This window comes from Lepisma saccharinum, chromosome 12, assembly GCF_977018435.1.
Source record: "Lepisma saccharinum chromosome 12, izLepSacc3.1, whole genome shotgun sequence".
Taxonomy (NCBI): domain Eukaryota; kingdom Metazoa; phylum Arthropoda; class Insecta; order Zygentoma; family Lepismatidae; genus Lepisma; species Lepisma saccharinum.
Window position 1 is genome coordinate 17,088,682 of NC_139240.1, and position 279,632 is coordinate 17,368,313.

The following is a 279,632-nucleotide window of genomic DNA, read 5'->3' on the forward strand; positions in this document are numbered from 1 at the left end:
CATAAAATTATCCACGGCTAGTGCTGGATAGAACTGGAAGAAGAGCAGCTCTGGGTCCATTGTTTCTGTTTCATTTGCTTTCTATTACTTCCACCTAGATCCGAAACTATAGCAACTATTTTATACCCAGCTACCCCAACCATTGATATATGATCAAACAACAAAGCCTTGATCATAGCCGTATCAAAGTTATAGTATACTGGCCATTCACCTGTCAATCCTCGAAGCATTGCAACCTGAACATTTCTATGGGGACCCAAAACTCATTTTCACTGTCGTAGCACACTCCTCCGTTAACATTCATTTCATCAAACAACAGGACACTCAGTTTTTCCACTTCAGTCAAACACTGTCCCTGCTGTTTCATAATATTCAAAACTGGTGCAAGAATTCCCCGAGGGAGTCACAATTTCTGCACCCAGCGACGAAGTGTTGCAATGCTGGGTAATGGAATTCCGACCTCTGATCTCATGTGGGTATACAATCGTTCACTGATCGCCCTTTGTGTTAATGCAGGAATTATATCTTTCCACCTCTGCTTTCTTTTCCCCTTAATTAACATGTTGATTTCAGTAGCGTGCCCAAGGGGGGTTAATGGGGGTTATAACCTCCCTCTTTCGCCCAGTATTCCTAAAAAAAGAACGTAAAAGGTAGGAAAATATGACAAAATGAGAGCTGACTACCAAGAAAAAGTATACATAACCCCTCCCTTTCGAAAATCCTGGGCACGCCACTGGTTGATTTGCCCTGGAGTAAAGGTTTTGCTCAAAATTTGTCTCACTTTTTTGTTCACGATAGTTCTTCCGCTCCCTTGTTTTTAAAGCCACTTTTGACTGCAATACCTTCTTATACCTTGCTTGCCATTTTTGCAAATTGATTTTAAGGTTTTTGATTTCCTCATGACAATTATTTATATCTGTCTTTAGCTTATCATTTTCCCCACGAAGCACTTCCAATTGTTTTGTGTTTTCGAATTTTTCACTTTCTATTGAACAAACGAATGACAACACAGATAAAGGCTTTTGTTCTTGAGGTGGCAGGTGCTGTTCACAAATAATTGTTCACTTACCTTAGAGAAAACCCTTTTCCTAGCACATCTTGCCTTTGCACGTCTTGCACGAACGCTGTTCTCGTCATTGACCTGTACATGTGTGACTGGAAGTAACAATGTAGGAATGGCATATTTCTTCAGACTCTTCTTTGGTGTAATTCCTATAATTCCGATTTTAAATCGCATTCGTAACATTCTGGTGAAAAATGTGAAGAACAAATACTCGAGTTAGCAACCTGAAATTTGCCTTTTCGATAACATTTGCTCTCCCAGATTTTTCGGAACTTCTCGTTGGGAGGAAATTTATGGTAAACAATATCAAAATTTCTAGTTTTCCTGAGATAGTTTCAACATGTGCTCACAGCACAGTTAGACATTATTATTATCACTCACACTACAATATGAAAAACACAACAAAATGACTAAAAGTACACGCGAATACACGAGCAAGGAAAGAACACAGAAACACGTTTCCCTTGCTAAAACTAGCGGATACTAAACTTTCCCCAGCGATCTGTCATGTCTATGACGTCACAGTTCTACAACCACCTCGGCTTGCTCAAACGGCGCATTATGAACGGACCTTCCAAAGCAAGCGGCAAACACAGATCAACGGACCTTGATAAGGAGGACTTAAAACACAAACTCAGTCAATCAATCAATCATTTTTTGTTTCTTGTTGCATCATAGGGAACCAACTGTTAATCATCATTAGGTCATCATGAAGGAAACAATCCATCTAGCCAACTTCTATTAGAATACTGCATGGGACTTTCGCTCACTCATACTCATTCGGGTCTCCCACCCTCGAACGTATACAATCCAATGTCATTTCAATGTGACATTTCAGCCCATAGTTTTCATATATCACTGTATTGGTAAGATAGAATAACATCGAGATGATGACTATATTTACTTAAGCTTCAATTTCATGGCATCTTTCACTTCACGATCCATACTAGAGCCCCCACCACCACAGACAAAATATGTTATACATGTACTACTGCTCATTTTGCCTATTCGAGCATTATTCACTCAAGCGAAGCTCTCAATTCCATATGCTATCTAGCACCGTCCATGTGAACTATTTGGCACTCAAGCAAAATCCTCTTCCTACAGCACTCTAACCTCTATTTTTAATGCGATCTTTTTAGGAATGCTGGACCAAAAAATGAGAGGGGATTATGATTATTTGGTGAAAATGATAACTTAGTTCTAACAATTGAATCTGGAAACAACAAATGAGAATATCATATAAATTTTTGCTGGATTTTTAATTGTGTTATGTGATTTAAAAAAAGAAATTAGCTTCACATTTGCAGTGTACATAACATAACCGTGGACTAGTAAATATTGGGCATTCTCATATGAAGATTGCAGCTGTTTCAGATTGAAATATTTCCTGTGCTAAACAATGCTATTTCACAGAATTCCTAAAATCCAAGTTCTAAGCTACTTCCAGAGTTTGCATTATTGTAATCCATAGGCTACCACTAGCCTTCCAAGATTTACAGCTGCGATTTTTCCTCTGATGGGGTAAATAGAGGATGTTATATGAAGTCAAGGGTTTTACGAGGTTTGAGAATCAAGTTCATGAACTCATCCTAGAAAAAGTGCTACACACCTCATTGCTGAATATCACTATGGTCTCCTTCAAAGCAATTTTGGAACTCTTTCTGGAATGGAAATCAGAGTTGTCATCGTATTACCCTTGATGTCCTGAATGACAAAACATCTTCATTTCAGTATCTCTTTAATATTCGGATAAGGAAAAGTCATTGGGGGTCATTTTCCCATCAGCAGGGATAACACAGCCCAAAACATTGTCTTGGCTCTCCAAAAGGTATTGGCAAATTTTGACTCTCCTTTGCTTTTGTTCATCAATGAGCTCCTTCGGAACCATTTTTCCACACACCTTTCTCATGCCAAGATTTTCAGTTAAGATTTTTCTAACTGTTTCTCTATTGATTGTATTAATTGGTTTACTTTGCTTTTCACAGTCAGTGGATGATTTTTATGCACAATTCAACAAATTGTTTGCAAGGTTTTCACCAGTTCTGCATGTTACTGGCTGCCCTGGTGACACTTTCTCTTCCCTAAGAAAAACATTTAATCCATTTGTACACTGCTGTTTCTTCATGTAATTATCGCCATAAATTTGGGACTGACGTGTCCCTCATTTTACTTCCAGTCTTCCAAAGTTTAACAAGAAATTTAGTAATGTGTTCATTGCTCTAATTCAAGCTCAGTCATTCTTGTAACAGCACACAAAAACACGCACCAACAATAATGAACACTGGTCAGAAAGACACCACCATATGTTGACACGAACACAGCTGTGACACACTGATATACCAAGGTTATGAAATCTTACAGAGCTGTTCATACAGTGTTGCCAACTTATGCACATGGTGGTAAGTTCACACGCTTAATTGTCAGACACTGTATGTATGTAGGAGTTTGGATTCTATCATTCCACTCTCTAGTGATGATATCATTGAGACATGAAACATATGGTCTTAATTTCATCTGGTAACAAAGTTTACTGGAAATGTTGTGAAGTTATGTACAAGTATAGGTTGTTTAGGTCATATTAGTAGCATCCAATCAGTGTTGTAGTTACACATTTTTCACAGGGTGAGATCATGTTTCCATTAATTACATGGATGAAACCATTTAACTTCTACAAAAAAAATCATTGATGATAGAATACTGATGATATGCCCTGAATTGTCTGAAAAGTATCACATTACAATAATAGAGAAGCCATTTTTTAAAATAAAAAAAATATGAAGCGCTTATTTTAATTATAGCATTTAGGCTACAGTACAGCATGTTATTGTATTTTATTTTCTTGTTGATGTTGCTTTTGTGAATTGTCGGAATGTATATACACAGTGAATAACTTTAATAATACTGCTAACAACACTACAAATGAACAACTTGGAAGAAATACTTTGAAGAACGTATTACTTACATTGAGCAATAGGAAAAAGCAACAATTCTCCCATGTTTTTTTGGTTCTATCCATGTTCAAAAATCAATATAAGGACCTTAATTGTCATACTTAAAGTTAAGAGCCTTTCACAAGATGCATACTCGATAGTTCGAAATCTTATGTTAAGTCAAACTTCTATGGTTAGTCAAATGATAGCAATAAAATGCCCCTTCTCAACATTAAGTTCCCGAAAGAAAAAATAGACAAGATACATGCTAATGAATAAGGTTAATCAGTGGGAATGTGGGATATACCCTTGATTACAGGCCCCACATCCATTGTATAGCACTAGTCAGTACAGCTTTTTGCTTTTTTTGGTAATTTTTTAGCATTGTAATATTCTAGCACTGCTTTTCTGGCACTTTTGGCTAATTAGGGACCTCCAGTAATGCTCAACATTGGAACAAAATGAGGCATTTGGGTTGGATGTGTTTTATGAATTTGCTGGATGCAGAATTGAGTAGCAGGGAGGTACAATTGGTAAAAATTTACAATCAACTTGCAATCCACGTGTTTCTCACTGCACTTTAAACTTAGCTGGAGAGGTAGAAAAGTTAACAAGGAGATCTATTTGTATCAATAACTATGAAAAATCAAAATTGTCATTATGTAAATGATGATGACTTTGAACAGAAGTCACCTCTTTGTCTACTATATCCTCAAAGCTATGCTCCATAGGTCTCCTGTCTGCCATGTCCCAATAACAATATGGTGGACAGGACTGCAGGTAGCATGTGAAATTCTTGCTGGCTGAAGTAGCAATCCAGTTAGCAAGTGACTCCAGTGGTTTCCTGTAGGCACCCAATGTGACGATGAGGATGAGTGTCGATTAAACGAAATTGATGAAAGGATACTCTCAAACAACACCCATGTCTTAGCTGGGATTTGAACCTGGGAACTATGCTGGCAAGTCTAAAGGTGAATCCCCACTATGCCAGTCGGCAAGACCGAATGCCAAAGCCAAACAAATGGGTACATGCCATCGGCTTGTGTCGACTGGCTAATCGGCATGCAGATGCCAAGCTGACTAGTAACAGTTTACTTCAAAGGAAATAGTGCGAACTGGGGGGCATGCCACAACTGTCTACAGAGTTTCTGGAAGGATTGATTGGTCTTCTTTGTTCAACTCTTGATCATGGAGTGGACAAACTCGCAAGTTATAACATTAATAGAAATGTACCATGATTGTCCTCTGACATGGGACTGCAGTTTGGAGTACCATAGAAATTGGAACAAATGACATGACTTGTTACAATGTGGCTACTCACCAGGAATTCCAGGAATTATGCATGAATTCTACATGCATTTTTCTCCCTAGATGTGAAAAATTGTAACTTGTATTAATCCAAATGAATTCATATACATACAAATGTCCCAAGGCAAGTTTTCACAGTTTGGCTTTTATGTATATCAAGGAAGAAAAATAACAGAAAATTGCTTGGAAAATGAAACAGAATTCTGTCAATTCATTTACTTTGTTAGTGTCCTTCGCAGAATAATCTATCTGACAAGCAGAAGATTATTGCAAGACATATTATCTTGAAGTTGATTAGGTAAATTTGAGTTTGAAATTCTTATACAATTAACAATTTTTCGTAGATTAGTATATTCCGCAACATTTGTGACTTGTGATTGTAGATGTATTTTGAGTCCGAGTATGTGAAATGGCACCTTAAACTGAATATTTCAAATAGTATATATACACCATTTAATTCAACTGAAATGGAATTTTTGGATACATTGGAATTACAGATCCTTTATTGTTAATATATTTGTGTGTGTGGGAGTGGTGAGAGGTGATAATACTACGTAAGATTGAAATAGAGAAAACATCTGCTTGGGCCTTTGAAAACCGGGAATTATGCTTCAATTTTATCATGGTTCTAGAGTGGCCACCCTGTGTTAGTGGAAATTGCAGTTTCAATTGGAACTTCTAAAGAAGTTGAACAAATAATGAAAAATTTGCTAAGCTATTTTTCAACAGAATGTAACAGTCTGGTAGTATTTGATTAAATCAATTCCGCTTTCCTTATTTCAATTTTTCAGACTTGAATGAATCCAAAATCTCTGTGGACAGTTGATAGCACTATTAATAACAATTACAGAAACTACTTACTGCTAAATATTCATCTTCCTGGCAATACATTTCATGAGTATTTCACATGTGCTGGCAGCAAGGCATCGAACAAAACTGATGCACATCTCCACGGCACTGTGCTGTGGGGACGTCCATTCATATCGACAAAGCAGAACAGCTTTGGCGCTCGGCCTTGCCAACCAGCATAGTGGGGATGCACCTTAAAAGTTGATTACCTAACATGCTTTGCCAACGAGTCAGCAATACAGCTAAAAGAAAGACATGTAGCCAGGTCCCGATTGATACCCACCAAGCACATTCTGATTCCACAGCTCCAATTCCTGTGTTCAATACGAGCGATGAAACTTATGCCAACTTTGACTCACCTACAAGTCACCTATACAAAGTAGCCAATGATTTTTTAACCCTACATTAGGCACGTCATTCTCTGTAACGTACTTAGGCACATAAGGTACACCTGTCATCAACCCTTTAACCATTTTTAAGGTATGAAATACACCGTGAATTATACTGCTCATGCATGCTGAACGTCCTTTCTTGGTCTTTCTTCTGAGATCAGCTGCAATTTTCTGCTGCACTATCTAAGTGACATAAAGTTGCAGTTGCATGATTGGGTCACAGTTGTCCCCCACGTGCCTAAATACGTAACAACAAAGCAGTGTCATGTTCAATTTTGGTCATACAGTCATTTTCGTCACTAACACATACCTACATATCCTCTCCTTCTTCACTAACCCACTTCCATGTAACATCAGAATTTGATGTGTGTTCTGTATTTTGACGCTTTCATATTTTTGTTGTCATTGAGGGGTAACCTTACCCCAAGCATGAGACTGATGTAAACTTTATAATAATATTACGTGGCTTAGAAGTGCAACAGAAAAACACAGTTGAACATAGACAGGTTTAAAAAAGCACTCCAGTGTTGCAATCCCACAACGAATATCTATGGGTAACACTGGTACCTCACATGCATAATGGAGGGTTAAAATATCAATCTTGACTGTTCCAAAATGGCAATACAAAGACTCCTACAAAACCAACATGTTAGAGCAAACTAAATGCACATTTTGACCGAATAACTAAAGCATTAAAGGATGATACATGAACATTTAAATAACGATTTACATAAATAAAAAATGCAATCGCAATACGCATATGTCATCACAAATAAAATCTTTATTTATTACATTCTTCCTTGTACAGGGCCACGTGGGAAAGTTTTCAACAGTGCAGCAACAAGAAAAAAATACTTCAGCAACAATGGCACTTTTGCCGAAGCAACAATACAAAAAATTCATTCTTTCAGTCAGTTTCTTACATACTAGCCTCAATGTCACGTTTAAGTTCCCTGACTCCGTTCATGGCCAGTCAGTGAATGTGTGCTCGCGTGTGCATTGTGTGCACGCTAATTTTCACTTTTGTATTTATTATTTTTTCACCTGTGGAAGATTACAGCATTGGCCAGCGTTCTGCCTCCATCGTTTCCAACTGGTCCCAATATGCACTGAACAGTTTCTTCCTTATCATATTATTAACGGAAGCATAGAAAGCAAATAGGTGAGTGTTGGTTGTGCAATAACGGAAACCTTTAACGGCACACGGATGTTATCTTCTCTATTCGGGACTTTCACTCCACTTCTTTACAAACATAACAAAGTCACTCTCGTACAATTTCTACACTCGCACAACTTACCTAATACACGCACCTACCATACAATCTAACATCACACACAAACACACTTGCATGTAAGACTTATATATATATTTTTTACCTCAGCTAACATGTTATAATCAAGAAAATATGCATCTTACATCCTTATCCCCCCCCTCACTATTTTTTTTACTTGAAAAGAAAATCAACACGCACTATGATATTTTTAGACATCTTTTAGAGCTGCACGATTGTCATTCTGCAATGTTGGTAGCAGTGGATGGAATGTTCACCTCATGCACTACATTTATTCTCGCACACATATTGCGGCACTACTAATATTTTATCTTTAATTTTTACGCATTGCATCTTCCTCTCCCTGTTTCACTTGTGTTTAAAAAAAAATCTTTGGCTTGAAAGTTAACTGTTTTTTAATTATTTTTTTACAAAGCCTAGAGCATAGTCAATGGTCACTCTTAATCTTCTGAGAAGCAGATTGTATGAAAGCTTGCTCGCTTGACTATTCCTGCAGCTTCGCGTAGGTGATTCTACAAAACGGCGGAATCCTCCATCAATGGCGAGTGTGCGCCAAGCATGTCGTGTTTTTTATGATCAACTTCATAGTGCAATTCCATTGATAACCCTGGAAAAGAACAACAAGAAACAAATTAATTTTTACGACTGATTGTCGCTTTTCCAAAAATATTGAAAGCTCAAAAGAGATGAATCAGCATGTGTAGATATCAGAACCAAACGTTGCTAGTAACATTCATAATTGTGTGTGTGTGCATGGTTTGATACATTACGACTAGATCAGGAACTAATTGAAAAAGCAAGTATCGAGTGGTCACAATTAAACTTGCCCTACTCAAGAGCCCTCTGGAGCAGTAGTTCCCAACCTTTTTCAGTCCGGGACCCACCTTGAAGGATATTACACTTCATGACCCATAAGCATGGGTACCGGCAGAATCATTTGTAGGGGGTGTGCACCCAGTTTATAATCATATTTCTGCAAACATCAAGTACTTTGAGAAGACCTTTGGCTTAAATGAATTAGACATACTTCATTCTAGAAAAGTGCGATAAATATGTAATTTAAAAGACTAATTTACTCTAGTCTAACATCTAACTAAACATATATGCTGAAATTGAGAGATGCTGGTAAAAAGCAATGGTAGAGCACGAATAACAGAAATGTAGAGTTTTGACTACGTACAACACGGGTTGAATTTAAACTGTTAATATATATGTTAGTAATTTAAATGTATTAGGTTTTTATGACACAGTAAATAAATTCTCAAGCCCAACTTCGCGACCCACCAAATGCCCCCTCGGGACCCAGCTGTGGGTCGTGCCCCATAGGCTAAGGAACAATGCTCTGGAAACCTTTTGAAGCAACAGATTATGGTAAAACTTGTTACAGAGGCTATGAAGACCCTGGGGAAGCAAATGCTGATAACAAAAAATACTTAAAATTTTCACCACGAGGTAAAAACGTGGCACTGAAGTAACAACCAGTAGTCGCTCATGTAAAACTTATATGCATGCCATCAACGAAATGACACTTTGGATGCTGCCCATTGTGCACCAGGTTTCAGCGCCATATTACCACCTGGTGAAAATTTTAATTCTTTTTTATTTATCAGCATTCACTTTCCCATTGTCTCCATAGCATCTGTACCAAGTTTCGCCACAATCTGTTGCTTCGAATGGGCTCCATAGGGCTACGAGTAAGGGAACTTTATTTATGACCAGCTAGTACAAGGAAGCTGCCACGCTCCATCTAAACTGCTGTGGTGGGTTGTTGAAAAGCTTGCAAGAGATGAGAGTGCGTACATATGAAGTGAGAAGGTGGTGGAGGAGAATATATGTGATGTGTGTTCGTGTAGATACAGTAGACAAATAATCGTCAGCTCTGTTGGGCCTGGCAGGCATATTTCCGTTCATTTAATGTCCATAATTCTTGATTGATTTTGATTAGAGCTTGTGGTTTTGGTATCAGAAAGTACCAATTGGAATTCATTTACTGATACCTGGCGATACTTTCCTGGAGTATAACTATCCTGGAAATTATTCAAAATTCGAAGTTTCTTTTTCTTTTGCACCAGTTTTGTGTGAAAAAACTAATTTTTTTTACAACTAATATTCTGATGTAATTCTTGAATATTTTAAAGTAAAACTCTTGGTAATTTGATGCTTATAATTAGTGTGAAATACTTACACACTAATCAATATTTTGAATAAATTTTAATTATCACAATTTCAAATATTACCATTGGAAGGAATCTGTGAGAGTATTGGCAACGGCTCAGCCCTAATTTACATTCACTTGGTTTATTTTACTTCACTTTTCTCCCACTTTTGGCTAAACACAAAGATGAGGATGATATGATGAAATTGGCGAAGGGACACTCACAAAACACACCTATGCCCAAGCCAGGATTTGAACTTGGGACCCCTGGTGCTATAGGATGCTGAGCTTGACACTCCACTATCATTCTTGAATATACATGTCAATTCAGAGGCATTGTAAGAAAATAATGGCTAATTGCCATGTTCTGGTGCATGGTTATGAGGATGGAATTTGACATTTTTGAATCCTTTACAGAGAAAGCATAGGAAAAGCAAGGGTAATTAGTGTTCCATATTGGTACAATGTTCCATCACTCTGCATCAGATCAGAAACATACCTCTGAAACATCGGAAGCTATATCTCGTTAACACAACTACATGTTCTGATGTGAATGCTGACAGCGGTCACCGAAATGAATCCAATGAAATAAACCATTCAAGTACATTTCATGTGCATATGAATATCTTCCAACATGTAAGTCTCTTAATTTGGACTATATTTTCATGTTAAAATTTGAAGTTCTAAAAAAAATACTGAAATTAATTTTAACCCAGTACCTATAAAATGCTGGTATGAAGTTTACTAATATTAATATTCCGCTGCCCATATATTTTGTGAAGAACCTACTTGCATTTTTCATATCTTGTGACAAATTGCAACAATAAGGATTAATGATGATTTCAGGGAACTGATGAAAACACTCACATGCCCGAGCTTGAACCTGGAACCTTCAGCACCTGCCTCAATAGCTGATCATGCTGGGTGGTCAACTTGCAATATTGTCACTGAAGGGTTTCCAGGTATGCACAATCAACAAAGGCACGAAGGGGTTCTTTTGTATGCTATCTCAATCCCTTTCTATCATTCATCCTCAACATCGCATGTAGCCAATTACACTAATACAATTACCGGGTTACTGCATATTTAGAAATTTACTTCAGAAAATTGGGATACATAAACGGTACTTTTATACAGATAAATGAAAAATTTTGCACTCAACTATACTATTTTCTGATGAGTAAAATAATCAGCAACTACCAATTATTCTGCCCAACCCCTAATTTAAAGCTATATATTTTTGTTACAATTCTAATGTAAATTAGAATTCGGGAAATAAAATCTCTGCAGATATTACATATTACAATGTATGAGTTTTTGAAAAAATGTGGAACTGATATAGATCCAATTATAAATAAAAGGATTGTTATATTTTAGTAATGTTACATTGTTTTTCTACCTACTAGGTTAATCAAGATGAAATAAGGGGACCATTTTTACATCGCTGTGCTTTCTTAAATTTACTGTACACATACGAATGAATGTAAGATTGTTACAAATTTATGCTCTTCTTTAACAGTGTAATCCAGTTTAAAGATTCAAACCACTCTAACAAAAAATTGACAATCTCTTAAATGCCTCAAAAGCAAAGTAATACACAACACGACAGATTTGCAGGTAAAGAGGTTTCTACTCTACCACATATAAAACTTCTAATATTGTTTACAGTGGATAATGTTGATGCACCTTGATCAATGACACAAACCAGTTAGGGGGAGAATTTAGTTCGGATTGAATACAATCCCATAAAAAGAAAAATATTATTGCAGATTAGGGAGAAGAAATTCATCCCCTGATCACAACAACCATTGCACAACATTTGAAACAGCTCCATAGTTAATTGCCATGAATGACCACAAACAAACATGTGGTTGTAATAATTGAAATCACAAAATTAGAAAACATGTATGCTTAGTATAGAACCAGATTCAATCAATATTTTATGGTAGAAATTATGCAACTGAACAGTGAATATATTAAGTGCCAAGAAAGTGCACTGAGAGTAAAAGTAGTGCAGTTTGTGCGCAAACTGTGTGGTTAATAATAAACAGCTTGCTCTACTTATTTTGCAAATTTCTCACTAATACATGATATAAAGAAAATTCAAATACAGAAGTTTTGGTGTTAGAATTCATATAGATGATACCCCGAGATATTTGATACAGAATGTCAAGATGAATATATTTACAATGTAAATAAAAATATAAGTCCTCTGCCACAACCTTCACCACACTAATTATGGGTACACGCAAGAAAACTATCATGCGATTATTCTTTCAGTAAATTATGTTCAATTCTAGTGCAACTTCAAAGGAATTATGTTGACAAGTGAGATGAAGCTTCCACAAAATGTAAACAATAATTTTTATTATAAAAATGTTGCTTAATTAACTGCAAGATGATGCTTGGTAAAGAACTGAAAAATAGAGGAAATTCCTTCTTTGTCCTCCATTGCTCACAGTGAAAAACTTAAGCCACTATCTTTCTCATAAAACTTAATTCTTGATGTGTATTTATCGTTTCTTGCAAAAGTGACTATTCTAAGGTGGCTGTATGTACATATGATAAGAGAATAAGGAAAACATTCACAAAACATTATAAACCTCTCAAGATAATAAATAACTTGTCTCATATGCAAGAGATGTCCCTAATAATATTCTCCACGTGACTTATTCCTGGAACAACTGAGCATGCACCCCAACACTTCAAACAGACAAGTTCTGCAATATTTAGTAGTGTTTGAACAGATTAATCAGAATCAACTAATACAGGAAAATCAGTAAAATTGCTGAAATTTTTAATTGAACTAATATTTCTATATAACAAATTTCTGTCATTCTGTTACTATTTTGACAAATATGAAGGTATATATAATTCACATATCTGTGTTCTGCAAAGCAAATATTTAAATATGCAAAATAAAATATGCAGACAAAATAAAAACCACCAAAAATAACGGATTATTTTGCATCTACAAAAAGTGGTTATGCGAACCTTTGAGAAGAACATTATGCAAATTCAATTTCTAAGTTGTTTTTTTATTTTCCACACAACAAGTGACAAATTGCATTCCATTCATTACAGGGCAATGGCAACATTCTGTTCATTGTGCTTTTCACAGGGTGTAAAAGAAAAAGGGACTTCATGAAAACAAATAAACATATTTTCCAAATCATTAAAGATACTGGCTCCACACTTCAGTAGTGTTGTGTCGTGCAAATACAACACCGTGTAGATTTCAAAGAAGGATCTTACTAGTTAAGAATATTACAAGAACAGCAGCAAACCAGGGGAAAAACCCTGAGAGCATTCTGCACCAAGTATGGGGTGAAAGTGGGACCAACACATCAAGCTATCGCTAATTTGATAGCAAATAATTACACAGAAACTTAGTACTCACATTTTCTGCAAAGCTGTTTTCAGTTTGTTCTGTTAATTTCAGTTGACCACCATCCTTGTTGGAACATGTTACACAACAACAAATTAATAGAACAAACTAAAAACAGCTTTGCAGTAAAGTAAAGATACAAACACATTTGCACGTTAGGGGAAAAATGTGTACGAAAGTTGGCAACACTGGCAGTAACCATGATCCATACGAGGAGGATTGGGAGTGAGTCGACAGTGCTGTGCTGAGTCTTGTGCGAGGAACAAGCGTTGGAAATGGCAGCGGCGATACCGAATCCCGCCAAGTGTGCACCATGATCAGGCACAAGGAAAGCGTCCATCGGAGATCCACCGAGAAATTGTGACTGTGTACGGGAACGTAATGAATCGTCAAAATGTGACGAAATGGTGCCGTGCCTTCGCAGAAGGTCGACGTGATGTTCATGCTGAAGAGAGAAGTGGGAGGCCGTCAAAACAAACTGAGAGGCATGTTGTCAAGTGGAATCCACTTTTTTCATGACAACACCCTCCCCCAGGCAGCGAATGTCACCAAGAATCTGCTTGCACAGTTTCAATATGAGGTCCTTCCCCATCTGCCATACAGCCCTGACCTTGAACCCAGCGACTTCCACCTGTTCCTGTACCTCAAGAAAAATCTTGGTGGAAAACACTTTGCCGACGACGATGAAGTCGGGGAAGAAGTCGCAACTTGGTTCCAGATGCAGGCGGCGGAATTCTACGATTCAGGGATACAAAAACTTGTTCCGCGTGTGAACAAATGTTTGGACAATGGGGGCACTTACGTGGAGAAATAGCTTCTGTATCAGTGTATCAAGTGTAACTTTAGTTGCGAGCAATACATTTATTTTATATCTTATTTTTGGTTTGTATCTTTACTTTCCGGACAAGCCTTGTACTAAGTTTCTCATTAATAATTGACTACCATGTCTCTCATTTTTCAAAATATGAAAATTGAAAACGAATTTTGAACAAACTGTAGCAGATTAGCTTCCGACCTGGCTAATTATGTGATTACCTGTGAGGGGTCTCATATGGAATACACCATTTTATAAGTTCCTTTACTTCTTATGTAATTTCCATTTCAAATTAACTAAATATTTGCTTTTGTTGGAGAATAAAGACAGTTTCTTTTCATCTTTTCGTTGAGTCCATTTTTACACCCTGTTCATGGATCTTTACAAACAATTCAAAAATAAAGGATTGAATCCCTGGAAAAGTGTTTACTCAACCCTCTCTCCTGGAAAAAATGCCTGGAAACACCCATGCTATGAGGGTCACTTAATTCAGCAAACAAGGGATGCAGCTTCTCCATTTCCTATGCTGGGGATCGATGCTAGAAGTGTCAGCTTTTTACATTGTTTGTGAGGAAATTTGAAAATAATTTTTGTAGCTCAATTAAAGACAATTATGTGGAATGAATGGAAAAAAAGATTAGATAAGTGTAAAAAAAGTAACAGTTTGAACATCTACAACACAAAGTATGAGAAAATTATTGAAATATTCCCTAATCTTATTCTCCAATTTAACTGGCGCTAATAATAAAGATCACCGTACACTTTAGTAAAACTATGAATTCAAGGGTCTAACTGATATCTCTGCCCATTCATCTCTTGCGTCACCAAAACCTCTATTTTTGAAAAAGCACTTCACAAAACAGAAATTTTATACTTTCCCTAAAACTAAATAAAGAATTAGGTAAGTATACACGAAGCAATATAAAAAAAACAAACTAAAAGGAACAATGATAAAGGGTATATGAGATGAGAGAAACAAGGCTAAGAAACACAACATGAGGTAAATTTTGATTTGGAACAGGTATTTTCTAGCATCTATAAAACAATCTCTATTGTGATATTACATAAAAGTTTTCCAAATTACCAGAAGCTTCTTCATCTGTTTTAGGTGATGAATCATAATCACTTGGGCTGCTTTCAATATTATTGTCACATTTTGGCACCTCGAGCAGCCCATTCTCAAGCTCTGAGGTGCTGGCTGCATGCAAAGGAAATTTTTTTGTTTTGTTTCTCTTTCATCCAACAATGGAAATGAATAAATAATGAATACACACTTACAGATAACACCATATAACTTGCTTCCTAAAGGTTAATCACAATGGTTGTTCAAAGAAAGAATAGTTGACGGTGCTGCACTTAACTTTCAATTGCTTCCTGACATTCAGATCCACTGTTGGAATTTTCGTCGGAGATGTCATCGAGCAGAAAGAGCTCTTTAACACCTCCACGAAAAATTTTGACCATGAATCTGATATGTTGCAAAGCAAAATCAAAAATCTATTCTTATTCTGAACAATTAGCAGTTACATAAACATCCCAAGTTGTATCACACTGTACACTGTCATAAGAAACTAATCAGTTTTCAAAAAATAACCCCTGCCATTGTTAGGCCCATTTCTAATCTCCATAACAGCATAGGATACACACACAAATTACGGCAACTGTCTTCCCATGAGAGTTATTTTGTAACATGTGATCAATTGGACTGAAATATCTAGAGATACACATTATTAAATCAGTTTGATTGTCATTATAGCTAAATATATCGGTTTGGCAGGTATATCTGTTCTACACAACTTACTCAATATGTATAAATTCCAGCAAAAAATGCAGGCTGGACAAGGAGTCGAACAGGGTCTCTGGCACACCATGCAATTTCTCTACCAACCGAGGTGTCAGTGCTGGATTTACCTGATTTTTCACTGTCGCTGTTTACCTGTGTGGAATCTCTACATAGTACATCTCCTGTGTGCACCAAATCAAAAGGTAATTTGCATCTCTATGCTGGGAGAAAGTCCACACTGTGGCTGTGTGGTCTAAGGAATCCTGCTTTGGGCTCGGGCTACGGGACATGTGCTGGTTTGGGTCTCCTGGGGAAAAGCGTAGCAACTTTCCTCCTGAGATTTTGGCCAGCGTATGGGACCGGTGGCCACCCACCATCGTGAGGACATTGGGGAGGTATGGATGAGTGGCATAAGCCAGTCATGGATAACACAAGGATTGGGGGTTTGTCATGTTGATCACACGTGACCCTGTTACTGGTTGGATGATAGATCGTCCACCTCTGCTGAGGCATGTGGGAGCGAGGTTGGCAGTCGGCAGTTAGGCCTTGCCCTCAAGGACTGTTGTGCAATGGGTTGTTGTTATGCTGGGAGAAACTAAGGCACTGTCAACATCATCAGTGTTTCAAAGGCAACAGATCCTGTTGCTGTAGCACTGGCAGAGACAACTCCACACAGGTAAAACAGCGACAGTGAAAAATAAGGTGAAGCCAGGGCTGCCTCAGTAGTTCAGTTGGTAGAGCAATGGTCCCAGAGACCGAGGTTCAAGTCCTGGTCGAGCCTGCATTAGCCATTGGAATTTCTACATAGTCCATCTCCTGTGCATACCAAATTGTAAGGTAACTTACTCGTGTAAAATTGCCGTCAATTTCTTCACACATGCCTAAAGAAGCTGCTAGAAAGATGGCAAAATCTACAGCACACTCAAATGTTGCATGGAACAATGAGTAATTTGTGTAGGATCACTTTGATTAATCACATTAATACGCAGTCAAGATAACATGATCTACTGGTCATCTTGGAACCAACAATAGATAAAGCTGAATGCAAGTTGAGCTACACTAAGAGAAATGTGTCAATCAGTCCTTACGCTTGACATATTCTATTAGACTGATTGGTATCCATGAGAATTATTTCTTTACAAACCTCTTATGCCAAGATTCAAGAAACTGCCTCTTTGAATTAACATGGAAGTAATTAAAAGGTATCAGATTTGAATCCTTGCTACAAACAAAAGAAAAAAGTGATTTACCTAACAAGTTTACTGACAGCTTCTTGAAATTTAGCATTAAGAGATTGTGTAAATATGAAAATGGACAAAACTTGTTAATAATGCAAAATATATTACTACTTAATAAAGATCCAAACTCTCTGAGGTTTTAATGGGGGAGTAATTTCCTTCAACAACAACCATGAGAAGTAAATATCAGGATTAACTGAATTATGTTAGTTCTTCATTAATGTTCAACAATACCAGACCAAAATAAATATTTTTAATGCCAAATTCATATACTATGGTTGCCAACTGCAAATTACTCGAGCTTTCCAGGAATGTTATCAGCAGTCGAACGAAATACAGGCAGGCAAGAAGAATGGAATTAAAGCAAGGACATCCTCTGCTTGGAAATCAGGTTCCTGCATATGAACTCATTTTCAAATCACGTGGCATCTTCCCTTTGCACAACTTACCTATCAACACATGTTTTCACTATCAACGAATCTTTCACCATCTATGCAATGTACGTTTGAATTATCTTGAAATTCAGAAGATGCAACATAAATTCCTAATTCATTGTGTAGGCTATGATAATGGGCGCATTCCAGTTTTGTTTGACAAAATGCACATGAATTGTGCCTGCACAGTGTTTGGCTAAACCTGTTTTCCTTCCTGCATTTGTTGAAAGTCGAGGTTTTAAGATGTGCACCCACGTTGTGTGAAAGTCAGGCTGCATATAAGCTACACAAGAATGTGCAAGTGTGCTCACAGCATAACTACCATGAAAAATTGTGCGTAAGGAGGTTCTTCGACAAGAAGCAAAACAATGTGGCAGCAACACCTGTAAAAGCACTGCTTCTCTGGTTGTCATCTACTCCTAGAAAGTAGATGACTTTTCCTCATTTCTGATTAGTACAGGAAACATAAAACCGTCTCTAGCATGGAGGAAGAACAGGTTAAGCCGAATATGGTTTGAAAGAAGTCCAGCTTTAGTTATTTGTGCTCAATCTTTGCATAAAAGAACAAATATTGTTCAAGTTTGGTTAAGTCTGATATCAGCCAAGCCTTATAACTCATTGCAAAGTCTAGCTTCTCTCATCTTCAATACTTCACAGTACTTGTGTAAGCTACATGAGCTAATTTGAAACAGTCGTTGCATAATTCTATTTGCAACAAAACTTATTTTTTTCAATTTTGTTCATCGTGCTTGTGCCAAACCGATCTTTGCAAAAAATGAACTGCAACAAAAGCATCATTTTTAAATGCACTTTTATTTCTTTTCTACTTATTTTGGGGCTACTAGCCAACATTTACATCTGTTTTCATTTCAAACAAATCGATATAAACCTAAATATCATATTGGATGTACATGAATAATGCAGTTCTCAAAATGAGACTTATTTTTAATAAAATACAAATAATTACAGAAGGCAAATATGCACAGAAAAGAGAAACAATAAGATACATGCTTTCAACGCAATCAAATAGTCAAGAAGAACATGCATACAAAGAAATACAGTATGAACATCTTTACACAGAAAGTGCACTACACAGAAATATAACATGCATTTGGTTACTCATGTTTCAATACATGCAAATGTGTTATTTTAGTCAACTGTGTAACAGAAGGAAACATATTAAAATGGAATGTGAAAGTCTCACATAGAAACACTTTCAATATATTGTTGAATTTTCAGAATCTTTAAATTTAAAAACCTACATAAGAATATTCCCCCCAAAATTAATCACACTCATTCATCAATAAATAACTGAGCTGTGGTAGCTCAGTCGTTAGGGCATCTGATTACCATGCAAGAGGCCCGGGTTCGATCCCCGGCAGGTGAGAACCAATACTTTTTTCAACCGGTTCAAGTGGCTCCGGTGTCCACCCAGCATCATATAAACTGGGTACCTGGAGGAAACTCTGGGGGGTAAAGATGGGCAGGGGCATGGTGCTGATCACATCACCCCCCCCCCCCCCCACCTTTGGCAGGGGGCCCTAACTCCACAACCCCTATACACCATGGTGTAGTGCAAAGCACAGGGGAGCACTTAACTTTTTACTTTACTGTACTCATTCATGCAATCAATCTGAAAATTCATTAAATGTTTAATATCCCCAGTTCCAAACAATTTAAGTTTCAGTTTTCTGGCATAAAATCTCATAAAGAAGCATATTTAAAATATTTGGTACTTTACATCTGATTGAAAATCAAGAATCTCTCCGATGAAGATAGAAATTGCAACCTACTGTTTCACTGTGCTATTATAAGACTTTAAGTTCCCATCATTATGTTGTTACCTATCAAAGCAAGCATTGTTGCCAAGAGCGTCTGTACTCACTCTCAAGACTGAAGTGTTGAATAATTTTCAAGACTAAAATTAAACTCTTGAAAGGGGCGTTAGTCATTCCAACATTACCAATGATCTCATGACTATTTTGTGTGAACAGTGAAATTGCACATCAAATAATGTTCCTTCTGTACAGTACGGTTCTTTATTTTCTGCAAGTTGTCATGTTGCAAACATGTTTCTTTATTACAGCTTAGATCTAATACGATGAAACAACATGCAAATGCTCAACAAGCAAACATGTTGGAGACGACAATAATTTCTCACACGTAAAATGAATCTTGAATATGAGAAGCATATGAGGGTTCAAAACACAAGTGGCGGAACTCCATTCAAGACAGTTCTGAGGAAAAGGCACATTTAAATAACTTAGTACTATGTTAAACTGTTGGAGCACAAACACAGTAGTGCTTCTATGAGCAAGATCTTGAAACTTAGGAGATACTTACTTCGAGCACTGAAATGTTGATACTTCACAGTTCTAAGTTATACATGTAATTCCATTTCCACGAAAAGTGGAGTTACGTCACTTGTTCTCTGAACCCCTCATAGGTGGAGAAAGAAGCTAACACTTACATGCTGTTTACAAGTTATAAAAGACTAAATATGAGCGTGTGGATGTGTACTGGACGTCTATAGTGACGAACAGTATGCCAGTTTTTACCTTCTTTTCTAATTCTCTGATGAAGATAACAGGTGGTTATCCAAACTTTGAGAAACAAAAATTCTGGCATCATTGCTCGACCAACCAAACTGCTGATCCAGCCTTGGTTTTACCTGATTTTTCGCTCTCCTGTTATGATGTCGAAGGTGCCTAATATCTTACAGCATGATTCAAAGATTATAACACAAGGGCAAAACAGCAGAAACGATCAGGCGAAACTAGGTCTGGCTCGATAGCTCAGTTGGTAGGTTAATGACATGTCATGATCAGAGACCAGGTAAAAGTTCTGGTCGAGCATACATTTTTCATTGAAATTTCGCCAAATCATAAGACAAACCTCCAGGTTTGAGTTTGCCAGTCAATATTTATTACCATGTTGGCAAATTAGGTTTTAAATATTCATTAAGGATGAACCAATATGAAATTTTTGCTTTTAGCGGTAAGTATTGACATAAAATTTGATGATATTCTACTGATCTGATATAAAATTACAAATCCTATGATGAAAAACAAGAATAGTTTCCCCACCACTTTAGAGGTGATGTTATCAGCACCATGCTCCAGTCACCTTTACCCCAGGTACCCATTTATTTGAGGCTGGGTAAGCAGTATAGCCACTTTATGCAGGGACAAGGCTGGAAAAATTCCAACTACAGATCACCCACCCTGGGAATCGAATCTGGGCCTCATGCGTGGCAGACACTAAACTAGTGCAGCTCCATAACAATAGTTTGTACTGGTTTGTACCATGTGACTGCAATGAACAAGAATGTATTTAGAGGGGGTGCAGACCTCCTCCCCCAAAGACTTACCAAGTCCACAATTAAATAAGGAAAATACATTTTTGCTGTTGCATAATATAAAGTTGATTTATATCCGCAGAACTTACATAAAGATAAGGATTAGATTGTGTTCACAGTGCTTACAAAATTTATGCACACCACTACTATTAATAATAATGGGCATAAAACAAGAACAGGAAATTTGTTTTCCATCAGACCTAACAAACTTTTTGATATTCAATAAATAACCCATTTAACTTTTTTCTTATATTAACTTCTTTGATAGAAAAGCCGTTTTTACTTAAATTTTAGAGATCTTAACCAGACAGAAGCTTGATAATGCACAGGTGCTGTTATATATCTATCCTTTTGTCATATTTTTACCTGTTCGTACATTAATAATAATAATTAATTAACTTGTTTTAATAATATTATCAAGAATACACATATTAATCTTATTAACCTATTAATTATAAACTTTATTTTATTATGTATGAAACAATTTGTTTAGAACCCTCCTGGAATATAGTTTATGGACAAAAATATGGAAACACCTGGTATAAAACAGGTAGCCATTTCAAACACCATTTGCATCTGAATGGTAGGTGGTGCTGTGGTCACTGGCAATTCCTGTGAGGTATACACCCTGGCCAACCTGACAGATGGGCCAGTTACATTTCAGCGACCGGTCCGTGCAGGTTATCGTGAATCATGTCTGAGCTGACAGAGTTTCAAAGAGGGCAAATTGTAGGTGCACGTATGGTGGTAGCTTCCATGACGAAAGTAGCGGAAATGTTTGGTGTATCAAGAGGCACAGTCTCGAAGATCATGACTGCCTACGAGACTTCCAGAAAAACCACATCAGTGAAGTACCAGTGTGGACGCAAGTGTGTGTTGCATGGCAGACACACGCACATTGGGTAGGATTGTGACCAAGCAGAAGATCACCACGGCTCCAAAAGTCACTGCTGAACTGAATACGGTGCTTACAAACCCTGTTAGCGTCAAAACAGTCGGAAGAGAACTCCACAAGCAGGGTATTCATGGCAGATCTGCAATTCCCAAACCACTCGTGACTGTTGACCATGCTGCTAGATAGAGACAGTGGTGCAACGCCCATAAAAACTGGACAATGGAGCAGTGGAAGACTGTAATCTAGTCGGATGAGTCATCCTTTACATTGTTTCCAGCTGCTGGCCGAGTGTATGTGTGGAGAACGCCAGCACAAGCGTACGATACAGACTGTTACCGAGAGTGAAGCATGGCGGTGGTTCAGTGATGATTTGGGCAGCCATGTCCTGGTATTCTGCCGGACCCATCATCACCCTGCATGGACATGTCACTGCCAGGGACTACGTAACCATTTTGGGTGACCAGCTGCATCCCATGGTGCAAACTTTGTTCCCAGATGGTGATGCCGTGTTTCAAGATGACAGAGCCCCTGTTCATACAGCTCACATCGTCCAGGACTGGTTTGATGAGCACGAAGATGAAGTGTCACATCTGCCATGGCCTCCACAATTGCCAGACCTCAATATTATTGAGCCCCTGTGGTCGGTTTTGGAGACCAAGGTGCGAGCCCGCTACCCAACACCATCGTCTCTACAACAACTTGCAGCTGCTTTGGAGGAAGAATGGTACAACATCCCTTTGACAACCATACGAGACCTGTATTTGTCCATTCCACGTCGACTGCAGGCCGTTCTGCGTGCCAAAGGTGGTCCTACACGATATTAATAAAGGTAATACGCATTTCTGCAGATGTTTCCATATTTTTGTCCATCCCCTGTACATGCCTGGTGATGGGATTTGAATCAGGGTTGTTAAAGGTCCAGGGATTTTAAATAAATCCAATTCTGCTCCAGGAGAGAAAATCAGCAAGCGTACATGGGTTCTGGATTGTAAAGAACCTTTTTATCTGTCAAAAATTCTAATTCGGTCCAGGAACCTTTTTTGGGGTGAATTTAAATATCGTCGAGGAACCTTTTTTCTGGATCAATTTAAATGCGGTCCAGGAATTTTTTCCCCGAATCAGTTTAAATATGGTCCGAGTTCTGCATTCAAATGAAACAATACACAACTTGGATCAAATTTAAATTGTGCGAATAAAGAAGGTTCGGGTTCTGTTGCGGAACCCAATACAAGCCATTATAATTTATGCGTTCCTGGTCCTTTAACAATCCTGTTTTGTATTGACTTTGACAGGCAGATATCAACAGATACCACTAGAATACTGATTACCCTGGGCCTCCTATTACATATACCATTTTATGACTTTTGTCAACAGATGTCGCAGGAGAAATCATTGAAACAGTCTCCAGGATACTTGTTTGCCAAGCATTTAAATGTTCATTAATTATACCATTTCATAAAGATGCACATTTATAGCATCCAAATTCAAACACCTTCATGCAAAAGCAGTGCACACAACCATGCCCCACACACAAATACAGTACTTTGGTCTTCTACAGATTTGACTAGTAAGACGCAAGTCTCAATTTGATTTGTCATTTCTGCCACCCGGCACGATTAAAATTATTGATTGATTCAATATAAAAAAATGAATAAAGTTAATAGCTGCACGCAATCTATGCTAATGGTAAAAACAAAAGTGTTTTAACTTGTAATCAACTCAAGCTATTGTACTCACATTGTAGCAATAGGCAGGCATGAAACATGGTGACATAGCAGCAAAATAATACTTATGCAGCTATTAAAGAAAAGAATAAACATACTACAATGTATATTATGCACAAATGCTGACCTGAATCATTACATAAGCCATTGAAGGTTCTTTTTTACAGAATATATTGTTCCTCCTTGCAAAATTACAATTTCTTTATGGTTTCTATTTTGGCCATATTTACTGATGAAGCAATGCAAACTACCTTCGAAGTATAATATACTAACTATGTAACTTGCATGTAGTCATGAACAAAAGTGTTTTGTATTTACTACATATTCAATAAATGAAAAGCACTAAAACATTTAGTAACAGTTCCAAATGTTTAATGATTCTTTCAAGTTTTATAGGAGTGTTAGGAAGTGTTTTAGAATGCTGTAAAAGATTGTGGAAGTAAGTTCAAGCTGGGACAAATTAATTAGCACAGTAAAAATCTTCACTAAGTGTTATTGACCATAGAAAGTATGATCCTCTCAGACACAGAGTGTTGGCTGATTTTCACGAGGCTCAAACGGGCTTTCATGCTTGAGAACAGATGTTACATGCTCAGGTGTTGGAAGCATTAGGAATGTTGTTTCAATGTTAAGAGCCCTAAACCTGACTCATATAACCTAACAAGAAAGCATTGCAGGACATTATATCCCTTTACACCTCAAATCTGTATCCAAGAAGAAAATGCACAAATGGCTGCTAGAAAACAAATATGCACATACAAATAAGTATACAGAAGGAAAAAATTGAATATTATTCTCAAGAAAATATGTATTAAGTAATCACTAAGCTGAAGAAGTATGTGTCAACAGACATAATCCCCTCCCCTTTCCTCTGGCATAGTAGCAAAGTCGTTGTCTTTCAATCAAGAGGTTCAGGATTCAGTACCTGGTGAAGGCACATAGTGGTTGTGATCCCATTTTAAATTGTACGTCCAGTGGTAATTAGGCTGTCTATGCATAAAGTGGACTTTAAAAACACCTCAACAGTTATACACAGAAATCAAACCATGTGTATCATGATTAGTTTGAAATTAAACAATCAGAACTTGGGCCAACTTTTAGACAACAGGTATTCACATGGAAGAAAACGGCTCTTAAAAGCTGGACTGTTAGTGGTTTTAGTGCTGTTTATTTACTTAAAATATAATAAGTATATTCATTCCAGTACAAGGCATTATGGATGGTATATCAGTTGCACTGATGAATATTTTGTTTGCTAATTATATGATTTAATGTTCAAATATACCATCTCAGGAAGTCCTTCTTTCAGAATCACATTGACAATTATGAATTTGTATTATTTTCTTTAAATTTCAGGTAATTCCTTTCATTACATGAAGCTCCAATAAAATATCATGAAATTTTCTTTGGCAATGAGAGAAATATTTGAAGGCATATTTTTAGTTCATCTAAATATCAGATAATCAATAAAGATTTATTGTAGTAGTTTGGACAGCAGAGAGTTACATAATAACTGACAATTCAGTGTAGCAATTAAATTCTTAATTTTATAGGTTTTCTCTATATATGCTACAGTTCTGAAAATGTAGGTCATTATGGAAAAGTATTATGTATGAGTTGAAGCTGGAGAAAAATTGAATATTTTTGATGCACACAAGAATTGAAATTTTCTTTATCTGTCCTCTGCACTTCTTTGCTACAGTACTGACAAGAAGTGACAACTCTGCAATTCTTTCAGTGCATACTCATGCATGGTAATAGAGAGCAAGATAATCTATGTTTTTTGCCAATCCTATGCATCATATTACAGCAATGCTTTATCTAAATTTGCCTTCATCTATGTAATTTTTATTTTGCTACCTCCTCCATGTTGTGAAGACAAAAAGGGGTGGGGAGATGTGAGGGTAGGGCCCCACATGTGCACAATCACACCCATTTCCGGAGGTGATGTGATCAGCAGCATGCTCCATCCAACATTAACCCCCCCCCACACACACACACTTATTTGAGGCTGGGTGAACCCCAGAGCCACTGCATGCAGGGACATTGCTGGAAAAATTCCCACCTCGGAAATCAAACCCAGGTCTCTCACGTGGCAGCCAAGTCTCATGTTAAATGACACTGACCTAACATTGTTGGGACAACCAAATATCATATCACTAAGGAAGCAAGGAGAAGCATTTAGTAAATAGATCTGCAGAAAAGATGATGCTTTTAGACAACATGAACATTTTCCCCCATTACTGTGTCAACTGTTGCTAAGCCGACAGCTTTTGTGTGTGTGTGTGTGTCAATTTTTTGTTTTAAGTCAACATTATGCTCAGAGAGGCTACTTGCGACTGGACCTACAGTTTAAAGTGGAATCCAAATCACTGTGCAATGTGCCTCTGCCAGGAACTGAGCCTGGGATCACTTGATTACAAGGTGACAGTGTTGGCAAGTCTAGAGAGGAACTCTGAAAGGTGCGGTCAATGAAAAGAAATGGATTGTGAATATTTCTGCATGATTTGTTCACATCTGTCAACACAACAGAAGGAATTCTTTGCTCACCGGAACCTTTTTTCGTAAATATGCACTTGCTATATCCCCTGACTCAGCTTTGTGTTATTCTCTTCCCATACCCAAATTTCCACACATTAAAAATTGTCAGAAGAAATATGGCAACGATATTAAACACGCGATAAAATGCAACCTTACAGATTGCTATCTTCATATAAGAAGCAACTGCTTGAAAAAATGGGTCATTTTGTAATAAGAATCAGGTTCCGTTACGTTTAAGTAATTCTAATGATGAAAGTGGTATGAACTGAATAGATACGTACTGGTGTCTCTCATGCTTCAGTTTTGAACCACAAAAAGGTGCAATGCACCTACTTAAACTATATTTTTATTTCTATCAGTTTCCTTTTAATTTACTTCACCTTCATTATTTGTAATTTATTTTCAACTATTTTACAAGTTCCTTACTTTTACTGTACACAAGTATACTACATAACTCTCCTACTTTTTAGAAGAAGACTAGATTACTTGATATTCACATTTTTAATTATTATTTTCTTTTCTTTGTGAAATATTACCTTTCAATATACATTACAGACTCAATACAACAAACAAACACAGCATATAAGCCGTACACAGAGTAAAAAGCATTTGAATGCAAATAAAAGTGTTAAAAGGAAGAACTAATTAAAATAGAACTAAAAATCCAATGTCGTGTACTTAAGCAACCTGTCTTGGCACATTGTAATTCATAAACTAATTATTTTTAAGATACGAGGGGGGAGTTCGAAATGGAAGCGAGTTAACATAAAAATTCAGAAAAACAATATATGTCTTATCAAATTTCACTGTACATGTGTACATATATATGTTAGTACAAACTTTTGCAAGTTACTTCAGACGCAATGCTTATGGAGATGATCACATGCTTTATACTGCTAGTTCCACTTGTGCATACATATTGAGCAAATGCTCTCTCATATAAAAGCTGGAGATCAACGAAAGGTGAGAACAGACATCGCAATATTCCACTGGCTCCATTTCATTGCTGCGCATTATTGGAAAAACTAGCACTTCTTAACAACCAACGTTCTCTGTACATCTGTTAGAAGGAACAGAAATTGATAATATCTGCATCTTCAAATTTTTCAAATAGTTTTGAAGAGTCTGCTGGACATAGGGTCTGTTTTGGAAATGAATTTTTAGAAATTGTCTTCTTTCATGACAATGAAATTCTAAATTTTGAAAATTTAGAGTCAAGTATTAAGAAATACAGTAAATGCTGAATTTCCTGAAATTTTATACTTCTTTCACATTAGTGGGATACAAATACATTAGGACTGAGCCGATGTCGATACATCGGTTAAATTTTATTTATCTGACTGATACTTTTTGGTGGGACATTTTAGTCTTTTGCAGATGCTGCCCAACACTGTGGGGTCTAATTACCCTGAAAGTTATGCAAAAATTGAAGTTTCCGTTGATTTTGCACCAATATTATGTGAAAAACTGTATTTTGTGATTACATATTTTAATATTTTGATATAATTTTTTAATATTTTAACGTAAAACTCTGGTAAATTCATGAGCTACTCAACCACTAATATTAGCCAATATTTTGAACAATTTTTAATTGCAACACAATTAAGTCTCATTCCATGTTACAAAAACACTAAATCTGCTGACCAAGGCAGTTTTATTAATAATAAAAAGAACTATAAATAGTAATGTTTGTGTCTTAGTCTGAAAAAGGCCCCGAATCTGGGTCAAAATGTTATGTTTATAGGTTTTGTTTCTTTACATGAATAAAAAATGCCCTGGTTAGTGGATTAAGCATTTTTGTAACTTTTAATTCTTACAATTTTTAAGTATTGGCATTGGTGGGAATGAATAAGAAGAGTATCCGTAATTTAAAGTGGTATCAACTCAGCCCTAAAATATATATAAACATTTTTAAAAACATCATTTGGTAAAAGAATATGCAAGTTAAAATAAGACAGATTTCTTGCCATCTTGGAAACCCTGGATGCGAATGCTCAAACTGTGGTGGTTAAACAAGCTGTTGGGAGTGGATTATTAACAATTTTGCCCCATGCTCTTCTTGCTTATTCCCATAACAACCAGAATTTATGTGAAATGGACAAGTGAAGCGAGTACACAGTCTCACCTGTTTTAAAATCAGGGAACAGAAAAAAAACAAAAAAACATGATGTTTCAGGGATATCTCCATGGCCAGGATAAGAAGGAAAGAAATAAATGAGAAAACTTAAAACAGAGATGAACAGCTGACATCAGCTCAGTTCATACTTAGTTTTCTGAGTGTTATTAATCTCACGAGAAAAATCAATAACTTGAAATTGGAGCTGTCAATGCTGATGCCAATATGGCTGATGTGTCAGTTGGATCTTGTTTACCAATACCGGTTGATGCCTTTCCGGTGTTTTGATCTTGATAGGGTCTGCAAAACTGGCATGTGACACTTTGTGGGGTCTAATTATCGTAGAATTTATGCAAAACACAAAGCTTCCATTTAATTTGCACCAATATTGTGAGGAAATACTGAATTCTGTCCTTGTACGATGGGTATTGTAATATTATATATATATATGGAGAATATCAACATATTTCTTCGAAAACTATGCATATTTTTGAAAAGTCATTGCTGAGACAGACCCCAGGGTCCAGCTCAACACTTCATTACCTTACTTCTATCACAAGTTTTAATTTCAAATTCCCACAAAAGTTACTTACGATCAGAGCCTAAAGTACTCGTAAATATTTATATTACACTGACAAATCAATGATACAGGTTTTAATGCTAATGTTGAAACAGAATCATAGGAAAATGCTTTGACAGCGACAGATAGTAAACAAGTACATTTGACTTTGGGAACATACTGTGGATAATTTTTATATACCAGATTTCATTATTTTTATCTGCCAGTTTGCCTCATTTTGATGATAAGAATGAACGATAATCAGCAACAGAGAAAGGGCTTGAAAGCCATTCATGTTTGCTTTGATATGTGATTTGTATCAATGCAAATTCTGCAAAAAGCAGTCTCACCAAAGGGTAAATTTTCCACCCCCACTACCAACCATAGCTTTAACCCATTTTCATTGTTGTCACCATTCCCGTCATTGTCGAGACGAACATCCACAGTTCTTGGCCATCACCTGTGTGATTTTATTACGACAATTATTTGTGTGAAAAACCCATATGCAAGACATGTGATGATGCATGGGTAAAAAAAGGTTAAAAACAGAGCAGGAGGGCAAACTGAATATTACACAATTTTGGAGGGGTTCAACTGATTGATTTGTAATATTTTGATTTTCTTCTGCCACTTTTCGCTAATTGCAAAGATGAAGAGTGATGATATGATGATTTTTACAAAGGGACACTCAGACAGAACACCCATTCTCAGGCAGGGTTCTGAACCCGGGACACTGCCATCATAGCACACTGTGCTAACCACTATGCCACAGATGTCAGTTGGGGTGGGGGCTGAGTAGATCAGTAGTAACTCAAATTTTCCAGGAATTTTGCAAAAACCAAATTCCCTGACATTTCCAGGTGCTTAAATAAGCATTATATCTACAACTTTGCACATCAATCAAATGACAAAAATAAACTAAACCCACATTTTTACATAAAACAACTATGGAGGAAAAATGAAATGGGTTTTCGGTTTCCATCATGTCTTTTTAATGATTTTTTTAAAAAAAGATTTTACAAAATTCCCCTTTTCACTTCCAAGCTGATTTCCCTGACTTTCCATGAGGATTGAACCACATCAAAAGGAACAACACATTTACATGAAGATCAGAGAAGAGGCACTCTCTTGACATGTAGAGTTATAATGGGTAAAAGGTTAAGGCAATGGATAACGTCAAACCAAGATTTCATGCTAATCATTAGGGTTATCGAACTTTTGAATCACCCTGTAGCAAAAATCATTTCTATGTTACTCAAGAAATGGAAATGACAGTTGAAATTAAATCAAAGGTGTATGGTGACTCACCTGATTGTCTCCTTGATGTGGTTCTTAAGTTGTTCCCTATTGCCGGTCCATCCGGGATGAATACTGCTACGAGAAGTGCACAGATCACAAGCAATGCTCCGAAGACAAATGGAGGTCCGGGAACGAGCTGAAAGTATAAATACGTGCACCATCAGTATTGTAACAAATGCTGGCATGTAGGTTTAAGACTACAACGACCTTCCCTACCTGTGTGTCACACTTTTCTCTTGTTCGCAAGGTAGTGTTCCCCTGATTCCCCTCGAACAATCCAGGAGAAAAACCTGTTAAGTCCAATTTTATCAATTAGTTGTTGTCGATGGCATTTAATAGCTCTGTCAGTGTAGTTTTGTATGATGTAACTGTACAGACGAAAAACAGTCCTGAGAAATGTGACTTATCAGGTTTTTCCCCTCTGGACTTGTATGTTTGGGGTTGTTAACTCATTGGCTATTCCTCTCTGCATAAACTCCTTAGCAAAGCCAGATGCTAACCAGTGTCCGACAATATAAAAGCACAGCGTGTGAGGGATGGAACCAGGAAATAAAAAAAATCACAACAGGGTTTTTGTACATTAAAATCCTCAAGAATTCAAAACACTATTTCTCACTGAAGTGATTGTGCATTTAAGGAGTGAATACTGTCATTTCCAAGACACTTCCAATACTAACAATGAAGAAAACGTCAAGTATGAAGCACTTTTAATACATGGCGATTCAAAATGGTCCGACTGTTCAGGAAATTGTTTCCTACAGTTGGGATCGACACAGGAATTTATTTTCTGACCCCAGTCCCATTTTGGAATCTTGCACACATGTAGTAAAAACAAGTCAAATGTGCATAACAAATGACTGTACAGGACAAGGTGGAAACTGACTTCACAAAGTCATTCTCCCATAAACTCCCAATCATTTTTTTTTACTACAACCACTCACCACTGGCTGCCTTCAAATGACAACTAATTTCACCAGGAATGGAAACAAGGGAGCTCTCCAATCAATATTATTTTCCATCATCGCAAGTGTGCTTAACTTCAAAGTGGACCACCATTTGAACTGTGCATTGTTTTCTTAGATGCATTTCATATTTCTGTGTTGGTTATTTTATGTCACTTCTCTGACACGTTTGTCTTATTGTGATGAGGATGAGTGATGAAATTGATGAGGAGACAGTAATAAATAATGCCCACATTGGGATTGAAATGCAGGAACTTCGGGTGGCGAAAAAGGTTGACCACTTAATGTACTTCGCCATGGAGTCAGCTTGATAATGGATGTGGCGAAAGAAGGAGGGGGTGGAGGTCTGTTAGTTTTATTATTTAAGGCTCGGCTGGGCCTTTGGCTAATGCAAGCAAAGCATTTTTGAAATTTCCTCTCTTTTCAAAAACCCACTATGACATTCCAAATTCTGATTACATCTGCTTAGAATTCCATCCAGAGCATTCACATAAATCTTTGTGGGGTTGTCTAGATATTTGCAATAGTTTAGTAGGCTTACATAGCCATGAAACTTTGCAAATATCTAGAAAATATAAAAAGCAAAGCAAAAGTTGAAACCAAATCCTGTATAAAGAATTCTAAGTAGATGTTATTTTTCAGAATTTGGAATACCAAAGCAGTTTTTCGAAAGGAGAGGAAATTTTGAAAATGGCTTCGCTGATGTTGGCAAAAAGTGGAGCGAACTCTAAATACTCACCATGGTGAAACCACACCTTGTCCATGAAAAACACTTGATCCACATTGAAAACAAACATCCACAATGGACTGCTTTCAAGCATTGAAGAATTCCCTTTTCAAACCTTGGCTTTAGTCAAATCAAGAAATTGAAAACAGCACTTGCTTCAAAATGATGAGTGACTATGTCAAGATAGTGCATGCACCCCCAACTGCTGACTGACATGGAGGTGATGAAAATACTTTTTGATGACAAGATTATACGTGGTTCATGGTAGCCAGGATATCCTCAGACTTTAAAGGCCTCCATTTTTATTGTGAAGCTTATTAGTCAGTCTACAGAACCAATCCACAGCACAGTGAAACTTTGTTTTGAGTCCACTTTTATGCTCAGATAGGCTAACAGGAACTGGACCTTTAGTTTAAAGTGAGATCCGAACCAACGTTCGGTGTACCTCAACTGAGAACAGACCACAACCATCCCTTGATTACAGTGAAAACAAATGCGCAGCACACTGGAGGAGTTTAAGACACTAAGGTCATTCACAAAACAGATACAATAAGGCTGAGAAAAATGTATTTTTTAGTGCATGAAAGCTCCTGGGCATCATGAATGAATTAAAATTTTTGAGTGCACTGGCACTTATGACCATTTTGCACCCTTTAATGAACACTGTGAAATATCCCCTTATCTAGAATCCTTAACTAGAGTAAAAAAGCCTTGATAATGGTTAAAAGTGCAGGGTTGTAAAGACAAGACAAACAACACATTAAAAAGTAAGAATGTACTAAAAACTTCCTCAGTGGAAGCTCATCTTAAAAAGTTAAAAAACATTTGTTAAAACCCTGTCATCATCTACCAACATAGATGATAAACAGTTGGAAAGATTAAAATTCTGTCTGAGGAAAAGTAAAATGGGCACATTCAATAAGAATATGCCAAACATATCAATAAATGATTGTAAGCTGGCATGACAATATCTGAAAATCAAATATAACATGGTCCACATTTACATTGAATGCCTAGTATTACTTCATTAACTAATGCAGGGAATATCACAGCAAAGACACAAAGGAATGGACAAATTAAAGTATTTTTTTAAGATGTACACTAATGAATGTCAAATTAAACAAAGTTTTTACAGGAGATGCTGCACTGCAGTTAGTTGTTCTAAATAAAGGTGAGACTATATGTGCCAAAAAAAAAAAAAAAAAAAAAATTCACCCAACCTAAATACATGTTTTCCCAGTACTTGACAGATTTATGAAGATCTGTATATTCCAACTTGTAATGTTCATCAAAATATGTTAATGTGTTTCAGATCCACATTGTGAATGGATAGGCTAATGGAGGCTGGTGTGTAATGCATTCCAGAAAGAACTGAACTGGGATTTCTTAACTGATATAACATTTATGAATTCTGCTAAGATAAAAGTAATTACAAAAAGCTCAAGTTTAGTACACAGAGCATGTCTCACCTCTACAAGTATAGTGAAGAAATATAATGAGATGATACAACAAAATGTTTCTTAATGAGACTGGGATTTCAACGAATTTGTAAACAAAAACCACTGCTGGCATGTATACTTTCTCGCACTCTTGTACTTTTTGAACATATCTTTCATTAAAACAAATTATCAAAGAGCTTACAACCTTCCCTGAAAGAGCAAGTTTTGTGTTTGTATGGGGGAAAATGTACCTACAAGATTGTCCTTGGTGTGTTTTTATTGGTCTTATCATTAGGCACATCCAGTTCCTAACACATTATCAAAATAATTTGCTGAGAGCCATAAACCTGGCCTCCTAATCTAACAACATAGGCATAATTAGAACTGTAATTGTGAAAAAAAATGCATGTTATGTAGTTGGTTTGGAGATGGTGCTTTCAACATGTCTTAGCAACCAAATTTCGCGATGTATTAGGAGCTGGATGTGCCTTCCAACAGACCCATTTTTTGTACCATTTCTCACTCTGTGAATACATTTCATTGTACCTTCTAATATGTTGTAAGTGTAGAATTGTGCACACCATGCACAGAGAGATGTATGTTCCAACATATACATACTCACACATGATTGTCACGCTAGACTAAATACATCAGGTTTCTCTGTTCTCAGTGCGATCACTGAATAGACTACTAACTCTAAGAACCTAAGCACATAGTCTAGACAGGACATGAGCGGTATGGAAACACTGCCTAACTTCTACTTGATTCTAAAGGTCTGCAATAGAGTGGTTACCAGGCGGCACCGCAGTACACAAGAGCCGATCAGTAGATTTTACAGTATACAGGGTGTAACAAAAATATTCAGTAATACTTCAGGAATGGATTCTTCATGCATAGAGAAGAAAAAGTTTACATCAACATGGGTATGAAACTGGTGAAAATTTGAACTTTTTTTTCATCAGCATTTGCATTCCCATAGCCTCTATTCTAAGTTTCACTGTAATCCAATGCTTCGAAAAGGCTCAAGGGGGCTCCAAGTATGAAAACTTTACTTGCAGGCCTTATTACTCACAGTAAAATTTTGCAGTTTGAAGTATTTCTGCATATTTTTGTTACACCCTGTATAATGAAGGGTGATGATCAAATTTCCTAATTATGTTAAAATCCAAATGATTATCAAAACATGTTTTGGACACTGTTCATGCCATCACTGTAAGCCACTTCAATAGTGAGAAATGAAAGTTGTTTTTTTTACACACACACACGCACACATACAAACTTTTAAAATTAAGTTAACACTGTTAACACTGTAATATGAAATTCACCAAAAAGTTGCAAATGAAAATCGTGGCTTTAGAATCAAACATGAGTTTATGCCTATAGCATACCTGGAAAGAATACCAAAGACCCAAGTTCGATCCTTGGTTGCCCCACAAGTTTCACAAACTCTTCAGTTAGTTATATTATATCCATGGTGTGTCATAGGCTATTTCACTTCCACATTAAAAGTAAACACACTTTCAGAAAACTTCTACACTCACCAAGTTACCAAACAATGCATTAGGAAATGGTATGCAATTCACAAGAGTGAATACAGTCCGCTCTTGGCATTTATAACAACTTCATGCTTTTATTCACCACTGTTATACACACACAGGCATAACGTGTACTTCTTTTTTACCACAAATTCGCAGCCTTATTTATAATAATCATTCCAGACATAATTTGACATAATTGGTTAATTATGTTAATGGCCACATAGTAATATTTTCTTCACTAAGAAACTTACATAAAAGCAGTTTTTCCAAGCAAGCACATTTACGAGGGATATTCAAAAATCAAAGTCTGAAAGAATGTCAAATGTTGAGAAGTAAGTGCCACACTTCCTGCCTCTGTGATCAGGTGACTCACCCACATGTTGTGACATGCCATTCTACAGACTCCTTTGTGAGCTGTGAGAGAGTAGACATTTTATGTAAGACTATGTAGAAAATATGTAATAAGACGAAACCATATGCCATATTTTCAATTGGAGCCAGCGCCTGAAGTCAAGAATGTTAGCTTGGCATACATTTTACTAGCTGGGAGGGACACCATCCTCCTGCATCCTCCCTCACTTCAAGCACTGATTTGAGCAGTAAAAAGTGGAATGTATTACGATGTTTAGTATCTGCATTCTGGTTCCATACTTTGCATCTGCACCCCAGAGTGAGATGGCTGATGTTTGAACTGACATCTGGCAAGAAGAGTGGCAACTGTACTGCAAAGCAGCATCTAGAATGGCATGACTTCAATGCCAACGTGAAAGAATGCAACAGTGCACTTGCAGACTTGGACATGGCCTCAGCTACATGCACAAACATTTTGCCACACTGGTTTCACTGGGAAGTGTTTGTTCATCCACTCTACAGCGTGGACCTTGTTACCAGTGCATGCCGCGCAAGATTTTTCATTTTTTTCACATTTCTCTTTACAGCCCACCGGACACTGATTTCCGAACAGCCCTCGTATATTTCTTCAACACATTCTCTATTAACTTAACATTAATCGAACACTTCTATGCTAATACTTCAAGCAATTAGTGCTCTTGGGGTGAGAGTTCAGTCCAATTCTACCAACTAGCAGTGTGGTTACATTCACATATGTTATTTTGGCACATATGTCATTCTTTGTTAGTATGTTTCATGCTAAAAGCTCTAATTTCATACTGAATGCTATTCAACTGTACCTGCTTAATAACCTCCCACGCCGGTGTCTTAAGAGAAGGAAGAGAAAATCAGTTAGAGCTATATTTACACTAAACTCCATGCAATACAATCTTATCCAACTAAGCACAAAAGAAAACAAAATAAAAAAAATACAATTAACAGATCTATGCTATAAAAAAAATGCAAAGAAAAATAATGCAGCTGCTTTCAGTACAGCATGTCCCTTGCACTGCAGTGTTTGCTTCCAAGAATAAATGAAGGCTAGTTGTACTTCAACAATATCAAAGCCCATACAGGCTATTTACTAGACAATCACTGTTCATATCTGTATTTGTCTTACTTAGCATTGCTTCTGTGTCACTTTGCTAACTGTAACAAGCTAAAAAATATGCTTAGCTACTGAGATAACCAATTGTTGTTCTTAACTGCCGGTGTCATCGCCTTCATTTTTTATGTATCTCTTGCTATTTTGTGCACTTTTCTATCTTTCTATATTCACTTCCCCAAAGGACCAACATATTTGATGGTACAAAGTATGTGTTCTTCACTAATCTGAGGGCCATGACTTCAAAGGAATTCATAGAACTAGCATAAGATGTTGTGTTTTCTAGGTATAACAGCATGTCGCTATTCTTGCATGTCCTACAGAACTCTATTACAGATACTGCAAAAAAATTGAGACATAATTGCTCGTAATGATGATGTTCTCCAGGCCCAGTGTTGGTGCTAAAATGATGACAAAGGAGATAAGATGATGATGATCAGAGACAGGGGGACAGACAATAGTACAAACAGCTATTGTTAAGTTCAACGTAAAATTCATAAATCTGTATATATTGTGTGAAACCACATGCTGAGTGAAATGGTAACTAAAAAAGTAATGTATTTCGGTGTTTCATATTCAACATCTTACACACAAATATATCACTAACCTAAAAAAGCCATCACCACCAGTATTATTGTTGGTTTTGTTATTACTATTAACACTAGAAATATGAAGAATGAAAATCTGTGAACAGTTCTATTAGAAACATAATAGTTACCTAATTTTTATGCCATTTTATGCCAGAAAACATACTGAGAATATGGGTCTTTTCTTTATTACTATTATTACTTTCATACAGTGCAAGATTGGCCGAAAGCAAGAATAGTACATTCCCCTCAGAACACTCAGTAACAGTTGAAATGCACTGCTGTTTGCGTCAGCATGTTGATGGGAACCTACAGTGTCCATGGCTTCTAGCAGTGTGTCTTCAGTAGAGTACTGCAATGAGTGTTTTTCGCTCGAGCGGTAAATAGTTCGCACGGGCAACACTAGATGGCATACAGAATTGATAGATCTTCCACTCGAGTGGAAAACGACCGAACTCTCGAACCCTATTAGTAGACGTATTTCCGTAATTTGTCTATGGTATTGAGCCCTCAAATATGGATCGTGAAGTAAAAAACAAAATGAAATTGAAAAAGTAAGTGAACATAGTTATCATCTCAGTGTTAAAATGCAGTTTTGTGTATCTTACTGAGATATGTGAAGATGAAATAGATTATTATGGGCTGAAACTGCTTAGGCTGACATTTTATGTTTCTACGATTATTGTCACATTGAAATGATGTTCGATTGAATGTTATAACTGTATTTTATTATTTTGCAGAATATGATTATCCTTTTCGGTAAGTGAACAATGATGACACGTACTTCTTGCACTGTGATACGATATTTGTAATTGCTTAGGCAGGTCTGTCAGCATGTGTATCCATTTTGCGTTTCGGTCTGTAGATATTGCATTATTTCATATGTGCTGTATTTGAGTCTTGCATATTATACGAAATTATTATTTAGAACTGTAATTGCATGTGTGGGCTTAAGGTTGATAGTGCTGGTTATTAGGCTCTGAAATGCGGGATGTTGTCAGTCATTCCACTACGAGTGCCGTATGATCGAGCATAGCATGCTCGAGCATGGGAGAATTGAACGAGTTTGAGTGAGCTAAAGTGGTCCGATGCAGTACTCTAGTTATCAGCATGCACAACAGCAATCCACTGGTTTTAAAAAGCTTACAGTGGTAACTCGAATCAGTTCACAAAATAAGTCTTTTCACACAATACTGGAGCAAATTAAATGGAAAGTTTGTGTAGTTTCAAGAAAATTAGACTGCATAATAGTGTTGTGCAACATTTTAGCAGATTCTATGAAAGACCAGAATGCTAGAAAAGTATCTGCGAATACTGATACCTCAGCAACAATATTGGCACAGTCCTAGGTCTGAAAGCTCCCCCTTAGCAGGCTATTGACCCCCCTGAACACAAACACTTTTGTACTGAGCTCTGTATTTAAAAAAATACAATCTCTACTTTTAAATTGAATTTCAAACACCCTCAGAATCAAGTCCAAATTTGAATCCCCAGTTGAGGCACATCATTAAGAAGAAGTCCCAGGCTCACTTTAAACTGTAGGCCCAGTACAGACTAACCCAGTGGTTCTCAAACTGTGGTATGCATACCCCCAGGGGTACATGAATGACTTGAAGGGGATACGTGATCAGCTCCGAAGAGTAAATGTCGAGAATACCCACATGACAACATTTTTGCTGCAGACTTCATAGCTTTGACACTCAACAGGAAAATAAGGTGGATTTTGTCACTGAACACACTTATCTTTGTTCCATGTGTTTTGAAATAAAATACTCGTTCAAAATCAACAATAAACTAAATTTGGAGCCGAATCTCCAGTTAAAAGTTTCAAGTGCACAGACAGACATCAAGAGACTGTGTCAGGCTATGGAGGCACATACTTCTCACTAGAAACTCTGAGGATTTGCAATAAAAACTCCAAAATTGAGCGTGACAGTTTGTTTACAAACTTATTTTTGTTCATTACTTTTTTTCAACAACTCTGGAAAAAATATGTGAAAATTTAAAGTTTTTCATGTACTTCTTAGCATACATGTCCTTTGCATTTTTTACAATCATAAAGATTGTAACCATAGAAACACTCAATAAAATAAACATAGGATTCTAATGTTTATTTGTTTACTATCCTTCCACATACAGCCTGAATGCCGTATTGCTCTATTGCAGATAGGTGCCTGCAACATATCAAAAACGCTCCACCAATCAGGCAGCCAAAAAAATTCCCCAAAACCCTCTATTTGGAGAAAACCTATGGTGGGGCTACATTACAAGTTTAGTTACGACTAAAGAGTACAATGAGAAGTTTGAGAACCAAATGGACTAGCCTATCTGAGCACAAAGTTCACTTAAACTTGTAACAAATAATTTCAGGATGTCGTTTACAACACTGTTACCAGGTCACATGAGAGGAAGTCAGGAATTTTCACTTCACATTTTTAAGAAACATGCCAGAGTAGCATGGTCTTTGGAAACATTGGCTGCACCCAAAGACTAAATTTGAGAAACCAACAAAATGATACGACGTGAGTTGTTTTTCATCTATCCATAATTCTGACCACAGGAAGCTAGAGCTATCATGTAAATGGTTAACTACAAGAAGTACAACTTGATTTTAAACTACCATACTAATATGCGCCTATCTATCTTTTCTACATAATACTATATTAACCTGCTACTGAACCAAAATAACTTAACCAAAATAACTTATACTTAACGCTTTGAGTCCTGAATATAATCAGTGGCAGCGAGGGGGAGCAGTTGCCCCCCCCCCCCCCCACTTTCTGCCACTTTAGTTCCCGCACTATGCTAAACCTTATCTACAAAGGGAAATATACAGTCTTCACCCCACAGTTTTGGCACCTTTTCCCATCTGGTTTTGGAACCCAATCGCCGCCACTGAATATAATTTCTCAAGTGTAGATAGGACACTATATTTGAATGGCCAATTAAATAGAATTCGGCACTTTCGTAAATGGTAGTATGGCAATAGAAGTTAACATAAACAAAAGAAAACCTGTTCAAAAACATTGTCACAGCCTTCAACTTTTGGTGAACCTAATATTTATAATCATTAACATGATTATGCTTTTTTTATTAACCTGTTTAACACTTTTATTGTTTTTAAATCCTGGGATTGGAGTCAACTGGCCCACTCAACCTGTCACCCTCAGTTGATTGGACTGGTAGCTCAATCGGTGCAGAGTTTGCATACAATGACGAGGTCACAACTATCGCAACTTTTCTGTTTGTTAAACCACCACCAACACATGCCAAACGCTACTTCCAACAACACTTTAATAAATATGGAGAAACTAGTACTCATTTTATCCGTGAAACTGGTTTATCTTCAATTTCGCCGATAAAGTGAGTACTAGTTTCTCCATATTTATATACTACCGCGTCTCTTTTCCAAATTATGAACACTTTAATGTTTTCAATTTGATTACCAGGGAACAGATTTATATGTAAATACAATGCCAAAAACAATGTTATTTTGTATTACCAGCGCAAAATTGTTATGTGAGCTCGAAAAATGCTATTGTTATTTTCCATATTTTTACATATAATTAGTTTTTAGCACATATTTTACATATTTTAGTGATATTTACATGTAATTTCCATATTTTTAAGCATTTTCTGACACACATGCCATATTCATAATATTACTACACTTCTCCTTCTTGTGTTAAATACCAAAGGTTTTCTGTTCATCTGTATTCTGTTAGTTTTGTACTCTCTGTAAACCTTGACAATAGATAATACATCTATTCTTGTCAACAAGAGAGAATGCAAGCTAAAGCTTTCACAGTGAAATCAATTGCACATTTTAAATATATTCCCATTACTTTACACAATATTGAACTCTGTTTCAGTCAATATAAATATGGATATCTTTAGGGGGATTCATGTTTAGTAGATTGAGTTTTCAGCACTTGGAAGATAGTTTGGTAATACACTGTTTAGGTAAGAGAAAATAAGGCACATTCTGTATTTGAATTTTGCATCACAATCACTGACATGCAAGCTTAATGCATTTTATTTATCTTGGTGAGCCCTTTGCTTAATGAAAATTGCCATTTTTCACAATTGTACGTCCATATTTAATTCCATATATTGATTAAAATAACTAATATATATATATACATATCTAACACTTTTTTGGTTTGGTTTGGAACAAAATGTTCATTTTATTTCCACATAGTTATAGTGTGGTGACTCAGGACTCAAAGTGTTAAAAGCCACTAAAAACATGGAGCAATATCACAACAGAACCAAAATACAAGTTTGAAACCTGAATTTCTACAACAATTTAAAGGGAGAAAAGAAATAAACGATAATCACCTGTGGCATAGAGTCATAATACTGCTGCATTGTGCCGTTCGAGTCCTGCTGTTTCACCTGTACTTTAGATGGGTCGTCATTCAAATCCACATGGAAAAGGTAGAAAATTAGTCCGTACACTGCAGGGCCCAATCCGTTGCACAGGCCTCGCATCCCTGTGATCATTCCCTGTACCAAACCTGTAAAGAATCATCAGAAACGTAATCATTATTAGAACTCGGAAGTTAATGATCTAAAAAGTCTCAAAAAAATGGCCTATAGAATTACTATACAATTATTATAAAATGACCTAAAACTAATTTTCTCTCTTACAATGAGAGCTTGAATTTTCCATTAAAAATACAAGAGAGCAGTTGAATAATTTAATAAAACCCATCTTTGGTGGTTTAAACTACCAAATTTAAGGGGGAAAAGGCAATTAAGTGTTTATGTACTTTTCTTTATTTTTACTTCAAAGTTACATAAAATGCAGTGCAAAGGTTTTTCGGTGTAAGTCATTCATCTCCTTTCATAGTGAGCCCTGTGCAGTACAGTAGTCTTGTCAGCAACTGTAAATACAGTTCTGTTTACTGATTATAATTTTCTAATGTTGCGACTAATATTACTTTAAAACCTCAGATGAAAGCGATAATAGCAGCCAGGAAAGGAACCTCAAAGTATTTCAAGTTTGCTGTAATTTAAATATTTACCACAATTAATTATTTAATCCATTGCCAAAGAATTTCTCAGAAATAATATTGTGACAAAGGATAGCTTTGTAATCAAGAGGGTCTGAGTTCAATCTCAGATCACATTTCACAACAGATCATCCGACTTTACACTGTAGGTCTAGTCCTGATTAGCTACCTGAACATAAAGTACACTTTAAACAAACTGACTTTGAAACTTTTATTATGGCACATATTTGGTTTTAACACAATTATTTCAACTGTTTCTAACAGTCTTGATCAGACACATACATATAAAGAATGCCAACGTAAAAGAAAATTACTTTTTGTCATGGACAAGCTGCAAAGTTCAAAGTCTTCTTCGGGTAATCACCTGATAATCATGTTGGCACAATGTGTAATATTTTATATCTGATAAGTAAAATACTGGTTTTATCAGGAATGGCAAATTTTGTATTAGCACTTTATTGATATCAGTTAAAAAATGCATATCGATCCATCCTAATCTATATTGCATGTGAAGCACGATAATTTTTCACAAGAATGGGTGAAACTCTTTCAAGGTTAGAGTTAATTTATAAGTTCACGTTGTGCACAGATAGGGTAATCAGGACTGGACCTATAGTTTAAAGTGAGATCCGCACCACTATGTGCCTCCACTGGGTAAAGAGTCCAGGATCCCTTGATTACAAGGTGACGACATTACCACCATGCCAATGGGGAGGTAAAAAATAGAATAAATATTGAACAATTACAGTCTGTCATAGGCATCTAGTAAGTACAGCAGAACCCCAAATTTACGTTCCTTGGTTTTACATTTTCCTGCATCATTTAATGTTTATTTTTATTTTATTTATTGAATTAATATCATTCAATCTTGATGGTCCCAACACAGCAAAACTTTAAAAAACTTTCCTTAATTTTTACATTTTCCAATATTTTAAGTTTATTTTTTTGGTCCCCTGAATAATGTAAAATCAAGGTTCCACTGCAGTTACAATACACAAAAAACACAGGGGCTATCTTCATCATATGAAATGAATGACTTGTCGAAAATCACCTCCAATTCCTACTGGACATACCTTGCTTGTCTGCATCCGAGTGCATAGACACAAAAGCACTGATGGCAGGATATGTTATGCTTGAAATTGCAGCAAGGAAGCCGGCAGCCCACATCATCCTGTAAAAGTTACGTTCACGTTAATAACTGTGTGGGAAACAAAAGTAAAATTTCAAGATGCCAAACATTTTCATCGAATACAAGCATTTTTGCATCTCTCAAAAACATTTTACGTTTTGTAATTTTCTGTGGTCAGCATTTCGAGACAACTTATCTAAAATCTCCAAGAGTACTGCTAAGAGGGCTGTTGCACCATAGAGTTCAGAGTTTATTTTACGTAATACATATGTTAAATACAAAAAAAATATCATTCACTTTGGCCATTTTCTTTTCCTTAGAATGAAGATTATAATTATCATAATTCCAACATACGAAAACTCAAAAAAACTGCTTGGTGCACTTGATTGTATGTCAGATGTTACTTGTAAATATATTCTTCTAAATGTAGGTGTGTCAGCAAAAAAATATATAAAATTATTACTGGTAATAACAGATTTAGAAATGCTACTAAATGGCTACAACTTTGAATTGAAGGAATCAGGGGTAAAACATGGTAAGTAACATTTTGGTCTTTATTGAGTTTATTAAGCAGAAAGTTTAATAGAAGCTATACTGTAGATAAATTGTTGCCTTTACCAATTTCAGAAGTGTTCAATGAATCCAATGCAAATTGCATGACATGGCAATTATAAACACGAAAATTGGAGGATGGCTCTATTTACTTTGTAAAAAGACCAAAATGTCACCATGTTGCATCCCCGAACCCTTCAATTAGTTCAACAATGAGAAGACTGAAGGTTGAAAGGAATACGATGATGATTTAATATTGTGTTATGACAGTGGTCAGTGAAATTAATTTAATGAAAATAAACCATTACACAGATACGCAAGTTGCATTTTACATGTTCATTAATTGGTCCTTGTATTAAAATGATATTCTCTAAAGCAAAGATTATCATTTGATGATAAGAATTTCTCACTTTTCTTTTGAAAGGCAATACATATAAGAGATATGAATAAGTTAATTTACTTTTCCAGACATTACTGCATATGTAGTAGTAGTACGCCAGGTCTGGTCAACCTGCTGCATTTGTGGAAGAGTACTCTTGTATGTACAAGGTGTGGCTATTAAAAATGCAACTGGCCAGCCATCTGCTGATGATGTTAGTAGGGGAGGAAGAGTGAGAGGTGGAAGACGTTGACTTTGAAGTGTGGTGATCCAGGAGAGGCACTGTTGTCGTGCTTGAACCGTTAGTGTGCCTGTGAGGTCTGTAGGAAGTGGATGCTGTGTGGTGATGGGAGGCGGAATCATGCCAGTGTGTGAATCTCAAATTCTTGGTGAAATTGAACAAAACGCCAAAAAAGTGTCTTCAATTATTATGGGAGGTGTGTGGGGACAATACCATATCATGTACACACGTCTTTGAATTGCAAAAAAAGTTTAATGAGGGGAAGGAAGACTTGGAAGATGACAAACGTGTGGGTTGACATATGACATCAAAAACTGAGGAAAACATTCAGAAAATCTGTGAAATCTGAGTGATTGATTGGGTGTCACAGGGTCAAACAGTTACTCAGCACTACTACATCGAGGTTTTGACTATTACGAGAATGCGTGTGGAGGAAACGGGCAGATCTCTGGAAGAACACCACCTTGATGTTGCATCAGGATAATGCAACAGTCCACAACACCCTCGTCTGTGAAGTGGCTTCTGGCTGATAAATGCATTCCTGTGCTTTATCATCTTCTTTATCATTTAGTCCCGTGTGACTTTTTTCTTTTCCAAAAAGTGAAAACTGCCTTGAAGGGAACACATTTCCAATCCGTAGAAGTGGTGAGGGCGAAAACAACAGAGTTGCTAATCAAGGTGACACAGGCAGGGTGGCAACACTGCTTAGAACAGTGGCAGATGCGTATGCAGCATTGCATGGGCAGTGAAGTGGTGTACACTGAAGATGATACCATGCAATATGTGCTTGTTTGTCAGTCCCAATTTTTAAATAACCACACCTTGTACATATGTGTGAACTGCAGAGTGAGCAGGGAGACTGTAGCATTGTAAGAGGGGTGGAAAGGAGGAAGTGAGAAAGTGAGGAGGTTTAGTCACATTTGCGCATTGGGAAACCTCTCATCAATCATGCGTAACAGTGCAGTGTGGTATTGTACTTTTACCTCTCAATGTACCTAGTTTCCCCACTCCTACTCACTGCTTGCGGGCCTTGATGTACAGTGTGCAGGTGAGAAGTTTGTAACACAAGTGCGTGCTCACCTCCACAAGCGCCAGCAACAAGCTCAAATCTGTAGTATGTGAATGTTTGATTTGATTTTTGTTACTTAGCATTATCTGCCACTTTTGTCAAATCGCAAAGATGAGATGAGTGATGATATGACAGGGTGTCTACAATCGTGTGAAAAACAAAATTCCCCAACTTTTCCAGGTGTTTCCAGACCAAGAACTATATTTTAGGTAACACCAGGCTTCGAATTTCATTCACTTCACATGGAAAGGTGATAAGAGTAGGATTGACTTATGGTTAACAAATAATTATTTTTTATCAAACAATCTTAACATTTATAACAGAAAAAGGTGGAAATCGTGGAAAAGTCATGGAAATGTCAGGGATATTTATGGTGTTTCTGGAAAAATGAACATTTCTTTGTAGTAGTGCACTGAAATTTTAAATTAGTTATGGACAAACCATTCAAAGTTTCATGTACTAATTATTGTCAGTAGTTACAGTAGAAATGGTATATTAAATACTCCAGAAAAAAAACATGATTTGAACTATTTTTATGTTGAAATCTATTACAGTAAGTGACTATTGGAAATTTCCACTTTCTTGTTGCAATTTTTGGGTTGTGTTTGGTAGACATTAGTATTAATAAAGATTTATTACTAAATTCTAAATTTTACTATAATTATGTATTGTACCCTGTATGATGAAATTGATGAAGGGACACTCATAAAGAAAATCCATACCCAGGCTTTGAGCCAGAGACCCCTGGCATCGTAGCATGCCACGCTAATCACTCTGCCACAGAGGTCGGCTAGTATATGAACGTCAAGACCTAAATACAACTATTTAAGTACATAATTTGAGCAGAGTTGAACACTCTGAAATACATTGATCTAGTTTTCACAAGTACCAGCACACGGGGCAACAAACCTCTCACCCACTCTAACTTTACATTTGACGTGAGCGTAGAATTACTTCTTGCAATTTTTATTAGTCTTCTAAAGAGAGTAAAGAAACACTATATAGCCTGTGTGTCTAAAAACCAAATTGACTGAAATCATTGACACCACAATGACCTCTCAGAAATTGTAATGAAAATCTGCCATTGCGTTAGATGGCATACATAAATGAAGTTGCATTGAGCTAAAATTTTGTACACAAAAACTTGAAAGCTTAACAAGCAAGGGCTTACCATGTTTGCGATCCGAAACCGTACCACATGAGCTGCAGCATCTCAAAGAGCAGGCCCACCATGATGGTGTGTTTGCTTCCGAGAGATCTCATGAGGAGACCCAGCACAGCCGTCTGTGCCACAACCGAAAGAATCCCCACCACGGCTATGAAGGTGGCCACAGCCTCTGCACTGAAGCCCATCACCTGTTCAGGAGAATAACACAGTTTATCAAATTATATGGCATTCACAAAGTTAATGGGGATGAACCAATATGAAAATATTACTGGTACCGAAGCATTATAAAATAGTTAACACATTGTTCATTACCTGAATGATACTGGATGGCCACAATTAATGTTGCCCTACTCAAGAGCCCTCTGCAGCCCATTCAAAGCAACAGATTTCGCTGAAAATTGGTATAGAGGATATGGAGACTATGGGGAAGTGCATGCTGATGAAAATAAATAAAGTTCAAATTTTCAGCACCAGGTTGAAATGTGGCGCACATGTATCAACCAGCAGTAATTTGAGTTAATGCCTTTACAGCAGTGTTCAATACGCGAATGACCGTTTGGAAGCATAAGGCAGTGTGATCAATGGTCGGACGAAGTGTTTCGCGAGACATTGTTCACTGTACACCAGAGTCTCCATATCATCTGTACCAAGCTTCAACGTAATCCTTTACTTTGAATAGGCTCTAGAGGGCTCTCAGTAGGGAAACATTAATTGTGGCCATCAGGTATATCTACATCCATAACAAACATATCAATTTTGAAGAACTTCGCTGGTGCAGTTCTTTGGGGGGGGGGGGGGGGGGTGCATAAGCATAGTTGGATTTTTATTTACGAAATGAGAGGTGTCCACAATGATTAATTCTTATGCCAAATTAGTAAGCTGAGCCAATACCACTTTGTAAGGATACCAATACCAATGGTTGAAAATTGTAACAATTAAAAGTTACTCCTTAATATTACTGGGCGAGTATTCCACCCCAAATAACTAACTAACTAACTCTCTAGCCTTCTTAAACCCGAAGGTTCATGGCTGCAGCAATACAGGCCTTCCATCTGTTCTATCTTGAGCAAGATCTATACTCTTTTCCATCCCTACCGATTTCCCTTAGGTCCATCTCAACGTTGTCCCTCCATCTTCGTCTTGGCCTTCCTACAGGTCTCTCACCATCAGGTTTCCCAACAAGAACCCTGTAAACTCCTCTTTCCTCCCCCATTCGTGCCACATGGCCTGCCCACCTAAGTCTTCTTGATTTAATTATTCTAATAATATCTGGACATGAATACAAATTATGTAGTTCTAAATTATGTAACCTTCTCCACTCACCTGTCTCCTCATCCCTTTTACGTCCAAATATTTTAATAAGGATCTTATTTTCAAATACTCTCAATTTATGTTCCTCTTTCAATGTAAGGGACCAAGTTTCACACACATATAATACTACAGGCAAAATTACTGTTTGGTATATTTTAACTTTTATTCTCTTAGATATTAAACGAGAAGACAAAAGTTTATGAAGAGAGAAGTAACATGCATTCCTGAATTGTCTACTTTTTATTTCCTCTTTAATATAATTTTCATTTGTTAGTATTACTCCTAAGTATTTGAATTTAGAAACTGGTTCAAACGAGTTGTTATCAATAATTAGATTTTCATTATTACCTGACACTTGGTTTCGGCCTGTAAGCATATATTTAGTTTTCTCTTTGTTAACTTCCAAACCTATCTCTTTAGCAGTTTTGAAAAATATATTAGCATTATTCTTAATTGTATTTATATTATCCCCTAGTAAGTTTACATCATCTGCATATGCTAACAACTGAGTAACGCCATTTAATTTTAGTCTTTCGTTAGTTTCTCTTACCTTCCTAACAGCATATTCTAAGGCAAAATTAAGAGCAATGGAGATAATGCATCTCCTTGTTTTAACCCATCATGAATTGTAAATTTGTCAAACACATTAATACCCACACGAATTTTACTTTCTGTTTCACTGGTGCATAATTTTATCACACTAACAAGCTTCTTAGGTATTCCAAACTTGACTAATATATTATATAATTTATCTCTTTTGACCAAATCATATGCTCTTTTGAAATCAATGAATAGCTGATGGACATTTTGATTATATTCCCACTTTTTTTCCAAGTGTCTGTCTGATGTGAAAAATTTGATCTGTAGTTGATCTGTTACGTTTAAATCCACATTGATAATCACCTATAATTTCATTAGCATATAGGGTTAATCTTGTTAAAAGAATGTTAGATAATATTTTATATTTGTTGAGAGTAGAGAAATTCCACGGTAATTATTGCAGTTCATTTTATCACCTTTTTTAAACACAGGAACAATTATGGATTCTTTCCACTGTTGAGGGATTTCTTCTTTATTCCATATTAAACAAATTAATTTATGAATTTGACATATTAATGAATTTCCACCATATTTAATTAACTCACCTGATATTAAAGCAATGCCAGGTGCTTTGTTATTCTTTAGCCTTTTAATAGTATATTTAACTTCAGTCAAGTTAGGTTCTGGAACTAAAGGTTCTGCTGTGTGTACTTCATTTACTTCTGATTTATCTCCTACATGGACATTAAAAGGTCATTAAAGTAGTTCTTCCATCTACTTAGAATATCGCTTGGGTCAGCTAGAAAATCACCCACCCTCTTTATCTTTTATCAAGTTTACTTTAGGTTGCCACCCCTTTCTAAATTCATTTACACCTTTATATAAATCTCTGATATTTTTGTTTTTGCTGTTTGTTTCAATTTTGTTAATTTTGCTTTTCAAGTAATCTCTTTTTTTTACTTCTAAACGTGCGGTTAACTTCTCGCTTTATTCTATTATAATTGCTTAGATTTGTACCATCCGAGTTATTTAACCACCTAAGTCTAGCCTGATTTCTTATTTCTATTAGATTATGACATTCATTATCAAACCATGGCTTACTTTGTCTTGGTTTATGGTATCCTATACTTTCTTTAGCTGCTGATTCTATTGCATTACGTATTTGCTCCCAATTCTTATTTAAGTCTGTTTCATTTATATTTTCATCATCATTTAAATCCTGCAAAACATCAAATCTATTTGACACTTTAATTTGGTAATCTTTCTTAATTCTTTCATCAGCAAATTTTCCTGTATTAAATTTTGTTGCTTATGATTTATCACTGCAAGTCTTTCTCTTAATTTAGCAATTACTAAATAATGGTCACTGGCACAGTCAGCACCTCTATGTGTACGAACGTCAATTATAGTAGTATGCCTTCTCTTATCAATGAGAATATGATCTACCTGATTATGAGTTTTACCATCTGGAGAAGCCCAAGTTTATATTTATGGATATCTTTATGTTTAAAAGTGGTACTTTTCACAATTAAATTCTTTGAGGTTCCAAAGATTTAAATTAATTTAAATTCCACCCCAAATATAAGCATCAATTCACTTGCCTCAAAATATTAAAACAATAAATCAGAATATAAAAATACCTGTTATGTAATCACAAAATACTATTTTACATAATATTAGTATACAATAAATTGAAACTTTGAATTTTGCATAACTTTCAGAATAATTACTGTGACACAGCACTTTTCCAGACCTTGCGAGCCATCAAAATGGTGTAAAAGTATTGACCGGTATCAATTTGATTGATATGCTTTATTTTACTTCGCTTTTTTGCCACTTTTGGCTAATTTGCGAAGATGGGGATGAGTGATGACATGATGAAATTGATGAATGTACACTCACAAACATTCATGTCCAGGCCAGGATCGAACATGGGACCCCTGGCACCATAGCACAATGTGCTAACCACTCCGCAACGGGAACCGGCTTGACCGGGATCGACAAATAAAATGCCAAGTTATATTTTCTGATACTGATACCACTGGTATCAGCAAACATCGATATCGGCTCAGCCCTACAAATTAGTTACATTTATGTTCACTGAGAAACTCCAAATTGAAAAATAACAACCCCCCCCCCCCCCCAAAGTGTCACAGGAAATCCATCAGTGTAGTTCTACAAAACACTAAAAACTTTCCCAAGATATTGCTGCAGAAACAACAACTCTTGTCTATACTCCAGCTACAAGAAGTCTGAAGTTGATATAGACAGTCACGTCATCTTGAAATCTCATATTGGCTGATTTTGACAGCAGCTGTGCAGCAGAAATGGATGAGCATAGTCGAGAATTAACTGATGGGCAAGCTCACACGCTTGCTCTGGACAGAGAAAAGATTTGTTGGTTATTTGTACTATTTGGTTAACAGCATTTCTGTGGAGTGACTGCATAAAAATACAGAAAAATTTTACCTTAGAAAAATAACCTTATGTATCTGGAAATGTATTTAACCCTGGGTTACTAAGCATTTATGCATGGGGTATCGTGCTCAGTAAATTCTAAGATTCTAACTATTTCCAGTCACTATTGCTAACCAATCTTCTCCTGATCTGCAATACCTGAATAGTGATTTTGTGCAACCTGCATGTGGTAAAAAAGATTTGTACAGTTGTGCATCTTGTCTGCATTGAATGATGTAGTATCACTTTTTTTTTTTGCAAACAGTCCCCATGTGGAAATCATTGTGAAAATATATTTTATGAATACTCTGAGACATTGGTCACATGTAACCAAACATTAGTGTAGTTTAATAAGTTCATGCAAAAATTGTTGAATGAAACATTATAATCCATTTTCATGTTCCTAATGCTTGCTAACAATGTTTCGCACATGTCTAGAGTTAGAAATCTGTGCACACTAATGTTTGCTAGGACTGACTTGATACCACTCTGACTCAATACTGATATTGATGCTGATCCATGGAAATTAAAACAATTTAAAGTATTATAAAGTATCTATATTTTTTTTTTGTTTCTAACTGTAACTATACTAAATACGGAGAAACTAGTACTCACGTTTATCCGCGAAGCTGTTTTTTTTTTTTTTTCAATTAATTTCAGTGGCCACTGACATCCTCGTTGGAACTTGCTGTTCCAGCTTCACAGCAAGTTCCAACGAGGATGGTGGCAGTGGCCACTGAAATTAATCGAAAAAGAAAAAAACAGCTTCGTGGATAAAAGTGAGTACTAGTTTCTCCGTATTTATATACTACCGCGTCTCTCTTTTCCCAATTATGAAAGTAACTATACTACGTGAATTTAATAGAATTTACTTTAAAATTGTCATAATTTCACATAATGTATTTCTTTAATCACAAAATCATTTTTCCCCACAACATTGTTACCAAAATGATGAAAATTGTGCATTGCATATAATTTCCAGGATATTTAAGACTCCAGAGAAGTGTGGCATTTTTGCAAGTCCCACAAGATTCCAGGACCGTGAGAAAAAAAAGTATTGGCTGGTATTGGTGATTAAATTCGAACCAATATTTTCACATTTCAATACATCAGCCCTCGTTTCTTTGTTTGATTTTTTTATGAATTGAAATTTTTAAGTCCTCTTTATGAACAGATAGGCTAATGAGGACTGGACCTACACTTTGGGATCAGAACCACTATGTGTCTCCACCAGGTATTGAACTAAGGGCTCGCTCCTTGATTATAAGGGAACAACGTTACAACTATGCCCTCAGGGAGGAGGCACTGCCCTAATTTTTACTTTACATGAGCGCAGATTTCCACTAAGAAAATTTAATGTACAGCATCCCCCCCAGCTGCCTTAGTGTCACCATGAAAGAGCATCTACCAGCTAGCCCTACGGTTTGAACAAAGCTCTTCCTAGCTAACAATTTCCAATTCATCCAGTTAAAAAAAAGAAAAAAGTTACTTCTGACTGCAGACATCACAACAGAGCCCAGCCAGCCCTTGAGGAAAAATTTACCTCCTTAAGTCAAGGGCATGCCCCATTTTCCAATTTGCATAAAATAAGGTTGTTTCTGTTACTCACCAACTTCAAATACACGAAGAAACAAGAATACTGGCCAGCCTCTGGGAGATATGAAAGGAAAACGGTGACACACAGCATGAGGATGGTGTGGTCCTTCCCTACTTTCCTCAGCGACTGGAATTAGAATGTGGAAACATCATCATCAGTATAACTGTATCTTTAAGCAAACTAAAAATAAATGTGTGATGAAGGAAGTGTGCATTCTCCCAGACTGTCACAACAAAAACAGTTTCTTGCTTTTAACAGCCTTAAAATACAAAAGAAGTAATCAACAGTAACATAGAATTGTAACATCTAGAACAGGGTTGCTACGATTTTTTGATTATGAAATTCCCTGACATTTCCAGGTTTTCCAGTCCAAAAATGAATTTTTTCCAGACATGTTTATTATCATGATTTTTGCTTTCGAAACTTGCATTTTTCAGTCTAATATACCAGGTCATTCAAATATGACCGGGAATGATTTTTTTTTTTTTTTTCAAACAACCTGCCATGCGGAGCAGTTGTGCGTCCTTGGGAGAAGAGAGCCACAAACCCCACCCTCCCTCGGGGCTCTGGTTAGAACCTGCTCAGTCATGTCTGAGTGTTGTTAGAGTGATGAGCGAACAGAAGGTGCCGCGGAGCATGGAACAACGCATTGTGATCAAATTTCTCGTTTGAGAAAATGTCCAGCCATATGAAATTTTGCAGAGACTCAAACAACAGAATGGGGAATAGTGTCTCTCAAGAACCCACGTGTTTGAGTGGTGTAAGTTTTGGTTCGAGTTTGGTTTGAGTTGATGTTTTAAGTCCACTTTGTGCACAGTAAGGCTAATCGGAACGAGACCTACAGTTTAAAGTGGAATTTGAACCACTATGTGCCTCAACAGGGTATCGAACCCAGGACCCCTTGATTACAAGGTGACAATGCTACCACTGTGCCATCGGGGAGGCCCTGTGTTGTGTAAGTATTTCAGAGAGGGAAGAGAGCGTGTGACGAATGAGTCCCAACAGTCATCACGTGACTGGCAGCATACCGGTCCTCCCAGACCCAAGAAAGCATGGAGGACCCGTTCGGTAGGCAAAGTGATGGGAACAATTTTTTAGGACTGGCAGGGGGGTTATCCATGTAGACTTTCTTACAGATGCCAGAACAGTCACTGCAGCTTATTACTCAGAACTCCTGACAACAGAAGTGAAGGAAAAGATCTGATCCAAGCGGGAGAGGTAGAAAGTCAGTAGCCTTCCTTCAAGACGATGCACGGCCGGCCTCATACAGCCAAAACAACAACAGCAAATTGAAATGGGACCTTCTGCCACACCCACCATACAGTCCCGATTGGGTCCCAAGTGATTTCTACCTGATTGGAAGGCTTAAATCAGACTTGGAAGGCATGCGGTTTGCGGATAACTACGCCATCATCGGCAGTGTTCGGGAGTGGAAACGCAGCCAACTGAAAAGGGCATTAAGATGCTTCCAGAATGTTGGAAAAAGTGTATGGACTCTGGAGGAGAGTACTTTGAAGGGTGACATGTGCAAATAAGTATTTGACAGTAAAGGATTTGGTAAAAAAAAAAAAAAAATCAGTCCCGGTCATATTTGAATGACCTAGTATAATCCATTCATTATTATGAATATTCACTTTCAGATTTATTTTTTTTCAAAATTCATTCTACACGCACAAGAACATGCAAAAATTCGAAGAGTAAAATGTAAAATTACAATCGGCATCAAATGTATTGGGTGCTACCATCAAGTGCATCTAACCTTCATGCTAAGGTCAGAAGTACATTATTTCTCCATAACAGATCTCCACAATATAAAAACAAGAGAAAAAGTTCATAAACCATACACAATTTTTCACTTTCTGGATTCATAGTGTCGTAGAAAATGCTAATTTTTTTGCTTACATTTAAAAGTTCACATAATCTGGGGAAATTTTTATTGCATACAGGAATTCTATAGGAAATACCAACAAGACTTATAGGCCAGGCAATTTACACTTTGACCTGGGCAAAATTGTTTCAGAAGGTTTTGAAAGAGTTTCTAGCCCATATCATTCCTGAATAAGATATCCAAAATCAGACAAAATTGAACCACGGGAAAACCCCCAAAAATGGATTTCAAAATGGCAGACTGCCTGTTTTCTACTGAAGGCAAAAATAAAGTAATTATGCTTTATAGAGAGAGATAATAGTTTTATTTCCATTTAATAATATTTAAACTAAAACTAGTGGCCGCGGTGGCTCAGTCGGTAACGCATCTCACTACCATGCTAAAGGTCCCAGGTTAGATCCCCGGCCGGTTCAAATCCGGGAACTTTTCTAACGATGGAAGCGGCCCCGGCGCCCACCCAGCATCGAATAACATGGATACCTGGGGGAAACCCTGGGGGGGTAAAGGCGGTCAGGGGCGTGATGCTGATCACATCACCCCCACTCACGACCGGATCAAGAAAGTGTGGGGCGTTACCCCCACACCCCCTATATGCCTTCATGGTGTGGTGCTATGCACAGGGGAGCACTTTACCTTTTTCTTCTTTACTTTTTAAACTAAAACTATCTTTCAAGAATACACAATTTATTATTTATTTAAATAATAAATACATAATATTTATTAAGGAAAGAAATTAAGAGAAAGATCAAATATGGTAAGTGTAGATATTATAATTATTTGAATTCTCGTATCGCTATGGGTCACCTCCTCAGATGTCTACTCCATCACATCTGATAATAAAATATTGCATGATGAGAAGGAAATTGCTGATGCATTTACGAGTCATTTCGAGGGTATTTTTTTCTAAACTGCAAGACAATGATCTTCAGGAATCTGATTGGTATTTTAATCGTATATTTCCTCCTGTAATCTGTGAGAAAGATATAATTGATGTCTTCGAGAAAATTAAGGCTAGAAGTAATTCTGGTCTCTACAATATACCAAATTATATTTTCAAAGGATGTAGTGATATACTTGCACCTGTCTTGTGTTCAATTTTTAACAAATCAGTAAAAACTGGAATCTTCCCCAAATTATGGAAGGAAGTAACTGTGGTGCCAATTCAGAAGATAACTGGAAACAGCAAAATTTCTAATTACAGACCGATTACCATTGTTAATATTTTTAGTAAGATCTTCGAATCTCTTATACACAAATCTTTATATTTTAATACTAAGAGTATAATTAATGAATGTCAACATGGGTTTATACCCACCAAAAACGGATTTCAAAATGGCAGACTGGCTATTGTGAATTTCCTAACATTTGATGTTTATTTGTGAAGGACAGGCTCGTGGACGATTTGCAGTTGCAAGCTGTGCTGCAAATCGTCCACGAGCCTGTTCTTTCAGCATTTATAAATTACATGAAATGCTGGTCATTCTTGGTGATCATATTTTTACTACCTCTTCTCCAATTTTTCTCTCACAAATCGTGCACAATTTAGAGACAAGATAATTTGACACAACAAGAGAACACAAATTATAAGTAAGAATACACAAAATATTAAAAAATATTCATAAATAAAGATAAAATGTTAGGAAATTCAGAATAGCCAGTCTGTCATTTTGAAATCCGTTTCTGGGGGGTTTCCCCGTCGTCCGATTTTGTCTGATTTTGGACATGTTATTCAGCAATGATTCCTGAGCTAGAAACTGTTTAAAAACCTTCTGAAACAATTTTGCCCAGGTTGGGTGGAAAATTGCCTTAGTTTGCCTGGACTATAAGATCTATAAAATAATAGAAGAGATAACTTCATCTTCACCAACCTATCTGATAATTATGATCATATTGCCCATGTACATTAGTTATCAATCAGATATCTGGACTGCAAGTTTTACTTATATATTCTTTCTGATATCTAGTACAATTTATTACAGAAATTGGAAGGAACCATAATTTTGCGCAAGACTGAGAATTATAAGAACAAGTTTCTAAACTGAATCCTTTTTGGGAGTGGTATCGCAAGAACCGAATCCAGAAATGGAAGTGAACTGCTTGTTTATTTTTGCAACATTTTCTCTTGCAGACTCCAAAATGCATGTAAATTCCAGACGATCTGCAAAATTCCCTGACATTTCCCTGTTTTCCAGACACATAGCAACCCTGTAGAATACAAGGTGAAAGCTTAGAATGCAGATTGATAACCTTCACCCAAAACAAGTCTCACCCCGCACAAAACAGCAACATAATATTAATTTTTTTTTGTTAACTTTCATTATGACCATCTGGAGTGGGGGGCAAGGGAAGGCAGCCCCCCTCAGGAAAATGAATGTCAATTTTACAGTTATATATTTCACAGTCAAAAAAAAAAAGGTAAAGTGCTCCCCTGTGCTTAGCACCATGCCATTAAGGCGTATAGGGGTGTGGTGGTAACGCCTCACACGTTCTTGATCCGGTCGTGAATGGGGTGATGTGATTAGCATCACGCCCCTGACTGCCTTTACCCCCCAGGGTTTCCCCCAGGTACCCATGTTATTCGACGCTGGGTGGGCGCTGGGGCCACTTCCAACGTTAGAAAAGTTCCCGGATTTGAACCGGCCGGGGATCGAACCCGGGACCTTTAGCATGGTAGTCAGACGCGTTACCGACTGAGCCACTGCGGCCACAGTCATTTATGCTAATTATAATATGGGTGTTGCACTAACATGGTAACTTCAAAGTGAAGGATTGTTTTTTTTAAGGGGGTAAATATTCCTAGTTTCACCCCCTCTGGAAAATTTACCTTGCTTGCCCCTCCCTGGAAAATATCCTGGGATGTCCATGTGAACATGCTCTGCAGGTCTCAATGCATTAAATATTGTACGAGTTCTCGGTTTCCACTAATTTGGACAAAAGAAATTTCCTGACTTTCCCAGTTATTTTCCAAGAATTTTCCTGGATAATTTACAAAGCTTTAACACACTCATATATAAATGTTAAGTCTATATTATATTGATTTAACATACTGATACAAAAGCATTGAACTATAAATATGAGAGCTTTCTACTTGAATTCCTCTTTTTCGTTGCACTGTTGGTTTACTTTGCAGGTCAGAACATGGATAGGTGGACTCCTCAAGAACATGCTTCCTTTGTTGAACTATATTTTACACATGGACAAAGCACTGGGTTAACTCAGTGAGCTTACAGATGACAATAAAATGTTTGCATTGCTTCTTCAAAAAATGTCACGTGATGTGTTGATCAGTTTAGTGTCAAAGGCACTGTTGCTTGGCCAACCTCCATGACCAACCTCAATATTCACTTGACAGATATGACATCGTGGATATTTGATATGTGCTCACTCATAGAATATGCATTGGTAACATAGCAGTCCTTGGACAAAAAAACATGTAAGGAAAATATAGATGATTCAGTCCAAATTCTTGAGGTATGTTAAGTACAAAGAAGACAACGCATACCTTAAATTGACCCCATACTCTGAGCTTCTATCTTACTTTAACATTGAAAAAATGGAAGAAGGGTGTAATCTAAACTTGATGAGCAAGCTACGTAAAATCGTAAACAACAAAATAGACTCTATGGAGTTAGTATTTGCATTGCAATATTGGGTGTCTCAGTGCAAATGATGCAGGGTTTGATGTAAACAGTATGTCTCTGCATAAGAGTGAGGAGTTCATCTGTATAGTGAATTAGTGACTCCAAACCTATTTATGTATGTGGTAAAGTTTCTATAATAAACAAAATAGTATACATGTATGCCTTGATACAACAATACTCTGTGGCATCATTTGTCTAATAAATACATATTTATGTTAAAAAAAAATAATATTTAATGTTAAAATCTTATCCATTTGGACATGTCTATTGAATGAACACCCTTCTGTCAGCTACATTACTTTAAAAAAAGGGAGTTGCTTACTGAGAAGGGGTCCGCCTGCTCCCACGAGATAGGCGCTCCCCACGAAGATGGCCGGACCTTTTCTGGTAATGACTCTGGCACGGCAACCAAAATGAAGAATACATCCAATACTGCAATGGCTGTCGCCAGGGCCACCACAAGGTTGTCACTGTACATTTTTAACATATACGCTCCGAGAGCAGGGGACATCACCAGGCTGGCTGCAAACGTCGCAGAAACCTGTAACGATAAAATTTTGGGCAATACGTTATATCTGCCATACTTCACAGTGGGACTATTAATATTTTTTAAAAAAATAATTCGTATATTTGTTACTAAACCCAAACTTAGTAATGGTTCACACATCGTCACACCAATAGTAAAAACACGAATGTGCTAAATCATACTTTTGAGATAAAAGCATTTTAATATTCAAGCTTCTGGGGGGGGGGGGAGCAGGTTTTACATTTGGAAAATATTACATTTGGATAAATATCATCACTGATACGTATGGCTCTTTATTAGGAAATATGAGTTAGCATAGGAATATGTCAAGAAAAAGTAGTAAAAAATTGCACAAGGTGAAAAAGTCAACATTTGCACATTCCTGGTTTTCACATTCATTTAGAAATATTCTATTACTTCAACATACATATACACATGAGCAGTACACAATGTAGTAATTTCTCAAGTTGTTAGTAATTATAAATAATATAAAATGTAATTTCAAAATGACACCATAGACGTACACTAAAAGAAAGCCATGAATTTCCTTCTCGACCCTGAAATTTAATACATACAGCATGTCCGGTAGAATTAACATCAAATTAACTGAAAATATTTCAAACAAATAATGACTTTTCTCCCTTTTTGTGAGAGAACTCTCCAAGTCGTGCCAGTACCCACAAAAGAAAATAATTGCTATGTATGGTGATCAAGCAGCATGTGATTAAATATATGGACTAATGTGGTAGCTTTCGTAATGTGACAGAGAACTAATTGCAATTTTTGGTTTACTGAATATCAAATTCCGATTAGAATGTCTCTGTGAAAACATTTAACCTACATCACAAAAACTAAGTTTATGCAACCTTCGACAGAGAATCATCGACACTTGTTAATCCATTACATCACAAATGCTTCAAAACACTTGACAACTGATATAGTACAATCTTGATATCTGTTGGGCCACCAAAGGTGAACATGTGAAGATCTACTGAAACCTGATGAGTTTCCTTAACAGAAAATCAAAACCCAATTAGTCTAGCATTATTAGTTTTGGAAATATATCAATTTATGACTGGTAGTAATTCTGTTGGACACACTGTAGTTCTCCTTTTTCATAGTCACAATAAAACAAAAAAAATATTTATGGCAAATACAACTGGACACAGACTAAATACACTTGAATTTGAAATTGAAGGAATTCCACAACACTTCTTTCATTTTCTCATCTATTGCTGCCTTCTACTGCCATGACCAGAAGGTGGAATTGAAATAAAAACAAGTTTTAGGGAGAATTCACACTGAAGTGACAGGTGACACGTGCTGCTTGAGAAGGAGCCAATCGGGAGCAATGTTTCACACTGTAGCGGAATAATAGGACACACAAGCATGCATTCGATTGGTGAAATCCTCAAGCGACACTTGTTCTTGGTCGCTTCAGTGTGAATTCTACCTTAAATACAGAGTTATGAAATTTAGAGGATGTGGAAGAGAAATTTCGTGGTAACAAACCTGTACGAAGGCACAAACCAGGGTTGATAATATGAAGAAATGGTGACAGATGGTCAAGAATGGATTGACCTTGATTAGTTCAAAAACTTGGGTTGCTGGGAAATACAGGGTCTCCAACAATGAATGGTGGTGTTTGGTGAGGTTATTGCGAAAGATACGTTACACAGTATACACTGAAAGTTGTTTCATTAGATTCAGCAATTCTAACAGTTTCTGCACATGTAATGAAGTGTCCGCAGGCAACACCACAATGTGGGGAATGAGAAACAAAGCAGAACTGCAGTCTGCATTCATTGTGTGCTACCACGTGGGAAGTTGCAGAGTGTATTTGATCACTGCAGTGCAATGTACACCGTACAAGAGAAAGATGCCTGTGTCCTACGGATGAGGGAACACAAATCTATGGTTCTGGTGCAAAGCAATTTAGATGCGAGTATCGAAAAGACTCCATCGGTGGTTCTCCCAGTTCTGTGAAGAAGGTAGTGTGGCGAAAAGGAAACTATCAAATAGACTGAGGATATCAAACAAAACAGTGAAAAAAAAATCCTACATTCCTGTGCTAGGAGTCCACAAAAATTGCTCCCATTTCTTGGTCAACAATTCGGCCTTCCTCAATCGAACATGTGGCGTGCACAATTCATTTTAGTCACTAAATCATCAGTCTGCTTACCTTGGAAACTGTTTGAGTTGCTCAGCCTAATGAAACAATATGTGTAACATATATTTCACAATAACCTCACCAAACTCCACCATTCATTCTTGGAGATCCTGTACACTAGAGTGCTGCAGGAAGAGGATTTCCCTTGAGTGCCAAATACAGCATAGTTCACAAGCACGACACTAGCTAGCGTACAAAATTTAGAGCTTCTGCTCAAACAGGCAAAACAAGCAGTTTACACTAGAAGCCCAGTAGTACATGTATAATCCTAATTTGTCTGTGGTAGTGGGCCCTCAAATATGGATCATGAAGTGAAAAACGCAGTGAAATTGAAATTTAAATGTAGTTTAGTCTATCTTACCAATACCCAGTGATACAGGGTGTACACAAAGTGTCTGTCACATTTTATTATTAATAAATCAGAAACTAATGAAGATATAAATTAACTGGTAGCAATGATAGATAAACTCAAAAAAGTTTTGTCCTGTATCAGTACACTTCTATGTGTGTTCCTTTTGTCCCACGGAGAATGTCAAGACGATAGTAAATTTTTTTACATGTTGGGGTCAGTATGTCGACATCCACAGTCGCTACTGCGTTGTTTATTCTGGCTTTTAGTTCATCACTTTTGCCTAATAAAAATTTCTGCCACATATCTCCAAAGAAAAAAGGAGTTACATGGGGTTTGTTTGGGTGATCTCGCGGACCAAGGAATAGGACTACCATGTCAAATTCATCTTCCAGGCAAGCGTTCGTTCAAAACACGACGAACAATGTTGACGAACCTTACAAAAGTGATGAAAATAAAGTCAGAATAAACAATGCGATATCTACTGTGGATGTCGACATGCTCACCCGAACGTCTGAAAAGACTGATTATAGTCTTGACATTCTCTGTGTGGCAAAATGAACACGCATAGAAGTGTACTGATACAGGACAAAAAAAAAAAACTTTTTGAGTTTATCTATGTATCAGTTAATTTATATCTTCATTAGTTTCTGATTTATTAATAATTAAAATGTGTCAGACACTGTATAGTAAAGTGAAATAGATGATTGCAGGATGAAACTACCAAGGTGGATATTTTACATATAATTTATGTGTCTATTGATTATTGTCACATTAAAATGATATGTCATTATATACGTTCGAGTGTAGCATGCTCGAGGCTGGGAGTCTCGAATGAATACGAGAGAGTGTAAGTGGTCCCATACAGTACTCCACTGTACATTTTGCGGATTAGGATTCTTCAGAATAAACATACTTGCAAGCAATTTGTTCAGTTCAAGGAAAACAATTTTCCACTGCATTTCTGTAGAAGTAGTGCAGAATTGACAAAAGAAGTAACAAGAAATAATTTTGCCAAACAAAATATTTCCGTCACATTTGTTGATATCATTACAGTGGAACTCCAACTGACATGTTCCCATTACAAATTTACTCTTTGTATTACCAATACAGTAAAATTTTCCAGGATTTTACAGAATTTTTGGTCCCCCGAAAAACGTAAAATCAACATTCCACTATATTAATTTTGAATTCCGGTATTCACTAATGTTCTAAAATGATTTCTACATCTAATAACACTATAACAAAACGTTGTACTTACCAAGCCATAGGCAGCACTGCGTTCATGCTCCTCTGTAACATCTGCCACGTATGCAAACACAACCGAGAAGGTGACCGCAAACACCCCTGAGATGGAGATCATGGCAAAATACCACCTGCAAATAAAGGTCTCGTAAGCATGAGTCAAGTTAGTAAAACAAGTTAAATTTTGCATTACTCATAAAATTATTTAATATTTTTATTTTTTTATATCACTTTTCTACAACTTTTACCTAATCGTGACAATGAGAGTGATGATTAGATTAAATTGATTTAGGGACACAAACAATGAACTCTCATGTCCAAGATGGGGCTTAAACCCAGGAACTTTGGTGGCGATATCGAAAGTCAACCACTTAAGGTGCTATGCCACAGAAGCAGCATCACTCATAAAAGGAATTCATATGTGTTGCTCATAATTTCACCTCTAAAAGTTATATATTCAGGTACCAGCTAGGGATAGTTATCTGCTTGAGTTTGTCCCCTCAATTTCATCTAATTGCTTGTCCTCATCTCAACGATTAACGTGAGCTTTTTTTATGCACAAAAAGGCTAATCAGTAATGGGCCTACAGTTTAAAGTGGAAATCGAACCACTATGTGCCTTCAATGAGTATTGAACCTGGGATCCCTTGATTTCAAGGTGATTACATTACCACTATGCCATTAGGGAAGTCTCAACGATTTACTTCAACAAGATAGAACATTGATCGATTTGACATATTTGATAGATGATGATTTGATGGAAGGGACATTCACAAAGAGCATCCTTGCGCAACCCGAGATTTGAACCTGGGCCCCTTGACATCAGTCATAGCATAACACTCTAGATGTTAAAAAAAAACTGACAATAATAAAATGTGAACCTAAATAATTGTAAAGTAAACAAGTAATGAAAAAGCTTCAAAGAGTCCTATGTTATAGTTGAAAAATTGCTCGAAGTGGAAATTCCTAGGGGTGTGGATCCATCCATACTTGAATGAGTTTAGGATAGGTGGGGAGTGCTTGTACATCCCCAGTATACCACTGTTCACGCTTGTCCCTTTCTCCTGTATATTTACAATTGACCTTAACATATTAGCATTTTGTTTACAATAGAAATACACGAATGCCTAAAATAATACTATTTTTATAGTTATAGATTTTTTAAAAAATCACGTTTTTTACCTGAGTTAATCTTAAAAAGGTATACACTCAAAACGTCCTTTTTAAAAAAAAGTTAAGAATTTACAACAGTCATGTGCAACATATAATTTCTGCCTACAGCTCATTTAGAAGGTCAACTTTACACAAGCAAATACCAGACAATCCCACAAGAAAACACACATTTTGATCTGGGAATATACACAAACAGACAGACAGACTCTGATGGCAAACACAATGTAGTGATGTGCAAATTTGCTTATGGTTGAATGTACCTCCATAAGTTGGCATGGAAGAAAGACAAACACTCAATTTACAGCATCAAAAGCAAACAAGCAACTCACACAATTACACGTGTACTTTGGGTGTCTGTGGAAGTTTGCATGATTAATTTGCTCTAATTGTTCCCGATATTAAGAAGATCAATGGAAATGGATGAAAATAGCAATATAGAATAAAGCTACCAGCAGTGGAAGGAATGAGAGCAATACCCATATCCAATATCGTGGGTAGGAATTTTGCTGAGGGAGGGGGTAGGTTATAGCTTCCTATTTTAGTATCCAGTGTGGTGGCATACTTGACCTGGTGCTCAAAGTGGAAATTCCTAAGGGTGGGGGATTCATGCTTGATTGAGTTTAGGGATAGGTGGGGAGGGGTGCTTGTACACCTCCCCTCCAAGTACACATCTGTTCATGCTTCTCCCTTTGTCCTTCATCCCTCATGTAATGATAGAGCTACTCTACAACAAGGCTGCCCAACCTGTGGCTGACGGGTCACATCCAATTAGCTATGCTTTCCATGTAACAAGGGCACTCACAAGATTTTCCTCAGGAGAAGGGAGTAAGATTTCACATCTCTTACCCTTCAGTCATAGAAACTTATATTTCACAGTTTATTATTATTATTTTACAAATTACAAAATTGAAATTGAAAATACTCTTCATTGTTGCCAAGTTTAGACTTGATGATTTGCCTTGCTATCTTTCCACAAACATCTATCTATAACTTGCTTCTGAATAGCTCGTCCTCTAATTCTACTCTTTCATGAAGCATAGATATCACACAGAGACCAATTAATCTATTCTCGCTTATGGTGTGTCTGATTCATGTTTTTACACACTAAAAGGGTACTGTAATAATAATAATAATATTAATATTAAGTAATTCAGAATGATGGAGTATGAATAGTTAAGCTTTCAGACTTCGAGAAATGATTTGCTAACTCTTTGGGATCCCGAACAGTGGAGAAATTCCAAAGAATCATATCTAAATTGGTTAATTCTTGGTATTTTTTGCACTATAAGTATCTGAAGTTTCTTGAAATTAACATGTTCTTTTGTTTGTTCCCTGAAGTGCAAAAACAAACACTTGAGGTAGAAATAATGTGTAGAATTCAAGATTTTCACCACTTTGGGAAATTTTGAAAATTTCCCTTCTTAATGCCGTCCCCAGCACACATTTTCCATCAAGCACAACCCTATGGCAGTCAACATGATTGCAACGTCTCTGGTAAAAACGTTCTCTTGTTATATTGTTGGGCAGGACAGTTAATTGCTGTAACTTATAAGTGTGTAAATCACAGATAGAAGTATTATTTGTAATAAAATACATACATACATACATAAAATACAATTTCACCATTTCAATTATGTGAACTTTGCCTTAATCCTTATAAAACTGAATTGAGTATATTGTGATTTATTTTCAGTGTAAGCATGAATCAGTTTTTTGGTTCTTAATATTCTTACAAAACATTTTTTGCATTAAAAATTAAAGTGTCAACATTTTGAATATTACCTTGCCTCATAAGCACATTGGCTGAAACAAATACCTGGGTACTATCTCAATCCAAATGTGAAAGAAAGCATCTCAAGACAACAAAAAGTTGTCTTAAGTATACTTCATGCTCAGGTAGGTTGACAAGTTCTGAACCAACATTCTAAACTGATTTGATTTGTTTTTTGTTATTTAGCTTCACTTTTCTGCCACTATTGGCTAATTGCAATAATGACGATATGATTAAACGCATGAAGGGACACTCGCAAAGAATGCCTAAGCTAGGATTCGAATGCAGGACCTCTGGCATCATAACGTGCTGCACTAACATGAATGTTGGATAATTCTAAATAGAAATTTGTACCACTGTGCAAAGTGCTTCCACTGGGAACAAACCCACGAACCCTTGAGTACAAGGTGACAGTACGTCATTGTGGAGGTATGTTTTTCATAGAAAGTTTTTTTTTCTAGTAAACAGCCCTGTAAAATATGTGAACAGTTTGATTAAAGCAAATAAAAAAAAATATACGTAAATATACATTTTTCTGGTACTGTATATATGGACCTACTATGGAAATGTTTGTTGAGTGTGTTAATGAAAGTATAATAATTTCAGTAACTTTTCTTCCAGCATAAATAAAACATTCAGGATGTACTCCATAATTGAAGCTTAAAATATTTTAATAGTCTTCGTAGCTGAATTTTGGCACTTTTTAATGATAATTTGCAAAATATCAGCTGCCATGTTTATTTAGAGTTTAAAGAATGACACGACACTATTTACGGTTTAACATGATTAGTATTTTGTATATTTTTCTACACAAAAAAAAATTTAGTGTGTTTAGTTTACATATTACATTTCCTTTCGTATGAGCTTCACACCATCAGTACAAATATCTTGTTTCCTTTCTTAGAGCCTAGTAAACACCATTCAATGATTACAAGATTAATGTACTTTCACGAAAAATTATTCTCATATCTACAAAATCCTAAAGTACGTTATTCCATAAATTATTACTTAAAGCAATTTTTTTTTAAATCACCCAATTTAAATCAATCCACCTTGTTTCCAACATTCATTTTACAAATTTAACACAAAGCAGTTGGCAAATCATTGTCAAGGCAGTGTCAATATGCTTATTGCATGAGAAATTAGGCCTCTTCTCACAGAGAATCTTGTGAAAATCACATGTTAACCGCTCATTGACAAGTTCACTGTCAGTTCTGTGTACAGAACCAAATGCAAACAACTAGAAAATATATGGGGCAGGATGAATCTCAATACTAATTCAGCATATTTGGGCAGACATAAAGGAATGCAATGTTCAACAATGTAAGCATGGGCGAAAATAGCACATGGTATTTTTAGATTCAAGTGCAACTTCTGTTCAATCTGCTGGATTATTTATTTTTTTAAACCATTCTGTGAACGTTGCACAGACTTCAGCCAGCGAGAAAAGCACCAGAGGATAGCTTTATTGCTTTGCTCTAGTAGGGAAAAGGTCCATGCAAGTTCAGTACTTGCTTCAAAAAGTAACTTACTTACAGTTACTCATTTGAAAAAAGTAACTCAGTTACACTTACTGGCACCTGAAAAGTAACTATAAATTACTTTCTGCTCCAAACAAATTGCACAAAATCAATTATTATTAATTGCAATAAAAAATATGTGAAGACTTATATGTGTTTTATATATGTTCATGGTATGGTATATATTATAAGTCCTCATATATTTATATTATTGGAAGAAATAAATGATGGGACAAGGAGAAGAGTTGGGTTGATTGAGTTGGTGTTCTAAGTCCAGTTTATATACAGTAAGGCTGATTGGGACTCAACCTACAGTTTAAAGTGGGATCTGAACCACTATATGACTCCACCGGGAATCGAACCCAGGATCCCATGATTACAAGGCGATGACGATGCTACTCTGCCATCGGGGGGAGCCCAACAAGGAGTCGAGTCTGCTTGAATGACAATTCATTTATTTTACTCTCTCTGGGGCATTCTACAAAAAGTGGTCCTACTCCATGTAGTTATATAACAAAATGGATTAATCTGAAAATTATTACTGTTTATAATTTCATTAAGGTTTAAATGTTTGTGAATGCATATAATTTGTGTGTTTCACCAACAAAAATTATTAGTATCTGTAGCATATATGCTTCACAGATAAATGAAGACAAATTTTGCTACATTTTTAAAGCATCACACACGCATCACTTTTAACACTCTTCATGCATTCAGGCTGTCATTTTTTTCATTGGTTAGTAGACACAACAAAAAATTGAAAGAAGTAAAAAGTGCTCCCCTGTGCATAGCACCACACCATGAAGGTGTATAGGGGGTGTGGGGGTAACGCTCCACACTTAAATACTTCATAAATCTATGACATCAGTTCATTATGAATATTTTAATCCAATCACATGTATAGAAACTTACATTTAGTGTTTGAAATGTCACATGAAATGCTGAACTCTCCCCTCTACACATGTATATACCTTAAACACTTTCTCTTACTTTACAAGAAAGTTCATTCCCTTACGAACTACATTTTCTTTTTAAGAAATTAAATATTACGTTCCATGGTTTTTGGTAATCCCATCTCAAGTTCAACAAGATCCACTTCCTCGACAAGGACTTCTTTCTAGCTCAACCACCACATCCAAATGAATGTAGCAATCCTCCCAAAACACTGCAATAAAGTGGATGTTCTAGCTTCCTTGCCTCTGATCATTCCACGAAAATTCTTTCATCTTAGCTTCCAGAGAAGACACATGGTTGTATACAAAGTTGCCAAATTTACATCTTCCCCACATTACAATTTTTCAAGTTTACAATTTAAGTGTTGCAAAGTAAGTGTTGATAACGCTCATTTTATTGTTACAGTTACAGATGCCTTCGAGACACCCCGCACATTCAGTGAATTTTTCCTGTCAGGTGGCAGCTGTTACAGGACAAACTCAGTTTTAGACAAACATTAGACTACTATATAAGGAAATAAAGCCATTACTTACCAAGTATTTATTTTCATGAGTGGGATAGGTGCACATGTGAAAAAGACTGTGATGAGAAGGAAGAACTTGCGGCCCCACACATCTGACAATGCCCCGATCAACGGCGCACTCAAGAAAGATAAAATTCCCTGGAAATAAAAAGGAACATTGTGATGACACAATAATTAGGAGAAACCTTAAAAAATTATTAACTGGTATAAAAGTATCACTGCACCTGATTTGTATAACCATTTACATAGTATTTACTTACAATATACTACTGACAAGTCTAGTGCAGGTGGAATTATTCGACACTTGCAGTTTTCAAGCAAATGGTTTAAAAACCTGAAACCAGTTTTATGATACTTAAAAAAAAAAGTTTTTGAAAAATGTTTTGGCAGCACAACTGACAAACATTGATAAATTTAGTAATTCTTGAAGCTTTCTTGGCGGCGCCAAGTGATTTCCGGATCATCTGGCTGATATCCCGAGAAAACTTCTTCATTGGTGTATTTCTCTATTTGGGAGGGGCGTTCATACTCAATGATTGCATTACTGGAGCATTCGCAGGATATTGGTATTGTTATATTCTCCATGTTTGTTTTCAATGGCTTTTGGGGGGCTCAAAACATATTACCCTTGTTAAATATGCCACTCTCGAGAACATTTATGGAGATATGTTGAAAAATTAATACCAGGATAGTCACAAAGATAACTATGAACTCCATAAGAAATGACAAAAACATTCTTTCATTGACAACGTTTCAGCACTACTCACAGGAGAAATATCAATAGTTAACGTAACAAATATTGTGATTCTCCAACTCAGGGGATTATTCAGAACTTTCTATCTGGGGTGGTGTAAGTTTGTACTTAGGGGAGAGTAAGGTTAAATTTATAGCTGAAAGTATCACAATTTTAGGGGGCCGTAAATTGCTCAAACTGACATTCATACCGATGAGTGAATATCCAAAACAACTGTTTCTCATTATCTTTTTACGTTTCATGCAGTTCGTGCACTGAAATGCATTGTTATTCTATATTGTTATTACTTTTACATTCCTCGTTCAATGAAAAGCTTTAAAAGTTAGAAGTTAGGAAGCAATCTTCTCATAAAGCGTATTTCATTTGACCTCTCACATAAAACTCAAAATTTTGAAATTTTAAAAGCTGTGGATGTGGAACCATCTATTCTTTGGATTAAATGGTAGAATATGAAGAGCATAACCCGTTTCTGGCATTTTTACACTCAATTTTTCGATACAACGACCTTTTTTACTTCGGATATTTTGTTCGAATACTAACGTTCCTGTTCGACCGCCCCCTCCCGACGCTCATGGTTGCGATTAGCCAAAAGTGGCATAACAGCGAGACTAAATAACAAATATTAAGAAATCAACATGCCTGGAATGGATGACTACAAAATGTGAAGGATTCCTGCGCCCAAGATATTTTATATGGGACATAAGGCAAGACTATAACGCATTGAGAAAACAAGCAAACTACGAGAAGCAATTTATAACTATTAGACAGGAGGATGACTAAAACAAAAATAAATAAATTGTGACATCTTTAAATTAAATTATTTTTGAATGGTATATATTATACAGAGGCTAACAGGGACCGGACATACAGTTTGTACATGATCATGGCTGTCAAATATCAAGTTAGAAGTGTTAACAAACAGAAAAAAAATTACGCGTAAAGGCATTTGGAAAACATCCTTGTAGAGTCGAATTACTTTCGTAACATCTCCAGCCGACTGCTCGAGTCTGTCTAGCGGGCCTAGTGGTCGTGTAGAACCTGAGCAAGGGGCTTAGCGGTAGGTTCTTGGTTGAGATGACGTCAGCGGCTCGCTTGGTTAATTGGCCGCTTCGATAGTTGTGACTCGTTCCGATGCTTCAAATGCATAACAGCCAAAGATGTTACGGAAGTAATCTGCCTCTACCTTGAACGTAATTCCTCCCACCCAGCATCCTGGGTTCCATCTAAACAAGGTGCATCCTCGTGGGGATGCGCCAAAATCTGCAAAATCCCGAAGCGACACTGGCGCCACACACGGCAGAAAGTATTCTGGGCGTTCTGCAGTGCACGCGCCTTTCACATCAAGTGGCGAGATTTTTTTTTTTAAATGCGGTCGACGAACATGTGACAAGGTCGCTCGCTGTGATGAATAGCCCTCGACACACGCGAGGCAGCGCTCACATACTTATGCTAATGAATAGGGTGCTCGTGGAACGCGAGGGGATATCCAGGTGCACTAACGTATAGATTCAGACTGGGATTGGGCGATCTGTCTGGCCACTGCACTAGTTTGTGACGGCAGGTGATTAAGCTCAAGGAGTTGCATAAAACCTCGACTCAAGGGCGCCTGCAGAGGGGGTACTTGCCCCTTCTGAGGTAAAGTTGAAGTCCTGATTCCCCTTAAACCTTTCCCACTAATAGCGTCCTTTTTAGGAACTGACAGTACTTGTCAAGTCCACGTGGAGCAAACGAGATGTTGCCAATTCAGTTTCTTTAGATTGATTGATTGATTGAATTGGTGTTTTAAGTCCACTTTATGCAAAGTAGGCTAATCGGGACTGGGCCTACAGTTTAAAGTGGGATCCGAACCACTTGTGCTTCCACCGTAGATTCTTTAGAGATTTCATAACATGAGGTTTCGGCTACCTTTGCTAGGTTGTGTTATTGTGTTGTGCTATTTTTTTTATACCGCGTGAGGCACCTAAAAGTACCACCTGAAATAGCGAAGAAACCAGAAACAGTAGCGATGTGAGGTTTGCGGGAAACAATAATATCAAATGGGGCTCGTAAATCGGAGGTATGGGGTGGGTCGAAAAATATCGAGAAATGGGGCATCTGGAACAAATTCATATTTTTTTTAATGGAACGATATACAATAACATGCATAATATAAAAGAGCACACGCAGAGAAACACAACGCCGTTGGTCTCGTGCATCTACTGCACACAGGAACGAAGATATGGCCATGTGAAAATATGTAAACAAACTAACAAGTGGCCCACTTGACCGTCAGTACCACGGCATGTAAGACTTCTCAGGTGCCTGACAGAACTGCCTTTACGCAGAGCAAGTTTTGATAGCAGGTCCACGAGATCGTGTTAGTTCATAGCAAGCAGTCATAGTGGTAAGAGCGAAGATTATGGTGTTCACAAACATAGAAAAAGCGGACATGATCCTGATTTATGGGGAATGCCGAAACAATGCCTCAGAAGCCTACCGTGTGTACGCAGAGAGATATCCGGACAGACGACAGCCATCTCGACGTCTGTTTGGTAAGTTATTTATTAAATTAAGAGACACCGGAAGTGTAACACCACGAGCACGTGTGCGGAACAAGCCAACTACAGGTGAGGCAGGTGCAACAAATGTTCTCGCCGCTGTTGCTGTGAATCCGCACGTTAGCTCCCGTGAAATTGCCAGGGATGCTGGGATGAGTCAGCGAAGTGTATTGCGCATTCTGCACACACACATATTTCACCCATATCATATCTCCCTCCATCAGGAACTTCACGGGAATGATTTTGTGGACAGTGTTCGGTTTTGCACATGGATGTTAAGACACGACACACCCGATTTGTCACGTATCCTCTTCACTGACGAGGCAACTTTTACCAATCATGGAAATGTCAACCTAAGGAACATGCACTATTGGTCGGTGACAAATCCACATTGGCTTCTCCAAGTGGAACGCCAGCACTCATTGTGTGTGAACGTGTGGTGTGGTATAGTGGGTGAACATCTCATTGGCCCTTTTTTTATACAAGGGACACTGAATGCTGACCGATACATACAGTTTTTACAACATGAACTGCCTGTACTATTGGAGGACATACCACTTCAGACAAGGAGGGACATGTGGTACCAACATGACGGGTGCCCAGCTCACAGTGCAAGACGCGCTACAGCATGTGTGGAAAATACATTTCCAAATCGTTGGATTGGACGTGGAGGGCCTGTCAAATGGCCGGCTCGTTCCCCAGATTTGATACAGTTAGACTTTTTCCTGTGGGGAAAGCTGAAGGACATTGTCTACCGGGATGTGCCAACAACTACAGAGGATATGCAACACCGCATTACTGCGGCCTGCAGGGACATTCCCTACGAGATGCTACATTCTGTGCAACGATCTTTGCGTGGGCGCCTCGTTGCCTGTATCGCAGCTGACGGCCACCACTTTGAACACACACTTTGACAGATTTTCGCTTCTTACGCAGTGGTTCTTCGACATACTGTCATGGTCATTTTCATTATGCTGTAACACGGTCAAATACATGGTGCTGACGATGTCTACTGTATTTTTTCTTCCTTTAACACGTTCTGTCTTCATCTTGTCCAATGGCTTCCGACATCTCATACTTGTACATGCCGTGGTACTGACGGTCAAGTGGGCCACTTGTTAGTTTGTTTACATATTTTCACATGGCCATATATTCGTTCCTATGTGCAGTAGATGCATGAGACCAAATGCCCCCAATGGTTCACATGTCGAACACTACTAGGCATACTTTATGAGTTTATGTATGCATGTAAGGAGTTTTGGAAATAAATCACGGTAAGTAAAGAAGATATAATAATTTAATCTAGTATAGTCCTTAGCGGAACACCCGGTATAATTCGAGAGGTGAAATTGTAGCGTAAAACCATGGATCAGAGTAGATTAAATAGTCCCTGTTTGGTATTCGTGCACCGTGAAAAAAATACAAAACCACAAAGAACCGTTCATCAACAAGGTGATGGATGCTTATGGAAAGGAGCCAAGGCGAATACATTTTCTATTTAAATAGTGGACTCGAGTCTGAACTTCATTGATTGATTTGATTTATTTTACTCCGCAAAGATGAGGATGAGTGATGATATGATGAAACTCGTGTAGGAACACTCACAAAGAACGCTAATATCTTTGTCGGGATTCGAACCCGGAACTGCTGGCATCGTAGCGCGCTGCTAACCGCGCTGCCAAGGACGTCGGGTAGTCTGAACTTGACAATAATGTCAAGACATTTTCAATTACAGTAAAACCTCCTTAATCCGGACAAATGGGGGGATAAGTTCACCGGTTTAACGGAAGTCCGGATTAACTGAAATAACCTAAAAGAACAGTAGAAAGTGCATTAAAACTCCGTTTATAGCAACAAAACACGTTTATTATGGTGTATTTAAAGAGCATAGGCCTAAATACACTATACAGCACAGTACAAAGTTTGCGGGAAACAATTTCATCAGTGGTTGACTGCCTTTTCTTTGGGAAGTTCTCTTGTTGACTTCTAGCCACATTTAAAAACTTGCATTCTGATTTTTTTTATTTGCCTGTTCGGATTAAGCAAAGTCCGGCTTATCGGGATCCGGATTAACGAGATATTACTGTATATGATTTGTAAAATAACAATAATAATGAAAGAGAGGTCTTATGTACTGGATGGTCGTAGGAGGAGGAGAAAACTTAGCATCACGCTTATAGAAGTATTACTTTACTTGTTCTCTTGGGAATACCAAACTTCGGATGGCGTAGGAAACCTCATGAACGGAAAGAGGACTCGTTGAATATTGATTGTCGCAAGAAAAATACGAAAATCCCCATTTGATTAGCCGTAACTTGAAGTTGTTGCGTTTTTTCCATCCAGAAGGAAAGCATGGGATCTTAAAATTCTTATATTTTTCAAACATCGTCTTCAGCTTAATTAGGAATCTGGTACCTCATTGCTTGGTCTCGTTCTATTCTTAAATGTACTCCAGCCTTATTGGTAAGAACACGTAGTTAAAGAATACACACACGTTTCTACTTTCGATTAGGTTATTTTATAGACATATGAAGGGTCAGGGGGAAAAACGATGAATGTTCATTCGAGACAATTTGCCAGGAAATGAAAAACAAAGTATTTCTTTTCATAAGTACGTTAATATATGCCAAAATAATAATGCGTTTCTCAGGCACTTCTCATCGTTTCCCAACCAAGGCCGTTCTCATTCTTATAGTACAGCTTCTGAACTATCAGATGGCGTTGCAATCTCAAAATGGGCGAAAAATCGACATTCATCGTTTTTCCCCCTGGCCCTTCATATGACAATGACATATACTTATGCACTTTTAAACACGGCAATCTCTGTGCAGCAGTGGTCATCTTATTATCAGGTGCCCATCATTAGTTTCATCAGTTAATTATTTATCTTCATTGCCGCGATTAGCCAAAGAGGTAGGAAAGCCACTAAAATAAACAAATAAAGAAAAACAAAGTTTCTTGGGTGCATTCTTCGTTGTAAGATAAAGCTGAAATAGAAAGATGGGTGAGAACTAGCGAGGAACTGGGTAGGAACAGGCCGGGGAAATTCTCAGGGAAAATGATTGTTGAAATATGTCTAATCCAAAATAACTTTTTTAACCTTCCACCCAGAATGACACTGAAAAGAATGCAGCTGTACCCAACCGACTGGAAAGCAGGTTGAACTGGCATTGACAGATATCAGACCCGCCCCCGGCGAAGGTGACATTTGCAGCGAAAAAATTTGCGACATGGAGTGCCATTGTCAGGATTTCGAAGGCAGAACTACTGGAAACTCTTACCATCTCTCACAGATGTGATTCTTTCACAAGTGGAAAAAATAAACACCGAGATTTTCTTGTGCACTAGAAGGGAATCTCATTTTACGCCAGTTTCCTGTTTGTGATCGCGATTATTATTATTATTATTTATTAGTTCAGCGCATGATACATCTCGCAATTACGTTGAACAAATACGGGGTGGGCACAATTAAAGTTTTCCTATTCAGAGCTCTCTGGGGCCTGTTTGAAGCATTGGACGGTTACGAAAAAAATTGTTCAAATTTTCACCACCAGTGATTAATGGTTGTTGTTACTATAGCGCCTTACTGCCACCTAGTGGTAAAAATTTGAACAATTATTTTTTCGTCGGCATTCGCTTCTCCATTTCTCACTCTACCAAGTTTCACTGCAATCCGTTACTTGGAACAGCCTCCAGAAGGCTCCGAGTAGGGGAATTTTAATTCGCGGCGCCAAACTTTAAATATGGTGACCATACATACCAAAAAACAAAACACCAAATGAAATGCATGTACACAATCTTTACACTTGGTTATGTGCTTGCTGTATTTTTCCTTCAGGGCACTTAAGTGTTCGCGAATATATCAAAGGCTTTCAGTAGTTCATTCATAGTGTCCTGTATTCGCACTGCACATGAAAACCTATGCACACTGACTTTTGATCTCTGTGTGTAGGTTTTTTTCTTTCTTTTTTCCCCTTGAGCACTGACAATCGTGTTTAATCAATTTCTGCACGAAAATGACGTCCCTGTGCCAGGACTCAAACACGGAAGGTTTGAAACCCTGAGGCGACCACTGCACTTGATCGGCCACCAAGAAAGACATCCACTTTGATAAATCTTCCTTGGTAGTTCTCTTTGTGCTCAAACGGGAATTGGGGGCTAACCTACAGTTCTCTGCGACACAAAGCATACAGCAGCTGCTTCACAGGAAGCACTAGCGTCCGCAGGTTTTTTTTTAGGGGGGGAGCTGGAATTGTAAAGGGGGATGGGGATACACAAACTATTTCGTATATTTCGAGCTTTTCACTCTATTAAAATTGTTCTCAAAGACAGTCATTTTGAGAAGGAGTGGTGTTTCCTTCTCCGAAAATTGGGGGGAGGGACAATAGCCCACCAGCTCCCCCTGCGTATGCCGTTGACAGGAAGTGAACCGAGAACTAAATCTGACCTTGTGGCCTATTAAATTAAAACAGTTTAATTAAAATTACACACACAAAATCTTGATTTCCTTTCACCTTTTAATTTTAAAAAAAATCTATGATGTCAACTCACCTTGATTCCCACTATCAAGCCATTCATTAGGAACGTATGATCAGGAAAAGTTTCATTCAGTACCTGAAAGGAAGAAAATAAAACTTTGTAAGTAAAAATCGTGCACATATTTAAGGAATGAAAAAAAATAACATCATTTTACAATAACATTGCATATTCTTGTCAGTTCAACTAAGAAATAATGAGTAGTGGGATTTGTGCTATGGACAGGACGAGAAAGGAAGAGCTCCCCTCAAGCAGCTTTGCTACACTTAAAACTAGCTCAACATGCCCATATGAGCTTTTTGCTCAAGTGTGGAACCCTTGCCTAATCCAAGATTTTTGTAAAAATGACCTCAAGAATTTTTCAGAAAGGAAGAGCTTTTTCGGAAAGGAAGAGCCTCCTTGTCTATACTTACAAAAGGCACTTCTGTGAGATTGTTGTCCATAAACTTGTCAAAAAAATGCCCCTCTTGACCACACTTAAAACTAGGCCACCCATACACACCCACACCCACCCACACATATTTACTTCCGGTCCACTTCCGGTCTACTTCCGGTCCACTTCCGGTTCACTTCCGGTTCACTTCCGGTCTACTTCCGGTCCACTTCCGGTCTACTTCCGGTCTACTTCCGGTCCACTTCCGGTCCACTTCCGGTCCACTTGTGACCTATTTCTGGTTTATTTATATTGCATCATGCTGTGCAACAAATTATTAGATATGTGTTGTTTTCTGATTGGTTGCTTATGACATAATTTGATGATGTGTTATATTCTGATTGGCCTATTGTTTCAGATGTGTTGTTTTCTGATTGGTTGCTTATGACATAATGTGATTATGTGTTATATTCTGATTGGCTTATTGTTTCAATGCGGTCCGTGCTTAGGGTATATAAAGAGATTTTGCATTGCATATCAGCCAGTATTGTAAGAGCTTTTGAAGAGTAAGGTTGTGTTGTTGCAGTGCTGAACCCAACTGATATTTTTATCCAGCATAGAGTTTTGATTTGAACCCCAAGAAATTTTATATAAATACCAAAGCCAAAAATATTAACATACATATACACATACACACACACACAAAGCACAGAGTTGAACCCAACTGATATTTTTATCCAGCATAAAATTTTGATCTGAATCCCAGGAAATTTTATATAAATACCAAATCCAAAAATATTAAGTGTATATACACATACACACACACAAATCACAGTGCTGAACCCAACTGATATTTTTTATTCAGTATAAAGTTTAGAATTGAAACCCAGGAAATTGTATATAATAAACAACAGCAAAAATGCCGAATCAAAAATATTGTAATCAGTGCAATAAAAATATATCCAGCTCTAATTGGGCCAGACACCAAAAAATTTGTAATCCAGACAAATGCAGAACTCCCACAAAAATATGCCCCAAATGCAATAGAGAATATAGCATGAAATACTTTACATATAAACATAAAGATACTTGCTCAGCACAACCATCCACATCTGCTCAGAAAAGAAAGCACGAAGCACCTGTTAATACCAGAGCAGCAAAGCAGCCACGCCATGAACCCATCCGTAGCAGTTTTAACGGCCAATTAAGGGATCACCGGTTTGTATCAGAGCCAAGATGCGGCATTGAGAATTTCTTGAACAGTATAAATTCTGATCTGCAGGCAATTCTTAATGCACAAAATGGCTCTTATAAGCTATCCCTCAAATTGTTTGTACAATATAAGAAACCAAATGGCACAAAATTTACACAGCCCCACATAACAGAAACTGTACCTGTATATTCAAATTCAAATTCAGACAAAATAATAGGCAATTTGATAGATCAATTAAATATCAAACACTCTGAATTTGCGGCAAAAGAGTCAGGATGGAGCCTATGCGGTTCATCACACAAGCTCTATGTTAATATTTCTGAATTCACTCCATTACAAGGATCTACTTATGTGCCTTTGCCTGCTAATATCAAAAACAAAAGAGCCGTGGTCAATATAAAAAACGCCGACCAGAAATGCTTTTTGTGGTGTATATTAGCTGCTTTGTATCCAGTTTCAAGCCATCCTGAGAGAATAATTTATTACAAACAACATGAGCACGATTTTGATGATGTAATGGAGGGTTTAGAATATCCAATGTCAGTTCAGAATATTGATAAATTTGAAAAAAGGGCCAAACACATCAATGGCAAACAATTATCTATTAATATATTTATTTGTTCCACTGGCAATTGCCCGATAGCACCTCTCAGAATCAGTACAATTGATGATGAATCTGCTATTCCGATTGATCTGCTTTTAATTGAAGGAGATGATACATACCATTATACTCTGATACATAATCTTGAAGCTATAGTCAGAACACAACTAGACAAATCTAATAGAATATTTAAGTTGTGCAGAAGATGTTTAACTGTATTTGATGGTCGAAAAATGGTAAATGGTGTTTGTGAAAAAAATGCAGAAATTGCTAAAAACAAGTTAATTGAGCATCTGAAATACTGTGGGAACCATAAACCTGTTCATATGGTGATGCCCAATCCAAGTGAAAATTGCAAATTCAAAAAGTATGAAGCCTTGTTGGAACACCCAGCATATATTGTCTGTGATTTCGAATCGAATCTCAAATCTCTTGCATTCTGTAGCCCAGATCCCGAAGAATCTTCAAGTACACCATACCAGCTACATGAACCTTCCAGCTTTTGTTGTGTGGTTATACGGGATGGTGTTGTTATTAAAGAATATTCATACAAGGGACCAAATGCCATCAAAATATTTGCACATATAATAGAAAATGTGTGCCGTGACATAGCATCTAACATCTTATTAAAATCAAAGCCTATGTTGCCTTTAACAGAGGAACAGATTGAAGATTTCAACAATGCAGAAAAATGCCCGGTATGTGATTCTGAATTTTCAGATAAAAATATTAAGGTTCATCACCATTCTCATACAGATGGTCGATATAAACAGGCCCTGTGTAAAAGCTGCAATATTCAGATCAAGAGACCAAGATTTATCCCCATATTTTGCCATGGAGCATCCAATTATGATTTTCATCATTTAATCAGGTACGAGGGGTTTGAGAAACAGAATTTAAACATTTTAGCTGAAAATGATGAAAAATATATATCTATTAGCAAGATAATTAAAGTTGATGGTGTTCCTATTCACATAAGATTTCTTGATTCTTACAGATTTTTACCTGCTAGCCTGGCTACACTGGCCTCTCAATTATCTGATGATGACTTGAAAATCACACGTGCAATGTTTCCAAATCTGGACCTGAAATTAATTAGGCGGAAGGGTGTATATCCATATGACTATGTTACAGATTTTTCTAAATTTGATGAGTGTTCCCTGCCACCGCAAGAAGCATTTTACAGCAAAATCAGAGGATCTGGAATCACTGATGAAGATTATCACCATGCCAAGTTGATGTGGAACAATTTAAAATGCAAGACATTTGGTGATTATCACATGGCATATTTGAAACTTGATGTGACCCTCTTAGCTGATATATTGCAGGCATTCAGAAAATCTTCCATGCAAAATTATGGACTGGACCCAGTGTATTTTTACAGTGCCCCGGGCCTAGCATGGTCCGCAACGTTTTTCAATACCAAAATGCAATTGGATCTGATCCACGATCAAGATATGTATCTATTTATGGAGAAATGTATAAGAGGAGGGATGGTGCAATGTTCCCAGAGATATGCCAGAGCAAATAACAAATACATGCCTGATTATGATCCAGCACGGCCATCAAATTATATACTTTATGTGGATGCAAACAACCTCTATGGTCACGCCATGATGCAAAAACTGCCATATGCAGAGCTTGAGTGGGTTGAAGATTTCAATATTGAAGATCTTCAGAATTTTGATGACAGTGAACATGGTCTCATCTTTGAGGTTGATCTGGTATTTCCAGATCATTTGCACAATAAATTTTCTGATCTGCCCCCAATTCCCGAGGTTCAGTGCTCACCTGGCTCTAAACAGAGGAAGCTCATGATGACCCTGGAGCCAAAACAGGGATATGTCACATATTACAAAAACCTACAGTTCCTGATGAAACATGGTGTTCAAGTGACCAAAGTTGGCAAAGTTTTGAGGTTCAGGCACTCAGAATGGTTGAAACCTTATATTGACACAAACACGGAGCTTCGAACATCTGCAAAGAGCCAATTTGATAAGGGCTTGTTTAAATTGATGGTTAATTCAGTGTATGGCAAAACTATTGAAAATGTCAGGAAACATACCGATGTTAAAATAATTACTGACCCCAGCCTGAGCAAAAAATTGGTTGCAAAGCCCAACTTCAATTACAGAAGAATTTATGATGAGTACATGGCACTTTTCAACATGATGAAAACAAAAATCAAATTTGATAAACCTATTTATGAAGGGGCTGTGATATTGGAATCGTCCAAATTACATATGTTAATATTATATTATGATGTGCTGAAACCTTTCTATGGTGATCGTGTAAAATTATTGTACATGGACACGGATAGTTTTATTCTCGATATTCAAACAGAAGATGTTTATCAAGATATGTCACAGCCTGAATTGTTTCAATACTTTGATACCAGTGAACATACAAGAATTCAACCCCACAACAAAAAGGTGCCTGGCAAGTTAAAAGATGAGACACTTGGTGATGTTATTGTGGAATTTGCTGGGTTAAGTGCCAAGATGTACAGTTTTAAAACATGTAGTGCTGTTGTCAAAAAGGCCAAGGGCATTGGCAGAGTGACTGTGGAAAAAGATCTCCAATTTGAAGATTATAAAAATTGCATCAAATCACAGAGTTCAATCAGAACATCAGAAAATAGAATTCAGAGTGAGAATCACTTGTTGACTTCAAATATTGTAACAAAAGTGGCTCTGGACCCACATGATGATAAGAGATGCATTTTGTCATGTGGCACACATACTTTACCTTGGGGGCATTGTGATTTGAAAAGTGGGAAACAATGCCCAATTCCAGAGCATGATTTGAAATAAATAAACATGCCTATGAACTTATTTGGGTTCAAAAAACAGGCTATTATGGAGCTGCCACCACCACAACCCTCTCCTGATTTACAATCTGTAATGTCTAAGCTGAGTGGCTTGTTAATTATTCATCTGAACAGCATACTTACAGATCTTGATGATGAAACAGGTAAAACATTGTACATATTTAACAATAATTTAAATTATTACCAATTACCTGTAGGTGGGCAATTGCAATTTATTACAACCCCTGAGGGTGATGTCAAGATTTCAGTAGGGAGAAATATTTATAGAATTAAGCACTCAAACATGATTTCTGGCACTGTATATACTGTTTCTGCTGGTGACTGCTTATATATTGAGGTCCCTGGATCATATGACAAGCTTATACCCTTTTTTATAGAATTAAGAATCAGATACTCTATAATAAATAACCATTAAAAGAAAATGCCTAATGATATATTTGGCCATACAAGACATGAAGATCACAGTGATGAGATTCTGATGCTTGATGTCAGAGTCAAGAAATTGAGAAGTGATTTACAAGCTTTACAAACTACACTCAATGCCAGTCTTCAATTAGAAATTACAAATTTGCAATCACAATGCATGGACCCTCTTCTTAAAATTGATTCTGAACTCAAAGTGCTGCTTCAGAAATATACTGATTTGGCCACATTGGATAATTTTCAAAGTTTAGAAGAGGCTGTAGCAGCTCTTCAAGCCAAATTTAAGACCCAGGCCACCAATTCTGAGCAATTGAAACAACAATTGGAAGAGCAGATAAATAATGTCCAGACACAACTCCAAACAATTGTCAAAAGCATAAAATCACAAGAAGATTTTGATCTAGTGATTTCCACTCTAAAAGAACAGATTCAGTCACTCCAGATACCTAATCTGGACCCTCTGAACAATGCCATAGCCGAGGTTAAAGAAAAAATTGAGACACTTGAAAATTTTATGAACAATTTGCCATCTTCTGATGCTTTGAATGCAATAACTCGGAGTGTTGCAAATATTAAGCTGCAACTTGAAACATATGAAGATTTTGGAAAAATTCAAAGTTCCATAACCCATCTTGAAGGTACAATAGCAGCAGTGCAAAGTGATTTGGCAAGTGTACTAGAATCTCGCCTGCCCGGGATTGTAGATACACTTGTCAGTGTCCAGCAACAGATCACAAAGCTTGAAAACCTCAACACTGAATCTGAGCTATCTCATTTTCATCACTTGATCGATGGTATCCAAACAAAACTTGAAATTTTACAACAATCAACACCTACTCAGGCAGATATAGCCCTGCTCCAAAATGCTATGCAAAATGTGGCTGATGCTTCTGAATTAAACAATGTGAAATTGGCACTTGAATTTTTGCAGAATACTGTGTCAAATCTCCCCACATCACAGGAACTTAAAAATATTAAGAGGGCAGTGAATCGCATATTGAAATCAGAAGATATCAAGAATATCCAGACAGAGATCAAACAACTCACTCAGACAGTGGCCACTCTACCAACCAATCAACATATTAATGAACTGCATGCCCTGTTTGAGGATATCAGAAGACAGGTCCATGATCTCACTGCTCAAAATTCAAAATTGGCAGTTGTTGAAAATTTGCAACAAATTGTAGCTAATATCAAGCAACAGCTAGGGACCATGGAATCCAATCAAGCAAATGCTCTGTCTGTTTTTGCCACCCAGCTTCAAGAGATTGTGCAACAATACAAGAAACTTGTTGTGGACGTAAAGATCAAGCCAGGCCACGATGATGTTGTTAGGACCATCAATGAGCACCTTGAATCTGTAACAAGCAGATTGCTCACAGCAGAAAAAGAAATAACGGGCATAATCGAGAATCCAAAACATACAGTAATTCTTGAATTGTACAGCATCCCCAACAAAGAATATGATTCACCATTTACACCAGGTGGCAAAATATATATGCTGTCCCCTGCTCAATTTTATTACCAGTTTTTTGTTGGGGGCACACTGAGACCAATCAAGATCAAATATTGGCTTCAACCACAGGCACACCACTACCCTACCTTATCAATAACAAATGCTGATAACAAACCAAAAATCACCAGTGTAGAGTTAGAGGATTTTACAGATCCCAATACATTAGAAACAGCCTATACTGAAGATGATGGCACTCTGGAATTTAAAATACAAATAGGGGACAAATTATATTTAGAAAATCCTGCAGTCTCAGCTGCTGAACACCCTATAGTTGCAATATTCTTGTTTACATATTATGTCTAGACAAATTATTGTTGATGAATTACACAGACAGGCCAGACATAATTTTAAGAGACTCCCAGTAGTCACAAAGGGTATAGATGATTTATGGCAGAGCGACTTGATTGAGTTGTCAAGTGGACAGTTGAAAAACTTAGACAAAATCAACAAGGGCTACAAGTATCTACTCACTGTGATAGACACATTTTCAAAATTTGCCTGGGCTGTGCCACTCAAATCCAAGACTGGAAAATGTGTTACAGAAGCCTTCAGGACAATCATCAATCATTCAGGAAGATCACCGCGCTATTTGCAAACAGATAATGGCAAAGAATTTTATAATTCTGTGTTCCAACAATTTATTAAAAGCCAGTCAATAAAACATTACTCGAGTTACAGTGATCTCAAAGCCTCAATTGTAGAGAGATTCAACAGAACCTTAAAAAATCTTATGTATAAACAATTTACACTTCAAGGTAATTATAAATGGATTAATATTCTTCCAGAACTTCTACATAAATATAACAACTCGGTCCATTCCACAATCAACATGAAACCCTCTGAAGTAACTTCATCTGATGAGCAAAAATTGATCAGAACTGTTTATTATCCTAGATACCAGCCAACAACAAGAAGGGCTAAATTCAGGGTAGGTGATCAAGTAAGAATCAGCAAATATAAGCACTTATTCAAAAGAGGCTTTACAAGAAACTGGAGCACCGAATTATTTACAGTGGTTCAAGTTAAACCCGGGACCCTTAACACATATATAATAAAAGATCACCGAGGAGAAATTCTCAAAGGCAGGTTCTATGAACAAGAACTCAGCAAAACTAAACAGCCTGACACATATCTCATAGAAAAAATTATTCGCAGAAAAGGCAACAAGTTACTTGTCAAATGGCTGGGTCATCCGGAAAACAGCTGGATCGATGCAGACAAAGTAATAATATGAGCACCTGGGATGTTATAAAGAGGCTGCCAGAACCTGAACAGCAGAATAAGAGAAATGGCAAGTTGCTGCCTGATAATATTAGATGTCTTATTGTTGGGCCATCTGCTTGTGGTAAAACTACACTAATGGTTGATAATTTTTTATTGGCACCCAACTGGTTAGACTGGAAAAACAGGCACTTGTATGTCTTCTCTAAGAGCTTGGAACAATTAAAATATCAGCAGCTGATGAAGCTATATGATGGATTGGATATTGCCACTTTTGAATCAGATGTTAAGCCACTTGATGAATGTCTCGATAATTCTGTTGTTGTGTTTGATGACATTATACTGGATAATCAAAACAAGGTTAGAAATTTCTTTACACAGGGCCGGCACAAAAACATTGACTGCTTCTACCTAGCACAGACTTTTTCAAAAATACCGAAGCAGCTGATCCGAGACAACAGCAATTTTATATGTGTGTTTCATCAAGATCATACCAACCTCAAACACATACATGATGAATATGTAGGTGGGGACTTGAGCTACAATGATTTTTCCAAGTTTTGCAGTAGGTGCTGGAACCAGGACAGTTATGGGTTTGTCACAATTGATATGACAAGAACACCTAATACTGGAAAATACAGAAATAAAATCAACGATTTTCTAGACGTTGAGACATAAATAAACAACCATGAAACGACCAGTCATTGATGATCTTAAGTTAAGAGATTATCTTGTAAAAAGATTTAAGGGATGGAAATCAGAGAACCGTGGAATTTATGAAAAACACAAGCAAACAGAACAGCCTGTCATTGATGCTATTAATAATTTAGGTAAGAATATCAAAACTGTTACAGAGCAAAATCAAGATTTGATCACAGAGCTTGTGCCTGTAGCTGCAAGGAACATATTAGATTATCCATTCACCCCACTTTCCAGTATTCATACACCTAGTCCTGTTGCCCCTCGAAGAATTGAAGCTACTCTGGATCCTATTGAATTGGGTCTTCTTGCTCAAAAATATTTAACCACACCTAAAGACAACAAAGATGAGGTGTTTGGCTTATATGCCGACACAGAGCTTGATGGCAGCATCATTCATAGAATCGGTAATTTCAGAGTAACTTTTATGGGGGATGATATAATTGTATATTCAGAATCTCGTCTCGGAGAAAAAGGTGCTTTTGTTAAGTACCCCGGCACACCTGGGTTGTGGGAACTGATGACTAGGAAAAGGCCTGGCAGCTATACAGATCAAGATTATGAGCATTACAAAGAAATATTAATAAAATCAGATGCTCTGTACCAGAACAATGATCCCACACAAAAAAGAGTCAAGTCTAGCAGTGGAGCAAAATACAATAATTTAATCAAGCCCATATGGTCACAGATCAAGACAGGCAGTGGGATCAAACAATACAACACACTGCCCAAAGAATTTGTGTGGGTTGATGATGTCAGGAAACTTGTAGATAGGTTATTGGTGATAGCTGGGGAGGAAAATGCTGGCAACCACAATTTTTACAATGAAAAGGTTGGAATTATGGACATGATAAGCACAAAATTGTCTAATTTTATAGTGAATGACCCTAAAGGGATTGGATATCTCATAAAAATTATTAATACTCTACCACCCAAATTTTGGAATGTTTCTGAGGGTCGGGGCCTTGTTAATGATATTATAAACAAGCTGCCATTTGAACTACATATTCCAGGCTATCAGTATTGTGGTCCAGGCACAAAATTGGACCATAGATTAAACAGAGGTGATCCTGGTGTTAATCCTTTAGATGCTGCTTGTAGAGACCATGACATAGCATACAACACACATTCTGATCTAGACAAGAGACATGTTGCAGACAAGAAATTAGAAGAGGCTGCATTTGGTAGATTTGTAAGCAAAGATGCTTCTTTGAGTGAAAAAATAGCAGCATTGGGAACCACCATAGCTATGAGCACCAAACAAAAACTGGGGTGGGGGTTGTGAATATGTATATAATAAACCTACGATGAAGGCCAAGGGTGTTATGTATCAAATACCTTATGCAGGTCTCAAATCTCTTAAAACTATTGATAGCCTCTTGACCAAAAAGCAGCGCAAGAAAAAAAATTCTTGTCTTGCAAAGGGGCATGGTATGAAATTGTTGCTTAGCACCCCCCAATTAAAAAAATTACAGCAATCAAGAAAAAAATCACATGTGGGGGGATTCATATTTACCATCCCGGCCATCTTAGCTGCTCTCGGGGCTGTTGGGAGCTTGGCTGGGGGATCAGCTGCCATAGCAAAAACAGTAATAGATGCCAAAAAGAATAAGGCAGAATTAGATGAGCAGAAGCGACATAACCTGGCCATGGAGAAAAAAGGCAAAGGTGTTAAGAGAGCCATGAATAAGTTTAAAAAAAACAAGTGCCGCTTACAAACCAAGATATTGAAGCTTTAATCAAACCACTGGGCATCAAACATTTTAGAGGTGTGTACATGTCTGATTCTTTACCAGAACAACCACTCAACAAAGAGTGTGGCATTGTTAATTTGGATGAGTACAAAAATCAGGGCACTCACTGGATCTGTTATCTTAAATATTTAAACGATGATGCATTTGTGTTTGATTCATTTGGAGGTGTTCCACCTGAAAATTTAATAAAATATCTAAAATCAGCTAATCTTTATTACAATAATGCCCGTGTTCAAAACTTCAAAGATGTTAATTGCGGACATTTGTGTTTATCTGTTCTCAGATACATGTCTCAAATAAATAAACCATCAATTGAAGATTTTCAAAAAGCCTTGTGGTATCTGAAACATCATGGGGGTATTCCATCTCACCAGCCAAAATTCAATATTGAAACTCAAATTGCATGATGACATAGTGTATCCCAAAACAATAGCTCTCAGAGCATTTTACGGCATGTACTTGATCCCAAATATTACGCACCACAACAACACAATTGCAGTAGGGGATCAAAAAATTGTCATCACTCCAGGGCAGTATAATCTGTCCACTCTAAATGCTCACTTACCCAGAGGTGTGGTGTTAAGTCAAAATTCTGTCACTCACAGAGTAGAGATTGTATCTGCTACAGAAACGGTGCATCTGGGTACTATAGGAGAGCTGTTAGGATTTGAGAACAACACAAAACTCGAACCGGCCATCAAACACACTGCTATGAATATACCTAAATTCTTGGCCATAGAGACTCTGAATATTCACTGTAATGTGGCTGAGGGTATGATCACCAAATCAAATGGCATAGGCACTCACAAACAAACCGGCGTCATTGCAACATTCAAACCTAATTCCGAATTTATGGAGCCAATCATCTACAATCCATCCCCAACATTATATTTTCCTGTGTGCCATAATAGAATAGATTACATTGAGTTGATGGTCACTAATGAAAAAGAAGAATTAGTTGATTTTGCTGGAGCCACAACAACTGCTATCATAGAGATTAATATTTAAATAAAAATACATACAATGGAAAATATTGAGAGTTATGAGCTACAATCATTCCCCCCAAACAGGAGGACATTTGCAAATTTAAATCAACCCAACACGGAGGTTGAGGTTGATCTTGATGTAGGGGATGGCTTTATACACCCCCACAGAGCAGATCTATACATCAAATTTGATGTTGTAAAGCTCGATGGAACAGATTACCCGGCAAATTCAAATATAAGATTGGTAGACAATTTTGTGCCGCATCTGTTCTCTGAAATTGAGATCAGAAAGCATGGTGTTGTTATAAACAGAATAGATTATCCCGGCATTACCTCCACAGCTTTGGCCACTCTAAAATTATCCAAAACCGAGGCTTCTTACTACAAAATAGGCGGATTTGAAGCTGGTGATAAAATATTATCCAAGAGCCACACAGTGCTGTTCCCCATGCGCCTGTTGCCAGGATTCTTCTCGGATTACAAAGATATTATGTGGAAGGGTGGTTTAAGAATTACATTTAGAAGAGCTGCCAATGATAATAATGCTTTGATGAGGTACAGCACATTAAACCCTACAGGAGAAGCTCTGCCCAATACCTTACCTGATGAGGGCAAGTGCATTATTCAGACTATGGAGTTAAGAATCCCCGTTGTTGAGTATGAAGCCAGTTACGCTCTTAAATACAAAGCAGATATCCTAAAAAATCCACAGGTTCCTCTTCAATTTTACACATATCAATGCGTACAGAAGCCTGCCTCTGGTACTTATTATGAATTTGATGCCACAAATTCATTCTCCAGTATTCAATTTGACATGCCTGATTTTGTGGTGGTACTGTTTCAGACTGGGAGACACAACAATCAGGAAAAAAATTCAAGCAAATTTGATAACTGCAACATCAAGAATATATATCTTAAAAATGGCAGAAATGAGGTATTTCCTAGAGAAAATTACAATTTAGACATGTCCAAGGATGATTTCCTCAAATTATATGAGGCTTTTTCGGCTTTCAAACGTGTCACTACTGGCAATACTGACATGTATTACACACCAGATGAATTCAAGGCACGGAGACCCATGTTTGTAATCAACACTTCAAAAAGAAAACAAGTTGTGGTGAATGACAGGACAAACATTAAAATTATCTGTGAATTCCACGAGGCTTTACCTGATGACACCATTTGTAGTGTCATTCTCATAGGTGAAAAATCATATGTTTATGATGTAAGAAATGAGAGAGTCACGGAGCAATTCTAGAGGGTCTCTGCATATTGTATTGTCTTAGTACTAGATATGCAAGATGAGCCTGGTGGCTAATTGAACTCAAACCGGAAGTGGACCGGAAGTGGACCGGAAGTAAACCGGAAGTGGACCGGAAGTAGACCGGAAGTGGACCGGAAGTGGACCGGAAGTAGACCGGAAGTAGACCGGAAGTGAACCGGAAGTGGACCGGAAGTAGACCGGAAGTGGACCGGAAGTAAATATGTGTGGGTGGGTGTGGGTGGGTGTGGGTGTGTATGGGTGGCCTAGTTTTAAGTGTGGTCAAGAGGGGCATTTTTTTGACAAGTTTATGGACAACAATCTCACAGAAGTGCCTTTTGTAAGTATAGACAAGGAGGCTCTTCCTTTCCGAAAAAGCTCTTCCTTTCTGAAAAATTCTTGAGGGCATTTTTACAAAAATCTTGGATTAGGCAAGGGTTCCACACTTGAGCAAAAAGCTCATATGGGCATGTTGAGCTAGTTTTAAGTGTAGCAAAGCTGCTTGAGGGGAGCTCTTCCTTTCTCGTCCTGTCCATAGCACAAATCCCACTACTATAATGGAAGGGTTCCCCGACGGTGTGGTAGTAATGAAGGGCAGGGGTAGAAAAAAAACAACCTAATTCAGGCATCAGCCCATTTTTCTCAAGTCAGGATTTTTTTCAATTCAATTTTTTTAAAATACGGACTAACAAAGCCATAAATCCAACTAAGATAAGCTACGAAGTGGGATCTTAAAACACTTAATTTAAACAAGACAAAGACAAAAGACAAGACAAAAGCAACTAATTCTTGGGCCAGAATGGACATCTTAAAGTAGGATCAACTGGTAACAGCATGAATAACTATGCAATACATTCTAATATATGGCCGACTCGACTCGACCATATCGCTGCAATTTTAAAAATATACTAGCAACAGTGCAAAAATTTATAATGGCATGTTTATTATTCTGATTTTTATGATACACGTGATACAGAAAACATAAAAAGTAATAATAAACACATACACTGTACTCGTTATTAAAAAGAAAGGTAATTTCCGTAACTGAACTCGAATTAAGGGGGGGAGAAGAAGGAACTGAATTTTAAAATTCAGGCGCCCTGTATTTTTCTCCCCAGATCAAGGTGTACAGTGTTCTATTACTGTGGACGCACACATTGTAGGCCCAATCTCGATTGGCCCATCTGTGCATAAAGTGGGCTTAAACGATGGACACACTGAATAGAAAGTGCAAACTTTGTACACTTTAGTGATACTGAGCGTATTTTTCAAATGGCAGCCAGAAAGCAACTGATGTATTCTTGATTTTTATTTTTGTTAATTCGCGTCGCTTTTATGCCAGACTTGGCTAATCGAAACGATGTGATCAGTGATATGATGAAAAAAGATGAAGGGACAATAACAAACACACATGTCGACCTTGGTGGCGTTGTTGACACAAGAGCGCTACGATGCCAAGGGTCCCGGGTTCGAATCCCGGCCTGGGCATGGGTGTTCTGTATGAGTATCGCTTCTACAGCTTCATCACTAGAGCCCGGAAGTTCAGGCATTTATTTTCGTTAAAATAGGCAGGCAAAAAGGCATTTATAATGTGGTAAATAGGCACTAAAAATGAAAAAAAGGGCAAAATAAACCGAAAAAAGGCACATTTAGAAGTCGCTTACTTTTATCTATAATTTCTGGCAAAATGTTAAAATCAAAATTGGGAGGAGCATTTCAATTTTCTCCGTCTTGATTGCACATAACTACAAGGTGCTTTTTAAGTTCTAAACATTCATTGATAGTCGTCTGTCAGAGAGAATGTTTCTCATAATAGAAAATGATCTTTCTACTTCGACAGAAGTTATTGGAGCATACATATAACAAGCTAATGTAGCTGGACTCATTTTGGTAACAGCATTTTCACCTTTTAGAATATCACAAATTGTTTTCAATTGTTTCAAGTCCTCATTTGCACTCACTACATGTTATCACTTTTCCGCAACAGCTGACCCCTTTTCTCCTGGCACTTCCATCATCTGCTGCATAGATTCCTCGAAGATTTTCGTGGATGCAATAATTGTAATTGTCTCTGGCAATGCACCATAATGTGCAAAAGTAAACTTGAATAGCACAGGAGTTTTTTCACTTCACGAATTGAAGCCGCTTCATTTTCTGGAAGAGCATCATCGATCACCTCACTGATTTTTTGAAGGTTGTTAGCATAATATATAGCTGCTGATATCCAGGTTCCCTATCTCGTCAAGACTGGTTGCTAAGATAAACTAAGCTCAATCGCAACTTCCTGAAATTTTCGGGTTCGAGAGGGAGATTTCAGAAATATTTTCTTTGTGTTCGAAATCAACCTGTCCACTTCAGCTGTCAATCGTGCACAAGAAATGTTAACCGAAAGGCAATATCCTGACTCAGCATGAAATACTTTTTTCTCACACTTTTCTCCTTCAGCAATGTTGAAACATGCGTGAGTTCAATATTACTTAAATAAGGCGAAAATTATTCACATAATAAACGGAAGAAAAATAAATGCCAACAACGTTTTTTGGGAGAAAAATAATTTATATCCACATTTTTTTTTAAAAAAATGTCAAATTTCATTGAAAAAGGCAAAAAAAAGGCATTATAATTAAAAATAGGCAGTGGGGTCCCAAATAGGCAAAATAGGCAAAATGAAAAGGCTTCCAAAACATTCGAAACAACATAAGAAACGTATATCCGGAAAAATTTTATCAATATATGTAGTAGATAAAAAGAGGCATTTTGCCTAACTTCCGGGCTCTATTCATCACACATCCTCATGGCCGCGATTAGCCAAAAGTGGCAGAAAAGCGACGCTAAATAATAAAAAACAAACATGGAAAATATGCAACAGAAGCTCCGAAGATCTTGCCGAGAGTCCAGACGCCAGAGCCTCGTTAGTCTGCGAACTGCAATCCAGAGTGTAACCCTGGATTGCTTGATGAATTTTACTTCAGTTTTCTGCTACTTTTGGTTGATGAGGATAAGAGATAACATGATGAAATTGATAAAGGGCACACGGTATTGTCCTTTCCCTTTACTACTACAGAAGAGATTGATGACTAGTGAAAATTACGCGCTGTATTATAATTAGTAATACTTAATATCAAAATATTTACATAAACATCAAATTATGTAAAATACGGGGGACACGAGTCTGCTGGAATTTTCTTCCCTTTTACGGAAATCGTGGTAGTCAGCTCGCCCAACCGGGAATTTTCAAAAATCCAATGTTCATATTCTCAATATTTGGTCTAAATAATGTTTATTAATATAATCAATTTGTGCAAGTGAAAGATATTTCCATATTGTTATTTTGCGTGTGGTGAACGATTGGATTTATTCTGTAGAACGTCAACAATATATCTGCTCAGTTTAGTATCAGAAATATAAAAGCATGCCGTAAGAAAGATTTTATTTATACTGTTATGTTAATCAGAGCAATTTAAAATACGAAAGTATGAAAGAAAAATTAGTGACTATACAAGAAGAACTCAAATGTGTAAAGATTTTCTGTCAGAACAATCGATTGATTGATTAATTGATTGATTTAGTTTATTTTACTTCGCGTTTTGTGCCTCTTGGCTAATTTGCGAGGATGGGGATGAGTGATGAAATTGATGAATAGACATTCACAAACAAACCAAGCCCGAGCGGGATTCGAACCCGGGACCCTTGGCGTCGCAGCGCGATGCAGAACAATCGAATTTACAAGGCACAAAAGAAGAAGATGGCAACATACTCTGCTAAGTCCCCTCGCAGCAACATCTCCCTGTAGAGGGAAAGCCAACATGAATGACATAATGCAGTGGTTCCCAAAGTGTGCGCCGCGGCGCCCTGGGGTGATGTGGCTGGCTCACAGGAGCGCCGCGAAATGTTCCAATATTTTCACTGAAATTGTACTTGCTTCTTAGTGTCTCTCTCTCTCTCTACTCTACACATGGTTTTAGTACTTTTTACACATAAAATGTTTCTAAATTTGAAATATGTGTTTATTTTCTTAAGGCAAGCAACCTAACCACAGTAACTGAGCGTTGCAAGTGTTTGATAGGCCTACATTCTGACTTGGGCGTCGCGGAAAAATCCCGAAACATTAAGGGCGCCGTGAAACTAAAAGGTTTGGGAAACCCTGCTTAATGTATAATTATAAAACAGTATTAAGAATTTAGTTCACACTGGAAAGCAAAATGTAGTGATAAACTGTATATAATAATAATAATAATAATAATAATAATAATAATAATAATAATAATAATAAAGGAGCCGGAACGGTTCGTTGCCATTTGTGATCAGCCGCAACGGGAAGGTTACAGTATTCAAGAACGGCAACGCCCTTCGCATCCGCTCCGGTACATTTTGAGCTCGGCTTTTATCCATTTCGAAAATCATCACGGATATTTTCTTTGTGAAAAAGGTAATCCCTACATCATGCTATCGAAAACATATGGAATTGTGATGATGAAGGGTGTCACTTTTACGCGACAAGATAAACACGTAATGATGAATTTTCATTTTTTTTTGTGCAATGTATTTTTTAAAAATTATTTTGCGCACATGTCGCGTGCGTTTGGAGGGAATAATGCCTGCCCCCCCCCCCCTAGCCCCTACCCAACTACGCCTATGCCGGGTTTCAAACTCGGGAGCCCTGGCGTCCTAGAGCGCTCAAATAACCCACTCCGCCACGTAGGTCGTCTGTACTACGTGGAAGTGAGGTTGAAGTGCGTACGGGGAAGTTCGAGAAGCCCGACAAAAAGCAGAGAGATGAAATGAAAGCTTCAGAGCATTAATTAACGTAATCATTCTGAACTGGGCACTTTGGAATTCCGGTACCAGTGTTCAAAAATGCCCGATCCACGTCAAGTGCGGTACGGGCGAAAGGCACCCGTTGCTTATCACAGCTGAGATCCGATAGCTGGCGGTTGGTTCCCCGAAATCAGTTCAACCTCAAGGTCGCCCCACACTCTCCCCTTTCTGCACCAATCGATACTCCCGGTGACGACATCGCGTTACGCAACTCACGCTCGCAGGGTTGCAAACTCACGTCACTATGATCAACGTCGGTCTTCACACTGGGCACAGCTTACAAAGCTTCCGCACGGTTACGTCACATCTATACGTGCTGGTGCTCAGATGAAACCTAGGAAATCGAAGACTGAGTTTACCACCAGGCTATCCGGAAATTACAGGTTACACCGGTTGCAAATCGTATTTTTATTTTATTCTAACTTTTTTTTAAGGAATGGAACTGTACTAACGCAACAAACGATGTCATTTGCTTAATGGTGTTTATTTTTCAATCCAGCCTACCTCCGTGGCAGAGTCGTTAGAAAAACGCGTTACGACGTCGGTTGTGCCTGTTTCGATTCCCGGCCTGAGCATGGGTGTTCTTTATCAGCGTCTCTTCATCAATTGCATCATATCATCACTCATCCTCATAGTCGCGACTAGTCAAAAGTGTTACAAATCGACGCTAAGTGACAAAAATTCACAATATTTTACTCCTTACCCTCTCATTGCCGAAAATTGAGCGAATGAACATGTGATGGGCGGTTCTGCTACATTTACTTTTGCCGCCGGCTGTACAAGTAACACTAGCAACTGGTAGCAATATATGTCTCATGCATATGTCGTATGTGCAACGTACAGTCATGTTCAAAAAATCTGTCGCATGGATTTTTTCTAAGTCCAACGTCTTACGAAATTATGTTGGTAGCTCTGAAAACAAGGAAGTGTTGTGGAATATACGATCCTCCAATCAGAGTGAAGTTCGATTCGGAGGAGCAGGAGGCGTGACTCACGGTCTTGTCCACAGGAAGTTCAACCAATGCAGCATTTCCAAATTTGAGATAACGTCCCCATTGGTTAAATGTTTAAATAATGCGAATCGGCAGAAAGGTTGAGCAAAAGTTTACTTTGTCGTTTTAATTGCCATTAATCGTTTCAAATTAGTATTAAATTGTCCCAATTATAGTTCACGAACTTAATATAATGTATTCATGTATGTGTTTGACAATTATATATCACTCATTAGAACAATTTTCACATTGTTTTCACTACGTGAGATGACATTTCATTTACATTTACGATAAAATAGTGGTTTGGGTGTAATAACAGTTTTCATTAATTAATTTAGAGATGCATTTTTATTTGTTGAGTTAATGATTAGGTTAATTCGTTATTTCTCGCGAAAAGAGGGAACTCAACTTGTATTATTGAGGTCAAGAGTTCGTTTTAACATCACTTTTTGCACACATAGCCTAATCACGACTCGGGATACATTTAAATTGGAATGTGAAACATTATGCGACCTGACTGGAACTCGGAAAAGGACACACTGATTACAAGACGTCGATACATTACCGCTTGGTCTGGCGAACGCCAATAATAATGAGGGGTTGTGGGAGTGGGAGAGGGGTGACGGAAAGTAGAAAATAAATAGTATTTGTGGGGGTATTTAATGTTATATTTATACAAATACAAACCTAAGAAAATATTTATTTTGATACATGTGTGTGTGGGGTGGGGAAGGGGGAAAAGAGAGGGACAGAAAGATATTGGGAGAGATGGGACGAAGAGGTGGTTGTGGAAAATGTTTTATTTCACGTTCAATAATAAAAACAATCAAATCGATGATGATTATCTTATAAATACCATATTTAATGTAAATTTGTTTTAAAAATGGGGGCGGGGAGCTGTTTGATTTACGTTCAGTGCAGGATAACAAGTGAAGACACACAGTGGTTCGTATCTCACTTTAAACTGTAGGTCCAGGCCCCATTACCCTATCTGTGTATAACGTGGATTTAGAATTCAATAGAAAATAACGTCGATCTAGTATTTTGGATTTTAGATGTGTTGGGACCACTAAAATTTCCAATTCTTATAATAAGAAATATGTCCTCATGTTACCATTTTGAAAGACAGAGAGTTAATTGTATAATCTTTAGTTGTTAGTTTCAAAGAAGACTAATTCAAATAGTAACAATGGGAACGAATAAAGCTTACGAAAAGTTTTTGCCGCCGTGGGGATTTGAACCTACGACCATTAGAGTGACAACCCAGTGCGATAACCACTACCCCACGAGTTCGTTCCTTCTTATGGCATGATTATGAGTTAAGACCAATTCGTTCAATATGCATTAGAAATATAATCCCCACTCGCCTCTTTATAAACAACACACCCAAACGATCCTTTGTAGCAAATGAAATAAAGGTGGTATGAATGTCACAAAACTTTGAAGCAAAATCTACTATATTTACGACGCAATCGTTTTACATGGAGAGGCTACAGCTTCGAAAATTGAGGTTCCAGCGTGCACTAGCCAGTAATTTCCGAGAAAAAAACTTCAATTTTTTTAATGATGGTAAATTGGTTCGGTGATAGGCGATCAGTATTACACGCCGAAAATTGTAGGTTTGACTTCTGTTCGATTACCCCTATTATTATTATATATAGCAACTAAGTATTGTTTTTATTAATAATTTAAAGAAATAAAAATGTTATATATATATATTTTTTTGAAAATAACGCTCCTTTCTAATGATTTTTCAATGTTATTTTTGAAAATAATTTTTCAGAATATGTTTTTGAATTTCTCATAATTTTACTACGATTTGCATAAAAATGATCCATGTGTCATATTCGACGAAATGTCATGTACAGCGAAAGCTATTCATTTTTATTTTAGGGACAATTATCAAGAAACAAAACAAATAAATACTATTGACATCCTTTTGTGAATAGTATTTATTTTACATTATTTTTTGTTCACCATGCATAGTTGTATTCTTGTAAAAAGCATGAAAAACAATATATTCTCTACATTTCGCAAAGCAAATAAGATACGAATTTTCGTAATAAATAAAATGCAATAAATAATTTTTCGGTTCAATAAGAAATAAAAATCGCAGAGTTAACCGAACGGTGAATCGAACACAGAATTTTACAACCCATAAAATGCCTTGTAGCCTTTGCAATGAAGTGATGTAGATTCAAGTAATAAAATTTCATGCAAAATCGCACGTTATAAGATTGTTCAAATATATTAAATCAATGTGTCCATAAGTTATTATACTGTCAGCCATTTGGCACATCTCGTTACAAAATCTCAGCACATCACCATTCACTAGTTAATCGAATTGAATATTTTTTCAAGTCTCATATCACGTGAGATGTAAACTCAATTCAATTCTCTCATTGTATGTAACTTGTATGTTGAGCTCATGTAGAAATATCAATTATGAGCTCTAAGCTAAATTTGACGCTACAATCGCTTGATCAACTCTTGCGTCTCGCTGCCAGACATTCTACGTTCCTGTTTGCTCCAGGTCGCTTCTGCATTTCATTATCATTGTTTTTACCCCTGTTTCATTCTCATCGTCGTTATAAACCTACGTAATTTCTACTTTGATTTTTTGATTTTGAATTGATTTAGTTTATTTTACTTCGCGTTTTGTGCCTCTTGGCTAATTTGAAGATGGGGATGAGTGATGAAATGATGAAATTGATGAATGGACATTCACAAACAACCAAGCCCGACCGGGATTCGAACCCGGGACCCTTGGCGTCACAGCGCGATGTGCTAACCACTCGGCCACAGGGTCGGGCGTAATTTCTACTGTTTACAGTAGAGAGATACTGATATCAATTGTAGTACTCTACTCGAAATCAATGATTTCCTACTAAACACTTTCAGTAGGCCTAATGTGTAATTACAGTTGAGGAACCACAAGTGAAATATTCTCTTCAGTACTACATGTAATATTGCATGTAGTGTTTGAATTTGAATTCAAAATTTTGGGTGCGTCAGTACTTAGGCTATCTTGCACCTGTCACTTTATACGGGGTCCAGTCCCTTACCAGAACTAAAATAACATAACTGTAACGTCGTGTTGTAACTAACATATTAAAATATTCTGAATTCGGTTAAAAGCTGAGGCTGTAAAGAGGCACTCAGCACCCACAAGGACCAAACACAGGACAACACAGAAAATTATACTGGCCATGGGGCCAGTCGCCAGAACCTCGTTCGTCTGCAAACTGAAGTCCAGGGTGTACTACGTGGAAGCAACAATTGGGTGTACATACTTCGTGGAAGGTCATCCCTTACACCCTTGTAGTGTGTTTAGCTCAGCATGTTAGCTGTAAATATTCCTCCTCACTAACAATTTGTTTTTATATCTATTTAAAATTTAAACCAACCTCACTTCCATGTAGTACACCCTGAACTGCATTTTGCAGACTAACGAGGCTCTGGTGACTGGACCTACTGTTAGTATAATCTTTGTAGGACTGCGTGTGTGTTGTCCTTGTTTGTGCTGACTGTCTGTCGCTTTACAGGCTCAGCTTTTAACCCAGGTAAGGATATTTTAGTTTTCAGACACGCTTTTATTTTTGTCATGATAAGGGGCTGGACCCCATATAGCGTGACGGGTGTAAAATACCCTAAGTTTTCAGGCACACACATTGTAATTCAAATTTAAAAAATCTTAACATAGATGTTTCAAAACACCTATTGATCTACTGAAACCAGTACAGTAGAGAAACTGCAAGTGAAATTAATTTATTCAGTATAGTGTATAATATGTTAAGTTTAATATTTTGGCTGTAAATATTAATTTCATACCCCCTTATTACTTTTTGTATTTATATCTTTTTGAAAATCTGAACACAGTAGATGTTTCAAAACACCTATTGATCTACTGAAAACAGTAGACAAAAGTTTCATTGGAGTAAGTAGAAAAGAGTCAGGAAATAATACCCAGAAGTCAACCATTATGAATTAATGTTACATACTTTTTGTTATTTCACTTTCCAAAACCTAGGAGCTCGAAATAATACATGGCATGCGATTTACTAGACAGTCTGCTTTTCTGTGATTGATTCGTCGTGCCCAGTCGGGGATTTCAAGGTAAAAGGGGAAGGGGAAGAAATCCACCACAGTACCATGACGTATGAAGTAACATGTTCACAGGCATCCAATACAACTGATAAGGGTTCACCTGACCTTGGAAGTGTGGGAAACACGTTTCACGCTGGTTTCCAGAATGCTGTGGCTAAATCTGGAACTAACGGTGGAATAAGAAATAGTTTGTAACATTTAACAATGACATTTCGCATTTACAAAATATGAGATTTGTAGACTTTGATTTATTTATTATAGTAGACGGTAGAGAATTACTTACCACGAAAGTCAAGTTCTAAATTGCAGACATCAAAATCTACTCCAGGTTGTAAATACATTTGTGGTAGACAGCAGATAGGTTAATAAGACTTACAAGATTGCTAACGACTCGTAAGACAAACGTTCAACGAAGGTTATTGAGTGAGAAAATGGGAAATTGTTAAAAATAGCGGCCTAGTTGAGTGAAGATCGAAGGTTCGAATCTCTTATAGAACCGGCTATTTTTTTACATTAATTTTTGGTGCATAATATATTTAATGTATTGTCGACATTTATAAGAAACAAAATATGAAAACTCTCCTCCTCCGTAACGGTGCGGTCTAAGACTCTGTGCTTTGGTCTCGGACTGCAGCGGGACGGCATGGATTCGAGTCATCCTGGGTTCTCGGCCTGTTATCTGTATAGGACCGGTGGCAACCCACCAGCGTGAGGAAATTTGGGAGCTACAAGTGACTGGTGTAACCTGGTTTCAGATATCTTCTATAACGGCTGAGGGTTCGACGTGCTGAGCAACGTCACCTCGTTGCCAGTTGAAGATAACTCTAGGTAGGATTGTGGAAGGGAGACTGACAGTCGGGAGATAGCCCATGGCCCTTCGAGGTTTTAAAATATGAAAACTATTCCTTCCGTAAATCTAATTTCTCGTCATTGTCACGTGAGATTTCTTTTCAGTATGACTCCTGCAATACTAATTAGTAGAGGCACATATTTTTGGTAAATAAAAAAGCAAAATTTCGATACAGAAACGGAGTCAATTTCAGGTTCAAAAGCGGTAAATAAAATAAAATATCGGTGTTATAGCGGTGAAAAATTGGATGAAAAGTGGTATATAAAAAGACATTTTGGTTTTAAAATTGTGAATATAATCCTAAATTTGATTTAAAACCTACACTTATTCCACTGAATTAACTTTCACTTCTAATAGCACATTTATGTAGTTATCAGAGTATTAAGTTTATTTCTGTGTAAAGAAGTCCATTTTTGCCTCTCCAATATTAACAGCAGAATTAATCAATTTTCCGGGAATTGCATAACTCTTAGGATAATTCAGACCTCAGAAGGTGTCATGTCGGTGAATAAACCCTAAATTTCGTGTTTAAGAGTTAATTTCGCATTATTTCGTGACAAAACATGGTCACAAAATGCATCACACACCTTTCAAAAACATGAAAAATTAACACTACAATGTGTTTTTTCACATTCCGTTTTTTCGTCACAAACGAAATATGCATGCCCCTACTAATTAGTTCCTAAGTAGGATAATGAGATGGACAGAGAGATATTAAAGTATGAGTTTACTGTTTATAAAATAAGCATTAAAACATTTTTATATTCACATAAACTAAACGAAACCCACAGCGCTACAGCCCTTTGAAGGGCCTTGACTTACCTACCGACTGCTGGTCTCCCTCCCACACTGTTCCTCCGTCACCTGTTATAGCGTGGAGATCTTAGACCAGTATTGGGGTGACGGGTGATCAGCCCGACGAACCCCCAGCCGTTATTGTAGGTCTTCTTGACCGGGTTACGCTCAGTCACTCGGAGCTTCGCAACTTCCTCACGATGGTGGGTTGCCACCGGCCCTATACGTAGGCCGAATAAATTCCGACCAGAGCCGGATTCGAACCTACGCCGTCCCGCAGCGAACGAACTCAAGACGAGTGAACGCCTTAACCCGCTCGGCTACGGAGGAGGACTTTATATTCACATACCTCTTTACAAATTCCTGAGCACGTCACTAGAAATGAACCAATCTAGTGCACACCGTGTTGTTTATAAAGAGGCGGGTGGGGATTATATTTCTAATGCATATTGAACGAATTGGTCTTAACTCATAATCATGCCATAAGAAGGAACGAACTCGTGGGGTAGTGGTTATCGCACTGGGTTGTCACTCTAATGGTCGTAGGTTCAAATCCCCACGGCGGCAAAAACTTTTCGTAAGCTTTATTCGTTCCCATTGTTACTATTTGAATTAGTCTTCTTTGAAACTAACAACTAAAGATTATACAATTAACTCTCTGTCTTTCAAAATGGTAACATGAGGACATATTTCTTATTATAAGAATTGGAAATTTTAGTGGTCCCAACACATCTAAAATCCAAAATACTAGATCGACGTTATTTTCTATTGAATTCTAAATCCACGTTATACACAGATAGGGTAATGGGGCCTGGACCTACAGTTTAAAGTGAGATACGAACCACTGTGTGTCTCCACTTGTTATCCTGCACTGAACGTAAATCAAACAGCTCCCCGCCCCCATTTTTAAAACAAATTTACATTAAATATGGTATTTATAAGATAATCATCATCGATTTGATTGTTTTTATTATTGAACGTGAAATAAAACATTTTCCACAACCACCTCTTCGTCCCATCTCTCCCAATATCTTTCTGTCCCTCTCTTTTCCCCCTTCCCCACCCCACACACACATGTATCGAAATAAATATTTTCTTAGGTTTGTATGTGTATAAATATAACATTAAATACCCCCACAAATACTATTTATTTTCTACTTTCCGTCACCCCTCTCCCACTCCCACAACCCCTCATTATTATTGGCGTTCGCCAGACCAAGCGGTAATGTATCGACGTCTTGTAATCAGTGTGTCCTTTTCCGAGTTCCAGTCAGGTCGCATAATGTTTCACATTCCAATTTAAATGTATCCCGAGTCGTGATTAGGCTATGTGTGCAAAAAGTGATGTTAAAACGAACTCTTGACCTCAATAATACAAGTTGAGTTCCCTCTTTTCGCGAGAAATAACGAATTAACCTAATCATTAACTCAACAAATAAAAATGCATCTCTAAATTAATTAATGAAAACTGTTATTACACCCAAACCACTATTTTATCGTAAATGTAAATGAAATGTCATCTCACGTAGTGAAAACAATGTGAAAATTGTTCTAATGAGTGATATATGATTGTTAAACACATACATGAATACGCTCGTGAACTATAATTGGAACAATTTAATACTAATTTGAAACGATTAAAGGCAATTAAAACGACAAAGTAAACTTTTGCGCAATCTTTCTGCCGATTCGCATTATTGAAACAATATTTAACCAATGGGGACGTTATCTCATATTTGGAAATGCTGCATTGGTTGAACTTCCTGTGGACAAGACCGTGAGTCACGCCTCCTGCTCCTCCGAATCGAACTTCACTCTGATTGGAGGATCGTATATTTCACAACACTTCCTTGTTTCAGAGCTACCAACATAATTTCGTAAGACGTTGGACTTAGAAAAAATCCATGCGACAGATTTTTTGAACATGACTGTACATGAAGATTGGGCCTCCCCGATTGCATGGCAGTAACGTCGTCGCATTGTAATTAAGGAGTTCAGGATTCGAATCCCGGTGGAGCTACATAAGTGGTTCGGATCCAACTTTAAACAATCCTGACTGTCCTATCTGTGCGCGAAGCGTACTTAAAAGAAATAGATTATACTGCTTGCATAAACATTACGCTTTTTAGATACAGGCTTTTGACTCCTCCTTTAGTGCTCCCCTGTGCTTAGCACCACGCCACGAAGGCGTATAGGGGGTGTGGGGGTAACGCCCCACACTTTCTTTATCCGGTCGTGAGTGGAGGTGATGTGATCAGCATCACGCCCTTGACCGCCTTTACCCAGGGTTTCTCCCAGATACCCATGTTATTCGACGCTGGGTGGGCGCCGGGGAACTGAGACACAAAAATACCTATAACTAAGATAGATCTCTCCCTTGCTGATACAATTTCAGTTATTTTACGCTTCTTTTTTTTATCGGATTAAATGCGACGATGGGATGAAAGGGTGAACTTATGGAATATATAATTAGGCTTATTTTAAGTCGATTTTCCATCTTCGTTACGATAAGGATGAATAATGGAATAGAAGACGGAACAAAAACATTTACCGTGATTCGAACCCTCAGTCTGCGTAGCATGATGCGCTAACCTCTTCGCCGTAGAGGACGGCAAGTGCACGTTATGCTGACATAAAATACCCCGAACTGAACCTACAGTTTGAAGCGGGATCCTAACCGGATTGTGAACCTGGAACATCTTGATCATGTGTTACGCACTGCCCTATATGGAAGGCCTCAATGAGACAGGCGACAAGCAACACGTCTCGGTTGGAAACCAAACTTCAGAAATAAATGAAACCCTTCGTACCTAAACGACACAAGCTACACGTGTTGCTATGTTTACTCAGTATCATGCGTACTGAATGAGTTTTTACACACCGGATAGGACCAGTGTCGCTTAGGTGCGAAACCCCCGTGACGCTTCCCACTTCGCTATGAAAGCTGCCTGTTAGTAGTAAAGGCTGGAATTAGTCGTCATGACAACAGGAGCTGGGCCGATGCCGATGTATCGGTCGTGCTTTATTTACAGATACCGGTTGTTGATACTTTCCCGGAGTCTGATTATCCTGGAAGTTATACAAAATTCTAAGTTTCCATTGATTTTGTGATAGGTTCAGATTATGAGGTAACCGACTTTATATTTTGTGTGATGATAAGAACGACATAAATTTGTTATATGGATGGACGAACATGTATTAAAAGTATACATTATTATGCTCTTACGTTTCTTATGTGTAAGTTTCCACAATTAAATGGACGTTGTCAACGATCAGTGTTGTACTGACATAATTTATGGCGCAGTAGGTAGGATACTGCGGAAGGCATGACAGGCCTATGCCCATTAAATACACCATAATAAACGTGTTTTGTTGCTATAAACGGAGTTTTAATGCACTTTCTACTGTTCTTCAGGTTATTTCAGTTAATCCGGACTTTAGCTAAACCGGTCAACTTATCCCCCATTAGTCCGGATTAACGAGGTGTTACTGTATATGCATGTATTAGTTACTAACTTGGACGATTTCCATAGCTTAACTGTAGCTACTGATTAAGTCGAAAGACATTATTTTCCTTTACACCTTATGTTACAACGCTTATTGGTATCCATGTGAGTAGCATTCATTCTATTGAATTGAATGTCACTTATTTCTCCTACAATAAGTTTAAGCAACGGGTAACGATACATCATTTTGTACCAACATTATAATAAAAAAAATTATTTTGTGACTATATAACAGATATTTTAATATTCGGATGTAATTTTTGAATATGTTAAAGCAAAACTTGGGTAAATTGATGCTTATAATTGTGGCGACATAGGGCTACTCACCAACTAACATTAATCAATATTTTGAACAACTTTTAATTGTTACTACAGTAAAACCTCGTTAATCCGGACTAATGGGGGGATAAGTTGACCGGTTTAACGAAAGTCCGGATTAACTGAAATAACCTAAAAGAACAGTAGACAGTGCTTTAAAACTCAGTTTATAGGAACAAAACACGTTTATTATGGTGTATTTAAAGGGCATAGGCCTAAATACACTATACTGTACAGTAAAATGTAAAGCAATACGACAATGCAGTGATTCTAGCTACATTTAAAACCTTGCATTCTGCTTTTCTTTTGTCTGTGTGGATTAAGCGAAGTCCGGATTAACGAGGGTTTACTGTATTTCCAAGCGTCGGTATTGGTAAGAATATCGGCATCGATTGAAAGTAGTATCGGCTCAGCCCTACGAAAAATGATCGTTTCAGGAACAACGTGTAACAACTATTCTTTAAAAAAAACTCCTCTGGTGTCCAAATCAATCCCCAGTACTACACGAGAGATGTTGAACGACGCACTTCCTCTTCCAGATTTAACCTTCCGTTCAGCCCAGAATACTCGCAACTGGAATTCCAGTTACGGCCAAAACGGTGGACAGTTGACGCACAATCGGATTACCTCGTGCTGACAAACCATTACGAAGACAAGGAAATTGACGGTCGAATGTCGCAGATGAGGTTAGGATACTTTGTTTGGGGCCTACCCCGATCGAATAAAGCGCTAGCGACTGTATGCGATGAAGTGGGAAGCTCGGGATTTGTTGTTTCGTTATTACCTGGTCGTCCAATGAAGAGATCCACTTGCTATAATCCACGCATTGTGAACTACAGTCTTGCAGGCCACTAGGTTCTGGCGTCTTGAGATATGACAAGCAGAATCCTCTGTTGGGCTGTGTTCCTGTGTTTTGTCCTTACATGTGTTGATTTATACAATCTCAGCTTTTAATAGGTAACTTAGAATGCAATAACAGTACAAAATCGTTGTTATGGGCCTTCCCGTAGGCGTAGTGGTAGCGTCGTCGCCTTGTAATCAAGGGGTCCCGGGTTCGATACCCGGTGGAGCCACATAGTGGTTCGGATCCCACTTTAAACTGTATAGGTGCAGTCCAAATTAGCCTTACGGTGCATAAAGTGGACTTAAAACACCAACTGAATCAATCAAAAATTGTTGTTTCTCTTTTTTCATTTTCAATATTTTTCTCCTTTCTCACTCTTCTATCTCCCTCTCCTTCTGAGAGAGGGAGGGGGACACTAGATAGAAAAAAGACACACAAGCATAGAGGGTGGGAAATAGAGCGACGTACAGACAGGGAGGGAGGAGAGGGGGTGCAGGGAGAGAGAAACAGAGTATGTGAGAGAGAAATAGAGAGGGAGAACAAGGGAGGATGAGTTTTTAGTCCTTTCATGCACACGTAGGCTAATCAGGACTGGACCTACACTTTAAACTAGGTCGATTGATTGATTGGTTTATTTTACTTTGCATTTCTGCAACTTTTTGGCTAATCGCGAAGATGAGGTTAAGTGATGATGAAATTGATGAAGCGACACTCACAAAGAACATCCATGCCCTGGGCGGAATTCGAACCTGGCGTCGTAGCTACTCTGCTAACCACTCGACCACGGAGGTCGGCGGTTTAAACTAGGATCCGAACCACCGGGTATCGAACCATGGGTCCCTTGATTACGAGGCACTTATGTTACCACTATGACATTCGGAAGGCCCCGAGGGAAGGAGGGAGAAAAAGAGAGGTTGGGAGTGAGTGTGCTTGAGAGATAAAAACAGGTAGAGAGGGAGAGTGTGTGATACAGGAAAAGTCTGAAGTTTCGAAGTCTGGTGACGCCACTGCAGCTCCAACTCGTGCCACAGTTCCGGCCACAGGTTACATAACGGCTCCAGCTGTCGAACAAATAAGAGCGCCCGTTCTTCTCCCGGTTCGAAAATGTTTCCGAAGTTTGCAGGAGCCGTGCCATCAGCGCCGGAAGGCTAATAAAGGCCTTGGAACTTCGGGCGCTGCCAAAAACGTCAAGGTCTCCCTAATACCGAAATTGAAAAGGAGGAAAGGGGTAAACAAGACGAAGTCTTCCGCTTCCCTTCCAGGAAAACGTGCAAGTTTGGAAACAGGCGGTCCCCAGACTATGACGTACTCCTGGACGAAACGATATCGATATTTGTTGGAGCGCCAACTCAAACTTTGGCATCGACCACACTTTTATTTTACATCTAGACTGGACTGGCATATTATACCCTGTCCCAGCTAACTGTGGAGCAGGCAAACGAAAACAAGTCTCTGCGCAAGTAGTGACGCGAGACTGTTCCACCAATGAACACGAGAGAGGAACGGAATTGGGTGGAGTGGAGGAAAGCGACTGCAGTTACCAGCCTTCCCAGCAGCGTGTATTCCTTCGCTCTGGTCACTAGATTTCCTTCGCTTCTCTGACGCGGCCTTGCTCCATAGTTAGCTGGGACAGGGTATATATGTCAGATATCAGCTCATTCTGTACAGTCACGAGTACAAATGTGTTGCGTTTTCTGAATTGCAATCAGTTTTTCCCCTAGACTACTATACTGATCGCATGCCTAACTGGAGGCTGATCTACATACTCGCTCTATCTGTCCACCAATCGTCTTCGGGGTGTGTGTGGCTCGTTGAGTGTCAACAAAATCAGTTGCAAAATTAAAGCTGGAGGGGAAACATCGCCCTCCCGTTACAACGTTGCCAAGCGTACGTCTGTTTTTGTCGGTTGTTTTATTTGCCTATTTGTACAGTGTTTGGGTGTTTAGTATACTAATTTTCCGTGCTTCTTGTTCTAGTGTACAACTTTTATCCAGTAACGGCACTAATCACCTCTCTCTCTAGTTTTACAGTACGTTTGTCAACAGTATGTATCCGACGCTCATTTGTTTCGGTTGCCTTAAGACACGAAACTGCCCGATGTCACTCGAAGATAATTCAACTGATTCGTTGTTTCCCAGCTGCCAGCTGGAAATGCGACCCGTATAGAACTGGCTGTCACTGCAAAGAGAGAGGTGCGTGCGCTGGATGGCTGTAGGAGGGGGTGAAAACTTAGCATTATGCTTATGGAAGATTTATTTTACTTGTTCTCTTGGGAATATCAAACTTCCAATAGGAAAATCACATGAACGGCAACAGAACAGGTTGAAGATATTGTTTGTGTTAGGAAGAGTCGAAACTTCCATTTGATTAGCCGGAAGTGCGAGTTGTTTGTCTATAAGGAATAGAAGAGTCTATAAAAAAATCATCATATTTTTTACAGATCCTATACAGAGTATAGCTTAATCATCAACTTAAAAAACGGGTTCCACTTGTAACGTGGGGAGAAATTTATACTCTCTTGTACTATGTTTTGTTTGTAGCAGTGCGCATTTCGACGATATTGAAATACAGGGTGAGTCAAAAGTCCCTGGCCACCCATTATAAAATGAAAGGGAGAGTAGATTGCAGCAATTGGTCATGGTACTAATATGTTAGGCCTAGGGCGAAACTTTTTGGTGCATGTCATGACAACGTCCGCCATCTTGGATGCAACTTTATTTCTTTAAATGGGAAGGGGGGCATGTGGGGTATCGTTTTGGGCTAGAATTTCGCCAGGAATTCAGTGGTGAAGTCAGATACATGCATACTTGGTGCGAAACTGTCACTCTTCGCCTTAAATCAGGTTGATTCAAGTCGTCTGTTTAAAAAATAATGATTTAAATCACTTTCATATGAAAGATAATTTCTCTTTTATTTTCCCTGTTTATTTTACGTCGCTTTTCTTCGACTTTTAGCTAAACACGGCGATGAAGATGATTGATGAAATTGATCGAGGGACAATCACAAAGAATACCCATGCCCAGGCCGAGATTCGAACCTGGCGCCAGACCGGGCTTGAAATTGGAAATTTCTGGGTTCGACGATGTTCCTGCACGAAGCGATTCTGGAATCCATCCAGTCCGCAATCATCGGGGTCCGATGGTGCGAAGGCTAAAGGAACGTGGTGCTGGTCAGCCACGGTGCAATACACGGGAGGGCATTCGGACGTTACAAACTCTCAAAGCAAATTATGACGTAGGTATTAGAATTCCAGGTTATCTCGATCAATTCTTATCGCAGCGATACTTGAAATTTGCTTTCCTTATCTTGTAAACGTTCTACATTTTCACGATGACATATTTCGCAATATATACTTGTCACAGTCTGAAGATCAAAATCAGTCAACTCACGCCATATGCCCAACTCTTTAGGCCACCACGGCCCGATTTCACGAAACCAGCCGCGTTTGCATTCCGCATGTTTGGAACGAGTGAAAATAAAAACACATAAAGACGTCCATTCAGTAAATACCTTCAAAAATTTCAGTTAAACATCTTCTACGTGAAAAGGAAATCGTCCCATTTTACTTCCGGTTCCAAGTCCATCTGTTGTACCGAGAGGAGGAAGCAAAGTCGATGCAATCAGTTGCTTCCATGTAATGCTGCCCTGCTTTGCCAAAACACACCGTCGTCACCTTAAGTCAGTGTCAAGTACTTGTGTCATCATGAAGGGGAAAAACCGTACACAGTGAAAGTAGACGAAATATTTAACTTTGATTTTTTTTTTAACAAAGAAGCAAGTTATAAATATGGCAAGCATTTGGGCACAAGCGAAGGGGATGTGAGATGAGAACAAAAATGACTGTCCACTTTAGTGGGCGTTCTTTGCCAGTGTTCCTTCATCAATTTCATCATACCATCACTCATCCTCATCGTCACGATTAGGAAAAAGAGGGATTCTAAATAACAAAAAAAAAAACATTAAAAAAAACATAATTTCTGGGAGCTCTGCTGATTTATCTATGTGAACCACGAGCGCCTAACTTGGGGGGGGGGGGAGATCAAACTTGGGACTCAACTTTGGGGGTCAGAATCAAACTTGCGATTTACTTTTATTGAGCAGCATCGACAAAGTTTCCACCCAATAATAGCAACCACGACTATTTTGAGTTTGAGTTTTAAGTCCACTTTATGCACAGAAAGGCTAATCAGGACTGGACCTACAGTTTAAATTGGGATCCGAACCTATTGTGCCTCCACCTGGTAGAACTATTTTGCTAAATAAGTGTTATATTTACTAAATCGTAAGAAAATACTCTTCATTACTTTGCTCAAGAGGTCGCAAGGTGTTAACAAACAACTTCTAAATTTAATAACCTGGAAATTTTGCCAACGCTAAGTTACGCCTACGCGATGTGAACTAAGCATTGTTTTTGTGTTGCAGCCATTTCATACGGTGGTGCCCCCTAGAGCAATGCTTTCGCAAGAATTATTGATCGATACTTAAAGTGCAGGAATCAATGTCAACGTTTGCAACAGAAACCGAAATTGCGGCGTGTGTCACGTGCAAAAGAAAGTGCCAGTAAGTCTACCGTTATCAAGCGGAGCTCACAAATGCCTTTTCCTGCAACAGTGCACTGCTCTTATGTTGCTTGTCAATGCACGCAAATACCTCATTAACAAACTCTTATCGTTTCGTGGCTTCAGCCTCTCTCGTGACGTCAAAAGTAATCGGATTTTTTTTTGTCCCTTTCAGTAACGAAGAAGGAAGTGCTGACGTAAAATCATCGTCGAACAGTTCAGCAACACAAAAGAATTAGCTTCTTGGATTTGTATTATCTTGCGTCGCGGTTCTGCCACTTTTGGCCAATAGCGACCGTCCACAGGGCGAGACTCGAACCCGGGAATCCTGGTGGCGAGATCGAACGTCGACAGTGCAGTTTGGCGTGCCTAGGTGGGGTTTGGTGAGGGTCACAACCTCCCTACGTGAAAAGCAGGAAAAAAAGTAAAAAGCAATTAAAAAGTCAAAATGCTCTCTGATAAGGACTGGTGCATTCATGTTGTTTCGTGTATGGGCCCTGTTCTGGAAGTGAATATATAAGATGATGGTTGGATCTTTCATCAATTTATTGTGAATCTTCATCTGAAGAAGACCCTATTAGAGGGTGGACGTTTCTAGTGATTATTTTTATACAATAAATTTTGCCTTGATCAGCATTTTAATGTTTTATTACAATGAAAACAAGGCTAAATAGTGTTATCAAAATGAGGGGTGCCTACTAAAAAAAAAAAATATACGTAACCCCTACGCCTTTCGAAAATTCTGGGCACGCAATTGAGTATTTGTGTCTTAGATTACTTCGCTTTTCTTCAACTTTTGGCAAGTCGCGAAGATATGGATGAATAATGATAGTATGGCACGGATAAAAAACAATCACAGACACGCAAGCGCAGAGCACAACACGATCCCCACAGAAGATCCAGGCGCCAGAACCACGTTGCCCTTCAAGACTGCAGTTACGGGGGTGTACATAAAACCTACATAACCATAACATCTCAGTCAACCAGCTTTTTGATTAGTAGATGATAGTCTGCTGCACAGTCAGGATCGTGAATGTGTTGAGCCTTACCTTCACAGAGTGCTAAAATTGTATAATGCACTGGCACGGGATCCCAGTCATTTGCATTTTGTGTCCAAGGCTTAAATTCCTCCAAAGCCAACCGAAGTTCTTCACTAAAGCGCCAGTAAAGCACACAAGCAGTAGTTTCTTTTTGTATCAAATTCTGTCACTGTAGCTTCTTGTCGGGTGAGATCAATATAAGGTGCACAAGCGTCTTTCCCGTTGAAGTCACCTCAACTTTTGCTTCTGTTAAGGTCACGCCGACCTCTGTGGCGCAGTGGTTAGCACAGCGTGCTACGAAGCCCGTCGCGATTAGGAAAAAGTGGCAGAAAAGCGACGACAAAAAGCAAAAATAAAATTAAAAATTACAGTCACGGGACGGATGACGTACAAAATGAAACCAAGCGACGTAGATTGGTTGGAAGAAACAGACCTTTCAAAAACAATGTTTTACTTTAGAACATCTTTCCTTTCTTTAGACTTCACCCAGTCAGTGATCATGCGTGTTCTCATGTAACACGAAGAATTCAAAGTTATCGTTAGGGATTAGAAAAAAGTGAGAAACTTGGGGCCTTGATATTTCTCTGTTGACATATGTCGTAATTCCCTCTATCACTTCTCCTTTAATCCTTTTGGATTGTCGGAAGTGTCGCATTTTTCCAAAGAGGTTTATATTTTACTTTATTAAGGTATCGACACAGTGATCTCAACTTCAAATGCCTGTAAATTTGGCTTCTTCCCATACTCTCCCTATGGCGCCATCTATCATCATAATTATTATCCACCTTGTGTCAGCCCGTAACGCCGATTGATTAATAGAGTGCGGATTTCTAGGCACAAAAAACTTATTAAATAGGCAGGCAAGTAGGTAGCAGAAATGATGAAAAATAGGCACTCAAAATATACCCGAAATTACATTAAAAATAGGCTAAAACTAGGGCACGATTAACCATTACCATCAAAAATTGGTGCTATAAAAATGAGTTTTCGAACTGCAAACACCACGAAACGAACTAAAACATTAAAGCCTATGTTTTACTACAAAGGAATAAAAAGGCACACAGGCAAAAATTCGAGCTCCATGGATTACTGTAGTTTATTTACCGTCGCATTTCTGCTATTTCCTTGGCTCGCGACGATAAATACACTGTATGAGTTTGAATTGTGAGTGTTTGTGCACATATCAGCTAATCGGCACTGGAGTTAAAAGAGTTTAAAGAGGGATTCGAACCACTATATCCCTAAACCGCGTATCGAACCCGGAATCTCTGATTATAAAGCGACAACGTTACCACTATGCCATCGGGGAGACCATTCAAACATAAATTCCAGTAGAGGTGGTCAGACCATTGATAAAACTTGAATAATAGAAACAATAATAATTATTATCACTGTTATGATTATTATAAAATAACTCTTTCATACAATCAGGGCATTGAAAGGCATAGTTATTTAATTTTGTTATTAACTTTTACAGACTTAGTTCAAGAAAAAACTTTAACAATTAGGGGGAAAAATAGTCATAAAGTTTATGTTGTGTGGCCTCTAACATAAAACAACGGTTAATGGGTTCGAATCCCGGGCTGGGCACGAGTGTTCTTTGTGAGTGGCCCTTCATCAATTTCATCATTATCATCACTCATCCTCAACTTCGCGATTAGCCAAAAGTGGTAGAAATGCGAAGTAAAATAAACCAAATCAGTCAATCAATAAATCTAACATTCCTTTTTCAATTTTCAAAAAAAGTGGGTTCCATTTGTACTTTGGATTGAATGGTCGAATATGAGAAAACATAACCTGGTTCTTGCTTTATATACAATTTTTCTCCGATCTAATGCATTTTTTTTACTTTGATTATTCTGTTATAACTGAACTTTATTATGCAAACTGAACTCTATTAAGTTATTAACAATAAACATATTTTTTTTAGGTATCTTTCAATGAAAGGTGCTAATTTCTAGAGAGGGCGGACTGGACGCCCATGCCTTCATACACCAAATATATTTGAATTTGAAATTTTGGGTGCCTCAGCACTTAGGCTATTTTGAACCCGTCACTTTATACGGGGTCCAGCTCCTTACCTGAACTAAAATGTAAATAACAACAGATATGTAACGTTGCGAGACTAAAATATTCTGACGTAGGTTAACAGAACTAAAATAAACATAACTAATGTCGTGTCGTAACTAAAATATTCTGACTTTCGTTAAAAGCTGAGGCTGTAAAGAGCCACTCGGCACACTTAAGGACAAGACACAGGGCAACACAAAGAATTATACTGACCATAGAGCCAGTCGCCAGATCACTGTTCGTCTGCAAAATGCAGTCCAGGGTGTACTGCGTGGAAGTGCGGTACATACACCAAATATAATAATAATAAATAGCCCTTGGCGCGACAGCCCTCGAAGGGCCTTGGCCTATCTCCCTCCCTCAATCCTACCTCAAGGTGTGGAGAGCCTCAACCGGTAATGATGTGACGTGAGGTCAGCACGTCGAACCCTCAGCCGTTATAAGAGATTCCCCACACATGGGTTACGCTACTCACTCGTAGCTACCGAATGGTGGGTTTGCCACCGGTCCTATACACAGGCCGAAAACCCAAGCCCAAAGCACAGCGCCTTAGACCGCACGGCCACAGAGGAGGACTCGTACACCAAAAGTATTTCTAATTCTATGTATTTCGTGACTCCCCAGACGAAGTTTCGTCCCTACGTAAAATAAACGGTCTTCCGCCATGACACTGATCTAACCTATAAATGGAAGGCTGTGCAGCTGAAATCGCCGATGCATTGTAAGCAAATACATGTTGCTGTTGATGCATTCCGCCAGTTTACCACTTTCACTTTCTTCCTGCTTCCCGCCAATTGCCAAAGAAGACGAACCTGGCCGCCTGGAATGCGGTTTTCTTGCCATACCTGTTTTCAGGAACAGAAGGTTGATTAAACCAGTTGCCTTAATTGATAGCGAATGGGCACTAGGTCAACCGCCGGAGGACGGACAGTGGTGCAAACTCCCTAGTTTTTTGAAGGAGAAACAATAATCAGTAGCATGCGGATTTATAGGCGATAAAAACCTCTCAAATAGGCACCAAAATGACGAAAATAGGCATTTAAAAAGCACCCTAAAATTACGGTGACCATAATATTTTGACCCAAAAACGTTACATCCCAAAAAGGTCAATTTACCCCGCCCCCCCGGGTAAAACCAGTTAGGCCTAATTATAAAATTATCGTTATTATTAACGTATTGTTGTTGTTATATTATTTATTAAAATATTGGTCACATAAAGGACACTTCACAAACAATAAATGTAATACGATCTCCTGTTGTCAAGAGGTATTATTTATAATCCCGGTAGGGTTTACATAGTTTTCCTGTCCCCTTCTGATCAACCTTTGATGTTAGTCTTACGCTGAAGTTGAGGAGTGGCAGAAGTTTTATCAGAAGATCCGATATTATTGAGAACGACTTTATTATTCCCCAACCGTTCATACAACTCCCCACATATCTGACACACACAGCGAGATTTGTCATTTGCGAGTGCAGGAATTTATATTTTTGTTGCAGGTCCGTATTGAAACTACATATGCGAGCTTGTTGGCCATATTCACTGCAAATACATTGAATTCATCTAAAAATGGCGGAACACACACAAAACAAGACAGCTCGAACATTCTCGACGGCCATGAAGCTAGTTCAAAAATTCATTATTTTTAAGCATGAAATGTTTCTCAAATTCAGATTTGATTTTCAATCTAACTCCTAGACTTTTTCTACGTAAAACGGGACAAATAGTGTTCTTTTAAAAATAATATCGACGGGACGACCGGAACAAGCCTCTGAAACTGGATGTCCCGGTCAAAACTGGACGTATGGTCACCCTACAAAATAAAAAGCCTAAGGCATCGAACATGACTTATTTCATTTTTTTTCCCTTCAAACACACTGTTATGCTGTATTTGCATTACAGTTTATAAGTATGCTACGCTAACGATTCATTGATTGAGTGATTTGGTTATATTTTACTTCGCTTTTCTGCCACTTTTGACTAATCGCGAATATGAATATAAGTGATGAAATTGATCAAGGGACAATGGCAAAGAAAACACATGACCAGGCCAGGATTCGAACACGGGACCCCCGGCGTTGTAGCGCAGTGTTAATACCACTCCGCGATGGAGGTTGTCTATTAAACGATTCACAAACTGCTAATACTATTTTAAACGAAATTCACTTTTCCGTCGTCAGTAAAAGTATTCTGACAAAGAACTTGTGCTAACGATTGTGCTGAATTAAGCAAACATTGCAGAATAGGCATTTTAGGCACGACTAAACAAAAAACGCGATAACGTTCAAAATGGGCACTGACCCTCAAAATACGCATTCACAGGCACTATAAAAATGCGTTCTCAGACTACAAGCACCATGAAACGAACTTAAAACACTAACGTCTATGTTTGACTACAAAGGAATGAAGCAGGCAACAATACGCACTTCCTAACAAGAAAAAAATAGTGCTCCCCTCATTTCAAGCTTGTTCTTTTCTGTTTTACTTTCACATTTGTTCTTACACTCGTATTTCTTTTGCGCTTTCCACTCTTTTCTAGAAGGTTAAGTTAAGCAGATCTGAGTGAGTCTTGTCGTATTTCTTTTTCGGGAGCTTTCATATCGAAGCGACACGTAATAAGGGATTTCACACCAAAGTGACACGCGACTAGCGACATGGACCCCATCCGGTCTGCAGAAAAGCATTCGCTGCGCATGCGCGAACAGACCGAGGCGGCACGATGAACCCTACTGAGGAAAATGCGTATTCAAATCGACCATGCGCAACTTGCCGTGTAGCCTCAGATGAAGGCTCGTTTCCAAGTTACACGTGACGCTTAAGTATGAAAGCTCCCTTAGGTAATACTAAAACTAAACTCTATGGTGAAACAGCCCTTAGGGAGCTTTCAGACCAAAGCGACAAGGGACGCGTATCTCTTGGAAATGATACAATATTATTGAGATCCACGATGGCCTTGATAAACAGCCTTGTGCTTTACGTAACTCGTACATGACGAATGCAACACCACCATTCATTCCCGCTTAATTTCAGTTTCAGGGGGGGGACTTATTTCTCGTTCTTACGATGTTTTCTGTGGTGTAACACGACAGGAACTTAACTTATAACTGCTGACCTCCGGGGCGTAGTGGTTAGCAGAGCGGGTGAGGACGCCAGGGCTCATGGCCATTCATCATCGCGATTAGCGAGAGAGCGAGAGAGAGAGAGAGAGAGAGAGAGAGAGGGGGGGGGGAAACGTTGTAGAAATTGTAATTCAAATAACTGAAATATATTTAGTAATATACTCTATGTGATCAGAAGTATCCGGACACCCACCTGAAAATAAAGTACAAGTTTGGGCAACCCTCCATCGGGAACACTGGCAGTCAATACAGTGTTGGCCCACTCTTAGCCTTGATGACAGCGTTCACTCTCACAGGCATACTTTCAATCAGGTGCCGGAAGGTTTCCTGAGGAATGGCAGCCGATTCCTCGCAGAACGCCAAAATGAGAAGAGGTATTGATGTGGATCGGTGTGGTCTAGTACGAAGTCGGCATTGCAAAACATGCCAGAGATGTTCTATGGGTTTCAAATCAGGACTCTGCGCAGGCCAGTCCATTAGTGGGACGTTGTTGTCGTCAAACCACTTCCCCACAAGCCCTGCAGTATGAACGGGTGCTCGGTCGTGTTGAAAGACACAATGGTCATCCCCGAACTGGTCTTCGACGGTAGGCAGCATGAAAGCTGTTAAAATGTCAACGTAAGCTTGTGCCGTGACATTGCCATGTAAAGCAACAAGGGGGCCAAGCCCCTCCAGGAGAAACATGACCACACTGTAACACCGCCACCTCCGAATTTCACTGTCGGCACTATACAGGCTGGCAGATGTCGTTCACCAGGCATTCGCCACATCCACACCCTACCATCGGATCGCCACATTGTGTACTGTGATTCATCACTCCACACAACGGCGTTCCACTGTTCTATGGTCCAGTTTCGACGCTCCTTGCACCACACGAGGCGGCGTTTGGTATTTGTCTGTGTGATGTTTGACTTGGGCAGCTGCTCGGCCATGGAAACCAAATTGCCGCACCTTGAGCCAAACAGTAATGGTGCTTTGAGTAGATCCTGATGCAGTTCGGAATTCCTGTGTGATGGTGGCGATGGATGATTGACGATAATGATGTACGACCCTCTTCAACACTCGATGGTCTCTGGAGGTCAACATGGGAGGTTGGCCTGCACGCTTTTGGGTTGTACACATCCCTTCACTATAACATCGGAAACAGTGGACAGAGGGATGTTTAGGAGGGTGGAAATCTTACACACAGACTTCCTACACAAGTGGCATCCAACCAACTGACCACGTTGAAAGTCTGCGAATTCCTCAGACCATCCCATACTGCTGTCTCACACTGTCTGCAGACTACTGAGTTCGCTGACTATGTGTTCCATGCAGTAGATGGCAGTACTGTTTCGCCCTCTATGATAAACACACGTTTCGCAGTGTGTCCGGATACTTTTGATCACATAGAGTAGATATCGAACTTTGATATGGACAAATTGATACCGCACAGCCCTAGTCAAGAGTGAATTCATCTTGTTGATTGATTAAGTTTATTTTACTTCGCGTTTTGTGCCTCTTGGCTAATTTGCGAAGATAGGGATGAGTGATGAAACTGATGAATGGACATTCAGAAACAACCAAGCCCGAGCGGGATTCGAACCCGGGACCCTTGGCGTCGCAGCGCCATGTGCTAACCACTCGGCCACAGGGTCCGGCTGAATTTATCTTGTGCAAGATAGGGAAAGATGTTGCTGACAGTGGTCCGTCTCAGAATCTCTAGAAGAATAACTTTTAAATGCTAGGAAATAATGCTAAATATAGGGAAAACTACATACAAATAAGACATAATTCCCCTTTCGAAAATCCTAAGCACGCTATTGGTTGCTACGGTAATAAACCTTAGGGTTTTGGAATACCGAAGACAGATTATTTCTTCATATCTTGGGACATGTCACTTTCCGACAGAAAAGGAGAAAACTATTGTACAGAGCTAGCACCACTGTCGAGAGGTGAGCTTCTTCCTAGCAGAGCGCCAACGCACGGGCAACAAGCCCGCCAAAGAACAGTGGAACTAAAGTCGACCACCCACTCTTGCTATTCACGCAACAGATGAGGCAACCAGGGCAAGCAGAATAATCGGACGTCAGTCAGTCTCTATCTGGGAGGTTGCATCGTTCCTGACTCTTCGCCCAGCGTTCATCCGCTGCATTCACTGGCGGATTAACGACCTTCACTCGCGAATCAGGACGACCTCTCTCACCCGAAGGTTTACTGTAGTTTTAGAAGTCGTCGCCGGGGACGTTCGGTTAATTCTAGATGTCAAGGGAAGGTGATAGTCATCTTCTAGATGACAATCTCTTACATCAGTGGTTCCCAAAATGTGCGCCGCGCAATATTTTCACTGAAATGACACTTAATTGTTTGAATCGTAATTTATATATATGTTTATAACATATTGTGTTACCTGCTAATATATATATATATATACATATATATATATATATATAGTGTGTGTGTGTGTGTGTGTGTGTGTGTGCGCGCGCGCGCGCGATTTGTAATTAATACACTCTTACACTTTGTAATTATATAACACTGCATATATTATAATGTTTTATTTTAATTTTTAAAACACTGTAACTGTAGAACAACTGTATAATTTTTGTATAACATTTCTATCTTGTTAAATGTGTCAATGGAATGGAATGTCTCACATTTATGTGTGTTTCCATTTCCAATACATTCGAATGAATAGATATTCGTTTCAATGGCATTTACAAAATCACCTCTGACATTTTATGTTAAACAAGTAAGATTATTTTTGTGCACGAGTGTGTTAGCCGATGCGTACCAAAGTATTTTAGGAACAACACTTGAAAAAAATCTTGTAGGACTAACTAATGAAACATTTATTTGTAATCGAAGATCATAATACCTTTTAAGGTGTGGTAATATTATAATGGGATTGAGATACGATCCGTTTGGTCATTCCTAGTCTACACATGGTTTTAGAATCGGACCAAATGATTGTTCCATGTACTTCTTATACCTCTTACATGTAAAATGTTTCTGAATTTGAAATAGCGTTGCAAGTGTTAGATAGGCCTACATTCCGACTTGGGCGCCGCGAAACGAAAAGGTTTGGGAACCACCGTCTTCAGACCGAAGCGACAAGCGGTATAAGTCTCTTCAGACGGTAAGAAAGCATTAACCGTGTATGACCAACAGACCCTAGGCGACACGATACAAGTCCCAGCGACACGTGCACATTGTCGTATCGCTTCAGTTACATTTATTTCTTAACATTAGTTTCCCTCTGAAACGTCTCTCCTCTATCCGAACTTTCCCTTTGTGTTTATTTTAGTTGGTCATCGGCAATACCAATGGGACACCTACACCACAGATAAGGGTAGTGCCTACACCCTGAAATACTCGGTTGGCCTGCAAGGAGTTACGTGTGTTGCCTAAATCTACGGCGACAACTGGATTTTAAAAGAAATTTTTCATTGGTAACTTCTACTACCGCTGTAGAGGTAGGCGGCACACATAAGGCCAGTAGGTAAAGCGAGTATCTCAGGGTCTATGCCCCACGACAGGTTAAGTTTGCAGCAGGTTTTAAATATTACTCCACGCGAGAACGGCGCTCAGCATCTCCCATGCCAGTCTTGCTTAACCAGCGAGCTGTTCATATCACAGACAGTGAGAAAATACAAAGTATTGCAGCGGAACTATATTCTGAGTGGTTGGTTGCCGCACCCGATTTCTAGTAAAATCACATGTCCAACGTACATTTGATACCCAGCACAGACATGAAGAAATTCGTTCACCTGAAGACAAGAGAAGAGGTGCTCTCTCGAAATGTAATGTTAGAATAAGTATAGGTTAAAGCACTACACAATGCATAAGGGTCGAAGCAACATTGCATACTAATGTATTGGGTTGGTGCATAAGTTCGTAGCGTTTCATAACATACGTTAACAGGAATACAATAATTAAATAACACAAGTACACAGGAGGTAAGATGAAACATTGTTATTGTAGTCTAACAATACAGTCACAACAACACTCACTCGGTCAGTAAAGTAGTCGCCTCCATTGTCAATGAGCATCTGCCAATGTAGGGGAGGAGTTCGATGCCTCGCCCTTAGAACTGCTGTGTTTTCAGTATATGGCATTAGCTCCATACACAGCACAAACTGTTTTTGAGTTGAACAAATCAGTTAGCCAAACTTCAAGAGCAGCTTCATTAGGAAATACTTCCTACTGCTGCACTGCACCTCGGTTAAACTCGAAGTGTGCTAGGAATTAGAATACACCGTTTTTTTCACGAACACAAAACTACAAATTAAGCAATAACAATGGAATAACGGACAAGAAACTTTTGACTACGCAGTGTTGCCAATCCATAACAAAACGCTACGAACTTGCGCACCGACCCAATAGAAATATTGTCACTAATATTCGAGAATACTCTGGAGTCGTCCTCTCATGCTGAGATAAAATTACTTAACCTTGGAATATTTATGTGCTGAGATACAAGTATGCTTTAGACAAGTGTGTCATATATCATGTCACCTGGGCGTCAAATCTGGATTAACAACACATGAAAACACAATGTTTATCTTCTTTCGCCAACGATTCGATTCTATTATTTTGTTATTTACCGTCGCTTTTTTGCTACTTTTGGCTCGCAGCGATGGCTAGGATGAGTGATAGGATGAAGGGACATCCATGAATAACACCCATACCCCTGGCGTCGTAGGGCGCTGTGCTAACCACTCCCGTCACGGAGGTCGGCTCTTCCACACGATCTCGCAGAAAAGCATTTCCATCAAGCGGTACCTCTTCACTTCCCCCTCTTTAACCTACTCGTCCCACCACCTGAAAACATCAAGTTATCAATTATCAGTACCTTCTCCACGGGATGCATATTCCCATTGGTTCCAGATAACTAGCACGATCTTTTTATTTCTCTTGTATTTGCCTTTCCCACCAAATGTCTGTCCTGTCGCTTTCAATGTCAACTGGATTCCGCAACTACTACCCTCATAATATCTCCTTGTAATACTTCTTAAAGCTCGACAGGACCTTTGGCAGCCGAAAGGGTCATTTTTATCAAATTCTCCTCTCCATTTGAAAAACCTCTGATGTTTCAAAACATGAAAAATTACATACGCTTAGAATTGCTTCTAGAGCATTGACGTGAATTTTCGTGTAGTTTGTTTTCGCTGTTATCTAGATATTCTCAATAGTTTTGCGATTACGTACGTCTATTAAACTATTGCTAATATCTCGATAACGGTGAAAGCAAACTACATGAAAATTCACAACAATGCTCTAGAAGCAATTTTTGTAAGTATATGTAATTTTTCATACTTTGAAACATCAGAGGTTTTTCGAATGGGGAGGAAAATTTGAAAAAAAAATCGTCGTTACGGCTGCCAAGGGTCCAGTCTAGCCTTCATGTCCACAATTCCCTTGCTAGTTAGCACCTTACAGCCATTTCCCCCATCGTGAATGAAAATATCTTTGTGCAGGAAGTCTGAATTAAACTTGTGATTTCTAAACTGATTGATTTAACTTCGCCACTTTTGACTACTCGCGACATGGGACATGTTGGGGTTACTGCTGGTGGATTTCATGCCTGCTGGCGGAACAATCAACGCAATGTCCTACACTGCCACGCTTACCAAGCTACGCCGTGCCTTGCATGACAAGCGACAGTGACCACGTCTGCCTCCTTCACGACAACGCAAGGCCACACGTCGTCATGGCGGTACGGCTGGGAAATCATGGAACATCCGCCATACAGTACAGATCTGGCGCCCTCTGATTATCACCTCTTCGGCCCTATGAACAAGGCATTGACTGGCCAGCACTTTTCGTCTGATCGTGAAGTGCAACATGCTGTGCGGCAGTGGTTGCAGCAGCAGCCGACGACGTTCTATGCCACTGGCATATCCAAATTGGTGTCACGGTGGAAAAAATGCATTGCAGTCGGTGGTGGATATGTAGAAAAATAAGTAACGAACTGCTACTCCTGCACACCTATTGTCGTCTTGTTTGACCAATAAATTGCTGTGAAAAAAAATCGTGGAACCGACTTATTGATTTCCCCACGTATATGGACGGCTAGAGGCAGTGCATATGCCGTTTCTACTTAAAAAGTAGCCTGCGATGACATGGAATCTCTAATTTGACGCCCTTGTCTCTCGGCGAGGGTAAACAATGGATTTCTCGTGTTTAGAGTGCCACACACGTAAATTTGCCGTTGCGTAGAAACGAATTTTCGTTTCGTCTCCCTCTCTCTTAGCATCATGTGTTCTACCCTGCTCGAAAACCTTCGCTATTGTTGCCACATTGTCATTCTATTCCTGGACACACTCGCGCAAACATCATTGAAAACAATTGAATAGCGCTCCAGCTCGCGGTTCCCACCGTTCGGTAGGGACGCTAATGTGGCAATATAGCACGGCGTAGTGCTTGCTTCTTTTATGCAGTGCATGTTCATTGGCTAGCTAGTAACTAGTGTTGCCAACTGTAATAATGAAGCACTATTTCTGTCACGGAAGGGGAAAAGGCAGGTAAAGTGGCGGTGAGTTTTGTTGGATTGGAAGCACCATATTTTTATTTTATACTAAGTATTTGACCGGTTTGACGTTGTGTGCGTGTATTGCCTGTGTGTATGTAAAAGTGTGTGTTTGCTAATGAACGTTAAATTCCATAATGCCTCCAGTTCTGTCGAAGTTGAAATCAAAAACCTTGCATAGCCAAGCTCGGGAAATTCTAAGCAACGTGCACGAGTTCATGAAGGAGGAAGCCAGTCATGGTGTTAGCATCCCAATAAAGCATTTTGGCAAGAGAGCAGCGAACAGCAGCAACAAATTGTTCATATTTCATAATTTTGGAATTATTCAAAATAAATAAATTATGTGTCTCCAACATCATTTCAACTCTGGCTCCGGCACGTGTTCTTGTAGAAATTGCATAGAGGAGGCTGTCATTTTTGCTGCTTAATGCGATACATATTGTTTTCTGTGTTAAAATTGCCATGCTTTGATGGGTGACCAAGTTCATAGCAGGGCCGGCGGAAGGGGAGGGCGAACCGTCCCATCGCCCAGAGCGGCAAAATTTGAAGAGAAGAAAAAAATAAGCTTATTGAAAACTGTGATCGAGCGAGATATTCTTTTGCGCTGAATAGTATTGAAATAGCATAAGAAGTCTCATTATTTATTTTATATTTTGATGTTTTAGTTAGGAATATATTGATTTTCAATTTTCCGTTGCTGCGTAATGACCGGGGGGGGGGGGGTCGAAAAAGAGCGGCATCTGCCGCCATCTCCCAGGGAGGCAAAATTACTAGCGCCGGCCCTGGTTCATAACAAAAGAAAAAGCCGCGCAGCTTATCGTCTAATAGCAGTATATGTACTTGTTATTGTTGTCGAAGCCGGCATCCTTTGTAAATGTACAACAAAGGCAACCGACTGTCGCAGATCTCAGAGAGGAAATAATAATACTGTTTGAGGAGGAGTGTTATGGTGCAATTGTAGCGGTTTAACACGTTGGCATGTTATTATCTGCCGTTGCAGTTCCATACCATTGTATACGGGTTTTGGGAGTGAAAAGTTAGAACGCCACCAGTGCATTAATGCAATGAAAAATAATATATATATTTTTTTTATTTTGTTTGAAATCACTCAAATAAGGAATCGTATGAAGAAGTCTTCTTTGCAGCATTTTTGGTAATTTTACTTATGTGTTAGTTCATATTTTGCGAATTTTTAGTCCATATGTATGTAGCTACATACAAAGCCACTTGTTAGTACATATTAATCCTAGTCCTGGTATAATGCATGACGTTTAAAACTCAACGTTAGATAGACCTGAATTCTCTAATTTTATTGTTGTACGTAACAGCTGTGCATCGGCGCACTGCAGCGATTTTTCTATCTGCTCCATTAGCAACACTGCTTCTTTAGTTGTTTCGCGCATCGCACGGCAGAATTATCTGCGCTGGCCTTTACCACGATGTGCCTCCGTGATCCTCCTCTGCGGGGGTCCGGATATGGCTATTGATCAGAATAGATGGGGCGAGGAGAGCGGCAGGAGTCAGGAAATCAATGGACGATCATTTTCCGGTAAATTTGAGTTTCTCTTCGTTTTACAAAGCCGTCGTGTCATTTGTGGTTAACACGATTCCGTTTTTATGCCTCGTTGTCGCCTGGGAGGGTCCTATGGGGAAACTGGTGGAAGAATGAACTCTTTTATTTTTGGCGGGGTGGTGGAATAACCGCGAAAGATATTAGCGCGAAATGTTAAACAGGATTAAGCGCGAACGGAATAAAGGCGATGGAACAAACGCGAAAGGTTTATTACAGCGAAACGGATTAATTGTGAAACCAAAATTGAACACCAGAATAAGCGCCAAAGGAAGAACCGCGAAACGGGGGGAAGAGTGACAATTACGCACCAGTTGTGCATTTATTTCAATATCGTCGGAATGGGTACTACTAATAAAAAAAAAAACTATACAAGAGAGTATGAATTTCTCTCCTTGTTGCATGTGGAAGCGGTTTTCTAAGGCGATTATTAAGCTAGACACGATGTTTGAAAAATATGATCAGTAAGTATTTACAGAATCCTATGTATTCCTTTGAGGAAATAAACTTCAACTTATGGCTAACAATCAAATGGGAGTTTCGACTTTTCCTACCACTAAGACATAGTTCAAAGTGTCCTTTTTCCGTCCATGTACTATTCTACGTCATTGGATGTTTGATATTCCAGAGAGAACGAATAAAATAATGGTGCCATAAGCGTAATGCATTTCTCCTTGCCTCCTACGGCTATCCTGGCAGTGTTGCCAAACCTGATGTGCATAAAAGAGCTAAATTTCACCTTAAATAGAGCAAAAGTTGACTTTCAAGGAGCTAGGTTAACGAAGGCTGCATAAAGTGCCTCCTAGGGTAATTTTAGGTGTCAGAGCTACATTACTTTTAACTTTAAAGTTATGACAATTTATTATTACTTTTCACCTTCTAGATCCGGTGGCATCACTCATCTCAATAATCCACCAATGGTTTTATGGAATTGGAATCCTGGATAACAATATTATGCCATCTTCACGTCATCTACGGCACTATAAAGAAGCAGCTGAGGAGGCAAGAGGGGGTGGGGCGACACAGCCAATATAACAATATTACATCACGTGCAAAATATACACTCATGGCAGAAGTTGGTCTTTGTGGGCCAGAGCCATTGATGGCATCATAGTGGGGTAGGGGGCGGGTGTCACAGTTTACAGCCAAACGTGTGCACGAAAGAGCCAGATCTGGCTCCAAAAGAGCGAAGCTGGCAACAGTGCTCGGCAGCTGCCGCAGAGAGAAGGACTTAGGGGAAATTGCCCCTTCCCCGTTTTTGACTATGCTCGTATGTTGACTAAGAATTTACTGTCAGTCCCCAGTACACACAGAACAGTTAATGCATCAGCTGAAAAAATGCATAAAGTCTGTAGCTCAGAATAAATGTTTAAGTGCATCCCCGATAAGGATGTAGGAAGAAGCATCAGAGAACTCATCAACTGACGCTTTACAGTACAGCTTAACATAGAAAGATATACTCAACTGCACTTTCACGTTACCTTTACAAACGATATACAAAATGTAAACTGATTTCTGACAAACTGTAAAAAACACAGTTTAGTGCATAAATCGATTCATTTTTAGTGCATCAAATGGATTTCATGCATTTAGTTTTCACTGCGTACGGATGGATACCATATCTTTCGAAATGTGTTGGCGGCGAATGCTGCGCATACTTTGGGCTTCTAAGCGATAAAATAAACTGAACAAGTATTACAAACAAGTATCACGGACATGCTCAACAGAGGGTTATACCATTACCTTCTCTATCTGAAAGCCTCATGGCTTGTCCCGGGCACGTGACTAAGCGTCATCAACTGGAGGCGAGATAGCCGCCATGTTTGGTTTGCTTCTTCGGAATCAGTGTTGGACCTTTTTAGTGAATATGGAATTGTAATGCAAATTTGAGAACTGTAATCGAGTTTACATGACGTGTAAATATGCAAGAGGTATGGTGTATAAGTGTTGTGTGCTCAATTGCAGAGGCAATTATAATGAAAAAGGTAAGAGTAACGTTCACATTTCTTCAAGATGTTGCTGAAAATGGGAAATGTTTAGTGCAATTCCATGTGATTCGGTCCCTACGAAAAGATACAAGTTACGTAACAAAGGTTTTATACTCATAAATAAGTAATAGTAAATAGTTCATGTGTCCGGAATAGGCATCTAATATACTCCTAAATGTGGTCATGTTTTATCTCTTGTCAACATTTTTTTTAGAAATATCAAATAATTTACCCTGAATTACAAACGTTGGTTAACGTTAAGATTATTGCTTATGATTGCAAATTAATTTGTTTTAAGATTTAGTCAACATGTAAAATATTACGTTCTTGCCTACCAAAGCAGTTTGTTAGTGTAAATTGTGTGCAAGCATTCGATAAAATATTCATATTATTTACACAAATTTTCAGTTTCAAAATATGCTTAATGAAAGAAAGCTATACAACGGGGCAAAGTTGATATATGTGTACATTTACATTCTTATTTTACCCCGCTTTATGCTTCTTTATGCTAATCGGATACTAATGGAAGATATGTTGTGCATTCAAATACAAGGGTGCGATGTGTATCCAAGAATATATTACTTATGTTTCAAATTCAAATGTTTTCACACAGAAAACTGTTTCATATGAACTGCTTTTTATTTTTTGTCTTTGTGAAGCTTCGATGTTCGTAACTTTGATTATTGAATCAGTGATGGTGTTTATTGTTTCATAATTTATTAACATTCTTCACGATTTTATTAACAGAGTGTAAAAACAGTGTAAGGAAATCTTCCAAATGTTTATTTCCCAAGTGAACGCTAAGATCGAAATATTAATCTGCTTTTTCTTTTCAGTGAAAATGTTGAAACTCTTAAGTTATTGTCACAGATCTTACTAACGACAATGAAAAGATTCAATTTGTTTATTATCTTTCGTTCAATAGGGTCGAAATTACAACGTGACAAATGATTTAGGTTTAGTCCTTATTCACAGAAATGTAACATTGCCCTTGTACCAATTTCTTTCGCTTTTGATGCAAGGATATAGAAATTAAGTTTTTGTATTGAGATTGAATAGCTACACAGAATATCTGCATTATCTGGTTGATTAATTTTGGGTAAAGTTAAAGACAATTTAATTGATTAAGTAACTTGGAAAGTTTACGGTCAACCTAACATGGGGTTTTTGATTTAATTAACCAAAGTTCATACAAAAACGGTTACGAGTTTTACTGTAGCTGACAAATATTCCCGATAATATTTTTCAAAGATATACAATGTTCAAATTTTTCCGCCAGGAAGTTTCTTCTTATACTTTTTTCTTCTAACTATATTCGTCGGAAGGGTAAATGTCAAAATTTAACTTCATAAAAGAAAGAAATATACCTTAATTCTCTACGGTAAAATTACGACGAGGGGTTTGCAGCGTTAAGACGATCGCCTCCAGATGATGACGTCTTGACTGAGCGCTGTGGCCTGAACCTCAAGATGGTCCTGGTTATACTGGCTCTGAGTCCAGACGCCAGAGCCTCGTTAGTCTGCAAGAATGCAGTCCAGTGTGTACTAAGTGTCGAGTGCCTTCTGAAGAGGCCACACCTTTGTATACCATTTAATGCGTAATGCGATTTTAAACGAACTTTAGGTAATGTAGGTAGCGGCCTTCCTGAAAGCGATCAAGTGCCACCTACTTCCACGTAGGACATTGTTACAGGTTAACGAGGCACTGTTGTTTGGACCCACAGCCAGTATAATCTTCTGAAAGTTTGTGTTTTGTCCTGTCATCAACTTCATCTCATCACCAGTCATCCCCCATCTTCGCGATTAGACAAAAGTTGAAGAAAAGCAAACTAAAACAAATCAATAAATCATTAAATGAACACAGTATTCGTGGCAGGATATGAACAATTCGCCGAACTTTTGCAACACATTGGGAGCGTGGTGACTCGGGCTGAAACTTGTCTTGAGGAATGAGATTTGAGTTTCTGTTTCAAGTCCACTTTATGCACAGATAGGCTGATCTGGACTGCATCTAAAGTTTCAAGTTGGATCCGAACCACCTGTTCTTGAGGAATTAATTTTCCAGGGAAAGATATATGAAGAGAGATCCAGACGTAGGTTGTCAAGTACATGAATGGATGAAATTAAACATTTTACCGGAAAAGCTCCACAGATTTCATTGAAAGATGAAAGTCGTGTAAGTCTCTTGGAAATGCTGTCTCGTCTCGAAAATATTCGTTTGTCTCATGACACATGGTCAATCTCGTCTCGTCTCGAATTTTTAAAAGCCTGTCCCGTCTCGTCCCGTGGACAACACTATCGACCTCACTCCATGCGACCTTTTTTTTTATGTGGAGTTCTGTTCAAGATTGTGTTTACGTATCTAGAGATTTACCAGACCTTTGACCAATAATCCTGGATGCAGTTGCTACCATCGACGTTGATGTTGGAACCTGTGTGGCAAGAGGTAGATCACAGGATAGGATTGACGTGTGTTGAGTAAGCAACAGCCAACATTTCTAAGGCAGGTTATTTGATATTTACTCTTTTCACTGATATACTCTCGTCCCTGTGGGCGACCTCCGAAATCCCGGTGGGGCTTATGAAACGCCCTGTGGAAAAAACTAAAGCCATCCGGCCAAAGAACACACCCAGACTTTTCGTATCCAAATGTCAAGAGTTTCCAACTACAAAAAAGCGGTGTTGCCACACGACAAGTTGTAGATGACATATTTTCCTGTCAACATGCACCCTTCGCTCGCGTTTCAGGGAGAGGCAGAGGATCGGCGACCGTTAGGCTTAGTTGCGCCTTGGCCTTGTTGGTGGTGCCTATGCCATCGGTTTTGCTGTCAGGCATAAGTTTAACAAAGCAGAATACCACAACAATTTCCCCTCATTATGACAACCGGACCTGCCTTTCGACGGAAAATACAAAAATAGAACTTGAAGTTTGTCCTCTAAGCGACCAGGCTGTCTCTCAGAAGGACTGGTCTCCTCCACTCTACCGAAGTCAACCTGGTCTTACGTAAGAGGTGCATGCACGCCGACCTGCTCGCGGCCTTCACCCGCGCTCCCGATTCAATTAGCCAAGCTAGGCACGTCACAGCACGCTGATGGCCGGCTACCAAAGGTCGCGGACTCCGGCCACAGGCGGGCATTGTAGTTCCCGTCGCCTTGCCCTCTTTCCAAGAGGCGAACGACTTCTGTCACCCGTTCCTTCCGAGCCACGGGAGAGGAGTTGGCGCGGCGACCAACCGCGAAGGAGCAGGGCTAAAATTGGAGGTTTATTTCCTTCTCCACGCCGCTCGACGTCTTCCTGGACGTCACGAACGGGCCTACAGTCTAGAGCTGTAGTCCCAAAATTTCCACAGAGCATACGTAGAACGAGAATGATTCACAGGAGGAAGTAAAGGACCGATTTATAGCGGCAGATAGGGCCTATTGTGGACTACAGATATATTTTAAGACCACAATATTGTCCAGAAAAATTAAATAACACTTTACAAGACACTGATAAGACCTGTATTGACGTATGCTGCGGGAACTTGCAGGAGCAATTCAAAAAAAGATAAACGGTTGATGGAGATTTTGAAGGAAATATAGGGTGAGCATAAAAGAAAGACAGATTAAACGCTTTATAAATCGAAAACTGTTTGTTTTCTCAGGAAGCATTTAGTACTGATTTGTAGAGAAAGTGTTAAAGTTTACGATCTCAATTTTTCATTTCTTTTCGTGACGTCAGCATCACGTGAGCTCCCTTGACGTCAGTCGAGCAATATGACCGCTAACCAGGTAGAAAGGGCTTTCTGTGTGCTTGAATTTGCAAAAACAAATTACTGTTGTACAGTGTCGTTTTAGAACACGGTATGGCAAACAACCACCCACAAGGCAGTCAGTCATCTACGATTGTAGCCAGAAATTTAAGGAAACTGGCTGTCTGTACAAAGGGACAAGTCCTGGAGACTGGACTATCGCATGGATATCTGTCGTGTTACAAAAAGGTCACACACAGAACATATGTAACTTAGCCATGTAAACTTCAGTATCTTCCAACCATGGTAAGTATTTCAGCCATTTTATTAAAACTCTCGTTTCGTAAAACTTTAAAACTGTCTATCTCGTTTAGGCATGTGAGAGTGAACCCGCAAAGCGTGATGTTGGATAACCCAGGTGGACAGAGGAAGCGAGGAAGACCTAAATTAAGAAAGGTGGATGTAGTATGAGGACGTTCGGAAGCTCCAGTCCAGAAATTGGAAAGTTGAGGCACAGACTAGAGATAGATGGAGACAAATCACGGAGTTCATCAGTGGACAGACAGTAGCGGCGTAAGAAGATGAAGAATACGCAAGAGGAAGAAAAACAGAGAGGAAGGAGAGAAATAAAGAAGCAAGGCAGAAAAATGAATCTTGTATATACACTAAGTTTCGTGTAACGTTAAGTGGAGACTTTATTTGCCCATTAACTTTGGATTATGTTTCCGTGAAATAAAAGGTGCGGCAATGAATCGGGCGATTTCAAATGCTCCAAAATAATGCAGAACAAAGAATACTTAATTAAGACAAAATGAACTACATATTTCACTGAAGGAGAAATACCAAAATAATATCTTTACGTTTCATGTTATTTGAAAATAACATCACTACGATGGCCTGCATTTCGTTCCACGCACTATATATCAATCTTTAGGTACGAATATGAGCCACCTCTTCCCGGATCCGATCATTAACTTCACTGAGGGTGCGTGGTGGTTGGTTCCCTTTTTTGCTTTCAAATCTGCTGCTTTTATCAATGTCCTGACCCGCCCCCCCCCCCTTTACCCCTGCGAAAGTTTCTGGTGACGTCCTTGCCAGTAACTGTAAACGAGTTAGGCTCACTTTAATGACGGAAGGATTTCCTTTAACACTTTTGCTGGAATAAATGCTACATATATGCGTTTCAAAAATTGTATAGCAGATAGTACCTACTTTACACGGAAGCATTTGATGTAAAATTTCGGTAAGCTTTTGCGATTACAATGTATAACATATACAGCACGAAAGGAATGTCGAGTTACACCATCTATGGTGAGTGCAAGGTGTTTACAATTGAAACAACTAATATATTCTTCCATATGTGTACTGTATACGTTATAAAGTATGTATTTAAGCAGCGCCATTGATTTGTACTTAATACATTTTAATACGAAACGTCATTCCTCTCGGTTATCGGCTTTTAAAAATGTGAAGTGATACGTTGTTTACATGTCACTCGGCCGCCATTATCTGCACTCATGACCTAGAGGTCGCTTCTGATTGGTTATGCTACGAAAAATGCTACGGAAATAGGACGGATCCTATCCTTGAGAAATGCCATGAAATATGCCATGGCATCTGAAATGCCGTAAGATTTTTCACTTTACACGGTAACATTTTGGTCATGGCGTAAATGTTAAGGAAAATGCTTTCGTATAAAGCAGGCCTAACTTACTAAAATGAGTAACTAAGTTACTTTTGTAACTCTGATCGATCACCTCATCGTTGCGATTAGCCTAGAGAGGGAGAAGCGACGTAAAAATAAGAAAAATGCAAGGAATCGCAAACACGCCTCGTGACGACCTCTCTTGGCACGGTCGCTGCTCTGGGTGTCGCAGCGTCCTTTCCAGAATCATCAGATAACATCTCCTCCTCGCTCTCCGCTGTTTATCACAATCCCGTGTTCCGGGGAATCTCCCTTCCCTGTTTCCAGGAAGCCATCGATTCCTGCAACAGCCGGAAAATTCTCTCGTCTTATTCGGGTTACGCGTGCTCCGACTCGTAACAGGGCTTTAATACTGCGGAACATCCTCGGGTGTCCACGTACTGCCCTCTGCTTATTTTCCTGCCTCTTCAGGATAAACACGACGGGGGAGAAGAGAGACGTGTGGATGAAAGAGTTCGGAACTAACCACGCAGTAACGTCCGTGCCTCGCGTGGAAGTTTGGCAGAGCGCGACTTCCGTGGGGGGGGGGGGGGGGAGTGGTTAGTACAGGGATCCCGGATTTGAATTAGGGATGGTCAAATCCAAATAAAATTTTATCCGGATATCGGATAATTTTATCTGGATTTCAAATATTTGAATATGGATATTCTGATATCCGCATTATTTAATCATTATCTGAATTATCCGGATATCCGAATGTGTGAATTATCCGGACACTTTTTATCGTTTACCCGTTTTACGGTCTATCCACATATTCTGTTATTCGTCATTTTCGAATTTCACTGTACGTTTTTTCCACAAATTCTTCATCAAATCTGTTCTATCCGCACATCAGAATTCCCCGGATACGGATTATCTGTTGCATCCGAAACGGATATTGCCTAGGCATGAGCGTTTCTTTTGAGTGTCCCTTCATCCAATTAATCACCATCACTCATCCTCATCGTTGCGTTTAGCCAATAGTGACAGAAAAGCGAGGTAAAATAACCTAATTCAAGCAATCACAGAGAGAGTAGAAAGAAAGGAAGCATACCTCACTCACTCACACACACACACACACACATGATGAGCGATGAAAAATAAGATGAAGCACATAGAGTGAAATGTACAATTAATGTTATTAATGCATATGGTTTTTTAACCGCAAGCAACATTTTACACAATCCGTGCATTTACCTTTCATTCACATTACCGACATATTTTCAATCAACAAAACAGAATTTATTTATTGACATTTTACTTGGGATTACCGCTAAGCAGTTTTTCTCATATCTATAAAACAGAATATACCATGACAACGTGCAAGTTTTCTTCTTCTTCTTAACAGTGTAATATAAACCTATCAAAACACACACAGAAACAAGACATTATCCTACGTTTGTTGGTATGATTTCGATATTGTCATTAGTAAAATATATATGAAGTCAAAATGTATTGCTTATCTTCGTTGCCATACCAACCCCGCTGGAAAACAACCGATTCTTAATAATTATGTACTAAGGTGAATTCTCTTATCACGTGGGGAAATCTGGTTCATAGCGTACCTCATTGCCACGTGGGAGACCCAGGTTCGATTGCCGTATTTGATGATCATCTCAGTTGGGAATCTTCCCAACAATGTCGCTGCATAAAGCGTTCCTGGGGTTGATTGATTGATTTATTTGGTGTTTTAAGTCCACTTTATGCACAATAAGGCTAATCGGGACTGGACCTACAGCTTAATGTGGGATCCGAACCACTATGTGTCTCCACCAGGTATCGAACCCGGGACCCTTTGATTACAAGGCGACGACGTTACCACTGCGCCATCGGGGAGGCGCTCGTAATGGTTGTGGCAACCCTGGCGAGAGGGACGAAGGCATTTGGAGCGTGGTGTTGATCACATTCGCTAAAATGGCCGCCATGGAGAATGAGTGGGACACTACCCGACGCTCCCTACGTACATTCATGGCAGGGTGCAATGCACAAAGGAGAGCTTTACCTCCACGTGCGATAAGGCAAGAAGACCGAAGCAACAGTACCACAAGTGGTTAAAAACGGCAAAAATTATTTACGTTACCGCGTTTTGCTTGAAATTCGCTGTCAACACACCTGCTGAGAAAAGTGAAGCAACGGAGCTATATTTACACAAGTGGTCCAGCTGCTTCCAGGCGATATGTTTACGTGGAAGTGACGTCATAGTCATAACACGCGGCGCGCTGAAAGAATGAAATAACAGATCCCGCTGCGAAATGTATCCGGATTAAGGCAACGTTAGCGGATGGCATTAGGCTGGTTCGTGGGTGCCAACGCGGGAAAGGTTGTTCCTATTACGTCATCTGCCTTTTGTCTGAGATGCCACTCTCCGAGGAAAAGGAGGGCATGCCCTCTTTTCATTCCGTCCGGCACGCGTTTTGAAAAAATTGTCAAATGTCCGGCATTTTGCCCATCACCGGGGCACATAGCGAGTCGATATTTTTAAAAATACCGGAGCTTCAATATTATAAAAAATATCGACATCGACGGTACGGATATTATTAATATCGACGATGGCCGTAACAAAAAACTGTGCGCTTGACGTAACTTGTACAGTGGGATGCACAAGAATTGCCCGGAAAATTACTATTTTATCAAGTTCCTACGTACGTATGCTGGTTTTTGTGGTTCTATTTGAAGCTCTCACTGAATAAAGCTGAGAGAGTAAATATGGTGATGGACAAATTGGTTGCTAATACTTACGCATCCCACTCTACGTGACGAATGCAACACCGCACTACCACTCAATCTAGCTAATGAAAGCAACAATGAAAGCAAACCACACTATAATTCACGTGAATGCTCCAGAAGGAATTCTAAGCAAATGTAATTCTTCAGATTTTGGAATATCATAGCGGTTTTTCGAAAGGAAAGGAAAATTCGAGATCAGCTGCTCTGGCGTTGGTAAAAGGTACAGCTAAACCTTACAAATTCTAGAAGTATTTTGCGAACACTGCTCTGCCAGTAATCGGCTTCAACGAAGACAAAGGTTCAGTAAAGTACACATTACTGCAGATGCTTCACGGAGGAATATCTTATCTCGCCTGTCAAAACGTAATTCTCAATAGAAGGATTTCTCAACATTGAGTACGCCCGCCATATTGGTTTCTGAACACCATTATCGCTGCCGCCATGGCAACGAGATAAAAACTGATCATTTGTGCGATTGTCAGCTGTGTTCAAGTACTAAGAAACACTGAACTGAAGAGATTCCCAAGCGATCGATCTAAATTTAGTTTGGTTGGACACTTACGTCGTTCGTTTGTACCACGAGGTTAATCGTGACACGTGAAAGTTTGACGAAATGGGGACAGAAACGTACTTTAACCCTTTCACGTGTCAAAATCATACATGTTTTTCTTTTATTTATTTATTTCATGGATGATTCCAAATACAGTATTAGTAATTTTACATTGCAAAGTACTAAGCAGAAAATAAACTAAAATTACATGCGATAAAGTGACATACACATTTTTACACAACCCCTAAAACATGTATTTTCAAAAATGTCTTATTTGGTTTGCTAAAATTTTATATTTGCTGGGTAGTCTGTGGAACACGGAACGATGGATGAGGAATAATCTTCATTGATTGATCTTACTTCGTTTTCCTGCCACTTTTGGGCAAATCGCGAAGATCAGGATGAGATATGATATGATGAAATTGATAAGGGGACACTCACAAAGAACACCCAGGCCCGGATTTGAACTCGGGACCGCTGGCGCCGTAGCGCGCTGTTCTATCCAATCCGCCACGGAGATCGGCGAGGAATAATCTTGGGAAAGGGAAAGTTGAGTGTTTAGGGTGGTGCGAGGCGCCTCCTGAAGAAGGCTGTCATTTCTGATGTTGCCATTGGCTATTTTAAGAAGGAATATATGGTCTGCCAGTTTAGGTCTCTCGCAAGGAGTGTGGAACACGGAACACGGTCCTGTTGCAAGTGTTTTGTAGATGGCCAAGAAGAAATTTAGAACAAAATTCAGTCTATCTAAATTTGAGGGGCGTGCGATGTAATAGATCGGAAAGCAGTATTCAATTCTAGGTGAAACGAAACATTTGTAAAAATTGCTGAGAGCAGACAGGTTGTTTATTTTAGTAAAACGGTAGACCATACGCATGGAACCCTTAGTGACCGCGGATTTGCTCATCAAATATGACGCCCAGGTCCTTCTGTGCGGCAACTCTTTGAACACAATTATGTTCCATGTTTAAATGTTTTTTAAGGAAAACGTCATCGTAGAACATTATTGAGAATTAAATTTCAAGTTCCACATTTCAAACCACTTTATTATGGAATCTAAATTATTTTGCAAAATGTCAGTGTCATTTGTAATGTTACTATATAGTTTGCAATCGTCAGCGAACAAAAGAAGGTTTCCACAGGAGTCGGAAAGATATTGTGGAAGATCATCAAGGTACAGGATGAAGGTACATGGTCAAGTGGAAGAAAAGGCTCCACAGCCTTAACTTCGCCATGTAAAAGAAGACGAAATAAATAAAAAGAACAGCTTCAAGAACACTGCCTTCAGGTACACCAGAAGATACAGCTTGATAAGAACAGGTTCCAGAAAATAAATACTTTTGTTCTCAGTTTAGAAATACGGTTTGAACAGAAAGAGAAATTTTCCATGAATAGTGAATCGGTTAGATAAATTCATGAGGTAGGTAATTGTGGTTTACAGAGTCGTTTGAAATATATACATACACACACACACACACACACACACGTGGAAGTTTGCAGATAAAGAGTTGATAGCGTTGGTAATAAAATGCTTAAGTTGGTTAAGCAGGAGTTGTGCGATAAGAAGTCAGCCCAACATCCAGCTCATCAGGGATGAGCAAAATTTCGTAATAAAAATAAAATACACGAAATGGGGTACTGAAGAATATGACGAGAAACGTGAGCAGCAGTGATTTAACCGCACAGATCCTAGCACACACAAAAAATGTCATCATCAGCCCTTCAAGTTGTTCACAAAGGCGCAGTGGTAGCACCGTCGCCTTATAATCAAGGGGTCATGGGCTCGATACCCGGTGGAGGCACATAGTGGTTCCGATCCTACTGTAGGTCCAGTGCCGATTAGCCTTTCTGTGCATAAAGTGAATTTAAAAGAACAATTTAAATGTAATATAATACAAGATCATATCTCTACAGGTAATATCTTCTGAATCACTCTCACGAAATAAATCTCCAGGTTCAGTTTTTCCACATTTTCTTATGCACGTTACTTCAAAAAATATAATATTGTATCTGGCTACTTGATAGTTAATGCGATTTATAAAGTGAAAACATCTTCTTTACTATGTGGTTACTGATTATTATAGTAAACAGAGAGAGAGAGAGAGAGAGAACGGGACATCTCAAATGAAAGAAATAGCTTATTATTTTGAAACACTGATATTATTTTAATAATACTGTGGCGGAGTGGTTAGCACATCGCGCTATGACGCCAGGTGTTTCGGGTTCGAATCCCGGCCTAGGCACGGATGGTTGAGAGTCCATTCATCAATTTCATCATATCTTCACTCATCCCCATTTTCGCAAATTAGTCAAAAAGTGGCACAAGAAGCGAAGCCGGCCACACCATGCGTCGAATGCCATGCACATCAAGCAACTCTTGAATCATTCTGGCTCGATGTGGTCGAGCGTTATCATCTACCAGCCTGAAGCCATCCCCCACAGTTGTAGAGAAACCTGCTACCACGGGTTCGAGAATAGCGTTTCTGTACATCAGACCAGTCATGTGACACTGAAGAGGAATTAGGGGCGTACGTCGACCAAACATGATTCCACCCCCAAAACATGATGGAGCCCCCCTGCTGCTGGTGTCGTTCCTGGATGAAGGGCTCGTTCAATCTATCATCTGATTGTCTCCAAACCCTTATGCTTTTGCTTAACGGGTGCAAACTGATGGTAACCTAATCTGTAAAGAGCGTGTGCCCCCACTGTTCCTGACTCCATTCACTGTGCATTGTTGCCCACCTTACACGGTCTCTCTTATGGTGTGGATTAAGAGGAACCTCGGGTATGAGTTTTCTTGACGTCAATCCTTCCTCATGAAGTCGATTCCGCACTGTCTGATTGGAAACATTCGCTCCTGAGGTCCTCCGCAGATCTTGGCACAAACTGGTAGCAGTTGCAGTGGGTCAACGACGTGCCGAAATCACCACGTACCGATCATCCCTGCGTGTTGTTTTGCGTGGCCGCCCTGTCCTTGGTCGATCAGCAACTGATTGTGTCTCCCTGAACCTCTTCCACAGTCGAGAGACATCACCTTGGCTCACTGCAACACGGGCAGCTACGTCTACTTGTCGATATCCCTCTTGCAGCAGAGTCACAATTCGAATCCGGTCCGTAGCAGAAACGGTTGCTCGAGGCATGTCGCCCTTCGTTTTCCACCTGGTCTCTGTAAAGTAAAAAAAAAAAAAAGTAAAGTGTTCCCCTGTGCATAGCACCACGCCATGAAGGCGTATAGGGGGTGTGGGGGTAACGCCCCACACTTTCTTGATCCGGTCGTGAGTGGGGGTGATGTGATCAGCATCACGCCCCTAACCGCCTTTACCCCCCAGGGTTTCCCCCAGGTACCCATGTTATTCGACGCTGGGTGGGCGCCGGGGCCGCTTTCACCGTTAGAAAAGTTCCCGGATTTGAACCGGCCGGGGATCGAACCCGGGACCTTGAGCATGGTAGTCAGACGCGTTACCGACTGAGCCACCGCGGCCACCTGGTCTCTGTGCAGTTTCCAACTCAAAAGTGCGGATAAGACACGGACAATGCCTCCCATCGGGTTGCTTTCAAATCTGCTCAGGGATCATTTGGCAAATTCTGCCCTCCATCTGCTGAACATCAAACTCACTTGTGGCATTATGTCGGTTTCTGTCTCGGGTGTTGCTCACATAATGAACATTGTATACCTTTTGGGGATATCGCGACTCAAACCGCATGCAATCATAATATGCAAAACTTTTTTTGAGCACTGTAAGTATGGTCACAATGATAGGAAAACCTGTGCTAAAGTGATAACGAATACAGATTTCATATTCATATACCCAATAGTTTGTGAAAAACGAACGTGAAGTTACGACAATTAGGCTAACATTATCCATATATGCAATGACATTCGCCTTCAGGTACACTCAAATAAATTAGCCTTCATATAAGAAAGTTCAGGCAGCCCTCATGTGAAGGAAGCAGTGAAATGTATTTTCGGGTGATCAATATTTTTACATAGTTCCCTAACTTTAACAATCTTACATTCACTTTCCCGTTTTCCAGAGCAGTGGGAAATTTCGAATACAACACCAAAGGGTGCGAGAGGGACGCGTGGTTTCACTCAGCTCCGTTACACGAGGATGCCCAGAGAAGAAACAACACACTCGCCTGAAACGTGAAAAGGTGCGCGGAAGCATGTCATCAAATTCATCCCGAACAGAGATCCCGTGAATAATCTATTAAGTTAATTACATGCTCGGGAAGTTCCAATTCTTCCGCCGGCGGGAGCAAACGTCACATAATTAGTCAACTTGGAGAGGCCACGGCGCCCACCCCCCACCCCCGGCCGCCCGCCGTGAACTCTCCTGTAGCCGAGCGACTCATCTGCAAGCGACAATTATCGATTTCCACAACACCCACTCGCCAAAATTTCTTTCTCGTTATTCACCCTCCTCCCCTACACCACTTTCGTTCCAGGAAAGCCTCCAGAGGTTACGGCAGTATGACGCATTAGTGGACGTATACGAGTAGCGTGCAATGTTGATTGAGCACATTACCAATTGTCTGGTGCTTTCAATCTTGGGTAGCCGCGGTGGTCTAGTCGGTACGGGGTACAGTAGTCTCGCCGTTTAATGATATCGGCACGCGAAACAAAACAAAAGCCGACCTCCGTGGCGAAGTGGTTAGCACAGACCGCTACGATGCCAGGGGTCCCGGGTTCGAATCCCGGTTCGGACATGGATGTCTGTGTTTGTCTGTATTGAATGAAAATATCGAGGGGCAACAACCCTATGGGTTAAGGCGGTGGGAGCGTGGTGCTAAGCACATCACCTCGAAAATTGCCCAGATTGAGAATGTGTGCGGCCTTATATGTGTCTTCATGGCACGGTGCCTTACCTTTAACCCTATCTTACTGACGGGAAGGGGAATGTGTTGCTAACCCCACCACCTCTTGTTTCTCAAATTTTTAACAGGGAACATTTTTATAAAAAAAACTTTCGCAATGCTTCTCTATTACTTTGTTCATAAAATTATAAAGGTAAGGTACGTAGGAGGCAAATTCGTGTGTGGGCCTATAAACACCACCCCACGTGACATGCCAGTGACAGTGTGCAATTGGTTGGAAATGATGGCAATTTTTGTAATTATTATAATTACTATATAATTGCAGGTATATATACAAAGAAGCATTCATTCAACATTTTTTTTTTTTTTTTTTGAGGTTCAGTGAATGATAAAATATGTTATACTCATGCCATAATCGGTTCTTGTTTTCTATTAATGATGGTAATTCTTACATAACTGCACCTATATAAACAACAAAGGAAGCAGTGATTCAATAACAAAATGCTTACTTCAATTTTATGGAGATAAAAAATATGTGGGCCCTTTTAGGTCATCCGCCCCTCAAGTAGTTTCTTGGACGGTACGAGTAAGCCAGGTTTAACTACGGTGGTGCTTCGTATAACGAACGCAATTCGTTCCAGGCGAGACGCTGTTTCCCGTAAGCTACTTCAGGAATAATTTTAAACCGTTACCGAGACCAATCCAAAATCGTGAAACATCGTTGCAGGGAACATCAAAAACACTAACAATGTCGAAAATGCTAGAAATTTAGCAACTTATAAGTAACAGAAAATACAGTACGTACGCCAACACTTATAAAAAAATATATACACTACAATATGTGTCTACGTACAGGATCTTTTGTTCATTGTTATTTTGGCTTTCAACGCTTTGGTCGGGCTTTCTATTAGTGCATTTATAACAATCGATTTTTACCTGAATTGTAGCTAGATCGCTGATTGTGTATAAATTACAGTACCTCGAGCGCCTGCTGAGGGGTTAATCATGCGTGACGATATTCGCATGCGGTTCCTAATGCGAGACATTTTCCAGCCCGTGTGCACGTTCGTTATGAGTTGGGTTGTTTGAGTTGGTGTTTTAAGTCCACTTTATGCACAGTAAGGCTAATCGGGACTGGACCTACAGTTTAAAGTGGGATCCGAACCACTTGTGCCTCCACCGGGTATCGAACCCGGGACCCCTTGATTACAAGGCAATGACGCTACCACTGCGCCATGGGGGAGGCCCACGTTCGTTATGAGAGGAACCATTCTAACATTACCTCCTCTCTTATCTCATCTTCAGGTGAGCTAATCTCTTCTTGCAGGTGGTTGGGAACGAACCCACGACAGATGTATCACACATCCGTTGCACTAGCCGACTACTCCAATTTTTGCTCCACTTAAGTTACTATTTCTAATTTTTGAGCAGAGGGGACCATATTTGCTTGACTTCTACGCTATGATTCACATACACAATACATACAAGAAGTTGGGGCGCGTAAGTACAGGGTAAGTCAAAAAGAATGAAATCAAACAAGGCACCAATATAAAGAAAAACTCTGGAAGTTTTCCTCACATGATTCACATTTCAATGATCCAATAAGGGAACCACATGACGTGCGGCAAACGTCCGAATGATAATCAAGCTCTTTGCCACACAAAAGACAGCATGTCGACCAGTGGCGTAGCAGCCGCCCCCGCAACGCCCGCAATGCGGGGGGCCCTCTGTCATCTCTCTTTGCATCCTGAAATTTTATGTAATCCCAGAAATTCAGCAGTTATGCCGCTTATTTAAAAAATGGATTTACGAAAAAGAAAGTTGGTTCCCAGTAACATGCGATAATAAGCAGAGGGGCCCGGGCAACTTGACATTATGGGTCTCCTCCGAAATTCAGAATTAAGTTACTTGCTCATAGATGGCAATCTCATACCTTTATAACTACATGGTTTTCGTAATAGTAGTGTAGTGTAGTGTAGTACAGTTGGAATCGAGTAGAAAGATTCAGTTGCTCAACCGGTCGATGCCTTATTGTTACACAATACCTAAACAAGCAAACTTGATAATTTATGACATTTTATACTACCAGTAATATTACGTGATATTTAAAATGTAACTTCCCACCAAATATTTTCAAGGGGGCCCTCCAAGCCTCAGTATGAGATTGAAATAAGATCCGAGATAAATTTCCCACATTGTCCACACCTATTACGTTTTTCTTCAAAGGGGCCCAAAAACTCAGGATGTTGAGCCCAGGGGCAATTTTCCCTTTGCCCTTAGGTCCAGTAGCCTCAATTCCGCCATGCAGGGTATACAAAGTATACAGTGCTCGAAGTGATCCAATCCCTCCAATAGGCATTTCATTGAGTGACAAATTTTCAGTGAATAAAGTCCAGTCGCTGCTTAATTTTCTATCTCTTGAGTCCGCCTCTACTTCTTAGCAGCAGATTGCAATTTGCCCTTTGATATTATGTCTCCATTGACAATGTAGAGGTCCTGTTCAATCCCCGTAACTGAAATGATAAGTTTGCTTGAGTATATAACTCAGTATTAGTATTAGAAGCGTAATTGTGAGCGGCTCTTTCGTTGAATCTTGGCCTGGCATAGCCAGAGGATGGCTTTTTGGGCTGAAGGTGCATCAACCTCAAGTCCAAGAAAGGGAGTGAATTTACCCAAACAATATTTTTTAAATATATGTGCATTATATGTAACCTAAATTAAAGAAAAAACTCTTCGAACAAAAAATACAAAGGATCACGAACAAAATAGTTGGCTGTGTGAAGCCTCCACCCTCCTTAAAAAAATAATCCTGGCTGTGTCACCTCTTTGAAGTAAGAGAAAATATTTCTAATTTCTTCATCAAGTTATTCGTCAGAGATTCAGACCACCCTGATTTCGTTTCGACACACTACTAAACTGATATATAGCCTAAGTCGATGTCGAAAAATGGGAAGGAAGGGTTAATTCATTTTACAACTTGGGGGGGGGGGGTTGCTAACTATTGTGCGTCTGTCCCACTCTGGCATCATCTCGATGTTTATTTTTTTCCACTGAGGAGGACGCCAATATTTTACTTGCAGGGGGACCCAGAGAACTGTGCTACGCCACTGATGTCGACTATGGTTTCGAAGACACTGACAATTCACCATTGTATCTCTGGCAGATCTTTTGGAAGGGGTGGAATATACACATTACTACAGTAACTCGTCCAGAAATGTCTTTGCACCAATGTGACTGAATCAGTCTTCACTAACTCCAACACACAATACGCCTTCTGCTGATCACGTGCCATTTTGCCACATTAGCGATCCTGGCGGAGCAGCGGCAAAGCTACATAAGCGTGCCAAGTGGCAATAAAACTTCCAGAGTTTTTCTTTATATTGATGCCATGTTTGATTTTCTATCATAAATAGTTACGCCATAATAGTTGTGTAAATTTGTTTCATTCTTTTTGACTTACCCTGTATATTAGTCGGTACAGACGAAAATTTCTTAGGCTTAGCAGAATAATAAAGATGTACTTACTGTGATCATCGGTGTGGTAAGCAGTCCCCACGCGAAGAACTCCAGGAAAATGACGACCAACGCATGGTACACACTGGGTTCCCCAATCCCTGATGTCTGCAAAGAGAATAAGGATATTAAAATGCATTCAACATATGCACTACGGCACTTGACAATTTGTGTGTGTGTGTGTGTGTGTGTGTGTGTAATAATGTTTCTTAGAATATAACTTCTTCAAATGTATCATATACAGTCAAAAGTCAGGTTACATACGAAGTTTTACTTGTCTCATTAATTGTCCGTGAATTGTTGAATGTCCAGTTGCCTGGTGCATGGATTGGTCACCGTGGTCCCCTTGAGTGGCCACCGCGGTCTCCAGACCAATAAATTTTGTCCTTTGGGGTAACTTAAAGGTTCATAAAAAGCAGCATCTGAAGGAACGCATTGTGTAATGTGCAGATGTGATTAAGATGGACGTTCTGACAAAGTTTCTGAAGAACTAGAAAGTTCAAGTGCACAAATGTATTGATGTTCAAGGTGCACACATTGAAGATATACTATACATCCCTATGTAGCATGACTTTTGACTCACCCTGTATAGTTAAAAGCAAGTTTGAAATTCGAGCAAATCATTACCGTGCAACCACAAGTGTTCTGCCACTATGAGAGTCTTTTGCTGGCAGGAACTGGCTACAATGGCGACACTACGGTAGAAGGTCTACTGTATCATCTAGTATGCAGAGTCCATATCAACAATTATTTTTCAACGTCAATATGGGCCATCCAGGGTACATATATTCAGGTGTACTAATGGAAAGAAAGACTTCAGAAAGTAGGTCGCTTTGCAAACGACGGTACTTTTACACTCACCTCAATTAGTACTCCGGCAGTTTGTTTCTTTATAGAGAATATTTGCAAAATATACAATTCAACCTACACGTGTATCAATATACGCTGTATAAAACACATCTTACTACTAACTTCGGTGACCTTGTACGTCTGCAACGTATGAATATATTCAAATGGAAATGGGATTTTAACACCCCCAGTACAAGGCCACTGCAGCGCGCAACATGGAAATGGTGATGACCAATCGTTATCAGGCCAAGGGGGAATCACATTGACGCCACCCACACGGTCGGCGGCCATCTTGATGTCCGCCATCTTGAATTCAACTTCAGAATTTTAAATGGGAAGGGGGTCGTGCGACATATCAAAATGGGCAAGAATTTCACGAGAAATGCAATGGTGAAGGTTTTTTCGACGTATCTTTAACCAGTAAAAAGTTATGACTGAATTCTTGTACCAATTTGCTCCTTTTCGAGGTGTTACAAAAATGCCTTAAAATTTGTTTATCGCTTCGGTAATGCATCGAGATCAAAGTGACGTCTATGGAGAGACGTTCGCATTCCATTGCACATTATTTTAATCGGATACATCCATGAAGAGCTGTGCATTATGAATGGTTGTCGCGAACAATTTACAGTGTGACGCTTCCATTGAATTAAAAGTCCTTCACAGTGAAAATGCTAATGTTTATGTTCATAAGGAAGTTCATAAACAGAATATTCGATGATTTTTATCTAATAACCCATTTTCGACAGATCAAAGCTAAATGGTTAGTGTTGGTAAGTTAATGGTGTGGCGTGCTGTGTGGAACACGATTGGTTAGTCAATTTTCCATCAACGGAACCTTAAATGCTTAGGGCTACTTGGATTTGTTAAATAAACAGTTTTTTCATCCTTGCTTATGGAAGAAGGTACTTTTTACAGAGTTTTTTTAATAGGGAAGAACACCAGAACACTTATGGGAACGTTATGAACCAGTTTTTGTCCAAAGTTAGTTATCAGATGACAAGGGTCACATATTCTGTTTATGAACTTCCTTATGAACATAAACATTAGCCTTGTCACTGTGAAGGACTTTTAATTCAATGGAAGCGTCACACTGTAAATTGTTCGCGACAACGATTCATAATGCACAGCTCTTCATGGATGTATCCGATTAAAATAATGTGCAATGGCATGCGAACGTCTCTCCATAGACGTCACTTTGATCTCGATGCATTACCGAAGCGATAAACAAATTTTAAGGCATTTTTGTAACACCTCGAAAAGGAGCAAATTGGTACAAGAATTCAGTCATAACTTTTTACTGGTTAAAGAAACGTCGAAAAAAACCTTCACCATTGCATTTCTCGTGAAATTCTAGCCCATTTTGATATGTCGCACGACCCCCTTCCCATTTAAAATTCTGAAGTTGAATTCAAGATGGCGGACATCAAGATGGCCGCCGACCGTGTGGGTGGCGTCAACGTGGTTCCCCCTTGGCCAGATAACGATTGGTCATCGCCAATTTCAAATTCCATGCCGCAGTGGCCTTGTACTGAGGGTGTTAAGTGACTTATTGAGCCACCCTGTATAGTTAAAATTGGGATAAATAAACACCCGGGCAACACCCGGTAATCAGCTAGTAAGGGATAAAGTTGCAATCACAAACTCAAAATATGGGACAAAATTACAATCAGAGGTTTAAAATAAGTGACAAAATTGCGATCAGAAGTTCAAAATAAGAGACAAACTTAAAATCACAAGTTCAAAATAAGAGACAAAATTGGAAAAAGTTCAAAATGGGAGACAGGGTTGCAATAACAAGTTCAAAATAAGGGGTAAATGTGCAAAATCGAAATACATAGCATTTTATGAAGAGTTATTTCTTAGGATACTTTCTAATTCTTGTGCTCCATTCCTCGAACATGTATTACATCACTGCGATCAACATGTGCAATTGATTTCTTTGTTGTTGGTTGCAGTGTTGCAACCTGCTTTATATTTATTATTTGGTAGCCTTTACTTAATTTTGACCAAAATTATTTGATATCTAAACATATGTGAACAATCAGTAAAATAATGTCTTTCTGGTGAACAAGTAGGGAAGGTAAACTACTGCACAATGCTATGAAGGCATATTTAGGAGATCTCAGGTAGGGTCCCACAATTTATCGATCTCGGCCATTTCGGAGGTTATGTGATTAGCACCATGCTCCAACTGCCTTTATCCCTCACGGTTTTCCCAGAAGCCGGCCTCCGTCGCAGAGTGGTTAGCACATAGCGCTACGACGCCAAGGGTCCAGGGTTCGAATCCCGGTCTGGACATGGATGTTTGCGAATTTCCATTCATCAATTTCATCATGTCATCACTCATCCCCATGTTTCTAAAATTAGCCAAAAGTGGCACAAAAAGCGAAGTAAAAAAAGCAATCGATTCAACCTACCAGGTAGCCTCTTGTTTCACGCTGGGTGAATCCTAGAGCCGCTTTATGCAGGGATAAGGCCGGAAAAATTCCGACCATAGATCACCCACCCCAGGAATCGAACCCGGAGCTCCCGCATGGCAGTCAGACGCCCTACCGATTAGATAACCGAGGCTCCTGAACAAGTATTTGTAGCCTATTTAAAGATATATTTCGTTACCAGAAACTGTTTGTGATAGATCCAAACGTTTCCCTATATGTAGTTCCAATGAAGGCATATTTTCATCGTATTACCAAGGCTGATTGGTGTAATCAGGTAAACAGCTTCTCCATTCACAACCTGACACATCCCCGTTGAAATAATGCCACGTGTTCCGACGAGATTACTCTTTAAAGGGAAAAGAATTCCCAGACAATCTCACGGAAAGATCCAGAGCAATTGAAGCAGTTTTGGTGAATGAACGAGAGTGGCATCAAAACGGCAAATGGCCTCTCGTCACGCAGAGCGATGCTAGAAGTGCGTGACGCAGCGATTCGCAAGCGTACACGCCCAGCTGTCAAGCTGCACTCTTCAGGCGATTCCCCCATATCACGCCATATCAGCGAAGAGACGCAACTGGTGCGGGGATTTGCTTAAAGGTGATGAAATCCATTAAGACCCTCTCGATTATTTCCAACCCCTCGATTGTGATTGGTTTATTTTACTTTGCTTTTCCGTCACTTTTGGCTAATCGGGAAGATGGTTGTTTGATTTATTTATTTTACTTCGCTTTTTTTCACTTTTGGCTAATTGCGAAGATGAGTGATATGATGGAAGTAATGAAGGGACACTAACAAAGAACATCCATGCCTGGGCCGGGGCCCTTGGAGTCGCAGCGCGCTAACCACTCTGGCACAGAGATCGGCTGCATTTGCTGCATTTCTTTTCTGCTTCTGCACAGAAAAAAAAACGGATGTGTTCTATAGAACTAACAAAATTCGTTTGGTTTGAGTTATTTTAGTAAACAATAAACAATCGTAGCCTTTATTAAAATTTCGTAATTTTGACCAGAACGTTTGTGTATACGATTACAAAAATAATTTGGTTCATCGCCTACTTAAACAAATATTTGGTTGATAGCTTGATTGATTTGTTTTATTTTACTTCGCTTTTCTTCCACATGTAGCTAATCGCGACGATGAGGATAAATGGTGATAACATGAGATGGCTGAAAGGCAATCACCAACACATAAGCGAGTCCTACAGATTACTTGCTGTGAGACCAGACGCCAGAGCCTCGTAAGTCTGCAAAATGCGCTCCAGGGTGTACTACATGAAGGGCGGTTGATATTTGGGTGCCTTCTGAAACAGTACCTTCGGATTTTCAGCGCTGAAGCTTCAGTTGACGTCATCGCCTATTCCACCACTTAAAGTTTCGAATTTTCATCACAAATTGTTTGAAAATGGAGGCTACAGTAACTCTTTTCTCTGCAGTTTCGGCTGTTGCTTCGGTTTTTATGGAAACACCGTTGTTGAATGAATTTAAAAGAACAACTAAGGATAGTACGAAGGAAAAGGAAGATTTATTACTACTTACAAGTGCAAAGGCAGAACACACACATTTATTCTGTAGATTTCCGGCCCGTAATTCACTTTCATCGTTCTCATCCACGCCATTGTAGCTCATCGTTAGCAGACTACAATTACCCACAATTCCTAAAATCCACCGCTTGCACCAGCCCCTGTTTGTGGTGGAAGAGGTAGAATCTGATGGATTCAGCGCTGAATCCATCGGTGAATATCCGAATGAAAATGCTTAAGCGCTGAAAATCTGAATGTGCGGAAAGATTTCCCTTACACGCCACTAATATCAGGTTACAAGAAACTGTTTCTAGGTCGTTCCGAACACATTTTTGCCTCTGTGTAGGTTTACTAGGATTACAAGGATGGATGATGGAGAGAAAAAAAACGAACACAAATAAGCACCCACACTTGTAGCACTCAGAATTCTGCCTCAGGCGTTCGATTGGAGACAAGTGGTGTACACAGCGGCTGCCTCCCCCCCCCCCCCACACGACTACCTATTGTGTACATAATTGACGAAAAGCCTGCAAACCTAGGGTCACGGGGTACCATATTGCATAACGAGGTTTACCCTAAGGACATCCAACACGCAAACGCGGCAACATGCGACGGACGAACGCCCTTTAAATCTTTGAAAGGGATTCTCGGAACGAGGGCAAGCAGTGGCATATTAGCGTTTCTTTCACTTAGGCCCGGTAAACACAAAAAGCTCAGCAACGTTATTTAGTGTGCATTCACCTTTCTTCTTTGGTAATCTCAACGTGCTTCTTGTTGGGAGGTGACGACTGACTAGAGTTGGACCTGCTCATTAGCATCAAGGGATGGGCCAAATACTTCCAGGTCGGCGTTGCTCTGGTTGTCATGGACTGTTAAGATGCTCTACTTCTATCTTCTTCCGCTTCGTCATCTGTCTTTCTATCTTTCCACTTTCTTCCGCTCTTTATGTCTCTTTTTCCACACTTTTCTCTTTCACGGTTTCTTCACTTTCGTTTCTCTATTTCTTTCTCTCTCTCTTCTCTTCCATATTCCCTTCACAGTTTCTCTTTTTCCTTTCATCCTGTTTCTTCGCATGTCTTGAATTATCCCTTTCTTCCATTGTCTATCTTTCCTTTCATCCTGTTTCTTCAATTCTCTATCTCTTCCTTTCGCCGTTTGCTATCAGATAAATGATTCATGAAATATCCGACAAAAGTCCAGGCAAAAATTTGGGAATTAGACTTCCATATTTAGCGACTAATGCATAACATTTAGTCTAAACCCTGTACACCCGACGGTAAAAGAAACAGTAGGCGAATTGTCAATCACTATTTTCATTCAGTTTGTTTTTCACACTGTCATGATAATGAATTGAAATAAAAACGTTAATACGTCGAGTCTACAGCCTGCTTCGAATCAACAGAATTCCACTCCTTTAAACAACACAGGATGTGGAATCAATATATAATGAAAATAGCTATGGACGATTTACCTACAATATATGCTGTTGACTGTACCTCTATGGAGGGGGTGGAAGGAAACAAAAATCAGAAGTAAGTGAGAAGTTTCCTGGAGTGACTGAGGAAATCGGTATAAAAGAGACGCAAAATAACTAGAAGTTCGAAATAATTCGGGTTGCGCAGAGGTTTCTTCCAAAATGCTATCCTTCACCAATAGTCCAATACTGAAATTCGAACGTCCGTGAATTGAACCTGCGTAACTATTAATGGAGAGAACGAAGAAGCCTTTTGCATGGTGTAGTATTGAATAGCGCAGAAACTTGGACCCTACAAAGAATGAACCGACCTTGCCCTGGATGGTTGTAGGAGTGGGAGTAAGCTTAGGATTACGCTTATGGGTGTGTTATTTTACTTGTTCTCTTGGGAATACTAAACCTCCGATGGCGTCGAAAAACGCATCAACGGAAAGAAGTCACGTTGAAGATTTTATTGGTCGTCGAAAAAGTAGAAACTCCCATTTCATTAGCCGTAACTTGAAGTTTAAGGCGTTATGTTTTGTGCCTCCATAAGAAATGCATGAGATTCTGAAAATTATATTTTTCAAACATCCTGTCTAGTTTAATAATCAAATTGAAAAACCGCTTACAATTGAAACATGGGGAGAAATGCATACTTGACTTTCCTTTAAGTAGCAGTATCCTTTCAGACTGTACTGAAATAAATGCACACCTGGTGCGCAACTGTCACTGTTCGCCTTTAAAGATGCACTGGAAAGTATGGTTAACGAAGAGAATCCGGGGGGAAAGATATCAGATGACATTAAATTAAGTGGCTCCTACGCTAACATGAAGCGTGAGGTACCAGATCGGAGACTGCAGTGAAGAACCTGTATATTAAAGCAGAGACCGACGAATCAATGCCAATGAAGTACAATCACACTCATAAAATGTGTCATTTCAGAGATGGGGCTGCAACAAATCGTCTCTTCCGTTCGTGAAAAATCTACCGGAATCAGACCGCGAGAAACTGCGTCCCCTTTCCCCTCGAGGGACTGCATCGGCGGCTGAAATCACTTCCCCGCCGAAGATGCGATCTCCCGAAGCATCCTTTCCCACGCTCCGGAAACTCCGCGGAGGCAGGTGAATCTCCCGGCGGTGAAAGATGCCGCAGCGGACGAAAACTAGGTTAACCTCCTCCTATTAGAACTGAGTCGGTGGGCAATAAAGTTGCCGCAGCGCATCACCAACGCCGTCAGAAAGCTTTTGACGCGAAAACTTCTTACGGATCTCGAGAAAATACACCAAAATAGCCTTTTCTGTTATTAACTTGTATTCTGAATCAGACAGATTCAGACACCAACCCCCCTTGGGCACGCCACTGCTACCAAGTTCATCTTACAACCTGTATAGCTGCGACGTAGATTCATACCACGGGATGTTTAATTTCGTGTCGTCCTTAGGTTAAAACCGACCTCCGTGGCGGAGTGGTTAGCACAGTGCGCTACGACGCCAAGGGTCTCGGGTTCGAATTCCGGAATGGGCATGGGTGTTCCTTATGAGTCTCCCTTCATCAATTTCATCATATCATCACTCATCCTCGTCGTCGCGATTAGCCAAAAGTAGCAGAAGAGAGTAGTAAAATAAACCTAATCAAGAAAACAATCCTAACTTAAAATTGGTTTAAGCACTTTCAGCACAGGAAGGCTAATCGGGACATGACTTCAGTTTAAAGTGGTATTGGAACCACTATGTGTGTCTACAGGTTATCGACCCTAAGGCCTCTTCATTACAAGCCGAGGACGTTACCAATCCGCCATTAAAGAGTTTGTGTCTATATTGATTGATTTGTTTTATTATCATTCGCCTTCTTCCACTTTTGGATAACTGCGACGACGGGGATGAATGGTGATGATTAGATGGATGCAGGAACAACCACAAACATATATGGACAACAAAACCGGGCAACACACAGGATTATACTGACTGCGAGTCCAGACGCCAAAGTGGAAGGGAAGAGCCTTGTAGTATGGCTGGGGTTGGCCGTGCGGGTCCTAAATTGAATTGGTTGATTAGAAATTCGGTTTTATACCACTGATGATTTTATGCAAAAAATTTAATTCGCGACGAGTGTGTGGTGGCTGTATTCAAGACAGACATGGTATCTGTTCTATGGAGGTGCCTCAGAGAAGGTGAGCAATGGCGAGGAAAAAGTTGAGGACAGAATCACGCCGGGAGAGACTACTTTTAGAACCCATTGCCCAGATGGGGGAGCAAACACTCAAGAATTTGGAGATAAAAGATTTGAAAAATATGCTACTGGATGATTTAGATTTCAGAAAACTTGTACAGAAGACCAAGGAGACGCGTGGCTCTTTTAGTAGCATCTGCTCATATGCGTGGTGATAGTGTGTAAGAGTTGATATAAACAGAGAATCTGGGAGGATTATTTACCAGTGGCCGAGGTTGCCAACGGTGCAAACTGTTTGTTGGGAACTACACTAGAACATCTGCCTCAGCCCACTTCATGCACTGAATCGAACCCGGAACCCCTTAAAACAAAATCCTAGCGCGCTAACCATAACTCTACCGTGCATTAACAAGGGAAAGTAATGGCGTGTGTTTTAATGACGTGGAAGTAAATAATAGCTATTATGAAGCACCGCGACCTTTTGCTAAAGACTTTCTCGGCTCGTGCCACAACACACTAATTAATAGCCGCACTCCTACGTGCAATTGTTCCCCGGATGACGTCACCACTTTTAATGGAAACAACGGGCAACGTAAAGCTGTCACAGCAATTTCACAACACAGCGTTACGAAAACGTGGAGTTGGGTTGGGTTGAATTTTTGGTTCAAGCCCACTTATGCGCAGATAAACTAGTCGGGACTGAATATACAGTTTAAACTTGGATCCGAACCACTATGTGCCTCCACCTGATATCGAATCCGAGACCCCTTGATTATAAGGCGTGCTACGAAAACGTACAACAATGGGCAACTGTAAAGACGAAATGCTTAACTGTTGAAAGCAAAAATGCTGCCTTAATCTGCGCGTCATTACTTATATATACAAATAATTTTATAATATACGGAGCCACACTGATAGGTCGACACGATGTCTGTTCGACACAGGGGAAACCCGGGCTCGAATTCCGTGGTAGGTTATTTCAGGTGGTCATTTTTACAACAATGTACCTGGAGAGTAAGGGCGGTGGGAGCGCGGTACTGATCACTTAACCTCCACAAATGCCAGAGCACAAAGATATGTAGGAGAGCACACCCAATATAAGTCCCACAGAGGATTATACTGGCTGTGAATTTAGATGCCAGATCCTCGTTAGTCTGCAATATGCAGTCCAGGGTATGCATTATATAGACAAAAGTCACTGGACACCCAGTGCTGTTCATTGCAAAGACACCAGCCAGGTAACTACATGCCGGACCTCCGCTATTATTACAGCATTTATTATTTACTCTTCGGGACATTCTTTCTACAAGTTCTGGTATATTGCTGGTGGATTTTTTTCCCCATTCGTCCTTTTCCCCCCATGAATAGTTAGTTCATGGCTCGTTTTCAGTCGAGTGGGTCTGGCCCGCAACCGACGCTCCAGTTCATCTCAAAGATGTTCTCTGGTGTTCAAGCCCGGGCTTTGGGCGGGCCAGCTAAGCACATCCACCTGATTGTCCTCAAACCACGATGCAATGGACCCTGCTTTATGGGCAGGGGCATTATTGTGCTGATAGAGAAAATGGTCCATTCCAAAGTGTTGACACAGTGTGGGCAGCATGCTATTGTCCAAAATGTCCTCATAAACACCAATGTTCACGTTGCCATTGACCAAAACTAATGGTCCTAGCCCAAACCAGGGAAAACAGCCCCAGGCCATGACACTACCGGCACGTTCACTTGGGTGTCCGGTGACTTCTGGCTGTACAGTGTACTACGTGGAAGAGAGTTGACATTTGGGTGCCTTTAAGAAAGGGTCCCCGAATATCAATCAGTAAACCAAACTCTAAACAAAATATGAATATTCGAGGGGGGAGGGGCAAAGAAGATATGCAGCATATAGTATATTTGTGATAGGATAATGGTAATAAATAATCGCATTAAAGTACGAAATAATAAAACATTCACCCGACCTTACCTCAATGGACTTCTTTTCTGGGGTGTATAGAAAAATAACGATTATGGGAGAAAGCCCCAAACAGTGGACGAAATGAAAATAGTTCACACCATGCATTTATGGACATTACTTCAGACCGCAATTTGTGTTAAAGTGTTTCGGATAGATTGTATACATGGTGTAACATTTATGGAGGGCTTTTCGAGCACTTTAAGAGATCAAACAGTGTTAAACAACTAAACAGCTAAGTGCTATCACTATGTTAAACAACGTAAATGTTAAAGTAACTAAATGTCAATATCTGGGAAGATCCATCAATGTACATAAAGTAAAGGTAAAGTGCTTATCTTTGCTATGCACCACGCCATGAACGTATCGGGGGTGTGGGGTTAGGGCCTTACACTTTCTTGATCACGGCCGAAGGCGGGGGTGATGTGATCAGCACCACGCCCCAGGCCGCCTTTACCCTCCCCCAGAATTTCCTCCAGGTGCAGACTTTATACGACGCTGAGTGGGCGCCGGAGCCACTTGAACAAGTCGAAAAAATCCCGGATCTCGCCCGCCGGGATCGAACCCTGATCTCTCGCATGGTAGTCAGACGCCTTAACAAACCGCGGCTTACATAATGTGCATAAAATGAATCAATATGTTATGAACAATAATAATAAAACAAACCATTATTAGCTTAAAATCATTACTATTATCCCATTACAAGTATTGCATAGGGGAAAGTTGCCTAAATCGCCAGTGCACTAGTCTCAAAACTAATATACTGAACATTTATAAAATCTAGCGGCTGTATATAGATCCTCATGCATGCTCAAGCACACCGCCTGTCAGTTGCAGCTGTTGATGAAATGATAGGCTTTGTATGCGCATTTGAAGAAAACACCTGTTCTTCGTGCTATTTTTTGCACCTTTTCATAAGGATATAGGAGACGAGTTAGTTATATTATTTTAACTTTAGTTATTTGTCACATTTGTCAATTCTGTTAGATTAATTTTAAACACATTCGCATTGTGATGTGCTTACGCACTGAGAAAGGGATTTTTTTAAAATTTCAAAATGGCTTAGGCTCCTATATCCTATATCGCGTGACCAAATCGCACCGCATTTCGCTACTAAAACTCTACGAAGATTCGCGATTGTACAGAGTCAAGTCCTTCATCCTCATCGCAGGCAAGGAGCTATACAAAAAGAGACGAAAGGACTCAAAACAACAACCTGCATTTCCATCTGTATTTCAAGATCTCAAGACTACCAAGGGAGACACCAAAAGGTAACTATCAGAAGAAAATAATCCCATGAGACCTACAATTAGATCTTACAAATTGAAATGTTGTGACCAAGGTAAAACCCAAGCTGAAAATGACATACAATGGTATTTCATCCTATGCGGAGAAACTGTGGAAGAAAATATGGTGCAACGCATCGAGTGCACGAAATGGGTACACGATTCGTGTTCTGGCCTCTCAAACGAGGAACTACATTTCTACATTTGTGATGATTGCAAAAAAACACAGTCCAACATTGTGTTTACTTTTTCCAGCTTCAAACTTAATGTCGAGAATACGTTTACTTGTTACTCATTTTCCATTTCTTTTAATGAAGAACTGATATATCACATATATTTAGAAAGATTGTGGCTCTAAATAAACATACTGTCAATAGAAAACTTGCCACTGTATTTTGTAGTCTTTGAGCCTTTGAAACATGTTCTTTCTCAATCTTTCAAGCAGCAGAGCAATTTGGGCTCCCTGTGGTGCGATTTAGAAGACAAGTTGATTTAACTGCACCACTTGCAAGGGTTTGGAATTTCATATCGTTCTGGTACTTCCAATTGGAATAAAATTTTCCAAATACATATGACGAGAGGTAAAATTTCCCTTTACGAGCTGGTATCGTCACATCACTTGTTTTGCAGCTACGCCCATTTATTTGAAAACTGGTGCGATTTGGTCAACTTTCCCCATCCTACCTATTTTTGTCCCACCCTGTGTTTGAATGACTGGAGGCTTTTCTTTAGGATATTCCCAAGGAACACTAGCTCCATCCTGGCAACCTTATAAACACCGGGAACATTAACCTCATAAAGGGGCTCCCACCTCGTAGCCCGGAGCCCTAACCTTCCGCACAGCACGCCGGTTCCTTCACCCAAGATATCCGGGGAATATCGATTTCGCTCGGCACCCCATATGCAGCTTTTTGGTGGCACACAACAAAGGCAGACGCCGCTCTATCCGCGCCCCCTATGCATCATCATGGGTGCGTCGTCGGATATCCTGTGCAGGGAGAATTCCGTAGATTTCCTACTTGGACTACTTGTGTGGTAGTTGCTCATCTGTTAGTTTTCGCCTCGCACGATACTCCTTGCCGTACTTGGGAAACTTCGTAGGAGAATAGCTACTGCCGTTATTTTCCTTACAATTGCCAAAATTAAATGTTTAAGAAGATAAAGAAAAGTAGATTTCATCGCTAAAATACAGTGTGTCCACAATAACATTCCGTGATTATAAACGACCACAAAATTTTAATTATGTATATTACGAAATTTATACCGATACCATTCGAAAGAACAGCTCAAAGAATTTTTGCGGATGTGTAATTGTTGGCGTTAACTACAACAATAGATGGCATGACAATAAAAGAATGAAAAAATGAAAAAAAAATATTTCGATTGTTAATGTGTTATTGTAAATGGCATTGTTGTTAGAGCAAATTGTGTAGAGCTAGCCTGCAGTTAAATATTCCTAAATCCACCTCGATGTTCAGAATTTTCTAAAACTTGAAGGAAGATGGATTGGGCGCTCCGGAAACAAAGATGCTGTGTTCTGCAAGTGGCCACCGAGGTCACCTGACTTGTCTGTCTGTGACTTCTTCTTATGGGGTCACATAAAAGATCTTGTATACGTACCTCCACTGCCTCAAGATCTGGAAGATCTGAAACGTCGTATCATTGCCGCCATCGGGACACGTTGGAACGCGTGTGGCATGAGTGGGAATATCGCCTTGATGTTTGCAGCGAGACACGAGGAGCACACATTGAGTGCCACTGAGATTGGTAGTTAGGTATTAAAAAATATTGAGTTTCTGTTTCTAATGGCACCAATTTTATATAAATGTGAGTACCGAGAGCGATGCTATATGTGTTTATAATCACGGAATGTTTTTGTGGACACGCTGTATATGTACTACATGAAGGGTTCGGATTAATAAGAAATGTTCTTAGAAGCTATACTATGAAACATTGTTTTCGTGCTGTGTTTACCAATTTCAGAATGGTTCAATACAAATTGCATGGCATGGGAATTATGTGTGATAAAAAGGAGGATGGTTCTCTTTACTTTGTAACTCAGTAATGACCAAAATGTCGCTTACCATGTTTTACTCTCGAGCCAATCATAGTTGTTTAACTAAATGTGTCAAACATTTAACACACTGATAATAATAAAGATCTTCACTTTCTTCATCATTATCGAGTAATCACATCTCATCTGTTGCGGATGAATTCGTAAATATGCATCAATCTGGCACGTAATCTGTTCCAACACTTCGTCTTTGCCATAACAATAAACATAAAAGAAGACAGTTAAACCAATGCTCAAAAACCACAGACAACAACTGCTTCTCCTTGCCAAACTCAAAAGACCAAAAGTTCGTTCTGATTGTTTGTTACCGCAGCATACCGCAATTTGAACACGGTGTAGTCGCCAAAAGCAGAATGGCAGCCACCATTTCCAGTCTGGTAGCCAGTCGCAACACCAACAAGGGCCAAATGTGGCTCCGTGTGATTCGGTCATTAGCAATGCATTTTTGACTTTTCAAAGGAACTACTGTACATTATTTTCCACTTCTTGCTTGATAAAGTCAATTGTAACGAGTCACTTGCTTGTTTGTTTACAAGTCCACTTTATGCACAGAAAGGGTAATCGGGACTGCACCTTCAGTTTAAAGTGGGATTCGAACCACAATGTGCCTCCGCCGAGTATCGAGCAACAATGTACTGTTTAACAAACAAAATGATATACTGTATCTATATGTCCTTACAGAGTTCCAACCCGGGACCTCTGGTGTCGCAGCATGTTAAGAAAATCACTCCACTACTGATGCCAGCCAGCTCCTTTCAAAATATACACCAGATGCATGAAAATATGCTAAAATATGGGACTGACTGTCTTCTGCAAAAAAAGGTACATTACTCATTCAGTGTTCCTATTCGCAACAGTACTTTCCACAAAGTACCGCTAGCAGGCATTATAATAATCTTTGTAGGAAGTGAAGGGGAAAACAATGCGGGTGCATTGGGAATATATATATTGGGCACCTTTTTCTGGAAAGGACGTGGCATTGAGGACAAACTGCGCTTCGGCCATATTGTTTCACTACAAAACACGCTGGTTGGGTTTTGCAAAAGCCTCAATTAGCATACATGATCATAGTCAGCACACAATGTTAATTGGACGTTAGCCATCGTGTAGTGCTTTAACTACACATTATTCAAACTCTAGCTTTCGAGAGCGCCGGACCCCGTGGCCGAGTGGTTAGCACATTGCGCTACAACGCCAGGGGTCCCGGGTTCGAATCCCGGCATGGGCATGGATGTTTGTGATTGTCTATTCATCAATTTCATCATGGAACAAAAGGCGAAGTAACATAAAGCAAATCAATCGAGAGAGCGAGCATCAGTTCTATCGTCTTCAGGGGAACACATTTATATATTTCCGGCAATGGGGATCGAACCTACGTACAAATCTGATGCGCTAACAGGGTGGCCATTCTAAGACCACGATAAAATTCAAGCATAATCCCGGTTTTCAAGGCGGACTTTCCGGAAATTCAAGGGTACAAGCACGTGCTTTCTCTATTTCAACAGCATCTCACCACCCACACGCATACATACAATAAAATATATTACCAATATGAAGGGTCTGTGTGATTTCAATGTATTCCAAAATTGAAATTCAATTCAATTAAATGGTATACATATTTAAAATATTTAATTTAAGACGCGGAGTTTACATTTGCTATTTCACATAATCAGAACTAGTCGATATCACTTTGAACCAATGCCGATAGTACTCTTACCGATTCCCACCGAAACCGATACTTGAAAATGGCAACAATAAAAATTTGTTCAAAATATTGATCAATTTTGGTGTGTACATTTTCTTCTCCAATTACATGCATCAATTTACCAAGATATTTATTTACTTTAGAATATTTAAGAATTGCGTCACAATATTAAAATAGATATTATGTAATCACAAAATATAGTTTTCCGTGCAAAATTAGTGCAAAAAAAAGTAAGTTTTAATTTTGCATAATTTTCAGGATAATTAGACACCGCGAAAGTGTCGCGTGGCATTTTTGCGGACCCTGTGAAAGACCAAAATGCAGGAAAGTATCGGCTGGTATCGGTATAGATGAATTCCAACCGATACCACTGGTATCGGCCCATACAGATAGATCGGCATCGGCTCAGCCCTACTCAGAACCGAAATACATCTACAAAAACAAGTCACAAATATTACGGGATACACTAAATGTAATTAATACGAAAAATTGTTAATTGTATAAGAATTTCAAACTCAAATTTACCTCATCAACTTCAAGATGTCTTACCTTGAAATAATCTTCCGTCTGTCAGATCGATTGTTTTGCAAAGGACACTAACAAAGTTAACGGATTGAGCGAATTCTGTTTTATTTTCCACGCAGATTTCTTTTCCTTGATAAGAATATAATCTATACTGTGAAAAACTTGCCTCAGGGTATTTATAAATATGTATAAATTCAAACAGATTTGTATCAATAAAAGTTACAACTTTTCACGTCTACGGAGAAAAAATTCACGCAGAAATAACGAAGAATTCCCGGAGTATATAATTCACGCATAATTCCCGGAATTAGCTACCCTGGCTAACCAACTACTCCATGGCGTCCCCGCCCCCTCTTCGGAAATCAAATATTTTTGCTCTACTAATGCTACTTACTTCTACACTGGGGTGACTTATAGGGCTTTGAGCCATAGGCTTCTTTGATTTTTCTTAGTTTCCAATTTGGTTCCTTTTGTAGTTGGGGAGGCGGGGGCTAGTTGCAACACTTTTAAAATTTTCAATTTAAAAAAATGTATAATTTTTGCTTTAAAACATACGTCCACGAAACTTTGTAGTTGAAAGGCGGGATACATTCCACTTGCACAGAAAATTTGAGAACCTCGACATTCATGTACTTTTCTTGGAAATTTAAAATTTCCAAACACCTAACTTTTGATATTAACAGTGTTGCAACCTACCCCTGTTGCAACTAGCCCCCGCTTCCCCTACTTGTTGCCCCACTAAATTTTATGTGATTCATAGTTGGTTGGCGCACCAGATTTCTAATAAAATCACCAGTCTGTCGTAGGTTCGATCCTCACCACAGGCAAAAAAGAAATGTGTTCAACTGAAGACAAGAGAAGAGGTGCTCTCTTCAAATACAGTGTTAGAATAAGTGTAGTTAAAAGCACTGGACAACGGATAATGTGCAATATACATAGCTGTTAATGTAGAACCATAGTCACTAACATTCAGGTAATTACGATCATGGTGCGAACTGTGGCATTTCCCTAATGACAATGCATGGAAAAAAAAGCTAAAAAAAAACTTCTGGGGTTACTTACAAGGAATTCTTCCTACAAGTGAATTCATTTTAATATGATACAGGCGCGAAGGCAGATTTCTATTCGGGTTGGGTCCACTCTTCGACAGTCCACTCTTCCACAAAGTGTGGTGGAGAGTTGATAGGGGAACATAGTACAAAAACAGCAGCTACACATCTGTCACTATATATCGAGTGTGATTTCATTACTGTATTCAGAAAATATTGACCCCAGACATTGAACTTAATAGCAGGGCTGATCCGATACTCTTACCGATTTCCATCGACATCAATGATGGAAATTTCTAAGAATCATTAACAGCCCGTAGTTTTCACGGTTCAACGGACATCGCTGTGTGTGGTGTTACCATGTCCCACGTACAAATTTACTTCGTTGAATAAAAATCTGTACAAAATCGGTTTCGCAATGTAAATTGACAATGATAATGTATTTTAAAAACGGATGGAAAGACCTTCAAAACAAGACCAAGATCTTATTTGTAAGACTACCCAAAGCAAGAAAAAGTTGTTTCGCAAAATTGATACGAACAGTTTTTTGACAAATTTTAAAAATTGAAAATTATGCATTGTGTTTAAAACCTTTTTGCTCGCATCATACTACAATTTCATTACGATCGGACAAACTACTTCTTATTTATAGAATTTCAAAGAGAACGATCGTTTGAGAAAAAAAAAACATCAGCACTTTCTTTGTTCTCACGACGATAAAAAATAGAAGGCTTCAGTCGCGATGCTAGATAAAGGGCAACTAGGGCATTGCCCCACAACAATTGTAACATAAAAAGTTCATCTGAAGAGACGATCGGTATATAATAATTTTCAATCCGACAGTAGATATGACAACACGAACACTGAAACATACTACGAACTAAATCTATGTAATGAAGCAAACTTAGGTTGAGAGGAAATAAAGAAGTCTCGAGACTTTGACGCAACAATGTTCTTGTGTTTATTTTCTGCGGCTCTTAAGTTGAAGCTTTGGTGCAAAATGCGATTAAACTTTCTTTTCTCCCTCCCCCACTTACTTTAACAATGACTCATTTTGCACGGGTTCTCAAAATAATATTGTGCAAGTTAATTGTTTGGTATGCAATAATAATTTTAATAATTGCAATAATAACAAATTTCATCGCCCGCCAAATGAATACAAAATGGAAATAAAAGTTATCATATGAAATATAATAATACTAATCTCATCATTCCGGGAGATACCTAAGTTCGATTCCAGGAAGGTTGGCAAGCTCTATTATAATATCAAAAGAAAGGGTCACAAAATCCGATTTGTGGATATTCGTATAATCCGGGTGACGAATAATGGAGGATAAATAATCTGACATTTGGTTAAAAATATTAGAATATGGCCATCCGTAAGACTGATAATATCCACATAACCAGCACAAAATAGCTACAATGGTAAACGATGATAGGCGCACCCAATGAGAAGTCCCCCAGCAGGTCAAGACCCGCAAAATGCTGTCGAATTACGGACTTTGGTTCTTCTGCTAAAGAGCGAAGGTCGCCTATAGAACCACTACAGCTATCATTATACAGTTTCGAAATTTTATGCAAAGAAATGTTTATTTACCACAATCATCATGTAGAGGTTCAAATACACTGCACTTTATGAAACAATATTTCTTCTCTATTTTGTATGCTTTCTTGACGAATTTTACCAAAAGAGTGACATCTTTCTTTTAAAATTTTGTCAAAGTGAAAATGTCCAGATGCAAGGTGACAGAGAAGGCAGTTTCCAAGAGAAAATCCTGGAACTGCACTGTAGCTGATTACGGACACAAAATTTACTACAATGCACAGAAGTTTCTTCCATGAATTTATCCACCTTGACACACACTGATAATAATAAAGCACAGTAAAATGAAAACCTTAATTTCCGTTTTTGATCTACGGGATTTTTATGCAGGGTTGTTTACTGCATTATTATTGACTTGTAGGTAAAAATTAGAAGGAGGAAACATTATTAACAAAGACCCTTTGCTGATGAATGGCATAGAGCATCGATAAGGGAGGTATACTTTGGATTTTTTCACAGATACCAGCCGACACTTTTTTTGGGTGCTTTGGTCGTTCGGGGGGTCCGCAGACAGACCGTGCGACGCTTTAGCGGAGTCTAATTATCCTGTAATTTTGCATAATTGTGCAATGATTGTGGACCAATAACTGTATTTTGTGATTACGTAACAAGCCTTTTCATATCCCGATGTAAATTATTAATATCTTATATCAAAACTCTGGTAAATTGGTGCTAGGAATACTCACCCACTAATATTTATCAATATTTTGAACAACTTTTAATTCTCACAAGTTTCAGGCATTTTTATCGGTTTAAAGTTAGTTGTAGTAGTCCTAATATATATGTAATATGCAAATTTGGTTCCTCCTGGAGGAAACTCTGGGGGTAAAGGCGGCCAGGGGCGTGGTGCAGAATACATCTCCCCCCCCCCCCAGCTCAGCCGAGATCAAGGAAGTGTGGGGCCCTAACCCCACGCCCCCTATATGCCTTCATGGTGTGGTGCAGAGCACAGGGGGGCACTTTACTCTAAACATATTAGCTTAGTTACGTTCCGAACAGCTGTCCTCAGGATGATCAAAATGCGTGCCCGCGGAGGAACAGAACCATGGGAGAGTCCTGACCATTGTTTCAAGGCTAGGATTCTATGTTCCACGACTCAACAATAAATGCTGGAATAAGAAAAGCGTGGGGTTGAAACTATTCTAACCCATTGTTTTATCTTGATTCCTTTTGGTAAATGGGTGTTAAGGAAACACACAAGTCCTTCACGAGGATTTCAGATTCCAGCGACCGTTGAAGTGATTAATTCCGCTGGGAAGAGCCTGCTGTCTTTGTGCTAACAAGCGGGGCTGCTCCTACCGCAGGCGGATCTAGAGGAGGGGGGGGGGGGGGGAGGGCACAAAATATGCTACAAGCTTATGCTTATAAGAAGTAACATTGGAAATACAATGTGCATATTTTTCTACATATTAAATAAAGCCTTATTTGCAAGCGTATTTTCTCATCAAAATAATGAAGTACCTGGTCAGATATACTAACCGGGAGTGGACCTTCAAAGCAGCTGAACAACTGGACAATTTGCATACACCTGGAAACGAACCGGCGACCCATCGATCATAACATGAGAGCATTAATAAAGTTTTGTGAAACAGAAGTAGTTGTACGTTATTTATATATTTATGCTGAAGTATACAAGCTTGAGATTTCATTCTCTCAGTAGAAACTGTTCCAAACTTCCGAAATATTTCACCTAAAATTATTATAGTATTCAAATGATGATGATAAAATGCATCATGTGGTCATACGCTCTCCCAGTATTAGAAATCGAATATGCTAGTTGGAGGATGTTTGAGTTTGGGAATAGGTGGGGATGCTTTTGTGGATCAACATGGAGACAATGCAGGTCGTGGGGCATGCCTATGCATATTATCTTACGGGGGGGGGGGGGGGGTTCTTCACGAAAATCTTAACTGTGGGTTAGCTTCCCACGTGTCCCCTCCTTTAACCACTGCCATCTCCCCTTCTCATGCGAAGTATTTGGCCTTAATTCGCTCGCTGGTGTAATGGTCAAATCACACAAGTAACAATAAACAAAAGTAAAAGTTATACGCATTGTAGCAGAAGGCTCAAACATTTATTTTGTTCGTTGTAATGCTACCAATACTTTTTATAAGCATAGTCGTCACTAATGAATGAGTAATGTTAACCAGAGGGACGCCGTATATCCCCGACTACAGCCCTGGGTCCTGTCATGTTACTCCATCTCCGACAACAACATTAAAGTATAATTCTCTCACAAAGATTTACTCTTTGTTTTAGACCAAAAGCTCACATTCAAACAACATCAGGCATCCCAAAAAGGGCAATGAGATATCTTCATAGTGATATCTCAGCACTCACCTTACACTTCAAGTCATTCATTTCACCAATAATAGAACACTGCTCTCCAGTCTGGTCCATGGCAGCAGGTCCCATTCAGTTCTAGAATCGATTCCGATCTTAACTTTTTCCTAGCTATACATCGCTACAACGTTCCCTCATTACGCAAATTTTCAACACAGTATGTATATCTTGTCTTTTATAAACTTACAGACTTCCTATCAGCGTCGTTTGCTAAATGATTCCAATTAAATATACAAAAACCGTCAACGGCCAAATCCGCTGCAACACACTCCTGCAGGAATTCCACTTCCGAGTGCCACGCGCATAACACAGCAACACAACTCTTTTACACAGAAAAACACTAGACTGGAAATTCGAATAAGATCTATCCCACCCAGTAAGGCCTCTCATCAAATGTTGACATATTTTCTTCAGAATATGCCTTTCTTGGTAACTCCCATCAGTGCCATCTTTGACTTATTTTTGTTGACTTTTTTTTAAAAAAAAAAAAAGAAGTTATTTTGCTCTTGTCTTTGTTGACGATTTCAGCATTAAAATGGCAATTCGTGCTGTATCTGAAATTTTCTCAATAAATAAATGAAGAGGTGGGGTTGGTCCTCCCACGACTGATTTAGCCTACCTTCCTGCACCACCACGACGGTCCAGCATCCTCAGTTTTCCCGTTTTCCTCATCTTTGGCGTCCACGTTCATCACTACACCAGACACTCGGAAGAAAGCCCGTCAACATAGCAGGAAAATAGTGCACGACCTCCGATCGTGTAATAATCTTATCGCAAGCACACGCCCTATCAACTGGCACTGGCTACAGAGACGCTCACACTAAACAACGGCGACTGCCTTTTCCGTTCGGGACAGAAATAACCTCCGAGGAGGTGGCGGGAGCAGCAGAAGGCACGGCGACGAATTTCTGCACCAGTGGCGGAGACAGGATGGTGGCCGCCATCATATTCCAAATTCTCAAAATTGCACCATTTGGAGCAGTTGTCCTTAACCTCTGATCCTCCGACTTGTAAGAGGCTGCCATGACCTCTGAGGCAGTGTAGCCATAATCTAAGACCACGAATTTTCCAGTTTGAGCAGTTTGTTAGGTTTTCTAAGTCCACTTTAAAGGCTAATAGGGACTGGGCCTACAGTTTAACTCTCCATCAGTCGTGCTGTATATACGATTGATTTGGTTTAATATATTTCGCTTTTCTGCCACTTTTGGCTGATCGCGAAGATGAGGATGAGTGATGTGACGAAATTGATGAAGAGACACTCATAAAAGAACATCCATGCCCAGACCGAGATTTGAACCCGGGACCTCTTGCATTGTAGCGCGTAATGCTAACATCTCTGAGATACATGCGACTAAAACTGTTCATTTTCTCGTACAGATGACCACAGTGTAAGCCTAGTACAGTCAACGGCAAAGATAACGGTAGGCAAATTGTCCATCGCTATAATTACTTTTTTATTCTACATCCTGTGCTGTTTTAAGGAATGAAACTATGTTGATTCGAAGCAGGCATTGTTCTCTGCTTCTTGACGTCATTATTTCAATTCATTGTCATCACAATGTGGAATACAGACCCATTAAAATGGTGGTGGACAATTCGCCTGCTGTTTCTTTCGGCGTTGGGTGTACCTCTTCGTGATTGAACTTAGTAGGTTGCTTGTATCTGTGAGACACACAGCGACATTTCCTTTGGGTTAATGAATGAATGATTTGATATATTTTACTTCGAGTTTCTGCCTCTTTTGGCTAATTGCGAAGATGAGGATGAATGCCGATACTACGAAATATATGAATGGACATACACAAATGGACAGTTAAACGAGTTATGGCCACTGGCCATTCCGTAAGTCCTGTTGTGAACTTGGTGAAGTTCGTTATGGCGTTCGTTAAGTGGATTTTCGTTCAATATGTATAGTTCGTTCTCGCAGGAAACACACGGACCGGGAGGCTGGTTTGTTGTGAAAATTGTCAATGCGTGTGCATGATAGCCTCGAACTGCGCTAGTTCGGAAAATACAACGTGCCTCAACAATGTGATTAAAATTAGTAACAAAGCCCGCTGTAGAGTTTATTTCTGTTAAAAGGACATGCCTTCCGCTGGACGCCATACGGAAACTTTCTCTAAACAAAAAGCTGCGCCTGCGCTTTCGTCCAGAGCGTCCCATAAGTCTGTAAAATAACTGGTTTCATCAGATTCACGAGCCCAGTTATCTTCGTTGAATTCGTTCGTTTCGTTAAGACTTAAGGAACGCACCTATAGAGGATTACACTGGTCGTAGGTCCAGACGCCACAGCCTCGTTAGTCTGTAAAATGGATTACGTGGCAGTGAGGTTGATATTTGGGTGTCTTGAGAAAGTGTCACACTTATATCCATTCGCGTTAATTCAGCACGGTCTGCTTGTAGAATTTACTGTTAGGATTCCGTAAGAAACGCTGAGCTCGTTCGTTCCATGCTCTGCAATACTGATGGTAAATGCAATGAATGCTATACAATTAGTGATAAGGGTCTTTCGCGATTGTGATAAAGCAGAGGGAAGATAAGATAATTCGTAGACTAAAGTGGAACGTGATGACGATTGCGATGAATAGAATACTGCGAGCAGAGTGACGCATGTAAATAGATGTTTGTAAGGTGACAATAAATACCATGTATAGTGCTAAAGAAATGTTTCGAAGGTGCGTAAGAATCATCATCATAGATAGGACTAAAATAAGATAAGCTAAACATTGAAAAGTAATCATGAATATTTCAAAGATACAGTACTTTTCCAGGTGCGACCGATGAAGAGTTAAAGTGGTACCGAAGCAGTACGTGCCTCCATCGGGTATCGAACCCGGGTCTGTTTGATTACAATGCTGCGACGTTTCCACTACGGCATTGAAGAGGCCAGCTTCATCTAAAGTGAAGTAGTAGTATTTTCTTTGGGCCATTAACTGTATATCAGCCTCTTCACTACAGAGCTACATGTCCCATGTTAGAACCCTGGTCCATTATCCTTCATCTTAATTGTCACTATTAACCGAATATACGGAAAAGCAACCTGAGATAAACAGCGCAGAACTATGAACAGACATGAAGCCTTGCACCCCAGAAAGAGAGAGTAAGAGGGAGGAATCTGGAGAGATAAAGAAAGGTGAGAGAAAAAGAGAGAGGAAGAGTGTCCCTCTCTTTCTTCTAAAGAGAGAAAGGATAGAGAGAAAGAAAGAGGGAGGGAGGGGAGAAAAGGAAAAGGTAGAGAAGAAGAAATAGAAAGAGATGCAGAGAGAGAGAGAAAAGAAGAAAGGAGCGCCTCTCCCTTCTTCCTTCTCTCTCTCAAACTACCCCGTTTCTTTCTTTCTTTTCATCTCTTTCTTTCCTTTCTCCTCTTTCCCATTCCCTCTTCCTCCTCTGCCAGAGAGAGAAAGGGAGAGCAAGACCCCTCTCTCTCGGGGAGGGGTCCGGACCGCCCTCCTCCCGAGAAGAGAGAGGGATAGAAATAGAGGAACCCTTTCCTGTTTCTCTCTCCTCTCTCCATCTCTCTTCTAACACTCAAAGAAGTAGAAATATGAAATAATAGTAAAGAATTATGGTTGGTCGAGTGATTTGGATTTAATACTTCGCTATTACGCCACTTTTGGTTAATCGCGACGATGATAATGAATGATATGATGAAATTAATGAATGGGCCCACACAAAGAACGCCCATGTCTAGGCCGGGATTAAGAATGACCAAATTAACAATTTGGTTATTATTATTGTGATGTACACAATGTTATATATTATCTGTAACCACAAATTGCAGGGACAGATAATGACTTCGGGAATGAGTAGAAAGTTTGGGACCAATTTTTCTGCTATGTTTTCTTGTATTCTGTGTTATAATATTGAAGGAAAATAACGTTATTTTCCTCATCAATTTTTGTTTACGTTTTCACTGAGAAGTCATCTTGGGTTTCACAAGATGCAGTAACGAAAACAGAAATATTAGCATTAGTGACAGATTTATAAGAAACTGACAAATTACAAACCAAGATGAAAAGGTGTCCTGCGAACAAAAAGTCTCTGGTGAATGCAGAGGGAAGCTGAAGGGGTGCCTCCACTCTCCTTCCAAAGAAATTTTGAGAAAATCAAAATTTTCAAATGAAACCAGGAAAAAACTTGGAAAAAACGAAAGTAGAAAATCCAAACCACATAAAATGACGATTACCATTCTTGTCTTCGAAACGTTTTAACAACGAAGGTTAAAAATAAAGCTAATTACGAAATATTCCATTCTGTGTACCGCTCGAGCCCCCGATGCCACTAGTTTGATTTGTAAGTCAGTAAAGTTTGCTATTGATATTTCATTTGCGGAAATCGATACGCTACAAAAGATCGATAAGAACTGTTATTGCTGCGACGCTGGTGGCCTTGGTTTTGCAATTTCCCTTGTTTGCCCGTGGCGAATGGCACTCTAGCGAGAAACAATGCGATATTGACATAACGGTAGTTTTTAAGAAGCCAAGGTAAGATTTCTGTTTGTTTCGCCACGACGAATAGTGTGCAGTTTGAGTTTCTGCTTTAGTCCACCTTAACTAACTACCCAACTCTCTAGCCTTCTTAAACCCGAAGGTTTATGGCTGCAGCAACACAGGCCTTCCATCTGTCCCTATCCTGGGCAACTTCACAATCAAATCTTTTCCATCCTTACCAATTTTCATAAGGTCCATCTCAACGTCATCTCTTCATCTTGGCTTTTCTACAGGTCTCAGGTTTCCCAACAAAAATCTGGAAAACTCTTCTTTTCTCCCCCATTCGTGCCACATGGCCTGCCCGTCCAAGTCTTCTTGATTTAGTTATTCTAATAATATCTGGACAGGAACACATTATGCAGTTATAAATTATGTAACCTTCTCCACTCACCTGTCTCCTCATCCCTTTTACTAGTTTCTTTCTTTCTTTCTTTTTATTTCTTTATTTTTAATAGCTTACTGCAGTGGTTTCCAAAGTGGGCGCCGTGGCTGGCTTACAGGGGCGCCGCGAAATGTTCCAATATATTTACTGAAACGACACTTACTTGTTAGTCTGCACAAGGTTTTAGATATGATTGTTCCAAATACGTGCTTATTTAGTAATTTGAATTTGAAACATGGGTTTAATATTTAACTGAAGGCAAGCAACGTAACCATACTAATAGAGCGTTGCAAGTGTTGGATAGGCCTATATTCTGACTTGGGTGTCGCGGATAAAAAACTTGAAACACTAAGGGCGTCGTGAATCGAAACAGTTTGGGAACCACTGGCTTACTGAATGATTGAAAATATTGAGTGCGGCAGCACTTACGTATACTTACCCTCACGTTACACAGGATCCACCCCCTTACCATATATTAACGTAATCCGTGTCCTTATTACAGTTAAAATCAACACCTGCTTCTGAGGACAAAAATCTCGTCACCTAGGTTAAAGGCCGACGCTGTAAAGGGGTGTTCAGGACAAAGGACAAAACACAGCCCTACAGAGGATTAGACTGGTCGTAAATTCAGACACCAGAGCCCCGCTGGCCTGCAGGATTGTAGTTGACCGGGTGTACTACGTGCAAGTGAGGATGACTTTTGGGTGCCTTCAGCGAAGGCCACTCCAAAGAAGTTTAAATTGTGGAATATGATTCGATTAAAAGTTTTGCTTATCTACAAAGACAATTGTTCCTTAGTTTTAGGAAACTTTCTATTGACACTTTTTAATTTCTTTGTGTTCAAAGAATTTCATCGGTCAAATTTCTTGAAGGCGATGGTATTTTCACACTCTAGTTCAGAATAGCAGAACCAGTAGTGATATCATTGCAAATTCTTTTCTAAAATTTTATCCAGGACCGTATCATTACTGCACATGCACGATCAAGATCGTAATGTTAATAAAGCTGCTGGCGATATCTTCCAGGCCACATCTCCAGTGTTAAGTCGCAATACGCCCCTTCCCCTCTCCCCACTAGTATGGATTTGGTACTGCAATTAAAAGCCGCGATTCTCTGTTGGGACAATTTTAGCTGCACTTGTTTCTTGAGACTGACCTTACCCTTCAATCGAGAAAGATTTCTATTACGAGAAGCAGAAGGTAATCGTAGCGAAGATATCACCACACGAAGACAAATACACGCGCGATGAAATATGCTTTCCGGTCCTTTTGAAGTTAGGCATGCAAGCACCAAGTTTACTTACTCCATATACCGTGGCTATTCTCGAACAGTGATAGAAGACTTGGTTATAGAAATCTATCTAAAACTGGACAGATTGCAATCGGGTGTCTCTCAAGTCTATCTCAATGTTGACTTATCGACTCTGGCGTCACATTGGTGGATATTTTGAACTTGACAGATATCGACTGGGTTTACAGAAGCTCTCGGCTGAAACATTCACCCTAAAGGGTTTGAATTTGAGTTTTGCTCACGGAGATATTTATGTTTATCTATCCTATCCCCAAATCTCCCCATCCTTTCCCTCCACTTCCATCTCTCTCGGACCTGGATCTACAGTTTAAAGTGGGATCCGAACATAACCGGCACCCCTTAATGACAAAGCAACGACGTTACTAGTACGCCATCGAGCATTTTCAGCCTAGAAGCATACGTACATATTCCACAATGTTCTTTGAGTTTTACTTCATTTCATTACTTATTCGAAGTTCCATTTTATGTTGAACATAATACATAAATATAATGTTAATAATATACAAACAATAATGTTAAAATTGACAAGTGTAACAACATATTATAAACCGACCCCGTGGAGGAGTGGTTAGCACATCGCGCTACGACGCCAAGGGTCCAGGGTTCGAATCACGGCCTGGGCATGGATGTTTGTGAGTGTCCATTCATCAATTTCATCATATAACTCATCCCCATCTTCGCAAATTAGCCAAAAGTGGCACAAGAAGCGATGTAAAATGAAGGAAATCAATCAATTCAACATATTATAAATACAGTTAAAACTTATTTACAGTCAAATACAAAATAAAGTTTTACAGAATTTTGCGCCTAATATCATTATATGGATCAAAAAATATGTCCAAATTATGCGCTAGGAATAACTCATTAAGCGATTTCTGAACTCTTACTATTGGAGAGTTTTTGTGTATGTTTAACCTTGAGAATGGAGAGTGGAACTCGTTGTAAAAGGTATTACATGGAAGGTTATGTTCTCTAACAGCTCAGAATATAAGCAGCAATAATGTCTTACTACTTACGTAAAAATATTACATCATTAGAAACTCTTCTGTCTTTCAAAGTATTGAGACCAAAATGTTTGATAGGAAAAGCAAATTAAAGATTCCTGGAAAGGTGCGTTCGAATCAGCGTTGCCTGATTTCTCTTTATACATTTTGCAGCAAGTATGCCGTATGTGACCATGTAAGCAATTCACAATGATTCACGTGTATTGGCGTATCTTATCGGAGAAGTTGTATGCGCGTTGATAACATTTTTAACCGCGAAGAGAAGCCGTAGCTACGGATGGATTTTCACGTTCACGTCCTTGCTTGAATTCTGAAAACAAGTCTATGTCTCCTTAGAGTTCAACACATCCGTTCTCCCAGTTCTGACACCATGACACCCGACTCGTATAGTATGACCACATTACGAGGAAAGTCCCGTAACATCAAAATAAGAATGTGTGTCTCAAAAATTAGAAAAACTTGCTTAAAACTTAAATTGCAGGGATGAATTTATCACGGTGAAAACTAATAAAATTATACGAGGTGTGATAAAACTTAAAATATTACAGTAGCACTCCCACTCAAAACACACACACTGCCAATACACGGATCGTTTGATTGATAAAAAAATGGCTTTGTCTGCACTTGGGCTATTTGCACCCGTGACATTGTACGGGGCCAAACCCCTTAAACGCCACTGAGCACTAAAATCACTTTACTTAATTAAAAAACGGAAGCTGTACAGGGGCACTCAGCACGTATAAGCAGAAGAACACAGCCCTACGGAGGATTAAACTAGCCGTAGGTCCAGGCGCAAGAGCCGCGTTAGCCTGCAATATTGCTGAAGTGCACTACATGGACTTAACTTTTGGGTGCCTCTCAGGACACCCCTTACACGCCCAATACACGAAACAAAAATATCCTGCGGATCCAGACGCCATAACCTCTTTGGTCCATGCAAATGCAATTTCCACGCAGCCATGAATGGTACCTTATCTTCTAAATATATCCACGTACTGTATATCCAACCTTAGATATGATTACAACTTCATTTTTTACCTGGACTATATGCAGCACAAAAGACGAACAAAATATCACCAATGAACCTCCATGCACTCATGTGACTCCAAAAATAAATTATTATTGGTCATTTACAAGTTCCATATGCCATCCAGCTCTACCATAAATCATGTTTTTATTGCAATGCCAACATGCGAGTTATAAACTCAAGGGTTTATGAGCGAGGTGCACGCCCCCCAAGCGCCGGTGTTTTAGTGGAGAAAACTGGAAAGGTACAAGGGCCAAATGCAGAACGTGACCAACCTCAGCCGTGTGTAAACAATGATAAACAATTCAGATGCGTACGTGGGCTATTTTGGTTCATTGGGGGAAACGCAAGAACAAGTGTCCCTTACCCAACCAGAGGACTGGTTTGTGTACCTGTCCACGAAGCTGTTTGTTCCTGGGTTCCTGGGTGCTTCACACGCTACGATATCTACCGACAATCTCACAAACAAGGAAAGGTGTTACGCTGAATGCCTAGTTCACAATCCTGGCCATCTTTTATAATAATAACCAGAGCTCGAATCGGGCACTACTAGCTGGTAGGATGCTTGTTCAAGTTTAGGGATAGATTGATTTCATTTATCAGACTTAGCTTTTCTGCAAGATTTGGCTAACGCGAAGACGAGATGACTGAAGAAACAGTCATACACACACACACATCAACAGGACACATGCTCAACAGAGGGTTATACTGGCCATAGGTCCAGACGCCAGAGCCTCGCTAGTCCACAAAATGCAGTCCAGGGTGTATTACGTGAAAGGGCGGTTGCCACTTGGATGTCTTCAGAATGGGTCACCCCCCGAGGTAGCAAAATACACGGTGCACTATCTTTTACTTTTTTAAAATAACGAGTAAGTTTGTTAAAGTTTGTGTGTTTTCTGTATCACGCGTATCATTAAATCAGAATAAATTTGCCATTATAAATGTTTTCACTGTTGCTAGCCGAATTTTAAAATCTGCAGTGATATGGTCGCTTATATATTAGATGCACTGCATAGTTCCAGGTAGAGAGAGCCTTCTCTAGGCAGCTTTCAGTTAGTTGAATTCATGACTTTCTTAGCCTTCTTTAGGCAGCTTTAAGTTGGTTGGTTTCATGACTTCCTTAGCCCGTATTTGTATAAAAAGGGGAAAAAAATATGCTGGCTCCAGAGAAAAGGGCATGGCGCCTGAATTATTTTTAGTTTTTTTTTTTTTTTTTTATCCCTGGTCACCCTTTACATCCCGAGTTTGGGGATAGGTGCGCACAGAATTGACGCAACAATTGACACAGTTAAACGTGTAGTTTTCGTTTGTCTGATCCCCTACACTGCACATCGCAGCGAAGAGGAGCTGATAAAGGTACCCTTTTATGCATTTCTGTGTACTTTGACGTACCAAAAGCGAAAATTCACATGAATATGTTAATGGAGTCAATATATTTGTGTCAACTGACAAATTTGGTGTTCTGGGGGGATGCTTAGACAAATTTTCTTAACTGGAGGTTGGCATTCCCTTACTTCGAGCATTAATCATAACTAACGCGTTCATTGCCGAAGCAACAAATCGAACGCTAATCTAAATCAGGTGAAACTCATGAGAGGATACTCCCAAAGCGAGATACATATATACAGACCAGGACTCGAACCTTAACCTTCGGCACCCAAACGTCATCTCATTCGCACTGCGAACTGCATTGTTGCAGACTAACGATACTCTGGCGCCTGGACTCATATTTAGTGTACTACTCTGCGGAATTTGTGTGCTGTCCGTGTATGTTAGTAATTGTCACACATTTCATCTTATGACTAGAGCTCGGATTTTTATGTTCTAAAAAGTGTGCTTTTAGGTTCCTAAAATAGGCTCTAAAAATCCTAAAATAGGTTCGAAAAATCCTAAAATAGGTCCTATAAATCTTAAGTTAGGCTCAAAAAATCTTGAAGTTGGTTCAAAAAAACTTAAAATAGTTCAAAATTCCTAAAAAATGTTGATTAGGTATAGACACCGGCAATGAAAATGGGACACCTATGTCCTGAAATACGAAATATCTTGCATAACGTTATGTGTGTTGCCTAACCCTACGGCGATGGCAGAAGTTACCATTGGAAATTTGCTATTATAATTCACTCTTCGCCGTAGTTAGGCAAAAATATTTTTTCATGTTATCCACAGTCAAACTCCGCAATTTTGTCTGTGAAAACTTATATGCTGAAAATAATATTTCAACAAAACATAGTCAGTGGTGCAAACATCAATGCTGAAATGTTAGTTTGCAAGGCGTGAATGCCACAAAGCACCGAAGATGACGTGAAAGTGAGACTACTTTGGATTGTACAGGTAACAGTGGCACCAGACATTTTGCTTTGTTCAGAGCTTTCAAAAATCGCCATGGACTTGGAGGAAGGGATATCGACCGAGAGTACGTTTCAAACACTTCGTCATTGAACTTTTTCGTGACCAAACAAAGCAAATGCCTCTGCGTGACATAAAAATCCTGTAAAACCTATAAAAAATATATAAAAACTAAAAAAAGGCTTGATTTAAACCTAAAATAGGTTCTAACAAGCAAAATAGTTTTTTTAGGCACTATAAAACTTCATCAGTTGTTGCGATTTTTAACGAAACGCTGACATAACTTATTATTTCTGACATACCTGTAAAGGAAAAGATAGGTTAAAAACCTAAAATCCGAGCTCTACTTATCACCTAATCTTCGCGATTAGGCAAAAGTGACAGAAAAGCGACGTTAATAACACAAATGCAACACACACACACTGATATTTTAACTACATTTATTCTTTTCTTCCGTCATCGATGTATACACACACGCAATTACAATTATAATAGGCCTCTCATATGGCGTAGTGGAAAGGTCGTCGCCTTGTAATGAAAGTGCCCCGGGTGGGTTCTGTGATTGATTACAAGGTGGAGGCACAAAGTGGCTCGGATCCCACTTTAAAATGTATAGGTCCAGTCTCGATAAGCCTAAATCTGCTTAAAAAGGACCTAACACAAACTCATAAAATCAATTATAATAATTAGAACACAGTAACAGTACGGAACAATCTAATACCACAAGATAAAATTTCAAAACTTTTTTTCCCTTAATTCTTAGCTATTGAGTTAAATATGTGTGCAGCACATGAGAACGTTGGACAACAAACATTAAACTAGGAATTAGTTACAATATTCCATCAAGGTCCAGTTTAAATAACGAATGCAAAAGAAAGCTTACTGCGTTTGAAAAAGATGTTTAAACTTTCATTCTCACCAACCGGAGAAAGCTTAACCGTTATAAACGACAAATCAGCGTTCCCGATCGACTAGTGCCCTTGATTACAAAACGACAGCCTGTACCAGCACACGTGTATATCTTGGCGTCGGTTACATTGCTCTCGGAAGAACTGGAATCAGCATGTTTTTATTTATTTATTTATTTATTTATTTATTTATTTAATAGAAGATTCCAAATACAGCGTTAGCCATTTTACATTGGAACGATTTTATAGAACATAAGGACAAAAAAAAATAATAACATAATACAACAAAAAAAATAACAGAAAAATTACATGTGGTTAAGAGACTTACATACTTTTAGCTAACTTTCTTCTAAAACTGTCCAGATTTTCAAAAATGTCTATTTCGCTTCCTAGATTATTGTATTCACTGGGCATTCTATGGAACAGAGAGCGCTGGATGAGGCACAATCTCGGCTTCTGAGAAGCAAAAAGTAGAGTGCTTCTTGTTGAGCGGGCAGGCACACGAAAGTGAATTTCCTGAAGAAGGCGGTCACTTCTGATGTTGCCATTCACTATTTTGTGTAGAAATATATGGTCGGCCAGTCTATGTCTCTCTTGAGGAGTTCGGATATTTAACATTTGCAGGAGGATGGACTTTTGCAAATGTTTTGTGGACGGAATTCGGTGTCGAACAATGGCCAGGAAGAAATTTAGGACGGAATTTAGTCTATCTGAATTTGAGGGGCATGCCATAGACCAGATCGGAGAACAGTATTCAATTTTAGGTGACACAAAAGATTTGTAAAAGGTGCTGAGGGCAGTCAAGTTGTTTATTTCCGTGAAACGATAGAGAAGACCCAGCATACGCATTGAACCCCTTGTGACTGTAGAGGTGCTCAGGAGTGAACGTACTCCGTGGCCCCATCATGTGCACACATGGATGAACTAAGAAAACTAAACACAGGCGCATGGCGACAAGTGTTGTCGCGATCTCTGGGTCCAAAATTCCCATTGCAAGAAACAAAATTTACCTTTTTCGCATTTTTTTCCTTCATAAAAACATTGATTGGTTTGTTTTACTTCGCTTTTCTGCTACTTTTGGCTAATCGCGAAGAAGGGGATGAATGATGTACGAAACTGGTGAAGGGACCCTCAGAAAGAATGCCCAGGCCGGGATTAGAAGCCGGGACCACTGGCATCGTAGCGTGCTGTGCCAACCACTCTGCCAGGGAGGTCGGCCCTTCACCAAAACAAACAATACAACAATAATAACAATAAATAGTAGTGTAGTAGTTGCAGTAGCAAAATTATTTTCGTTGGCCCGTGTTCGTATACAGACCCTACTTGTTATTGAGTTGGTGCTTTAAGTTCACTTTATGCAAAGTAAGGCTAATCGGGACTGGACCTACAGTTTAAAGTTGGATCCGAATAAGTACGTGCCTCCACCGGGTATCGAACCCGGGATCAGACCCTACATGAAAAATGTGAAATTAATGATCTACAACTTCCTCGCTACCGGACCAGATGTCCCAGGTTCGAATCCGGGACAGCAATGAATGTACAATTGTGTTTGTTCCATCACACATTTCATAAGATCAACATTCATACTCTTCGTCGCTATTGGCAGTTGAGAAGCGACGTACAACAAAACAAAATAGAAATACCGTATGTAAACTTACACTCACAGGAGTAACAGCGACAATTTATGGAAGTGATGTCTTCAAATTTCCATGAAATTTTGGTACTTTGCATCGAATTTCCCTGTAGAAAGCGGCATTCTCACTCATGTGGAAACACTGCTGGTGACGAGAGAAGCTTCGGTTCTTAAAAACAGGGATTGGCAAACTGATACATCCATGGCAAAAAAATGACTATATCTTTCAAAAAACCTGGAATGTTAAGCTATTTTAATACAAAATCAGAGGGATGAAAACGGACTTGGTTATTCAAAATTACGTCGACAAATCTAAGGTTTATAATTATAAGTTATTTACATTAGATGTAAGAAATGTTTAAGGCCAATCGCATCCAATGTCTATGGTTACTGACCTTTACCGCACAAGAAAGTCATGAGTTGCATACGTAACGTGGAAAACAGGAGTTCTGACCGAGATAAACAAACAAGGGCTGGCATGAAGGGTATTGAGCATCGCCGGTATCACGTCAATCGGAAGCCCGCGGTCAAGAAACGGACAGTCATGTGTTGCGTAGAGAGGAGAGAGAGCATAAGCGTTTCTGCTGCGTATGGACATTGTTTTCCGCATGTGTGGACAACAAAGGGTTCACGTAACCTGCGAGGGCTTTAGATATAGTATAAAGGAAGAAAACGCACTGTTCCAGTCCCGCAGACGAAATGGAACATCTTCTGATATAATAGTTTCAGGGTGGCCCAAAAGCCCCGCATCATAGGAATAACAACTTATATTACAATACTTGTTCAATATGATTGCCTCCAATGTCAAAACACAAATGTAGGCGTTCGATTATGTTCATCAAAAAGTTTTTTACCATGATTGGCGTTAGAGCACGGCACTCAGCAGCTATTCGCTCACGCAATTGGTTTGTATCTCTGATCATCACACTGTAAACTTTCGCTTTAAGGTAACCCCATACAGCAAAATCCATTGGATTTAAGTCCGGGGATCGGGGAGCCCATTCCACAGTTCCCCTTGGGCCAATCCACTGTGGTAAGTTTTCGTCTAGCGAATCACGTACTTGAGTGCCGTAATTGGGGGGGGGGGGGCGCCGTCTTACATGAACCATTGCGGTTTTGATCCAAATGCGTCCAAATCGGACATCAATGAATCCCCCAATATTTCGAGATAATTTTCACTTTTGACAGTATCTTTAAAAAGGAAAGGGCTGAAGATTCGGCCTTTCCACAAACCACACAAATTATGTTCAATTTCATTTCATTATCGCTGCATGATTGAATGAGAAGAAACACACTGGTCCTACCTTTCACTGCGTTTGGAGGTCAAACTCACAATCATTCGGTTGATTGATTATTTTACTTACCTTTTTTGCCAATTGTTGGCTAAATGGGAAGATGAAGATGAATGGTGACGAGATGAGATGGATGACGGAACCATCACAAACACACAGGGATGATACAACGCAAGCTTCACGGATGAATATACTGGCTTTGAGTCCAGACGCCAGATCCTTACTACTCTGTAAATGCATTTTAGGGTGTACTACATGGAAGTGAGGTTGACAGTTGCGTGTCTTCAAAAAGAGCTACCCCCACTAAATTATCCGAATGTCAATTTGACGATACTCTAATCCTGATCCTCGAATACAGGATTCAGGTGTGCCGTAAACGGATTTCCAAATATTTTACGTACTTCCGAATATCCTTGATAACATTTGATAACACACATTGCATAGACAAAACTACATATACTAAAAAAGCAACATGTATTTGTTATTGTTGGCCAAGGTATTCACATGTTACATAAAGGAAAAAGAGAGAAAAGGCACCCAAAATGATTTAATATTGTGTGGTAGCATTTAAGAAGTATACGAGGAATGGATCCAAGCATATCGCCGGTTCGATGCTGTTTTGTCGTATCTCCGCTTTTCGTCGGAAATTAGTTAATGACGTTATCGTGTTCCGAAGCGACGTACCAGGATGTCGAGTGGTGTGAATTATCAACATTAATAAAATGTTTCCGGAAACCCTATAGGGTATTCAAAATCCGCAGAAATGAAACTCCAACCAACTCTCCTCAAGAGTTTGTGCAGATGGACATATGACAAAATAGTATTCAGTCCCCGATACGACAAGCATATAAATTGAATTGCAACTTCAAATAATGTGCTCGGAAACAAATAGAAAGAAAATCGGAGCCCAAGGTTCGTAATGAATCAAAACATGTCAGTAACAATTTCGGGGTGGGGGGTTCAAGGGGGGGGGGTCCGGACCCCCGAAAGGCTAACTAAGTACTAAAATTAAATAATATAAATGTAATTCTTTAGCATTTGATGGATAATGGAGACTTATTTATTTCCGCCGAACTTACTGGAGAGCAAGGATTAGATTGAGATCATAGGACATTGAACTGACAGTATCAAAGAAGATTTATGCACATTACTACTTATAATGATATGCATAAAATATTGACCAGGAACTTTACTTTTCGTCAACTGGATCTAATATCCTTTCTTTATTCAATAAATGTAATTATTTATCTTCTTGACAGTTCTTTTATACCAACTTTGGCGATCTTAACTACACGTAAGCTACACATAATGCTTATATCTCTATTCTTACACGTATAACAATCTATTAATTTACGTATTATTATCAATAAACATACAATTAACTTATTAATTTAAATGTTTATATATTATTATCATGATTTCTGGCACATTTGGTTCGGACCCCCGCGAAATATATTTTTTGATACGTGCCTTACGGCTTCCGCTTCCATTCCTGCGTGCTCTCTGGAAATCAAGAGCAACCACGCAAAATCCTGGTCTTGAAAATGTTCGTAACAAAGTGGAATGGAATATTAGTGGATAGTCAGATACTGCATTATCTTAAGGAACGAACCTGCGAATCAAAGCCCCGTTATGATCTCTACCTGTATGCCAATTGCGGCGTAGTGCTAAGACCACTGTCTCTTACTTCTCGACCAATTAAGGGGTGCAGATTACTCTGCAAAATTAAATACCTTAACCTTGTTAAGTATTTTATAATAAATTTCCAGATATTATTGTTTTAAATTACTAGTATTGTATATGTATTAAATTTCTAGCACTGCCCACTATTCCTTGTACATATTTCCCAAGTCAAGGCCTCCCAGTTGACGTAGTGGTAACGTCGTCACTTTGTAACCATTGGCTCCAGAAGATCGATCACCACCGGTGGTGGAGGCATTGGTGGTCATCCCGATAAGCCAATTTGCGTATAAGTGGACTTAAAACAAAGTTTGACTTTGAACCCACAAAAAAGAAGCGTCCCTGCACACACACACACACACATGCACGTAGAGTACATATTCATGATAGCTTACCACATACATGAAGAAAATGCGTAACAGCTAATACGACACAAAATCCGCAACACACACTATGAGCATATGTCAATGAATGAGGTGATCTGACCCTGAAGCAAGGGTGGAAAGTTTTTGCCTGATGGCCAGTGCCAGGCAAGCAGGCATTCCAGCTCACTGCAAGAGTATGCTTCAGTACATACAGTGAAGTAACTGCCTGTAATTCTTGCCTACACACCGTAACACAAACAAAACATAAATTTATAAGATTGTATTGCATTTGACTGTTTGTTGTTTAAGTCGTTTTTTCTGTTTTTCTAGGCGAATCGCGGCTATGAGAATGGATGAGAGACTCGCCAAATGTGAGAAAAACAAACCATGCCTTATTCCAGTAGTTTCCAAAGTGCGCGCCGCGAAATGTTCCAATATTTTCATTGAAATTCATTAAATGACATGATTGTTCCAATTACGTGCTTATTTAGTACTTTTTACAAATAAAATGTTTCTGAATATAAAATACTGTATATGTTTATTTTTTTAACTCTGCAAGTGTTAGGTCCACATTCTGACTTGGGCGCCGCGGAAAAATTTTGAAACACTAAACGCAACGTGAAACGAAAAAGTTTGGGAAACCCTGCCTTATCCAGTATTTGAACGAACAATTTACAAGGCCAGATTAAAAATGAAATTGCACCTAGGAGTTCTTGTTCACGCGTTACGTTGTCGACAGTCCATACAGTCAGCGGAATTCAAGAGTTAAAATTCCGGCCTGGGCATGAGTGTTCCTTCATCAATTTAATCTCATCATCGCTCATTTTCTGCGTCGCGCTTAGGCAAAGTGGCAGAAATACGACGCTAAATAATAAAAACGCAAACATTTCTGCTTTATAATGGGCACTGGAAGAGGAGTGGTGGTCTAGTCGATGGGCGTCTGACTGAAACGCGGGAGAACCAGGTTCGATTCCAGCAGTTGGTGATCTAAGGTCGGATTTCTTTCAAGCAAAGTTCCTGCATGGAGAAGCATTGGAGTTCACCCTGCCTCAAATAAATAGGTACGTGAGGGGTGGGTTCAACCCGGCAGGAACGTGGTGCAGATCGGGAAATGTGCGAGACCCTGCCTGCGTATCCCCCCTGTGCTTCCATTGCATGGTAAAAAAGGCACGCGGTACTTTTGAATACTGAAACTATACTGTACAATATGCCTCCGACGGATATAGAATCCGCGACCCCCGATTACAAGGCAACAAAAGTAGCCCCAGTTTTTACTCAATTTGAAAGAGAAAGTACTTTCGGTTGCTTCTTTCTCAAAGCTCGAGTTTTCTCAGCCACATTTCACAACTTTTCATCACAATAAAAAGTGTCCCCTATCGCCTACGTCGAGGAGTGGTTAGCACAGCTCGCTACGACGCCAGAGGTACCAGGTTCGAATCTCAGCCTGAGCCCCTTCATTAATATATCATCTCTCGTCATCATCGTCGCGATTAGGCAAGAGTGGAAGAAAAACGACGCTAAATGGCAAAATACGATGTAAACATTTGTTGGAGGCCCAGTTCCGAAGCTTGAAGAACTTTGGTCACAGAACGTGGCGAAATCGATGATGAGCCGGTGCGCATCTCACCGGTTCGATTTCTCTTCGGAAGCTCCTCGGAGACGCGTTGTCCGGCGATGAATGATGAATAAGGTCGGGCACGGAACACGCGAGAACTTCTTTCGGTATTGTTATCTTCGGTTTCTCCAAGGTCAGCGAAGGTCCTCTGCTGCTGCGATGCACGCCAGGTGGTGCACCGCATTGTTCGATCGCTCTGTGGCACGATCCCGTGTGGTGCAATGACGGATCCACAGTTGGGATAGGCGAATTTCTGTACCTCGATACCCCGAGAATCAATTCTAGGGTACACTTGAACTGTTTTATCCCTAAATATATAGTTCTGAATACAGGAATCAACCTGACTTACATGCTCTACAGATTGGCGCATTGTATTGCAAAACCAGCGATCCTCCCACTGCCACGGGAGGCTGAACGATCACATATGAGCAGTACAGTAAATAAACAAATAAAATAAAAACATATTCTTTGAAAGACATATTGCAGTGTTTCGGATCCAAATGTAAACTGTAGGTCCAGTTCCGATTAGCCTATAATGAGCATAAAGTGGACTGTAAACAAACTGTAAAGAATATTCTTGATTCTTGGTGATAGGTAAAGTTCCCCGTGCATATAGCACCGTGCCACGAAGGCACGGGGCTCCACACATTCTCGATCTCGGCCATTTTGGAGGTGATATGATCAGCGCCACGCTCAGGCCGGCTTAACCCCCCCTGGGTTGGCAATAGGTACCCATTGATTTGTGGCTGGGTAAGCCCCGGAGCCGTTTTATGAGGAGACAAGGCTGGAAAACCTCCGACATTAGATCACCCACCCCGGGAATCGTACGCGGATCTCCCGCGTGACAGTCAGACAGACGCTATACCGACTACACCACCGCAGCTCCCGACTGTTGGTGATAATCTACAGAAATGTTCAGTCTTCAAAAATAATAGGCATACTAATGTAAAATCTGGTAGTTGGGAGGGCCACTGCCCTTATTGACCTCCTTGTGGATCCGCGTCTGGTGTGCTGTACCGTCCCCTGCATGAAAAAGCTGTCCTTGTCCCTCGTGGTTTATTTTACTTCGCATTTCTTCCAATTTGGCTAATCGCGAAGATGAGGATGGGTGATGAAATTTATGAACGGCCACTCGCAAAGAACACCCTTGCCAAGGCCGGGAATCGAACCCGGGACCAGCGCGCTGTGCCTACCACTCCGCCACGGAGGCCGGCAAATCGAGTTATCGATGTTATACTCAGTGTTGCCAATCGGCGCACGGTTCAAAGCATCGTATCCTCCCATTTTCTGGCCACGGATGATTACACCAACGGCTTGCTAAGGGTGCCTACCGCTCCTGGGATCTTGCCAGCGTGCCAAAACTCGAAGACGAAACGTTGAAAAATGAGGTCAGAGATTATCCCTGTCTTGAGAGGCAGTTCATCTGATAGCGGCAGAAGGTATAAGGGCTGTCGAATGCAGAGGACTCCACATCTCATGCGAAGAGAGTCGTCTCGTGTTCAGCCGCCCACGCACGTTCTCGTATCTCTCTCGGAGACCGGGGATCGATTACGATATGGCTCGTATGACGGCTACACTACCCGATGACGCAAGAACTTTGGTGAACCACAAAGTTACAGCATCCGAATGATCGAGGATAACTTGCATCCGTGTTCTGCACGATAAGAATCACAGAAAAGATTACAAGGTGCAAAATTATGGTCGGTAAAGGGAAAAATAGGTTCTGAAAATGATTTCAAAAATGTTTTTAAAAAGGTGCTGATGAAATGACTTTATTCAATGGTGGACCGCATAGAGAACTGTGGTTCTACCGAATAGGTTCCGTTGAAGATTGTGTTTTCTCTCGTAGGTTGTGCTACATTATCTTGGGAACTATTGGGGCTGTAATACCATTTTCTATATCTCGTTGCACTCTGCAAAATGAGACTATAGGATTTTATGTAGCTGCTCAAGAAGAGTGAAAATGATTTATTTTTCTGTCCATTTTTCTAACAAAATATGAAAGAAAAGGGCGCTGAAGCATCAAAGACGGTAAAATGGGAATAAATGTGCTAGTGCACCAAAGTGTGTTCATTTTACTTGATTTCATGTCCTAAAATACATATCGGTATAAAAACATCTATATTTTTGGAAAGGTGCTGCACCTTAAAATCCGTTCCCTAGTAAGAATAATTTTAAAGGGATCATAGCTGGCACTGTACAACATCACCTTCTGATTTTGTGCTTCAAAATATTCATAACTTCACACGATATAACAATTGTCACGAAACGAACCTCTCCCCGCAGTGTTGTTGAAAAAAATGCACCTTGTATAATTCTCACGATATTTGGGATTCCGCCAGTGTGGCGCATCATCTTTGCGGATTCGCTGGGGAACACGGGCTAAAAACAAACTACTGGACGATATCAGTAATTAAACTCCAACCGATACATCGCCATCGACTGAACCCTCATTCTTCATATCAACATTTACTATTATTACTGTTGATAATATACTTTGTTGTTGTCAGTTGGTACGACGCTTCAATCCTTATCGATTTCGGGGTGTACGAGGTGAATCTATGTGAAGACACCCGAATGTCCTCACTTCCATGTAGTACGCAGCCAGTATAATCCCTTGTGAGGCTTATGTTGTGTTCTGTACACGAACGTTTGTCATTCTCCTTTTTATCAATTTCATCTTATCATTCATCTTCGTCACGATAAGCCAAAAACAGCAGAAAAGCGTAAGAAAATAAATCAATATGCGAGTCACTTAATCAGTACGCAAGGTGCCCCTCCATTCAGAAACATGTGTGCTGCTCCCGACCATTTCTGGGTCTCCCCGATGGCGAAGTGGTAACGTCGACGCCTGGTAATCAGGAGGTCCCGATTAGCATGTCTGTGCAGAAAGACTTAAAAGTCAGATCCAAATACCAGAACCATTTCTTTTACTAACACTTGTTCTTCGTAAGGTTGGCCTAACGAGCCTACGAGATATAAGTATGGTACGTGTGATCGTCTCGATCTGGGTATCACTCTTCGCACCAAACTGAAACACCTTCTTGGTCAAGTGCCATATTTCATCTTCTGACGTAAGCGCGAAGTGCTATCGTTGTTATGTTTGGCTTGGTAAGTTTAAATTACACTTAGCCTAGCACCAACAGTATTCAACCTGGCGTCAGAAGAAGAAATACGGGACTTCACCAATAAGGTGTTTGAGTTTGGTGCGACAAGTGGGACACTCAAGGTTCACGTTTGGCCATCGGTGGTGTCAAAGAAACATTCAAAATTACGTCATAACTGCACGCCCCCTACATCCATTTTGGGGGAATCCCTTCCGTCGAGAAAGGTCGCCAACTGCTCCTGGAGCCCACCAGAAGAGCGAGCCGAAAACTGACACCAATCGATATTTACCCTGTCTGTACCCTGTAACCCTGGGGGTTGGTGTTCCAGACCCCGGTGAGATGGGAAGTTACCGCTGGTGACTTCAATTTTGACTTGACCACTGCAATGTTCGTTCTGTTTATTTCATCCAGTGTGTGACCAGCACAACTAAAAAATCCCAGGTTGAATCCTTTCAAGAACTTCCAACTATGGAACAATGGTTGTTTTCCACGCATTTCTTTGTTACTTTAACTTTCGACATGCAGGATAAGATGATAATGCGAAATATTTCTCAAACGAAGCGCTTTCGAAAAAAATATTTGAAATAAAAGTTAATTGACTTTTTGGGAGAAAGCGAATGTCATTACTTATTCCTCTTACAAAAAGAAACAACTTTTGTAGAAACCATTTATCTATTCAATGCGGACTTTCACAGATATTTGAAAAATAAAAAGTGATAACAGAAATTCATACTATGTCATAAGCATCGAACTTTTTCTTCCAACTCGGCCTCCGTGGCTGAGTGGTTGGACGCCAGACGTCACGGGTTCGAATCCCGGTCTGGGCATGGGTGTTTTTTGTGAGTGCCCTTTCATCATATCATAAAAAAAGGTCCCTGGACCGTATTTAAATTCAGTCGGAAACCAGAACCCATTTACGCTTGCTGATTTTCTCTCCTGGACCGGAATTGAATTTGAAATTCTTGGACCTGTAACAACCCTGATTTAAAGTCTAGGTCAAGTCCCAATAAGCCTATATGAGCACTAAATTGACGCACAACAGAGTTTCATACAACATTTTAAGAAATACGGAGGATGCGCGTACAGACGACCAATAGAACGACGGCACTACTTGGAGGGACTGAACAAGTATAAAGATCTTGTTGGCTGATGACGTCATGTCAACGATTTGGGACCAGTAGGAAGATTAATTAAATGGTGCAACAATCAATCATCATTTCTACATCCAGCCGACTCTGAGTCCAGTTTTGGTAACGGTCCCGCCGATCCTCACAATATGATTACAATGTTTATTACAATTATTAATTCATATTTAAATTTGAAAATTTGTATAATAATTACCGTATTTGCCGACGTATAAGACAGCTTTATCATTGAATTTAATTAATTTACAGTATTTCAAATACAAAGTAATATGTAAATCTACTTTCAACAAATAGCTAATCTAACTAGGAAAGAATACATTTTAATCTTCCTCGTCACATACAGCAAGGAAGCTGAAACAGAGAAAAATTCCAGAAATGAAGGTAATGAAAAACTGAGTATCGACGTATAAGACGCACCTTATTTTTCAGACCCATTGTTGAAGTAAAAAAAGTGCGTCTTATACGCTGGGAAATATGGTACTTTTGTACAACGCTGATAATGTTGTAAACTTAATTCTACTTACAAAAATTGAGTTGTGACGAAGTGGTTGACTAACTGCTAAAGGTTTGGTACCAATTTCGTGCACCCGGATTCCATGAAACGTAATATATGTTTCAAATGGAGCACATTTTATGCAAGCCCTGTCGATATGATATTTAGTTTCCATCAGAGGCTGAGTGCTTCCTATACTGACAGGCCTCTGAGAGGAAAAAGTTCATCTACAAAGCCTAATGAAAGAGATGACCTGGCATCTAGCGAATGAACGTCGTACCCGTTAACCCAGAGATCTAACGATGAAACAAAGACTTGGCTTGCTTGCTCTCTACACAGAACTCTTTTATTCCGGTTTCCTCTTCCTCCATCTTTAGCGTTTCGCCTCAATTCCTCCTTCCGCTCCACCACAATTGAATCATCCGAACTTCCCGAGTACAGGGAAATAACTTCTAATGACGTTAGTTGCTAAGAGACCTCAAACTGTAATAACGGAAGTAGTGACACAACGCAATATAAATGGACAGATGAACATAACACGACTCTCAATGGTACAGTCATGGTAACGATAACATTAAAAGTCAATAAGGTTGTGAGAAGTCAGATGTGTTCGTGACTGTACAAGCACTGGAAAACCCAAATGAACCGTTCTGCATGGGACACTTAGATTTCTTCAGTGTCCTAGAGGCATTCAGCCTCTCAATCTTTACACACGTATTATATCTGGAAAGATAATGCGACAAACACTACTTTTTAGTATTCATTAGACCTTACCAACAGGGAACGGATTTTATATGCAGCAAAAAGTGTTAAATACGTAAATATATGTCTAGTTGTTTTAATCAAAATATGATATTAAATAACGACTTACAATTATCAAAAAGCAAGCAGTTCATCTAGCTAAATAAAATATATTTGGCTCTCATGACATTAATTTTAATGAAAAATGACCACCCAACTTTCTTCTAAGTGCTGAAAGGAACAAAACCTCATGTTGTCCCTAAAGACAAATTTGTATTGACTGCTACACTACGTTCAATATCGCTTGAAGTAATGGGAGAATATGGGAAGTAATCGATTAATTTCACCGCGAAAGCTTGAACTTGCATTCGTTATTGTTTACAAGAATGTTCAAATGCATTCTACGCTCGGTCCCTACCCGATGGCGCAGAAGTAACGATGAAGCCTGGTAATCAAGTGGTCCTGGATTCCATATCCGGTGGAGGCACATAGTGAAGATCATCCCACTTTCATTAGACAAAGTGGGGAAATTATTGTTAAGCCTCGACAAATTCACTACTGCGACGTTCAAAATGTGTTTTTTTCATATCGTGGTGTCAGTAATTCTAACAAATGGAAATTGACTAACTAACCTGTAAGTATATTTTCGGTTGCTAGGGGATGTTAGTTGTTTGTAGGGATGATGATTTAAGCTGATTCAACTGTACGATTTCGGTAGTGCATTTGAAGAAAGGCTTTCACGATTAATATTGGTATTCCCAAATTCTGTTGTTTTCTTTGTTAAGTGTAGATGATGTAGAACTAACATCACTGGAAGTTGTATTTAGTTTTAGCTGACAGGTAGTGTGAATGCTTATGATATTTCATACAACGTCATAAGGTTTATCGTGTGAAGTGGCCTCACTCGTTCTCCGCGAAAGAAGTGAAGGTGTAGTCTAACGTGAAAAACTGATCATGCTAACACTTTGCGTTCAGTTGCCACTGTGCGTACACTTCAATGACTACGATCCAGATCCATAGCTTAGGTCTCTCAAGCCTACCGCCTCTTTATTTTCACACTGTGGATATTGTTATAATAAACGGAAAATAAATTACATTGTCTGCTAGGGTGTTCTGAATGTTTTTCTATTACTTTTGTTCATAAAATCATAAAGTTAAAGTAAATAGGGCAAAACTCATGTGGTGAGACTATCAACCCCCCCCCCCCCACCGGGATATGTTTCTCTAATTCATGGCAGTGACAGTGTACAATTAGTTGGTAGCGACACTAATTGTAGTTATTTTAATTACTATTTAACTGAACGTATGGAACAGAAAAGCATTGATGTAAAATTGTTTGTTTTTAGGTTTAGTGAATGGTAAAATATGTGTGTGACAGTCATGCAATAGTTGGTTACTTTCTAATATGGCAAATTTTGTAACTAATATAATTATTATACCGGGTGATCCGTTTGAGATGTCAGAAAAGTAAGCCTTTATACACAAGACATTAATGTACGTACCTCCGAACAGCTTGTTGTAATATAAGCAGAAAGGATGTAAGTTTTTGAATGAGTGGAGGTTTACCAACTTCAGCCACATGGCGGCGCTAATGTGCGTGGTAATAAAGATGGTGGTCACGTCACAACAGCGCACACAGTATGTCGTATGGTATGCGAAATTTTCGAGTATTACATGCATGCTACTGCCGCCACGCAGCTGAAGTCAGTAAACCTCCACTCATTCGAAACTTGCATCCTTTGTGTTTATATTACAATCCTTTGTGTTTACATTACAACAAACTGCTCACAGATACGTACATTAACCTCTTGTGTATAAAGGTTTACTTTTGCGACATCTCAAACGGATCACCCGATATTACTGAACCTATACAGGGTGTCTCAAAAGTAATAGCGCAAACTGACACAGGTGAAAGTACACGATAATACAAGCAAAAAAGTCTCAGTAAACATGGGTCTGCAAACGAGCCGTTTTCGAGATAATCGCGAATGTGTGATTACAAGCCGCCACTGACTTGGGAGTATTTTGTCGCAAATCTCAATCACAATTTGACGATCGAAGAATGGTTATTTTAACATTCTAATTAACACAAAAATTAATATCAATAATTGTTTGTAAATGTCGTCCTAGTTGGTAAAATGCTAATAATGTGTGCGAATTTGTGAGTACTAGCCGTCATTGATTTCAGTGTTTGTAAACGTCGTCCTAGTTGGTAAAATACCAATAATAAAGTATGAAAAATCAGGAGATCTCATTGCTTTTATTGAACATTCTACTTTACTTCTTTACTAAGCCAAGCGTCAGGTTAACCTTGCAGCAGGTTTTATGTATCAATCCGCGCGAGAACTGAGCTCAGAATCTTCCGTGCCAGTCTTTCCTCAACCGCCGAGCTGCTTACATCGGAGACACTGAGAAAATCTACAGTATTGCCAACCGCACAACACATCAAAACCCGCATGCATGTCAAGTGGATTGTATTTTTGCTTCTCTTTGTCTCCTGAAACATAACATTTTAAAAGTACTTTCTGCGCATATATTATTTAATAAATGTGTCATTAATATAAGAGCGAAACAACTTCTAAACATGAGAGCATGTGTGTATATTTCGAGCACGCAAAAATAAAAATAAACAAAGATAAAAGTAAACAACGATAGGCCCCTCTTGAATTTAATGACAAATTATTGTTTTTGGTTTAGAAAGAAATAGATTTATGAAAAACTTGGTTGCTTCGTTCGCAATACATCCGTTACTGTAAGACACACGCACTTCAAGTTGTACCACCAAAAAAGCATGATTTGTTATTGGTGATATATACAATCAGGTGTATTGTCTGTCGCTATTACTCTGGTTTCAATTTATGAATCACTTCACTAAACCAGGATTCAAATCTTGGTCTGTCTATTTGTTGCTGATAATCACCCTTCACTTTCTTTGCGCTGAAAAGTAAATATGCGCCTTCAACAAAGCTTTCATTGCCGCCAGTGGGTGAAACAATAAGCCTCCCCCTTCCCCTCATCGTCGGTTTCTTCAGCCCTGGCGGTGGTTTTGCATGGTGGTATCCTTCCATGGTTTATTCCCCCTTCCCCCACTCACCGAGTTGAAGGACGTCTCGTCCAAATAATAAACATGTTTCTTCTCACTGCGATATATTTTAATACCGCGGAGATTCTTTTGTCGTCAAACAACAAACAATCGTTTCCTCTTGCTAAACTCAAACCGCAATTCATTCAACACCCGTGATACAATTCGTGTGCACATTGACGGCAAATCACCTCACGCCCTGTTTTACTTTGATCTTGTTGCCGCAAGGAGGATTATGCATTTAAAACAACTTGCTTGACTTTGAAGAACATTTCCTTTCGGATGAAGCCCAAAATAACATTCGGGTAAAACCGCGCGCTGAACAGGAGATTCAGCCATTCTCGCCGCTCTACAATAAACATAGGGTTAAAATAGTGGGATGTGCAACACTGGTATCAGCGATTTCACGCGCTCTGCAACGCATTCAGTCTCGCTCGACTCGCTCTAAAGTTTCAATGTCTCTTCAACGCAATACAGATTCGAGTTGGCGAATCTGCGGTTCTAAGTTCGTCTGCACAGTGATTGCAACCAATTAAGTCCATACCTGCTAATCAATGTATTATTTTGTCTGTATATTACAAATTAAATAACTGTTTTCTTGCAAGTATGCAGTTGTGTCGGAATAGAACCCGTCTCAGTGGAACTATATTCTTGCGCGCACGTTTGGATCTACATATGCTAAAACCTGCTGCAAGGTTGACCTGACGCTTAGCTTAGTACGTATGTTCTACGTTACAATTACTGTACATTCGTACCTGAGGTGGTGTTCAAAGTGTCGTCCTTCCATCTGGATGCAATACTGTACGCGATTCCGTATTGAGTTTCGAATTATTTCGAACACCCCAGGATCATTTCGGAATTGGTCACAAGCATATACAATTCTCTGTACTGAATTTATCCATCCTGTTTGATTACAACGCCACCTCTCGGAAATGTTCTGTTTTGTAAGGAGTAAAGCACTCGGTGTTTACAAAATGCAATCAATGACGGTTTGTAACCACACATTATTAGCATTTTACCAACTAGGATGAGGTTTACAAACAATTAAGTCAGTGGCGGCTTGTAATCACACATTCGCGATTATCTCCAAAACAATGCAGACCCATGTTTACCGAGCCTTTTTTGCTTCTATTATCGTGTACTTTCACCTGTGTCAGTTTGCGCTATTACTTATGAGACACCCTGTATAATCAACAACAAAGGAAGCAGTGATTCAATTAACAAAATGGTTTATTCAACTTTATTCATTCATTGATTTGGTTTATTTTACTTCGCTTTATTGCCACTTTGGCTAGTTGAGAAGATGAGGATGAATGATGATGATATGATACAATTGATGAAGGGACGCTCACAAAGACCCATGTCCAGGCTAGGGGCCGAACCCGGGACCCCTGTCGCTGTAGCGCGCTAGGCTAACTAGTCCTCCACGGAGGGCCGTTTATTGAAATTTAGTTATAAACGTGTGTGCCTCTTAGACCCATCCACTCAGGTTTCTTGTACGCCACAGATAAGCTAGATTTAAACTGTAGGTCCATCACCAATAGATAAATGGGGGGTATAAACTTCAGATGATACCTAGTACACTGATTCCCAATCGACTGAATCCATTCTAAAGCGCCCCACGAAGCCTCTCTCCATGGGCAAGGATTTCTTGAAATTGATCCAGACGATAAAAAGCGGCGAGAGGGAAGGATGCATATTGAAGGCGGCTTCCCCGGCCGAGATGATGGCGTCAGGTGCCCGTCTCATATTGATTTTCCCCTCAAGGCCACCGCTCCCAACGAGGATCGGGTTACGTCGCTTCAGGAACAAAGGGAATCCAAACAATCTTATTAATTCTCCCGCCGAACGACTTCAGCGTTGATCACAACTGCTCTATTCAAACTTTGATTCACATGCCTGTTAATTTATGGATATTATAATCATTTTTCTCTCTTTCTCAGCCTGAGACGAGCCCAGTCCAGAATTATAATTTAATATTTAAGTTTATTCTGATTGAAAAAAACCTGTTGAGATTATGGGCTGGAACTGCAAATTGAAATGAAATTCTATGTGTGTGCAAAATTGTATTGATGGGTAACCATGGAGCTTTGAAGTTTCAAAAAAAATGTTCTATTTAATTAGAATACTATGTACCACTATGCAATGCGCCTCCACCTGGTATCCAATCCGGAAGTCCTTGATTACAAGGCGGCGACGTTTCCACTATACCATCGGAGAAGCCACAGCTTTAATATGTAAGCAGTAGCGTATTGCGAGTTCAATATGTGACCTATCTCACCTGAAAGGGGAAGAGGCTCTTACTAGATCACATTTTTGGATTAAACTTCAAATCATGCATCACAAAATAACAATATTTGTATTATCATCTTTGTTGACCCTTTTCTTATTGAACTGAACAATATTATTATTTATAATGATTCTAAATATTTCGATTTTTCTACGGTATTGCAGCTTCGAGCTTCGCAGGTAGCCTAGAATAGACGCCCCTGGTAAGAAGATTTTATCCTCGGAAATAGTATAGTTTTAGCTCTTGTTAAGTAATAAATGAATCAGTTTTAAAAACTGACTATACGGCGCACGCTTTTAGAAGGAACATGAGGTCGGCCAATCCCCAGCCAGTCCTACTGCGCTGTTGCCAAACTAACTGCTAGCGCAAGGGAAGCACAGAAAATTCCCGATGTGTCCATTATTTTTGATAATGCATGCACGGTATATATGAGTACAGTGAAATAATATAGTGAATATTTCTACACAGGATTATAATATCATATCACTGTAGTATATACGAGAAACCCATACCTGAAAGAAGCTTGAATGTATTTATTCATCACCGCTCTCGTCGTTTTCCTCGGTCTCCGCATGGACGTCCGGAGGATTTTTTTCCAGGGAGGGGCAAGGAAAGGGTTTTTTTTCCCAGGGGGGGGGCAAACAAGGCACATTTTCCTCCATAATAGTGTTGTTCCCTCAAAAGCATTGATTAAAATTGAATATCATATTCATGCAATAATTAACACATATTATTGTGGCTGTAATGAAATTATATGTGAAAAATATATAATTTTTGGTTGACTTTCATTTTCCAGGGGGGGCCATGGCCCCCCTTGCCCCCTTCCGGACGTCCATGGGTCTCCATTTCACTGATTTCACTCATTTCCGAATCACTCTCCTGGAGGTTAATGATTAGATTTTGCACCCTTGGTGCCTGTACTACTGGTTCTAAGTTTTGAGAGTGACATTATTTAAAATTAAAAGAACACACGGAACGGAACACACACTATCGCACGAAAGGGCTGTATTTAGTCTTTTTACAAACTGTTCTTTGTGGCGCACGAGTGAACGATGAGCGAATAATTTTACACCGGCCTTGCTATGAAAACGATGAACTCAAACTGACCCAGGCTTTCAATGTTCGAGAACGCCCAGAACAATGAAGGGTCATTGTTTATATCGAGGCGAATTTAACACCCACAGTTTTCCCTAGACACAACAACTCAGCTGCGTCAAAACGGTGGCAACGAAAAAAATACAGGATGAAGGAAATGAAAGGTGTTTCCCTTGTTTCTTCAAGGAACGATAACTCGGGCTGTAGGCGACGGAAATTCATGGGATTTGGACAGTCAGGTTCCAAATGTCTTTTCCCATCTTATGATGAACCTTAAAGTGGCGAGTTTTATGAAAACTTCTCACGCAAGAAAAATACAGAACACGGCTTTTAATTTTCGCGCCGCAGTCTCCTAACTGTACAACGTTGCACTCCTGCCATTGGTTGATCGCCACGCACACCCTCTGCGTGGCCCCACCCCATATCGCTTCTAAAAGCGTGCGTCGTATAACAGGCATATTTTATTTTTTGTTGGAGGCATGTTCTCCTTACCCCGTATTGTGGGACGGGCAAAATAGCCTGTGTGCACAATATAAAAAAAAATACAATGGGTCTTCCGATGGCGTAGTGGTAGCGTTGTCGCCTTTAAATCAAGAGGTCCAGTGTGCGATACCCGGTGGAGGCACATAGTGGTTTGGATTCCACTTTAAACTCTAGGTCCAGTCCCGATTAGCCTTACTGTGCATAAAGTGAGCATAAAAACACCAACTCGATCAAACATTAATGCGAGTGGCCGTTCACAAAATATCTCATCCCCTACTCGCACCGGTCCTTCTTTCCTTGCCGAGATTAACTGAGCTGGAGGTTTTACGTATGCCTCAAAGGAAGGCACAAGGGGGGATGAATCAGCAGGGAAATAAAGTTCAAGAGTAGAAGGTGTAGCCTGAATGGAGGAAAGCGAGCGTGTAGAGAATGCTACTTGTGCGGAAGTAAAAGCGGTCGTCCGCGAGGGTCGATGAGGCGTGCAGCCACGTCACCCAGGCTTTTCTCTTTCCCGATTCCGCACAAATATGCCCGTGATTCACCATCGAACGGGATGTGACGTCACCACCGAAGAAACTGTGTACAAACAAGTTGGAGTTGTGGTTACCGAACCACGAGAACTAATTCTCGTACACTGAAATTTCGATGTAAACATGGTTAAGTTGTAGAAAAGGTTACGAAACCTTAACTTTGTCATGATAAACAAGACGTAATAAATGAATAATATAAATAAACGAGAGTGGATCGTGGGGGGGGGGGGACAATGATGCACATTATGCACACTTGAATTAGCACTTACGCCTGGAAATTATGAAATACCGATGTGAGAACAGTGCACTAGGTGGAAGTGAGGTTGACTCTTGGATGCCTTCTTAAAATATGACCATTTACGCCCCCTAATCGCGAACAAGAGTGAATGGTGATATGGACAAAGGGGCGTTCACAAACATATATGGATGATACAGCACGATTTGATTGATTGATTTAGTTTATATTAGTTGTCTTTTCTGACACTTTTGGTTAATCGCGACGATGGAGAGGAATGGTAATAAAATAAAATGCATCAAGGGTACGGTGACCAAAATATTTTTAACCTAAAAACGGGGCATCCCAAGAAGATAACTTTACCCACCCCCCATCCCACCCTTCCTGAAAAATCGGTTAAGATTAACATTATTATTTATTAACGGATGGATCACATAAATGATTAATCATAAACAAATGGATGATCTCCTGTTGTGAAAAGGTATTAATTATTATAATCTCGGTATGACTTACATAGTGTTTCTCGTCCTTTCTGATCAACCTTTGATGTTAGTCCTACGCTAAAGTTGAGTAATGCCAGAAGTATTACGCAGAAAAAACAATCTTGAAGGCAGCTTTATTCTTCATCAACCGCGTTCATAAATCTCCCTGATAACCTTACCCCACACATGGACGTCCGCAGGATTTTTTCCAGGGAGGGGCAAGAAAGGTATTTTTTTCCAGGGGGGGCAAACAAGTCACATTTTCCCCGAAAAGTGTGTTTTTCCCTAAAAAAAACATTACTTAAGTTTGAATTTATGGTGTTCATGCAATAATTAACACATATTATTGTGGCTAAAATGAAATTATATATGTGAAATACATAAGGTTTGGTGGACTTTCATTTTCTAGGGGGGGGGGCCACGGCCCCCCCTTGCCCCCCCTTCCGGACGGCCATGACCCCACATATCACACACACAGCTCTAGATTTTTCTTTTGAGTTTGTGTCAAGAAGCAGGAACTTTAAATTCTTGTTGTAATTCCGTAAAGAAACTTCGTGCTTATTCACTGCTCTACAAATAACGGAACACGCACAAAACAATACAACATGTGTCTCAAATTTAGACTTGGTTTAAGGTAACTCCTACTCTTTTATAAAACGGGTCAAACGAACGGGACAGTCCCGGTCAAAACGGGGCGTATGGTCACCCTAATCAAGGGACAACCACAAACATAATCCAAAGATATATATATATATATATATATATATATATATATGACCAGTTGTCTTTCTCTCTCATCCAAGCAGGAAGAGAGAAACAGTAAACCCATCAGAAAAACGATAATAAGGTGAAACAAAACACTGTACAGGATTATTGCTATCTTTCGTCACGTTTTACACATCGCGACAATAAGTGGTGATTAGACGAAATTGATAAACAGTCATGTCCATTACCCAGCCCGAGAATCAAAGAAGGGAACTTCGGTTGTGAGATCGAACGTCAACCACTCAACACGCTCAGCCACCAATCCCATGGGAAAATTAATAAAAGGTGGAAACGAAAAGGGCATAAACAAGATGAAAAACAGAAAAAGAATCACATAAATTGTGATGAAGACACAAGATAATATGAAATGAATATAATTAAAGATGGAAAGACTTTGAAATGGTAAATGGAAGTAAGAGATTGAGGGAAAGAGACAAGAGGAAGAAATATAATTAACTTTTTAAAAAAAATACGAAAATGCAAACGGGAGAAATTCGAAACGAAAATATAAAATGACAAAAAGGTGCAAAAACAAAGGCAAATGAACAGTTGTATTAAAAAAGTGGCAAAATCCATGCAGCGTCCATAACAGACGAATTGTTTAATTGATAGAATTGGATGTTACGTCGTTTTTCTGCCACTTTTGGCTAATCGCAAGAAAGATATTTGATAAATGGGCACTCACAAAAAAACACTCATGCACACGCAGGGATACAAACCCGGGACAAAACCCGACGAATAATTCAATATTACGTAGCCTTGCTAGCATGTTCTGCGAAAGTCACAGTGTGACCAACATGTAATTTTCGGCCGCTATAGTAATCGCAATTTCTGACGTATCAATAACGTTGGAGTCGTCTGGTTACTGATGACAGCTCCTCAAATAGGAAGAAACAGATCAAGTAAAAGTAAAAAATTGGTCTTAATTAAACTTACTTTCTTAAGATGCTAGAGTTCCATTCGGCTCTTTCCGCAACAGCTGGCAACACTGAATTTCCTCAGAACGTAAAAAACAGTGTAGCCTTGTGCTGCTTAGAAGAATGGGAACAGAAAAAGGCTTTCTTCTTATCAAAAAGGAAGCAGGAATTTCCCACGCGGCTCGGAGTTTCCTTGGACACAGAAGCCTTGCCACAGCGCTTGGAGGCGGCAGTTTAATTGACACTGAACGGAAGTTACTGTCGAGTTTGCCTTTCAAAGGGACCAACCACCCAGCAAAAGCATCTTCCCATACACTCGTACTTTAATTAAAGAACTGCATACGTGATAAGCAGGGTCTGCAGTCACACAGCACACCTACATGTATGAGTAGCAAGGTGAATTGATTTTCGATCACTGATTTAAATCACTTTAAATAAATAATTTATAGAATAACGTACATAAGGATTATGTAGATAAAAAGGTAAAGTGTTCCCCTGTGCATAGCACAACGCCATGAAGGCGTATAGGGGGTGTGGGGGTAACGCCCCACACTTTCTTGATCCGGTCGTGAGTGGGGGTGATGTGATCAGCATCACGCCCCTGACCGCCTTTACCCCCCAGGGTTTCCCCCAGGTACCCATGTTATTCGACGCTGGGTAGGCGCCGGGGCCGCTTCCACCGTTAGAAAAGTTCCCGGATTTGAACCGGACGGGGATCGAACCCGGGACCTTGAGCATGGTAGATATCGGAATCATTTTGGGTGAAAGTACATAAATCTCGTAATCAATGAATGGTGTTTACTAGGCTCTGAGAAAGGAAAAGAAAGGAAACAAAATATATTGATGGTGTGAAGCTCATACAAAAGGAAATATAATGTGTAAACTGTAAACACACACAAATTTCTCTTGATTTAAAATTCAATAATTTTTATACGCAAAAATAGCAAAGACACTGTTGAGAAAAATATATAAAATACTAATCATGTTTTACCGTAAATAGTGTCATTAAAATGTAAATAAACATCACAGCTGATATTTTGAAAACTATCATTTAAAAAAAATAACAAAATTCAGCTACAAAGACTTTAAAAACTATTCTAAGTTACAATTATAGAGTACATCCAGAACGTTTTATTTTCACTGGAAGAAAAGTTACTGAAATTATTATAGTTTAGTTAGCACACTCAACAAACATTTCCATACTAGGTTCATATATACTCTATCAGATGTTTTGCTATTAAAATGCGTTGTTTTTTTTAATGAACCTCCACTAATTCGGTCTGGTCCTCTGGTCTAATATCTGCCGGATTAATGTAAAATTAAAAAGCTGGATCATGAGGAAAAGGGGCTGGCGCCTGAATAATATTTAGTTTCGTCTAAATAATGTATATTGCAGTACACCGTGAACTGTAGAGATTAACGCGCACAAGGTGAAAATAAAGGTCCGAATCTCTGTAGTATTGCCCACGAGACGAGACTTTGGCCTGTCTCGTGGAAATGCTGTGAAATGCTGTCTCGTCTCGAAAATATTCCTTTGTCAAAGGGACACATGATCAATCTCGTCTCGTCTCGAATTTTTAAAAGCCTGTCCAGTCTCGTCCCGTGGGCAACACTAAATCGCGGATACGTAAAGGATGTTTTATTATTTTCTTCCATCATTACTACATCTTTCCATTATCGTGATAAACCTAAAGATGCGACAAAGGGGGAATTGAAGAAACAGGGAGCATTTCTCTAGAATCATGTCGTCCCTGTTGAGCCAGGAACATTAAAAAGCATTGTCGTTGTCTCCCAACAGGGATGACAAACAGTTGTGAAGACGAAAAGTACTCGTCATTTGTTTGATTGGAAATGTATATTATTTCCAGAAGACACCAATACAGAATTAGGAGATAATAATAATAATTGTGATAACTGACATTAGGTTTTACAATGTTCAGAAAATGTCCATAATGTTTTACACGAATGAAATAATGGATAGCGACAAGACGACTTAGGTGAGCAGGCCATGTGACAAGAATGGAAGGGGAAGAAGCGTTTACAGGATTCTTGTTGGGAAACCTGATGGTAAGAGACCTTAGGAAGGCCAAGATGGACCTAAAGGAAGTCGGTAAGGATGGAAAAAGATTGGATTGATCTTGGCCAGGACAGAGACAGGTGGAAGGTTTGTGTTGTAGCCATCAACCCTCGGGTTTAAGAAGGCTAGAGAGTTAGTTAGTTAGGTATACAATATAGATTAAATATAATTGTGTTCGTTCAACAATTCAATCATCATTCGTCGTCGCGATCAGCCTAGAGGTACAGGCAGGTGACGTAAAAATAACAAAAACACAAACTAAAGGTAAGTGCATCGTCTCAACACAAGTTTCCCTATCCCCAACGCACACGAAGCATCACGAACGTCGAGGGTTCGATACCCTTGGAGGGTCCTGCCTACCGTCACGAACCGATTCGTGACTTCAGATTCCAGAAGGTCACCGCTGACGCAAAGACGCGGCGTGAGGGCGACAGGAGTTATAGAGACGCACCGATAGGATGAAATTGAGGGTTAGGACGGCGCCTGGTTCGAACGCAGCCGCGTGAGGTCGCTCACCCAGCGGGTGACCCCGTTTCGCGCCCAACGTCGATCCACTGGACGCGAATAGCTCTCGCCGCAGCGTTGCAGTCCCCAGCTGACGTTCGCCAGCTTCAGACGCATCAACACGCCTTTCCGATGGGGCTGGTCAGGCGAAGATAATTGTAGGTGGCAGCACGATAGTTGCGTCTAGGGATGGTCAAATCCGGATATCGGATTATCCGAAATGTACGGATATGTGAAATATCCGGACAGTTTTACCGTTTCACGATCTCTCCACATATTCTTAATTCATGTTCGTACTTCAACTGCACGGATTCTCTACAAATACTTCACCCAATCGGTCCGTTTATGAGATTGTACGGATTCCCCACATAGTTTTTAAATGTTTACTTTTTTTTGCCTAAAACAGATATCTTCATTACTAAGTTCTGTGTAAATACACAAAGTTTTCCGCCGTAACAAAAAAAAATAAAAAATAAATGAGATACAGCTGACAATGTCACAGTATCAGCTTGGTGTCCAGATCCTTTATTTATTTCCTTAATTTCAGACATCATTGTTACCAGAATAACTTACCGACCTTGAAAAAGGAAATAGCGATCTGCATGAACACTGATTACCAGAATTCTCGGACATCAGGAATAACAGTATAGTCTGATGTAGGTATTATCCGGATATTCGTATATCGGATAATTTGAAATCCCGATATCCGTTATCCGGATTTTGTGTCCATCCCTAGTTGTGTCCTTGCACATCGGACAGGTAACTAGTGTGTTTGTTTTTTCATTCCACCTTATTCACAGAAAGGCTAATCGGGACTGGTCCTGCAGTTTACAGTGGGATCCGAACCACTATGTGGCTTCACCGGGTATTGAACCCTAGACTCCTTTATTACAAGACGACGACGCCCTCGGGGAAGCACTGACAGACGGAGTAGGACACACGAAGAGGGAGAGGGAAGAAAGGACAAAAAAAGGCGAGAGAAAGAAGGAGACAAAAAGAGGACAGAGAGGGAAGATATGAATAATGAAAGAGGACGAGAAAAATAAAACAAGCGTGACACAGAGAGAATGTGTTTGCAATGAAGAATTCAAGCGTTCGATTCCTGATGGGAGTACATTATGCAATGGTTCGGATCGCAATTCAAACTGTAGCTCGTCATGGTTACACTACACAAGCATAAAGGTATCTTCAAACTAACTTCATGATAACTACCGTATTCTAAAATATGAAATATTATTAGTTATGCATGTGGTTGAAGTTGGTGGAAAAAATCTTCAGAATTTTATTTTGAATACCACCATGCAATTCCCACACCCGCTGTTGTATTTGAAAGTCAGGAGATTGGCAAATTTTATCTGGGTTAGCTTAAAGTTAGAAATCCTCATATCAGATCTTAGTTGGCCGATTACCTTGGAAAACGTTTTGTGTGGTGAACCTTACAATCGTTTAAAGCACTATCCCGCATCTCACATGACACCAGTGGTCCCGAGTTCGAGTCTCGGCCTAAACAAGTTGTTCTTTTTGAGTGTCCCTTCATCAGGGATAATCTTCTTCGCGATTAGACAAAAGTAACAGAATCAATCAATCGTACATCTCAGCACAGTCTTTCACTGCCTGCAGAGCGTATACGTAATAAATCTGGTGCTCTATTGGGAGCATATTCAAGGGGAGGAGGGTCCCATAGAGGTATCTTAAGGTGAGAGATGGAAACCCAAACGGGCATCACGCATTCGTGAACGACTGCCAAACGCACGACGCGTGTGTGTGAGGGGAGGATGAGGTTGGGCTATGACAGTTCCACGTGCAAGGGTAGTGCACGCTTCTCACTCATATCACATGCATCATCGTAATTAATTACAAACGGCTGCTTACATATTCCTAACACCTCGTCATGCTTACGACGACGTGAAGTGTTGGAAAAGTTTCTTTTCCAGCCCGTTTTAAGCTCAGGCAGGATGCTCGGGGCTCATTCGAAAAGTTGAAAGTTTCCACTATTGACTGATTGATTTGTTTGTCTTACTTTTCTTTTCTGACACTTGGCTAATCGCGAAGATAAGGATGAATGGTGACAAGAATAGAGGATATTACTGGCTGCGAGTCCGGATGCCACAGCATTGCTGGCCTGCAGTTACCGACTGGAAGTGAAGTTGACTTTTGGATGCCCCAGGGTTTCCCAAATTATTACGCTTCACGGCGCACTTAGAATTTCAAAATCTTTCCGCGGCGCGCAAGTCGGAATACAGGCCCCTCTAACAACTGCAACGCTTAGTTAGTGTGGTTAGGTTGCTTGCCTTGAGTTAAAAAATAAACATATTTTAAATTTAGAAACATTTTATGCGTAAAAAGTACCAAATAAGCACATATTTGGAACATCACATCATTTCAATGAAAATATTGGAACATTTCGCGGCGCCCACTTTGGGAACCACTGCCTTAAGCTAAGACACCCCTTAAACCCCCAAAAAAATACATTGACTAACAACAATGTACGTTAAGTGCGAAACATGATTCTGAACTATTCAATTATATACTCCTCACAAAAAGTTTGGAAGCCACCTGTGGGAACGATGGTACACAGTATGCCGTCAATCCGTTAAATAACAGAAATGCAATGCTAGTCTTGTTTTGAAGATGAAGGAATGTACATGATAAAAAAATATAAAAAACTGCTGAATACTTTCTTGTGAAGATGAAGATAGCACAGGATGTCTTAAATCACTGAAGAAACGAATTACCTGTGCAGCATACGCACCAGAACGAGCGCTTACAGGCATTTCATTTTATGCCTCCGTTTTACTGGCATTTGTGCTGTTTCACGACGCATAAATATAACTCGTAAAGAACTCCACGAGCATTGTTCATTGGTAAATTATCTAAAACGACTCTGGATAGAAACTGTCGTGCTGCACATTAACAATGCGGTTGTTCTCGGAGTGGAGTGAAAGCTTCGTATATTGGCTGTCACTCATACAGTCTCTAATACACAGATTCCCATCGGTTCCGGAGTTCGAATCCCGGCCTGGACATGGGTGTGCATTGTGGAGGCCCCTTCACCAATTTGAACATATCGTCACTCATCCTCATCTTCATGATTGAAGTGGCAGAAAAGAGGAGCTAAATCAATCCATCTATACACTGATTCACAAAATAGGCAACTTACTCTGTACACTTCTGTTCACATAAAGTGGCACATTCTATAAGGTTGAACAGTTCAAATGTGTGCCACTTTATGTGAACAGGAGTGTACCACAAAAGGAGCAAGGGTGTGGCGAAGTTGAAAGGGGGGGCATCCGTCGACCTACCATAAATTTTTGAATCTGATTTCAAAATTTTGTGTGCGTCAGCACTTAGGCTATTTTGCACCCGTCACATTATACGGGGTCCAGCCCCTTACCATTACAAATAACAACTCTAACGTTTCGTTTGTCTGTAAAATGCAGTACACCTACGTGGAAGTGAGGTTGACAGTTGGGTGTACTACATGGATGATCACCCCTTACACTCCTCGACCTACCATGAAAATTGGAATCAAAATTAGGGGAAAAAAGGGAAAATTTATTATTTTAATAACCGACAGTTCAGCAGTATTACATTGATTTCTTTTTAAAATTTTGTTTTAGTCCTTTTTTGTGCACAGATAAACTAATCCGGACTGGACCTACAGTTTACTGATCGATTGAGTTGGTGTTTTAAGTCCACTTTATGCACAGTACGGCTAATTGGGACTGGACCTACAGTTTAAAGTGGGATCTGAACAACTATGTGCCTCCACAGGGAATCGAGCCCGGACCCTTTGGTTGCAAGGTGACGACGTTATCACGACTTCTAGGGAGGCGCAAGATAGTATTACTAATAGTATTACAACAAGGTGTTTTCAAAATGTCCTCTACTTCGAAAAACAGCTTTATTCCAAAATCTGTAAAATCTCATCTGTTTAGAATTCCTTCAAGAGCTTTCACGTGAACTTTCGTGTAGGTTGATTTTGCTGTTGTCTAGATCAGTGATTCTCAACGGTGGTCAGGTATTTTCTTTTTAAGTGGATGCCCCAATTCCAACAATTGTAAACACCTTTCTTATTTTATAACTGTAGGCATTAATTAATATGTAACCTTGAAATTAAATATTCATAAATGAACTATGGCATAATCATAGAGTAATAGTTCGATTATATCTAGCATTGTTGACAAGTATAAAATTAGGTTTATATTAGTTTTCTACCACCCTATCTAAAACGAATTCTTGTATTTTTCTCAAGCCAATATCATGAAAATAATTTGGTAAGTGCTGAACTTCATGTTGCATTTTCAACATAATTACAATATTAATGTATATTGTATATCAAGAGCCTACCTTTCAAAGCTACCTTCGCATGTCCATTTCTAGACAGGAAGTATAAAAATATTCTTTTAAACAATTACATCAGAAATGCATGGTATTAAATAATATTGATTTGGAATCATTATATGTCACACATAGTGCTAACTCTTGCCACTTTTGGTTAATGTGGCGATGAGGATGAGTCGCACACAGCAACATAGCTGCAAGAGCCAATCATTTTCCCAGCTGAAATTGCCACCTACGAAGAGGATTGGCAGATAGAAATGGCTTTTTCGAAGGAATTCTGACATCGAAAGACAGTGCTATGCGAAATAGTTACTACCAAAGCTTGTTGTGAGCAGTGTTACTCCATGATGTAATGTACGTATTAGACATAAAGTATTTATTTTAATGGGATTAAAAATATCATCTTCTCTGTGTCTCCTATGAGTTTTTGATCTGTTTGTAAGATTTTGTATTATGTTCAAAAGAATTAAGGAGAGATCATTAATATGTTGTAATAGTTGTTTTTGTTCTGCAGAAAAAAGGTCAAATATCAGGGTCTCTATTTCTAATGCAGAACAAATATTGAACAAGACAAGAAATAGTTGCTTCCTATTATCTACTATAATGGTCCGAGTACAATCAAGTGAAATTTGCACATGTGGGGATACATAATGGTTTTGATTCCATTATTAAACTAGAGGTCCTGTCCAAATTATATATATATAAAAAAAACTAATTACAGACTTTACTTCACTACAAAAAGGCCTCCAGGTTCAATACTAAGTGGGGGCACATAGTGGTTCAGATCCCACATGAAACTGTATGTCAAATTCCATTAACCTAGCTGTGCATAAAGTGAACTTAAAATTCAAACTAAATTTTTAAAAATCTCATGAATTCTAAAAGGTCATGTACGAAAAGACCAGTCACGTGAGCAGATTTCTGATATATATGGACACGTCTCCTATCTCCAGTGCATAGGAAGCAAAGAAGTAATTGAATGAGAGATTAAGGGCAATTCCCTTTCAAGATTCAAATTCCACACCCTTGGTGTTTGATTAAACTAGGTTATTTGTACCTAGCTTTAATGCCAATTTCACTAATCACAACAATATGAATGAATGGTTATGAGATGGATGAAAGGACAATCAAAAACGTATATGGAAGACACAATGCAAGTCTTATAGATGATTATACTGACTGCGAGTTGAGGCGCCAGGGCCTCGTTAGTCTGAAAAATGCAGATCAGGTGTACTATGTGGAAGGAAGGGTAACATTTTTAGGTGCCTTGAGAAGGGGTCACCCATTACATCCCTCACCCTTAACTGAGATAATATACGTGTGCATATAATTTTCTATAATTTCATTGAAAGTACCTTGAATGAATACTTGATGTAGAACAAATCCCATAGTATTAAACAAGGAAAGTAAAAAGCATTTATTTCAACCTCTTACACCACGATATAACTGCTGACAAGTTAAAGAAAACAAGCATGAAAGATGGAGCTGGTACTGTAGATGTATCCAAGCACCATGGCACCAGCAATATGTTTCCCCTGGTGACAATTTGCATTACCACATTTCAAATAAATATGAATGTGAGACAATAATTCAGAGAGTTGCAATCATACATGGTGTGGCAATTAAGAAATGCTAGGATCCTTGCAACAAGCATCAATCATTTCCTTATACAAGGTCACCTTGGGAAATGCAACCAAAAAGGGAAAAAAATCACTTTTGACATGAAGGAGAGAGAGTACAAACACCATAATTTAAAAGTACAATTCCTACAGGTTCATGAAATCTACCCCACACAATTTCATGCAGTAAGAAGTTGTTTCATGTCATTATCCTGTTATTCTTACACATTGACACAAATATTTACTCAACACTATCACTAAGTTGATAATATGTATCAGTTAGCTGAAGGTGATGTGCTGCAACTCTGGTTTGGGAAACAAACAAAAGAAAAATGGTACTGGAAAACACCCATTTTGCTGAATGCAAGAACGAGAATATTGGCTAATGGTGAAGATGGGGGCGAGTCATGATGAATTGACAACACCCAAACCAGGATTTGGACCTGGGATCCTTGACTTTGTACTGTGCTAACCATTCTGCCATGGAGTTTGGCTTCAATCTTACAAGTCACCTCCATTGATGGGCTATCCTGAGGTGTTCCTACCACCTACTGCATTTCGTTTCTTAAATTCTGTATTGCATTAGGGAGGTTAACTTTGCAGACCTGAAACTCGACCTTTAAAGCATCCTAACGTTGATGCTTGACAATTTGAAGCAAAACCTTGTTTCATGCAAATAGATGGGTATTGAAATTCAATGCATCCTAACCTAACCTAACCCAAGCAGTAAGCCCACATACAGCCAACACCAAAAATAATAATAGGCAACTGTTCAGTGCTATATTTCACGCATTTTTTACTCTACATCCATAGTTCTTATAAAGAATGGGATTATGTTTTCTCCTGCGATTATTGATGTTTTATTTCAAATCATGATCATCACATTGCTGAAAACAGACTGAATGAAAATGGTAATAGACAATTCCATACTATTAGCAGTTGTGATAATGATTCAAAAAGTTTAGTGACTTTCTCAAGTTTTATAGGAGTATTGAGAAATGCTTAAGAACGATTGTGGGAGTAAGTTCGAAGCTTGGAGAAAATAATTAGCACAGTTAAAAGCTTCACTATGTATTAGTTACATGAGAAATTATGCTTTGAAATGTAGTCTGCGTGAGCAGGAGTTCTTGGTTTTCCGTTGATTCAGACGATCCAATTTCATTTTCTTTTCTCAGTCACTACCGTGTTTTTTTTTTTTTAAACTCTTTCCAGCACAGTTTGATCCTTGAGTTAGTCTATGCATTTCACACACCCCATTGTTCATTATAACCACATTCTAAAGCTTTTCCTCAATTCTTAATATCTTACAGATTTCTGCACCATAAAATGCTATAATTCACACAAATAATACCTCTTTGTTCAAGGTCAAGAAGAAAATGCTTCTTCTATTAAAGCTTGTTTGGTGAATACTACTCATTTTGACTTCCTGACTGTAATTGTATTTTGTGCTTTAGCATATTTTTTCTGACACTTTTCGATAATAGCAATGATGAGGATGAGTGGTGATATGATGAAACTGATGATGGGACACTCACAAAAAACACCAATGCCAGGATTTGAACCTAGGAACTTCGGTGCTGAGTTCAAATGTCAACCACTTAATGTGCTTGGCCACCGAGCCAGTGACTTGCTGACTGTATCATGTCATGCATATGATGCATTCAAGGTATTTGAACTGAAGTTGTTAAGTCCACTTTATTCACAGATAGGCAAATTGGGATGGGCCTACAGTTTAAAATGGGATCCGAACAACTGTGCAATGTGACTCCACCGGGTAACAAACACTTGATTGCAAGCTAACAACTTTACCATTATGCCATTCAGTGGAATATTTTAAAATTTGTCCTTGTTTACAGCAACAATTGTTATCTGTTTCATGTATTAATTACGAAAACACTAAGTAGCTGACCAAGGCAGTTTATTAAGATAAAAAAAAACACTTAACAGGTAACGTTTCAGCCCTGTATCAGGGTCTTCCTCAGACGAAGAACTAAACAAACCTGCTAAGTGTTTTTTTTTTATCTTAATAAACTGCTTTGGTCAGCTACTTAGTGTTTTTAATATGGAAACAAGGCTTACTTATATTAGTATTAATTACATATAATATAAATAAAACACCAATGCAGGCATGCAAGTAAAACAAAAAAAGAAGTCCTCAACAACTAAATTTCGCAGCAATTTAAAAAAAAGTTGGTTTACCAGCAATAAACTAGATAACATGGGAGAATATGCCACTGGAAGCTAATAACATGTTAAATTGTTTCACCTCAGGTTCTCCTGTCAAATTTCCTAAGTTTTCTTCCCATAACTTTTGCTACTGTCTTGTTCACATTTATTTTCATGCACAAAACAGCTCACAATATGTACAACATACTGTTCACAATCCTTTAACTTTTCTTAACAAAACAATGTTATTTTGAATAACATGGCTGATAGGCAGAGTAGGGTATGTTACTCAAGAGTAAGGCATGACAGTTCCTGTTACTTTGATTTCAAAAGTAATATGTTACCATTACTATTACTTTTCTTCCATAAATGGTACCATTATTATCAAACAATAAGGATGTTTTAACTGTTTATAAATACTGTTATTACATATGATCTCTGTATTGTACGTTTTTCCAGTTGTGGACCTTTAAAAGGGGGAGCCTTGGCCAGCTGTACCCCTTCGAGAATTATGATTATTTCTCTATTAATTGAGAGACTTTGATGTCTTATATAATATAAAATGTATTTCAGGGTGCGGAAAACATAAATAACATATTTGATCTAAAAATATAAAATGCATAGGTAAAAACCTATCTCTAAGTAGTTTCAATGTACTCAAATAGAGAAAAAAACATGTTCAAAAGATAACACCGACAAACTTAACATAACAAAAACATTGAAAATTGCCATCACCGTCATATAGGTATAACACTGTAAAATTCTAAATACCAATAAATCTAACACTCCTAACATTAATTTCACATCTATTTTTGTTTTGCAAGTCTTCAGTCCATCATGCTTCATTCACTTTATTTTACAATACATTTTAATGCAAAAAATTCTTATTTATTGTAAATTTATAGACCTTCAACATTTATATTTTGCGTTTATGAAGCAGCAAGCAGCGTCCCATCTGGTGTTGTTTTGGGTGCTATATTCACTTCCGTGAAGCCTTCGAGCTGGGCTGCCTAAGACTAAGGTAACAGAGGTACTTTACTTCACCAAAACACAACTCTGGGAGTTAAAAACGTTCATAAACAATATATACATCATAAACCATGCAAAACATTTTTAACGGGGAGTTCAAGGGTACTGTTTAAAGCAACAAAACAATGCATATTTTATCCTACAAAAAAAATCCTCCAGTTCTGAATTTATCATTGTCATACTCCTAGCCCCGTTTCACTTTCACCTTACTTTGTCAACTCTCCTATTATCACTTGAATTCACTATTTCATGTTCACATTGCTTAACCAACCTTTACTTAAGGAATGTAATACCATTTCTATGATTGCCTGTATTAACCTATGTCAGTGAAGTAACATATGTATCCAATATGTTGCTTTCAAACCATACAATATACTCCATACATATTATGGGTAGGCTGACGGCCAGCTCTATTAAGGTCGGAATCCTGAAATTTGGCAATGCTGTTTCACCACCTTAAAAATTAAGCTACAAAGCATGGGCATGAATAGCACAATTGATGTTGACTTTTAAAGAAACAAGGGAATTCGTGTAAAATGTTTTTTCCCCCTTTCCAAATCTGGACAGAAGATTGACATTATGATGCAAGTGGAAAACATACATTAACAACAAATGGAAATTTATTGTTAAATAACTGGAAATAAACAGAAAACGCAAGGCCAACTATACATATCATATGCAGCATGGAACTTTCCAATAATGTGTACAGTAGTTTGAACTTATTTTATTTAATAGAATGTCGGAATGACATTAGAAACTCTTTAGAAAGTAAATATTTAGGTGAAGGAAGATCTAATACACTGGTTTTACACTTTTAAAAGTAAGACGTAAGAGTAGTTCGGATGTGATAAACCAGCATGTGCAAGTATTACAGAGTGTAAAATGTATCTTGAATATAATATATCTGTACAGCATCTTCATATTAGCAGTACATGACATAATTTGCCAAGATTTTATTCAACAGACAACACATTGTAATTATGATGTGCTTATGAGCATATATTTGTTTTGTGTGCATATATATGTACAAGGCTAAAATAATGCCTTCCACAAAAATTAATTAACTTAAAATACATTCTCAAACAAGTGGCATTCCTGATGTTGGTGGCTATACACTCCTTCAGAGAAAGTGGATAATTTTGCATGGTTTAGGAATTAGTTTTACATTTACAATGTTTTTCTCTTGCAGAGATATGTTCATGGTATTTTCTTCCAGGGGAGGGGGGAGCAAACAAGGCACATTTACTCCAAAAATAGTGTTATTCCCTAATAAAACATTGCTTAAATTTGAATTTATGATGTTCATGCAATAATTAACACATATTATTGTGGCTGGAATGAAATTATATGTGAAAAATACATAATTTTTGGTTGACTTTCATTTTCCAGGGGGGACACCCCCCCCCCTTTCCAGGTGACCATGGATATGTTACAGTGAAGGAATGAGTTTGTGCTCTACTGTTTTTGTTAGGTTAGGCCTGTTAAGTTTTATGCTCTTCAAGTTTATACAAATTGTTGTTTTTTGGGTGTTGTAGTTTCGGTCTTGTACTTAATACGAGTAACATTAAAGCTTAGCATGTGGTGCCTCATGCTCACAATTTTTCTCCATGTGGAATTTGCTTCTTGCGTAAACATGTTTTAAATTAGTCTGCCTCTATGTCATGGTTATAGCTTTTCGACTTAGCTGATTTATTTTGCACATAATTAAAAATCATAATGACATAATAATTGGATATGTATTATATGCTCCGTGAAACTTTAATGCATATTTTTTACAACTTATTAACATACTGCTTTACTTATGAAAAATAACGTTTGAATACAATTTAAGCGAATGTTTTTTACGTATGGATGTTCATTCTCTAACGTTTCTTCCGAGTAACATCCGCCGACTGATGTCAGGATTACAGGGTTGCAAAATTGAAGGCTCCGGGATCCCTCGGATTAAAGATGACTATCGAGGCTACATGAGCAATTGTCACATTTTTTATGCATTGTTGCATACTTTTCACACACTTTTCTTTTCTCGTTATTGCTCTAGTACTATGTTCATAGCCATAATCAAATAAAAGCACAAAGTAGCATTCTACCTACAGGTATTAACATTCTTTGTTGAACTTGAAAGCTGCTGATAACATGGCTACTGCATTGATGATTGAGGTAAACTTTTGATCCTTATCTTCTAGAATAGCAGATTCTTATTTCGAAGGCAAGATTTATTTTTTATGAGTGCTACATTCCATGGCTCTCTCTACAATATCTTTGAACATTAGTATGGTCAGTATGTGAAGTGGAAATTGTTAGCTGGGGGGATCTCCTCTTGTTCAACATACGTATTACAATGGGACAACTTGGGGGATGCTTAGCAAAAATTCTGTAACCAGATGGGATAACCCTCCCCCCCTCTTCCAGCACCGAGACAGATTATATGACACACTAAAAACAATAACAATCCTTATATTTCCACTGACCCATGCTTCACAGTGCGTGTAAGTTTCACTATGAGCGAAATACAAAAAAATCCTAATTTAATACCATGCACTTGGGGAATCAGTTCATCCTGATTTCTGCATAGCTGATGTAATTTGTGATCAAGATTTCAAGCAAGATATAAACCCATCCAGTCCAGTTCCAGAAAGGCATAGGCTAGAGTCTAGTTTATGTCCTTCTTGCCCGTTTACAAAACCGTGCTAGCAGACAGCCGGCATCAGTAGGGTAAGTAACTTTTTGTTTTTACACTTTACTGTCACTAACCATTCATGGGAACAAGGTATGCCTACGAGGTTAGGTTCCATTAGCACTCATTTCACCCCTAAATATTTGCTTCATTATCGAAAAATGTCCTCAGTACGTTCAATCATGCATATCCGGACAACATCGGTTTCTCCCGATTTTCTCCTCCAGGAAATTTTTCCTCGCCTTGGGATTTAGTTTGTTGAATTCCTTATACAATAACCTTTCCAACGATACATGACACATATTCCTTATGAAAAGGACGTAAACTAGACTCTTAGCAAGGCATATTCTACAATGTAACTGTAGAAACGTCTAATGCCAAAAAATAAAAAGTACATTTCTGCACTATATAAATCCATGAAATAAAAATTTGAATATATTTCATTTTTGCCTTCGACGTCATCAGTCCATTGCAATTAAGCAATACAGAGAATGGAAAACCAAGAGCATAAAACTAAAAATAATACTGTGAATAAAAAATGATTTGATTTTCGTTATTTAGCGTTCCTTTTCTGCCAACCTGAGCTAATTGTTAGGACGATACGATGAGTGAATACTCACAAAGAATACGGGACCCGTGTAAAATATGATTTGTCACAAAAATCATATTTACCATTGTCCAATGTTGTGAAAATATTCAACGTAGCTATATACATGTAGGAATTACAAGGTCGCCAAAAAAAAAAGGATCGATGGAGGCAGGCGTCAAATCAAAAATTGCAGTCGTATTTGGTCCCAGTCAATAAGATTCACATGTAAATTTTCAACTCGTTACACTATAGTGCCTATTGCACAATTGACTGAATATTTAACGTTAGCACATCATAATAAGACACACTACTTTTTCTCTACAGTGTTATTTTACTTAGTATACTCCATATGTTACATCATATGGATAAGTGTGCCAGTCACGTGTTAATTACAGGATGATTCACAAGAGCAAAAAACAAAAATAATTTTTGTAACATTTCCTGAATAAGTAGCACCGTTCAGCATTCAAGGCTAATTTATCAGGTACATAAAAACAATATTTCAATGCGTATAGGATTTATGTTGCCTTTTTCATGCACTATTATTAGAACAATGTTTTCGTTTCATAATGAAGAAACAACCTCAAATCTCACATAAATATACAAAATCGAACTATATGAAGGACGTCATTACGAAGAGCCAGTTGGCGTCATCAACTTACCGTAACCACACCATCCTTCATTATTGTCTTTCTGCTTCGAATTATCATGCCCACGACTTTCTTTGACACTTTCGTTGGCATATTCACTTTTGTCCACACTTCAAAACACTTTTCTCACGAAAGTTTTTCATTTGAACCTATATCACACCGTTCTAACGCCATCTTCACACCGTCTGCACTCTCTCAACCAGCAAAAACCTTGCAGGTGGCAGCACATACGGGTCGTTCCAGGGCTCAGGTTTGAACAAGCGAAGACTGCAATCCGTGAAGTACGGATGCCGGTAATAGACAAATCAATGCTGCGCAAGTAAATATCATATATCTTAAAATAATACACAAGTAATTACATCCTATTTTAATAGTGTGGGAAAAGAATACGACATACCTGAATGAACGTCAATATCATCTCTTCCGTTGTCTTAACATAGAATCGATGCAGAATTTCATTAGAAGTGAGAATCTCTCGCCCAAGTTTTTATTTTTCTACGATTTTCCAAACATGATGCAAAGTAAATTAATGCATGTCCATTTTTCGTTTTGCTTATAGCACTGAATCGAAAACAACACTTTTCATCCAAGGCGCAGCTACAGAATGACGGTGCGACGTCAAACAAAATATGCAATGCGGGCTTTTCAAGAGTGGGACGTCTGTGCTTTGCACGACAACATATTGACTTTGCTTACATTTTACTGGTTAACCTTCCTTAATGCCAAGTTGACGTCAGGTATCGTGTATCCGCCGTGGCACGAAAGGGATTGACAAAATTCTTAGAACCACGCAAGACACGGTGGGGTCTGCAGTGAACATTATGCAGGATATTATTCTTGGATGGATCAAATGAAAAACTCCACTGAAAAACAGAGAAAAATCAATATGCATCAACAACTAACCTGGTGGAACATGAAAAGAAGTTACATGAAGATAGCAGTGTTTTTCTCTGGAAATAACAAAGCAATTTAGTGTTAACTGCATCAACTCCTCTCCCCTTTTTGAACTTGTACTGAAATGATAATGATGGATATGCACTAAACAATCCGATATCGTGCATGGAGTGTTTGGAATTTCTTCCAAGCAATCTTTTTTAATTTGAGTTGGTCTTGAAGTTAAGTTTCTTGACTGATAAAATGAAACAGGGGACGGACACGCAAGTAGAAAAATTCGACCCAAGGTCATTATGGAAAACGAGTTGTGTAAACTTACCAGATGTTCTTTTTAGGATGATTTCAGATCGAAGCGGCAAGCTAAAAACTGAGATTTCGCACCGAAGCGACAAGCTACATATGCCTCTTGGGAACGAGCCAATTAGCAACTTTTCACACCGTAATGGCATGACAAGTGCACGCCTACCCCCGGGGCGGAGTGGTTAGCAGTGTTTCTTTCAGACACCTTTCCGGGGTACCCCCGGACAAAATTGTACCACAAAACCAAAGTATAAACTTTTCTGCTACCGTTGATTCCCTAGCATCGGACTGCATTACTTTGTGTGGCGAATATTCTTGCCTTTATATTTCCCTCCGTAAATAACAACACCCACACTTGTCCAATCTTACAGAAGCAGCAGAATAAAACTGGCAACTGCACTAGCCTTATCTCCTCTCTCTCCCATCTCGAATGAAAGTTTCATTATTACTTGCAATGTGATTAATGAAATCTTCAGTGCATTTTCTAGCCTCAGCAACGCTTTGTAAAAGAAGCATTTGAGTCTGGCTAGTCATCCCTCTAATTACTTCAACCAAATTTCATTTGCAGGATATTGCAAATCAGTGTGAAAACATCAACAGTGATCTGCAATAATTATTCGGACCGAACTGAAGAATATCGGATCTGCAGCGCACCTGGTTGCTGACGAAGATGCTAGGAAAACTTTCTGTGGGATGGAGGAATACGCGGAAAGTGTAATTGAAGAAATGGAAAACAGGTTCAACGATCAATCTGTTGATACCATGAGATTCGCAAGTCAATTTGAAACCTTTCAGTCAGTAGTAGACTTGCAAGACACCGAAGTCAAAAAAAATTGTGCTAATTGTCCCATGCTTAAGGTGCAAGGCGTTCTTGCTGACCTCAAGTCCTACAATTTTTTTTGTCAAGTCGATGCTTGATAATGGAATATATACAGAAGCTGACAATCCATTGTTGAAAATCTTAGAAGCTGACGTGGGATATTGCGAGTTGAAAAATAAATTTTTGAAGTCCTTCAAACCATTCCCGTAACGACAACCGGCGTAGAAAGGTCTTTCAGTGCTATGAATACGATACTAACTAGGACAAAAAAGTAGAATGCTACCAGGAACTTTAATGCATTGCATGATAATAAGCATTGAGGGACCTAAGATTCCAACTGATGATTCTCTGGACAAAACAGTAGATTCGCAGGATAAGATTGCTGTAAATTCTTCATGCCTTCTTAAGCTTTGCATGATGTGTTCTATTGAGTTTAATAATTGCAATATTTTTCCTGGTTCACCATTGTGGAATTTGTTCTGAATGATTAAATGTAAAAGTAGGTGATAATTTACTATTTACTATTGTAATGCCAATTGACAATATAATATTTGTAAATGTTAGACAACAGACTAATAAAAAGAGACAGAGACAAATAAAGAGAAAAATTTATGTCTTTCCACATTGAATTACTAAGTATACTTAGGTCACCGAATCCTACTTTATTTTGGTTACTGTACGTCATTTCCCACCAGCGGCGTATACTCTGGGTCGTCTAGGTAATCGCAGATGACCCGGCTGTATTTCTTTTTTTAAATATATATATATATATATATATATATATATATATATATATATATATATATATATATATATACATTTCTTCCCAATATTCTTCCAAACCAATTTCGATGCATACATTTCTTTGCTTCCAGCGCGCGAATGCTTCCAACCGTTTGCCGCTGAATGTCCGGGAACCTTTCTCCAGCCGGTGAAATGACTTCAGGGAATCTCACCCTGACGTCATTCCTCTTGCTTCCCTTACAACCCATGGCGAGGAGGGAGGAGAGAGGAAAGAGGGGGAGGAAACACTGGTTCTCAGGCGCGGTGCTTCCGTGCCCAGGGTAAGCTCCTTCTTGTGAGAGTCCACCGGTCGCACTCTCAATCTTCAGAGCCTTTCCCGTTCCCCCCGCTGAACTAGTGAAAACATACCCGGTAGAGTGCGAAGAACAGGAAAATTGAATAACATGGGCAAAACCAATTCTACGCTAATTTTCACTTTACATTTGCTTCTGTCTTGCTGATTTCTGTTACTTGAACATAAATTTATCAAAAGGAAAAAGCTTAAATATTGAAGATGAAGCAAACTAAAATAAAATTCAAAGCTTAAGCAATTAAAGCACCTATATACTGACTCCCCCCATCCTTGTATTTACAAAAATAGTGGTTGTTCCTCCTCTCTAATCTTCAAAAGCAGCCAGAACACTTCTTTTACGGAACTGAATATTTTTTAAAGGGTTGCTATATTCCGCCTCTTCAGATTAATAGTGATGAAGATGAACGAATTAAACATAAAATGAAAGAAACACATCAGGCACGTAGCCAGGTGGAGGACTCGGGGGGGCTGAAACCCCCCCCCTCCGAAATCCTACAAATATCTAATTTAAAAAGTGTATAGTGGTAATTAATTTTACTTCATTAGCAAGATTAAACATAATACGTTGTCATAATCTGAGATTCATCATCAGGACTTCTAACCCCACTGTTTCAACTTTATGTGGCGGCTGCTAATAAGGGATGATCCCCATCCCGAAATAAAATTCTGGCTCTGGCCTGCAATGATTCGAACTTTTAAAACCTGTCATTTCGAGCTCGAAAGGGATTTTTTTTATCATTCATAGGGAATTTCATTCTGAGCCAAGAACACAACAACAGAAGTTTGGCGCGTGAAACTGAATGTGTGTAGTCGTTCTTTTCGTGCTGTGCTTCGTGTTTATTATTTATTTAGGTGTTAGTGTTTGCAGTGGCGGCTCGTGGTGAACCAAAGTGGAGGGGCGACAGCTCATAAACTTGCTCTACTTGTACTGTGAGTTTAATTGATTAATTTCGTATATAACAGCCAACATGATAAGAAATTGATATATTCGTCTTTACCGAATATCATGCTTTGCACGTTTGCACATATTATGATAAATTAATAATTATTTAACAGTAATGCGAAGATTACGAAAGATGGAAGAAGAAATAGAGTTCTAACAGATTTAGTTGTTTGTTTTTTAACTTAACAGAGGGGAAAATTGATATGCACAATGACGAATATTTACGTGCATTGAGCGTGAAAATTTCTAGTAAAAATGTTCCACAAAAAACGTTTCCTGTCCAACATGACTAATTGATATATGAAATAGGGCAGCAAAGTAAATATCTCACTGGAAAGGTGATATCTGCGTTACCAGAAGCTCAAGCTCTACAGTAAAAACTTCAAACTTACCAGAAATCTTCTTCAGACATGCTTGTTCACCAGAAATCTTCTTCAAACATGCTTGTTCTAGATTCAAATTCGGTCTAGGCCGGCCTAGGTTTTTTATGTTTATTTTATTCATCTAGACTTCTGGGAGAAAAACTTCGCACCAACAAGTTCTCCACATAGCTCATCGCAACAAACGCACAACTACAGCACACTACCGAAAAAGCTTCACTTTTCCATGGAAAACGAAGAAACAACAAGCAAAGAGAATCGAGTATTCTCTTTGCAACAAGTGTCAATGCTATCGTCTTCCCATGCAGTCATTTTATTGCCTCGGGGTTGCCAGACAATTTTGCCAAATTTTCAGAAATTCGTAGTACACAGGTTCCTGTAGCGGCTCTTGGTGAGTTTAGATGACTAGTTTCTAATTTATTTAACAGCCGGCTTGAAAAGAAATTGTGAAACTTTGTCACACTATCAGGGTTTTTTCAAAACGTGCTAAACAAAACATGTAATTCAATCTAATTTTGTGAGTAACACGCAGCTGTAGCCGACTTCCGTGGCTATAAAAAGCCATGGATCCTGGGTTCGAATCCCGGCCTGGACATGGGTGTTCTTTGTGAGTGCCCTTCCATCATTTAATTATCACTTATCCTCATCGTCGTGATTACCGAAAAGTAGCAGAAAGCGACGGTAAATAACAAATATCAAGCACCTGTCTGTACTTTTTCAGTTACCGATATTTTCTTTCCTCATTGGAAATTGCATTATTTATTGCTCTATGGAATACAGAATGATTTCTTTCGACGGTTGGTAATTTTCTTTCTTACGTTAACTTCATTGCTTTTGGCAACTCTTCATTGTTTACCGTTCTCCGGAGAGAGGGCCAGTTTCGCCTAGGGGGTTGGTTTCGGACGACAAACCCTCCGTCAAAGAGAATAAGATTTTTTGCCCTCCGTCCTCCCAGCCCATTCCCAGTCACAGATCCCGCGCGTGTTATTCCGCCAGTTCCCTCGCCTCTTACCCCTCGCGGCAGCGCCTGAAAATGCTCTACGTCTCGTAAGGTGGGAGGACGCCGCCCCGCCAGATTTCTCTCGAAGTTCCGTATTCCCCCGCACGGTGGCCTGCAAACTTCGCAATTGTCGCGGAAGAATTAATACAGAACCGACTAACCAACGATCTATAAGCAACGGAATATTTGTAATTCAGACAATGTAAAAGTTAATATATAAATGTTAAAGTAATGTTTGTTCACTTGTGATTACACACGGCAGTGCGGCGTCCGTATCGTCCTTATGAGCGGCCGCCCCTGAGTGTTTGTGCTGTGTTAAAGGGTAATGGATGTGATACAAGATTTGCTGGTGAAACCTTTTGGAACAAGATCTTTTCAGGAGAAGTTGCAAATTGTTAATACAGGTAGGCCAGTGTCATCGCTTGAACTTATTTCTACACACAAAGACAAAAATCGGGAATATGTGAGGCATTTTCGCAAGCAAATTATGACAAAACACCATGGATGACAGGAAGTATAAGTGTTAATAAGCATTGCTATTTTGTTGGCCGTGCTTACTTTTCGGGGCTGAAAAGAATGTATGGGCGCGTGGCGGATACTGTAATCTTTGCAACGCTTGTGCCAAACATGAAACATCCAAAAGTCACATAATTTCCTTTGTTAAGCTGCAATCTTTCGCACAGACACGTATTGACGTGCAACTGGACAAACAGCGTGCTTTGGATGAGGTACGGCACAAGTAATCGGGTCCTGGAGTAAGTTGAATTTTGCACTTAAATTAATATTGCAGGTTTTTATTTCACTAGTGCACGTCTTTCATTTTATATTTAACAGGTTGTTTTTTATAGCTTTATAATACTGTCTTGTTTTATTATTTGAAATTCTACACTTATATTAAACTGCAATAACGAGAATTAATTGATTGTGGTCGTAGCAATAAGACAAATATTCCGCCACAATATTCCTAAATCCAATATGGATCCTAGATCAAGGGTCGGAGATTACCCACTCGTTAGAACCAGCATACGCCACTGTTTCCCACCTATAACGCTCAGCATCAAATAGTTTGACGAACCACAAACGACCACAGGTAATTCTCAATGTTAAACGCACATATGTTGTATTTCGCAGATGAGATTCACAACGCCCTCCTTGTTCTCTGGAATGCCCCCCCCCCCCGGAGCAAATTTTCTGAAAGAAACACTGGTGGTTAGAACAGCGCGCTACGACGCCAGAGATACTGGGTTCGAATCCCGGCCAGGGTGTTTGTGAGTGTCGCCTCATCAATTTCATCATGTCAGCACTCATCCTCATCTTCGCGATTAGCCAAAAGTAGCAGAAGTGCAAAGTAAAATAAAGCAAATCAATCAATCAGTGACAGGCCTGCACAAGCTTGCTTTCAGTCTAAAGCAGTCGTTCTCAACCTTCGTGAGTCCGCGGTTCGGTAAATTCGTTTTTTTTTTAAAAGGTGATGACCCAATCATAACAATTTTAATCGTAAGTAGCTACCTATTTTTTTTAATTTTATACATATACGTTAATTAATATGTAACCTTAAATTTAATATTAATTAATAAATCAGGGCACACTCATAGAGTGTCGTTTCCATGATGTCTAAAGTCGCTCCGGCTAGAGTTTGGACTTGAGGAATCCCAGACTTTTCGTCTCCAGTTGTGCTAGTGTGAAAGGGGGGGGGGCGGAAGCAGTGTTGCTAAACGTCTGATTTTTTTGACCAGTCGTACAGGACATCTTTTCCTGTCAACATGCACCCTTCGCTCGCTTGCATTTCAGGCAGAGCCAAGGAGGCGGAGACCCACGCATTCCCCTGCTACACCAGCAACCGGCTTCGCCGTGCTTGGCCTTTTTGGGGGTGGACTCTCTCGTGGGAGGGGGGGGGGGGAGGGACGATGAGCTGACCACTCGGAATTATTGCGGAGGGTTAGAATTCTTTCTAGGGTATTGTGGAGGCTGTTCGTATGAACATCTCACTGCAATCAAGGTTTAGGGTCCAGTTACTTGTGGTGGCATATTTCGTTTCGCTCCCCAGTTAAAATTGCACATCGAGTTCCGATTACGTAATATTATCCATCCTTTATAGTTTATATTAATTTCATTGTTGTCTACACATCGATATCAAATAGTGAATTGTAAATTGATTGGACGTGAAAGAACATTATGTGTTTTACTGATATCCTCACAAGAGTATCTACGGCATGTTTAGCAGTGGCGTAGCACGAGCATTTCGGATGGGAACGCCAAGTTAGAAGGAAGGGTAGGCCTTTTTTTTTTTTTTTTTTTTGCTTAAGAGTTTACTTATGGAATTAGCCGACATATGTATTGTCTATTTAAAATCACAATCTCATTGTGTTTATTACATTAAGCCAGCCGGGTTCCGATAAAACATGATCCATGCTTGTTTTATCTAGAAAATAAGATGCCTCAGTGTGCAATAAATGCTTGGAGCACTGGTGTTTTACACCATTTTTAATTAGATTGCTCAAGTCAGAAACACCGTACACCATTAGGAGTATTTTGCGCCACACGTAACACATGTGTAGCAAAACAGTATTTTATAATCAAGGAAACCTTTCGGCATGACGCAAGTAATTAAAAAACCTACCTGAATCACAAGCGCCTTTAGAACAACAGTAGACTTCATTGTTGTGGATGACACAACTATTGATTGATTTGGTTTATTTTACTTCGCTTTCTATCACTTTTGGCTAATCGCAAATATGAATATGAGTGATGATATTGATGAAGAGACACTCACAAAGAACAAACATGCGTAGGCCGGGATTCGAACCGGAAACCTCTGGTGTCTTAGCGCACTGTGCAAAACACACTGACACGAAGGTGGGTGGATGATCCAACAATCGTACACTCTACTGACGTAACAGTGCCTATTAGTAGTAATTCAGAGTTTCAGACCACTGTTTATTGTATCTTGAAAATGATGATAAACATTTTAAAATAATTTTGTCAAGAGATCATATGATGTTAAGAGTTTTGAAACGAATACTAAACATTTCCGCTGGCACAATATTAGGCAGTTAGATACTAACGAAAAAATATTTTTTTTAATAAATAGTTTTGCGTGTTAGGTGGTAGAGCAACGACAGGCTGAACTTCTACCACGAGGACTTTATCAACTTGTTTGACAAAACCTTTTTTGTTATTTTAGTTTTTAATGCACTTCACTGTTCTTGCGATAAATTACACGATGCAGTGGTCATTAAAGAAAGATACACAGCACGAGCAGAGGCACGAGCGTTAAAAACCGGGTAGAAATTCTACTTCTGTCGTCTACATCGGAAGTACAGCGCCTTGAATCGGAAGGCAGGAAAGGTCACATGGCCCCTAGAACCAATCAGGTCTCCGTACGCCCGCGTATGGCGAGAGCATTTCGCCCGTGCTGTAGAGATCCAAGCCACAAGCTTTCCCTCCTTCTCTTTGCCTACAGGCAGGCATGGTCCTAAACGCCAAACCTAGCCGGCGTCCGGCAAGCAAAGACATTAGAGAAATGCTACAAGGAGAGCTGTTAGTGGAGCGTTGTAGACGGATCGCGAAAAATAGCTTTTATAATGCCATTATGCTCAAACATGTATATAATTAGTCACGTTTTACTTTATATTTACAGCATTTACGCATTTTTAAAATTTTAAATCAGGGAACGCTGGGCGTATGGGCGTATTAGGACGCTACGCTACTGATGTTTAGTAAGATCCTGAAATTTAGGTTGAATTCAGAATTTATGCGATATAGAATGGGTGGTTGGGTCGGGGGGGGGCTCATGGGGCTGCAGTTCCCTCCCGAAATTTTGAGAAATTCAAAAGTTTCAACTAAAAGCATTAAAAAAATCAGGAAAACCAAATTGGTAACTGGAGAACCTCTTAAATCAACCTCCCAAATATCATATTTGTCTTCAAACCACTTTTAACCGTGGTATCAGTATCGGAAGATATCGGTTGGATTATATTTACCGACACCGGCCGATACTTTTCCAACATTTTTATCTTTCGCGAGGCTTGCAAATATGCAGCAAGCACTTTCAGGGTGTCCTTGAATTTATGCATAATTCCAAGCTTCCGTTATTTTGAACCATTGTTGTATGGAAAAGTGTATTTTGTGATTACGTAATAGTATTTTCAGATTTTGATCTAAGTCACAACCCTAATAAATTGATGCACAGAATTGGAAGTATTTACTTACACGCTAATATTAGTCAATATTTTGAACAGCTTTTAATTAATACGCGTCATTTTCAAACAAGAGTATCGGTGAGATAGGTAAGAGAATCAGCATGGGTGTGGATATCCATTCAACTCTAATAATTATGAAATGTTTTATTACTTATTCCGCCCCACGGAAAAATGCAGCTTTGTAACATGCACATTTACAATTCTAGCCCTCCGAAATAAAATCCTGCTTACTCCAGTGGTACTATAGCATGTTATGATGCGTCTGTCTCCATTAAGCGGGACTTTTCCTTCCCGATGGACATCACGGACGTTCTGCTAATTCCCAGAGCCGCTGCTGTTCTCCCAATCACTTTTTTAAACGGAAGCAAAGGGCCATTATTATCTCTTTCATTCGCGTTCGTGTTAGGCTCATCATCTTTCAGTATAAAAATCACAGATAAAAAAAGCACAAACAAACCGCACAATAACCCCGAGCTTTTGCTGTCAGGCATACACTTGGCAACGCAGAATACCACGAGAATTTAACCTCACGAAGGCAACTGATCAAAGCCGATTGGTTCAGCGGTTCACGTGACCCTCCCTAACTTTCGACAGAAAAGACAAAAATAAAATTTCCAAGTCCATTCTTTGAGCGGAAGCATTTTAGGCTTGCTTACAAACATAACATTTGGTTAAAATTACTTATCGTACCATACTAATGTAATGATATTGGTCAGAGGAAACTAAAAGATTCCATTAGACCCAGTTGCTGTTACGAGGGTCACTATTTATACAGGGTGATTCTAAAGGTCGTTTACAACGCTTGGGAGGTGATTCCTCACACGAAAACAAGCAAAAAGTCTAAGTTCCATTTTTACGACTGAGGCTTCGTTTCCGAGATAGGAGCCTCGCAAAAGGTGACAAAGTGAACGTCACACCTAACTGGGACGAATACTATCACAGATAGAGAGGCGGTTCCAAGGGAATCATAAAGGAATCGTATGTGCTCAGTCCGGAAGTCACTATGAAAAGTTCACTGCACGCATGCGCAATGGAGTCCTCAAAGGAATTGGGGATTTCCAGCAACAACAATGCATGGAAAAGGTATGTAACGCAGCAAGAAGGACCGTGACAATGAGAAATGCGTTCAAGACAACACATCCCGACCTCAAACATCAAAACATGACCACCGAACACAAAATCCGAAAAGTTGAGCACGGTTGCATACCCCAGTTACACGCGAGGAATGAACGAATCATGTCATGTGGCATACGAGAGACAGGAGGAGGGAAAGAAAAACACAATATCAGATGATTGCGACAACGTGTATTTTTACACGCGACAACTACGTAATATCCCCCCCCCCACACACACACACACAACAAACAACAAATGCTACAATATCTTACGCACAGACAGTCCGTGTCACTGTACACCAACTGAAGATGTCACTTTCACCACACAAAGGGGGTGGGGAGCAATACCAAAAGTGTTCGCACGCGATCATTGTGACGTAAAAGAGACCAGTTTTGGAAGCGCTGCACAGGCAAGTCTGGCTCTCGTAGTCTACGTTTGACCTTCGTGACTGCTGTTCCCGCGAGAGGAGCTCGAAGGGTTGGTTCTCTCCGGCAGTCGTCCCAATCGTGTTGCAGGTGCTGGGATATGATCAGCAGTTCGCTCTAGGTTGTCATACGCATTGAAGAGTACTAGTATGTTGCATTGAAAGAAGTTGACGTGGTGGAGTGGGCAAGTCAAGTATCGCAACAATTGGTCTGTGGTGTTCGTACGGTGATACGGCCAATTTGTGCAGTGTGCCAGTGTTAAACAAAAACAATACTTTGCAGTTCCAGCTCCCTATTACACAGATGGCTGCGTATACGACCCAGCAGCTAGCAGACATGCATCTCATGTATGGGGAGGCACGTGGTAATAGCCGTGAGGCAAGGCGTCTTTATGGAGAACGCTTTCCACATAGACGTTTACCGTCTCACACCTTCTTTCAGGTAGTGGACAGTCGACTGCGTGAAACAGGGTCAGTGTTACCACCGCGACAAGAAGTTGGAAGACCCCGAAGTGTACGCACACATCAGTTTGCAGAAGATGTGTTAACAGCGGTCGCAGAACATCCTGGCACCAGTACGCGAGTGCTCGCTCGGGCACGAAACACGTCTCATGTGAATGTTTGGCGAGTGTTGTCAGATGAAGGAATGCACCCTTTTAAACTGCAGAAAGTACAAGAACTGTTACCTCGTGACTTTCGACCTCGTATGGAGTTTTGCCAATGGTTGTTGCATCAGCTGGACACAAACCCTCACTTCGGGGCAAACGTATTGTGGACAGATGAAGCCATTTTCACCAGGATGGATGTCTTCAATAGTAGAAACAGTCATGTATGGGACTTTGACAACCCACATGCACTTTTTGTGGCCCATCACCAGCACAGGTTTTCAGTGAATGTGTGGTGCGGGATAGTACATGATCATTTAATTGGACCATACATTCTCCCTGTTCGCCTGAATGGTCGCACGTATCATGCATTTCTTAGTGAGGTTTTGCCTGAACTGTTGGAGACCGTACCTTTGGCACTGCGGCAAGAAATGTGGTACCAACACGATGGTGCACCAGCTCATTTCGATCGTAATGTACGACATTTCCTGCATGACGTGTTTCGCAATAGGTTCATTGGTAGGGATGAGCCTGTGCCTTGGCCACCGAGGTCGCCAGATCTCAACCCTCTCGATTTTTTCTTCTGGGGAGAAATGAAAACCCTCGTATACGACACACCTGTCACATCAGCTGAGGACCTCGTTGCTCGCATCAACGTCGCCGCCGCGACGGTAGCAGATACACCTGGCTTGTTTGCTCGTACTCGACAATCCTTGATTCGTCGCTGTCATCTCTGCGTAGAAGTAAACGGCAGACATTTTGAAAACCGTCTGTGATTATTGCCCTCGGCAAATACCAGTGAGAACACTTTTGGTATTGCTCCCCACCCCCTTTGTGTGGTGAAAGTGACATCTTCAGTTGGTGTACAGTGACACGGACTGTCTGTGCGTAAGATATTGTAGCATTTGTTGTTTGTTGTGTGTGTGGGGGGGGGGGGATATTACGTAGTTGTCGCGTGTAAAAATACACGTTGTCGCAATCATCTGATATTGTGTTTTTCTTTCCCTCCTCCTGTCTCTCGTATGCCACATGACATGATTCGTTCATTCCTCGCGTGTAACTGGGGTATGCAACCGTGCTCAACTTTTCGGATTTTGTGTTCGGTGGTCATGTTTTGATGTTTGAGGTCGGGATGTGTTGTCTTGAACGCATTTCTCATTGTCACGGTCCTTCTTGCTGCGTTACATACCTTTTCCATGCATTGTTGTTGCTGGAAATCCCCAATTCCTTTGAGGACTCCATTGCGCATGCGTGCAGTGAACTTTTCATAGTGACTTCCGGACTGAGCACATACGATTCCTTTATGATTCCCTTGGAACCGCCTCTCTATCTGTGATAGTATTCGTCCCAGTTAGGTGTGACGTTCACTTTGTCACCTTTTGCGAGGCTCCTATCTCGGAAACGAAGCCTCAGTCGTAAAAATGGAACTTAGACTTTTTGCTTGTTTTCGTGTGAGGAATCACCTCCCAAGCGTTGTAAACGACCTTTAGAAACACCCTGTATATTTATACATTATGGTCAATAATGCCAGACGATTCCGGGCAAACGTCAAATCGCGCCTAACTTGAATCAGTGTTGCGAAGGCTCAAAATATAAATAGTGACCCTCGTAAGTGCTGGTTTTCATTGAAATGTTACATTTTGGGCACAGAAAAATTCCAACAATCAAAATTTTCCATTTCAATATATTCGTTTACGAAAATTGCTGCGCAAACTAAATTGACCGTGGTGCTAGTCAGCAAACTTCCAAATTTGGAAGCGGGAAGCAACGCACCCACCCGTTAGACCGTTTGATCGGCTACCGCTACTGTTGCGCAAGATTGTCTGTTATCCCTTGTGTTGCTTGTCGCTTCGGTGTGAATTCTCCGTGCCCCTTGTCGCCTACCGCTTGTCGCTTCGGTCTGAAAGCTCCCTTAAGCAAGACATTCACCGCGCATAGAGTCCCTCAAAATCATACCGTAGCGACACGAGGCACGATATTTAGAAAATAGCCCGGTCCGAGCGACAAGTGATAGGTGCACCTCTTGTAGTGTCTCTTCGGTTCGATAGCTTCCATTATGATTTTGAAGATTCGCTTCTAAATGACATGTGTAGCTTGTCGCGTTTCGCTTCGGTCTGAAATCTCCCTAAGGGAGTTTCAAATAGAAGCGACAAGCTGCAGGCGACAGCCAACAAGATACAGGAGGAATTCACACCGAAGCGACAACCGATACAGACCCTTCCGTCTAAAGCAAAATATTTACCGGGCACGAGCGAACAACATACCGAGGCGACATGATGCACTGCATTGGGAGAAATAGCAGAGTCCTAGGGACACGCAAGCGACAAGCGACAAGCGACAAGCGACATGTGCAGCTTGTCGTGTCTTCCATTCGAAAGCTTCCATTGATTACTGAAAGTTCGCTTTCAAACGACACGTGACGCTTGTCGCTTCAGTCTTTAAACATCCCTTAGTGTAAAATCAATTAGTAAACAGCCACTGCTATCGCCGGAAAATTCCGATTGGATGAGCTATAAATGGTGTACGATTCATCTCTCTCTCTCTCTCTCTCTCTCTGCTTTCTTTCAGCCTCGCCTTCTCTTTTATTTATTTCCCTCCATTTTCTCTTTTCTCTTTTCTCTGTCTTTCTCTACAACATTCCTTCTTTCAGTCTTCCCCGTTGCTTTATCTTTTCATTTTTATTTCTTTCTTCCTCTGCCTGACTATCTTATTGTGTCACCTATCAATTTTGGTCTCATTCATTCTTTATTTTTGTTAAATTCTCTCCCTCCAACTCTAGTCTAGTATCAAGTTCAGAATTACTTCAATTCGCTAAATTTCGTATCTGTAGTCAGGGGCGTAACTGAGGGAGGGAAGAGAAAACTCCACCGGCACAATCTCCCCCCTGCCCCAAGGCTATAGGCGCATCCCCCAGATCATGTCGAAATCCCGATAAGGTGTTTGAATACGACAGCGCGTCAACACTACCCTATTACTGAAAGTCACTATTTTTAGCTTTATTGAACATTTTTTTTTTGTCTTCCCTCTGCATTCTCTTTCTTGATCTAACAAATTAAATGTGGTTTACCTAGTATCAATATTTACTTGGAACAAGCTAAAGCAAATGAATTACTAAGGAAATATATTCCGATTTCCTCTCCGTCGCCTCATCGCACATAATGAAGCATGATGTCAAAGCGTAAACTCTGTATATTTTTAGAAAAATATATGTATTGAATTTTGTATTATTTTAAGGAAAAAATCTCCCCTAAATTTTGATCGCGGGGTTCGCCATTTACTTTCCTGCACCCAGAGGCGCAACCACGAATTTTTGTCTAGGGTGGGGGCAAGTACAAGGATAAACGTGCCAATAATAATAATAATAAGGTATTTTTATTATTATTGTGCTGGTGGTGGTAGTAGTAGTGGTGGTAGTATCAAAGACGTTATTATCTTCATAAATCAAGCAAAAAGGAGGTAGAAGCATTTGTGTTGGAACAAACGATTTAAAATATTTTTTTAAACATGTTCAATTTCACATTAGGTAATAATGGAAAACAAGCATACAAACTGTATTTTTGAAAGACATGAAATGCATGACACATATAATTCTTTTTGACACGTATAATTTTCACCTACAACAAATGTTTTACGTGTGTGCAATGGATGCTCGTGAGTATAGGTTAGACTTTAATTCCCGTATGTATTTTTCTTTTCGTTTTTTAAAATGTTTCTTTGTAATTTTATATTTTTATTTTTTTATTTCTAATATTTTATGTAATGGTTTAAATGTTTTCTAATTTTCATATGCTAAAATTTCGATGTAAACATGGTTAAATGGTAGATTAGGCTACAAAGCCTTAACTTCGCCATGATAAACCAGACGTAAGAAATAAATAAATCTTGAGTACCCATTTGCCATGCTACTCTTAGATTCATCCAGTCTTCCTTTTTTTACTAGAATTTATTTCCGTCCACGGTTGGGGAAGGCAGTACCCCCTGTCCCCCTGTAGTTGCGCCACTGCCTGCCCCACGCCCGTATGCATTAGTGGTTTGCGCTTCATGTCTTGATGCCTTTCATTAAGGGCATTGAAGAGAGAATGAAAGAGAAACAGAAATAAAAGGGTGGGACAAAGAGAGAGAGAGAGAGAGAGAGAGAGAGAGAGAGAGAGAGAAGAAGAAGAAGAAGAAGCCGTGAAGACAACGGCGGAGCCAGGGTTAATCATCTAGGGGTGCTGAGGGGTTGCGGAATGAAGTTAAGTGGGTGCGATGTTGAAAATATGAAAAACATCAGACATGCAAGCAAGGGAACCCACAGGATTTTTCTTCGGGGGGGGGGGAGGCAGGCAGAGCAAGATTTCATATATTTCCAGAAACATATATTTTACCTTCATTATTGCTGATGATAAAGTTGAAACTGAATTGAAAATACTTCGAAGTTGGTGTTAAGTTCAAGCTTGAACTTCTATTTAAATAGAAACTGGATTCACCTCGTATCCTTTCCATAAACATCTTAACATTTTGTTGAACAGTTCCTTGTCTTTTTGTACTTTTTTCACAATGCACAGATAAAGAAAAATCGCTATGCAACATGAAGTTCTATTTGCAAATAAAAAAAATGAATACGAAATCATGTAGTCAGCTTCATGTAATTATCAGACTCCATCCCTGACACAGAAGTATGCATAAACAACAACAACAATGAAAAAGCAACCATCACGCGTTAAATAATTTCCTGGTCACAACCCGATGATCTACTTAGCCAATTAAAAATTTTGTTGCATTGCGATTTTGAGAATAGAGGACGAACAAGTAGGCGGGAAATAAAACTGTTTTTATCAACAATGCTAAAAAAACAACAAAAAACATGAAACAACTCATACTGAGCTGTAGGCAGGGGCGCCGACTTGTCAAAATTATTGAGGGGGACTCTGATCACTGAAATAAATTAATGAATGGCTCATAGGAAGAACACGCACATATAATTGGAACACACAGCACAGAACTGTAGGATTGTCGGTACCAAACGCAGTGCAATTGTAGAGAGACGCTGAATTCATAGACACCGTTGTTCCCGGATAGGCATGGGCATAACAATAGACGGACCAGAGCAGGGTAACGGAGCATGGTTAGCCGAAACAAAAAAAACAACATGTATTTCTTCCTTTGAGCCCCTCTGTACAACTGCCAAGTTTCATGGAAATCGGAGGGGGAAAGAGGAGTCAGATCCCCATTTCAATTTGTCCTCATTTTGACATTTGAGGGGGGGTTTTGCCCCTAAACCCGTTATTTAGCTGAAGCAAAAAACACGTATTTCTTCCTTTTGGCCCCTCTATACACCTGCCAAGTTTCATGGAAATCGGAGGTGGACACAGGGGTCAGATGCCCACTTCAATTTGTCCTCATCTTGATATTTGAGGGGGGTTTTGCCCTCTAAACCCGTTTTTTAGCCGAAACAAAGAAACACGTATTTCTTCCTTTGGGCCCCTCTATACACCTGCCACGTTTCGTGGAAATCGGAGTGGGACACTTATATAACCTCCTTCATGTGTTTTGCTGTCTCTGGTCATAGCCCGCCCCCAAAGTTGATGGTTTAGCGGTCTCAGCCCTCCAGCGTTGATGGTCTATAACATTTCAAATGTGTATTTAAAGTTAAATTCATGTGGCATAATTCAGAGTAAACTTTACAAGAGAAGCAAAATAATACATTAGATTCTCTTAAGCAAATTATTTGAGGGGCTCTGTCCCCACTTCAATAACATTGGGGGCGCTCGAGCCCCCCCAAGCCCTATGGAGTCGGCGCCTATGGCTGTAAGCAATTATCGAAAACCACGAATAGCCAACCGAAATAAGCAAAAGTAGAAACAATTCTTAACAACAATGGTGACGAAAGAAAGACAACAACCGCTGATATTTGTACAGATAGCCGCCACTACAGGAAAGTAAATGCGATTTCTCTTTTGGGATCAATACAACAATAGCGGTATTACTTCAATACCAAACATTCTCAGAGTGACGATATTGTTTTAACGTAATATAACATTTCATTAGGTTGAAAATCAGTTTTGAAAAGGGAGCTGCTGGAGGGGGTGCGCAAGCACCACTTCGCGCCGCCCTTGTATACAATTTAACTGTATTGTATTTCAGTTTTAAAAACGGAGGGAACGAAACAAAATATAATTGTTACTTTTTCTATTCATTTTTCACTTTTTAATATGTGACTTTCAATTTTAGTGTAATCGTAGCATATCCTGTCGATAAGGGTAGAATCTTGTCTAAACGTGTCAGAACCTGCTCCTAGATTTTGTTGAGCAGAATGATGGTTTTTTAAGAAAAAATATAAATATGCTGACCAAGGCAGTAATTTATTTTATTAAAAACATAAACTAAACGTTTAGTTTATGTTTTTAATAAAATAAATTACTGCCTTGGTCAGCATATTTATATTTTTTCATTGTAATGGAAACAAGGCTTAATGGTGTTATAATTGGTTTTTTAACACAGCAAGCAGGGAAGCTTTCCCATAGGCGTAGCTACGGGGTGTGCAGGATGTGCCTAGGCACACCCTTATGGGCTGCTTTATCAAAGAGAATTAAAGACAGATATTTCAATAAGAGAGAAAATAAGCGGAAGTTTGTAAGAAGTTGAAAATGTCAGTACTTGGTACAAACGTGTGAATTATCGCTGATGAAACGAGTGTCTGTAGTTTTTCGGTTTTTTTATGTCATTGGAGAAAGAAGATATTTACTGCATTCTATTCTGTACTACACCGCTTTTCTTCTATACCTGTCACAAGCTGCACGTGTGAGAGAGCTTTCTCCAAGCTTACCCAAGTTAAAACTAAATTAAGAGCAACTCAGAAGCAGGATAGATTGGAAGCCCTGCTCTTGCTATTTGTGGAACAGGAAAAAGCTTCGTCTATTGATGTAAATGAAGTTATTGATGAGTTTAAGAACATTGTACCTTTTGACAGACATCTCTCGTTATAGATGACGTGTATTTTGATGTATTTGTTTGTAACATTTATGAACATTTTGTGTGTGTGTAATTTCTATGCAATTTGATTTTTTCTACTACATATATTCAGAAATTTTCAACACTTTCATTTAGTGAATTTATATTCCTTTACAAACATCAGTGCAGTTAAAGAGCCAAGTGATTGTGTTGCAAAATATGCTATTAAAAAGGTACAAGACCTCATTTTACTTCTTTGTGCACACCCAAATATAAAGTTCTAGCTACGCTTATGAGCATTCCTTGAGCCAGCTGAACGAAGGTCGCAGCAAGAGATACGAAAGGTAGGAATCTAGGAGCAGGTGGATCTTTTCATTGCCGTCGTCGAGAGAAGGGACATCGCTAAGGGAGAGCGGACGGGGTAAGTCATCCCTTATCCGTAACCTGCTGCCATCCTCAGTCAGAAGTGTTGGGTTTTAAAACATCAATCATTCCATTTAATTATTAGTTTAGTACCACACGTCTGACCTTTTAGGGGCATCGCAGACAGCGAGTCTTATAGTTTGAGTGTAAATTAAAACCCTAATGGATCGATCCAAAGTTCCACAGTGTGGAACGCTACGTGGTGCAGATGCGGGATTTTAATTTATTTCAATCCGAAATAAGTGAAAATTGAAAGGACAGGCAACGATACATTGTGAGATGCTTTGCGCCAGATTTTCATTCATGGAATGGAAATAAATTCAGCAATTAATTTGTGACATATTAGAATTGTCTTGCCCGCGATTTTTTTAGTTTATTTTGGGGGATTTTTACGCACAGTGCGTCACTACTGTTGGTGATGCTTCATGTCATTTTGCGAGCTTGAAGACGAGCTCGATACAACATTGGATCGGCTTCTTGATATCGCCGAAAATGCAGTTGGCCCGTATCTTGAAGTGAAGGGGCCTCCCTGTGCTTCATCCACCCCCGCAGCAGAAGTCGTATTGTAACTAGGAGTCGCACACGCGTGCAAGTTAATATTCCAATTAGCAGTATTTTTAAAGTTATTGGCAGTACATACTGATAATTCAGAAAAGTAATATCAACATGAATATAAAATAAATAATATCCTGTACTGTAGCTTTAAAATATTCTACTGTAGCTTATGTCTTTACATGTAATCATTGAAATATGCGTTTCAGATTTTTCTTTTTTAAAAAAATGTTCCTTCTATTATAATATGACTCTTTTATGTCAATTATAGGTAGATGATCATCAGTATTCTAACATTTCTTTTTGTAAACTTAATTGATTTCATCCATTTCAATCGAAACATAAGCTAAAGTTAATGGGAACATGGTCTCCAGCATTAATGTTCCACGTAACCTAGCGAATGCCCTGTGGAAATTTTGAGAGTACACCACTGATAATATGCTGATATGGCATATTCCTTCAGAATTAAAATACATTAGTTTGTATTTTGTGATGAATGGACACAGGCGTCGCCTGAAGGGGGTTCACGGAGCACACGAACTCCCAACCGAAAACGGAACATTTTCAATTTGTTTTCTTTTCTGCACAATAAAACACTACATTTCAATATACTTATTTTCAAAGCAGCTTTTTTCGTTCATAAAGTCTTCACAATGCTTCAAGAAGCCCCGACTGTTGACAAGAAAAGCTTACCAGATTAGGCAGCAAGAGCGCGGGGCACCTCTGCAGCTATGAACTCCCTCTCCTGTATTCTTCCTGTGTTGTAGCTCTACCGAAGGAGCCAAGATAAACCAAAGGGGAAAACTGGAGATCGGAGCACGTGCGCCTTCCGAAAGAAAGATGTCAGCAACAGATGGCAACAACTGTTCGGAGAATGCCGATAGCGGGGGAGGGACGGGGTATTTTATTTTTCCTTTCGTTTAGGTTCTGTATTGGGGAAATGGAAGCAGTAGTTAAGATATAATGCAAGCACTGTTTGCATTGTTTAGATCCCGGATGTTCAGGCACGGAAAAGTATTAAAAATGGCAGGCAAAAAGGCAACGAAAAATTGAAAAAAGGCAGTGTATGTCGAAAAAAAAAGACAGTCTAGTTTAAGAAAGAGGCAGTGACAATTGAAGAAGAAGCATTAAAAATTCAAGAGAAGGACTTAAATTCTTCTTAAATCTTTAAAAATGTATTTACAAATAATAATTTGAATAACAAGGGTTATTGAAAAATGAAATCAAATAGAAGAAGAGAAATATAATTTTAAAAAAATGCCTTGTCGGAACGACAAAAGAGGCAAAAAAAGGCAAAAATGTTTGAAAAAGGCAAAAAAGGCAACATAATGCCTTGTTGGGATGACAAAAGAGGCAAAATAAGGCAAAAATGTTTGGAAAAGGCAGCGTAAGGTGAAATAGGCAATAAAAGGCAACATAAAGTATTGTTCAGAATGTTATTTTAAGAACCTTCGGATCGGTGTACTTTTGTGTACTAGCGTCGGAAACAAATAGGCATTTTGCCTAAAATCCGAGAATTCCTAAGATCTTTGATGTTTTAGCCTAATATCTTTGTTTTCCAATACATTTCACCAACAATTAAGGTCGCAAACCTCCTCAACAACTCCATTGCAAATAGTTATCGCGCACCCAAAACCTTGCATGCCGAAGGTTTTAAGTTCTAAAACACTATATCACCAAAATGAGCAGATTTACACTTACATCGATAGTTAAAATGTGTTAACACTGTTAAGCCTTGTTTCAAGGTTAATAAAACATTAAAATGCAGACCAAGGCAAACTTATATAGTAAAAAATATACATAAAAACGTAACGTTTCCACCCTCTAACAGGGTTTTCTTCAGACAAAACTTCACAACAAATAAATGAAATAAATTTCATTTCAGGAATGTTCTAAGATAAGGACTAGTGCCTTCGTGTTGTTTTGTGTATGGACCCTGTTTTGGAGTGTATATATAAGATGATGTTTTGTAACTTTCATTTATTTGTTGTGAAGTTTTGTCTGAAGAAAACCCTGTTAGAGGGTGGAAACGTTACATTTTTATGTATATTTTTTACTATATAAGTTTGCCTTGGTCTGCATTTTAATGTTTTATTAAAATGTGTTCCTTAAACCTTTAGATAGTGTACATGAGTCGAAACGAAAGAAGACTAAGACACTGTTAGCAGAAAATAATATTTATCTTTGTACACATGTAAAACGAGTATATGGATAATTATCAGTTACATTTTTTGGAAAATAAATTATAATTTTTATAAACTCTTACAGATAAGCTTTAAAACAATCACGAGTTGCAATTCTCATCATGAAATTTAAGCATTACTAGAGACTTACGAATGAAATATAGGGAAGCTGCTGTGAAATTACAAATAGCTATTTTTTAAAAAAAAATCATATATTCAACGGTATCATGATTAGGTAAAATGAGAGCGGGGATTAATTCTTAGGAGCAAGAAAAGGAATTTCCAAAACTAAAATAAAGAGAAAAGTAATTGTTTATTGGTTTGGTTTATTTTACTTCGCTTTTCTGCCACTTTTGGCTAATTGCCAAGATGAGGATGAACAATTACATGATGAAACTGATGAAGGGACATTGACAAATATCCATTCCCTGGCTGAGATTCGAAACCTGGACCCCTAGCGTTGTAGGACGCTGTGCTAACCACTCTGTCACGGAGTTTGGTGAGGAGAAAACTAAGGAAATTCAATAATTCAAATTTGCAAAAGATTGATTGATTGATTATTGTTGCTTTAAGTCCACTTTATGCACAGGAAGGCAAATCGGGACTGGACCTACAGTTTTAATTGGGATCTGAACCAAATTTGCAAAATAATTTTTGCAATGTAATTTTTCCATGTTTTTGAGGGAGTCTTCTCGGTCGACAGGGGGGGGGGGGGTTAAGAAGACACAATAATTCGCAAAAAATAAAATTGGCCTGCATTTTGTAAATGTATTTTCGCTAAGCACTCGGGCAGAGAGTCTACACAATGCGCTACAAATACAAGGTCCCAAGTTCGTATCCCTGATGAAACACACGCTGTTATATTCGTACTTTTATGTTGCTTTTATTCCACATTTGGCAAAGGCACTGGAAGATAAAAGAAAAGTCTTAGCTTCCATTCTTGGCTGAAATTTTGTATTTATGCTCGATTAACCAATGTCACTTAGGTTCACTGTTCTCTTCTCTGCGATGGTGATCAATAATTGTTTTCTCTGTGTGTTTGTAGCCCCCTCGGTCAGAGGGACGGGGGTGTAAATTTTCTCTGACTTTAGGCTGGCTGTGAACACCCAAGGATTTACTCCACGCAACGCCACTGTGAATGGATCTTCTTCAGTACGTCCGTTCTTCTTTGAAATTAGCATTTATGAAAGTTTGAATACGTCTGATTAAAGTTCACCTTATTAATCAAAATAGCTTTCAAAATTTGTACTGAAAGAGTGTTCTTGTCACTTGTCCACAAACTCTTCATGTACGAAAACACTCCTTTAGGGGGGGAATTAGTTCCAGGTAAACAGAGAAGAAATCCCAATATTTTAAAAAGATTTAAATATGGCACATTGTTGACATTGAAAAAATGTTACCCAACAATACCATAGTTCATAACAATAGTAGAGAAGGTGTATTGTTGCAGTAATTCTATGCCGACAAGTCATTGTCACAAAAAAAGAACTTTCCCAGCTAATATGGGACGTCCGGTCACTTTAGATATAAGAGCATGCATAATATAAACACATATGTGAGTTGAGGACTAAATGTGGTAAACGTTGTAAGTGCCAAAAGCGAAAGTGTTGGAAAATCGCTTCGTTCCGCACATCAGCCCGTAAGAACGTTCACACTTAGTGACCTCTTTACACGCCCTTTGAAATACTTAGAGGGCTACCAGCCACTTTTCACGTTTACCACATTATAAAGCATGGCACATTTCACAGTTTAAGGTGGAAAACGGTGTTTGAATTATTGTGGCACTTACATCGTTTACCAATTTAAGTCTTTAGTTCCTTTTCTACTCTGCTTTCAGATGGGATGCCAGAGTGTGCAGATTCAACAATGCAACATTTCAAGCGTCAATTGTACTTCTGTACGAAGTGCAGACACTTTTGAAAAGACACTACAGCGTTCACAACGGGCGGAAGGATTTTCTCTGCAAATTCTGCTCTTACGCGACAAGCCACAAAAGCAACTTGCAGCCCCATCTACATGTTCACTTTAAAAATACAACCTCTCTCAACAACATGGTTGCCAACTCAGATGTTAAACAAGAGTAGTGTTGCCCACGAGACGAGACGAGACGAGACGAGACGAGACTAGACTTTGGTCTGTTTCGTCTCGAAAATATTCGTTTGTCCCGTCTCGAAGGGTTCTGTCCCGTCTCGTCTCGTAAAATTGATCCGGGATATCATGCCAACAAAAGTCAAAAGTAGCAGAAACACAAAATATTTTTCCGGAAAGTGGCATACAGCTCCAAATATTTTACACATTGCGTGGTGAGAATAAATAACGTTCGTTAATCAGGAGGACATTAATATTAAAAATGCAGTTTCTTGGTTACTGATTGCTAGGTATCTTATGAAATCTATCGTGTAGTTTTTCTCGCTTCCATACAACTGTCTATCCATCGTATATTTAAGCGAGTGCTCTTTTTCATTACTGCCATACCTTTTGGAAGTTTTGAAATGCAGAGCAGAGCTCTTCTTCTCGTCCCAAGGGCAAGGATTGGCGATATGTTTTCACACAGCACTGCAGTCCAAAAATTTTTCGGAGTATACGTTCAGTGGGTCCTTCTCCGTGGCCAAAGGTATAAGGCGCTTTGCTTTGGGGTCCGACTGCTGGACGGCATGTGTTCGAGTCCACCTGGGTTCAGTCTCTGGGCTCTCGGCCTGTGTGTAGGACCGGTGGCAACCCACCATCGTGAGGAAATTGGGAAGCTACGAGTGAGTAACGTAACCCGGTCACGGATATCTCCTTTAACGGCTGGGGGTTCGACGTGTTGACCCTACGTCACACCATTACCAGTTGAAGAACTCCACAACTCTATAGTTAGGATTGTTTGAGGGAGACTGGCAGTCGGTAGATAGGCCAAGGCCCTTCGAGACCTGTCGCGCCAAGGGTTATTATTATTATACGTTCAGTGGAGACCTTGGTCCTCCCTCCCTTTGGATTATGTTTCCATTAAATATATGGATGAAATCATTTAACTTCCACAAAACATTGTCATTGACTGTAGAGAACTGCAACCCTAATTTTTTTTATATCATTAAGACAAACCATGCTTTCTAATTCCTAAGGTGCAAAAAAAATTGCTCGTGCATATTGCACCGCGCCACGAATACATACAGGTTCATCACGTTTCCAGTCTGGTACCTGGAGGTCTGTCGTCTTTGTGACATTTTTATATTCACATATATTATCCGTGATACATCTTTTTCCTTGGAAAATTTTCGTGAGTTTGCAACCGATAAATCACCTTCCTCCAGCAATAGTTGATTGATTGATTGAGTTGGTGTTTTGAGTCCACTTTGTGCACAGTAAGGCTAATCGGGACTGGGCTTACAGTTTAAGGTGGGATCCGAAACTATATGCCTCCACCGGTAATCGAACCCGGGACCCCTTGATTATAAGGCGACGAAGCTACCACTGCGCCAGCGGGGATGCACTTCCTCCAGTAAGAGAAATCAACAGATTTTAGTTTCTGTGAGCAGAGTACCTTCTATAGAACTGCATATCGAAGTAACTTACTGAATTCAGCTGCTAGAATCGACGAGTTTTGACATTCAAAATAGATCAATGAATGAAGTAGAGCACGGACATAATACGCCCATAACGTGCTCCTACAAAAAGAGAAATTACACAAAAGTGCGAACTGTGAGCAACGCAGTCCAAAGAAAAACTTAGATGAAAATTTATTTAAACATCATTATCAACAAAGTTGTTGCGGAATATTAGAATAAACTAGAGCGTTCACTCGTCTTGAGATCGTTCGCTGCGGGACGGCGTAGGTTCGAATCCGGCTATGGTCGGAATTTATTCGGCCTACGTATAGGGCCGGTGGCAACCCACCATCGTGAGGAAATTGGGGAGCTCCGAGTGAGTGAGCGTAATCCGGTCACGGAGACCTACTATAACGGCTGGGGATACGTCGGGCTGACCCCCCGACTATTCCAATCCTGGTTGAAGATCTCCACGCTTCGAGGTGACGAAGGAAAGCGTGGGAGGGAGACCGGCAGTCGGTAGGTACGCCTAGGCCCTCATGGGCTGTTGCGCAACGGATTATTATAGTTATAAATTAAAAAATCAAACGAAAATATATTACATTTACAAATTTCTTTATAAAATATATTTTATTTATATACAAATAATTTGTACAATATATTTTAAACTCAAGTAAAGACTACATAAATATTGACATAATTAGAAAGTTAATTAAAAGTTTAGTATCCCCGAAACGTCTGAAATTCCTTTATTTTCTTGTTTTTCACATTGGTACTTAGGTTCCAATTCAATTTATGACATATCGAGTAATTCTTGTTTGTTCGTTTTCGCTTGCGTTACACGCAATATGGCGGAGAAATCTTGACTAGCGTTGTCCACGATCAGTGGTTATGCAGTGTTGCAACCTTCTTCATCGAAAAATACCTACTTTCGTGCTACTGATTTTTTTTTCCATGTTCGAAAACCCCACGAACCATGCACGGATAGCCCCAAGAACCATGCACGTAGCCCCACAAACCATTCATAAATAGCCCCACGAACCATTCACGGATAGCCCCACGAACCAATCATAAATAGCCTCACAAACCATGCACGGCAAGGTTAGGTTAGGTTCGGTTAGGTTAGGCAAACATAGTTAACATTGTCATCTTCAAAATTGTCATGTTGTTGGAAAACTAAGTTGTGGTTGGAAACACTGACCGGGGGCTACATCATCGAACGCATGCAACATTTGATTCACGTAGTGGAAGGACATAGAGGCAACAGCTTTTGTGCATTGGAGAGACATTAATCTTCAAAAATACATGATTTACCGGCGAAATAAATTAAGCGATGGGAAAAAAACACTTCCACGACCTTTCAAAAGTGTACGGAAAGTCAGTTCGTTAAGTACTTTCTCCTGTAAAATCGAAGAAATACGTTTCGGGCATACTAAAATTTTACCGAAAGTTACAAGTACACTGCCATCTATTGATGCTCTTGGAAACCTACGGAACACTGATATCGTTTTTGCTGTTTTGTCCCCACGAATCGGACACCATGTTTGAGGACGCTGCTTGAGTCAGAGGACCATCAGTTTGTGAATGGGTTGCCAAAAATGAAAAAAATGTAAAACAGATACACATACCTCCTTTGATAGGAGGACTGTTAATTTTCAGCAACGATACATAGTCATTTCAATGTATGAAAATATTCTCCAAACATGTGAAATATATTAAATAAAAAAAAATAGATTATAACGGCTGTGCAAAATGATCACATCCATTTCAACTTATGGCATTTTTTAGAGCGTGTGGTTAACTACTAACCTAGGCAGGGCCGTACCCAGGACTTTTTTAGGGAGGGGCCAGATCTGAAAATGTGTTCACACCCACCCACATATACGTATAAACGAGGGCCATCCGGAAAATAATACGCGCCGTGTGGAGTGCTAGTGACGCCAGTAGCCGCCGCTCGAGGTCAGACTTCATTCAGTTGACTGCTGAGTGTGTGCGAAGTTTGGTAGCGCCTTCATTGTAGTTCAGGGGCACCCACGGGCGTGTTTGCGGACGCAGGTTTCGTCCACCCAACTTCTGCGGGGGGGGGGGGGGTTGTGATGGAAATTTGACTGAATGAAAACTTCAGCATTGGATAAAAGTTGAACTTCGTTAACATGTAATAATCACTTCCTATACTGCTTGGAGACGGGCAAGAAGTATTTTGCGGGGGACAGTGTCTAGTGTTGTGTATTTGGAACACATGCAGATCTTACACAAGGTGTCGAATATATCGTCAATGATAAGCACTCATAATTCAACAATATTTAATTGATCACAAAATTCCATTCAACAAACTATAATGAACTCCATTTATACAAGACAAAACACAATCTGTTTTTACCTACATTTTGACAACTTCCAAGGTCTTATAAACCATACAGACTATTTACGCAATAAGCGTCACACATACGACATTCCCCCGCGTCGATGAAATTTTGCATTAGCAAAATTTTGGTTTTAATGTCCTTACTTCTTTTAACCATAATCACTCAAATCGAATCTGTCAGGTGGTTTTCTTTGCCTCTGACTTCTCCTTAACACTCTTGACTCTGCTGCTTCACGTCTATCTAAATCTATGTTACCTCTTGCAGCTTCTTCCACCACTTCATGATTGTCTCCTCTCTCGTAATCCTTAAACGTATCATTCGCATCTAAATATCTTCCTTCGTGGACTTCTGAAGATGCGTCATTATGCTTATCGCCTGTTTCATCACTATCATGATGATATCCTCTATCATTTTCTCTCACATTTCTCCATTTTATCTGGTTCCCATGCACTAACTTAACATCTTTACCAACTTTAATATACCAAGTATATGTCCCTGCTCTCCGGACAACTTCACCTTGAACATAGGATGCACCACTGGAATCTCGGTTGGCAAGTTTCACCCAAACTTTGACACCTCCTCTGGTATCCTCGCGTTTGCTTTTATCAGGAATATCCTGCAACCGACCTATATCATCTTTCGGTCTCGGCTCAAATGCATACATCATTTCAGCAGGAGATTTCAAATTAACGATGTTTGGAGCCATTCGGACACAATGTAGCACATCCAGCAAAGCATTATTTAAATCAAAATGCTTGTCATCTCTTCTAGTTTCGTACAATTTACATCTCAGAGCACTTTTTATAATTTGTACGTGTCTCTCAGCTTGTCCATTACTAGCCGGATGATAAGCTGGTGAATGCATCAAAGCAATCCCTTGATCTTCACAATATTTCTTGAATTCTGCAGATTGGAAGGGAGGACCATTATCCGTAACTAAAATGTATGGCTGATTATACCTTGAACTTAGTCTTGACATAAATCCTTTTACATCCCTGAATGATGTAGAAGATACAACTTCACATTCTGGCCATTTTGTAAATGCATCAACAACGAGAAGCAACACTTTTCCTTGAAAATAGAAAAAATCCATGTGTGCTCTCTCCCACGGCTTATTTACTTCCTTCCAATCAATGTATTCTTTCTTTTTGGTGTCAGGTTTCACAGCATTACAAACGTTGCACGATTTTACGTGATCTTCAACGCATTTGTCTATACCAGGCCACCAATATCTTTCACGCAATAGTAACTTCATTTTAACTACGCCATCGTGATTCTCATGAGCTTTCTCCAAAACTTGTTGTCTCATTGAATTAGGTACAATAACTCTAGAACTCCACAGCAATATATCTTCTTCACATTGTAGTTCATGTCTTCTTCTTCTCAGCGCTTCGAATTCACTTGCATCTATATTTGGATCCTTAATCTTAGATTCTGGCCAACCTTCCATAACGTACCTTTTGACCTGTTTCAACATCACATTTTGTTCTTGCAAAGTTCGGAAGACATCTTTCAGACGATCCGTGAGCTTGATTGCATTTACAAACTGAATCCCGTCGATATCAACTGTTTCCCCTTGCAATGGTAACCTCGACAACACATCCGCTACTTCAACATTCTTCTTGTACACAATTTCATATTCATAATTAGCCAAGAACAAACACCAACGTTGAATCCTGGATGAAGCCATAATGGGTATAGCCTTTCCATATTGAAGTAGTTGTTTGGCGGGTAGTGAATCAGTCCATATTTGAAATTGCTTTCCATAAATATATTTTCTAAATCTCTTCACGGCAAATATAATTGAAAGAGCTTCCTTTTCATGATGAGGATAAGCCATTTCATGTTGCGAAAGAGTAGTAGATGCACACTCTATTGTTTTCAATTCACCATTAATTCTATGGCATATCTGAGCTCCTAGTCCATAGCTCGAAGCGTCACATATGATTACTGTATCCTTGCTAGGATCAAACGGAGTTAAAGTTTCGGATGACTGCAGTGCTTCTTTAACCTTTTTGAACTGACTTTCACAGTCATCACTCCAATTCCAATGCACATTCTTCTTTAATAAATTGTACAAGGCTGGAATCAGTACAGCCATATTTGGAATGCACCTTCGAAAAAAATTAATGCCTCCCAAAAACGACTTCAATTCCTTCACGTCATGCGGACGTGGACAATTAAGCAATGCTTCAATCTTGCACTGGCATGGTTTAATTCCTTCCGCAGATAGTTCATATCCTAAGTATTGAATGGATGATTTAAAGAACTTGCACTTTTCCAAATTAACCTTCACGTTATATTGTGCTAACCTGTGCATGACCTCAATACATCTGCTAACCGTTTCATTCAGTCCAGATCCACAAATTAGAATATCGTCTTGATATGGAATTACATAATGCAGACCTTGAATTTTTTGTGTTCAATTACTCTCTGAAATATTTGAGACGAAATTTTAACTCCAAATGGTAATCTTGTGTGTTGTAATAATCCCCATGGCGTGTTCATTACAAGCAACCTTTTTGCTTTTTCACTCAAAGCTATTTGCCAATAAGCTTTTTGCAAATCCAAACTAACAAATACGGCATTTCCTCTAACTTTCTGGAAAATATCCTCTAACAGTGGTAGGGGATAAGAAGCATTTTCTACATATCTGTTCAATGTACTTTTTAGATCGCAACAAATGCGTAAATCTCCATTTTTCTTTTTAATGACAACCATCGGACTGGCCCATTCACTAGTATTGACTTTTTCATAAATGCCATTTTCTACCAATTTATCCAATTCTGATTTTACTTTATCTTTAATTCCATAAGGTACATTGTAAAATCTCTTAAAAATTGGAGTTGCGTCAGGTTTTAATGGAATATCAGCTCTAAAATCTTTTATAGGCAAGCTTAAATCGCCATCAAATGTAGAATGAAATTCTTCCTTTATAATATCAACGATCCCTTGTACATTATTAGTTTTTATACAATTGTCACATTTATTTAATATATGCTTGACATTACGAACATCAGAGTTCATTGCATTATTTTCTGTGACATTGTGTGCAATAATATCAGACTGCGGATAACAAGTTCCCCTTGCACAAATTTCAGGCAACTCACAATGTAACTTGGGTATCATAATTTGAATCCAACTTCTTCCTAAAAGCGGATATTCTAAATGACAGTTAATTATGTACAAATCTAGACAATAGAACTGATTTATCCACGCAACATTCACATTAACTTTTCCCAGTAAAGGTATTACATTATTATCAGCACCTTTCAATGTACAGTTAGGTTCAGACATTTGTACATTATGCAAAAACTTTTGATAAAAATCTTTACTAGCTACAGATGCATAGGATCCAGTGTCAATCTCAAACGTGGCTTCATGACCATGTACATTAATATCTATTAAATATGTACGCTGGTTAATGTTGGAATCTAGTTCCCTTGTACACACTTTTATATCATTTTCCGAATCGTTGACCACATGTTGTGATGATTGAAGTTTGGATGCATGATCCACGATTTCTTCTTTATCAACTTTACTATTAAAGTTGATTTGAGTATCATTAGAATGCGTAAAAATAGTGGCAATAAATAAATCTTGAGTTGCAGCTGTGTTTGTTGGACTAGCTTCAGAGTTAGGTGCGGATTCTAACTCAGTTGTATGAGCAACAAATTTGTTATTGAGTTCATAATTTGTGGATTTTCTGCGTTCAATGTTAATCCTTTTATAACATTTCAAATAATTATGTCCTTGCTTCCCACAAAACGAACAAAAACTTCCTTCATAATGCCCTTGCACTTTGGACATTGAATTATATGATTTTGAATTATTACCTTGACCATGAAGATTACTTTGCTGATTGCTAAATTTGGAATCAATCTCATTTTTACGTGAAACGTTATTCGTTTCATGAAATCTTCTGTCATTGCCCTTGCACTTAATATTATTCATTGTGCCTTTTAAGTTCACTTCACGGTAATAATCCTTCATATCACACTCGAGTTTTTCCATTTGTCTAGCTAACTCAAAAGCTTTCTGGAATTCCATGATATTTTCTGCTATTATTTTCTTCCTAATAATGTCAGACCTTAAACCGCTCACGAACGTGTCAAACAATGCAATAGGTAAACACTCACCATATCCACAAGCTTCACCTATCTTTCGGAGCCTTCTTGTAAAATCTTCAACCTTCTCCACGTCCAATTGTGTACATTTTCTTAGTTTTAGGCGTTGCACTATATAATTACTACTTGCATTGTAATAAGAAATGAGCCTATCAGAAATTTCCTTGAACGATTTCTTCTCTGGTAATATTGGAGAGAACAACTCGCGTAACACTTCATAAGGTTTGGGGCCAATTACAGATATCAATCTAGGAACTTTGCTTTCCTCAGATATGTTAAAAACTCGGCAATAATTATCATATCTTTCTAAATAAGAGTTAATGGTTCCTTCATCTGGATCATATTTGTCAAATCCTGGCACATATGACATGATGCCTACAGCACGATTAAATCCAATTAATCATAGACAAAACTCACCTAAATCTGTACTACGCCCTTAAATCTTTTTTTCGTCGCCATTTAATACATCTGTTGTGTATTTGGAACACATGCAGATCTTACACAAGGTGTCGAATATATTGTCAATGATAAGCACTCATAATTCAACAATATTTAATTAATCACAAAATTCCATTCAACAAACTATAATGAACTCCATTTATACAAGACAAAACACAATCTGTTTTTACCTACATTTTGACAACTTCCAAGGTCTTATAAACCATACAGACTATTTACGCAATAAGCGTCACACATTTAGGTGAGTTTTGTCTATGATTAATTGGATTTAATCGTGCTGTAGGCATCATGTCATATGTGCCAGGATTTGACAAATATGATCCAGATGAAGGAACCATTAACTCTTATTTAGAAAGATATGATAATTATTGCCGAGTTTTTAACATATCTGAGGAAAGCAAAGTTCCTAGATTGATATCTGTAATTGGGGCGTGTTTGCGGACGCAGGTTTCGTCCACCCAACTTCTGCGGGGGGGGGGGGTATTTGTGATGGAAATTTGACTGAATGAAAACTTCAGCATTGGATAAAAGTTGAACTTCGTTAACATGTAATAATCACTTCCTATACTGCTTGGAGACGGGCAAGAAGTATTTTGCGGGGGACAGTGTCTAGTTCTTACGTATTAAGTTTTAAATTGTCAGGTGAATACTTGTGGAGAGATTAAGCATTAATTTTGTGGGGAGGGGGCACTATACAACTCTCGACTATCAATGTTAAGTCTTAGATTATCACGGGAATTCTACTAGGGTGGGGCGGATTGAGCATTAAATTGGAGATTTTTCTTGAATAAATCCAGATATTGGATATCAATGTTAAGTATTGGATTGGCAGAGCGAATTTCAATAGTAAGGGAGGGATTGAACTATAAATTTCGGCGGAGGGGGTCAATATTTAGCGCTTTGGTATAAAATTCGTATGAGGATCATTATTTAGGCTGTCATTTTTCTATAATATTTGGATGTCGTATAGTATCAAGTGAATTTTACTTTGGATTATTAGGGCTTCCTCGATGGCGTAGTTGTCACGGTATCTAGTGACATGTGAAACGCAGTTCGATATAAATTATTTTTGTTTATTGATTCCTTGTATGTTCAAATATAAAAGTGTGAGGTTTGATTTTATTTTGTGGATAAATTTGTATCCGAGCCAGACGTCGGGAGTTGGGAGACGGGTTTTTCCAGAGTGACAGCCACCGCTTAGAAAATGACATATTTGCACCAACACGGAGAATAGGAAAGATTATTTTCGTCGAGACCGGGCTTGAAGTCGCAGCGGGTGGGCGAACCCATTTGTCACGGATGACCAGGAGAATCAGCTGGAGCCCAAGCCTGCAAGGATTGAGGACGCGCGGGTGACCGCGTTTTAAGACAATGGAGAAAGGTCATTTCCATCCCCTCAGAAATCGAAGCCAAGCCACTTGAGCGTGCTTTTCAACGGACGAATTTGAATCTCTAATAAGAACAAGCGTACTAGGATTCCAGAGACAGTTTTGACCTCAGGTTTCATTGAGAGAGCATCTCCGCGCTACACTCTCGCGTGTGTCCGTGGACTTCGTTTTCTTACGTACCGTGAGCGAATTGCAGATAGAGAGTTACCAGTGTGAGCCTTATTTTGGTGAAGTATTACGCGGTGATTTGTTTTTGCCAAGCGTGGACTACCAAATAATGGAGGGCTAAAGGAGATAGAGAAGGGGGGCCGTCGCCTCCCCGGCACCCGCAACGATGCAGAAGCCAGCCAGACGACGCCAAAACCAACCACTGCCCAAAGCCCGAAGGACGTTTCCAGATCGACGTTCCAATCGAAGCCCATTACCAGAGAGAGATGATTGCAGATCGACGTTCAATGGATGCCCGACGCTAGAGACATTCCGGACCGGCGCGTGACCACGTACACCCGACGCTAGTGAAAAGAAGAACGCCCGAAGTACTGAGGAGGTGCAAGTACAGTCATGCAAAAAAGTTCTTCGTCATAAGGCTTTAATAGGAGCAAGTAATGCAGGAGGGTAGGCAACACATATTGCACCCTTCGATGATCGGGTGATTTTGCCTGTCTTAACACCGAGAAATGTGTTCCACGCGAAGGTCAACATGACAGGAAAGCAAAGAGGGTCAAGTGACTATTGGTTACGTGGAGTGTTGTGCTTCTCCACGTCCCCAGTTCTTGATCCACATTGCAGAAAAAGTAGAGCTGCATGCAATATATGAAAATAGGTTGTTTTCAACTACACGCTTAATTATGATTTTCCCAATTGTAAATCTATCAGACGTGTCTCCCGATTTAGTCGGGACAGTCTTTTACTTTGAATTCCTGTTTGTCATAGGCGTAACTTGACGGGAGCAGAAAGGGCATTTTTTAACCCCCCACAAAAAATCAGGTTTCTTAAAGCTGCTAAAACAGGAATTAAATACTATGATTTGACGCGTCCAAAAAAATTATTATATTGAAAGATTTTTCCCAAATACGTAGATAGCAATTTAATACTTTGAAAGTGTCTCAGATTTGTTTATTGTCACAACTTAGTGTGGCACAGGTCTACTACAAAAGTGGAATTTCGTAACAGAAATATGAACCCACTACTTTTATTTCGTAGCCGATTTCATCTTGAAACTGAAATTAAGAATATTAGTTAACAATGTCATTGGTAAACAATAAAAAAATGTGTTAGACCCAATTCTTTAATACCTTATCATAATCTTTATCGCAAGTTTAAATTTTGTTGTAAGTCCACTTTATGCAGAAAAAAGGTAAAGTTCTCACCTGTGCTTGGCGCTACGCCATGAAGGCGTATAGGGGTTGTGGGGGTAACGCCCCACACTTTCTTGATTCGTTCGTGAGTGGGGGTGATGTGATCAGCATCACGCCCCTGACCGCCTTTACCCCCAGGGTTTCCCCCAGGTACCCATGTCATTCGACGCTGGGTGGGCGCTGGGGCCGCTTCCAACGTTAGAAAAGTTCCCGGGCTTGAACCGGCCGGGAATCGAACCCGGGGCCTATAGCATGGTAGTCAGACGCGTTACCGACTGAGTCACCGGCACAGATAGACTAATCTGAAGTGCATACAGTGTAAAGTGGGATCCGAACCACTATGTGCGATCACCTGGTATCGTACCCCAGACCCTTTGATTACAAGGCCTTACCACTACGCCATCAGTGAGGCGCACACAATCTTTGTATTTCGACCTTTTTAAACCTATATGTATCATATAAGAGGTTGTTTAACGTTGCTATGCCTCTATGGATTATATTTAGCCAGTATTCGAGCACATAGCGTCAGGTTTCATAGAATATAAGATTATCTTCAATGTTTATGGTTTCCTGTCTGCAGTAGAAAAACTGGCAGGTTCCCATAGCTTTTCTTTCAATAGTCTTCCAATGGTTGCATATTCACTCACTCAAATTTGATTCACTCGTTTCGAACACAATCCCCGATGGCGCAGTGGGATCGTGGGCGCCTTGTAATTAAGGGATCCCGGGTTCGATACTCGGTGGAGGAACATAGTGGTTCGGATCCCCCTTTAAACTATAGGTCCATTCACGATTAGCCTAACAGGACATAAAGTGGACTTAAGACACCAAATCAAGCAACCAACACAATCCCGTTATTGTCCAGATAATCGAATCCAGAGCCTTCGTCGCGAATAACATAAGCAGGAAGACAACGTGAAATAACCGAACAGAAACAAAACCTAAAACCTACATCGGATAGATTGAATTAAGTCGACGATACAGCACGGGTTCTGAAATGAAAAATAATACGAAACTTGAAGGACCTCTATACGCACCCACTTTTCCTCCACTCAATGGGGAAGATATCCTTCTAGCTGAGAAGCCTTTACGTAGGAGTGCCCTGAGGGAACTTCAAGGCCACGACGATAAAGTGTTATACGTGCAATGACGGGACCAAAACATACGTCAGATAGCTGTGTTCCTCCTTATTTCGTACGCCATTGATAACAGGAACACGTGACCTCGTCTTTGGTAGAGCAGACGCCTGCTTGCTTGCCACCACCCTTTGGTTCAGTGACCTTCGCCCGTAGTCAGCAAGAGCGAATGACTCACCAGATACTTGTTGTCTGTGAGGCTACACGAGAATAGATATTTCGTTAGTGACTGTAAGTATTGTTTCATCTGCAGTTATATCAGTTAACATTTCAATAGTTTCCTAATGGTTACGTTAGTAATAAACATGTAAATTAGTTCTCGAGAGTGAACGTTTTATCTATTTGAACGGGGGATTTTTATACAGCCTGCATGTATTATTTTTTCCTGAAACAAGAAGAAATTCGAAGACGCAGAAAGAGTTGTATAAGAGTAGTTAACAAAAGGAAAAAAGAAGAAGAAAACGAAAATGTAAATCCTGAAATAAATTATGGTAGAGATCGAGTGAATAACATTTTGTCATGGGGCCTCCTCGATGGAGTAGTGATAACGTCGTCGCCTTGTAATCAGTGGATCTCGGGTTTGATACACGGTGGATGCACATAGTGGTTAGTATCCCACTTTAAACTGAAGGTCGAGTCAAGATTGGCATATCTGTGAACCAAACGAAAACTAAGAAAGAAATTGTCACAGTGTAAGAAACTTTCATGTTCAACCACATACGAAACAAAAGGGAATAATATATTGCAGGTTGGAGTTCACATCTGTAGCATCTAACCAGCACAATTATTAATCGCAACATATCGTATCAGATCCATTTTTATTATACATGTATGATAATATAAGAGAAGTAGAGGAAAGAGAAAACCAAGCGAAACACGGACGCCTTCTCCAGAATTTCAAATCTCGTTACATAAGGTTCTGGGTTGGAGTCCCGAACAGGCATGACTTTCTTGTTCTTGCCCTTTTATCTGCTTCATTTCATCATAATTCATCGTTATGATTCACCTGCAGGTGAAGAATAATGACAATAATTGTCAATACAAAGCCAATGACAAACAGAACAACTCGATTACGGAGGTGCCAAGAAGATACGAGACTTGATAGTGTCTCCGTCTCTCGGTTTATCGAATTGAAAATTACTCTCCCGTTCTCGGTCTCGATTAGTTAAAAAAAGAAATCGAAAATGTATGTGAATGAATATACATGTATTTTATATATTCCGTTTTTGTAGGAGATTTGGTGAGAGATGAAATAAGTACTCTTCCATCGTATTTATTTGGGCCTCCCCGATGGCGCAGTGGTAGCGTCGTCGCCTTGTAATCAAGGGGTCCCGGGTTCGATACCTGGTGGAGGCACAAGTGGTTCGGATCCCACTTGAAACTGTAGGTCCAGTCCCGATTAGCCTTACTGTGCATAAAGTGGACTTAAAAAACACCAACTCAACAACCATCGTATTTATTTTTATAATTTTTATTCCCTGTTCGATGATCGCGACGATAAGGACGAGTGACCATTACATAAAATGGATGACAAAATAGTCAAACACCCCCGACAAGAACGGTACTCAAACCCGGAAACTTTGGCGACGATATCGAATGTCAATCACTTAATGAGCTTGACCACCGAACCTGCTTAATGTTGTTTCTGTCAGGTAATTCGTAATAATATCCCACATTCACTATCATTTGCTTCATAATTTATCTTATTGTTGTGATTAACCTGAATTCAAAGAATTAGTTGAAAGGCAAAAATGCAAGATTGAATGTCTCTGATGTTACTTCGTGCCGAATAATATGACGTGGTATTATGATATGAATTTATTAATCATATCATATGCCTATTCATTCCATTGATTGATCCCAATTGAGCACACAAAATATGGTATAATGTCCACTCCATGGAGGAGTGGTTAGCACAGCGCGCTACGATGCCATGGGTTCCTGGTTAGAATCTCGACTTGGGCGTGGGTGTCCTTGGTAAGTGTCCCTTCATCAATTTCATCATAGCATCACTCATCTTCATCGTCGCTATTTGCCAAAAGTGAAAGAATAGCAAATCTAAATAACAAACATCCAATCAAATCGGACATCTCTACCGATTTAATTCTATACGGTACCGAATTCCCACTTTATTACTGCATCTTAAGTCATTTTACAGCATCTCAATTGTTTTCCGATTCGAAAACATTTGGAATGTTGTTTTGTGCAGTTGATTGTGCATTGTTTCGTTGTTTGGATTGTTTAATTAACGTCGCATTAATTAGTTTTAGACTAATCGTGACAGGGGGAAGCAAGAGCACAAAGGAAGCGAAAAAGACAAGGAAGAGACCACGGCTTTCTTTAAAGATAGCATCCCGTGAATACAACTCAAGTGACTGCAGAATATTATTAATAAAATTTATTTCGCTTTTTCCTTTTATTTCTGTTTCAGTTATTTTACTTCGCTTTTCTTCTACCACTCGCGTTAATCCTCTCGGTGAGGAAGAATTATAAACTCGTGAAATGGACGATGGTACGCCTCTCCCACGGTTCGAAACTGTCAGTACAAAATATTGTCTTATTTTTAAAATTTACGGTCAAATATGGTTTGTCACGTAGCAATTTTCGCTTATCTCTTTCTCAAGGGGTTCCATTGCCTCTCTGATGTCGTAGTGGTAACGTCTTCGCCATGTAATGAAAGGCTTCCGAATTCAATACCAAATAGAGAGGCATTTGGTTCGGATCCCATTTTAATCTGTAGGTCCAGTGCATGAAATGGACTTAAACAATTAACGTGTGGCATGTGGTCTGTGATGAGAACCATCATTTCAGCGAACCTTCTTGACAATGACTCTAATATCACTTGAAAGAATAGTATTTCCTTACGAGTAGCTCTTGTCAAGAAACCAGTTCCTGAAATTTTCTTCTGGAGGCATCGTAGCACCCAGCTGTTTGTTGTGGCTGGGGCACGAGTCATGTGACTCATGCTATCAAAGCTCAATCCTTCCCGAGAACTCAGAATCACCAGGCAAACTTAAGCGAATATTTTGTTATTTGGGTTGCATAAACAACAGGCTTTAAGACGTTACGAAATTCTACGTCCCGTGGCCCAGGTATTTTTTTCTAAGACTGTACACCATATCGTCGCAATTATTCTTCGTCGCGATCGACCTCGGAGAACAATTTCGCCACAAAGGAACCGTGTGCAAGTCCCGCGTCCAGGAGAGATGAATGACCACGCAATGTAGCAGAGTCCGGTACAGTATTCTTCAGAGGGTCTATGTCCATGTAAACGTGCATCGTTAGTATCAACACCGTACTGTTAACGCCGAAGTCTCACTTATTTGCAAAGTGACTCAGGAACCCTAACTTCCGTGTCTGATAATTTTTTGGTATTGTTGTAAAAAGGGTTATTTCATGTTCAGATGTTCTAATTTAATTGTCTGCATTCAGGGTTGGAAGCTCCATTTCATTTCTTTAATATTTAGTGTAAATTGTCAAAGTGTGCTCCATTTTTTGTGTAACCGACCGCCCCGTCGCGCCATTTAATTTGTCAATACTTGACTGATGAGTCCTTTTTAATTGTGGAAAGCGTAGTTTTTTTATTGCAAGGTCGTGCGCGTGAAGTAGTATTATTTGTTGCATAGTGGTTATTAATGTAATTTTTGCTCGCGCCGACGATTGATTTGTGTATTCCGGAAGCTGGAGCCAATTAAGTGTTGCATCACTATGTAATGGTGTAGTTGTTCCCATTGGACATTGTGTATTACCCCCGTCCGAGAAACTTGTTAAATGTCGTGCTTACGACTGGATGCATACGTTCATTCGAACGAAAGATTTAACCACGCCGACCCAATTTTCTTAGTTAACCGCTTTCTGAGGACTGGCGCATGAATTAATTTAAAAGAGCACAGGAGCTGGCAGACAAATACCCTAATTCACATAAAGGTTTAAAACTAAAAAGGAATGATATGTTAATGAGATTTGTGATTTGTATCTATACTTCACATGTAAAAATACCTCAAGTGTGTGAAAGAGAGTGAATGAGTGAGAGTTTTAGGAAGCTTTGTAAACAGTTGTTGATTGCAATATTTTTTTGTTTGTTACAATATATAGTCACTTTTTACCGTTCGTCAGTGTTGTTATTTGACGTTTTTCAGGTACCGGATATTATGCTATTATGTTATGATTGTTCGAATCTACATATCAAAGGTAAACAAAACAGTGTAACATTTCAAGGTATTTATCTCCGCCTCGCATTAGTACGACAATAAACGACCGTCTCAGTACCGAACTTGAAAACCTGGATCGTGAGAGTCACGACCGGTTTCCCGTACACATAACGACGTTTCGCCCCGTGCCAGGGTATGAGTGACACGTCATTTCGGGGACCGTGAGTGCACTCGTTACATTTGATAATGTCATCGCTTTGTAATCAGGGAGTCCCTGGTTCGATACTTTTGGACATTTTACAGTGGTTCGAATTCCACTTTAAACTACAGGTTCAGTCCCGATTAGACTATCTGTGCATAGAGTGGACTTAAAACAGCAATTCAAACTCTGGATTATTCGCTAAGCTGGGCAGCGGTGGATGTCATCACTATCGGCCTTTGTTTCTTCGCTCCTAAAATTAACATCGGATACATGAAAAATTCGTGAAGTAAAACATGGCAAACAAGAACTTCACGGTAACTAGTTTTGTTATTTTACGTCGCTTTTCTGCCACTTTAGGCTAGTGAGGATGAGTGATGATTAGACACAGTATTAGCTGCGGGAGAAGGCCACAAGCGCCGAGGCAAAGTGGTTGCTGAACAAGCAAAAAGAGAAAAAGATGGAAGGAAGTCTTGCGAAAGTATTGACTCCTTATTAAATTAGTGTTATTACCACTTTTGAAATAAATACCCGCAAAATTTGTATATTAAAATATACAAAACAGTAATATTGCCTGTAGTATTATATGGGTGTGAAACTTGGTCCCTTACATTGAAAGAGGAACATAAATTGAGAGTATTTGAAAATAAGATCCTTAGGAAAATATTTAGGCCTAAAAGGGATGAGGAGACAGGTGAGTGGAGAAGGCTACATAATTTAGAACTACATAATTTGTATTCATGTCCAGATATTACTAGAATGATTAAATCAAGAAGACTTACGTGGGCAGGCCATGTGGCACGAATGGGAGAGGAAAGAGGAGTTTACAGGATTCTTGTTGGGAAACCTGATGGTAAGAGACCTGTAGGAAGACCAAGACGAAGATGGAGGGACAACGTTGAGATGGACCTAAAGGAAATCGGTAGGGATGGAAAAGAGTATATAGATCTTGCTCAAGATAGGGACAGATGGAAGGCCTGTGTTGCTGTAGACATGAACCTTCGGGTTTAAGAAGGCTAGAGAGTTAGTTAAAATTTTCTTTCTCGCTTGGCTCGCATTTCTACTCCTGAAAATCTGTATTATTTTTACAGATAACGGTAGGTAATTTTCACATTTCACACTGCGTCCATTATAAGTCTTCCTCCGTAGTCGAGCGGGTTAAGGCGTTCAATCGTCTTGAGATCGTTCGCTGCGGGACGGCGTAGGTTCGAATCCGGCTCTGGTCGGAATTTATTCGGCCTACGTATAGGGCCGGTGGCAACCCACCATCGTGAGAAAATTGGGAAGCTCCGAGTGAGTGAGCGTAACCCGGTCGAGAAGACCTACAACAACGGCTGGGGGTTCGTCGGGGTGATCACCCGTCACCCCAATACTGGTCTGAGACCCCCACGCTATAACAGGTGACGGAGGAACAGTGTGGGAGGGAGACCAGCAGTCGGTAGGTAAGCCAAGGCCCTTCAAAGGGCTGTAGCGCTGTGGGTTATTATGATACCATTATAAACGAAGAAGTTAGTAGAAGTTTTGCATTGCCTTACCATATACTTGATATTGTAACACCTTCCGTTCCATTGCTAAATGATGCACAGTTTTCGTTTTGGGTTGCCCATGAGCAAATGGGGGTAAGTTGGGAAAGACTAAATATCACTGTACACTATGAAAGTATTGACGCTATATTAAATAAAATTAATATTTTTGTAAATTTGCAAAGAAATAGATGTACCAATTTTCCTGATCGCTTCGCTCGCAGTTCTCCGTCTTCGACGTTTATTTATTCTTGGTAGGCAAGGGTTAGCATTAAGGACCCATAGTGTGGGGCAAAATGTAGTAGAAAGTGCGGAACAATTGCCTCCCCCCCACTCCGTTATTCGCCGCCACTGTATTTAACCAGTCAATTTGATAGCTTCATCTGTGTCAAAAATTTTACATTTTAAGACATAACTGTCAACCACTTGACAGGTTATTGCATTCGAATTAAAATCAATTACTATATAGCCTATTTATCAAAAACATTTGGGGAAGGGATTATGATGAATGAATTTTGGGGGGTACTGCGTCCAGGGTCTTAGGGGGGGGGGATGGGCACAGGTCCGTGAACTTAGCCCGCCACTTGTCTAGAAATCTCATGAAACTTTGTCTATCGTTAGTGCTACGTTAGTGATGTTTTCCGCCGTAAAGAGTATCGTTAGTGCCCTTGTTCCAAAAATATAGCAGCACTAACGAAACTCTTTACAGCAGAAAACATCACTAACGTAGCACTAACGATTGGCAAAGTTTCGGTAGTTTTGCGGAAAATTTGAAAATCGTGAAGTTAGACCGCACCATTTTGGAACGGCCCTTGTTCCAAAAATAAAGCAGCACTAACGAAACTGTTTACGGCAGAAAACAGCAGTAAGGTAGCACTAACGATGGACAAAATTTGGTTGTTTTTTCTGGGCTCAGAGATTAGTGAACCCTTATCAACATTCATCTCTGGCCAGGTTTTGTGCCCAATTCGAGTTCGCACATTTTTCTAGACAAGTGGCGGGCTAAGCTTACGGACTTGATGGGCACCCCTGTTGTAGTTATTGTTTCTGTGAGTGTTTACAATGTTCAAAGAAATTGAAAAACACAGCCACTTGTGAAGTTAGGGGCGTGACCACATTTCTCAACGCCAGGAATGTGTGACCGTGTGATATTCACCGTCAATTCAAGGAGGTTTATGGAGACAATGTTATTGATGAGTCGCCTGTTCGGTGTGTGTGTGTGTGTGTGAGGGGGGGGGGAGTGGTCCGGTCTAAATACGCCCATCGTGTTCTTCAAAGCCCTATAATCCCAATATAATCCTTGTCTTCCAATAAGTTCAGAGGAAATTATACAACAAATGCTAAACGAGGATATTTTCATTATTTAATTTTAGTACTTGATAAATCTTTCGGGGGGGGGGCGATCCGGACTCCCTGGACCCCCCTAAATACGTTCTTGCATGCTACGGAATCTTTTCATCTCATGTAATGTTTTGACCAATTTCGAGATATTGTTTTGTTACACAATTAGTGCAAAATGTTTACTAAACCGACGAGAGGGATTTTAACCCGTTAAACCCTCTCCTTATACGGCCATATCTCCATAGTCTGTGCTAATTGCAATCCGATTTACACTTAAGGGCATGAGGGAAGAATTTCCTCGTGGTCGTCCTGTCTGCGGCGGCTGGGGCACTGTTGCCAACTTTACCCTTCTTGAGCCAGGTCTGGCTCTTTCGTGCACTCGTTGGGCTGCTGTTGGGCTCGTCATCCTGCCCCACTGTGGTGCTATCACTGGTTCCGGCTTACATAGACAACTTTGCCATAAGTATATATTTTGCACGTGATATTGTTATATTTGCTTCGTCGCCCCACTCCCTCTTACCTCCCAGCTACTTTTCTTTATAGCGCCTTGGCGTAATATTGTTATACGAGAATACTTTATTTTCGATTTCATACGACCATCGGTGGATTATGAAGATGGGTGATGCCGCCGGATCTAGACGGTGAAAACTAAGAATAAATTACCATCACTTTAAAGCTAACGGTATTAACAGCGTCCCCCTCCCCACCCACACCCCCACTCAATTGAAACCTAAAATTACCCTAGGAGGCCATTTATTCAGTTTCGTAAATCTAGCGCCTTGAACGTTTTTACTCAGTTTACGGTTAAATTCAGCTCTTTTATGCGCATCAAGTTTGGCAACACTGCCAGAATGGCCGTAGAAGGCAAGGAGAAATGCATTGCGCTTATGGAAATGTTATTTTATTTATTATCTTGGGAACATCAAACTTCCAATGGTATAGAAAAAGATATCAATGGAAAAAGGACAGGACAGGTCGAAAAGTCGAAACTTCCATTTGATAAGCCATAACTTGAAATTGATTCCCCAAAAGAAACACGCGGGTTTCTGAAAATTATTTTTCATCACGGTTTTCAAACATCGTATCTAGCTTAATAATCAACTTCAAAAAACGATTTCACTTGCAACGTGTGGAGAAATTCTTATTCTATTCAACACCGGTTTTTTCCCTCAGTAGCATTGCCCATTCGGACGGTATTGAAATAGATGCACAATTGGTGCGAAATTGTCACTCTTCCCGTCAAGGAAATATTGGTCTCAGTAATAGTTCAGGTTTTCGCTACCAGATGACTCTCTCATCACGAAGACTTGCCCGCCCTCCTGCGGTATATCTCGGAACTTCTTTCACTGAGCTCCTCAGTTTTCCCATGCGATGTGTTCACAATTTCTCAAAAAGTGTTATAGCCGACACCAGAAATTTTTGCAGTGTGTGTCAGGCTTTGATAAAACTCGAACAGTAGAAATAACAACAATAATAGCAAACTAATAAAAGCAAACCCATTTGATTTGAAATTTATTATTATCATCATTATATCCTGAAGGAGACTTTCACACGTCGTTCTCAAGAATAACATTTGAAGTTTATAGACTTAACGTTGTGCGACCTCTCACATCATGAAACCATTTGCTTTAATCTTGATAACTGTGTGGAATAATTTATCCTTTATATGAATACGCTATGGGGTTCTTCTATCACATTTTTTACTTTGAAAATTGTTCGATTCATTGATTTCTTTCATTTTACTTCGATTTTTGTGCACTTTTGGCTAATTTGCGAAGATGGGGATGAGTGATGATATGATGAAATTGATGAATGGACACTCACAAACGTCCGTGCCCATGCCAGGAATCAAAACCGGGATCCCTGGCGTCGTAGCGCGATGTGCTAACCCCTCGACCATGGGGGCCAGCATGAAATTGTTCGAATGCTAAGTGAAATGTACTACTGTTATTAACTATGAAGTGACAAGCTCTGCTTTTCTATTTTAATAATTTAAATGAACGATACTACGAATTTTCAGGGAGGTGGACGGACCAGTTCGAACTACACCCCGCCCCCTCTAGACAACCATGGAACATGGTGGAATGGGTTTGTCGATATGTTCCAGCTTCAAAGAAAAGGAAGGTTTAGCCCATGGCAAGATCCTTTATACCGAAAATAAGACAACTTATTCTGTAGAAGGCCATCTTATGAGGATGTTACAACTACGGATCTCATGGCGTTATTGAAGATCTCAGCGTGGTATTTGAAAGGGGGGGGGGGGTATAAGGAGCTTCTACACAATGACGGCGCCAGGTAAAAGTGACTGGAGGGCGGAAAGGGGGCAAGAACATATTATAGGGAACCAGTCACATTTAAACGCACGAAAACACTACATATATATAATATATATCAATATATAATAATGCTTATTATTATTATCATTATCATCAACATCAACAAATATTGATGTCGCTGAACTTCAGGCAGATCTCGATACAATGACATATTCGTGCAAGATTAATGAAATGGAAATTAACTTGAAAAAGTGTAAAGTTTTAAGATGTTCTAAGAAAGTTCATTATATAGTCTCCAACTATTTTATTTATTAAATTAAATCCAAGTGTGCGACAGTCATAAAGACTTAGGAATATTAACAGACTCCTCTCTCATATTTGATGAGCACATTTCAGAAATTTGCAAAAGAGCAAAGAGAATGCTTGGTTATATATTTTTCTCATGGAAAGTTTTTAAAAAACAAGATACCTTAATATTCCTGTATAAAACGATAGTTCGTCCTATTCTTGAATATGCAAATGAGTTATGATTTCTGACTGCAACATTCAAAAAGTTGAATCAGTTCAAAAACTTTTTATCAGGTTATTATGCACAAAGTTAAAAAAAATACTATGACCAACATTACTCTGAGTGGTTAACACAGTTGAATATGTTTTCCTTAGAAGAAAGAAGAAAAATGAAAAGGATAAATTTTGTAGAGAAGATATTAACTTTCCAAGTTGACAGTGAATACTTTTTGAATAATATAGCTTATAAAATTCCCAGATATTCCCATAGGTATATCTCAATTCTCACATGCCTAAACAAGGCCAGAGGTTTAGTAGCTAATCTTGTTGAAACCTACAGCTTGAATTTATGTTGATGTATAAGATTGTAGGATCCACTGTTTTATTTTATAATTATGTATTCAATTTTTAAATTTTGTATAACCAATTTTGACATAGTGATATACCTCGTTGTTTAATTGTTATCATCACTTCAATAAATATGATAATTATTATTATTAGAACAATACACAGTTAATTGCACAATATTATATAACAATAAACAATTATTAGTATCAGAGATATAATAGATCTCGTTGAGAACTGTAACTTGAAGTGTAAATATGCAAACTTGTTATGTTATGTTATTCTACAGCTTACGTATTTTATTCGTGTAACTTCATACTTTTTTTATTTAGGAATATTGCTGTATTAGGTTTCATACTGTGCTCAACACTTAAAATAAACGATTATTATTATTATTAAAGAAGACCTACAATAACGGCTGGGGATTCGTCGGGCTGATCACCCGTCACCCCAACACTGGTCTGAGATCTCCACGCTATAACAGGTGACGGCGGAACAGTGTGGGAGGGAGACCAGCAGTCGGTAGGTAAGCCAAGGCCCTTCAAAGGGCTGTAGCGCTGTGGGTTATTGTTGTTGTTATTATTATTATTATTATTATTATTATTATATTCATGCGTAGTTTAGATCCATATGATTCGCTTTAATAAAGACATTAATTCTTTCTTTATTCGTAAGTTGCGTTGTCTCTACTGGCCTATTTCAGTGTTGGAAGACAGGTAGAAAATGGTCTAAAATAGTTTCCCCACTTATAATTTTATAATTCATCGTCTTTCTTGAGATGAAACTACTTATATAAATATTAAAGTTATAAGATATTAAAGAAAAACGGAAACAAATGTTTCGAAGAGTTTAATATTCTTGCAAAATTAATATTACGTTGGAAGAAACTAATTTTCGTAAGTATTAGAAATAACGAATGTCACTTAGTCAACTGAAATTCTGCTGTAGGGGAATTCTGCCCTATGTGCTTTGGAGAACACATTGCCCACCTTCGGTACAGTGGGATCCATGAGTATTACCTTACAAATTGTCCATAACCATGTTCGTGCACTTTATTTGACCCAATGAGAGCTTCAAGAATTAAAAGAAAACTCAAAACAAGCTGTTGACAACTTCTGCACCAGCATACATAAGAATCCATCGCTTAAAAACACGCAGGATGTAAGTTAAAAATTAATGAAAATAGTCATGGACAATTTGCACGGTAATACTCATGGATCCCACTGTACGTTCAAGACTTGACATTCCTTCTTCTCAATAACAAGGACAGCCAAATGAGGCAGCTGGCATCCAGCATCCTGTTTCGAGCAAGGGTTTTCAAAGGTTTCTGCAAGAAGTGGTCCTTTCACACGCTGCATTGGAAACTGGCATTGTTACAGAAAATTCAATTAGACTATGAACCTTGTGAAATGCCAATTTATATTTTCCTAGGATATCGAAGAAATTCATTAGGACTTCTTTCGTTTCACCTTCTTAACGTTGAAGAGTTTTGGGCAAAATCTGCGTTTCACCTTTCAAGGAAATGTTATCACAGGATTCATACTTTATTGGTTTTAGCTGTTATACCAGCTCTACACCAAGTGTCCTAAAAATATGTCATGCATGACACTGTTACAAAAATTACAAATTTTGAATATATACAGTTTTCTTATACATAATTTATCTACATCATTATCATACAAATTTAAAATTGATAATAAATACAATTGTTATACCTGGTGACTATATCAAGTTACACATTTTGAATATTTACAATTTTCATATGTCTATATTAATATCATGAAAAAATCTACAAATGATAAATACAATTGTTACATCTGGTGACGATATTAAACAGGATAAAGAAGTTGGAAGAGGTATTCCTTTCTTTATTAAATTCTTGAATAACATCTCCCTTTGAGTGGTATAAAGTGGACATTGAAATATAACATGATGAGCATCTTCCTGATCTAGATTGCACTTGCACATAGGTGAATTTACTAAATTAATTTTATATAAATGGTGATTTAAACGTATGTGACCTGATCTCAATCTTAGTATTAAAACTAAAAACTTTCTGGGTATTTTAAATGTATAAAACCACGGAGTCTTATTGTTTAAATTTAGTACATTTTTATATGAATGACCCATATATGTAAATTTTTGTTTGACCCATATCTCCCAATCTTGTTGAATTTTGTTTTTAACTCTTGGTAACATATCTGTATATGATAAGAATATATTCGTTCTGTGATCCATAATCCTTGCTTCTTTAGCATTTTTATCTGCCAGTTCATTATAATGAAACCCTGAATGTGCTGGTATATATGCAAAATGAATTGTCCTTCCCTCTGTAGTTAACTTACCATACAATCTTATTATGTAAAGTACCAATGCTGCCTTATATAACTTTTTATATGAAGATTGCACACTGTACAAAACACTTTTAGCATCTGTTAATATTAATATCCTTTTATCTGGAATATTATTAATGTACATCAATGCACGATATATTCCATATGCTTCTGCCGAGAAAATAGAACACTCTCCAGGTAGTCTAAACTTTCTAATATTTCCATTTGAAGAGTCAATAAAAGCACATCCTACTTCTTCTTTATTTTTTGATGCATCTGTGTATATGAATCTATAATTCTCCCAATTTTGTAAATATAATTGAATATTTGCATAACTTGTTAATGAAACATTCCTTACCGGTATTTGATCATATGAAATTTCATAAATTGGATGTTTGCTATGCGTTATTATTGTAGAAAATAAATCTTGAAATTCTATTTTCCATTGTAGGAAAGTTGAATATTGTCCCTTTATTTTGTTTTCTTGATATAAAATCCATTGGTCTTGCATAAGTTTATTTACTGGATGTTCTTGTGTTTCCCAGCACTTGAAAACGAATTTATTTGTAATCCATTTGCATCTATACTTAAAAGGTTTTTCTATGGATTCTAAATAAACTCCTACATTGGGAGCTGAATTCATGAGACCCAATGATCTCCTCAAGACTTTTCTTTCTAAACTATCTACGTATCTTAGATAGAATTCTTTCTGTAGCATTTCCATATATGCTGCATCCGTATTCTAGCTTAGGCCTAAAAAAGTTTTTGTAAAATAAAAGCATTATTCTTGGGTGAGCACCCCAATTAGTATTTCCTAAAATTTTAAGCATGTTGAAAATTTTTTCACCTTTAGCTTGTAAATACCTTATATGATCCATCCACATTAATTTTCTATCAAAATTAATTCCTAAATATTTTATTTTATTTTGAAATGGAATACCAGCAATTTGTGTCAACGTATTTGGATATTTATGTTCACTTTTGTTATTAAAACATACAGCTGCTGACTTGTTCTGTGATATGATAAAGTTCATTCTCTCCAGCCAACATTTCACTTTATAAAAATTATTTTCTATTTTCTGAATACCTTCATATGGATTACAAAATGATCCTAATATACACAAGTCGTCTGCATACTGAATTATTTTTATTGTAGAATTATGAAATTGAAATATTCCTCTCATATACAGGGTGTTTCTAAAGGTCGTTTACAACGCTTGGGAGGTGATTCCTCACACGAAAACAAGCAAAAAGTCTAAGTTCCATTTTTACGACTGAGGCTTCGTTTCCGAGATAGGAGCCTCGCAAAAGGTGACAAAGTGAACGTCACACCTAACTGGGACGAATACTATCACAGATAGAGAGGCGGTTCCAAGGGAATCATAAAGGAATCGTATGTGCTCAGTCCGGAAGTCACTATGAAAAGTTCACTGCACGCATGCGCAATGGAGTCCTCAAAGGAATTGGGGATTTCCAGCAACAACAATGCATGGAAAAGGTATGTAACGCAGCAAGAAGGACCGTGACAATGAGAAATGCGTTCAAGACAACACATCCCGACCTCAAACATCAAAACATGACCACCGAACACAAAATCCGAAAAGTTGAGCACGGTTGCATACCCCAGTTACACGCGAGGAATGAACGAATCATGTCATGTGGCATACGAGAGACAGGAGGAGGGAAAGAAAAACACAATATCAGATGATTGCGACAACGTGTATTTTTACACGCGACAACTACGTAATATCCCCCCCCCCCACACACACACACAACAAACAACAAATGCTACAATATCTTACGCACAGACAGTCCGTGTCACTGTACACCAACTGAAGATGTCACTTTCACCACACAAAGGGGGTGGGGAGCAATACCAAAAGTGTTCTCACTGGTATTTGCCGAGGGCAATAATCACAGACGGTTTTCAAAATGTCTGCCGTTTACTTCTACGCAGAGATGACAGCGACGAATCAAGGATTGTCGAGTACGAGCAAACAAGCCAGGTGTATCTGCTACCGTCGCGGCGGCGACGTTGATGCGAGCAACGAGGTCCTCAGCTGATGTGACAGGTGTGTCGTATACGAGGGTTTTCATTTCTCCCCAGAAGAAAAAATCGAGAGGGTTGAGATCTGGCGACCTCGGTGGCCAAGGCACAGGCTCATCCCTACCAATGAACCTATTGCGAAACACGTCATGCAGGAAATGTCGTACATTACGATCGAAATGAGCTGGTGCACCATTGTGTTGGTACCACATTTCTTGCCGCAGTGCCAAAGGTACGGTCTCCAACAGTTCAGGCAGAACCTCACTAAGAAATGCATGATACGTGCGACCATTCAGGCGAACAGGGAGAATGTATGGTCCAATTAAATGATCATGTACTATCCCGCACCACACATTCACTGAAAACCTGTGCTGGTGATGGGCCACAAAAAGTGCATGTGGGTTGTCAAAGTCCCATACATGACTGTTTCTACTATTGAAGACATCTATCCTGGTGAAAATGGCTTCATCTGTCCACAATACGTTTGCCCCGAAGTGAGGGTTTGTGTCCAGCTGATGCAACAACCATTGGCAAAACTCCATACGAGGGCGAAAGTCACGAGGTAACAGTTCTTGTACTTTCTGCAGTTTAAAAGGGTGCATTCCTTCATCTGACAACACTCGCCAAACATTCACATGAGACGTGTTTCGTGCCCGAGCGAGCACTCGCGTACTGGTGCCAGGATGTTCTGCGACCGCTGTTAACACATCTTCTGCAAACTGATGTGTGCGTACACTTCGGGGTCTTCCAACTTCTTGTCGCGGTGGTAACACTGACCCTGTTTCACGCAGTCGACTGTCCACTACCTGAAAGAAGGTGTGAGACGGTAAACGTCTATGTGGAAAGCGTTCTCCATAAAGACGCCTTGCCTCACGGCTATTACCACGTGCCTCCCCATACATGAGATGCATGTCTGCTAGCTGCTGGGTCGTATACGCAGCCATCTGTGTAATAGGGAGCTGGAACTGCAAGGTATTGTTTTTGTTTAACACTGGCACACTGCACAAATTGGCCGTATCACCGTACGAACACCACAGACCAATTGTTGCGATACTTGACTTGCCCACTCCACCACGTCAACTTCTTTCAATGCAACATACTAGTACTCTTCAATGCGTATGACAACCTAGAGCGAACTGCTGATCATATCCCAGCACCTGCAACACGATTGGGACGACTGCCGGAGAGAACCAACCCTTCGAGCTCCTCTCGCGGGAACAGCAGTCATGAAGGTCAAACGTAGACTACGAGAGTCAGACTTGCCTGTGCAGCGCTTCCAAAACTGGTCTCTTTTACGTCACAATGATCGCGTGCGAACACTTTTGGTATTGCTCCCCACCCCCTTTGTGTGGTGAAAGTGACATCTTCAGTTGGTGTACAGTGACACGGACTGTCTGTGCGTAAGATATTGTAGCATTTGTTGTTTGTTGTGTGTGTGTGTGGGGGGGGGATATTACGTAGTTGTCGCGTGTAAAAATACACGTTGTCGCAATCATCTGATATTGTGTTTTTCTTTCCCTCCTCCTGTCTCTCGTATGCCACATGACATGATTCGTTCATTCCTCGCGTGTAACTGGGGTATGCAACCGTGCTCAACTTTTCGGATTTTGTGTTCGGTGGTCATGTTTTGATGTTTGAGGTCGGGATGTGTTGTCTTGAACGCATTTCTCATTGTCACGGTCCTTCTTGCTGCGTTACATACCTTTTCCATGCATTGTTGTTGCTGGAAATCCCCAATTCCTTTGAGGACTCCATTGCGCATGCGTGCAGTGAACTTTTCATAGTGACTTCCGGACTGAGCACATACGATTCCTTTATGATTCCCTTGGAACCGCCTCTCTATCTGTGATAGTATTCGTCCCAGTTAGGTGTGACGTTCACTTTGTCACCTTTTGCGAGGCTCCTATCTCGGAAACGAAGCCTCAGTCGTAAAAATGGAACTTAGACTTTTTGCTTGTTTTCGTGTGAGGAATCACCTCCCAAGCGTTGTAAACGACCTTTAGAAACACCCTGTATATATTAAATAATAATGTACTCAGTGGACTACCCTGAGGTAATCCTTGTGAAGTGGTACGGGGCCCACTAAGTGTGTCCTGAAACCAAAATAATATTTTCCTATTTATCATCAAGTTCCATATTATCTTCATAATTATTTTCGGAGTATTTGTCTGATTTAACATATCAATTAATATATGAGGATCAACGCTATCATATGCACCTTGTATATCTATAAAGTGAGCAAATGTATATTGTTTCTTATACATTGCATTTTGAACATGCAATGTTAATGTTGATAATGCATCAATACAACCCTTGTTTAGCCTAAAACCGAACTGATAGGGATAAAAATATTGTTCTTTCTCAAAATACCACTCTAATCTTTTTAATAATAATCTTTCAAATATCTTCTCAATTGTAGGAGCCAACGTAATAGGTCGATATGATTCAGCTTCTTTCGGATCTTTAGTTGATTTAAGTATAGGTAGTATCAGATGTGTTTTCCAGTTTTGTGGCACATTTCCACTTCTCAGAATATTATTATAAATATTTACAAGTACTTTTAATGCATTGTCCGATTGATGTCCTATCATTTCATACGTTATTCCGTCGTATCCTGGAGCAGTTGATTTTATATTACTTAGAGTTTCTCTTAATTCTTGCAGTGTTATTTTTGAATAAATTTCATCACTGGAACTTATATTATTTATAATCTCGGGTATTTTATTTCTTACATAACTAGGTGTAAACTTTTTTTCAAAATGTTCTTGCCAAATTGTTGTTATAGGTGAAACTCTAGTTTTATGTCCTTTTTTAAGAAAATTTATTTTTTTCCAAATTGTGTTTGTTTTAACAGATGGTGATAATGATTCACAGAATTCTTCCCATGCTTGCCTTTTTGCTTTATTAAAGATACGTTTTGCTTTAGCAATTACTTGTTTTAAATTTATCCAATTATTTGGCAAAGGTTGTTCAGCAAATATTTCAGACAATCTTATTCTTTCTTCTTTTGCATCTTGACACTCATCATTCCACCAACTTATAGTAGGAAAGTTGTTTTTATTATTAATTTTCTTCCGTTTAGCTACAATATCCATTGCATATGTTATTAATTGTAAATAACGTTGACACGTTATGTTTTGTTCCTGTTTAATATCTTCCATTGAGATATAAGAGTCCAAAATTACAGAATATAATTCCCAATCGATGTTTTTAACCTGCCACCTTCTAATTGGTAATGAATATATTTTAGGTACTGAGTGTGCATCATTTAACAGTGTAATGAAAATTGGCAAATGATCACTAACCCTATTTACAAAATCTACTTCCCAAAACAATTTATTTATTATATTATTTGACACAATAGTTAAATCTATGGCTGTTGGTGAGTTACCATTCCATGGATAATGAGTAGCTGACCCATCGTTCATGAAATGTAATGATCGATCACTAATCCAGTCCAAAATACTACATCCTAATGCATCTCTATAATTACAACCCCATGCTTCATGATGAGCATTCATATCACCTGTGATAATGACATTGTCGTGGACATAATATAATAATTCATTAAAGTGTGTTACTTTAATATGTTGAGATTTATAACTCGATGGAATATAAATTGAAATTATTGTACACTCTAATGTGTTCATCTTAATTTTCACTGCTATTAATTCTACATTAAATAATTTTATCAACCCTAATGATTCTGGTAATGTTACTCTCTTAAATTGTATACTTTCATGTATATATAAACCTACACCTCTTGTATCTTTAGTATGTAAATTAGATATTAACTCGTAATGAGGTATTTGATAATATTGATGCTGTCTACCACGAAATTCGGACAAACTCAATATACCTGGATGATGCTCATCTATAATTTGTAATACTTCTAATCTTCTAGCTGTAAATGAATTTATATTCCATTGCACTATAAAAGACATACCTATTGATCCTCTTCTACAAGTTTAACTTTCTGATAATATTGCAATTATCTTTCCTATAATTTGTTGCATTGAAATTAAAATCTTCTGTTTCTTCCTGGAATCATTTAAATCACGAACTGATTCAATCATGTCTGGTAAAAGGTCCAACAATGACTGATATATTTCCTTTTGTCTACAAGAAACTGATTTACGATCCGAATATCTTCTGCAATTTATATTGTCCATATCTTGTTCTTGCTTACTATAAGGGGATTCTCTCAAATATACTGGATATTTGTATTTTATTTGTTCTTTTTCTGTGTCTGATGAGGATGAAGAATCCACATTCACATCCTTTTTGTTTTCCCGTGGGAGTTGTACAATACGTCTTGTAGCCGTTTTCATAATCTTCTTTGGAGGTGATGTAACAACTTTGCTGTATTGTACTCTCATTTTTTGACCACTATTCTCTTTTGATATTTTCTTTTGTTCCGCCATTTGAGTTACAAAACTCGCACAATAACTCTCTCTGCTCTCCTTGCAACTATCACTTGTTGGTGCATTCTTCTCATTCACATAACTCTTTTTGATGGGAGGGAATTCCAATCCGCTTCTTCGAACAGTTTCATGTTGAAATTGATCCCTAAATAATTTAATTTTTTGTTCACATGATATATTTTTTGAATTATTTCCCGTCACAATACCTTTTGCTTCATAGTATGAGATGTTTTTCTCGGCCATAATAATTTGAATTTGCTTTTCATCCTGATATTTTGAGCACATTTTGTTGCAAGCATTATGATCTCCTTTGCAATTTATACATGTTTCACTCATTTCGCAGTTTCCTTCGTGATAATCTTGGCCACATTTATAACACAATTTTTTACCCTTGCACTGTTGACCTGTGTGAGCAAATCTGAAACATCTATTACATTGCAACACTGGTTTCACACGTGGCACTACCTCAACTATTTGTTTTCCAACTGCTATGTATTGTGGTAAAACTGTCCCCTTAAAAGTTACACATAAGACTTGAGTAGGTTCAAGCTTAAATGACCCATCATTCCGCCATATTTTCTTCTTCATTCTTTCCATCTTAGTCACTAGCACTGGGCTTTCTATACTGCTTTCCAAATACTGCATTTCAAATTCTGTGGGTATTCCAAACACAAGGCCTTCCTTCTCCACTAAAGATTTAGGAATTCTGGCATTTACTCCTAACTTGTCTAATAACACTTTATTTTTCACAAAGTTATTAGCTTCTTGTGACGTGTTGAATAATGCTCGAACTCTATTTCGTCCACTTTGATCTACATACTTTACTTTCACATTATTATCCATCAACATATATCCAACTTTAACTGGATGCAAATTTCCTAACTGTTGGTTTCTACTTTCTATTATCACTAAATAGGGTTCGTTGGCACCTATGTCATACTGGTATATTTTTTCTTCATGATTGGTAGTGTGTTCCATCCTAGAACTTTTGTTACCCATTTCATTTTGTATTGTATTGTTATTTCTTTTATTCGGCCCATTTACTTTGTGTGAAATGTCCATGACATCATTTACATCATTTTCTTCATGTTTTGAATCAGATGATATTATATCAATATTATCACTGGTTATAGTATTATTGCATATAGCACTATGTCCGTCCTCAACAATATTGCTTCCCTTTTGATCCATTATGATAAATAAACGAGACAGTTAAAGCACATCTCTAATACAATCCAAAGAGATATTGAACGTCTTAAATTGTAATCGATTTGATTATTATCAATCAACGTTTGTCCTTTTCTATCACAATAGATAATAATCTAAACACTACTTAATCTTACTACACAAGTCCTTCAATTAAATCCACATAACATTCGATTCAATCTAGCGAATAATCTTGCTTATTGAACAATACGCCATTTTTTCACTCAATCCCAGAAGTTCTCCAAAATCACTTCCATTATTCCAGCAACATCCATGTGTTATCACAGGAATAAAAATCTGAAAAAGGTTACGGTTATCTCGGTTATCTCATAATTCAAGAAATATTCCGACCCTGGTGCACCTCTCACAGTACCACTCCAATGCATGTTTGTGTTACACTATTACAGGCACGAGGCACGTATCCAGTAATTCCTTTCGGGGAGGTGGGGCTGAACATCATCTTTTTAAGGAGTATAGATAGAACCTCACAATTGGATGTTTAAGGCCAGTGGTGGCGATTGGGTTCCAAAACGGGGGGGGGGGGGCGGTCGGTGCAAGGAAAGTTTACTTTCTCTTGGTAGACAAGGCCTAGGATTAAGAGGCATAAAAATGGGGAGCAATTATCCCCTAAATCGTTGCCACTGTTTAAGGCTGGCATTTTAAGCACGACGTGAAATCGGAACATTTTTACCACTCGACTCCCCTGTTTCCATGCATTAACATTGTGTGCCGGAACCAGAGTATGTATGTTTGTCCATTTCTTCTCATCAGGCATCAAAAGATCTATGGTGTCCGAGTGTTTTTACGAAGCTGTTACACATGCACAGGATGGACAATTCACTCTACAATACGAGATTCAAGCCGTGGGCTGCGAACTGGATGCAGACAGTTCTCGAATATTTATCTCTGATTCGATCCTGAACACCACTAATGTGTCTTGTCCTCCCATGTTTGCAGCTCTTATAAAAGCCGAAACCCACCAAATTCTTCATATTCAGGCCTAAGCAAACGCAAGTGTTCAAAAGTGTGTCATAGCTTCCGCAGTCTTGTCATATACGTATATCAGCACGAAACAAAGGAAGTCTTCTCGAATACAGTTGGATCGTGAAACAATTAATGCATTGTGAAAACTCTTCCGTTCCCAACACATCTAATGTTTCGTCTCCCAATATGATCAAATGCTTACTCATTTATTTCTAGTGACGTGCCCAAGGGAGGATTGGTGGGGTCATAATCCCATTTGATCCAGTATTCCCTAAAAAGGAACGTCAAAGACAGGAAAAGATGGCAAAATGAGGACTGACTACCAAAAATAGTATTCGTAACCCGTCTCCCTACCGATGATCCTGGGCATGCCACTCTTTATCTCGGACAATTTTTTTTAAAAAATCAACTCACCAGAATTTTTCATCATTTCGTATTGGATACATAAGTAAGATGCGTTCTTCCTGCAGGTTTGGATATTATCCTTTAGGGTGCTGTCGCCTACCTTCGCACCTAACCTTAACAAAGTCCTAATATTCCATTCTTGTGACTTGCATCTTCAAGACTTAGGAAGATTTCAGACCGAAGGGACACGCGATACATGTCGTATGGAACGAACCAATCAACAGCAACGTTTCACACCGTAGCTACACAAAAGGTCGCGCAAACCAACGTTCGGCTTGTGAAATCCTCAGGCGTGAAATCTCCCTTAGTAGGCCACCGTCATCGTTACCTCGAAGCCGCAGCTCGTGTTGACTACAGAAGTAAAATGTCCCTTCAACCGGTGGGAATACCCCTCAGTTTTCTTCTTTCTTCTTTAGTTTCTGCGCTTGTTAATTAAACAGGTAACATCTTACCTTGACATACACAGAACATGTACTATGTTAACATTTTAGCGCAAACTCAGTCGAAGTCAATGGTAGCTCGGTGGCTCAGTTGGTTGAGCAATGGCATGGTATGCTAGAGCCCTGATTCAGGTCCTGGTAGTACCTGCAATTTCCGCTAAATGAACTACATATGCAACATCTTCTTGCTTTCTCCGGAAGTTCCGCTGTTGTCAATGTCTTCAGCTTTGGAACCGAATAGTAGACTTTGTTACTTTACGGTATTTAGACCTTTTCATTTTCGAATCACTAGATCTTATAAAACAACCAATGGACACTGACTGATCACTAATCGACTGTATGAATTGTCATACTCTGAAGTCTCATTAACCGATTCTGTTGTACAGATCAACCTGTAAATTGAAGCCGCATATTTATATCCTCATTATATTCTAGAACGTTCCGCAGATAAAACGATTCCTTAATTTTGCCAGTAGTTCGACTCCTTCTCTTATTCAAGAACGTTCCCTCTGGCGCTTTCCAGAGATTAAAAGTTACAACGAATCGTCCTACTTGTGGCGCTACCTTTCTTGTGCAGCTTCCAAAAAGTGCGCTGCGACAACACCGAAAGCGCAACAAAAGTTTCCGTGCAATATTATCAACAAAAGGTTTATAGAATATTCTCCGTCTTGTCTTTATAATTATGTATCTTCTTAAATTATCGTCACATTATTAAAGAAGACAAAAACATAATTTCATGTAGTGTAAATCGAAAAATTTCCTGAAGGGGGTTCGAGCCCCTGATCCCCACCTTGAATACATGCTATTAACAATAACAAGGTTATAGAACATTCTCCATAATTATTACTCTCAAATTATCATCATATTATTCAAGTACATTTAACCTAATTTTATCTAACGTAAACTGAAATATTTCCTGAAGGGGGCTCGAGCCCCCTGATCCCCACCTTGGATACGTGCTATTAACAATAACAGGGTTATAGAACATTCCCCGTCCTGCCTCGATAAATATTTCTCTCCTTGAATAGTTGTCACATTATTCAAGAAGCCAAAAACCTAATTTTATCTAGTCTAAACTGACAACTTTCCTGGGGGAAGGGGCTCGAGCCCCTGATCCCCATCTTGGATACGTGCTATTATCAATAACAGGGTTACAGGACATTCTCTATCTTTCCTTGATAATTATTTCTCTCCTTAAATTATCCTCACATTATTTTATTTCACACCCCTAAGCCCCTCCCTTGGATATGTGCCTGACAGGCATCTATTAAGATATTGGAAATAAGTTCATTGATTTTGATATCTGCAAAGAGCGAACCTGCATCTACCGATTGAGGAGCAGCAAATCCTAAAAAGCGTTCTTTTACCTGCCCGTGATACAAATATCTGTCTTGTTCCTTTCTCGCATATGTCTTTTGTTTCATCTGACATCAGTGCGAATACTCTCGCCTCTTCCACTTTCTGGCTTATTTTGCTGAGAATACGTGTTGAGAATTAGTGTTGTCACTAACGATCCACTAGAATAATTTTTCCGTAATACGGATGTTGTTTTGTGGTCCTGAGAATGATCGTGATGTTTTAAAACCATCTACATTCAACGCTTTTTTTTCCAGTTCTTAAAACTGGTTAAAATTTAATTTAATCGCGACGATTACAGAACATAAATGAATGAGAAATCTGGAATCTTGAACAAAAGTCACACACACACACACATATATAGCTAGCAAAACAACATTATTTTTTGTTACAGTCATGTTGGTATTAAAAACAGGAAAAGTGATATCATGCAGAACACACCACTTAGAAAAGGTGAAAATTGTCATACTCTTATAAATGAACTCTCTTATTATAAGATATTTCATTAACGTCAGTTTGGGAGAGGAAGGGGGGCGAAGTGTCTGATTGGATGGCGCTTGCCTCCATGCCCCCCCCTCTGGCGTGGTCACTGCTTCTACCCCCCTTCATTCATTCATTCATTGTTTTCTGCCTAATTGGCAGGTTTTTCACTGCAATCTCCAGCTTTCCCTGTTCTCTGCCTTACGCTTCGTAATAGCATACGACCCAGTTCATTTAATATCATCCATAAGCTGATATCTCTTTCTTCCACGGACTTTTCTTCCTTCAACCATTCCCTCCAAGGCATCTCTTAGCAGGCAGTTCCTTCTTAGACAGTGTCCTAACCAGTTTCTTTTCCTCTTCTTGATGGTCTCCAGTATTGATCTTTTTTCACCAACTCTTTTCAGTACGGCTTCGTTTCTTACCTTGTCCGTCCATTTTACACGCTCCATTTTTCGCCATGTCCACATTTCAAAAGCTTCGAGTCGTTTCTCTTCATTTCTTCTCAATGTCCAGGTTTCTGCACCATATATTGCTACACTCCACACAAAACATTTCACTAATCTCTTCCTTAGACCTATGTCCATGGGTCCACAAAAAACATTTTTTCCTCTATTGAAAGCTTCTTTTGCTATTGCGATTCTCATTTTCACTTCTTGGTTGCAGCTCATGTCACTGCTTATAGTGCATCTTATAGTTACTAATTTGGGAGGAAACTATATTTATAATTCATGTAATATTCCAATTCCTCGATAGTACTTCCTGGAACTTACCTCTCACTGGAAATTTTTGAAATATCTTGCTGAAGGTTCCGGCCATGATATGGGTAGTTATTTTGTTTGTTCTTTTATTTACTTTCCCTAAACATGATTCATCATCGTCGGTCAACCTAAACGTGTTCTGTTAGCGGACAGTTCATGAAGCGAACAGGGCATTGAGCGGACAGAACTTGATTGATATGTTATGTAGTGAACTAATCAGTTAGACAATCTAAACCTCCCGCCCCACGCGCTACTGGCAGGCAGCAACCAGTTCGTGGAGCGGACACGTGTTCATTGACCTCCCCCGCCCCTCGGGAAGCTTCATACTTCCTGTCCTGTCTCCTGTGAGCTTATTTAATTTTTATGCGATTAACCTAGCTGTTCTTTCATGTTAAGTAAGTCCCGAAATATAAGAATATGGAGATCGTAGAGACCAGGAAAGGGACACCGTAGATTTTATAACTGATTAGTTCACTAGATAACAGTGGCGTCTCGTCCCTTGGGGCTTCCGGGGCTTAGCCCCTAAAGAAAAACGGACGTGTTGACGTAATTTTTTAATCACCATAATACATAACTATCACACAATCTTTTAAAAGGCTATTTTTACCGACGTAAGTCATCGTCAGCAGCAACTGATACGACAGCGCTCCTAGCGGCATTGTTGTCAGTTATCATCTCGGGGCTCGTCGCAGAGGAAGGCGTGGTCTACGCTACACGCTACAGTGAAGGTCACGTGCTAGCAGAAAGAGCGAAGGGAGGGGTGCAGTGGGTTTGGATGTTGATTCGGGGCTACTTCCGTGGCGTCGCGTTCGTTCGATCCCGCGTGTTGTAGTGTAGCGTTGTGGTGGCTTTTATTCGCTATGAACAAAGTGGATTTCTTGTTGGCAACACCATTTCAGACATTGAGTGACCAAGAAAAACTTGTTGTTAAACAATTAGGTTTAGAGGGCTTCAATGAAAAAATAATTAAAAAATTAATAAAAAAAATAATTACAAAATTTCCTGAGCAGAACCAACGTTAGTAGAAAGGTACGTTTCACAGTAAAACCTGTTTCTTTCGTAATTCATTTGAATGGTCATTATATTTTAAATTCTTTAAAAAAATAAGTCCAATTTTGTAGATTGAAGAAGATAAATACCTGTTTTTTGTAATTCATATGAATTGTTATTACCTTTTAAATACTTTCTTTAAAAAATAAGTCCAGTTTTGTAGTCTAGAAGAAGAAAAATACCTATTTTTTTGTAATTCATTTGAATTGTCATTAGCCTATATTTTAAATTCTTAAAAAAATAAGCCCCGGCCAAATTTAAGGCCACGAGACGCCACTGCTAGATAATATGTCAATCAAGCTGTGTCCGCTCCATGCTCTGTTCGCTCCATGAACTGTCCGCTAACAGGACAGCTCCAACCTAAAGGGGTAGGAAAGTGACGTAGAAGAATTTTTTTTTTTAAAAGAAAATCTATTATGCAGTGGTGTGCAGAGTAATTGTTGACCCGGGTTCGACACGCTGTTGAGGCACATTGTAGGTTGGATCCCACTTTAAATTATAGGTCGAGTCCCGAGTAGCCTATCTATGCATAAAGTAGACTTAAAACTCAAAATCGATACTGTTAAAAAAAGAATAAAACTATGATTATCTTACAGCCGGTGTCACAACTACTTCCAAATTTAGCGCTTCAGATAAACTGCGTTATCGCGAAGAAGGTTTTTTTTTTTTTTGGAATGTTTCATCATATCTAAATAGGAATTCAAATATTAAATCGGCGTCGTTATTTACTTTGTCTTCTCACCTCGTTGGCGACATTGACACAGCCAATAGAAAATATCGTTATTTCTGTATTCTATCATTCGCTGGGAATAATACGGGCAATCCCGAATACTCTCTACAAAAATATCCCATTTGCATATATTGCATTATAACATAACATTATTCATTCAGTTAATGTCTAAAATTAACATGCATATCGAAACAAATTTAAAACCAAATTGTGAATTACTATCAAAACGTTTGCCAGAGTTTTTCACAAATTCATTTTATGCTCAGATAGGCTAATCGAGACTGGACCTACTGCTCAAAGTGGGATCGAAACTACAGTGTAACGTGCTTCCCCGGGAATCGAAGCAAGATCCTCTTGATTTTAAAGGGAACGGCCTTAGGAGGCCCTTTACTACAGGACGTGAAAAAAACAAAAATTGGCGGGGACCACGTCATCCACTTATGCAGTTGCAAGTTGAAAACAAAACTGTGAAAAATCAACATTTATTTCTGAGGACTAAAACCTCCTTAGCTTGTTAATAACTAAAGCTGCAGTTCTAAAGGAACACTCAGCACATATAAGAACAAAACACCGCCCAACAGAGAATTATACTGACTGTAGAACCAGACGCCAGAGCCTCGTTGGCATGCAAGAGCAGTGTGCGAATTAAGCTTTTTGCTTTGGGGTGGATGCCCACTAAGTGCTGCATTTGTGATTTCATTTCAGGGAGGGATAGATTTTTTGGGTATGCAAATTTGTATGTTACTTGTTAGTGGTTACTCCAGTTAATATACCAGGTGTATAAGCTTAAATCTGCTGTTTGCTCATAGATGGCGTTAGTGAGCGTATGAAGCTACCATGAGCACGCCATACCTGGTGTTTTTATGAGTTGGACATCTGCCAACACAAATCAGTGCACATCGTTAGCAGGTGCAGACAACAACAGACAGTGTTCCTGTGGTAAGCATGTCTAGTTTTGTGCCAGAAAAAGAGCATATGCGGGAAGCTCTGCTTTTCTGCTTCCATTTGAAGAAATCGGCTGTCGAATCGCATTGAATGCTTGTGGAGGCCTATGGTGACAGTGCTGTATCGGAAACAACGTGCAGGGATTGGTTTCGTCGGTTCAAAGACGGCAATTTTGACCTGAGCGACAAGAAGCGTGAAAATCGGCCCAGGAAGGTTGAGGACCATCAATTGCAGGCTCTTTTGGACGAGGACGATACCCAAACGCAAAAGATGCTTGCCGAGCAATTGGGTGTTACTCAAGCAGCCATTTCCATGCGTCTACGTGCCATGGGAAAGGTTCAAAAGATCGGAAAATGGGTGCCGCATGAATTGACCGATCGGCAGCTGGAGAGACGGCAAAACACATGCGAAATCTTGCTTGCCAGACAAAAAAGAAAGTCTTTCCTGCATCGGATTGTGACTGGTGATTAAAAGTGGATATATTTCGAGAATCCTAAACGCAAGAAATCGTGGGTTGATCCCGGCCAACCATCAACATCTTCCTCGAGACCAAATCGCTTCGGCCGGAAGACGATGCTGTGTGTTTGGTGGGATCAACAGGGCATCGTCTACTTTGAGCTGTTGAAACCTGGTGAAACTGTCACTGCCCACCGCTACCACCAACAACTGATCAAATTGCACCGTGCTCTGTGTGACAAAAGACCGGATTATCAAGAAAGACATGACAAGCTGATTTTCCTCCACGACAACGCCCCATCACACACGTCAAGACTGGTCCAAAACTACTTGGAGACACGCAACTGGGAGGTGCTACCCCATCCCGCCTATTCACCAGACCTGGCCCCTTCCGACTACCATCTGTTTTCGTCGATGGGCCACGCCCTCGCTGAGCAGCACTTCGATTCGTATGCAGACGTCCGAAAATGGCTTGATGAGTGGTTTGCCTCGAAAGAGAAGGACTTTTTTTGGCGTGGTATCCACAAATTGCCCGAGAGATGGGCAAAATGTGTAGCTCGCGAGGGCAAGTACTTTGAATAAATTTCTTGTTGCTTTCTATGAACAAACCATGTGTTTTTCTGACTACAAAACAGCAGATTTAAGCTTATACACCTGGTATACTGGTACTCTACTATTGCTTCCCAATTCTAGGAACCTAGAACATTTAACATTATGATAACATTCACACATAATCTAGAAATCTCACAAAGCCCAAACCAATACACAGAAAGATCAATTGTAGTAGCAACACGGGAAACTTGACCACCAATATACATGTATATTGCTCGTTCAATTCAATGGCGGCGTGCGGCGAGAAATGTCATCTACCTCCAACGAATGAAGATGACGAAATCAACCCCAATTGTCATGGCATCAGAATTGAATTATTTTACGTTGTTTTCCTTGCACTAATCACGACGGTGGGTGTGAATGGTGATAAGATGGATGAAGGGACAGTCACAAACCCATATGGACGAAACAACGCATCATGCAGAGGATTTTCCTGTATGCGTCCAGGCCCCAGAATCTAGTTAGCCTGCAGTGTCCGGCTTCCCCGATGGCACAGTGGTAGCGTCGTCGCCTTGTAATCAAGGGGTCTTGGGCTCGATATTCGGTGGAGGTACACAGTGGTTTGGATCCCACTTTAAACTGTAGGTCCAGTCCCGATTAGCCTTACTGTGCATAAAATGGACTTAAAACACCAAATCAACCAACCAACCTGCAGTTACCGGGTTGTACTACAGAGAGGTTGATTTTAGGGTACTTTTACCGAAGATTACCTCGTCGTGTTTGGAATGTTGTTTTACGTATTTGACATATTCTTGTTGAATGTGACGATTTTGCTTATGATTTCCCAAACGCTTGTCATGCCTGTTAGGAGATGACAACGTTGTTTTATCAAATGGAGGGTTTGCTGCGAGAAGGAGGTAGCTCCAATTTCATAAATTATAGGTAAAGTGAAAAAAACAAACAAAGAAAAACGTTTAGATATCTGAAATGGAGAGTTATTTGAACAGAAGTGGCTTCAATATATTCTGCAAGTCTTCCTTCAGAATGGGGACAATATCTTCACCCAAAACATATGTTCTGGATGGCCTGGCACATGTTTTCTTGGTGGTGCTACCTCTTTGTTGCAACAAAACGGATGATCTGCTGTTTTCTAGGAAAAAGATTGGGGCAAACAAGTGATACCATGTGTAATGTTGTATTGGAAATATAGGGTGTCTCACGAACGGCGCAACTGGGAATTAAGAGTGGCGTTACTTTGTAACCGAAACCTGTACATACATAAGTCATACACCAAATGTTAGCCCTGTCCAAGTAGATATTTTTAAACATACAAACAACAAACGATGTGCAGTGTTGTTCATTCAGTTTTGCCAAATGTAAGTGAAAGTGTAAATTTATTTTTCCACAAAGCATGGAAAATTGACAAAAGTGTTAGAGTAGGTAAGTAACACTTTTGTCACCATAATTTTCATTTTCTTTTTTTCCTGTTTCCAGAATTTCCATGTCATAGACCATCACTAAACACACCTTTTGTTGCCTTCAAACATCAACAGTGTTGCCACTGTACCTCATATTTTTTTTAAAACACCCATTTGGACCGGTACGCCTTTACGAGGCATTTCAGGATTGGCTATACGCGAAAACGATCGGTTTTCTTCTCTGAACTATAGATGGCGAAATAGTCCACCTACCCAAGGTGGAAATTGACGTCCAAATTTCCGTACGAATGTTTGACATGCAATTTTCCATTCTTTGTGGAAAAATAAATTTACACTTTCACTTACATTTGGCAACACTGCATGAACAACACTAGTAGTGTGATTTGTGATATTACTGGGGCGATAAATGATGAGCCCCCCTCAGGCAGATTTGGCTACACTTCAAACTAACTCAAGATGTGCATATGAGCTTATTGCTCAAGTGTGGTACTCTGTCTA

The 279,632-nt window shown here is 39.1% G+C and overlaps 1 protein-coding gene across 9 annotated transcripts; it reads right to left on the bottom strand.

The window, feature by feature from the left end:
• Window positions 1-7,306: 7,306 nt before the first annotated feature.
• Window positions 7,307-213,579, bottom strand: LOC145996581 (solute carrier family 71 member 1). 9 transcript variants are annotated; one of them, XM_083133104.1, is made up of 14 exons: window positions 213,350-213,579; window positions 142,930-143,025; window positions 75,952-76,014; window positions 68,120-68,247; window positions 62,186-62,300; window positions 58,202-58,420; window positions 52,363-52,476; window positions 46,449-46,633; window positions 42,981-43,078; window positions 41,231-41,409; window positions 35,998-36,024; window positions 30,151-30,277; window positions 15,279-15,392; window positions 7,307-8,444 (listed from the first exon to the last, which is right to left on the bottom strand). In XM_083133104.1, exons 1-14 carry the CDS (start codon window positions 213,368-213,370, stop codon window positions 8,350-8,352), a joined length of 1,581 nt encoding a protein of 526 aa, XP_082989230.1. In that variant the 5' UTR covers window positions 213,371-213,579; the 3' UTR covers window positions 7,307-8,349. The 9 variants fall into 9 exon arrangements, with proteins under 9 accessions (XP_082989230.1, XP_082989227.1, XP_082989228.1 ...); XM_083133101.1 differs by lacking the exon at window positions 213,350-213,579 and adding an exon at window positions 212,965-213,166; XM_083133102.1 differs by lacking the exon at window positions 213,350-213,579 and adding an exon at window positions 164,499-164,675.
• Window positions 213,580-279,632: the final 66,053 nt, after the last annotated feature.

What these genes read in the sequence shown, in the direction of transcription:
- LOC145996581 (XM_083133101.1), bottom strand. Translation starts at nt 213,045, where the DNA reads ATGCCAACGAAAGTGTCAAAGAAAGTCGTGGGCATGATAATTCGAAGC. An exon ending in TTACCACACCGATGATCACA is followed by an intron (nt 76,015 to 142,929) that starts GTAAGTACATCT and finishes TCTTCCTTTCAG; the next exon opens with GTACTGAATGAAACTTTTCC. An exon ending in CTCATGAAAATAAATACTTG is followed by an intron (nt 62,301 to 68,119) that starts GTAAGTAATGGC and finishes CTTTATTTGCAG; the next exon opens with GTGGTATTTTGCCATGATCT.